This window comes from Musca autumnalis, unplaced genomic scaffold (genome assembly GCF_047663935.1).
Source record: "Musca autumnalis isolate F117 unplaced genomic scaffold, ASM4766393v1 scaffold_1, whole genome shotgun sequence".
Classification (NCBI taxonomy): Eukaryota; Metazoa; Arthropoda; class Insecta; order Diptera; family Muscidae; genus Musca; species Musca autumnalis.
Genome location: NW_027411644.1, coordinates 182647836 through 182922527, shown reverse-complemented (window position 1 = coordinate 182922527; position 274692 = coordinate 182647836). Strand labels below are relative to the sequence as shown.

General features: G+C 36.4%; 6 protein-coding genes and 1 long non-coding RNA gene across 29 annotated transcripts; 4 read left to right on the top strand and 3 right to left on the bottom strand.

The window, feature by feature from the left end:
- Nucleotides 1-8062: 8062 nt before the first annotated feature.
- Nucleotides 8063-8681, bottom strand: LOC141388799 (uncharacterized). The gene is made up of 2 exons (XR_012408932.1): nucleotides 8631-8681; nucleotides 8063-8478 (listed from the first exon to the last, which is right to left on the bottom strand). It is a non-coding gene; the product is annotated as an uncharacterized lncRNA (long non-coding RNA).
- A 276-nt stretch (nucleotides 8682-8957) lies between these two features.
- Nucleotides 8958-27326, bottom strand: LOC141388798 (uncharacterized). Its single transcript, XM_073959152.1, has 2 exons — nucleotides 27089-27326; nucleotides 8958-11965 (listed from the first exon to the last, which is right to left on the bottom strand). Exon 2 carries the CDS (start codon nucleotides 11917-11919, stop codon nucleotides 10027-10029), a length of 1893 nt encoding a protein of 630 aa, XP_073815253.1. The 5' UTR covers nucleotides 11920-11965; nucleotides 27089-27326; the 3' UTR covers nucleotides 8958-10026.
- A 7655-nt stretch (nucleotides 27327-34981) lies between these two features.
- LOC141388797 (thioredoxin domain-containing protein 9) lies at nucleotides 34982-40276 on the top strand. Its single transcript, XM_073959151.1, has 3 exons — nucleotides 34982-35096; nucleotides 35608-35870; nucleotides 38895-40276. Exons 2-3 carry the CDS (start codon nucleotides 35694-35696, stop codon nucleotides 39366-39368), a joined length of 651 nt encoding a protein of 216 aa, XP_073815252.1. The 5' UTR covers nucleotides 34982-35096; nucleotides 35608-35693; the 3' UTR covers nucleotides 39369-40276.
- Nucleotides 40277-48556: 8280 nt separating this feature from the next.
- Nucleotides 48557-167983, top strand: Orp8 (Oxysterol-binding protein-related protein 8). Of its 21 annotated transcripts, none has more exons than XM_073959157.1 (12): nucleotides 48557-48785; nucleotides 48845-50251; nucleotides 104678-104782; nucleotides 130139-130197; nucleotides 136171-136317; nucleotides 151354-151585; nucleotides 151652-151882; nucleotides 162270-162442; nucleotides 162515-162696; nucleotides 162762-163626; nucleotides 163689-164002; nucleotides 166841-167983. In XM_073959157.1, the coding sequence occupies exons 2-12, from the start codon at nucleotides 49864-49866 to the stop codon at nucleotides 167076-167078; spliced, it is 2934 nt and encodes a 977-aa protein (XP_073815258.1). In that variant the 5' UTR covers nucleotides 48557-48785; nucleotides 48845-49863; the 3' UTR covers nucleotides 167079-167983. The 21 variants fall into 21 exon arrangements, with proteins under 21 accessions (XP_073815258.1, XP_073815257.1, XP_073815262.1 ...); XM_073959156.1 differs by having other exon boundaries at nucleotides 162237-162442; XM_073959161.1 differs by lacking the exon at nucleotides 104678-104782.
- A 29722-nt stretch (nucleotides 167984-197705) lies between these two features.
- On the top strand, nucleotides 197706-201999 carry LOC141390982 (uncharacterized). Its single transcript, XM_073963899.1, has 5 exons — nucleotides 197706-197995; nucleotides 198182-198469; nucleotides 198538-198852; nucleotides 200044-200137; nucleotides 200206-201999. Exons 1-5 carry the CDS (start codon nucleotides 197787-197789, stop codon nucleotides 201781-201783), a joined length of 2484 nt encoding a protein of 827 aa, XP_073820000.1. The 5' UTR covers nucleotides 197706-197786; the 3' UTR covers nucleotides 201784-201999.
- A 3497-nt stretch (nucleotides 202000-205496) lies between these two features.
- Nucleotides 205497-225383, bottom strand: LOC141388796 (uncharacterized). 2 transcript variants are annotated; one of them, XM_073959150.1, is made up of 5 exons: nucleotides 224953-225383; nucleotides 224161-224869; nucleotides 208815-209000; nucleotides 208419-208757; nucleotides 205497-208238 (listed from the first exon to the last, which is right to left on the bottom strand). In XM_073959150.1, the coding sequence occupies exons 2-5, from the start codon at nucleotides 224771-224773 to the stop codon at nucleotides 207685-207687; spliced, it is 1692 nt and encodes a 563-aa protein (XP_073815251.1). In that variant the 5' UTR covers nucleotides 224774-224869; nucleotides 224953-225383; the 3' UTR covers nucleotides 205497-207684. The 2 variants fall into 2 exon arrangements, with proteins under 2 accessions (XP_073815251.1, XP_073815250.1); XM_073959149.1 differs by having other exon boundaries at nucleotides 208419-209000.
- A 3020-nt stretch (nucleotides 225384-228403) lies between these two features.
- Nucleotides 228404-238327, top strand: Sirt2 (Sirtuin 2). 2 transcript variants are annotated; one of them, XM_073959148.1, is made up of 4 exons: nucleotides 228404-228773; nucleotides 231553-231644; nucleotides 237003-237099; nucleotides 237161-238327. In XM_073959148.1, exons 1-4 carry the CDS (start codon nucleotides 228692-228694, stop codon nucleotides 238066-238068), a joined length of 1179 nt encoding a protein of 392 aa, XP_073815249.1. In that variant the 5' UTR covers nucleotides 228404-228691; the 3' UTR covers nucleotides 238069-238327. The 2 variants fall into 2 exon arrangements, with proteins under 2 accessions (XP_073815249.1, XP_073815248.1); XM_073959147.1 differs by having other exon boundaries at nucleotides 228409-228773; nucleotides 231550-231644.
- The last annotated feature ends 36365 nt before the right edge of the window (nucleotides 238328-274692 follow it).

Genomic DNA, 274692 nt, shown 5'->3' with positions numbered 1-274692 from the left:
CATTTTCGATCCAAATCACAGCTTTTGATTTAGTGTTTTGGATTGAATTTAAAGGCCTTTTTCGGATTGCATTTTTAGTCAGTCTAAAGATGCAATAAAAATGCAAGCCATTGCGAAATATCCCAGAATAAATAAAATGAATTTATTATTTGTGTAAAACAATAATATAAAGAACTTTATTATATAAACACAAATTAAAAAGTTTACGTTAAATTCAATCACATTTGAGTTTACTTTCTCCGTTCTCCAATTGAACAAAGCTCATCTGATTTTGCTTCATCATCCTAAAGGTTTTTTATGTTGACTTCCCATCACTAGTTCAGCTTTCGACATGGACTCCACTCCATTAAAAAATTCCGTCTCGTGAATTACGGAAAAAATGTTCGCAACTTAAGTTTTTATTTCTTTATTTTAAAACAAATTCTTAGAAATGTATACACTCTCTCATATAAGGTCTGTACGACAACTTCGCAAGTAAAAAGTACTTGCAAGTACTCAGCAAATGCTCAGTAACTGCTCTCCACAAATTTTACTCCCTCGAAGCTAAAAATTTGCAGAATGTTATCGAACAACAATTTGCAAAAATTTGCAAGAAATCAGCTGATTTGACAAACAAGAAATTTGGCGGGTAAAATTTAATTTAACAGTCGAAGATTGTTTACGAAAATTTTTTGATTATCCATTGCTACAAAAATAATTCTCTTTCCATATCATAAATTAACGGCTGGCCGTCCACATAGTGTTCCTCATACTCCATGGACGCTCCGTTTTTTGCTGGGATTTGATACCTTAGAAATAAAACAATCATCACAAACTAAAAATAAGATATTTTACAAAATAATTCGTTTTCCATAATTTATTAAGTTATCTCTTCTCTTTTTTATCTTGTAATTATTTTAATAACCAAATGTTTCTTTATGTTTTTGCCAAGAATTGCAAAGTCCGCCACAATAGGTGTGTACGATAACCCAATAATTTGTACAAATTCGTACAAATTTTTGCTGAATGCTGTTCGATAACAAAATTATCCAGCAAAAGAGAGCGACTTTGGAGAGATTTTTGGAGAGTTTTGTGACTGAGAACTTGCAAATTTTTGCTGGGAAAATTTGTCCCGCAAAAATTTGCAAGCCTGATCAGCTGACTTTTAATCACCTGTTCAATGTAAACAACTCGAAATGTTAACATTTTTGACCAAGAAAATTTCACAATTGCACATTTTTTTAGATTCTAAAGCGTTGAGGATATGATTAAAGCATTAAATAAGTAAACGGCAAATTTAAATTTTATGTTTTTGTTCCGTTTGGTTTAAAATATCGAAAGAAATAAAAACAAATTTCATACATTTTCGGAAACAGCTGACTTTCTTGCAAGTTTTTTGCAAAATGCTGTTCGATAACTTTCTGCAATTTTCCTTGCTTGAGAGAGTAAAATTCACTGAGAGAGGTTGTTGGAACTGACTGAGTAATTCTTACTGGGAAAGTTATCGTACACACCTAATACATTCGAATTTAAATCAGTTGATCAAACTTGCAAATTCCTACAAGGAAAATTTTGCTTGCAAAAACTTGTAAGTTCTCAGTAACAAAAGTCTCCAAAATTCTCTCACAATTCTCTCCAAATTCGCTCTCTTTTACTTTACAAGTTTGTTATCGAACAGCATTTTGTAAAAGTTTTTACAAATTTTTACAAACTTTTGGTTTATCGTACGACCTATTATTTGAATAAATGATTTCGCCAGTGGTGGGTAGGGATTTTTGTTTTTTGTAGGAATCTCTAAAGCAACTGGTTATAAATTGTATCCAACGGAGTGCATTTTTCATAACTCCGTGTGGACTGCATCGAAGGATGTTGTGAAATCATAACTCCACATGCACAACTTCTCTAAAGCAACTGCTTATAAACTGTATCCAACGGAGTGCATTTTTCATAACTCTATGTGGACTGCATCGAAGGATGTTGTGAAATAATAACTCCACATGTACAACTTTCTAAAAATTTTTCTGGATTGTGTTTATGTAACAAAGATCTTAATGTTATTGTTTTAAACAAATAATAAACACATCTTATTTATTCTGGGATATTTTGCAATTACTTGCATTTTTATAGCATCTTTAGACTGTATTGAAATGCAATCAAAAAACACTGCTTCAAATGCAGTGATTTGGATCGAAAATGGAACTTGCAGAGAAGTTGTACATGGCTGAAATACTCAGAAATATCGCCAACATTAATAAGGTGTGTTTTTTGTTGAAAATTTGATGTTACCTGGCCGGGGAATCGAACCCACGACCTTTAGCGTACAAGGCGGGCGTGCATACTCGTACCATTGCACATGGTGCCGGCATTACACAGGTAGTGGCATCGTAAAATAGAATATGTTATGTCAAAACTTTCTTTATGTTGTTGGGGAAATTACAACAAAAATAATTTTTTTATAAAGGGATTTGACTTTTCATAGTGATACCACTACCTGGTAGTTCTGCCATGCACCACGGTAACCAATTGACAACTTTTTGTTCAAAAGTAAACGAGAGGGCGTCAGTTGCAAATATTAAATTAAAACAAAAAAAAAGAACGATATAGTACCCTGGTATATGGCTGTAAACGGGGAACTAGTACAGTCCCATCTACGGCGGGTGAGTCAATTGGTTACTTCCGAGGACATCCCCATGTAAAAGTTTACAGTTGATTGCACTGTGAGTTGTCTAAAGTTAAAGTGTAAGTGTAACCTTGAGTTTCCGACACCAAACTAGTTTATCTTAGTAGCGGGTCCAGGTAGTTAGAATAGAGGGGACACTCATTAGCTCTAGAGGCGAATGGATGGATTCGAACCTATTTCCTCGAGTTGTGGATATGATAAAATGTTTGTATCAATGCAAAGCTGACAAATTTCTTCCATACAAATGTTCTAAAATCAATTTTAAAAATCATTTAATTCGATTGTTTTTAAAATTGTTTGGCATATTATTCAAACAGCACACACACAAATTGTGTATATTGTTTTGACGTTTTAGCATGGCACAATTACCAAGGTAGTGGTATCACACCAGCTGTTCGAATATGAAATGTCAAATCCCTTTATAAAAAAATTATTTTTGTTGTAATTTCCCCAACAACATAAAGAAAATTTTGACATAACATATTCAAAATTTTACGATGCCACTATCTGGGTAATTGTGCCATGCGTTTTAGGAACAGTTGAAAGAAAAAAATTGAATTGCCAGAACCCAGCAACAAATTTTGGAAGTTGTGCAATTGGAGTTATGATTTCACAACATCTTTCGATGTAGTCCAACAGATTTATGAAAAATGCACTCCCTTCGATACATTTTTGGTCTGTTCCTTTACTTTTGAAAATGGTAAAATTGGCAAAAGTAGCAAAAGTTGTAATCTACTTCCATATGAATTGTATGGTGTCTGAAGTAAAGGAACGCTTTTCGAGTAAAAAGTTGTAAAACTTGAAGATTTTTGCATGTAAAGGAACAGGGCTTTTATAAGCAGTTGCTGTAGAGATCCCTACAGAAAAAAACAGTTGGTTGATCCCTCCACATTTCTTCAAAAGACAAACTAGAATGTATACATTTCGGAGAATTTGTTATAAAATAAAGAAAAAAAACTTAAGTTGCGAACATTTTTGCGGTAATTTACGAGACGGAAGTTTTTAATGGAGCTGAGTTGGAGTCCATGTCGAAAGCTTAACTAGTGATGGGAAGGCAACATAAAAAACCTTTTGGATGATGAAGCAAAATCAGATGCGCTTGGATTAAATTGAGAACGGAGGAAGTAAGCTCAAATGTGATTGAATTTAAGGAAACTTTTTTTTAAATTTGTGTTTTTATAATAAATTTGTGTTTATATAATAAATATACAGCCCAATCATGAATATTCTTGCGGAATACAACTCTCGCGGAATAGTTTTTTTTTTTTTGGGGAACGTTCCTCCTATCATGAATAATGTGAGAAAAATGATCATTGAATTTGCCCTAATTGTTGTGAAAACAAAGAGAAAATTTTAAGTGTTTGTGTTTTTAGACAAAATCAACAAATTTAATCAAATAAATTACACTTTTATACATCAAAGACATTCAGAAGATATTACTAATTATGAAAAACATAAGATGTGATTGGAAATTTCTAAGAATACAGTGCAATTGACTCCATTGTGCTATGGAACTGCCACTATCATGAATGTGTTAGAAACGAGTGTTTTTAATTAAATAATGGCAAAAATTGAAAAAAATACGATTTCTGAAATAAAAATATTTGAAAATATGCTTTTATCCAGTGTTTTTTCAATAATTGTTGTGCAACAATTTTGTATGTCCAAAATTCTCTCATCCCATCGTTGATCGGTACAAAAAGTGGAGATTGACTGAGTTTGCAAAGTGATGTTATTTTGTAAAATTTGTTCAATTTTTAGTAAATTTCCAACCACAAGTAAAAGATTTTAGTATAAAATCCCAACAAAAGTGTTTATTTTGCATGTTTTGTGGGAAATACTAAGATTTTTGTAAACTTCCTTCAGTTTTGAAAGGGACATTTTTTTTTGGAGGAAAACACATGTTTGAGAGCGTTCATGATACCTACTTTTTCTCCATCGGAATTTTTTTCCGTGCGGATTTTTTTTTTTTGTGATAGCAAAGAAGGGAAAAGAGCGAAATTCCGCACGGAATTTTCTTTCATGATTGGGCTGATAATAAAGTTCTTTGAGTTCCTGTTTTACACAAATAATAAATGCATTTTCAGGGCAGTCATGAATAAAAATTCCGTGCGGAATTTGTTCCCTTTCCCGAATTTCACAATTTTTTATTTCCATATTTATGTCTAAAAAGGGAATATTTTTGCCAAATCAGAGAGAATATTCCATAACTAAGGGATTCGAGCAGTTTCCAACGTTTTAAAATATTAATTTTGAAAGAATTTCAACTTTTTTAAATTATTTTCCGTGCGGAAAATTCCGAGGGAAATATTCATGATTGCCCTGAAACAGGACATTATTTATTTTGGGATATTTCGCAATGGCTTGCATTTTTATTGCATCTTTAGACCGATTAAAACTGCAATCCGAAGAACGAATATAAATTCAATCCAAATCACTGCATCTTAAGCCGTGATTTGGATTGAAAATGGAGTGCATCCCAGCTGTGTGCTGTGGAAGCAAAATGGAGTGCATCCTAGCTGCGCGCTCTCTTGTAAAATTCATAGGAAATGATGTACTCCAACGGCAATTGTACTGTACACTTGTACTGATTAAACTGCATCCACGGATGCAAACCTTGGCATAAGATGAATGTAGTGGCTGGACTCAGAAATTTTGTCCACAGGTAGGTCTTGGAATGCTGATTACGCCAATATGTATATCATGCATGGGAAATCCGTATTTCCCGAGATATAGGCTTCGAAAGTTCCGAAAAACATATCCCAGCAAAAAGTTTGCATCCGCGGATGCAGTTAAATCACTAGAACAATTGCCGCTGGAGTACATATTTTCCTATGAATTTTACAAGAGAGCGCGCAGCTAGGATGTACTCCATTTTGCTTCCACGGCACACAGCTAGGATGCACTCCATTTTCGATCCAAATCACAGCCTTTGATGTAGTGTTTTGGATTGAATTTCAATGCAAATAAAATACATTGCTTATTCGTGTAAAGAAGAATATTAACTTTGTTACACTAATACAAATTATAAAAACTCTCCATTAAATTTGATCATAACTGAGTTTACTTCCTCAGCTCTGCTTTTGGTGACACCGCAACTGATATTGCTTCATCATCCAAATGGTTTTTCATTTTTCCTCCAACTCCAGTCCAGATTTCCAAAAAAAACTCTAACTCCACTTCAAAAATAATTTGCGTCTCGTGAATTACAGCAATGTTCGTATCTTTAGTTTGTATTTCTTTATTTTTTTACACAAATTCTTATAATTTTAGACACTATTTCTTGTGTTCAGAAAAAAAGACTGCGACTGTAGGGATCAAAAAATTGGCTTGCTTGGCTAGGGATCTATAAGCGACGGCTTCTAAAATGTATTGAGCAGAGCGCATTTTTCATAACTCGTGTGGATTGCATCGAAAGATGTATTGAAATCATAACTCTGCATTGCACTACTTCCAAACTTTTTTGCTGGGATGATTTCTGACGAAAAAAGTAATTTTGAAAAAAATATGATAGCGTTAGCCCTGTTTAGCATTTGTCCATAGGAGAAAGTCTTAAATCCCGGCCAAAGGCCGCCTATTTTCGACAAAAATTAATTTTTGAAAACTTTTTGTGATAAAAGTTTAAAATCCAGCCACTACATTCAACTTGCTCCCAAACTTTTTGCTGGGAAAGCTTTAGCTAACCTTTCTTATTAAACCATGATTGTTACCTCTTTCCATAGTTCCTACATGTGTGGTAATAACAGACAACCCTAAAAATCACCTTTATTCTCAAAGTACAAACACACAAATTCACTTCGATCGAAATTTCGTTTGTTATTGCGATAAAAGCAGCTGGTTTGGTGGGTGAATGCGGGTATACGATATATTAGTTCTATGGTAGATAACAAAGGTTTAGTCTTTTAAAAATCGAAAGATATACAGCCCAATTATGAACGGCATCTCACCGTGAGTTTTCTCTTTCTCGCCTCCTCCCCTATTATAAACATCATATCGCCGTGAGTGCTGTTATGTTCTCACTCTTCCCTTATTATAAACAACAAGAGGGTAAGCAAAACTCACGTTCGTGAAAAAATTAGCTATTACAAATGTAAAAAAGTGAGAAAAAGAGGCAAATTTGTGCTGAAATTTCTCACTACCGAAATCAAAGTGAGTTGAACAAAAAAATTTAAGTGTGGTCATTTATTTAAAAAAATACGACTATTTTTTGTATCTGTAATGATAATTAATTGTATTTTAGGTTGAAAGCAACAAAAAATAATTAGAAATTTTTTATGTTTTGAGGTTATTGTTGACCTTTGGACGCTTTTTTCTTTGGTTTTAATTTTGGCTTGAGGTCAACTTAAGAATTAAAATTTTTTTGTTTTTATTCTTATAAAAAGAAAGAAATATCATTGTTATTATAAATTTCTACCATATTGTTTATAGTTGCATAAAACAAATGTTCTTGTTTTTGAAAGCCAATCCCTGAGGATGACCATCAAAGATGGTTGAAATATTGGAAATGGAATAGATTCTACCTTATTGTGATAAGAGTTTCTTTATATTTTTAATCGCAATATGTTTTCGACAAAAACAAATATTAGGACATTTACCGCTAACATTTTTTCAGAGTTCTTTACGAATTCGGTCTGAATCTCTGAATTCTTTCAGAATTTGGTACAAACCTTTAAAAGACGAAGAGTGCTATGCATGGTGCTATCAACATTTGCCCTATAAGAATTTAGACGACTGCAATATCCCGAGTATAGTTGAGCAAAAACTACTCTGGTTTGTGGTGGACTTTATTCACACTATATTTGATTACATTAGAAACTGCGACTATGTAAAAGCTATACAAACCTACTTGAAATGCTTGTTGAGCAAGGGGTTCTCTCCTGTATCGTTGGGCTTTCCTCTCTAGAAAGTGAAGATCATTCTTGATGGACCTAGTGTGTCGGGCCAACCTACTAGATGGTGATTGGGATGGCTCTCACGGTAACGCCCAAGCGAGTACTGTAACTAAAGCGTTCCCCGTTTTCAGGTATGGACAGATCAAAAAGGTGCATACTGTATAAAGCGGTTCACAAATATACAAGGACCCAATCTGGAGCAACCCATGTCTGCGATTGTTGTTCATAGAGAGAGTAATGTACATGATTTGGAACTTTTGGGGTCGCAGTCTTGGAAAAAATGGGTGCTGGTGCTAAAAAGATGACATGTCCAATCACTTGCCCTCAAGCTTGAATAGAATCAAATATTTTGATGGAATATAAGTCCAGACCGTTGCCCCAAAAAGATCCAAACCATTTTGAGATCTTAATCACGTCATCGTCGATAACCCAGTGGAATGGTATCTACACCAAGCAATTTCCTGGAATAGTATATTAAGTACCGGTTGTTATATGCCATGAACAAAAAAAATTGGAATTACAATTGAAATTTATTGAAATTGTATTTAAAATTCATTAAATTGGTTTAAGTGTTGAAGAAAGCATTAGGAATTATACTTAGCATTCATAGAATTGGTTCTTATACTGGAGAAAATATCGGATGTTTCACGAATTGTATTTACAATTCTTGGAATTGGCTAAATGCTGAACCTCATTTGAACCAATCATTGATCTCCTGTGATGTCCTAACATCGCTGGTACAGCTTCCACTCCATTTCCTTGGTATTCCTCAGAACTTGCCATTTCTGTTATCACCCAAAATGCAACATTAAACATTTACTTATTGTAGCCATTTAATGACGTTTTTAAACGACATTTGTTCACTTTTTTACGATTTTCCAATAAATTTCACGAATTCTTCAGTGTAAATAAACAATTTTCACATATCTGTCAAAACAAAAGAACAGCTGTTACAGATGTTGCCATGTTGTTTCAATGTTGTATTTTCTTTTACCAATATTCATGTTCTTTTACAGTGGATTTTTAATAACCGACATTTTTCTTGCTAGAAATGTTTATTAATTTGAAAATTTATTTACTTTTTATGCAAAAAATAAGAATTTAATAATCCCAAAGTTATTTGTGCAAAAAATGACGGTATGGTAACACAAATTATTATTTCAAGGGTTCACAAGTCGCGCCATTATTTTCCATTTTCCGACTTGTCAACCCTTGTTCACTTTTTGTGCTCCTCCCTGCCCAATCGTAATAGCTCGAGCAGGTGAAAGTGAACTGCAACTCACTTGTGAGTAGCTCCCTACGTGAAGATTCATAATCGCTATGATAGAAAATAGTTTCAGAGTCTTGAAGCAGTGACATTGCTTATAAAATTGTATAGTTATTTGGTAACAAATGACACGGTATACTTTCGTAAAAAATCACTTTATTTAAAAATGTTTGCATTTTATATTTTTGTATTTATATAAACTGATTATCTTTAATAATAAAAATAATGTATATAGTTGCTTATTTCTTTCGCAGCATGTAATATGTGTTTTCTATTTTAGCAAAGTAAAATCATATGTGTGTGGTTTTTATGTTGATATTTTGTTTCAAATGACAAAATCTTTGAAAGAGACATTTGTTATGTAAAAATAAAATACATACATACATACATATTATTAAAATAATGATATGGAATAGGATGGGAGGCCCTAGAGGTTAGTGTATGGTTGAGCATAAGATACTCTCACAAAAAAATATATCATCAAGTTAAAATAATCTTAATAAAGACTTATATTAACACATGTGTTAAGGATTTTCGTTTTGTTTTTTTTATAAAGAGACTAAATTGCATTTAATATATAAACATAAAATTTGTATTTTTGTTGATTTTAGATATGGACACATCAATAAATACTAACCACATGTATGGATGTATGTGTAAATGTATGCACTTTAAGCTTACTGTGGACTTTGGAACTTAAAGGATAAAGAATTGAAATTCAAAATTATAAATAAATGTTTGAATTTGAATTCTTTAGTTTGAAAGTGATTTTAATGAAGAATAAAAACTATTTGTATTTGTTAGATCTTCACATCTCTAAAACTCCAAAATTTCCAAAGAAAATTAAAATTTATATGCTACATTTCTAACGAAGTAAATTTTGAAACACCATCGTAGACCCAACAAAAAGAAATAGTTTTTTAAGATTGATTTTTTATATTTTTTAATGTATTAATGGTTTTTTAATTAAATTTCTTTTAAACTTTATAAGAAAATAAAAACCATTTTACATTTCTATTTTGAAAATAGTTACAAAAAATTCCATAAAGTACATTTTTCATTAATGTACTAAGATTTTTTCCACGAAAATTTTGGTGCAGCACACTACACATACAAAGGAAAGGGGACTGAGGATTTGAATTCTTAAGGTTTGGGTTGGATACTTATATATAAAACACTTAAACAAAAAACTAAACTAAATGTACATTTTACATAACAATACATCTCTTATTTTTAGCCACATTATCGGTAACTGTGATTTTAATATCTCCTCCATCATCTTCAAATATTTTCTGAGTTTCACATTTCAAGGGCAATTCCTTTGCGCCATTATCATCAATTTCCAATTCACCTTCTACGGGGGCTGTGGTTTTGTTATCGGCTGCAATTGCTTCTACTCCCAGTGATACGTTACCACCACTTTCGGGCTCCTTGGCGGTGGTAGCAGAGTTTTCTTTTGTTTCTTCAGTTTTTTCTTCAATATCTTCATGTACTGATACTCCAGAGACATTTTGTACCTCTACATCATCTTCATTTTCTTCGAGCTTTTGTTGCAATTTCACCGGTGTGCTACTCTGTAGAGTGGCTTTTGAAAAACGATTGCGTAGCAATGACAGTGGTGAGGATACAACGCTAAAGAAATCAAGGCGTGCACGTTTTGGTGGCGATATGTCCATATCGGTTTGCAGTTCCCCAATGGCTGATTGTGAGTGATGATGTGGTGGAGTACGTTCACGTTTACGACCACGGCCCATAAAGAATGAGAATGACGAATTGTTGGGAATTTCAGAGCCAACGGTGACGTTCAAACTGGTATTGGTGGCATCCAGTTCAGTGTTGATACGTCTGTATGATTCACGGAATTGTGGATTGCTCTGAAATTTCGATGGTGTATATTCGGTAATGGGACGTATGGCACGTCTACCGGATATCTGGGAAAAGGCTCGTGGGCGTTCAGGAGAAGATGATGGTTGCATAGCCAATTGCACATCTGTCTTAGCTGTAGCAGTACGTTTGGGCAAAACAATTTTTCCTGGGGTAGATGTGGCAGAAGGTGCCAGGCCTTCATTGGGGGCTTGCATCTTCAATGGAGAATGATCTACCGTCAGTGGTTCCATATCAACATCATCAATGGCTGTGGTAACCTCACGTATAGTTGGTGTAGTTTTAATAGGTGTTTTCTCATTAGCCTTTTTGGGTGTACTTTCCGCAGATGAAGATGATTTAGTTGGGGTCTTTTCCACACTTTTATTTGGAGTTTTATTGGGTGTGGCCGCTTTTATGTTTTCTTTAACTGATTTTGGTGTAGGTGGAGCAGACATTTGTGAATCCTCTTTTGGTTGCTCTTGTTGTTGTTTGACATCCTCTACCTCTGCCACATCCATACTCTCCACCTTATCTTTTTGTTCATCCTTGGATTTCTCTTCAACTGGAGCAGTTTGTTCCTGTTCCTCCACTTTATTGCTGCTTTGTTTGTCGGTTTCCAAATTTTCCATTTTCTTGGTTTCATTTTCTTCATTCTTGTCTTCTTTAACTTCATCCTTAACATCTTCCTTTGGTTTTGGTTCTTCCTTCTCTTGTTTTTCAGGAACCTTAGTTTCCTTTTCTATGTTCTCCACTTTTTCAGCCTTTTCTGGCACCTCATTCTTCTTATTATCCTTTTCATCATTGGTCTTTGCAATATCTTTAGATGACTGGCCGGCCGACTTATTATCCTTGGATTGTTGATTATTTTTGTTGTTGTTCGAGGCAACACCATTTTGTTGTTTCTCCTGTGATTTTTTATTATCAACAGCACTTTGCTGCTGTTGTTGTTTTTGGGATTTATTATCGGAATTCTGGCTAGTCTGTGGCTTGGGTATTTTCGATTCAGTCTGTTGCTTGTTGTGGCCACCTTTTCCTGCATTTTCAGAATGTTGTTGTTTTTGGTTATTATTTTGTTGTTCAGTCTTTTGTTGCTGATTTTTATTGTCTTGTTTGTTATTGTTTGTATGACCATTAGTCGAATTGCCACCTCTATTGCTATTTTGGCCTTTGTTTACACCGCCACTTAAGGACAATGGAGTACGGCGACCAGGTTGATTGGAAGCTTTGGTTGACATTTTGGAAATGTTTAGGCGAAACAGATGTCACTTATTTATGGATAATCTAAAATAGACGAAAGAAATGAGAGATGTTAGAAAAATTATAAGCAAATATTTTTCTATGGTCATTAGATATTGATTTTCAAATTTCCAGATATATACTTAGTGAAATCTTCGTTCGGTTTCATGTGCGTCTTGTATAAATAACGATAATCTTACCTAAATGAATCGTTACTGTTTAACAGTATTTATGTATTTTAAATGATTTGTAATCGTTTGTGTTTAGAACACTTTGTGAGACTTACTAAGAGTTTAACTCTATGTTTACAGAAGGGAAAACAAACCGTTACTGTTTGATGATCCTCTGGCGCTCCCGGTTTAAATAGTAAAAAATCCTAAGCAGGTAAAAGGTGCTACTAAACAAATTCTAACAGCCTGTAAATATGTTGTAAAGTCCTTTAATGATGATTCATTTTATACCTGGGAAAAACAGTAATAGTTTGGGGTTTTCTGGGAATTACAAATGCTACAGCATTCTTTGGAAACATAATAATCCTAAATTATGATAAGACAGACATTTTAAATTAGCAAAACGTCCATTGTTGTTGTGCATCACATAAGGACATTCTTTATGTCCGTTATGACCTATGGTCACATACAAAGGCGTTAGATGTGGTGTTATAAGTTATCCAGCGTAATTATTGCAGTTCCTTATGCTCGGAAAACGAAAAATTTTACAGCACTTATATAAAACTTTTACATGGTTGAAAGGCTCGGAAAGCTCCGAAAATTACTCAAGGAGTTTGATTATATTTTTGTTTGGTTTTGGAATGTACAATCTTCTGTGTACACGGGGCACCCACAGGAACTCACAGTTTCACATTACGGTAACATGACTTCATATTCCTGAACATGACGACTATGTGGTGCCAGCACAATCCACCATTTTTTGCAGTCGAATGTTTCAGACTTAGCAGCTGTGACTGACGGCATGGAATGCCTGACGAGATGACAGCCATAAGGACCAGAGATGGATGGTCCGTCAAAAACATTTGACTTATATTACATACAGTTCCGACGAATTTGGGGGTTTGTCAAGCGGAAAAGGATTATCTAATGTCACCTTTCCATATGCCTCTGCGTCGACGGTGTGAATTAAGGTTGAGGAAAAGTATCTTTGACGGACAATTAGAGTAACATTTCTTCCTTATGTAAAATATTGCAGAGAAATCATGGATAGTTTGGGTATGACCGACGAACAACCAATTTTGACAGCTCTTTTTTCTGGCAGAAGTTTTTGCAGTGTTGAAAACTTTAGAACTACTGGTGGAAATGATCTAAATTGCAGACAGATAGTCACAGTATATGTTGATAGCCAGGCTGCGTTAAAGGCTTTAGGGTCCATAACTATTAAATCTAAGGGGTGATTCTGAACGTGAATTCCCCATGAGTTTTCTCACTCCCCCTTTAAGTTGAAACGGCGGAAAGACAAAACGCAATTTTTGTTAAAAAAAAAACCCCGAAACTGTTAAGTTTTAAGTATATTTTAAAAAAATATGGCAAAGCCGTTAAGATTTGTTAGGCACCAGGAAACTGCAATGTCGAGGGAATTGGCAAGGAAAGGTTCCAAGTCATGTGACCTTTAATTGAAGGACTCGACAAACTCAATAAGCTTTACGCAAGGAACAGCGTAAAGATTTGGCAGGACAAAACCTGGATGTAAGGTTTCCAAGCCAATGTGTTCGGCAATCTACGGTCATAGAACTGCATACTTTCTCTCAGAGATCGTTGTAGTTGTAGGGGTCATTACTGGTCATTGCAGCCTTAGATCTATGATGACAACCAAGTGGGAGGACAACAACATTGAGTACTGCAGTACTCCCACTTCTCTTCAAATCAGAGATCGTAGTTGTTGTAGGGGTCATTACTGGTAATTGCAGCCTTAGATCTATGATGACAACCAAGTGGGAGGACAACAACATTGAGTACTGTGTGAATGTGTAGAAGAGACAGAAACAATCGAGCTACTTCTCTGCCGGTGTCCTAGACTGACAAGCAAAAGAACCATGATGTTTTGTGTATCTCTCTCCTACTTCTCTTCAACTCCTCATGTAGATGGTCCACTGATGACATGAGACACTCTGTTGCAGTTCACCTGGCTGCGTTCGGACGCGTTTGAATACTGTGCTGCCGGCTAGTGTAGCTGCGGCATTCGCGGACGACGTGAACTTCTCTGTCGGTGTCCTAGACTGACAAGCAAAAGAGCCATGTTGTTTGGAGTCCATGAGATTGTATCTCTCTCCCACTTCTCTTCAAATCAGAGATCGTAGTTGTTGTAGGGGTCATTACTGGTCATTGCAGCCTTAGATCTATGATGACAACCAAGTGGGAGGGCAACAACATTGAGTACTGCAGGCTATGTGAATGTGTAGAAGAGACAGAAACAATCGAGCTACTTCTCTGCCGGTGTCCTAGACTGACAAGCAAAAGAGCCATGTTGTTTGGTGTCCATGAGATTGTATCTCTCTCCTACTTCTCTTCAACTCCTCATGTAGATGATCCACTGATGACATGAGACACCCTGCTGCAGTTCACCGGGCTACGTTCGGACGCGTTTGAATACTGTGCTGCCGGCTAGTGTAGCTGTGGCATTCGCGGACGACGTGAACATGCTGTCAAATGTTACCTCTAGAATTTTGGGGTAGTAAGTAGTAGGAATTCTGTTACCATCGGTCAGGACGTTCAACATTGTACATGTGGTAAACGGAGTGCCCGTGGACTTAATGGACTTTCACAAATTACATCGAGCAAAATACCTTACGCGAAGATCCTACAATCACCCGCATTCGTAGTAACGATTTCAATGCTGTCTGGAAGGGGTGACATAAAGGAAAGGTAGAGGTTAAATTGTTCCGGAAATATTTCAGTTGCTGGGAAGGAGCAAAGCCTCAAGAGCCTTTGTTACGGGCGACAAGCGAAATCGGCCTGAACGATTCACCTTTACTAGCGGTACCACTCCGCCCATTTCCAGGACACGATGAGGTTGGCTAGCGACAGGTTGCTGTTTGGTGTCCATTCTCCCCATTCTGTCAGGGCCTAAAGCGGAGCATCCTTTGTGATAACCGAACATTAAAAGGGTTGTCAGTTCTCTGAAGCAGTGATTGGCGAACTCTCTGAAATTTGACCAATTAGCTTTCCCACTATTGATAAAAGTGCGATGTTCAGAGGTAATGAATTCGGGCGATCTGCAGATGAAGATATAGGGATATGGTCTGACACAAGAGAAACGAGGGTTACCATTTGACGTAATTTGTGAGACTCTCTCCCGTCTCCCCTAATATTGGTAGGGGCGCCCTCATTGACCATACAAAAAGTAAACATATCAATGTGCACTGCCAGCGCTACACCCCTCAGGTTATTACCTAAGACCGAATGTCACAACACATGATGAGCATTAAAGTTCCCTAAGATCAGTCGGTTATGACCTTCCAAAAGCGGGCTATTAGATTGGGCCTATATCTAAGAGTACAAATCTACATGGTAGTTCCACACCTGACTGCTACCTCCATACGAGGGCGGTTCGGAAACTTCTTAGCCTATCGATGAAAGAGAATAGTTAGTTTTTCAAAAATATTTTTATTTTTCAATATAATCTCCTGAAACTTCAATACACTTAGTCCAACGCTTTTCTAGCAATTCTATTCCTTGATTAAAATAGTTTTCCTCAAGGTCTTCAAAATAGTGGTTTACAACTGTAATTGCATCTTCATTTGAGGTAAAACGCTTGCCAGCAAGGAATTTTTTTAGATTTGGGAACAAGTAAAAGTCACTGGGAGCTAAATCAGGAGAATAAGGTGGGTGGTCAAGCAACTCGTACTTTAACTCGTTGATTTTAGCCATTGTTAAAACACTCTTGTGCGCTGGTGCGTTGTCTTGATGAAAAATTATTTTTTTGTGTTGTAAGCCAGGACGTTTTTCTCGAATTTGTACATTTAATTGATCCAAAATGTTGCAATAGTACTCTGAATTTATTGTTTTACCCTTTTGTAGATAGTCAATCAGTAAAACCCAAAAACCGTTGCCATAACCTTACCAGCCGATTGAATTGTTTTTGCCTTCTTTGGGGCACTTCCTCAAGCTTCAGTCCATTGTTTGGATTGTTCTTTTGTCTCTGGAGTATAGTGGTGGATCCATGTCTCATCAACAGTTATGAAACGACGCTTAAAATCCATTTTATTTCGCTTAAAACGATACAAACAAGCTTGAGAAATGTTCATTCTTATGCGTTTTTGATCGACTGTTAACAAATGCGGCACCCATCTTGCAGAAAGCTTTTTCATCTGTAGTTCTTCATGCAAAATTAAATGGACTCGATCATTTGAGATGCCCATGATATTAGCAATTTCACGCTCTTTTATTCGTCGATCATTTAGTACCATATCATGCACTTTGGCTACAATTTCTGTTGTTGTTGCTGTTTTTGGACGTCCACTACGTGGTTCATCTTCAATGCTTGTACGACCACGTTTAAATTCAGCAACCCAATTTTTTACTGTTGCATATGAAGGAGCACTTTCACCTAACACATTCACCATATCATTATGAATTTCTTGTCCCGATAAACCTTTTTTATGTAAATATTTAATGAAAGGACGCATTTCTAATTTTTCCTTTGTAAAAAAATTGCTGATGCGTCTTTTTTGAACACCTTTTTCTATATGAAGGAGTTGCCAGATCGAAACAAAATTTAACATGTGTTCATAACAGAGATGGAAGTTTCCAAAACACTTAACTTTTTTCTGTTTATACCGCTAGGCTAAGAAGTTTCCGAACTGCCCTCGTACATTCTATGAACGGTTCATTAGATCCAGGTTCAAGTGAGATAAGACTGTATTGAACAGAGTGGAGCAACAGGAAAGCTAGCCCCCATCTCCAATTCTGGGGCGATTCTTCCCCAGTACGTTGTAACAATCACAATGCGGTAAGCAGCATTTGTACTTGAACTTGGTTTCAGGCACCGCAGCGACCATGATATTCTGCCGACTAATAAAGTCCACTATTTCCACGATCTTACTCCATTGCAACTTAGCTGCAAAAATTATGCATTTCAGCAGCAGCAACGGCAAGTCGTCGGTGTCATGTTTAAGAGTTCCATACACCATTTGCCTGATTCGAGAAAAACTCAAGTTAATGTTTAAGGTCATATAGGATCAGTAGGATCAGTAGTTTATTTTAGTCAGATATCTGTGATAGTCTATAAGTTATGACCAATTTTTATAATTGCAAAAAGTTTCTGAATTGTTCCATGGAATCTTTTTTCATGTTTTTGGCAGTTTGTGTCACATGGAACACGTTTTGTCACATTTCAACCAAAACACTTTTTTTGTTCCAAACGCCATAATTTTGGTGCGGAACAATGCGTTTTTGTCTCTTTTTTTGTTCCATACGCCAAACGACAAAGTTTAAAGTTGTTTTGTTCCATACGTCAGGCTTTATGGATATGGAACAAAACGACGAATTTTTCCGTGTCGCAATATCTCAGAAACTATGGGGGTTATCGTGAACGGCAATTCCCCGTGAATTTTTCACTTTCTCCCTTAAGTTGCAACGGCGGAAAAACAAAACTCACGGCCAATTTCCATTCATGATAACCCCCTATATGAGATAGGGAAAATCTGACCAAAAAATCTGAAAGAGTAGGCTTCAAAACCTTGTAAGTTACCTTTATCTCAAAATGTCAAAATGACGTATGGAACACTTAAGCATGACACCGACGAAGTGTTAAATGGTATGTGTGCGGTTGCTGTTGGGGACTGCGGGGAAGTCTCGTTTTCTTATGACGACGTCTCACTGGAGGTGTGTTCTAGCAGCATGCAGAACAGAACTACTACCTTGTCGTAGTACACATGGGCGAGTCCAGAGCAACCTCTGAGATGCACCCTCTCCCGACATCTACTGCATATAACCGAAGTTATCCAAATTGATCCTGGGAATGTCATATTAAAAATACCTGACCAAAATTGCTCGGCAACAATAAAAAAATTAACATACAGTCTTGCAGTCGTGGGGCCAACAGAATCCGGAGCAGACATTCCGTGATATGCTGCTCCCAACGCTACAAACACAAACATATGTACACTGAGGTGGCACTTGCTGGCCGGAACGTTGATGTAGTGTGGTTCCGGGTCAATCCGGTGCCGACGAACCCGCCACTGTGGGATTGTGGGGACGAGATGATGATACCTGGCGAGCTATAACAAAGCCTTTATGGCGACTTCCTTGGTCACTGTGCTGACAGGAGTCTATCTGCTGAGCCAGTACCGCGCCCTTCTAGTACCAAATATAGCAATGAGCAATTAATTCTCCTTATACAAAGCGGTTATTGATTTCCAGAAGAAAACTTAGTTTACAGCCGTTTTCAGAAATCTTCTTGGTGTAAAATGTATGTAAAATATTCATCAGCAAAAAATAAGCCTCTTTTACACTAATAACACCTGATGTTACTTTATGGATCAAAGAAATGGCAACTTCTGCAAATAGATTAGAAACTACAAGATTTGCTTGAAAGAAAAAATCTTTCAAATATCTACAGGCCCATCTTTATAGACGGTGAATATCCCCAACGTATCAACCACAATATTATGACATTGGCACATCCTAATACACTTACCTTGGCTTGGTCATACGAGTATGTTGAAGATCAATTTTACCAGACAAGAGCTTTACTGTCAAAATCAAATCATTAGTATTATTTATTTTAGTTTCACTATATTGAGTTATAACTTTTTGTTAAAAAACAGAAGATTTCCAGTAATTTAGGCAGTTATGTACTTATTTCATAGAAAATTCATGCCATAAAGTTTTATAATGACTTTAAATTAGCCTAAGTATTAATTCTGCACTTCTTAGAATTATATAAACCATAAATTGCCGCTTAAACGTTAATCACTTCAGGTAAAAATATTTCGCTCCTCTAATAATCTAAAGTCGAAGCGACATGGAATGTACAGGTAAATTTGAATGCTGTCATATGTGTTACATATAATGCAATGAATTTCAAAATAAATTAACATTCGCTTCGGCATCCTGCAAGAAGAAGGACTGATACAAGCTTTAGATATTTCTAAAAGAGGTAATGTATTTTTGTGTTTTTAACAAAAGAATCCATCGATTTTCGTAGTCACAGGATATCTAAAATTTATTTATTTTTGTAAAAGGTATATATTTTTTTATTTTTCTTTCAGATAAATCAATGAAGTATGACCAGATCATTGGTACACACACAATAAGCGAACGAAAATGCCTACATTTACCATTATACACGCCCTACAAATGGCTTAAAAGACCTTAATGTGTCAACAAACTAGAACTTTAATTGACTAACACTTTTGCTTTTATATTCAATTTCTATTTTTAACAAATTTATCTTAAAGTTCAAATTGAACATACAGAAGTAGTATTCGCAAAGAACGAAAATATAACACAGCTATAGAAAAGAAATGCGGTTAAACTTGCACACTGCAATGCTTGTTGGGCTGATTGCATTTGTCTGCCAATGTTGGCTATGATGATTTTGTTGTAGGTTTCGATTTCTATTTATGTTTCTGTGCTGTTGCTACACACGAGAACAGCTAGCGACCATCAACAGATTGGCCAATGTAATATTTGCAAATTAATTCAAATCTACAATATGAGGGAAATAGATTTTAGTGTAGTATAATGTTTGTTACTACACATTTTCATGTAAGGTAGGTCAACAATCGTTCTATATAAGAAAAATTAAGCAATAATTTTTTAGTGGAACTAACTACATCAAATTATATGGAGAGGAGGGTTGGGACTTCTATTTTGCTTTTCAAAATAGTCACGCTTAATCCCATAGTCGTTATTTTAATATTTTATTAAAACAACATTAATTTATCAGTAGGAAAAATTGGCGATGTTTATCAAGGGGAAAGGCAGGGATGACTATAGTTTCGGATCTCGCAACAGATCCTCATCAGTTCCCTTGTTTCTTGTTTTTCAACAAGAAAATTTTTATACCCAAGTTTTAATTGCTCGCTCAAATAGATACGTGTCCAAAGAAACACTCTGATCGAGAATTTCTTTGGCACTACCTAAACTCGAGTAACTTCACTTGCAAACAAAACCACTGCTATGCGTTCGTTGAGTCTCAACGAAAAACACATAACTAATTTTTTGGTATTGCTTATTACAGCAATAATTGCAATGATAATAATATTAAAACAACGACTATGGGATTAAGCCTGACTATTTTGAAAAGCACAATCCTCTTCATTCACCACCACTATAATCTACAACTATCCCATATTAACACCATTGGACCAAGGGTTCCCGAGTGGAGTAGTCTTTGCTACGGTCATTAAATTATACCTAATTTTTCCCCTGAGAACCTTAAATGCAAAATCAGCTCAGAAATTATTTGCAATTTGTATGATACAGCTATAAAAATTAGATTATACTTTAGTTTATACAGATATTTTGCAAAGCTGAACTGAAAAAGTTGAGGTTTTAATAGGGTTTCAAAAAACGTAAAATACAGCAGTGAAATACACAAAATTTGATGCCTGAAGTTATCAAAAATTGAAATAGAAATGTACTATGTACTACCAAGAAACATATTTTAATTACATTTCTGACTGATTTAATATAATATAACTTTTTAGCAGATGCCTCTTTGTTTTTTTATCATCATTTTATTAAATGACTTTGAGTTTTCAACGTTTTTAAGCAGTTGATACCCACCATAATCTTCATCCCTACCTTTCGAGTAATATAAGGTAAATGGTTTTACGTTAGAAGACTGATGGCCAGATAACTTTGGAGCCATGTGAGGTGTGCTTTCCCAAATTAAAACTCACGAAAGTTGCCAATGTAGTAGCAATTTGATGGACTAACAGATTTATTAAACGGTAAATCGATCATTTCAGAGCTACCCCGAGCTAGTTTATCTGAAAATTCGTTTATATCTTGGATGCGTCTGTGTACATTGTCAGACTGTCCAGATGAGAATTACCTTAGCCCAAAAGTCCCTGCTTGTAATTAATATTGAGGATGAGTCAGACATGAAAGAAGTGCGCTTGTACAATAGGATTATGACTTTTTTACAACCTCATATCCCTGTATCATATAGCGCTATGAGTTTCTACATAAGACCACATAAAATCTTAATTATAAGTTGATTTGGTGAAATATGCTCACGTACAAAATGATTTAAAAATTTGAATTTATCAGATTTATGGGCAATTTTTACACAGATATACACTCCACGACAGTAGAATAAGACACTAATGCTAATGTTAGCTTATTTATCCCAAAGCGAATGAATCTAAGTTTTTAATCTTGTACAGATTTTATGTCTGTGATAATCAGAAATAAATGTTTTTCTAGCATTTCGCGAAATGATTTTCTGATAATATTTTTCGATAGTACTATGAAAAATAGGTATTTACTTTTGGTCATCAGGTCATGTTATTATCACGAATTGTTGAGATATTAACACTGAATTTTCTTTCAGTCGACCATACTATGGTGGAGGGTATAAAATTATCATACACAAAATGATGAAAAAAAGATCACTATTAGGATTCTCCTCCATGCAAAAGTACTTCCCAAAAATATAGTTGTAACAGATTTTGTAAACATTTAATAAACATTCAGTGAAATGGTGTAGGGTATAACATAATTTACTACTCATTGTAAAAAACGCAAAACAAATATTTACAATGTCTTTTAATAGTTTAAGCTTTTTGAAACGGCACGCGGCAAAACATATGTGATAGATGCTATCGAAACTGATGAAAGAAAACTTGTTTCTACAAATGCATGCATATGGTCAGTGATAAGATTTTATGTACAATTTGCAACAAATGTTTGCACCCCTTTGGTAAAGCTTTCGCCAAGCTATACTAACATATTTCAAATGGTGCAAACACTTTCTCTTTAGATATACACAATGTAACAGGAATGGTGTTTATATAATTAATGCAGGCATATGCCGCAATATGGATACAAATTACCAATAGTGACAACAGCAAACGGAAACAATAAAAAAACAGGCATGCATCCATTGTACTTACAAAGAAAACAAAAACGAAATTGGGGGAGCCAATGAAGCGTTGCAGAAAGCAAAAACAAATATACTACGAATTTTAATACAACTACTTTTATGTTTTAGTTTAAACTTACTACAAACAATAAATGGAAGTCATCATGTAAATTGCGGTACCAATATTTGTTTGTTTGTTACAGATAATCGTTCATTGTTTACATTACATCTCTAATAAAAAGATAAAGCACTTTGATTGGGCTAAGCGTTTTTTATTCGAAGAAGTTCCTCAACTGTTCCCTATTTTAGGAGTCATTCCAACAGGCTTTTTATGTATACATACTATATACAATTCTTCTTATGACTGTTGATGGATAAAAATCAAAAAATTTCCACTATTAATTAATGTTAGCATAAGAATTAAAAAAAAAAAAAAACAAAGTTCCATTGTTTACTTTAATTCATATTCACAATCAACACCAATGTAGCATAAGAAGAACATTCGTGGTGTGCCTGCCCGCCCGCTTGCCGTTCATTGTAAACGTTGCATTTGTCGTTTTGTTTTCATCAATACAATGGAAAGAAAAAAACTAAGCCATACCAATCCCTTTATGCAACTATGTTCATTGCATATTATTTGTCGTATTTGCTTCTTTTTTATCTTGGAATTCATATGTGTATTTCTTCTTTCTGCTATTTTAAGTCTCTTAGCGTATACACACAATCGTACAAAAATTGCAAATACAACAAAAGAAAAAAAAAAATAATAAAAATAAAAATAAATAAGAGATCCCAACAGTAGAAGCCATAATATGATGGATGCGTTCTATGAAACAAAGTGTTATATAGTGGGGATGTGTAATAATATCTTTTTCTAATTTTTGTTAACCACAGTTGTGAAGTATTCAGTAAAACGAAAGTTTTGGCGATTCTTCCCTTTAAAACCAACCAATATGGAGCACGGCACTAGAATGACAAGATTTTTGTGAAAATATCTTCTATGAAGATTCAAAATTACGAATTTAATCGATACTGCTATAAACAATAAGTTTTCATGAGCAGAGAACTGCTAACACATATGAATATTCAAAAAAGATATAAGCCAAATTTTGAATCGCAAAAAACGCCGGGCCCAAAATGTATACCCTCCACCTTTCCGAATAAAACTTTTGTATCCACATTTCGGTCCGAAAATGTCACAAAGAACCTACGAGTAGTTTATCATACATAAAGGATAATTAATAGTCATAACAAAGCAGAAAAGAAAACAAAGGAAAGGAAAGGAAAGAAAAATATAATAAAGGGAAATTTTTTTAATTTATTTCGTTTAATAAAAATACTCATAAATGACTCCCTAAAGATTCATAAACGATTATAAACATGACCCAAAAAAGACTCGAAAAAGTGTCCCAAATTATTCAACAAATCACCAATAAATGATTGAAATGCGAATCGAAAAAGACTTTATATACCATCAGAAAATGGGCAAAAATGACTCGAAACTAATGCAGAGGTAGACTCATTTGTGATTTGCTTAGACGAGTCGTCTGAGGTTATGTTTTCCTACCGACAAAGGAGTCATTTATGATCAGAAAATGAGCTCATATTCTAGCTTTTTAATCGTGCAGTCGGATCAAAAAAGACTCGAATTTGATTATAATTTTCAAAAAATGCTGGCTGGGTTGAAATTGAATTGAAACATAGACTAATAAAAGTATAGACAGAGAAATTATTATTGAAATTGAATTGAAACATAGACTAATAAAAGTATAGACAGAGAAATCTTCTCACCTAACTTCTCTCACTGAGTGTAAATTGAGTCAGTCAGCTATGAACTCAATTTTTAAAATGGCAATAACTATAAATTTTTAAACTATTTTATCTGGTAAAAGACAATACATGGGTATTATTTGGCCGGATCTACATCCTCATATAAAAATATTCAACAAAATATTGCAATTTACCCCAAAACATTGTGCAATTGAGGGAGATGTCTGCGTAGTTTCCGTTTGGGCGACACCTACAAAAACAAGAACACTAAAATTTCTCTGTCTATACTTTTATTAGTCTATGGGCCATTATTACATGTGTTCTTTTACTATCTGATGGATTTGAAAATGCAAAATAAACTAATTTGGAGGTATTAAAAATATAATTTTCACATTGAAAGTTAATGACTTGAAGCTCCTCCTTGAAATTCACTCATCACTTTTAACTTTAAGTTAAGCGGAACGCTGTAAATCTGTTCGGTAAATCCAAACTATAACAGAAGAAGACTTATAATAATGGGGGTATGATTGATATTGAACTGAAATTGAATTGATATTGAATTGAAATTGAATTGGAATTGAATTGAAATTGAACTGAAATTGAATTGAAATTAAATTGAATTTTAATTGAAATCGAATTGGAATTGAAACTGAATACGAATTGTATTGAAATTGAATTGAAGTTGGAACTGAAACTGAATTGAACTAAGTCGAAATTGAATTAAATTTAAATTCAATCGAAAATTGGGTGGTACCGTTACATGGGGCTAAATTAAAACGTTAACCTCCTAACGAAGACTAAATATGAAATTTAAGACATTTCGATTTCATAAAGAGTATAAAACCTTGAAAATACCGAAAATCGAGAGGTTCCGTTCTACAGGGACTGTATCAAAACGTGGACATACAGCAATACATTTCTGGAGGAAAGTTTAATGCTCCGAACGAAAACTAAATACAAAATTTAAAGCAATTCGGCGGGATAATGAGGGCAAAGCCTTCAAAATACCAAAAATCGGGCAGTACAGTTCTATGGGGGCTATATCATTACGTAGACATATATGGAGGAAAGTTTAATTGTCCTAACGAAGACTAAATACGAAATTTAAGCCTACTCGGTGTGATAATTAGGTCAAAACATTGAAAATACTGAAAATGGGAGGTGGTACTGGTTTTTAGCGGATATATCATAACGTGGACATATAGCAACAAGATTCTGGAGGAAGTTGACTACAGTCATTGTTAAACTTTGCTGGGTACTAGAACTAATAGGTATAATGGGACACGAATTAGCAGATGAACTAGCTCGGGTTAGCTCTAAGCCGATCGATTTACCAATTGATGTATTTGCTATCCTTCGTTTTCCTAAAATACATACACATTTTTGTAGTTCTCTTCTTGTTCTCCTTTGCTGTAGAGTTAGATTTCCAACTTTAAGATTTGATAAAAATGGCATCGACAACTGTAGATTATGTATAGACGCCGAGAAGATAGAAACGGTCGAGTATCTAATTCGCAGGCGTCCCTTGTTGCACACAAGTAGGTATCGACTATTGGATAGATAAGAAATAAGACACTCATACCTTCTTATCGGTCATATATCTAATTATACTATTAAATTTCCCGAAACCGCTCATGGCTTGGGAAAAATTCCCAACATCTCTATATGGATATATCGTGGATATTTCGTTTTTTTTTTCAGTCTCAATAGCAACAAGCAATAACAATGAAATATTCTCGTTGTCTTCTTGAAACCTCTCAATGATGAACACAAATGACCAAAGGTCCCCTCCTTCTACAGTCAGGTTCTTTCAATTTTCCATCAAAGTATGGACTTTCCCATCTAAATGTTTATATCGGAAAAAAACGTATAAAAAAATCTATCACTCAGAAAAGTTTAATATTTATCCTTAAATTTAGCCTTACTGAAAATTCAATGGCCTAAATCAATCCAGGGAAGAGCAACCAATCTCATTCGAATATTCAAATCCGTATAAAACTACAAAAATAGTAGTCTATTTCAAAAATCCTTTGGTGAACTCTGCGCTGCACATTTATCACATCAACCAATTCACTTGCTTATGTTTTCAATGTAAACAAAACTATTTGAACAAGTCCTTGGCTAAGAATGTGTAAAGATAACAAAAACAAACGGAGCGATTTAAGGAACACAAACAATTCATATATTTTGGGGAACGTTTGTTATCACCTCAAGTGATGCATTTATTTAGATATTTTATTTGTTTTGTAGTTGCGTGTGCACATGTTCCAATGTTATTTGACCTACCCCAAGTGGAAAATTATTCAAAGTGTTGTAATGAAAAAGTTGATAACATAGGTGGTAGACCAACTGAGATTTTATCTTATTGTTTTGGGGTTGAAGACTTTAAAAAAATGTAACCAAAAAGGTTGTTTGTACCTTTCGGTTTTTTATTTTTAAACTGAAATGACTGACTGTACCTTTCTCCTAGAATATCCTAGATTATTGCCGCCCTCTTCACATTAGATGTGGATAATGGTTGACGTTTGTTATACGACTCTTAGGGATTGAATCAAAATGTTTTTGAATCAAAATGTTATACGAAAAAAATTCTGATTAATGAAGAATTTATTACAAACAACGAAAATCAATAATGATCGCCTAATTTAATCCCAAAAGTAAACAAATAGAAATATCAACTGTACCCTCTGTAATTACCGAGATGTCATCCTGCCCTAAAATGACAATAACTATGTAAGCATTTTATTTGCATTTCAAAAACTCAGTACATATATAAAATATGACTACATTCTCTGTTGACTCCATAACTAGATCAAATGCCTTAATGTGTAATACAATGAGATATAAAAGTTGGACTGCAATTAAATAACCATCCTCTTAATGCATTTTCAAGTAATAATTCATCTAGCCATCACTGTACCACTTAACTAGAAATTAAAAAAGGCAAGGAAGAGTTTTTGCATTATGTGCCCCCTGTATAAACCATGTAAATGTGTGTGTATTGCTTTTTCAAAAATGGCGGTCGTTGGCTCTTTTTCATGAGCAAGGCTAGTGATAACCAATAATTAAAGGAAGTTTAGAATCATAAATTATTGTTTACTAAGCATATTTACACATCAGATACATTAAAAACTTAAATAACTTCACTTTATATTGCAAAAAATGTGTCTATAACACTGTCAACATTCTAAACGCGCCTTGCAACACAAATACAAAAGACGCCAAACATACACCGCCGACACCAAACCAGAACGAAGATACACAATTTTAATTTTGCGCGATGCTGTGTATCTTTTTCGTTTTCTTATCTTTAATTTCATAGTTTAATAATAACAAAATAACACAAACCTTTTACTTCTTCGTTTTTGTTTTCAAATCAAATAAATTTTCTATTATTTTGAATTCACTTGGATGATTTGTAACGATTTCAATTTATCAATTTAATTTAATTTGTGAGAGAGAATGCACAACACAACACCGACAAACAGAGCAAGCACAACAAATAAAAAAGTAACGAAATTCTTCTTCCTTTTTTGTTATGCTATTCACCGTTGAATTGACATCCCAATGAAATGGAAGCCGAAAAATACTGGGTCGAGTTTACACCGTGAGACATGGTTGCATTTCACGAACAGAAATGTAAGCAGTTGCTTCCAAACTGTGACAAAATAGGTCTGTACGATAACCCAAAAGTTTGTGCAAATTTGCACAAACTTTTACAAAATGCTGTTCGATAACAAACTTGCAAAGTACAAGAGAGAGAATTTGGAGACAATTGTGAGAGAATATTAAAGAGTTTTGGAGACTTTTGTTTACAAGTTTTTGCAAGGAAAAATTTTCTTGTAAGAATTTGCAAGTTTGATCAGCTGATTTAAATTCGAATGTTTTGTGGCGGACTTCTTGGCAAAAACATAAACAAACGTTTGGCTATTAAAATAAATAGATATAAAAAAGGGGAAAAAAATTATTAAATAATTTATGGAAAACGATAATGTAAGTAAAATAACTTATTTTGTAGTTTGTGGTGACTATTTTTTATTTTAAAGGTATCAAATCCCAGCAAAAAGCGGTGCATCCATGGAGTAGGAGAAACACAATGTAGACGACCAGGTATTCCCAACGATATCTATAAATATTTATGCCAAACATCGCACTGCGTTCCAGTATGTTTTATATTTGTGCATTGGAAAGAGAATTATAAGGGCATCGTCACATAAGAGGCAGAAATGATTTCAGCCTTATGTACCGAGGCCAGGACCACAACGAACAGCATCAGTATACATTTCCCAAGGATCCCAAATGTTGAGCTTTTGTGACGGAGGTACCCTAATGTACCGATATGGTCCCTTTTAGAAGTTAAACGAAATTTGGACAAAATATTAGGAGATCAAAAGTGTGGACCAAATTGGTTGCCCCGTTCAAGAGATACCATTTTAGTGACATTTTTTAAATATTGGTGGACCGGTATTGCCCATCTTCGAACTAAAAACTAAATTTGGACAAAATATGACAAAGGCCAAATTTTAGACCAAATCGGTTGATCAGTTCGAGAGTTGTCGTGCTCTCCAGACACTACGTATGGTGCCATAGAGGTTTTTACAACTTTCGGGCTGTTTTCTCAAGAAGAATGGACTTGCTCCTGAAAAAAATTTTACCATCGTAATTGAGGCAGCGAATACAAGTTGCTTAAAAAAATATCAAAGTGATTCGAGAGCAGGTCTTAAAGTAAACTTATCCGAAATTTTGTGTGGGAGGTACCCGAAGGAGTGGACAAATATGGTTCATATTCGAACCTAAAGTTGGGGAAGGTACCTGAAGGAAATGGAAAATAAACAAGTAAGAAAGTATCAGTCAGCTGAGCCGACAGAGATATACCCTCAGCCACGTACCCGAAGAAAAAAAGTTAACACAATACTTCTGTAGGTTTTTTAGCTGTTGGGAAAATTATTCAGAATGGAAAGAGCCGCAAAAAACTACATGTTGCAACAAAATTCAGAATGATCCAAGACGAGTGCATTTTTTCCAAACTTTGGGTAGGTTGTACCCGTAGGAGTGATCCGATGTAGTACATATTCGGACCTAATACAAATCTGTAGGAAATAATTTTTTTCATTATTAGTCTATGGAAATTTTCCTTACAGACTATATAATTAAAAATGTTGTACTTAATTTTCTGAATTTAAATATATTAAAATTTTATTTTTCAATTTACAAAGTTTGAGCTAAATCGATTTCTCTCTTAAAGGGTTATTTTACACATTAGCCAGTTTAGGTGGTGCCGGTAGGATTTCTGGACCTTTTTGGGGCATTATCTCAGGAAGTATGGACTTGCCCACAAAAAAAAAATACAACGTCGTAACAGGGGCCGCAAGTGCAACCTGCTGCATCACAAATTAATAATGCTTGGTTTACATTTACGAAATCCACCCGATTTCAACTGTCAATTCCATTGCTTAAACGTCAAATGAAATACAATGGATTTCGGATTGACGTATACGCAATGGAATTGACAGTTGAAATCAAGTGGATTTCGTAGTGTAAACCAAGCATAAGATCAGAGAGGAGTTGTTAAACTATACTTTTTTCAAATTTTGTGTGGGAGGTATCCAAATGAGTGGACCGATATAGTCCATATTAGAACCCGATCTATGCCTTAAAGTACTATTACCAATAGCAAAGTTTGACTCAATTCGGTTACTCCCTCCTAGAGTTATCATGCCCACAATCTTGGCGAAACATTTTGAACCTTTGTGGGGGAGGTACCGGAAGGAGTGGACTGATATGGTCTATCTTCGAACTTAAACTAAGTGTGGACAAAATATTGGAAGAAATTTGAACCAAATATGTTGATCCGTTCGAGAGTTATCGTGCGCTCCAACTACGACACATGGTATTATATGGGTTGTTTGCAGTTTTTGTGCTGATTTCTGAGGAAGTATGGACTTGCTCCTGAAAAAACAAGTGGCTGCAACAAAAATCAAAGCGATTCGAGAGCAGGCCTTTAACTGCACTTAAGCAAAATTTTGTGTGGGAGGTACCCGAAAGAGTGGACCAATAGTGTCCATATATTGGAACCTCATCTATGTCTGGTAGAAATGTCACGATGTGCAAAGTATGGACTAATTCGGTTACTCCCTTCAAGAGTTATCGTGCGGAAAAAATTTCCGAACATTTTTGAACTTTTGTGGGGGATGTACCTGAAGGAGTGGACCGATATGGCCCATCTTCCACCTTAAATCAAATCTGGACAAAATATTTCGATACCCAAAATTTGAACCGAATCGATTGATCCGTTCGAGAGTTATCGTGCGCACCAGCCAGCAGACAGACGGACGGACATTGCTAGATCGACTCAAAATTATCTGAAACCGATATCGTACAAACATACTTGGGGTCTAAAACCATTATTTCGATGAGGCACATTAGCCTAAAGGCTGAGGGTATAAAAAATGGAAAATAAAAAAAATGGTAGACACCTTCAGTTGTTAAATTTAATCATTTCCGCCAACTTCTTGTTTGTCAAATCAGCTGATTTCTTGCAAGCTTTTGCAAATTATCGAGCAGGATAACAATCTGCAAATTTTTTGCTTCGAGAGAGTAAAATTGGTGGAGAGAGGTTACTGAGAACTTGCTGAGTGCTTGCAAGTACTTTTCACTTGCGAAGTTATCGTACACACCTAATAAAAATGCTCATTTATAGATTGTTTACATTGGAGCTTTTTGTCCCGTTAATACTACAGCTTTGTTCCTTTACTTTTTTAATGGTAAAAGAGAAAAGTGTTAAAATTGCTCAGAATTGCACTCTCATGAACATTTTTACCAGAAAAGTAAAGGAACGGAAAAATGGTACATCTGGTAGCAATGTCAAAAAGGAACATAAAAAATCAATTTTCGTTATTTGTTTCACAGTTCTTTTTTTAGTTTTTTGTCAGCTTTCGACTTTTTCTTCTGTTTTTCGTCCATTTTTTCTTCATTGTGAAATAATCGTCAAACAAAAGTCGAAAAATCAGTTCTATCATTAGGTCTGTACGATAACTTCTCAAGTGAAAAGTACTTGCAAGTACTCAGCAAGTTCTCAGTAACGTCTCTCCACCAATTTTACTCTCTCGAAGCTAAAAATTTGCAGATTGTTATCGAACAGCAATTTGCAAAAACTTGCAAGAAGTCAGGTGATTTGAAGAAGAAGAAGTTGGCGGAAAAGATTAAATAAATATGATTGTCTAAGTCTGGAGTATTCCCCCATTGGCTTAACTTCATCACTTTCCTCTTTGCAGAGAAAAATGTTTACAAAACGCACTGACAGCTTGCAAAATTTACTGATTAATAAATAAAAAAGTAGTCACCACAAACTACAAAATAAGATATTTTATTTACATTATCGTTTTCCATGATTTATTTAATAATTGTTCCCTTTTTTATTTCTATTTATTTTAATAACCAAACTTTGTTTATGTTTTTGCAAAGAAGTCCGCCACAAAACATTCGAATTTAAATCAGCTGATCAAACTTGCAAGTTCATACAAGAAAAATTTTCCTTGCAAAAACTTGTAAACAAATCTCTCCAAAATTCTCTCACTATTGTCTCCAAATTCGCTCTCTTTTACTTTAGAAGTTTGTTATCGAACAGCATTTTGTAAAAGTTTGCGCAAATTTGTACAAACTTTTGGATTATCGTGCAGACCTATTTTTTACCTGCCGAAATTTGTCTGGAGTGTAGAGAAATGGCTTTCTCTTCTACCACAGGCTACCAGCAAAATTTCTGTAGGTAAAAAATGGCAGCACTGATTTTTCGACTTTTGTTTGACGATCTTTTACCACCCTTAAGCTGTAAACAGATACAACGTTTGGGTAAAGTTTTGTGTCGTTTTGGCCGTTTTTACACTGTTGGTGCTGTATTGGGGAACTCGCGTGTGACTACTTATAGCTATATTACATTACGTGTATTTCATGTGTATGTTTTGCATTTTTTACATCTACATGTTGTACACATAGTGTGATCCATATAAAAACTTTCATCTATCAAAATGATGTGTGAACACATGTGTAACTTTTTCGTTTTAGAGCCCTTCCTATTTTTGTATGTACAATAAATAGAAAACAGCTGATTTGTTTGTTTTGATGAAAGCAGAAATTTGCAAAATTTGCTGAAAGAAGTAATTTCTTAAAAAACTTAAATAAATCGATTTGATATAGGATTTGTTTATATTTATAGGTTATGTCACACAAAAAACATATACTGGTGTAATAGCAAATATTATAAATCATATGTAAAATGCCATTTTTCGCACACACAATGAATTACACGAGGACGAAAAAATTCAAAACATACACATGAAATACACGTAATGTAATATAGCTATTAGTAACTCTTATGTTACACGCTAAAACTTTCATACGAAACTTTCCCATTATTTTGGCGTTGATAGATCGAGTTCGATACAAAAGTAATTTTATGAAATTACTGTAATGGGGAACTCGACCTAAGAACGCCAAAATAATGGGAAAGTTTCATATGAAAGTTTTAGCGTGTAACATAAGAGTAAGAACGTCAAAATAATGGGAAAGTTTCGTATGAAAGTTTCAGTGTGTGGCTTTAGAGTTGCAAATCCGCCTGTGTTCCCCTTTAGAAGGCTCTGGCATTCCTTTATTGGCCTGTTCCCGTACTTTATAAAGTGGTAAAACTTGTAAAAGTCGTAAACGATTTTCATATAAATTTTGTGTACGGGAACGCAAAATGTGTAAAAGTGGTAAAAATTGTAAAAATTTTTTAGTTCTGGAACAGAGCTATAATTTGACATTTGGGGAAGCAAGCGACGATTGATTCTGTTCTGGCCTTAAAGGCTTCAAAAGCGAAAACTATTGAAAATGAGTTCCACATAAGCATTTTTCCGAAATGTACGTGGACGGAAAAATGGCAGAAACGTAAAAAGAAAACTCCAACAAATGTCAAAGTCGGCGTATCAGCCAATCAGAAGTCATTTGTTAGTATTATATACAATTAACTCGATATATAAATAATTTTACGATCAGCAGCGCATATGCATCTACCTTGATTATTGTGATATGTTTGAAATCAACAAAAAATAAGTGTGAACACTGGGGTGTATTTCAGGATTTCGTGAAATAAAGAAACATACCAAATGCAAACTTGGTGTTAATATAAGTCCATATCTACTACATCAGGTGAGAGAAGGTTACCGTATGCCTCACCTATCTCTCCTTCAAACTGACAATTGCCTAATGTAAGTCCTGTTCCTTTACGTGCCTGAGTTTACCAGTTTTTACCACTTTTTACCCGTAAAGTGTTCCCTTACTTTTGAAAGCATACAATTTGTATGAGAGTAGTTCACCACTTTTACCATTTTTTGCCACTGTTACCATTTTTAAAAGTAAAGGAACAGACCAGTAGGTATAAGCTCTGTTCCTTTACGTGCAAGAATCTTCAAGTTTTACAACTTTTTACTCGAAAAGCGTTCCTTTACTCCAGACACCATACAATTCATATGGAAGCAAATTACAACTTTTGCTACTTTTGCCGGTTTTACCACTTTCAAAAGTAAAGGAATGTTTGGTTTACATTCGGCGTCTTTTCGTGATTTCGAAGGCGTTTCGTGATTTCGCGCGGAATCACGCAAAAATTATCATGATTTCGCATACAAAAATGAAATCATCTCATTTCGTGATTTCAGCGAAATCAACATCGAAATCACAGTACACATGATATACAACCCTGTTTGTGACTGAAAAAGTACCAAAAGTTGCAACACTTTTCACGTATCACTATAAACAAGGTAGATGGTCAATTGCTGCAAAAAAAATTTTAGTATCAAAATTTGTAAACAATGTGAAAAAATATTAAATTACGTTGTTACAATGCTATTTTTCATTGTGTCCACGTACTTTTTTAATGGTAATGTTGGAAAAAAGAGCGAATTGTCAAAAATTGCTTCCCCATAAAAATTCCTAAAAAAAAATACTGGAACGGAAAAATGGCGGAAATTGCAAAAACTCCAGTAAAAATGTCAAAATCAACGTATCAGCTATCGTATTTAGATGATAATGAACATGTTGCTAGTTTCTACTATGCCAAAATTGTATGGTAGAAAACAGGAGAACAGGGTGTTATTCGGCGCTTTTTTTGGTTTAAAGAGTAGTGCAAGTCTTGCTAGATTTCTTAGTACGGTAACGCATTTTTAGCACTAAACGGGAAAACTGCTGCAAGTAGTAATATTTTGCAAGTTCTGAACACAACTTTTATCTATCAAAATTTATTATTATGATGTCTCAACGATAAAATCATTTTTTATATTTTCATTTGTTAGTGCTATAAACAATTAATACGATATATAGATAATTTTACGATAATTTTCGAAATAAAGTTGTAAAGTTCTATATTGTCGTATATTTTTGATGACTAATTCAATTTACAACAACTTGTTTTGAAAATTCATGTTCGATCAGCTGCGCCTATGCATCTACCTCGATTAGTGTGATATGTTTGAAATCAACAAAAAAATAAGTGTAAACACCGGGGCATGGTACAATAATTCATAGGTAGGCCAGGTATGAGAATCGCCAAAAAATACAACCCTGTCGCTATGGCTTAAAACGTCAAAATTGTGTTGATGAATGATAACGGATGAGTATACAAAGAAGAAGAAGAACGAAATGTTGAAATGAAAACAAAACAGAGTTGAATTTTTTGATCAATAATAAATATCAACTCTGCATGTCAACACGGTTTTGACAGATTAAGCCATAACAAAAAAAATTGTAATCAGCTGTTAGCTGTGGCCTACCTAAGAATTATTGTACCATGCACCGGGGTGTATTTCAGGATTTCGTGAAATCCAGTGGATTTTAGAGCGCAAGTGTAAACTTGGCAGAACAGTCCAATAGATTAACCCCCAGTTTTTGTAACTAATTTTTGTTCGTTCGTCTATATTCGTAATAATTTAGGCATCCATAGCTCTGCCGCCAGATGACATACAGACCTAATTTTTCGTAGATGCGTTCCATATTTACTAAAGAATTCCTCATATAAAAATTAGCGCTCTACATTTGCGCTTTGGCGAGTAAATCGATCTACAAAATTTGACAATTCGTGTGAGAAGAAAAAAGTTTTTTACAAAAACAGGGGGTAAAAACGAAGTTAATAACTTCAACGACGTTACGTTGTCACTATTTATGTCAGTAACTTTACTCGTCTCAAGTCACTCTTATAGTACCCTAAAAAGGGTAGTAACCCATCACTGACAGAGTTGTTCAATAGCAAAGAGGAGGGGATTGAAGATATTCATTCTATTTTTCTCTGGTATATTTTGTAACTTTTACAGAGCAATATATCAAAATCAAGGTAAAATTTGTGTTATTTTAATTATTTAAAAGTGAAGTTTTAGCTTAGAATTAAATTTTTCTCATTTTTCATATTCTTCTTGGCGATTTCTAACAAAAACATTGGCACCTGCAAACCTCACCTTTATTACAATACAAAAACAACAACGATGTTGGCTGACGAATCTATTTTAACAACAACAACTCAACAACTATAATAATATGCATGTAAATGTTTACCGGGTCTGTTGGTTGGTGGTCGTAACTTCCACCTCCCATCCATATGGTGTTGCTGTTACTGCGCTGCCTTGTTATTTTATTGTCGGTGGTGTGCTGCGTTATTTTATTAACGACTGACTCCATCGTCATCATTGTTGCTCCGTATGCAATGTTTGGGCGTATTGTCTGATTGCTTGTCTCATGGCTTAAATACATGAATAATATTTGTCCGTCGCCGGTGTCATTTAAACCCACGCATTCATTTAATATCTTACGAACTTCTAATTTTTTTAATTTCTTGTCACACGCAACAGTATACGACGTACAAGGTTTTGATAACAGATTGATATTTGATTTAACTGCACCAGTAAAAAGTTCCGCCCTCATCACTCAACCAACCATGGCCAATGTCTTGGAAAATCAATTAGCTGCTGTTGCTTCAGTTATAGAAAAGCAATTGGATGATCAATTAGATCGTTTGGAAAACTTAGACACAGACGATTTGAAAGCTATTCGTGAGCAACGTATAAAAGAAATGAGGGAATTGAATCAAAAGAAACAGGAATGGCTGAAAAATGTAAGTATTCGATAGTTATTTTATATACTAAGGGTTTAGGATATTATAGGTGAATCATGTAAGTTTTTTTTTAGAGCAGATGAAATCGTCTTAATATTTATTGAGAATACTTAATTTCATCCCCATGATATTTAATATTTTTACATCCCTTAATTTTATTGACAATATTTGTTCATATCCTCCACCACACATGATGGGATGGCTTAATAGTTTTGTTATTTCAAAACATGTTGAAATTGGTATCGAAATAACATCTGTTCGTTTTTGGTAATGGTAAAGCCTTTAAAAAGAGTTTTATGTATGTTGTAGAAGTCAATTTGGATAAAGCTGCAAAATACTCAATATTTTATAAATTTGGTAAAAAAGTTGAATATAGGACTCGAGCACGCACTTCTAGTGCCCGGTTACATTAGAAACATGATATTGTTGCTAATTTATAAGACGTATCTGGTAGATGGAAGGATTAAAATGGGATGAAGAGGATTACTTCGAGTTACTCTTGTTAATGCCAACAACTTGCAAACGTATGCACTGCTTCACTAAGACGATTCGAATACAAATTCGTTCGAATTACTACCAAACGTATGTTTTTGTAAAATATTTTATTCATTAATGTTTTCAATCAAATGAAAATGTTCTACTACATCAGGAGTTTGGTAGTAATTCGAACGAATTTAAATTCGAATCGTCTTAGAGAAACAGACCATTTATGTATGGTTAAAGGACGAATATGTTTGTAGATACATCACTCTGAGTACTTCTGCACAGGCAAAATTTAAAAAAAAAAATCAAGTTTTGACTCTTTGTACAGGACATGGTTCCTACATTTGATCTTGTTGTTTGCGTGGATGTTTTCAACATGCTATCGAATGTTACACCCAATATATTGAGGTATTTATTGCTCGGAATCAGGAGACCATCGACCAATATGTTGAGGGGGCAGCCCCATTTCAATAGTCCAGGCAGTGAGCAGCGTGGCCGTGGATTTAGCAGCGGATATTTTCATGTTCCTCAGATAGAAAGCCTGCACTGTGTCACCTATGTAGATATTTAACCCATCACATATGATGTCATCGATCGATAAGACCCGACGTCAAGATCGCACAATCATTCGAATTTCACAAAGATAGAGGTTTAACAGTTTCTGAGATATCATCACTCTACCAGTCTTCGACTTCTTATTTCCGAATTCCTCAAACACTCGTACAGTTGGCGTTGAACAACGTCTCAAACACGAGGAGGTGTGGACTGATATATGTGGATATGACGTGTTATGCTGTTGTGATACTGTGCATTCCGCAATCCATGCTGATGTTAGGCGACTAAAAAGTAAGTAGTGCCTCTAGAATCTGCGCTACTCGCGACCGGAGAAAGATCGGCCTGTACGACTCGCCTCTGTCAATCATTACTGGCTTCAGTAGCTTCAGCACTTGTTAAAACTCCGGATTTGTCCAGTTGCTTGGGGATTACCACTGAGATTTCGCGTTTCGGATCACTGCAACACCACTCATAGTAAATTTTGGTGGTACCTCCTCGGCTGAGAGGGCCTTATATGTAGTAGCACACTCCTCTTCGCCCTATCTTTCTCGGGGTTCTCTATAAATTGCCGGTTAAAGTAGCACGCGCACCTCTTCGGATGTTATTCTTGCGCCACTTAAAGTAACATCTTTCCCGGATTCGAGAGTGATTTAAACGTTACCCACAGTTTACTCAATGCTGTACCAATGTCGCATTGCTTAAGTTGGTCTAGACACTTTCTCCGCTAATAATCCTCTACTAGCCTGTTGACTTCAAGAGTAAGTTCCCTAGCTCTTGGGTTTTAAGGGTTCATATACCAAGATCATCACGTTAATTTACTAGCCCAGTCGCCTCTGCTGGAAAATTTAGTCTGATATCAGGTAGTTCACCAGCAGCTGCAGCTGTGATGATATCATTCAGCTCTCTCTGCGTTGATTGGAAAATACTCTGTATCTTTGCCAATAATATTTTCCATGGCTTAAAAAAGCACGGCATTGAGAGGTTATGGAGTCGGCTTCTTCGTTCACCAGTCAAGATTTGGAGCTATCAATTTGCTCGGTTACCGCTTTACCCTTATAGTCATTGCCTAGAAGAGTGCCCTAACACGATATGGTCATTGTCCTCCAAAACCGAACTAATATCGGTACGTACACATTAAGTAACTCTACCTCGACAGTCCCGCACATTACTGCTGCCCCAATACATTCCATATATGGGTCATTAGATTCAAACTCAAGCAAGATAGGTCGATACAGGATAGACTGGTGTATAAGGAATTCAAGTTCTCCTCCTCCACTTCTTGTCCGATCCTTCCGCAAAATGTTGTAACCATGCAGAATGTTGGTTCCTGGATAGCGGGGGTCATGTTTCTTATATCTTCCTACGACGATGAATCCGGCGACAAAGTGGGGACGTGCTGAGCGATATTCTTGCGAAGCAAGCAGCCATTCATTCCCTACATCCATTAATCTCACCGAAGTTGACATAATGCGGATCAGGTCCCGGCCATGGAAAAAAGGGCTCGGATCAGGCATTCTGGGATATTGCCACTCCCATGGTGAAATAAATATACGAACGTGAGGTGACGGCCCCTGTCGAAAATTCCTCCATGGGTTTTGAGGCCTAAGCAATACAGCAGACATTTTCGATTGCGGAGAGATAAAAGATTTCACAACCTCTAAACAAACCGCAGAAATTAAAGCACCGTGGGAATGGTCTAAAATCTGTGAAACCTTTGAAACCTGGTTCATTCGAAAGCGCTCTTACAAGCATCAGTCTACCTTCGAAGATTCCAGAATTCCTAACATTGTTTCGGATTTTGTACTCTAACTTAAAGAAGAAGTTGTCCATAGTCATCATGGGAGATGTCTAGCTGACCACAATGTTGTACCAGCAACATTAAAGAAAAACAAAATTATGTATCTATCTTTTCTTGATTTCCCAACTACTGCATCTGTTTTATCAAATTAAAATATTTGAAATTAATGTTATTTTTTCGTTTTTCAGGGTCATGGCGTTTTTACAGAACTTGCCGACGAAAAAGAATTCTTTGAAGTCTCGAAAAAATCACCCAACATTGTGTGCCATTTCTATCGCGATTCAACGGAACGCTGTCGCATCGTTGATATGCATCTAAAGATCTTAGCTGGCAAACATGTCGAAGCCAAATTTTGCAAAGTTAATGCCGAAAAATCTCCATTCTTAACACAACGTCTGCGTATTAAAGTTATTCCTACCATTGCCCTGATAAAAGATAGCAAAACAAAGGATTTCATTGTGGGCTTTACCGATTTGGGTAACTGTGATGACTTCTCGACAGACATGTTGGAATGGAGAATAGCCCAGTCGGGTGCAATTGATTATAAAGGCGATTTAATGACACCACCCGATGTCAAGAAGAAGGCATATATCAATCGTCCAAAGAAAACCATACGTGGTGGTTATGATTCAGATGATTCCGATATTGATTTCGATGATTAACATGTTGGCGGCGGCATCGGTACAAGTGCAAATTGAGTTTAATGTTGTGTTTTTTAAACAAAAAAGAAAAAAAACGGAAGAACAAATATTTGAAATATTTATTATAGAATGATCGATCGTCTGCCTTATTTGCAGTTTCACAAGTGTCTTTAATTTGAGCTTGAGTTTTACAATTATTGTTGTTGCAGGTCTAGAGAAGTCATTTTTAGAAAATGATATACAACAACCTACTACAACGTGTTTACTATATACAGCTTAATATCAAAATGTATTAAACAAAATCTTATGTTTACAAAATCAAAACACTTTGTAAACTAGTATTCTTAGTACACAAACTTACTTATCACTTAAATCCAAAAAAAAGAAACAAAAAATCTCTTAACTCAACATTCTACTTACTTTTGTCAGTTTAAATTTTTGTTTAAAAGTATTTTAATTTTGTTGTCCCCCTAATTTAAAACATTTTCGTTTTTTATACACAGCTTTTTTTTTTAACTTGTAAAACATTCATTTTTTTTAACTTGTAAAACATTTTTGTGTTCTTTATTCTTGGCTTTGCTGGAAGAAGTAAAAGATCTATTCTCTTAAGAGATTAGCACAAAAATTCATACAAAAGAAACCAACTGATCTTTTTCTAGTAGTTTTTAATATAAACATTATAATAATAAAAAGACAATTTATAATTGTAGATTTTTTTAGTATTTTAAAAATGCAATACATAACTCATAAGCAAACAACAACAAACAATAACCAACAAACACTCATTCACAAAGAGCGAATAATATTTTTGAATAGTTATATAATAAACAAAATTCCTATTTTTATAGTGGTAAATACAATGTTTTGACCTTCATCACAAATTAATTTAAAAACTTAAATCTACAAGAAAACAAACTACAAAAACAAAAGAGCAACAGCGACAACAAAACAAAATCACAGCATACTACGTGTGTCTCGTTTTTTTTTCACATTATAATAATAATTACATAATTTATTTTTTATAATTTTAAATGGTAATCGTAATATTTTTTTAAAATAAAATAAAAAATGCATGGACAATTTTTTATGTTTAAAACGGAAAAAAATTTTGGCTATTTGTTACACAGTATCGGCAATGGGATGGGATGTATAATTTGGTTACTAATATTTAAATTCTCAGTCTTTGGACTAACGAGGGTATATACACTAAACGTCTCATGGAAATAATGGTTGAAGACTCCAATTGTAAATGCGTTGCACACAATTTGGTTTTGATTTAGCCCTGTCCGTCCGTCTGCCTGTCACGATTACTATAGAAGCGATCAACTGATTCGCGCAAGTGAAGTTTTAAGGGCATGTCCATATTGTTTTGAATTTTTTGCAGCAGTTTGGTCTCGGCGTTCCTTTTACAACGATATTTTATCCTGAGATAAAGGTTCAAAAGCTTTAAAAAAATCTGCTGGAGCGAACAAAAAAAAAAATTGTTGAACACAATTGCTTATGAATTTAGTATCCGATTTGGCCGAAAAATGTCTTCCAAACATACATCCAGTTCCAAAAAGGACTATATCGGACCTCCCTTACAAAAGTTCATAATTTTCGATTAAGTGCAGTTTAAGGGATGTTCGAGAATTGTTTCGAAAATATTTTTAACGACACTCCGCAGCGTCCTCTTTTCAAGTGTGCAAAAGTATATTCTGTTCGTTAGTTCTGATCATGGTAGTCATCAAAAGCAACTCTCAGCATGGGCGTAGCCAGGATTAGCTAGGGAGGGGCAGCTGCCACTCTCCCCTAGATCCTACAAAGAAGTTCATTTGTATGTAAAAAACAAGTGAGAAAAGGCTATAGTCGCCTATCCGGCTTTTATACGAAATGACTTAAGGCGAACTGAACCAAAAAAATTAATATTTAATTTTATATTTGACTACTATCGACATCACCAACATCAACATGCTTCTATCACTGTGAGAAAAATTCGTGATGAACCGATCAAAATTCCGACCTGTAGTGGGATTCTGTAACTCATTTTTGCTGTTACCGACAAAAATCGGTAAAATTAAATCGCAAAATTATGACTAAAAACATAAAGAAAAGTTTGCATCACTGTTTGTGTCGGTAGATGCTAGCGACTACTTTTTTGCTCTGTTCCAGAACCTGCAAGAAGCTACTAGTTTTTACTACGATAACATTTTTTCCATTATGTCATCGAAGAAAATAGTAAAAAATAGTAGATTCTTGCAGTTCTGGAACAGACCATTTATTCATCGTTAACTTACCGAAAAATTTCGTTAATTATCGAAATTATAAGCATTTTAATTTTACCGACAATTATCGATAACAGCAAAAATTAGTTACAGAATCCCACTACTGAAGTGTGATTTGCATAATTTTAAAGATGGGATTTTGCATGGTTTAATAAGAAAGGTTAGCCAAAGCTTTATGTCAATTTAATTTTTTTCATTCGAGTATGCCTGAAACTTCAAAACAATACAACCAAACTGTGTATGTGTGTGTGGTGTTTGAATAATATGCCAAACAATTTTAAAAACAATCGAATTCAATGATTTTTAAAATTGTTTTTAGACCATTTGTATGGAAGAAATTGGTGAGATTTGCATTGAAACAATCAGTTTATCATATTCACAACTCGATTATGTGGAGAAAACTTAACTCTTCTTTCATTTTTCGCGTTTTTTATAAAATGCTCAAAAAATGGATTGTAAACAAACCCACTTGTTGCTTTTATTTTGAAGTTTTAGGAATTCAAGAAAAACAAGGGTTCTATAGATTTTTTCATTTAAATCTACCTCTTTACTTATACCATGGGATTTTGTACTTTCTAATACCCCGTTTATATATAACCGGATTTAACAAACCGACTGGGTTTTAAATGTCAATTCCATTGCTTATATTTCAAACAAATCCTTATAAAGAAGGTTAACCCTGCAAAAAGCTCTAATATAAACAGCATATTAGTCAGGCTTTGCTTTTAGATGGTCCCATGGTATAAGTAAAGAGGTAGATTTAAATGAAAAAATCTATAGAACCCTTGTTTTTCTTGAATTCCTAAAACTTCAAAATAAAAGCAACAAGTGGGTTTGTTTACAATCCATTTTTTGAGCATTTTATAAAAAACGCGAAAAATGAAAGAAGAGTTAAGTTTTCTCCACATAATCGAGTTGTGAATATGATAAACTGATTGTTTCAATGCAAATCTCACCAATTTCTTCCATACAAATGGTCTAAAAACAATTTTAAAAATCATTGAATTCGATTGTTTTTAAAATTGTTTGGCATATTATTCAAACACCACACACACATACACAGTTTGGTTGTATTGTTTTGAAGTTTCAGGCATACTCGAATGAAAAAAATTAAATTGACATAAAGCTTTGGCTAACCTTTCTTATTAAACCATGGATGGTCCCCAACCAAAGGTGTGATATTCGTCATTATTATAAAAATCGCAAAAATGAAAAGTTGGGTTCTATTAGCGACTATTGCGATATCTTCGAAAGCTGTGATATTCGTCATTTTAATTAAAATCGCAAAAATGAAAAGTTGGGTTTTTTTTGCGACTATTGTGTGTGAACCTACTTAAAACCATTAGAAAGGTGATATTTTCTACTTTCATTGTCAGGTTTTGCTTTTGGTATTCCCCTTATAGAAGCTGAGATATTCGCTTTGGAAAAAACGTTGTCTTTTTATCCAAATAAGTTTTTTGCCCATTCCGACCCCTAAATATTATCCGAAGATCACCAAATAGGCTTCTTCCCCTCCGGGACCCCCATCAACACCCAAAATTTTGTGACGATCCGATCAAAATTGCGACCAGTAGCGTGATTACAAGGTTTAGATGGACAGACGGACGGACACACATAGCCAGATCGACTCAGCTCGTCGAGACATTCATTTTGGTATATATAAGTATGGGTCTACGACCATTATTTCGATGCGTTACAAACTTTTTGGCCAAAACCAACTTATAATACCCTCCCCACATAGTGGTGTAGCATGGTAGAACAAATATAAGGTAAAGTTAATACTACAACAAATACAACTCGAACAACAACCACAAAGGAATTTGTTTTTGTTTGTAACGTTACTGCCAGTTGTATTTGTAAACAAAACAAGGAAATAGGTGTGTACGATAACTTCGCAAGTGAAAAGTACTTGCAAGCACTCAGTAAGTTCTCAGTAACCTCTCTCCAACAATTTTACTCTCTCGAAGCAAAAAATTTGCAGATTGTTATCGAACAGCGATTTGCAAAAAACTTGCAAGAAGTCAGCTGATTTGATAAACAAGAAGATGTTAGCGGAAAAGATTAAATTTAACAATTGAAGGTGTCTACCATTTCTTTTTTATTTTCCATTTTTTTATACCCTCAGCCTTTAGGCTAAAGAGGGTATTTACACTTTGATACGTCCAAAAATGTGCCTCATCGAAATAATGGTTTTAGACCCCAAGTATGTTTATACGATATCCGTTTCAGACAATTTTGAGTCGATCTAGCAATGTCCGTCCGTCTGTTTGTCTGGTTGGCTGCAACGCACGGTAACTCTCGAACGGATCAATCGATTCGGTTCAAATGTTGGATATCGAAGTATTTTGTCCAGATTTCATTTAAGTTCGAAGATAGACCATATCGGTCCACTCCTTCCGGTACCTCACCCATAAAGGTTCAAAATGTTTCGCCAAGATTGTGGGCATGATAATTCTAGGAGGGAGTAACCGAATTGAGTCAAACTTTGCTATTGGTAATATTACTTTCAGACATAGATCGGGTTCTAATATGGACTATATCGGTCCACTCATTTGGGTACCTCCCACACAAAATTTGGAAAAAGTATAGTTTAACAACTCCTCTCTGATCATATTAATTGCAGCAGCAGGTTGCAATTGCGGCCCCTGTTACGACGTTGTAATTTTTTTTTGTGGGCAAGTCCATACTTCCTGAGATAATGACCCAAAAAGGTTCAGAAAATCTTACCGGCACCACCTAAACTGGCTAATGTGTAAAATAACCCTTTAAGAGAGAAATCGATTTAGCTCAAACATTGTATATTGAAAAATAAAATTGTAATATATTTAAATTCAGAAAATTAAGTACAACATTTTTTATTACATAATCTGTAAGGAAAATATCCATAGACTAATAAAGAACAAAAATATTTCCTACAAATTTGTATTAGGTCCGAATATATACTACATCTGATCACTCCTACGGGATCATTCTGAATTTTGTTGCAACATGTAGTTTTTTGCGGCCCTTTCCATCCTGGAAAATTTTCCCAACAGCTAAAAAACCCACAGAAGTATTGTGTTAACTTTTTTTCTTCGGGTGTACGTGGCTGAGGGTATATCTCTATCGGCTCAGCTGACTGATACTTTCTTACTTGTTTATTTTCCATTTCCTTCAGGTACCTTCCCCACAAAAGTTCAGAAATGTTCGAAAAAAATTGTGCGCACGATAACTCTTGATTTGGTCCTAATATAGATCAGGTTCGAATATGAACCATATTTGTCCACTCCTTCGGGTACCTCCCACACAAAATTTCGGATAAGTTCACTTTAAGACCTGCTCTCGAATCACTTTGATATATTTTGAAGCAACTTGCATTCGCTGCCTCAATTACGATGGTAAATTTTTTTTCAGGGCCAAGTCCATACTCTATGGCACCATACGTAGTGGCTGGAGTGCACGACAACTCTCGAACTGAACCGAACAACATCGTCATATTTTGTCCAAATTTACTTTTTAGTTCGAAGATGGGCAATAGCGGTCCACCAATATTTAAAAAATGTCACTAAAATGGTAGCACAATATCTCTTGAACTGGGCAACCAATTTGGTCCACACTTTTGATCTCCTAATATTTTGTCCAAATTTCAATTAACTTCTACGGTACCTCCGCCACAAAAGCTCAACATTTGGAATCCTTGGGAAATGGGTACCGATGCTGTTCGTTGTGGTCCTGGCTTCGGTACATAAGGCTGAAATCATTTCTGCCTCTTATGTGACGAGGCCCTTATAATTCTCTTTCCAATGCACAAATATAAAACATACTGGAACGCAGTGCATTCATTGTGTTTCTCCTACTTCATGGATGCACCGCTTTTTGCTGGGATTTGATACCTTTAGAATAAAAAAGAAAATGGTCACGACAAACTACAAAATAAGTTATTTTACTTACATTATCGTTTTCCATAATATATTTAATATTTTTTTTTTCTTTTTTATATCTATTTATTTTAAGAGCCAAACGTTTGTTTATGTTTTTGCCAAGAAGTCCGCCACAAAAGATTCGAATTTAAATCAGCTGATCAAGCTTGCAAATTCTTACAAGAAAAATTTTCCTTGCAAAAACTTGTAAACAAAAGTCTCCAAAACTCTCCAATATTCTCTCACAATTGTCTCCAAATTCTCTCTCTTTTACTTTGCAAGTTTGTTATCGAACAGCATTTTGTAAAAGTTTGTGCAAATTTGCACAAACTTTTGGGTTATCGTACAGACCTAATGTCTATAAATTATTGGAATTTAAAAAACTAATAATTTTTCACATTTGTTTGAATATTTTGGAAAACATGAATGAAAATTCGTTACATTTTCAATTTTTATGTTTCCACATCATTCCACTAAATGCATAAATTCTCGCAGAAAGTAGAATTCTTGCAGAAAAGTTTGGGGTCGCTGGAAATTCATAGAAAAAGGAGAAGCTGTTTCAATGTTTTGTTTTAGAAATCAAAGAAGCACATGTTTATTAGGGCTTTATTTTTTAAATTTTAAAATTTAAAATTTTTCTGGATATCCTGTAGTGGGATTCTGTAACTCATTTTTGCTGTTACCGACAAAAATCGGTAAAATTAAATCGCAAAATTTTGACTAAAAACATAAGGAAAAGTTGTCATCACTGTTTGTGTCGATAGAGGCTAGCGACTACTTTTTATTCATCGTTAACTTACCGAAAATTTTCGTTAATTACCGAAATTATAAGCATTTTAATTTTACCGACAATTATCGATAACAGCAAATATGAGTTACAGAATTCCACTACTGGTCGAGTTTCAAGCGGCAAAGACGTCTTTTAGATTGCGAAGTCAGGGAAGTGGCGAAGTTCATAGCTTGAACATAAGGGCTATTCGAGAATCATCTCAAAAATTGTAATGACGGTGCTCCGCAGAGAGTTCATTTCAAGTGTGCAAAGGTGACCCCACAAATTGAAAGAAGAATAATTAAATGGTCTGTTCCAGTACTGCAAGAATCTACTATTTTTTAATATTTTTTTCGATAACATAAAGGAAAAAATGGTATCATAGTAAAAAATAGTAGCTTCTTGCAGGTTCTGGAACAAAGCAAAAGGAAAAAATTTTATCGTAGTAAAAAATAGTAGCTTCTTGCAGGTTCTGGAACAGTAGTGGGATTCTGTAACTCATTTTTGCTGTTATCGATAATTGTCGGTAAAATTAAAATGCTTATAATTTCGATAATCAACGAAATTTTTCGGTAAGTTAATGATGTGCTTAAAGGAGTGTTTACACTATCAATACCGATCTAGCAATTTTTTTTTTTTGAGAAGTACCGGAAGTTTTGGACCGGTATTGCCCCATGAAACTAAGTTTGGATATAATACGACGTCACATAAGAGGATTTCTGGCTTAATTCATTAAGATGCATGTTCTTCCAGCATTAAGCGTAGAGATGCGGCAACTCTACGCGGCTGAATGTGTGCTGAAACTAGAGCTGGCAAAAAATCGATGGTACTATCGATAATATCGATTGTTATTTAAAAATTCAATATCGATAGATAGTTTTGCCTATCGATATTATCGGAATAAAAACCCCTAACCTGAAATCCATTGAAATAAATAGAAATTTCGCTGCTTTTCGGTTACGTGTGTGTAAGAAAGTAATGGTCTGTTCCAGTACTGCAAGAATTTACTAATTTGTACTATTTTTTCCGATAACATAAAGGAAAAAATGTTATCGTAGTAAAAAGTAGTAGCTTCTTGCAGGTTCTGGAACAGAGCATAAGTCAGTAGTTACACGTAAAAATTTTTCGGTAAAATAAAATGTATTTTTTTAAATTTTTTATAAAATAAAAGCATTTGTTTTTTCTCCTTTAAATTTCTGTGAACTACTTTTGCATAATTTCAAGAAAATCATTGACATTTCCGCCATTTTCATCTCCATATTAATGGCGATGACAACTTAACGATAATATCGATAGCAATCGATATTTTAAAACATTGTATCGAAAATATCTAATGTTGGGAATATCGATGGTTTGCCAGCTATAGCTGAAACACGATTTTCGTATGCTTTGACTTTTGGCTTAAAGCCGGAAGAACAAGCAACTTAATGAATTAATAGCACGGTTACACTAGAGCTATTTGCTTTTAACGCACTTCGAGGGGATTTATTTGACGTTTGCGCTATGGAATTGACATTTGAAACACATACCCACTGGGTTAATCCGGTTAAGTGTAACTGGGGTTTAAGCCAGAAATCCTCTTATGTGACGAGGCCCATGGCACAATTACACAGGTAGTGGCATCGTAAATTTTTGAATATGTTATGCCAAAACTTTATGTTGTTGTGGAACAACAAACATTTTTTTATAAAGGGATTTGACTTTTGATATTCGATCAGCTGGTATGATACCAATTGTGCGAGGCCTATACAATGTATTGTATCAGTTAGGGATAGGTAATGGAAAGCAATAATCGATTTTTCGACTATTCGATTATGGTCTAAATCTAAAAATGCGATTTTTCGGTCTTGCGATTATTTCAGTTGTCTTAAAACTCGACTTTCGACTTTTTCATAACCGCAGAAAATCGATTATAATCGACTATTCGTCGATTTTCGAGTTTTCTTTTGAAACTGTAAAATCGCCACAAGTGTAAAACCGCCAAGTCAACAATCTATGGTCAAACTCGAAAATCGATCACAAGATAATCGATTATGCGATTTTCCTTTCAGACAAAAGTCGACAACGATTTTTAGATTTTTGACTGCAAAAAATCGATTAATCGATTAACCGAAAGTCGACTTACTTATCCCTAGTATCAGTAAAGTTGGGCATGTTGGACATAAAACAAACATGCGTTACGTGTATGCACTAATTTGAGAGCTTAGTAAGTATAATCAGCTGTTTTCTATTTACCAATATAGTAAATAATTTGGGGCGGATTGGAGCATTTTGAATAATTGTATAATTGTTTATATATCAAACATTTGCTCTGTTCCATAACCTGCAAGAAGCTACTATTTTTTACTACGATAACATTTTTTCCTTTATGTTATCGGAAAAAATAGTAAAAATTAGTAGATTCTTGCAGTACTGGAACAGACCAATTTATTATTGCTTTATATTTGTTCTAAAAAAGGGCAGTATTACTGATAATATGCTATAAGAGATTTTCCACCACTTCCATGTAACATTACAAACATTTCAAATTAAAAACAAACATATTCTTATTTTGCTCTTTACTAGTTGTCAATAGCTCAGTCTGGGAAAATGCCGGTGCTCTTCTACACAAAAAGGAGAATTCAGAGAATTCACAACATATTTGCAAGGTGCATGTGTTTTTAGCGTCGTTGTTTATGTTTGCCAACCAGAATGCCACCACCAGCCCACCCCTTACGTTTGTTTTATCAGGTACATGGAATCAAACCATAGCGAGAGAGTTAACTACAGCAGACCCCGTTGATGAGCTCATAGCATAGCAATAACACAAATGAACTTGTTTTGCTGTGTTTTGTTTTCTTTCAACTACGCTATCAAGCTATCAACGTAGTATGTATTTCTCCATGCTCTATGCGCACGCAAGCCAAAACAAGTTTGGAGCAAATTCTGTGTGCCTTTTTGCTTTGAATTTCTGAATATTGTAGTTTCAATCAGTCGTTCGTTGGATACGTGTTATTGCGCTAGCAGTCTTTTCATTTATTTGCTTACCACCCATATGCGGTGGTCTCAACAAAACTAACATTCGGGAACAAACTAAAGAAACCCCAAATAAAAGTTGAATTCTCTAGAGTGGTGGTTGTAAGACCCAAAAACGAAAACACAACACAATTTTTTGATGACGAAGTCTAAAAACGCCACCAGTGCTTAGTGCTCTCCATGATATACAGTGGCGACGACAACGAGTGATTTTGAATGTTTCTTCTAGTATTTCGTGCATTGTATTGTACTTCTTATTGCCTCCTTTTTGTATTATTAAATTGAAAAGAATTTTAATTGGAACAAATTAGAATTGTAAGCCAATGAGAATACAAAACGAGTGTGGTTTACTATCGATTTATTGTGGTGCAAAAGTTTAAAGTTCACAAAGTAGAAAATTACAAAAGAAATCTATTCCAACAACGAAAAATTATTGTGTGTGCTTATTTGTCAAAAAAGTAAAATAAAATCAATAAAGAAAACGACAATCTCTTATGTTAATCTTTTTGGGAATTGAAAAAAGTGATACATAAAGCCTCCCCTTTCAATATTAATCTACAATAACGATTATGGCTCAGAGCTCCTCAAAAACGGGTTCACACAGTAACCTAATGGCCAGCGGTAGTAGTACTCCAATACGTATTGGTAGTTACCATGGTCATGTATCATCAAGCGGTGGTAATGATTCGCCCACCCCCATGTCAGCGGGTATGATGATGCAGCAGCAGCAGCAGCAACAACAACAATCACAACAACAGCAGTCTAGTAGTGTTCCAGTAAGTGCTGGACATCTGGGTCAAAGTTCGGCTTCTTTAAATATGGGCCCATCCACCACAACTCAACATCATTCGCAGCAGCAGCAGCAACAGCAACAACAGCAGCAACAATCCTCTTCCACAAATGTTATGAGCTCCAGTGTTACCCCACCAAATAGCGCTGGTTTACGTCAATCGGGAGGTAAGTTGAGTCGGAAAGTCCAATATACGACATACTACATACAGAGTGCTGATGATGTATGTACGTATGTTCACGAATAAATATACTATGTGTGTATGTGTGCTTGTGTAATGAACGTCTAAATTTCATACTAGATTTTCCTCCATTTATTCTTTCTTATGTTTGTTTTTCTTCATTTTCTTAATCATCATTTTAAGTTAACCATCGTTTTGTTGTTTTTTTTGCAATGCTTAGGAATGGTATTGCTAAAACAGACGGGGTTTCCTTATTCCATTATTTTATAAATATCACAATGGTTTCTATTTTTATTTTTTTTTTTGTTCCACGCCAACGCAAAAGCTAATTGTTTTTTCATGTTCTGCGGTGGTGATTTAGTTTGTAATTTTGCTTAACGGGCTTTGCTGTCGAATTTTTGCCCCCTGCTCTCTATTTGAACTCAATATCCGTTTCCGCTTAAATATTAAAAGAGGCATCTCTGGCATTGATTTTTTTTATTACATTACATTCATTTTTATATTTATAAAGGGGTTTCAGTAGTGGAAAAGTTCCGAAGTGTATTTGTATGGTATATAAACCATATTTCTTCTACATAGGTAACACTCTTCATAAGGATAGAAATGTACAATTTCCTGCATTTCCTGCGATTTCAATTAATTGATATACATATGTATGTACATATGTAGTAACCGATTAGCCATAATTTAAAAAAATGTATATCAAGTTCCAAGAAGGTCTACATTGGAAGACATCTTCGGATACCTCCCTCACAAAAGTTCAACATTTTTGATTAGATACCGAGGATCCTTTGACATTTTTTTCTAAAATTTCTTCTTGCGAATTTGTTTACAGCTATATAATGTTCTTCTAAAAAATCCACGATGACTAATCTGATGGGAAAGACAACTTTCGAATGAAGTGATTGGCATTGGTCCAACCTTTTGGCACAATTATAACCTGTTCAATATATACAATATCGGGTAGCTCCCTTAGAAAATTTCAAAATCGCAGTTCACGTTTTGAAATTTCTGCAGCAGTATTTCTGTTAAAACCCTATGGCCACCAACTATAGCTCTTAATATGCGTTCTCGATTTGGTATAGTCTTTGCACATCCTCATCGATCTTCCAAACTTATGTCAAATACGAAGATGGATTATTTCGGTCCACTCCTTCGGGTACCACATATTTTTTTTATTATTTATTTTAGGGCATTCATACTGTACCTTTGTATGGCCTGTGGCACTTCCTCAGTGTGAATACTATTAAAACCTGCCTGATAGGCTCGTTGATATAGTGTTTTTCGCCTATACCTCTATACTCTCTCTCTCTCCAGATCATGATCTCTCCTGACGTGTCTGGGTGGGGGAAACCTGTCTACCACATCGTCGCAGGGATGTTCATTGCAGTAACACCCAAGCAGGTACTACATTGACAAGATCTTGTTGTGCTGGTGTACCGGTAAAATCTTCTTCTCCCCATGTTGCAATCCTCAGTGCGGCATTCTGGTAGGTTTGAATATTCTTCCACTGAGTAGCGCTAACTTTAGCATACCACACTGACACCACATGGCTTACCCTGCACCGGTCTGTTGCTTTATAAGGGGTCAATAAGATTTCTTTTCCTGCACACCAAAAGCTGCCGACCAGCGAGTTGAGAACTTTGTTTCTGCTGCGGATCTTGTCGGAAATAGCTGCGTGTGTTGTCGAAAGTTGCACCCAATAACTTGGAGAAACCGATCACCAAAAAATTGCATATATAAGGTTTATGCATAAAATCGAAACAAATTCAGAAGAAAAAAATTTTTGTGTCGGGTTTTTCTTTGCGTGTGAAGCTCAACACCGGGTTTATCCTGTAGCTTAAGCATTACCATTGAGATTTCATGTGGGCCCAATGTTTTAGATTATTTCGCGTTTCGAATGACGTCTGCAACTTCGTTCATCGTAAATACGGTGTAGCGCACTCCTCTTCGCCCTATTACCCTCAGGTTCTCCAATTCTTAGGTCTTCAGGGTTCGTACAACGATGCTCATTAAGCCCATTTGCTAGTCCCGTCGCCCCTGCTGGGAAAATTGGTCTAATTTTAGGGTATAGTACCGGCAGTTACACGAGGATTTGAGGGAATCATACATACATATGTTCCAACAACATCCCCGGAATGACAAGGGAGACTTCTCTTACATCAATGAGCGCACGCCGATACATATTGGCTCAATGATATGGGACATGCTTTTTAGAGTTGGGCAATTGAACGACTTAATTCACTGTCCTTGTAATATAAACTAACGTGTTATATAACGTATATGCAGTTTGGTCATACAAACGATCGGTGTCCATTGAACTAGATAGTGAACAAGTAAAAAAGCATCGGTCGCCTTTGCCGACAAAGATATACTCTCAGTTTATGTGAATTGAAACTTTAATACACGGATAGATCGAATATATTTAAGGTCTTTCCAGAATTTTGTGACCTTTTTTGGACATTTGAACTGGCCGACAAAAATGTGGATTAGGATTGAAGTTCAAAAGTGTTGCGGAGGAGGTACCGACCTATGTCGGTCGGTCCATTATGGAAGCGGATCATATTTTGGGAGTCATATCTTTTAGATAGATATCGCGCCCACTTGTCATTTCAGTGGGTCATCGTATAACTTTTGGACCAATATGCGAACTCGATTTCTTATAGTCTCGGGAATTCCCGGGTTCCGGGAACGAGGAATTTTTATTCCCGATTTCCCGGAAATGGAAAAAAGTCTGGAATTCCCAAACTATAGAATGGACCAACATAGTGCATTACGGAAGTGGATCTTATTTTGAGAGTCATATCTTTTCGATAGATATGGTGTCCACTAGTCATTTCAGTACACCTCTTGAACCAGTATGCCAGGAAGCATGGACTTGTCTATGGAAAACATAAAATCGCTGTAAACAGGACCACAACGAACAGCATCGGTATACATTTCCAAAGGATCTTCGAACAGACCCTAAACTGCACTTAGACACAAATGTTAAACTTTTGTGGGGGAGGTTTCCTAAGGAGAGGACCGATATGGACAATTTTAGAAGCTAAACTAAATTTGAACAAAATATTGGGAGATCCAAAGTTTGGACCAAATTGGTTGGCCCATTCAAGGGATATCGTGCATACCATTTTAGTGACATATTTTAAATATTGGGGGGAAGTACCGGAAGTAGTGGATCGGTATTGCCTATCTTCGAACTGAAACTATGGACAAAATATGACGAAGGCCAAATTCTGGACCAAATCGGTTGAACAGTTCAAGAGTTATCGTGCTCCCCGGCCACTACATATGCCATAGGTGGTTTTTACACCTTTCGGGTTGTTTTCTCAAGAAGTATGGACTTGCCCCTGAAAAAACTTTTACCATCGTAATTGAGGCAGTGAATGCAAGTTGCTTCAACAAAAATCAAAGTGATTCAATAGCAGCTATGAAAGTGAACTTATCCGATATTTTGTGAGGGAGGTATCCAAAGGAGTGGAAAAATATAGTCCATATTCGAACCTGATCTATATCTGGTACATAAATTATGATGTGTAAAGTATGGACCAAATCGGTCACTCCTTTAATGAGTTATGGTGTGCACAATATTTTCGAAAATTTTTGAACTTTTGTGGGGAAGGTACCTGAAGGAGTGGACCGATATGGCTTATATTCTTATCTTCGAACATAAACTAACTTTGGACAAAATATTAAGAACGACATATTTTGGACCGAATCGGCAGATCCGTTCGAGAGTTATTTTGGTCTCCTACCACGACACACCGTGTCATAGGGGTTTATGCAACTTTCAGGCTATTTTCTCTGGAAGTATGGGCTTGCCCCTGATGAAACTTGTACCGTCGTATGGGGGCAGTGAATACAAGTTGTTACAAAAAATATCAAAGCTATTCGAGAGCAGGTCCTAAACTGAAGTTTTCAGAAATTTTGTGTGAAATGTACCCGAAGGAGAGGACCGATTGAGTCCATATTGGAACCTCATCCAAGTCTGGTAGAAATTTCACGATGTGCAAAGTATGGACCAAATCGGTTACTCCCTTCAAGAGTTATCGTGCTCACAAATTTTTCGAACATTTTTGAATTTTTGTGGGGGAGGTACCGGAAGGAGTACCCATTAGGCCGGGGCGATTTGAAAACCTTCATGGGCCCTTCGCGTTTCTTATCCCTGGGATTGAACTAAGCAAAAAAGTCCACTGGACCATATATCTACCGTGATAGTGGTAGTGGTTATTGTATAATATATAAATAATTATATATAAATATATAAATAATTATTGAACAAAACAAAAAAAACATATTTTTGAAAATTATGAGAAATTCAGTTATATTTTTTGTGGGGGTTTTCAGACTTAAACCACTATAAATTAGCCATTTGTTAACCGATTTAAACAAATAATAACTTGTTCTAAAGATATTATTTATCCCTTTAAAAGGAAGAAGGATCACTAGAAATCCGTTGTGAGAAAAAAAGAATTGAAAATGTAAGAAACCCAGATTTTCACTACTTTTACCGTTATAAAAAATAAAACGAAGTGACCCAAACGAACTAAAGGCGTCGTCGTTGTCCATGGATCCCAACACGATATAATTTTGCATCAGAACACTTGAATATTTTTCGGGTTAAATTTTATAGCACAATGTCATTTATCGACATTTTCCGAAAAGTTTGCACATTCTTAAGGCCAAAACTACCTGAAGGAGTCCAATGCTTTTGCGATGTATTAGAGAGTTTTCAATTACTGTCTTGGCTACAATGTTTGTCTTTGTGTTGGATCGAAAATCTCAATGGTTTGGCTGTTATATGCGAAAATATCCAAAAAACGTCAATAAAAAACTTAGTCAAAATCGGGAGGCTCGATTTTCACGGTAGATATATGGTCCAGTGGACTTTTTTGCTCAGTTCAATCCCAGGAATCAGAAACGCGAAGGGCTCATTAAGGTTTTTTTCCTTCCACACAAATCGCCCCACCCTAGTACCCATATTGGGTACTTAAACTAAGTTGGGACAAAATATTACGAAAGCCAAATTTTGGACCGAATCGGTTGATCCGTTCGAGAGTTATCGTGCGCTTCAGCCAGCCAGACAGATGGACGGACATGGCTAAATCAACTCCAAATTGACTGAAAAGGATTTCGTTCAAACAAACTTGGGGTCTAAAACCATTATTTCGAAAGGAATTATTTATTTATATAATTGCGAGAATGTCATAATTCCTCTAGCTATGGTACTAACCAGATTCTGCACTCTGGTCTTATGCAATTCCAATGGAAACGACTCGCCCCAGTCAGTATCAATTTGCCGTTACATTTGCATCTAACCGTAATATAGTTGTATTTAACAAATTAATTTCCAATGTGAATGTCCGTGTACAGCTAAACCAATGGATTATTATTTTGTATGGCATCATTTTATTGAATTTCATAAAGCCATTGTTTATATTGCCACCAAAAGGATAAATACAATAATAATACTCACCATGAAGAATAAACAAGCTTATGATGATGACAGCATGACATTTTCAGCTGACTGCATGGATGATAAATGAGCAACAGAATAAAAAAATTATCTATGCTAAAGAATAACAACTAATGTGTATTATTGAAATATTATTAAAATAAAAAAAAAAACGAAAACGTTATGAACAAATATTGTGGCAGAATTTACTCATCAACTTAGAGGTTTGTCTGTTCAGATTTAAGAAGGATGTTAGAAATGTTTTTCTCTTCTTTTTGATAATCATCCTTACGGTTGTTGGAAGTTGACGTGTCGTAACAACTAATTGGTATTATGAATGTATTTGTACAAAAAGGCAAAAATATATAACAGAAGTGAATAGAATTGTTAGTAGATCATTTATAACATTTTAGTCCAAAAGAAAAACCAACCCTTCAATGTTTACAATCAAAATAATCCTTTATCCTAGTCGTTTGTGCAGTCGTTGGAGTAGTCGAAACATTTACGACAACGACAATATTTTTCTTAGACAAAATTAAAAAAATATATATCGTCACCTGAAATGCCCAAAGACATAACCATCAACGTGACTCTTTGAGGGTTACGTCTTTGGGCATTTCGGGTGACTATATGTATTTTTTTAATTGTAAAATAAATTGTTTGAAGTCATATTTTGTACAAGAATTAAGAAAACTGCTTTGCATGAATTGTTAAATGAGGACTCTAAAATATTTTCTATAGAAAGTTTGTCATCTGATAAAACACAAGTTAAATCTTAAGAAAATAAATATATGTAGTAAAATTTTGTATTTATTTTAGTTATTTTCCACTGTATTTTAACAATTATTGCCTAAAAATTATTTTGAAATTGATTTGATTTTATTTTTATATGCAGTCGTAACCAAAATCGGTCACGTCTCTTTTCTCGTATTTCAATGCCATTCGCAATGCCGATTTGTCGTATCAAAAAAATAAATGTTATATTTTAACCCAAAAAATTCATCCTAAAAATGATGGATCTGTTTCATTCGATATTTTATGGATCTAAGATGATGTAAAATACCAAAATACGAAAATTTATATAAAAATGATAACTACGTCTACGACAACGTCTTGCATGCCTACGACTACGGCAAGCTTACATGCAAAAATCGAAATAGTTTTTTTTCTATCTGATACCGTGGTACCATTTACACAACTATTTATTTCCCCGTAAATTAATTTATATTAATTTCTTATGCAGTCTTCCTTTCATTTGGGGTTAAAGAAAAATATACATACATATGTAGGTATTTGCATCCAACGACAATTACATTATGCTGGCTAGTGACCATCCATAAATTTATGACAAAATCATACACATCATTGACATTCTTTTCTAAAATGCTTACCTCCTCTATCAAAAATCGGATGCCCATTATATCATTAGTGATTGTTTGCATGCTTCCTTCTTCTTCCTTGCCTGCATTAATGTTGATGGTAAATTATTTTATGGATATAATAATGAATTGATTTCCCGCATCAGCCATTTATGCGCTTCAAGTGATGATCTAAGTAATAGGAGGGCCTATTGTTTATGATAGCCTTATTTAACGTTAATGATTTAATTAGAATTCTTTAGAGATTAATTACAATGCCATATATCATTTTCATTGTTGTTGCTGTTTTTTTATATTTTTTCTGCAAATATTTACAAAATTGTGTGGCAGTAGAGAGATATGACATGTACGAATACTTATAGAAAAGTACATACATACATACATATATGTATGTGTGTATTTTCTTTGATGATGAGGATAATATTGGAGGTTACTTTAGAATCCCAGTTGTTCGGGTAACTAGGGAATAACTAGCAATTTTGCTGGCTACTGGTAAACACCCCTAGTTACCGCCCAATCTACTCGCAATGTTATAGACTGGTGAATTTAACATGGGGATGTCATAGGAAGGGGTCTATTGCCCCCTCACTGCATTACCAGTAACCAGGCAATTCGATAGTCTTGGGAAACTCAATTGTCCCTTCATTGCATTACCAGTAACCAGTTAAATCGATAGTTAGAAATGATAGCCAAAATCACTAGTATGTTTTGATCAGCTAAATGGGTAAATGCTTAACGTGTAACGAATATTATATCAGTTTAAAAAATATAATTATAACAGTTAATCTGTATATGCGCTAACCACGCTTTATTTAATTACATGACGTGTATATACATACATACATATATCACAAAGGACAATTTAATGTTAATCTTTTGATTCTTGTTATTGAAACTTGTGTGTGAATCCATGAACTAGAACTGTATATTTGGTCCTGGGAATGTTCATCTCAAGTGTCCTTCAGATAATTCAGAAGTACCTGAAATAAAATGTACAAAATGTAATGAGATAATAGAAAAATCTATTGTCCCAAAAATATCGATACTTACCAAATATTCTTCTGTTCTTCACGTTTGTTGTATCTTCATTTAACAAACAATTTTTCCACATAAACGCATAAAAATACGTCTTTTATAAATTCAGAAAAAAATTAAATTAAATTGACATTTTTTCTATTTTGTTTTCAAAAAGAGAAATAATAATTTTGAAAAGAGATTACAAGAGAGAAACATTGTTGATTACATTATCCATCGGTGTCTATAAAGTAGTCAATATATTACACTCCGCATTACCAGTAACTAGTGAATTGGCATGGTAGGCAGGGAAGCCCATTTCCAGTGACAAAAGCAGGCTATAAGCTATTTTGTGTGCCATTTTTGGGTGTAAAGTAACTAGGATCATTGAGTAACTAGTTACATAACTATGTCAAAGTAGACAATTGCTATTTATTGAACAACTGGGATGTTATTAGAAACATTATCATAAAAAAATAATAAAAGCTCTGTTCCCTTACACCAAAAACCAAAATTGAGTAGTTATGTGTTTTTGATAGGATGATAGGAGCTTGGCAAATTTAAGAAAAGCGCTATGTTCGGCCAGGCCGAAAAAATATTCTGAACTAAAATGGAGCAATTAGTTTCGTCTTTCGACCATAGGTAAAAAATATATTGCTCTGTTCCAGAACTGCAAGAATTTACTGATTTACTAAGTCCCAATTTACATTGGGCGAGTTTACTTGCGGCAATTGTCATTTTGTAGGAGAGAGAGGTGAGGCATATGGTAACCCTTTGCCTCTCAGCACCCTCTCTCACCTACAAACTGACAATTGCCGCAAGTAAACTCGCCTAATGTAAATTGGGACTAATTTTTATATTTTTTTTCCATAACATAAAGAAACATTTTTTAACGTAGTAAAAAAATTCTAGATTCTTGCAGGTTTTGGAACAGAGCAAATGTCTCCAATCGGACGGTATCTTTATATGGGAGCCATATCAAAGTGCGGACTTACGTTGACAGTTTTGGTGGAGAAGTTTTGTGACCACTAGGGACCTCAAACGTCAAATTACAGTTAGTTCGGTCAACTCCTCAAACAAATAAAATTGGGATATACCGTTATATGGGGGCTATATCACGACAGGTTTTGTGACAACTGGGAACCACAAATTTCCAAAAACGGGATGTATCGTTTTATGGGGGCTATACCCAAAACATTGACATATGTTGGCGCTTTTGGGTGGAGAAGTTTTGAGACCACTACCATCATATGGAAGCTAGACCAAACACAGTTATTGCTGTAGAAGTAGTGCGAACACTGGGAACCTCAAATGTCAAATGAGAGAGAGTTCAGTCAAAAATATAGTTAAAATGCTCAAAATGCTTGAAATCGGGCAGAACCGTTATATGGGGGCTACACCAAAACAAAGCTATGTTGACAATTTTTGGTAATTCAATTAAAAAATGTAACTAAAACCCTCAAAGTTCAGAAAATCGGTATGGGGTCTATACCAAAACATAACCTGTATTTGCATTTTTTTGATAGAGAATTGTTGTGACCTACAGTAACCTCAAATATCAAATTAAATCTAGTTCGTTTAAAAATTGTAGCTAAAATCCTCAAAATACCGTTATATGTGGACTATTCCAAATCATGGACCTTTATTGATAATTTTTGATTGAGAAATGTTGCTACCAATAGGAATCTCAAATGTCAAATTACAACTATTTCAGTAAGAAATTGCAGTGCTTCTACCCGTGAGAAGAAATCCGGAATATACCCTGTGCCTTTGATTAGCTTGTGAGGTTATCATTCCCGCTCTCAGTCTGTTGGTATCAGACAGAGGAGGTAGAGGGTTTGGAGTCCTGTATCGGGTTGGGTTTCTTGGCTTTCGGGTGTGGTTCCACCTTTGACTTAACTCTCTTCGCCTTGTTCTCTGGTGAAGAAGGGTTGGTTTTGATTGAAACCACACGCCCAGGTGTAGTCACCATTGCTGAGTCAATCATCCCAACCTTTAGCAAACATTAAATTGTTTTGGGACTGAGATCCGGAATATACCCTGTGGCTTTGATTAGCTTGTGAGGTTATCATTCCCGCTCTCAGTCTGTTGATATCAGACAGAGGAGGTAGGGGGTTTGGAGTCCTGTATCGGGTTGGGTTTCTTGGCTTTCGGGTGTGGTTCCACCTTTGACTTAACTCTCTTCGCCTTGTTCTCTGGTGAAGAAGGGTTGGTTTTGATTGAAACCACACGCCCAGGTGTAGTCACCATTGCTGAGTCAATCTTCCCAGCCTTTAGCAAACATTAAATTGTTTTGGGACTGATTCATCTACTTTTAGGGTGGAGATGAGAATTTCCCTTGGGAAAGTGAGAGTATCTTCATTTTAAAGATAAATCCTGATCAACCTGAATTCTCTTTTCGAGATAGATGAGGATTCCCTGCCGACGAACTTCCTAAGATAGTGCAAGGTAAGCAGTCTTCTTAACAAACCGATATACGCATTAGTTGTGATGGTGGGAACATTCTCGGCTAATTCGTTAGTTTCTTCCTCAATTGTGTCCTGCCTCGACTTTTTTCGATAGATAGTGCTCCTGGATTGGTGACGGTCTTGGCTTTATAGGGCTAGCACTATCTACTGACGCTGTCTAATGCTATCGACGACTAAAGTCGCTGAGACGAGTGTGTTTTCAAGTTCGTCCTCAGACAGTCCTCGGCCTCAGGAGAACCACTACCCTGACTGAGACTCAGGGCCACCGTTTGCTACAGATGGGCTAAGAAATGTCTGCTTGGACGCACCACTGTAGCTTTGAATAGCATTCATACAGAGCAAGCAGTACTGTATAAATGCTATCCACGCCTGCCCGATAGCCCTGTTGAACTAGAAGTTCTCGCTTTGGACCTCTCTTTCCCGACCATGAAGATCTCTTCTGACGTCAAATACTCAACTCCGGGTTCATCCAGTTGCTCAAGCATTACTATTGAGATTACGTATGGGCCCAATGCTTTGGATGATTTCGTGTTTCGGATGACGTCTGCAACATCGTAAATTGTGATGGTAGCTCCACGACTGAGAAGGCTCCTATACGGTGTAACTCTTAACCCTATCAGTGTCGGGGTGCTCTATAAATTGCCGGTTGAAATAACACGCACACCTCTTCGGAGCTGTTACTGTAATGTCGTTGAAAGTAAAAGCCGTTATATTTTGTCTGATTTGCGGCATTCGACCAGCAGGTGTGTAGCACGCGGCTGCAGCTGTGATGTTGTCCCGGAAATTCTCTCAGCTACCAGAGGATCTGAGCGAATGGCAGCTGTCTGAAGCGGTGGTTGTAAATTCTATGAATTCTTGTCAATCAGATTTTCCATGGTTCAGAAAAGTACGGAGGCCAAAGATTATGAAGTCGGTTGGTCTGTTTGCGACGGCGATGGTCAGAAGATGGTCTGAGTGGTCAAGGGAAAATAACGGGTTGCCTGGATATGGCATTTACCAAATAAAAACTGGAAACCTTGCGATACATATAAATGTGTAAAGTAGAAAAGTGAATGTTAACAAATAAATGTGCTACCATTTTACGTAAAATATACTAACGAAAAATAGGGAAATAATGTAAAGAAAAACAAAATTTGTATATATGTTTGTACATATTTACACTTGCAATGTCAGTATTTGTAGACGGTTGTGGTCTATGGTCGCGTATTCGTTGGTTTTGGTTTAATTAGCATAATGCAGACATGACCATTCAAACACGAAAAAATTGAAGCTATTTGGCGTGTAAAAGCGTACTAGGGTGGTTCTTTTACAACATTACAAGTATTGTAGAAATAATTATATTATTAGGTGGACAGCTAATATTCTGTTGAATATAATCTAATTTCCAATCAATTGAAATGGATGTTCTCTATAATCCTACATTCTCTCTAATACTAATTCTAAGACTCTCTTCCTTAAATTCCACCCTTGTGTACAATATATGAAGAAGAAAATTGCTTATAGCAAATAACGAGATATACAGGAAATCATCCAAGCATTAACTTAACTGACTAACCGTCAAAAAAGTACGCAGAAGTGAACAAACATGTCCACCGCCATGGTTGTCGTCTAGGTCAGGGCCAAAATCATAAAGGAGGTAAAATAAAGAAGAAAAAAAAAAAAACTGAAATGAAAAAAATAATAATAAATAAAATGTGTTACTGTTTGTCGTTCATATTTTGTGGCAATATGCTGTGGGAAGTGAGGGCGAGGGGGTACAACATTCTTTTGCATTATGAAATGTCTTGGCATTTACAAGAATTTGTAATAAAAACCAAGGCTAACGAATGGTCTTCTTTCTATTGCAATAAGTGGGCTGTTAATTTTTTCTACGCTTTTACTTCAACTCTGCTATAAAGCATGGCCAATGGTTGTCCTTTCATGAATTTTCATATTTAACGTCTCAGCGTTTTGATTACAACAATAATAACATTATTTTATTATTCGAGTGGAACAAATGTTGCGCGTTTTTTTCGTGTGGGCATTTTTCCTTTAATGGTTTAACACACTTAAAGACACTGGTCGCCATCAGTGTCTTTAACGCCATTAAAAATGGTTGCAAAAATTGACGTAAAACTCGGGTATTCTCGCATATTTTGTGGGGTTTTTGCATTTTGTTATAGTATTGTCTGCTATCTGTCATTCCATGGCTATACAACTTCATTTGGTTCATCGTTTCCACGAAATTGGCCTAAAACGCAAGCAATTTAGAAAAATCGACTTATTTGTAATTTTCGACTTTTGATGAAAAATTTAAATATGCCATAAAAACGTAATCAAAAATGTTACATTCATATAACTTCAGGGATTTGTTGAGAAAGTAAGTGAGACCAAATTTCTCAGCAGAGGCGGCGGTACCCCAACCCCAGTGACCCAGAGTCCGCTGATACTGGAAGTTGACAGGTTGGTCGGTGAGCATAAGCGGAACAAGTGGCTAATTCTTCTGAAGAGTGTGCAACGGTTTTGGTCACTCTCAAACCTCGGAAAGAAGGAAGAAAGGACCTCAGTCACGTTTGGCTACATTACGGTGTCTGATCTGAAGAGGTGTACAAGTTATTTTTATGTGAAAAGAATACTACGTCACATAAGATCTCTTCCTGCCGAGGAGGAACCACCACAATTTACAATGGATGATGTTGCGAATGTCATTAGGAACGCTAAATCATCCAAAGCGTTTGGCCCTGATGGAATGGTAATGCTGAAACAACTGGATGAACCGGTAATTGAGTATCTCACCACAGTTGTCAACCTGACGCTAGCCAATCACATCTTTCACATAGCATAAAAATGGGCATGGTGGTACCATTACTGAAGTCAAGCAAGAATGCCCGTATCAATTACACTTTAGACTTTACACCTCCCCAGCGTCAGAAATAGGTATCCAGTTGCCCATCATCAGTATGGGTTCCGTAATCAACACAGCACTACAACAGCGCTGCTCGCCATCTCCACACATATTTGTCGAGCAATCAACAAGTACAAGCCGTGCTACAAGACAGTGTTGGTGCGCGCGATACTTTTAAAAAGTCTTTGATGCTGTCAAGCACTCCACGCTGTTTGTAACAATTGAGCAGACTATCCTCCGGCCAAGTTTGAAATGTTGTAATTTTGGGCGCCAGACATACGTGGAATTCAGGAACAAGACGTCGAAGTGTGAAGTGAAGCTCCAAGCCCCGTAAAATGAACTAGGGAATTTACCAAGGTGGGGTGATATCCCCAAAACTGTTTAAGATCTGCCTCTACTGTGTTCCTCCAGAAGTCAATGACATCGTAACGGATGCAGATGATCTTACGATTTTAGCGTCGGGTCCTATCGTCGATCATTCAAAGCGTTGGCCCCAAAGGGAATCTCAATTATAATACTTAAGCATCTGGATAAACCCGGAGTTGAGTATTTAGCAAGTGTCCTCAATCTATCGTTAGCCACCCATACAAACAAATATAAATTCTAATTTCTAATGAATGCGGATGGTAGTACGATTATTGGCGCCGGGTCCAATCGTCGATGACTTATGTGATGTGTTAAATGTCAACACGGGCAACAAGATCAAAAGTTGGAACAAGGTTCTGAAGTCGCTGGCCAGTAGCACTTGGGGTGCTGACAAAGAAACCTTGTTGACCTCATATAAAGCAATATGCCAGTCTAAACTATGCGTCGTCAGTGTGGTATGCAAATGTTAGCGTTAGGCAGTGGATGAATATTAAAACCTGCCAGAATGCCGCCATGAGAACAGCCTCCTCATGACACCAGTGGGCCATCTACATGAGGAGACGAAGATTTTACCTGTATATCAACACAACAAGATGTTGTCCGTGCAGTATATACTTTGGTGTTATCGCCATGAGCATCTCTGCCACGATCTAGTGGGAAGGCTTCCCCCTCCCAGGCAGAAGAGAGAGGTCCATAGGTATAAGCGAGAGCTTCTAGATTAACGAGCCTATCAAGCAGGCTTGAATAGCGTTGATGCAGTTGCACAGTCAGTACAAAGGTACAGTGTGAATGCCGTTACCACAATATATAACAGCAGTAGAACGCCAGATGCCAAGATAAACATGAGTGGCCCGAATTGATGGCACGATAACCAACACATGCCCTACATGTGGATTGCTACCGCGGACACTATGCATGTGTTTAATTGATATACGAGTTGATGGCCATTTCCCAGGATCAATAGCCATAAATTATTAATACAAAGTTCATTATTAAATTTAAACACAAAATATCCTTGTACTATGTTAACACATGGCCATTTTTCCCAGCGTCTTGAAATTCCCTGGTAAATTTGTTCCTTTCCATTTGACAAGAAAAAAAAAACGATAGATTTTTTGCAATAAATTTAACGGAAATTCAGTCTAACAACGACGTAGTCAATTACGGTATATTATTTTCTTACGGTATTTTAACAAATTTAAAAGTAATAATCCTAAAACAAGCTGACTTTAATGCTTCTTCGTATATTCTAAAGAGAAAAAAAAAACGTAAACAGCAACAACAAGTTGTACATTACTTAACAACCATGACAATGCAATCGAGTTACAACCAACAACTGGTGAATTACAAAAATTGTCGTTTATCTTTTTCATCATCAACGAACTGCGAACATGAAAATGGCCAATGTCCTGCGATTGTCAACCATCCATTTGGCCGTCTCAAAGATATCGAACGTGTACTGATGACATTTCGTGAGAAACGTAAATATTTTCAATATAATAATTATGAAATTGCCCAAGAAATGTTACAGGCATTGGCCGAATATGTCGATAAGGCCGAACAAATGGAAATGTATATTAAGAAATTTAAAGGTGAGTTCAGTTTATGGGCAAAATATAGTAAGGCTTGTACTCAATGTATGCGGGGCAGTTCGTAATAATGCAATTTTTAAAGGCAGATATAAATCCTTTTAGACTAAAAAAAAAATTTTGAATTTTTGAAACAACGAATTTCTTTCATAATTCTCAGGACATGGCGTAGCCAACGTTGTATTCGATACGTCTAACTGTGCTGTAGTCGTTGTATAGCCGATACAGGCCGTGTTTTATGCGACGCACTGTGGTTCAGAATCGTGTTTTCCTGGTCAACATTCTGTAACTTTTGGACGGATAGATATATGTTCATAACTCTTTTTTTGTTCGACAGATAACACTTTCAGCTTTCCGACACATTAAAAGCCACCAATTTCGGTCTAGCGGTAGCAGAGGAATTCAAGGTCAAATTTAAAAATTTGAGTTTTTTCATATTTTGCATCAAAATATGAGTTTTTTTATTTTTTCATATGTTCTAACTATTAAAAAAGGTCAAACTCCAATAAAAAAAGCATAAAAATACAGGGTGAAACCTATAGCTCTGCGTGTTGCGTGTGCGTTCAAAAATACAAAAACAAAATACATGTATTTCAAATTGAAAACAACAACATGTATCTTGTTTTTGTATTTCTGAACGCACACGCAACACGCAGAGCTATAGGTTTCGCCCACAGAAATTAAATGTTCTTTTTTTTTGGAAAAATTATTTCTAAAAAATTTAAATTTTTTTCCAAAATTGAAAAAAATACTTCTTGGGTTTTCATAAAACTCTTATAAAAACTCATCACGGTGCCCCTTAACTAAATTTAAATGAAAGGTGCTTACACTTGTGAAGTTTTCGCGGTTTCTGAAACTACAGAGTTCATAGATGAGAAAAATAAAAAAAAAAAAATCGCCGGAGGGATTTTCAAATAAATCGCGGTCAAAGTTTACATTTTTAGGGCTTTTTTTAGGTTTTTACGATTTTACTTGGAAACCGCAAGCCCTATCGAAATGGGATTAAAAAAATGTTGTAGCAGTAAAAATTCTCTACAGGATTGACCCCAATGGTATTTTCGTAGGTTTTACCATTTGAGATATAGAAGTTCAAATTGGAACAATGTACTACACGGTGTGCCTTAACCAAATTTGAATGGAAGGTGCTTACACCTGGGAAGTTTTTGCAGATTCTGAAACTACAATGCTAATAGATGAGAAATATCAAGAAACAAAAAAAAGTAAATGTTGTAGCCATGAAAATTTTCCACAAGATTGACCTTTATAATATTTTCGTAGGTTTTGCCGTTTTTGAGACATAGAAGTTCAAATTGAGACAATGCACTGAGTGTATCGCCTCAATCTTGTGGAGAATTTTCACAGCTACAACATTTTCTTTAGGCCCATTTATGTAGGACTCGTGGTTTCCAAGCAAAATCGTGAAAACCTAAAGAACGCCTAAAAATGTGAACTTAAATCGCGATTTATTTGAAAATCCCTCCGGCGATTTTTTGTTTCTTGATATTTCTCATCTATGAGCATTGTAGTTTCAGAATCTGCAAAAACTTCCCAGGTGTAAGCACCTTCCATTTAAAATTAGTTAAGGCGCACCGTGACTGACTGTATGGCCCCCTATAAAACAATGTCATGCAAGGTGCACCTTAACTAACTTTGAATGAAAACCGCTTATACCTGGGAAGTTTTCGCGGGTTCTGAAACAGCAATGTTCATAGGTTATGTTTTCGCGATTTTGTTTAAAAACGGCGAGACTTACCGAAACGGCACTGCAGAATATCTTATAGCTGTGAAAATGTTCTACAAGAATGTCTTTCGTAATTTTTTCCTAGGTTGGACCATTTTTGAGATATATATGTTTAAGTTGGGAAATTACAGTCATGACATTGTTTTATAAGGAGGCGATACAGTCCAATTTGAACTTCTATATCTCGAAAATGGTAATACCAACGAAGACATCATAAAGGTCAATCTTGTAGAGAATTTTCACTGCTACAAGGCTTTCTTTAATCCCATTCGATAGGGCTTGCAGTTTCCCAGCAAAATTGTGAAAACCTAAAAAAGCCCTAAAAATGTGAACTTTAACCGCGATTTATTTGAAAATCCCTCCGGCGATTTTTTTGTTTTTTTGATTTTTCTCATCTATGAACTCTGTAGTTTCAGAAACCGCAAAAACTCCCAGGTGTAAGCACCTTTCATTTAAATTTAGTTAAGGCGCACCGTGTCATATGTTAAGAAATGTCCATTTGTGTGAAAAGGCCATAATTTATATGGGAAACGGTATGGAAAAAACACACATTTTTACCCATGTAATTTCAAAAAATTTAAAAAAGTGTTAAACGGGCGGAACATGATGGGTACAAAAGTATATATGAGCTGAAAGAGGACACTCTCGGGCATCATTCTGTGAAAACGGAATTTGTTTCAAACTGTTCCCTAAATGTTCTAGTCCACTAACCTTGGAATTATAATAAAATTTGGTACCTGAGGAAAAATAAAATAGCTCACGGTAATTTATTAAAATGACTTTTAAAGACAACAATCCTTCCTGCTTAACAAAAAACAATGAAAACAATATTTGTTATAGTTTCCGAAAAATATCTATTTCTTTCTCCAGAAATTTGCAAAAATTGCGTATTTTCCAAAATTGTGAAAAAATTATCGAGGAGCACGCCACGCCCACACCTTCCATTATTTTGACCTATTTTTTTGGTTTCCTTAGTTTATATGTTATGTTAACTATTGAATCCCATATAGAAATTAACACTTGTTGACGACAAAAATTTGGGGTTCGGCCAGGAAATTCGATTTCTGAACCACTTTGCGCGGTTAACAGCCAGATCCACTTTAGCCGATATACCTTCGATCTTTTTAAAAGTATCAGTTGCTTTGTGTTCTGACCGACCCACGATGTCAATGTCGTCAACATAAGCAAGTAACGTGTGGCTATTGGTGTATATTGTGCAATTTCTTTTACGATTGCATTTGGTTTCACCTTCTCCAGCAGGATGTTGAAGAAATCAGACTACTGGTTGTCTCCTGGAATGAAACATCTTTTGGTACCAAACTGTTCGAAGGGCAACTTTCATATTTTAAATGAGGAAATTCAATTAATTCAATTAATGTTCTCTTACAAAGCTTTACTAATACCTTTGCGATAATACCAAATTTTGACATGGCTTGGAGGAGTTATAATCGACAAAAATGTGGTGAATGTCCATCAAAGGTGGATTTGCCAGGTCTAATGCGCAGGTTGCTCAGGTTCCAATCGTCGGGTACGCGTTCCTCCTCTCAGATGGTGCTAACTGGCTGACGCATACACCTTGTCAGCGTGTCGCCTGCGGTTTTGAACTGCTCGGTTGGTAAGCAACCGGCTCCTCCTGCCTTATTATTCTTCAGTCACGGTGTGCCTTAACAAATTTAAATGGAAGGTGCTTACACCTTGGAAGTTTTTGCTGATTCTGAAACTACAATGCTCATAGATGAGAAATATCAAGAAACGAAAAAAAAAAACGCCGGAGGGATTTTCAAATAAATCGCGATTTAAGTTCACATTTTTAGGGGTTCTTTAGGTTTTCACCATTTTGCTTGGAAACCGCGAGTCCTATGTAAATGGCCTAAAGATAGTGTTGTAGCTGTGAAAATTCTTAACAAGATTGACCTTTATGATATTTTCGTATGTTTTACCGTTTTTGAGATATAGAAGTTCAAATTGAGACAATGCACTGACTGTATCGCCTCCTTATAAAACAATGTCATTACTGCAATTTCCCAAATTTAACTTATATATCTTGAAAATGGCACAACCTAGAAAAAAATAAATCATCCAATCTTGTAGAGAATTTTCACAGCTTCAACATTTTCTTTAGTCCCATCTTCATATCACTTGCGGTTTTCAAGCAAAATCGTGAAGATTTAAGATAAAAACCTAAAAATTTGAATTGAACCTCTATATCTCAAAAACGGTAAAACCTACGAAAATATCATAAAGGCCAATCTTGTGGAGAATTGTCACAGCTACAACATTTTCTTTAGACTCATTTCGATACGACTTGCGGTTTCCAAGCAAAATCGTGAAAACCTAAAAAACCCTAAAATTGTGAATTTTGATCGCGATTTATTTAAAAATCCCTCCGGCGATTTTTATATATTTATTCCTTTAAACTCCTATGAGGAGCATAGGGCCACAACAAAGTTATTAAATCTATTTCTATCTAATGCTATTCTTTTGATTTCGTTCCATGTAACACCGCTTCTTTCAACATCTTTTTCAATTTGTCGCCTCCAGGTGTGTGCTGGGCGTCCTCTTCTTCGGCTTTCCTGAGGATTCCATTCAATGGCTTGTCTCGTTATATCACTGGGATCCTTCCGCAGTGTATGCCCTATCCACTTCCATTTCCGTTCCATGATATTCATATAGATTGGTGTTTGATTCGTCATCTCCCATAGCCTGTTATTTGATATTGTGTTGGGCCAGTAAATTCTTAACAAGCGTCTAAGGCAGCGATTGATGAAGCTTTGTAGTCGCTGTATGAGATGAGGGGCCGCGTTCCATGTTTCGCATCCATATAGAAGGACTGAGGTTACGTTTGAGTTAAAGATGCGTACTTTGGTTCTAATTGAGATAGATGAAGATGTCCAAATGTTCTTTAGTTGACCAAAAGCTTGCTGTGCCTTCTTTATACGGCTCTCGATATCGTCTGCGCTTCCACCGTTGTTTGTGATAGTGCTACCTAGGTATGTAAAGGATTGCACATCTTGCAGCGTTTTCCCATTTATATGAAATACGCGATTATTCGATGTATTTACTCGCATTGCTTTTGTTTTTTTCGATGTTAATAAATAATCCGGCGATTTTTACTGTTTTTTTTATTTTTCTTATCTATGAACATTGCTGTATCAGAATCCGCAAAAACATCCCATGTGTAAGCGGTTTCCATTAAAAGTTAGTTAAGGGGCAATGTGTATAATATTGTTTTATAAGGGGACGATACAGTCAGTGCATTGTCCCAATTTGAACTTCCATATCTCAAAAACGGTAAAACCTACAAAAATATCATAAAGGACAATCTAGTGGAGAATTTTCTCTGCTACAACATTTTTTTAGACCCATTTACATAGAACTCGTGGTTTCCAAGCTAAATCGTGTAAACCTAAAGAACCCCTAAAAATGTGAACTTAAATCGCGATTTATTTTAAAATCCCTCCGGCGATTTTTTTTGTTTCTTGATCTTTCTCATCTATGAGCATTGTAGTTTCAGAATCAGCAAAAACTTCCGAGGTGTAAGCACCTTCCATTTAAATTTGTTAAGGCACACCGTGCAGTCGGTTTATTGCTGTATTTACCTCATCTTGGCCGGGCGGTTTACATTTAATACCATCTTCTTGAATTGGATTTGTGATATCTTCGTCGTCTTCTCTAGTATCCAATACCAACTGTTTGGAAAAATGTTCTTTCCATATCCTGAGCACACTATCCTTATAAGTTACTTAATTACCTAGCTGGTCTTAACGAGAGGATGTGCCTGTATTAAAGCCTACAGTTTGATGTTTTACTCTTTTTTGGAATTTCAGACTTCATTTTGGCTCCTGCACTTCTCGATTTTTTCACATTGTTTCTGTAAAAACGCAAATATGTTCTTTCATATATTTTATTCAGTTATCTAGTTCTGTTTTCTCTGCATCCAGGTTCAAAATTCTCCAACCTGTAGTGCGATTCTCTAACACTAACACATTTTTTGAGTTACCGACAAAAAATCGGTAAAATTAAAACGCAACATTATGAATGAAAAGTTCAAATAAAAGTTGGCAACACTCTTGCTATAGGTAGAACTTTACGACTGCTTTTTATTCGTCGCTAGCTTACCGAAAAACATCGGTAACTACCGAAAGTATAAGCATTTTAATTTTACCGACAATTGTCGGTAACTGTAAAAATAAGTTGGAGAATCGCAGTACTGGACTGGATGCGTCCATAAGGAATCAGGAGAAAGACATGACTGGGCAGCCAAACAAATGCAGCAGCATGTCGTGCGGTCCCAATTCACAGCCAGGGTATGTGTTGGGTATCGTTCCATCAATTCTGGCCCAATATGAATTGAGACGCTTGCATCGTCCGGGCCTTAACAGGACAAAAACCCACTCGTTTTTGCCTTAGCAACTCTGATAAGTTATCAAAACGTTCTTCTGCGGCGATGGTATTCACACTGCATCTTTGTACTGCCTGTGCAACTGCTTTAGTGTGAATGCTTTGAATTTGTTTATCCAGATCATGAAGATCTCTTCTGATGTGCCTGGGTGGGGAAGCGTTAACACCCAAGCAGGTACGGATCCGATAACATCTTGTTGTGTTGATGTACCGGTAAAATCTGAGCCTCCTCATGAAGATGGTCCACTGGTGTCATGAGAAGGCACTATGTTGCAGTCCTCAGTGCGGCATTCTGGCAGGTTTGAATATTCTTCCACTGCGTAGGGCTCACATTTGCATACCACATAGGCGTCGCATAGCATACCACATATCGGCCTATTGCTTTATACGAGGTCAACAAGGTATCTTTGTTACCACTCCAAGTGCTGCCGGCCAGCGACTTGAGAACCTTGTTTTTGCTTCAGATCTTGTCACAAATAGCAAATAGATGTCTCTTGCACGGAGGACTTAAACATGCTGTCGAACGTTGCGCCCATTATCTTGGGATGGTCAGTTTTCGGAATCTGGGCACCATCCAACAATATGTTCAGGGGGAGCCTCATTTTAACAGTGTGGCAGTGGATTTTGCGGCGAATATTTTCATATGGATGAGCTATGTAGTTATTTAACCTATCACATATTGCATCACATATGTCATTACGATTTCTGTGCCTTCTGGAGGGTGTGGAGCTTCAGAAAGCTAAATGTTAAACAGTTCCAGAGATATCACCCCGCCTTGGGGAACTCCCAGTTTCACCGTAGGGGTCTTGGAATTCTTATTTCTGAATTCTACAAATGACGTCCACACATATAGTTGATTATTCAAAGTTTCCAACACGCCTAGAGGGAAGTCTTATCTATGTCCTCGAACTGCTTGGCATGATTGACAGTATCGAAGGCCTTCGATAGGTCAAGGGCAATCATAAACGTCCTGTTGTACTGCTTAATCTGATTCTGTCCTCATATGTGTGGATATGGCTTGTAATGTTGTGCATTTTCCGGAATCCATGCTGATGTTAGGCAACTTCTTCTCATCATGGGGAGGAGTAATGCCTCTAGAATCTTTGCTACTGGTCACAAGAGGGAGATTGGCAGTGTGCCGACTTCCCAGGTTTCTGGTACAATATGGGTGGCCAACGATAGATTGAGAACACTTGTTGAATACTCAACCGCGGATTCTTCCAGTTGCTTAGGCATTGCCATTGAGATTTCGTGTGCGACGTCTGCAACATCGCTCATCGTAAATTTTAGTGGTACATTATCCATGAGAGGGCTCGTATGCGACGCAGCACATCATGCTCTATAAACTGCCAGTTAAAATTACACTTGCACCCCTTCGGAACTGTCACAACATTGAAGTAACAGATGATAGACATCTTTCATTTCCGGATTCGAGTGTGGTATGATTCCGGGTATCCGACCAGGTCTAGCCATTATTTCCGCTTACGTTCGCCTACTAGCCTGTTGACTTCAAGAACTCTTGAGTCTTAAGGTTCGTTCGACGAAGTTCTGCACGCTCATTTGCTAGTCCTCTCGCCTCTTCTGGGAAATTTGGTCTGATTTCGGTAGCAGCAGTAATAATACCCCGGAAATTTTTCTCAGCTACTCGATGATGAGATTGATTCGGAAGCTCTCTGATGTGGTGATAGGCAAAATTCTCTGAATCCTTGCAAATCAGCCTTTCCATGGTGCAGAAAAGTAAGGCGGTCGGAGGTTATGAAGTCAGTCGGCTGGTGTGTTGACGGAAACGATGATCAAAAGATTATTTGAGCCAAGGAACACCTCGTTTATCAGACCAGGTGCACCAATGGCGATGGTGATGTCTAACGAGCTGTGACAACCTCCTCTTATCCTCGTAGTAGAGTGTTCGTTCACCGTGCAAAATGTGAAGATGTCAATTTGCTCGGCCAGTGCTGTCTTCCTCCCGTCATTGCCAAGGACTGAATGCCAAAGCTCATGATGAGCATTGAAGTCCCCTACTAATGTTTGGCATATAACGCAAGGCACAGCTATCCATCGGCGGTACGTACACATTAAGCAACTCTACCTCCACATGTTTTAGCGTTCTTATGGGGATAAACATGCGGTATAGTTAGCTTACAACCTTTAATGGGTGTTTAGGGCAATTTCTGAGATCCTATGAGGTCAGTATCCACTTGAGATGAAAGTGGGACCAAAATAAGCCGTGGGCTTTGCCGCCTAGTTAAAGCCGGTCATGGTCATCCCTTCATTTCTTCAATCTTTTACGTCAGCCATTTTTATTATTTTATTAAAGTAAAAATATATTTTTACAGCATGGGAAAACATTAACTGGGTTTACTGGGTCACTCGCCTGGTAATAACACCATGGGTCATATATAGATAACATAATTGCTTCAAAACAAAGGCATTCCGGCTAGATGGCAAGAAATTAATATCGCATCCAAAATTAAATTGCAGCAGAAGTAAGCACACCAGCCTCGTACTCAGTATGCCCGGGATCGATTGCCAGGCCAGGCAACATCACATTTTCAACTTTGGCAAAAATACTCCTCAGCATAATGTTGGCGACTTTTCCTGAGTATTCCAGTCATGTAAAACTTCTCTACGGGTGGTGTCGTAAGCCACGTGGTTCGGGGTCGGATATATCATTGAGCCAATATAAATCGGGGTGTACTCATTGATATGAGAGAAGTCTCCCTTGTCCCTTCGGAGATGTTTCTGCATATGTATGTAACAGAGTCCCCTTTTAGCGTTATTATAACAAATATGCGATACAACTTCTTCAATTTGTAACAAATAAAATAAAAATATCCATAAAAACTTTACAACTTGCAGCAATAACTTGCAGCCAAGCTTGCATTTTACCTTGTCTGCCTTAAGGAAACGAACATTTTTCCACATGTTTAACTTTTATTATTAAAAAAAGAAAAACTGATGCAAACGAACGAAACTCAAGGCAATTTCTTTACTATTTCTTCTTTTGTTCTCTTATGCCATTTAAATGTAGCATTAAAAATACAAAAAGTTGCACATATGTGCAAATGTATGTACAGTGCGGTTCAAAACATTTGCTACTCAGATGTCTCTATCACATTCAATCTATCTTTAGGGACGTTTTGAGTTTTTAAATATATTTGTTTTTGTTAATTGATTCTTTATTGACACTATTTTCAAGATTTAAAAACGATTATTCGGTTCTGAAAACTTATGTTACAAACATGTGTGAAATATCGAAGGAAGACATGTTTTAGCCTGCTCAAAACATATAAAACTCCATGGTACGAATATCTATTAGATAATTTTTAACGAGTTTTTTTGTATTGATTGGCATCAGATTGTTTTGACAGACAAGTATGCCCAAAACAAGACATGTCTAATTTGTTAGGTAAAACTTAAATTATGACCAGTAGTGCGATTCTCTAATACATTTTTTGAGTTACCGACAATTGTCGGTAAAATTAAAATGCTTATAATTTCGGTAATTACCGATGTTTTTCGGTAAGTTAGCGACGAATAAAAAGCAGTCGTAAAGTTCTACCGATAGCAACAGTGTTGTCAACTTTTATTTAAACTTTTCATTCATAATTTTTCGTTTTAATTTTACCGATTTTTGTCGGTAGCTCAAGAAATATGTTAGAGAATCGCACTACAGATATACATATATATCAAAACTTTGTTAAAATGGAACTTTTTGTACTTGGATTCAACGAAGTCCAAAAATAAACAGGAACAGCACAATATCTAAAGGAGAGCTGGATACCGCGTAAAAGGAACTAAAATCGCCATAAGATGGGAAGGAGGTTAAGGGCAACAACATCTTCTGCATGACATGATCAACTAATTATACGAATTATTAAGCAGATCTCTCAGAGGTCATCAACAGATGTTAAAAAAATACTTGACACCGATAAATCTATACAAACCCCTCCGAAACATACCAAGGATATCGGTATACCAAAATAGGCAAATTTTGGGAAAACAGTAATTTGGAATTTTTAAAAATGGAATTTTTCATAGAAAATTTGCAAAACATGTGTGGTATTGTTTTTGGAGTAGTAAAACCGAGTACTTCTCCTCTATTTAAATCAATATTTAAGTTATATTACTTGAAAATGTCCAAAAATGTCACCATGTCCAAAGATAATAGAATTTGCCCCCTTACAACAAAGTTGTCCCAAAAGGTAGAAGGTGTTTTATATTGCCCTGGAGGTATTTTATGGACAGAAATGGTACTGGATGCATGAGGTCGAGATATTTATCAGATCCAAGGACTAACCGGACAGATAACATGTCAAAATCGCACCATATATACACCAGATGTGTCGTATAACAGGGAGCTTTGGCGTAATACCGCTTCTAAACGTTTATATATCCACGTAAAACTAGTAATTTTTTGCAAATATGTTTAAGTTCTTATCGGACCTGATCAGCTTAAGTAATTTAAATTCATATGGGAAGTTACGGGACTCTAATTTGGACTCTAGGCTATTAAATATCGAATAAAACCTTGATATTTAACAATTATCCTTAGAGCACAGGATTTCAAAGGATATATTAATTTTTTTAGTTAAATGGATTCCTCCACGATGTCTCCAGATAGTAAATAACATGTTTAAATCAGGATATATTATCAAAACAAAAATAATTTCTACAGATTTTGAATCAAATTTTCTCAGTTGCAAATATTTTCAGCAGGACCAAAAGTAAGTTCGTGCAAAATATACAAAACAAAATATTTTTGTAAAATAAGTGCAATTTTTGCAAAATAAGTGCAATTTTTGCAAATTAATTTTTAAATCATTAAAAGGGACCCAATAAAAAAACAACCAATCTGCAAAAATATTTGCATTTCAAATCCACAAACTACCTCAGAACTATATAAAATATGAACTAGTTATTCGAGTTGCAAATGTTTTAAGCATCACTGTATGTATTGTTCATATAAAACACATTCATTCGTTCAAATGTGGTGGAACATAAAAACTGAAAACATTTTGCTGAACAAAAAGTATTTTTTCTGCAAAATGTTTTCAGTTGTTATGTTCCACCAGTAGAAGTTTTTGTTCACGCTTAAATAATCAGTTTTATGAGGATGAAAGTTTAAAAAAAATTATATATGGGGCCAATTAAAAAAATGTGATGATTCTGAGTTGGGAAGGTTGGTAATTGCTTTTAGCCATTCGCATGAACTAGCGTAAATCAAATGTATGAAAGAAGCTAGGTGCAGTTACATTATTTATTAGCACATAGACACATATGCATGTGTAGAAATGTAATGACTTACATGTAGAGGAAACATTTGAAATTTCCTTTCCTTTTGCCTATTGACAACCCCTAAAGAGCGAGTGTGTGGCCATCTTCTAATTACGCTTAGGCATGATAACGCTAAAAATAGAAAAAGTTCAAAGATTTGTTTTCACATTGTAAATGCCTACCAAAATTATTGTACGTTCCTTCCAAGCATTTGGTAGAGAGTTTTCTCAGTTTGTCCCTCTTCACTCTCTTCTTTTGAGGTAAACGATGTCAGTTTGTAAATCTGTTGTTGTATACTTTACATTTTCTTGGAGTTACATGGACAGTTTGACATTTTCTTGTAGTTACATGGACAGTTTAACATTTTCTTATTTGTTACTGTTTCCAATTTTTGTCTGAAAACATTCGCTCTATTTGCCCACTAACATGGCTAAAATACACTTCCAGAATCATTACCCCTACCTCGTATTGAAAAGACATTATCTCATTTGTATTTGTTGACATATGATATATTAACTAGCGTGGTCCTCATATTACCTCCTCATCGTAAGTAACGTCAACAAAACAACATTTACACACACACCCACATAGACGCCTTACAACAAGCATCATGACATGAGTATAAACATTAACGCCTTTACAAATCACCTGAGAACATACATATGTTCAAGCCCTGTAGGAAATGTCAATAGTGAATCTATACTGATTTATTACTGAAACTTACTTCTGTAGACAACTCATGTAATTTCCTATAGACGTTTTGTATGAACGTGTCATTCGAAAGTCACTAGTGACATTGGAACTGGTATGTCGACATACATTGGAACTGGTATGTGCTGAGGCACCATGTGTTGACATTGGAGGTAGTATATCAGTATAGATATGGGAGACAGTGAGTCAATAGAGACATTTGATGTAGTGAATCAAAAGCTCATGAAGGACCATATGGAGACATTGGTACCAGAGTTTCACTACTAGATTTTTGGTCTATTTGAAACTTTTTATTAGATTTAAAAGCTTTAAAAGTACATTTAATAGTACAATTCAGTGGATTTCCTTAATCCAAATATATTATGAGATAATGAACTAAATTGTAAATTTTATTAAAGAAAGTAAAAGTAAAGATTGCTTCATTTATTGGATTTTGTTTGATCTAGAAAAAAAGTTTTGAAATTATACTAATTTTTATACCCTCCACCATAGGATGGGGGTATATTAAGTTTGTCACTACGTTTGTAACTACTCGAAATAATCATTGTAGACCCCACAAAGTATATATATTCTTGATCAACGTGCAATTCTACATCGATATAGCCATGTCCGTCCGTCTGTCCGTCTGTGGAAATCACTCTAGCGTCCGAACGGATTGACGTAGGTTGATGAAATTTTGGAAAAATATGTTATATTTACGTAGGACTTTTGGTATTGGAAGCGGGCTATGTAGGTCCACGCTTTCGTATAGCCCCCATACAAAATGACGCGTGACGCGTCGTCGTTTTAAGGAATTTTTAAGATATTTGGCCCATTTTACCACCGAATTGGTTGTAATTTGGTACTTTGTGTCTCCAGAGGCCAAAAAATATTCCTACCAAAGTTGGGTTATATAAGTCCACGTTTTGATATAGCCCCCATATAAGGCCCCGTATAAAGTACGCGTCATTTTAATATATTTTGAATGTATTAGACCCATTTGACCACAGAATTGGTTGTATTTTAGTATTTTGTGTCTTCAGAGGCCAGAAAACATTCCTACCAAAGTTGGGTTATATAGGTCCACGTTTTGGTATAGTCCCCACATAAGACCCCTTATAAAGTACGCGTCATTTTAATATATTTTGAATTATTAGACCCATTTGACCAAAGAATCGGTTGTAACTTTGTCTTTTGTGTTTCCAGAGGCTAAGAAACATTTCTACCATAAAATGTTTATATAGGTCCACGTGTTGATATAGCCCCCATAATACAATATCTCCCGATTTTCGATATTTTGAACGTTTTAGCCTCATTATCACACCGATATGGCTGAAATTTGGTATTTAGTCTCCTTTAGGCGTATAAAACTTTCCCCCAGAAATTTGTAGGTATAGGTCCACGCCATCATTAAGCCCCCATAGAACGGTACCTTCCGAATTTCGGTATTTTGGAGGTTGTGGCCACATTAATCCACCGAAATGGCTGAAATTTGTGGTGGAGGGTATAAAAAGTTCGGCCCGACCGAACTTAACGCTTTTCTTACTTGTTTAGATTAGATTAGATAACACTGTGCAACAAAATGGAGGTGTAAGTCTGGGGCACGGAAAATTCCTCTTGGGGAAGACAGGCCTTGGTGAGTATATTATGAACCCCGAAGGACAGATCCGTGAGTCGAACTTCCGCGTTATGGCGTGATGAAATTTTTGTTAGAGACCCTGTGGGCCATCAGGAATTAGCGTTATATCTTGGTTCACTGTTGCTTAAGTGCTCTACAAAAACAACAAACAAAGATGTAATGCTCATTCATGATAGCTTACAGGGTCTCTTGCACGCCATAACGTGGAAGTTCGACTCACGGCGCATCTGTCCTTCGGAGTTTTTAATATACACACACCAAGGGCTTTCATCTCCAAAAGGAATTATCTCTGCCCCAACATTTGTGTTCACAGTGTAATTTAAGCAATAGTGGGAGGCAGTAGGAGTCTATCATTGTCGAAAAGTTGTTACACCTAAAATTGTGAAAGGACCCTAAGTATTCCATTTTATTAATTAAGACTATTTTATGGTGGAGGGTATAAAAGGTTCGGCCCGGCCGAACTTAACGACTTTTTACTTGTTTGAACTGAATTTGATTTCAAGCCATAGAAAATCAACCCTACACCTATGTCCGCTTTCTTTAAAAATTGTCAATGGTGACAAACTTCATGTTTTGCTTAGTTTATTTTTGGTTTTCAAATTTCATAAAATGATTACAAAAATAAATGGAACGTTATAAAGAAAGACAAAAACATATGTATGTATGTATTTTTTATGGAGATCTGCTAAAAATGTTCCTGTTCAGATGTTGGTATTGTAGCATCGCAAATATGTACATATTTCAGTTATCTGGTGCTGATTCCTCTGTATTCAGACTCAAATATTCTGCAACATGGACTGGTTGCGCCCATAAAGAATCAGGAGACAGTGCACAATGTTCCCAAATCCAAATTTTCTGGCCAAAACTATTTCAACGTCCATTTAGTATTGAAATTAATTATTATTTATAGTAAATGTGTAGAAACAGAAATTCGTACGTTTTATAGACCAAAAACTGCCAACATTTGTTGAACAGGGTGGTCCCGTTGTGTGGGGTCTAAACCAAAACATTGACCTATGTTAATAATATTTGGTACGAAGGATTCATATCTTCCAAGAGGTCAAAATACCAAATTTCAGCCGAATCGGTCATAAAGTGTCGCTAAAATCCAAAAAAATATCTAAAATCGCACGGTACTTTTATATGGGGGCTATGACAAAAAATGGACCTATTTTCAAAAAAATTATACATACTTGTTTTCTACACTCTGAAACCCTTAAATATGAATTTTAAGGAAAATCGGTTGATAGATGCGGGTATTACCGTTCTATTTCAATTGGATACTACATACAATCACAACAGGTATTTACAAAAAATTCCCCCATCTTGAAATAGAAAAATCCACTTTATTTTAACTGTGGCAAATTTGAGCAAGAATTTATTTCTCAATTTATTAGTTAAGTCTCCCAGCTATCTTCCGAAATCAATTTGGAGGTGGACAAACTTGGACATTTTTTTAAAAGTTTAAGAATATTTAAAAAGTATTTGTAAAAAATAATTTTTAATATATATAAAATCATTGATTTTATTACGCTAATTTTACAAATTTCATCGTTCTTTTTGTAAATGTTATGAAAGTACTCATTAACAGCTTCCCGATTCATAATAACTTTGGTCTCACTTCTGCATATTTATGCAGCGACGCAATACAACAAAAATTGTATATTTTACAGTACAAAGTCTGTTTTATTTTTACATAAAAAGTGTCAACTTCGGTACTGCGCCAATCAACGAATACTAAAGTTATTTACAAAAACTAATTATTTTCAGATGACTTGATGTGTTTTTTATTATTCTGTGCAAAAAAAGATTAAAAATTCGAAACTTCAAAAATAGGGTTTTGGCCAAAAATTTCCTGATTGAAACCTATGTGCAGTGGTGAGTGAGCTAAACAAATGCAGCGTGACATGTGGTCCTAATATCGTGGCATCAATTCGGGCCCGATACTAATTGAGTCGACTGCATCGTCCGCTAAAGCCACTAGTTTTATCTTGATAGTTGGCGTTCTACTGCAGCAATGGATGGGTGGTGGTGGCCTCCGAATACGGAATACACACTGTAGCATTGTGCAGCCTGCGCAACTGCATCAGTATGAATGCTATTTAAGTCTGTCTGATAGGTTCGTTTTTTTTCCAGATCATGAAGATCTCTCCTGATGTGCCTGGGCGAGGGAAGCCTGTCCACTATGTCGTGGCAATGATGCTCACGGTGATAACACCCAATAAGGTACTACATCGACAAAATTTTGTTGTGCTGATGCGAGGGTAAAATCTTCGTCTCCGTCTTCAATAGTGTCATGAGGGCACGTTTGAATATTCTTCTACTGCGTAGCGCTAACATTTGCATACCACGATGGCGCACCATAACTTACCACAAATCGGCATATTGTTTTGTAAGAGATTATAAGTTTTCTTTATTCTGCCTGCCAGCGATATAATTACCTTGTTTCTGCTTTTGATCTGTGGCATGCACGAACAACTTAAACATGCTATGGGTATTTAAACCCAATATCTTGGGGTGATAGTGGTCGGAATCATTGACCAATATGTTCTATGGAGACCAATTTCAGCCGTCTATGTGCTGAACAGAGTAGTGGCGGATATTTTCAGATCACATTTAACCTATCGTACAATCATCCACATACATTAGAGCCTCAATAGCGTCTGCGGGCTGTCACACGAAAGTTCTCTTTTTTAATGTAACGGCTTTTGTTTTAATTTTATTTTTATTATGATACAAATTCTCTATGTATGAAATTGAAATTTGTCATAATTGGAACATTAATAAAAATAGGTAAAAAAACTTTTTAAGTTAAACGGTTTTATGTTAAACATACATTGCAATGTTTAAGATAAATGTACTAAAAACTAAAAAATAATATTTACACTCGACGACGACGATAGTGAAGTCTATCATAGTTATAAGTAAACTTGACACTAGTTTTATAAGTTATAAATATTTTCCCTGAAGATGCAATTTAAAGGAATTGCGAAATATTGGAAATAATAAAAACAAAAACATGACCTCAAGCTCGAAAACCACTTGTTTTTTTTTTTTTTTTCTAGTTTTTAGTTTTTATTTCGCATTCTGTTTAATTCATTTAGTGCTTCATTATTGCAAGGTTTCTTGCCCGTTAGTTTATTGCAGTCCAACTCCTCTATACGTAGTCCCTGCAAAGATCTTACTCTACTAAGAGCCACGTAGGCTTGACCTTCTTCAAACAGTTTCGCACCTAAGTATACGACTGCGTGATCCACAGTGCTGCCCTGCATTTTATGTATTGTAGAAGCCCATGATAGTATTAAAGGCAACATTCTTCTTTCAGCCGTCCTGTAATTGTACTTAGCTGGAAACTGTATGGCTTTCGGGTGTTTAAGATGTACTGTATAGTGCACTGTATTCTTCTTGTCAAGCCCTTTTATTTGATACCCATATTGGTGGGATTGATAAAAAAAATTGTTATCAGCCATTTGGTAGCGGCGGCCATCTTAGATTTCAATTTTGCATAGTAAATTGTATTCTACTTGTTGAGACCTTTCATTTGATACCCATGTTGATGGGATTCATAAAACCTAAGTTATCCGCCATTTTGTAGAGGCCGCCATCTTGGATTTTAATTTTATATAGTACATTGTATTCTACTGGTTGAGCACTTTCATTTGATACCCATATTGATGGGATTGATAAAACCTACGTTATCCGCCATTTTGTAGCGGCCGCCATCTTGGATTTCAATTTTTTATAGTATATTGTATTCTGCTTGTTGAGCCCTTTCATTTGATACCCATATTGATGGGATTGATAAAACCTACGTTATCCGCCATTTTGTAGCGTCCGCCATCTTGGATTTCAATTTTTTATGGTATATTGTATTCTGCTTGTTGAGCCCTTTCATTTGATACCCATATTTATGGGATTAATAAAACATAAATTATCCGCCATTTTGTAGCGGCGGCCATCTTGAATTTATAATGATAATGAATAAACAGAATTGTATTGTCACCAAAATCCAAAGTGTATACAAAATTTCAGATTAATCGGTTGACAGGAAGAGGGTGAAATTTGAATTACTAAATTTGACCCAAGAATAAATAAAACAAACGGGGTGAGCTAAATAAAACCATTTAAAAACAAAACATATCAAAAAGGGGATTGACACAAGTCGGTCACCAAAGAAAAAAAATTGTAATCAGCTTTGAGCTGTGCTATACCTTTCTTATTATACCATACTTCAAGCTAAAAAAAATCGTATCATTTCAGTAAAGGTGGTCGACAAAGTCACCATAATAGTGGAGAAAGTGGTGACATGTCGACACTTGACCCCAGGCTTCCTACAGGGAGCCTACATGGATATGTGTATTGTACGCCTGTGTGTGCAAATGGGTGATTGTTTTCTGACAGAAAAAGGATTCACCATTTATGTACATATTCAAACATACATTCCATGTCATGCCTTTGTGGCCGATAACCCCCACCTTATCGCGAGAACATTGTATTTTTCATGTAGAATATTTTATCGATGCATGAATTTCCGTGTTAACTTTTTGCCACTACACTGACAATTTGTGTGAGGTATTTCCTCTTTTGTAAATATTGTATAAATTAAAGGGGAAAGATAAACGAGAAATAATATCATTTTGATATATGTATGGGTGTTTTTTTTTTGTAAAATATAGTTGCAATTTCCTTTTAACCTTTTAAATGCTAGATATGGTTCAAGGTTAAGGAATGTTGGGTATTATTTTTTGACAAAAAGGGGGAGAGGAGAATTGCTTTTTTTGTTGTGATTCAATGCCTTAGTAAATGGGGTCTGAGGAAATCAACAGTTAATTCAACAAAAGTTCATTATAGCAACCCAATAAATTCAAACATATTTGGCCACGACATTTATTACATTATTTATGACCGACAGTTTGTTATGTTTAAAAATAGCTTCTTAGCACACATACATTGAAAAGAAATCTACCCGACTCCATTTACACAGAAAAAAAAATTTCTACAAAACTTAAAAGACCCTAATCTTTTAACAATTATGTATGTATGTATGTTACTGTTTTGTGCCAATTTGGCCTTCAACTGATCATTCTCTTTCCGTAGTAGACTTATTTCACTTTCGGCCTTTCGCGAAACATCAACGCGAACGTTTTCATTTTCAGTTTCCGTATGTTTTAAGACCTCAACAACTTCCTGCTGAATCCCTAAACTACCTACAAACTGTACTTCATTCTTTATTATCACCTTTTTCGGTGATACTCTGGAAGTGTTCCCACTTTTCATCATACGGTAACAAATTGTTAAATTGTTTAGGAAATTCCCTCAAATATCAATATTGACGATGCACTATCGTATCTTTCTGTCATATATTTTACACTCGGAAACTCAGTCCTGATCTCAGTTTCCAAATCATTCAAAATATACTCTAAATTTCTAATTAAAGCCCCTTTTAATGTTTTTGAATGCCGCAGTATGTATCTTTTTTATACTGTTCAAATGAACTTAAGGTGTCCATCTCATCTATATATTTATATATAGAAGGAATTCGTGATTCCAACGATTCCCTCTTTAATTCTACACTCATATCAAGTTTAATTTGACGATATAGCAAATCAAACTTTTTTATGGCATACCGCACACCTGAGGCGAATATGCTATGCATTTCATATGGAAATTTTCCCATAGCTCCCTATCATTGTCTAAAAAAACACCATTTAATGAAATCTTGAAAATTCATACACCGTTTATTTACTTTATTTTTTTAAGTTAAAAACTTGTCCTAACACACTCTTTGCTGCGAATGTGCGCCTTTTAACTCGGCAGACGGATAACCTAACGAGGTTTCTTCTTAACCTACACGCCTATCACGTCAATAAAATAGCGGATAAGTCAAACGCAGTAACTTCTTACTATACGTTTATCCCGCTACTAATTCTACGTGTAAACTACGAAGTTGATGTTGATAAATGTAGCTTTTATCCACTGGTGTGAAACTGTAGATCAGACAAACTACCACTTCGCAACCAACCCCGTGTTCTATATCACATAGTCCTCACAAATTTCAAAATGTAAAGCCTTCTTAGTTTTCATCTTATTGTTGTTCATATTATAGACCAGAAATTGTCACTGGCGTAAGTAAGAATTCCAAAGATATAAATACATATCTTTTAGAATCCAATGAAAAGAGCTCCTGAATTGAATAACTATTGCTTGATAATCATGTTGCGTATAACTATTAACAACATGTATACGCTTGGGAATCATGTGGCGTATAACTACTGACAACATGTATATGAACCATGGTACAAAATTGATATACAATATTTATAATCACTAAAAATCTTTTCATCCGAGGTAAATTTCACAGCTGTGAAAGAAATTTGAGTAAGAAATATATATTTTTGCTTTAGAATTGTGTAATCATTTCAAATTCTCTTGGGCGAGAATTAGCGACGGAGTGCAGAATATCTACTGAAGTTATTATTGTGATTGTAACCAGTGGAGGGAGGAAGCCATATGCCTAGATTTAGAGGTTCTTTATTATTGAACTAGAATCGAAAAACATTAACTAAAATAAAAGAAGTCTTATGAAAAAATGTTTGGACTTGACTTTTTAACCCATCATGCTCTCGTCATCTTCTTTTTACAAAATTTTGTCGATTGTTCATTTTCTGTTGTTGATATTAGGTCATCAAATATTCATTGCTGTTCTGGTATTGTTTTCAACTTTCACATTAATCTTTGGTATTAAAAAGTTTTGCTCATTCCACTTGCTTCTTGCATATTCATATCCTTAGAAATAACAAAAGAAAGAATAGACAAAAATATGTTTGTTTTGTATAAAAATGTCCTTGAAGTAGTTCTATAACTTGAACGAATTTTATTCATCTTTATGCATGAATTGGGTTCAATACCTAGTGGGCATCATGGTTCTAGTATTTATGCAAATTTTATTTTCTGATATAAATAAAAGTTTATTGAAAATAAAAAAAAAAACATAAGTTTTCAACACCTCTTGGCATTTTTGTTTTTGTTATTTACCATAAACTTTGTATTATTTGAATTTCATTCTATTTGAATATCAAGCTATAGGAGGATTAAAATGATGATGAAACAAAATATATATGAATGAATAGAGCGGATGGGGATATGAGGATGATAAACAAAGTATGTCTGAATAAATATGTAGGGATTGAAGAGTTTGAAAAGAAAAGTTTATTTTCAAAATTTTATAGAAAGTTTATTCATAAAATTTGCAAACTATTGCAGAATAAAAAAGTTTTAGTTTTTTGAAATTTTGCCTGTTATGGCGAAGATCATTTTAATGATTTTTATTAATTTTCTCGTTTAGAGTTAAGCTTGATGAGTTTGAGGTTTGTTGTTGGTGGATTCGCTTAAGTACCAATGCGATAACTATGGGTGAGTGGTGAGAAGTTTACGCTCAAATTTAATTTAAATATAACGTGAGTTTTGCTTATTTTTTATATGTTGTAATACAAACAAATGTGTTGTTTTCAGAGATTTATTCAAAGTATACTCGTATGTGTATGTAAACGAAATCTATTGACACATATACCTAAACAAACATTTTCACAAACTTTAAAGTGACTTTACATTGATCCCACACCGATATGGGTGTCTTATTGCGTATAATTATTGATAAGAAGTATGAGTGAATTTTAGACTTTTTAGGACATCTCATAGATGAGCAGAAGCTGCAGTGCCTCCTCTCTTTCAGCATGTCACCCCACAGAAGTCCTGTAGATTTTCTTTAAGAAGATCAATAGAACTTCTATAAAATACTAGTTGAAAATTTATAGAAAACTAGTCTAGTCGCACTTCCAATTTAAATTTGTGAGCCACATGAGTCGGATAATATTTTACAAAATATACAAAGACAAAACCGAAAGTTGTGATTTCGACGATTTTTTATACCATACACCACACTGTGGTAAGGGGTATTATGTATTTGTGCATTTGTATGTAACATACAAAAGGAAACAAGATAGACCCATAGTTACTTCTAGGCATATACATAGAATCGCTTTCTGAGTCGATTTATGCATGTCCATCCGTGCGTCCGCCTGTCCGTTCGCAACGTACTGGTCGCATTTATTGTCCAATTCAGCTGAAAATTGGGGAATATCATTTTTTAGCCATAGGAAGAACGCTATTGTTTTAGATTTGGATATAGCTCCCATATATATTTTTTTCGCGTATTTGCTGGACCAAACACGCTATATACGTCCGATTTTGATGAAATTTGGAAAATTAAATGTGCAAAAGAAATGGAAAACAAGTAAAAAATTGTTAAGTTCGGCCGGGCCGAACTTTTTATAACCTCCACCATAAAATATTCTGAACTAAAAGGGAATAATTAGATTCCTTCCTTGTCTAAAATACGGAAAAAGTCAATTATGATCGAAATATAAAGATAATAAGATAATATAATATGGATAATTTTTTTTAAATTTTCATCAGTTTTTTCTTTATTCAAAGAAAATTTGACCACGCCCACTTTTTTCAATTTTCAATTTTAATATTTTCTACAAAAACTACTTAACCGATATACCTGAAATTGTCAGCAAATGTACAGAAATGGCCCCCGGTTAAAATAGATTACAAATTTTGTTGAATTTCGGAAGGGGCGGGGAGCTTCCCTCAAACCCTATTTTTTAAAAAAATCGGTTTGGAAATTAATTTGCGAGGCAATTGCGGTTGTGTCTCCGCCCTTGCCTACTTATTTGGGACCCAAAGAATTGACCACGCCTACTTTTTTAAATAAACATCTACAAAACTATTGAACCGATTTTCCTTAAATTTTCGGGTTATGTACAGGGATGGCCTCGGTTAAAATAGGATGCATATTTTGTTGAATTTCGAAAGGGGCGGAATATTTCCAATATGCCATATTTAAAAAAGCGCCATCAATGTGTGTGTTTGTATGTTCCGTATAGACTCAAAAAGGGCTAAACCGATTTTCCTGAAAATTTCAGAGAATATATTTTATTGGTTTTCGGAGGCGGTGGGCTACATCCCCTATGCCCTATTTTTTAAAAACGCTATTTCAGCAAAACTGACGATCATATCGATGAGAAAATTAATTTGCGAGGCAATGGTGGTTGTGTCTCTGACCTTAGGTACTCATTTGTGGCCTTAAGACCCGACCACTTTTTAAATGTGTTATATATCCAATACTATTTAACCGATTTTCTTGAAAATTTCAGATAATTTATAGGGGTTACCAGTGGTGAAAATAGGTTAAATATTTGGTTAAATGTTGGAGGGGGCGAGGAACCTCCGCTATTGCGTATTTTTTAAAATCGCTGTATTTCCAGAACTTACGAACGTATCGGTGAGAAAATTAATTTGCGAGGCAATGGTGGTTGTGTCTCCGACCCTATGTACTTATTTGGGGCCTAAAGTCGCACGCACACTTTTTAAATATGAATATGAATAAATATGCAAATTTCGGAGAATGTACAGGGATGGTCCTTGGTGAAAATACGCTATATATTTTGTTAAGTTTTGGAGGGGCGGGGTACCTCTACTATGTCCTCTTTGTAAAAATGCAATATAACAAAACTTAGGATACGTATAAGTTTGAAAATTAATTTGCGAGACAGTGGTTGTTGTGTCTTACCTTCGATGCTTATTCGGGGCCATAAGAGCTGATCACGCCCAACTTTTTAAATATGTTATATTTTGAAAGTTAATGAAGCTATTTTCATGAAATGTTCAAAAAAGTCCTGGAATGTGCTGTGCCTATTAAAAAAAGGTATATTTCTAAAACTTATGAACTTATGAACGCCCATGGCAATACAAGGGCTAATAACAACAAAATCTCTACATTGCAAACAAAGAAAACGCGTTGAGGGATATCAGATTTATTTTCCAACACCGAACTTGACTGGTTACATGCAGTTCTTCCTTCGAAACAGATTTTTTATCTTCCTCTATAATCTATAATCAACGTTCAAGAGTCAATATAATTTCAACCCCTTCGTAAATCGAAAGATTGATATAAATTGGAAACCAGATTGTCAGAAACTTTAACAGCAGCAAATTCATCTCAAATTAGGACTCATTATACCCTCAGCATTTATGCTAAGGAGGGTATATACACTTTCATACGGGCAAAATGTGCCTCATCGAAATAATGGTTTTAGACCCCAAGTATGTTTGGACGAAATCCGTTTCAGACAATTTGGAGTTGATTTAGCCATGTCCGTCCGTCTGTCTGTCGGTCTGGCTGGCTGGAGCGCACGATAACTCTCGAACGGATCAACCGATTCGGTCCAAAGTTTGGCTTTCGTAATATTTTGTCCAAACTTAGTTTAAGTTCGAAGATGGGTTATATCAGTCCACTCCTTCCGGTACCTCCCCCACAAAAGTTCGGAAAATTTGTGCGCACGATAACTCTTAAAGGAAGTAACCGATTGGGTCCATACTTTGCACATCATGAAATTTTTACCAGACTTAGATGAGGTTCCAATATGGACTCAACCGGTCCACTCCTTCGGGTAATTCCCACACAAAATTTCGAAAAAGTTCAGTTAATGACCAGCTCTCGAATCGCTTTGATTTTTGTTGTAGCAACTTTTATTCACTGCCGCCCATACGACGGTATAAGTTTCATCAGGCGCAAGTTCATACTTCCTGAGAAAATAGCCTGAAAGGTACAAAAAAACCCTATGACACCGTGTGTAGTGGTTGAAGCGCAAGATAACTCTCGAACGGATCTGCCGATTTGGTCCAAAATGTCTCCTTCGTAATATTTTGTGCAAACTTAGTTAAAGTTCGAAGATAAGCTATATCGGTCCACTCCTTCAGGTACCTTCCCCACAAAAGTTAATTAATGTTCGGAAAAATAGTGCGCACGATAACTCTTGATGGGAGTGACCGATTTGGTCCATACTATACACAATATGGACTATATTTGTCCACTACTTCGGTTACCTTCCAGAAAAAATTTTGGATAAATTCACTTTAAGCAACTTGCATTCACTGCATCAATTACGACAGTAAAAGTTTTTTTTTTTCAGGGCAAGTCCATACTTCTTGAGAAAACAGCCCGAAAGTTGTAGCAAACCCCTATGGCACCACATGTAGTGGCTGGAGAGATCGATCCGAATACTGCGTTCGTCCACACTTTGGATATTGTAATATTTCTTCGAATATTAGATGAAATTCGAAGGTGGTGCTTTTATGTCCACTCCTTCCGGTACCTCCCTCACAAAAGTTCGAAAATATTCGCAAAAATTGTAAGCGCGATTTCTCATAGACGTAGAACCGATTTGGTACAAACTTTGGATCTCTAAATATTGTCGAGACTTAGTTTATGTTCAAATGTGGGCCCTATCTGTCCAATCCTTGTGGTACCACCCTCACAAATGTTAAACATTTTTGTGTTTAAGGGTCTTCTTTGGACATTATTACGGAAGGTTTTCCTAGTGGCCCTGTTTACAGCGATGTTATGTTTTTCGTAGGCTAGTGTGATAAAAAAGCTCTATCTATCGATATCCCCGAAAATTGTTCAGCTTTAATCCTATCCATACTTTTGTCGGTTCATACGTCCAACATTTTGAAAACCCCTCTAAATACATATTTTTTTCTTTAGAAAAAAATTTCATTCCACACAGGCTGAGGGTATATCTCTGTCGGAAAAGCCGACTAATAATTTCTTACTTACAAATAACCTTTGGAGTAAATTTTAATATTGCAGCGCAGAGTATAAGCTGAGATTATTACGTAAGGAGGAAAACAACCCAGCAACGATATATCAGATGTTAGGTATAACGAAGCTTTGCTCTTTTTGAAAAAAAAAAACAAGTGTTAAGAGATCAGCAACAAAACACTCCATCAAGTGGAAATGCCAAGTCCTGAAAGATCCGACAACAACGCTTATGCCGGACGTTCATTTTGATGAAATGAAATGATTTGCGAGGTTATGTATTTACAAATGTACCACTTTTAAATCCCCAACGATTCTGGAGGATCAAATCATTGGACACACCAGGAGGCACATCAATTGATACAGTTGTGCGAAATGAAGATTGCACAAATTATCTCATTGAATTTTTAAATTCTATGCCCCTACCATGAAAAGTACAAGGCCGATATTACTGCCATACAGGAAATACGATGGATTGGGAAAGGCGTCACAACAACACCTAAAGGTGACGCACTGTATTATAGCTGCCATGACGTAAAGCATGAGTTTGGTTGCGGATTCGTAGTTAGTCGGAGACTAAAACATCTGGTATCCAGCTTCACCTCAGTGAATGAAAGACTTGCTGCAATTCGAATAAAAGCTAAATTCTTCAACATCAGCTTTATTTGCACTCATGCTCCCACTGAAGAAAAGGACGAACAGACCAAACATATATTTTACGAGCGCTTAGAAGAAACATATGACCTTTGCCCTGCCCATGACATTAAAATCATTCTAGGCGATTTTAATGCCAAAATTGGAAAGGAGAATACCTTTGGCCCAACAGTCGGGAAATTCAGTCTCCACAGTGAAACATCTGACAATGGTATGAGGCTGATAGACTTTGCAGCTGCAAAAAACATGGTAGTTAGCAGTACCAGATTTAATCATCTCGATATTCATAAGGGCACCTGGCTGTCTCCAGATCAAAGAACAAGTAATCAAAGTGATCATGTTGTAATAGATGGAAGACATTCATCCAGCGTGTTGGATGTACGATCGTTCCGAGGCGCAAACATTGATTCGGACCACTACCTTGTTGCAGCAAAGGTACGTACCCGTCTAAACGTTGCAAATAAAGCACGAACAGACACAAGGCAGAAGTTGGACATCGATAAGCTGCAAACACAACAGATAGCCACAGCATATTCCACTCAACTAGCCCAATTGCTTAACGCGAGCACTCCTTGTCCCGATAACATAACAACACAATGGCAACATATTGCCCACTCCATGCAAACAGCCGCAAAATCCATACTTGGATTCCAGAGACCTCCACAAAGGAATTCATGGTATGACCAGGAGTGTCGTGATGCTACCGAAGAGAAAAATGCGGCATATAGAGCTTTACAATCAGTAGCAACGCGTAGCGCACGAGAGAGATATCGCGAGAAAAGGAGAGAAGAGATACGTCTTTTCCACAAGAAAAAGAGAGAAATGGAAAAGCGGGAGTGTGAAAAAATTGAGATGTACAGGAGCCAGAATGAAGTCCGAAAATTCTACCAAAGAGTGAAACATCAAACAGATGGCTTTGGTACAGGCACATCCTCCTGTAGAGACCAGCAAGGTAATCTGGTAACAGATACAGATAGCGTGCTCAGGATATGGAAGGAACATTTCTCCAATCTGCTGGTATCCAATAGTAGCGAAGACGATGATACCACAGATCCAATCCCAGAAGATGGTATAGAATGTATACCGCCCGGCCAAGATGAGGTAAAAACAGCAATCAACCGGCTGAAGAATAATAAAGCAGCAGGAGCCGATGGCTTACCAGCCGAGCTGTTTAAAACCGGAGGCGACGCGCTGATAAGGTGTATGCATCAGCTAGTTAGCACCATCTGGCAGGAAGAACGCGTACCCGACGATTGGAACCTGAGCATCCTATGTCCCGTCCACAAGAAAGGAGATAAGACTGTATGCTCCAACTATAGGGGCATAAGTCTTCTCCCTATTGCCTATAAGATAGTGTCAGGGATATTGTGCGAACGACTAAAGCCAATGGTCAACGAAATAATTGGACCATACCAATGTGGCTTTAGACCTGACAAGTCCACCATTGACCAGATATTTACCCTGCGGCAAATCCTAGAGAAGACCCAAGAGATGCAGATCGACACATTTCACCTTTTTGTCGATTATAAAGCAGCATTCGACAGTCCCCTCCGATCAAAGGTATTCCACGCAATGTCTGAATTTTGTATCCCCGCAAAGCTCATCCGGCTTTGTAAGATGACTTTAACTGATACTAGGTCCTCAGTTAAAATTGGAAAGAACCTCTCCGAAGAATTTTGTACCAAAAGAGGTTTCAGACAATGAGACAGCCTTTCGTGTGACCTATTCAACATTTTGCTGGAAAAGGTAATACGAGATGCAAATGTCAAAAGAAATGGCACAATTTACACCAATAGCCACATGTTACTTGCCTATGCTGATGACATAGACATCATGGGACGATCAGTAAAGGAAGTAACTGATACCTTTAGGAAGGTCGAAGCAGAATCTGCGAAAGTGGGTCTGGCGGTAAACGGCGAAAAGACAAAATTGATGGTGTCGACGCGCAAAGCGTCCATAGAGCTCGGAACAACTGTGGAAGTTGGTACCTACAATTTTGAGGTAGTTAAAGACTTCGTCTACCTCGGCACTGCCATAAACACAACAAACAACATCAGTTGTGAAATAAGAAGAAGAATTGTATTGGCTAACAGATGCTACTATGGTCTAAGTAAGCAATTTAAAAACAAAGCCACATCTCGTCAAACAAAAATAACACTATACAAAACGCTGATACTACCCGTGCTAATGTATGGCTCCGAAGCATGGGTACTTGCGCAAGCAGATAAGGCAGTGCTTGGTGTGTTTGAGAGGAAAATTCTTCGAAAGATCTACGGGCCGATTTGTGTTGACGGTGAATATCGACGTCGTATGAACCACGAGCTATATAAGCTATACAAAGACATGAATATAGTTAAACGTATCGAGATGCAACGATTGCGTTGGCTAGGCCATATCATGAGAATGAGCGATGATGAACCCGCTAAAAAGGCGTATGAATACATGTCACATGGCGGTGCACGCAGAATCGGCAGGCCTAAGCTTCGATGGAGCATACAAGTGGATGAAGAAAAGAAAAGGCGCGGTATTCCAAAAAGTCAAGCGAAAAACAGAGAGGAATGGAGATCTTTTCTTAGTTCGGTCTATGGAACAAATGTTCTGAAATGGGCCAACTAAGTAAGTAAGTAAGCCCCTACCATGATTCCCAGCACATTAAATAGCAGGAAAGCAGTGTACCTCTCATCCTATTGCGAGATGTGAATCCCAAGACTTTGTAATGGAACTCGACTGACGTTCAATAAACTAGAAAGCAATGTGATAGAAACACTAAAATTTAAGATTAAGGAACTAATGTGTTTTTGTTCCTCTGCTTCCTATAATATCAAAAGATTTGCCGTTAAATTTCAAAAGACTTTAATTTCCTAGTCGCCTGGCATTTGCGAAGACGACTAATAGAGCTTAGTGTCACTATAAAACTATTTTAAGGGCCAGCAACGTGGACCGGGTCGGCTAGTATTCACTATTTTTTTCTGTGATGAAATGAAAATCGCATCTCCGAAATGTTGACAATCAAACAAAGAGTTACATCTAGGGACATATTATAATATATGAAAAGATTTGTCTATACAGTAAACAATCCTGTGTAATTCCGTGTGGTGTTCTTGTCATATTCTGTAAATTTTAATCTATGAATAATTTAATATTTTTCATTGATCCATGAAATGATATTCCGGTAATATTCCATCAAATCTCTAACCGTATTTTATCCTAATTGTAGATTTATTATTAAAAATTTTATGTTTTTTATCGATTCATGAACTTTACAAAACGGCGTTCTGTTTGATAACATGCGTACAAAAATGGAATGTTATTAGATAATAAACAAAATTGAATTTCGATAAAAAAATATTCCAGAAAATTCAGTAGTGCACTAAAATTACTCATGTTATCTTAGGAGGTATAATTTGTGCTTGTTGTTGTTTAATTCCAAACGAAATATGTTTGCAAAATATGACGACGGGGGTATTTATTATCTATGAATTTATACACCTGTAGTTCCCACATTTAATATCTGCAACCAAATATTTTATACAGATAACAAATTATGTCTACCAAATTGTGTACAACAGAGTATTATCTATGACAATATGTTATTAGGTGGAAGCGTATGTTTGTTACAAATATGAATTAGGTTAACCTTAAGTAAAAACAATTTCAAATGGGTGTTTACTCTTACATAAACGTTTAACAACATACCAAAACAATATGAAATTGCTTTAGTAAAAAGTGTTCCTTTAGTGTTCCAACCCTGTCCCACCTTCCCATTCATAATCAACAGTTTTTGTTGTTGTGCATGATGAATGACTCACTTAAAGTTTAGGCAGTGCGGAAATGTCAACATCTACTTTTTTCTTCATTCATAACCTCACCTTCATTTTTTTCTTAACAATTATTGTCCTTTATTACAATTATTAGTTTTGTCCAAGAAATGAATGGTGCCTACCTATCCTGCCTACCTTCATGGACTACGACGCATCTTAGAGCTTTTAATTAATTGTCATCACATTGTTGCTGTTGACACTTTGTCATCGTTGTTGTTTAAGCAGTTAATTATAATTGCCCTCAGAGAATGAGAATAAATAAGAAAAGAACTGTGGAACGGAAAATAAATATTATTTATTTTACCTAATGGTGTTGACTTTGAAATATGTATTTCATTATCATTGACAATATTCAAGTGGAGCAATAATACAGGATAGTTTAGTTTTTATTAAAAACGCATTTAATAAACCATCCTGGAAGGTGGATGGTAGGTAGGTGTCCGATGTGTAAATGTAGGCGCCTCTGTGGAAATGGTCTGACCCAAGAGAAACGACGGGTTGCCAGGTGACGTTATTTGTCTCACCAGATGACACGATGGTTATATCTGGCGAACTGTGAAACTCTCAGCTAATTCTGGTAGGGGCATCCTCAGTGACCGTGAGATATAGAGATATCAATTTGCTCAGCCAGTACTATACCCCTTTGGTCGTTTCCGATTACCGAATGACACAACTCCTATAGAAAAGTTCATCCGGTATGACTTTTCCTATAGAAAAGTTTTTCCGGGATGATTTTCCTATAGAAAAGTTCATCCGGGATGACTTTTCCTATAGAAAAGTTCATCCGAGATGACTTTTCCTATAGAAAAGTTCATCCGGGATGACTTTTCATATAGAAAAGTTCATCCGGAATGACCTCTCATATAGAAAAGTTCATCCGGGATGACCTTTCATATAGAAAAGTTCATCCTGGATGAATTTTCCTAAATAAAAGTTTTTCTGGATGACCTTACCTATAGGAAAGTTTATCCTGGATGACTTTTCTTAAAGAAAGGTTCATCCTGGATGGCTTTTCCTATAGAAAAGTTCAACCGGGATTTCTTTTCCTATAGAAAAGTTCATCCGGGATGACTTTTCCTATAGAAAAGTTCATCCGGGATGACTTTTCCTATAGAAAAGTTCATCCTGGATGACTTTTCCAATAGAAAAGTTCATCCGGGATGACTTTTCCTATAGAAAAGTTCATTCGGGATGACTTTTCCTATAGAAAAGTTCATCCGGGATGACTTTTCCCATAGAAAAGTTCATCCGGGATGACTTTTCCTATAAAAAGTTCATCCGGGATGACTTTTCCTATAGAAAAGTTCATCCGGGATGACTTTTCCTATAGAAAAGTTCATCCGGGATGACTTTTCCTATAGAAAAGTTCATCCGGGATGACTTTTCCTATAGAAAAGTTCATCCGGGATGACTTTTCCTATAGAAAAGTTCATCCGGGATGACTTTTCCTATAGAAAAGTTCATCCGGGATGACTTTTCCTATAGAAAAGTTCATCCGGGATGACTTTTCCTATAGAAAAGTTCATCCGGGATGACTTTTCCTATAGAAAAGTTCATCCGGGATGACTTTTCCTATAGAAAAGTTCATCCGGGATGACTTTTCCTATAGAAAAGTTCATCCGGGATGACTTTTCCTATAGAAAAGTTCATCCGGGATGACTTTTCCTATAGAAAAGTTCATCCGGGATGACTTTTCCTATAGAAAAGTTCATCCGGGATGACTTTTCCTATAGAAAAGTTCATCCGGGATGACTTTTCCTATAGAAAAGTTCATCCGGGATGACTTTTCCTATAGAAAAGTTCATCCGGGATGACTTTTCCTATAGAAAAGTTCATCCGGGATGACTTTTCCTATAGAAAAGTTCATCCGGGATGACTTTTCCTATAGAAAAGTTCATCCGGGATGACTTTTCCTATAGAAAAGTTCATCCGGGATGACTTTTCCTATAGAAAAGTTCATCCGGGATGACTTTTCCTATAGAAAAGTTCATCCGGGATGACTTTTCCTATAGAAAAGTTCATCCGGGATGACTTTTCCTATAGAAAAGTTCATCCGGGATGACTTTTCCTATAGAAAAGTTCATCCGGGATGACTTTTCCTATAGAAAAGTTCATCCGGGATGACTTTTCCTATAGAAAAGTTCATCCAGGATGACTTTTCCTATAGAAAAGTTCATCGGGATGACTTTTCCTATAGAAAAGTTCATCCGGGATGACTTTTCCTATAGAAAAGTTCATCCGGGATGACTTTTCCTATAGAAAAGTTCATCCGGGATGACTTTTCCTATAGAAAAGTTCATCCGAGATGACTTTTCCTATAGAAAAGTTCATCTGGGATGACTTTTCCTATAGAAATGTTCATCCTGGATGACTTTTCCTATAGAAATGTTCATCCTGGATGACTTTTCCTGTAGAAAAGTTCATCCGGGATGACTTTTCCTATAGAAAAGTTCATCCGGGATGACTTCCTATAGAAAAATTCATCGGGGAGGATTTTTTTTATAGAAAAATTCATCCGGGATGACTTTTCCTATAGAAAAGTTCATCCGGGATGACTTTTCCTATAGAAAAGTTCATCCGGGATGACTTTTCCTATAGAAAAGTTCATCCGGGATGACTTTTCCTATAGAAAAGTTCATCCGGGATGACTTTTCCTATAGAAAAGTTCATCCGGGATGACTTTTCCTATAGAAAAGTTCATCCGGGATGACTTTTCCTATAGAAAAGTTCATCCGGGATGACTTTTCCTATAGAAAAGTTCATCCGGGATGACTTTTCCTATAGAAAAGTTCATCCGGGATGACTTTTCCTATAGAAAAGTTCATCCGGGATGACTTTTCCTATAGAAAAGTTCATCCGGGATGACTTTTCCTATAGAAAAGTTCATCCGGGATGACTTTTCCTATAGAAAAGTTCATCCGGGATGACTTTTCCTATAGAAAAGTTCATCCGGGATGACTTTTCCTATAGAAAAGTTCATCCGGGATGACTTTTCCTATAGAAAAGTTCATCCGGGATGACTTTTCCTATAGAAAAGTTCATCCGGGATGACTTTTCCTATAGAAAAATTTATCCGGGATGACTTTTCCTATAGAAAAGTTCATCCGGAATGACTTTTCCTATACAAAAGTTCATCCGGAATGAAGTTCATCCTGGATGACTTTTCCTATAGAAAAGTTCATCCTGGATGACTTTTCCTATAGAATGACTGGCAACGTTACGCTGACCGAACCGAAGAGGTGCGCAAGTTATTTTAATTAATTTAATCGAAATTTAAATGAAACTTGTAATTAATTTAATTAAAATAACTTGCGTACCTCTACGGATCGGTCAGCGTAACGTTGCTTAGCGTGACTTAGGGCCTACCTTCCTTCTTTCCTGGTTTCGAAATGACTTAACCGTTGCCCACTATTCGCTTATTCCGGTTATAATGTTGCAACACTACAGAATATTTATCCACTTACTCATTGACTCTGGGGTCACTGTGACTATTCTCTCTAATTCCGGTAGGGGCATCCTCATTGATCGGGCAAAACATAGAGCTATCAATCTGCTCACACTCTCTGATCATTTCCGGGAACCGATTGCCATAACTCCTGGTGACTTAAATCACCCAAGACCAGTCGGTTATGACCTTCCAAAATCGGGCTGATGTTGGACCCACAATCTGGAGTACAGCTATTTATCGGTGGGATGTATACGTTAAGCAACTCTACCTCGGCAGCTCCTCACCTTACAGCTAACCCTCATACCTTCCATGTACGGCTCATGGATAAGTCTGTATTGAACAGACTGGTGCCTCCACATTTGGTGCGAACCTTCTACAGGTGCAATCATGAAATTCTTCAGTCTCATGAAATCCTCTATTTCCTTGATCTTACCTCGGAGTTCATTGCAATTAAATCGCTGATTAATTTTCAGGGATTGAAACAACAACGGCTGGTGTTAAGTGCTGCGTGTGCGGCTGCTGTGGTGGGACTGCGGGGGAGTTGCGTACTCAGATGAACGACGCTTGGGGCTGTGTCCACGCAGCATGTAGCAATATAGTCCCTATCGTAGTCCATCACATGTATGAGACCAGAATAACCCCTTAGATACACCCACTCTCGGCATCTAATGCATCTCGCCGAAGTTTGAGTGTGGTGGATGCGGATGTGACAAACTGAGCACTGAATCCAGAGCATTCAAGAATGTCAAATTTTTTTATTTAACTTTCTTATGATTCATAAAAGGTACCATGTTGCGTATACTTGTTGTATAATAAGCATACGCACAACTGTGCGAACCAACTGCTAATACAAAGTTTTATTTTTATACAATGCCGCAATAAAATTTTTGGAGGATATTTCGAAAATGTAATTAACTTTCTTACACTTTTAATGGAATAAATTTCGTGCGGGTCCTTTACATTGCTTCTCTATTTGCGATCTTCCATCATTGGAAATGTGTATAGCTGTGTGGTTCAGTGAAGTGAAAATTGCAAATTTTTAATTAAAAATCAATAGTTTATGAATATGGGTTGCATGCAAGAATCTTAATAATTCTGTCCTATTTCCTATTCAATGTCCCTCTCTCCCCCTCCTAATCTATGGCCGCATACACTTTCTTTGCCGGATAAACTTCGTGACAACACTTTAAATTGATGGCAATGGTGAAATGGCATCATCAACGAGTTTTGAGTTTGTGTTTGTTCGTCTGTTTATATGTATTTGTTCGCAATATTGCCATAGTGGCGGCACAAATATTGCTGAATATTCATCTGCAGGATAGAAGAAAACAAGCATTCACTGGTGACGCCATAAATCCCTCAGTAGTTACTTTAATGGATGAAATTCTATACGAGTTTGTCTCTCATATCCACTTCAGTTCTGTTCGCTGAGTGAGCGAATGAGTAAGTGGTTAGCTTAGTCTTGCAAGGATAAAATGTAGCAAACATATTGGATTGCATTACCCATAACTCGGTTTTATTCAATTTGTCAATGTTGAATGCTAACTAGCTTTAGGCAGTTCGTCATCTCTCTACAGAGTGAACGAGTTTTGACAACCTGACAGGTACTTTTGCATATGAAGGCTGTTGGAACAGCAGAAAAAATACCAATTTGAAAGGGAGGTTTTCACGAGTGAGAAAATACTGATGAATTTTATTGAAAGTATTATTATTTTCCCTGAAAATGTGTGGGTTGACAGATTTCCGACTAAAAAATCAAGTAAAACTTTATCAAACCATAAAATAGCTAGCAAAACGTCTAAGAAAGTATAAATGTCAACAAACTATGCCTGAAAAAATAAAATAAAATAAAATAACAGAAATTGCGTTTACGTAGGTGGAAAAGTAGTCTTGAAAGTTTCCACTGACAGACCAAACCCACATAGCTTACACAAAAGAAGGTCAGTCCTTGCTAAGCTAATTCGGCGCCACGGTGGGCCGCCAACATATGTAAGTGCAACGTAATGGTGCATTATTGAAATATATCCGAACGACTTCCTGAGAACTGCAAAAGAGGTCCGACGTTACTAGAGGGAACCCATATCTAGCAGGTTTGGGTAGCATTCAGACAGATGCTGTCGCAGATTCCATAAACTACTATCGTACGAATAGCGTCCTCGGAGTATATCTCCCATATATTGCAGATGAAGAACGTCAGCTGCCACAACAAATCAGATTCAATCACACGGCAGCGGTTCTTTCGTACCGGATTGACCCGAAACCAGCATCAAACCTATGCTTCTACGTAGGTTTCATGCTGATACAACAACAAATCAGATTAATTTTGGCTTAACTATGCTCGGGATGATGCAGCCGTCTAAATTCCTATAAGGCAGAGATAGATGACACTATGCAAAACATCTGCCAAGCATACGGTACAGGCCCGTACGACGCTCTGTACCTTTTCAACTACAGTGGCCTTCTATTATATTGAAGACCCCTACAATTTCCTTCTATTTTATAGAAGACCCCTACAGTGGCCATCTATTCTATAGTAGAGCCCTACATTGATCTTCTATTATATAGAAGACCCCTACAATGGCCTTCTATTCTATAGAAGAGCCCTACAGTGGCCTTCTATTCTATAGAAGACCCCTACAGTGGCCTTCTATTCCATAGGAGACCCTCTATAGTGGTCTTCCATTCCATTTTACAGAAGACCCATACAGTGGCCTTCTATTATATAGTATACCCCTACAGTGGCCTTCTATTCTATAGAAGACCCCTACAGTGGCCTTCTATTCTATAGAAGACCCCTACAGTGGCCTTCTATTCTATAGAAGACCCCTACAGTGGCCTTCTATTCTATAGAAGACCCCTACAGTGGCCTTCTATTCTATAGAAGACCCCTACAGTGGCCTTCTATTCTACAGAAGACCTCTAAAGTGGCCTTCTATTCTATAGAAGACCCCTACAGTGGTCTTATTCTATAGAAGACCCCTACACTGGCCTTCTATTCTATAGAAGACCCATACAGTGGCCTTCTATTCTATAGAAGACCCCTACAGTGGCCTTCTATTCTATAGAAGACCCCTACAGTGGCCACTGTAGCCTTTTATTCTATAGAAGACCCCTACAGTTCCCTTCTATTCTATAGGAGACCCCTACAGTGGCCTTTTATTCTATAGAAGACCCCTACAGTGGCCTTCTATTCCATAGGAGACCCTCTATAGTGGTCTTCCATTCCATTTTACAGAAGACCCATACAGTGGCCTTCTATACTATAGAAGACCCCTATTCTATAGAAGACCCCTACAGTGGCCTTCTATTCTATAGAAGACCCCTACAGTTCCCTTCTATTCTATAGAAGACCCCTACAGTGGCCTTCTATTCTATAGAAGACCCCTACAGTGGCCTTCTATTCTATAGAAGACCCCTACAGTGGCCTTCTATTCTATAGAAGACCCCTACAGTGGCCTTCTATTCTATAGAAGACCCCTACAGTGGCCTTCTATTCTATAGAAGACCCCTACAGTGGCCACTGTAGCCTTTTATTCTATAGAAGACCCCTACAGTGGCCTTCTATTCTATAGAAGACCCCTACAGTGGCCTTCTATACTATAGAAGACCCCTACAGTTCCCTTCTATTCTATAGAAGATCCCTACAGTTCCCTTCTATTCTATAGAAGATCCCTACAGTGGCCTTATATTCCATAGAAGAGCCCTACAGTGGCCTTCTATAGAAGAGCCCTACAGTGGCCTTCTATAGAAGACCACTACAGTGGCCTTCTATTCTACAGTGGCCTCCTATTCTATAGAAGACCCCTACAGTGGCCTTCTATTCTATAGAAGACCCATACAGTGGCCTTCTATTCTATAGAAGACCCCTACAGTGGCCTTCTATTCTATAGAAGACTCCTACAGTGAAGACCCCTACAGTGGTCTTCTATTTTATAGAAGACCCTTACAGTGGTCTTCCATTATACAGAATACCCTCTACAATGATCTTCCATTCTATAGGGGTCCTACAGTGGCCTTCTATTCTATAGAAATCCTCTACAAAGGTCAACTTATATTAAATAGAATTATCTTACAGTGGTCTTCCATTCTTTAGAATACACAACCTAAGGTCTTCGATTATATAGAAGACCCCCTACAGTGGTCTTCTATTCTATAGAAATCTCTTACAGTGGTCTTCCATTATATAGAAGACCAATACACTGACCCTCCGTTATATAGAAGATTTTGCATAATTTTGCATATGTCATATGTTTCGATTGCAATTTTATCAGAAACCAAAAATATGCCCAGTCCCAAAATTTGACATGAATCGGACCAAAAATAGGAATTGCATAAAATTCCTGTCTACTTATAAGCCTTCGCATTTTATTTAAATGGATCATCATTGATTCCAAGAATCTTCGTTGACTCCATTGAATTTATCCGTTATAAATCTATCCTATCAAAAAAGTTCAATCAATGCACCTCCATACTTATTTACCACAGCAAATTCATTGTGGCTGAGAAAACTGTATCATCCATCGCAAGGATTCAAAACGAACAAATGACTTCAATGCAGAAAAAGATGAAGACGAAGAGAGGAAATAATAGCAAAAGGCAAAAGTTAATCAGCATCAAGTATTTAAGTGATTACATCATTGAAGCATGAAATTCAATTGAAATATAGTCGGGTGTGAATGGAAGGCAGAAGAAATCAGTAGAAATGCAGAATTATAGGAACAAAGAGAAAGAGAGCAAAGAAACAAGAAAACTACTTATAAAACCACAAACTCATGCCTTGTTTCTGATTATGGTGAATGGCAAAAATAGCTAAAGGAGCCATACAATAAAACTAAAGTACTGACCTTGCCAAGCTTATGGGCTGGCTGGTTGGTTGGTTGGCTGTTATAATATGTACATATAAGTTGTAGAACATCAACAAAACAATGGCATGCTGCTGCTGTATAGAAGTACATATTTAAATAAGTCAACCGCAAAAATTTTATAAATACAGATGAATTAATTATATGCATATTTAGAGAGGACAGCCTAACGAGACGAATTAAAAAAAAAATTGCAAAATAATCGATGTTCTTTTGTGAAAACAATGAAGTAAAACAAAGAGTATCCTCTAAGCCAATTTTAATAACCTCAGACTCTAGCCTGATGTAATAAAAAATATGTTTCTGCGAAATAATGGTTTTAGACTCCAGAGGTTATGGAATGGCAAATAACTTTATTACGTTTTTTAAGAAATTGATCCGTGAAAAGCTCCCGTACCGCCTGTAGCCTTTGCTTATTTATTTTCATTACACAGCCATATGTTTAGCGAACAAAACACTTTCCACTTTTCTGTTAATTGGAAGACGTAATAAAAACATATAATTTTCTTAAAGTTCACTTTAATAATGGCCCTTAGACGATTTTCTTGAACTTAGTTTTTACATTGTTTTAAAAAAAATGCGGAGGCGGGCGTTTTCGTCCATGTAACATGCATTACCTAGATTTGTTCCCACATTCTTTATTTCCCCATTCCCATTCCCGTCTATGTTCGTCGTACTGCTTTAATCATGAAAATGTTTAACATTCCTGGTTAATTGTTCAAACTTTATATGCCGGAAGAAGATTTTTTTTAAATCACTTTTAATTGAAACTCAACACTCTTCTACAAACATTTACACTTATTTTAGGTTTTGGGGTATTCATTTATTAAAAAATCTTAACTTTGCATTTTTCTTTTGCATTTAATTTCTTTTTAATTGTTTTATTTACTTTTTTATTTTACGTCATCTCCATCACCATCATCATTGTCATCATCACTATCATATCAAATTCAAATTGTCTTTGTTGTTGTTTGTGTGTTTTTGCTGCTATTGAAATAGTAATTCTTCTAACGATAAAGACCGAGCAAACATCTGATCCTCCCGTTTATATTAATTTAGCATTTGAATTCAAATTCATGAGACGTCCATCTTTAAAAACTGCCCACTTGCCCAAATTGTCATCAACCGATAGTTTAAGCTACAGTCCGGGTCCATCATCACCAGGTGATAAATCTTTATATCATTTTCTATTTATTTTTACATATTTATTTGCTAAGATGGCTTTTTTGGAGCTTTTGGGTCATTAGCTCAGGAAGTAGGGACTTGTCCCCGAAAAAATGCGTCATCGTAACACGGCCCGCAAAAAGAACTTATTGCAAAAAAATTAAAAACGATCCAAGACAATTCGGTTACCCCCTTCGAGAGTTTTTGGTCGGAAATCGTCAAAAAAATCGCCAAATCGCTGATAAATATGTCAAGACACTTACAAAATAAGATATACAAACCACAGCAAAAAATAGAATCAAATCTGAATTAAATTCCGTTTAGGATTTACAACGTTTGGACCAAATCGGTTTCTCCCTTTGAGGGTTATCATATGTACTGCCCAGTTTATTTGGTACCGGCAGGCTTTTTTGAAGCTTTTGGGTCATTATCTCGGGAAGTAGGGACTTGGCCCCGAAAAAAATGCGTCATCGTTACACGGCCCACAAAAAGAACTTGTTGGAAAAAAATTAAAAACGATCCAAGACAATTCGGTTACTCCCTTCGGGAGTTTTTGGTCGGAAATCGTCAAATCGTAAATAAAATTTGAAAATCGTCAAAAATCGTCAACACGTTTAATTGGATTTTTTCGCTGATAAATATGTCGAGACACTTACAAAATAAGATATACAAACCACAGCAAAAAATCGAATCAAATCTGAATTAAATTCCGCTTAAGAAACGGCAAGATGCAGCAAAGTAATGATGGGTACACATTTCCAGTTTTAAATGCTTGCTTGACAGTTTCCCCATGTTTGCCAGTCCTCCACCTACATTTTGGTTGCTGGAGAATCGGAAATCGATAAAAACTGTCATTCAATACTGACAGACTAAAAGCTTAGGAGGTTAAGAAAGCTTTCTTTATAAAATTTTTCATTTGACATTTATTTCCTTTATAAAAGTTTTCATTTCAAATTTTCATAGAAGAATTGAGGCCCTGGACCCATTTTTACCTTGACTTTTCAAGGAATTTTTTCATCGGATTAAATTCGAGGAGGAGGCAATACCATTAAAATTCCTGTATTCGATGCTACCGCTGTCCACAAAAAAAATCCAGATAATTAAATGTAGCCAATCTGGCTGAAGATTGCTAAGTCCATGAATGGATTTTGCAAATTTTTTTCCATTAAGTCTTTCGTGAAATTTTGCTCGAAATATGTTGTTGTTCTTTTTTTCATCCAATTTTGGAGTACGTGAAAAATCGTTACTTCAGGCCATAAAATCGTCATTTTTCAATTTTGGGCCAAAAAATCGTCAAAATGACGATAAATCGTAAAATTTGGCAACACTGCCTACATGGCCAATCTTTGAACTTAAACTATTACGATACCCACAATTTGAATTAGATAGACGGAAGGACATGGCTAAATCAACTCCAAATTGTCTGAAACGGATTTCGTCCAAACATATGTACATACTTGTAGTCTAAAACCATTATTTCGACGAGACACAATTTTGGTCGTATGTATCTATAGCCTAAAGGTTGAGGGCATAAAAAGTTCGAATTGAAAATCGAACGTAGATGTCCTGTCGGAGGTATACTACATACGAAGAAAACATCGTAAATCAAGTCGAAACCAATTGAAATTTGTAAAAAATAGAATTATAAAATATTAGGCTGTTTCTGGTAAAGCGGAGATCTCTAATATAATTCCAAAAATTGCCAAGGAAAAATTACCACAAGTAGCTCTAATGACCCGTACATGGAATGGTTGGAGGTAGCCGTCAGGTGTGGAACTGCCGAGGTAGAGTTGCTGTGCGCATACATCCCACCGATAAATGGTTTTAGTCCAGTTTATAGACACAATATTAGCCCACTTTTAGAAAGTCGTAACCGCCAGATCTTGTGTCATTCGGTCCTCGGCAATGACCAGAGGGGTATGGTGCTAGGTGAGCAAATTGCTAGCTCTACGTCTTGCACGGTCAATGAGGACATCCCTACCAGAATTAGTGGAGAGTATCACAGTTTACTAGATATTGTGCCATCTGATCTGACATATGACCTAGCAACCCGTGGTTTCTCTTGGGTCAGTCCATTGCCCCACTGTTGTCTCTCTCAGAAAACCATCCGATTTCATCAACCCTAACCCCGCACTTTCATTAATCATAGTAAAGCTAATTAGCTTAGTTTCAGAGAGTTCACCAATCACTGCTTCTGGTCAATCTTTCTGATGTTCGTTATAAATCTGCTGGTCAAATACCCGAAGTGAGACCAAATTTCCCAGGGATTAGAAAATGAGCGTGATGACTGACACTGGACTCAGTTAACAAGTTGGTCGCTGAGCATAAGCTCAACAAGTGGCTAAATCAGTTGAAGAGTTGCAACATTAATGAGAGCATGCACATTCATATGGGATAAATGATATGGGACCTACTTTTTATCACCGAGTCCGAACGGTGTGTCTTATTACACCTCTTTTAGAGAAGTTGTACATGACTGGAATACTATTGAGGGGATTTGCCACCGCCGAAAATGTTGATGTTCTGGTCGTTGATTGAACCGTAGACCTTCTGAGTAAAAGGCGAACGTGCTTACCATTACATATTTCCTCCTCCAATGCTTTCTGACTAAGAAGTAATGGTTTGTTGGCGTTTTCCGACGCTAACAAGGCATGTCCAAAGGAACAGGTAGTATCTTGGCTGGAGGTGTAAACATAGATCATCGCTGTGTCCACAACTTCCTGTTCTTCCGCCCATGGCAAATTTTCCCAAATGTCATTCGTTCTTCGCCCTCTGCCTGTTTATGCTGTCATTTGTGTCATTCCGGGATAACTACTGTCCTTTTTTTAGGTCACACAGCAAGTTGAGCTACTGGAGGCTGTAGTGAGAGGAGAACCGCTGTCAGTGTCCATATTTGTAATAGCCATTTATAGTGAGGTTGATGTACAAGTACTTGTGGAAGTGAAGACTCTGGGTACCATGGCATCTACACCTGCATCAGAAGATGTTTTATTTTCCATTTTTTGTGTTTGGTAAAAAATCGTATATCCTTATATTGATTTTGTGGAGGGACTGAGGTAAACTGTGGTATAGCATCCATATCACGGCAGGGACTTGGCAACTAAGGCTGTTACTGCAAACCTTGAAAAACGCCGGTTGACACATGGTCGCTTAACATCCCGGCATTAAGGAGGAGATCAGTAGCTGAATAACTTTTACATACATACATATGTTCCCAGAACATCCCCGAAGGGACAAGGAATACTTTTTTTATATCAATGAGTGCCAATTCATATTGGCTCAATGATGTGGGTCCTACATTTTATCGCCGAGTCCGAACGGTGTGTCTTACGACACTACCATCGAAAATGTTGATGTTCTGATCGGGTATTGAACCGCAGACCTTCTGAGTGAAAGGCGAACGTGCTTACCATTTTATCACGGTGGCTCCCTGGATAATCCCATTGGGTTTTTGTGTTGCTTATGCCCATCACTTAGTCGAAGGTCACAGTAGAGCTGCTTCAACGTGGCGACTTCGAGTTTATAAGCGAGGGGTATGAGGTAGTGAAACCGGTGTATATGGTTTTCGGTGTTTGCGATGTTGCCTCTTCCTATTATTCGTTTCAAGAAACTCGCTAGTGTGACCAAGGACTTATCAGTCAAGGCGATAATATAACTATTGTATTTTACAAGTCTATCCTCCAGTGTGAAAATTCGCAGAACATGGTCCTTAAAAAGTTTCCATTGAACCCAAGTTTCATAAGAAGTCAGACATTCTCCGAAACTACCCCCAGGCCCGCTTAATTACCCGCAGTTGCTTATTTAACCTATTCGTCTTCGATTGCTTGTAAACATTAGTTCCAAAAGAAATAAACAAACCTAAAACGCATAGTCGCATGTCTTGAAAAAATAATTATAGACTTCCAAACAAATCTTAGCTAAGACTTTGAACCCCCACAAATACAAATCCAACGTATATAATTGCAGAAAATAAGAAAAACAACAACTTGGACACAACAACTAACCCCAATCTAACCTTTAGTCCACAAAGCAATGACCAATACAAATATTTATATTTATAGTTTATTATTGTTTGTATTCGTTTAGACAGTCGTTGTTGTTGCTGTTTAAGTGTCAAACTTATGAAAACAAAACAAAAATGCAAACAGAAAGTGAAACAATTGCCGAGATGAAATACTGCGGCCTGCTGGCCAGCTAAACCGATTATAATTCACTTTTATTTTTATAGTCTGGCTTGTTGTTTTATTGTTTTTTTTTTCTTCTTCAAATAGTTGTCGCGTTTTCTTTAGAGCAATTCTATGCAAATTATTCCCATAAGAAAACAATGACGCACATGTATTATTTTATTTGCTTTTACTCTTGCTGCTGATATTGTTGTTGTTGTTTTTGCCAGTGTTAGTTTATACGTTAATTTTATGATTTGCATGTTTGCAATGAAAAAAGTTTTGACAAATGGCACACATTACAGCGGGTCCATAAGTCAACAAAATCAAGGTGTTAGAATTAAATCGTGGAGAATTTAATTTAAATACTTTGTAAAGGTTTTACTCTTTGGTCAGTTTTAAAGAAAACGATTCGAAAAGTATGAATAGACTACATCGCAGAAAATTATCCTCAGTCTTCGATAGAAAAAATCTAATCCGTCAATCGATTACTAATCCAAAAAAGTAACTTTTAAGATGTAGATTTTGTAGGATTCTGGGCGAAAAACTTGGTGACTTTGACCTATGGGCAGGGGCAACACTGACTACACGAATACAATTGTTTTTTTCCTCAAAAGATTTAACATATAAAATCTTTAAATGGAGACAAGGTGTCGGGTTATTAAACCAAACTTAAAAAATACCTTACCATTAAAAAAACAACAACAGGAAGGACCACTCCTAATGTTGACAGCCAAGCCAACATTTGGCTGCTCCCAGCGAGTCTCCAACTTCGTCATCGGAATCACAATCGTTGTTGGAATACGACACCCCCGCAGTCTCCCCAACAACGACAAACGCATCATCTAACACAACATGTTGTTGTTCAGCTCCCCGAAAATGCATCATTCCTGCAATTCCGTTGCAACGGTATCCATAACAAAGTCAGCCTAATCGTAGACTTTATGAGTCGGAACAACAACAACAGGAAACAAAGCTCACCGCCACCTGCAACTTGATACGTTGCGGTGTTTGCAAAAAGATTGTACTAGAAGCGGAGGAGATGGACTTGACTTCCTTATATACCAGTGTGTCCAGTACAGACCTAACTCCTTTGTACTTGAATATGTTCATACCTCTGATGAATAGCTGCACCTTGCATTATATGCCCGACATTACTTCGCTTTTGGAAGGTGTCATAAGCTTTGGCATTCCGTCCTAGGCATTGACCGTAGGGGTACAGCGCTGACCAAGCAAATTTAAAACTTCACATTTTGCACGGCGAATGAGAACGTTCCTACGACGATAAGGGTATATTGCTCCAACTTGGCAGAGATAACCATTGTGGAGCCCAGTCTGATAAACGACCTATCCTAGCAACCCGCTATATGTCTCAAACCATCTTCCGATCATCGTGTCCGACTTTATAACCTCTGACCACCGTACTTTTTTGAACAATAAAAAGGTGATTGGCAAGTGTTCAGTGAATTTACCAATCACCATTTCAGAAAGCTGCTCATTTCCTCAGATCCTCGGGTGGCTGAGAGAATTTTCTGGAACATCAACAGAGGCGACGGGACTAGCAAATAAGCTGATGAACTTCGTCGTACCAACACTGAAGGCCAAAGAGCTAGCCCGAATATGGAAAAGAAGGATGATAGTTACTTTCAACGGCGTAACATTTGCAGCTCCGAAGAGGTGCGCGAGTTATTTTATGCCGCATTTTATAGATCACACCAAGATATTGGGTGTAACGTTCCACAGTATGTTTAAGTCGTCCACACAAGCCACAACTATTTGCGACAAGATCAGAAGTAGGAACAAGGTTCTCAAGACGCTGGCCGGCTGCACTAGGGGTGCTAACAAAGAAACCTTTTTAACCTCTTATAACGCAATAGGAGCCCTCCCAATCACCACAATTTACTATGAACGATCTTGCAGACGTCATCCGAAACGCGAACTCATCCAAAGTGTTAGGCCCACTCGGAATCTCAATGGTAATGTTTAAACAACTGGATTATCTCTCGGCAGGGTGGTCCCGCTGTTAAAGCCAGGCAAGGATGCCAGCAAAGGGAAATCATGCAGGAAGCAAAGATTCTAGAGGCACGATCCTTCTCCGTTATGATGTGAAGTTTCCCAGTTGCACAAATTCTGCATGGGTTCCGAAAAGTGCACAGCACCACAACAGCATTACAAGCCATATTCACACATATATATCACTCGAGGAGCAGGCCGTGGCACCGAACGGTTATGGTGGCTCTTGACCTATCCAAGGCTTTCAATACCGTCAGCCATGCCAAGCTGTTCCAGGATATAGAGAAGATTTCCCTCCAGCCGTGTTTGAAACGTTGGATAATCAACTATTTGTGTGGACGCCAGTCGTTTGTAGAATTCAGAAATAAGAAGTCTAAGACCCTACAGTGAAACAGGGAGTTACCCAAGGCGGAGAACTGTCTATGACATATGTGATAGCTGACTTAGTGCAGTTCTTTCATCTGAGGAATGTGAAAATATACGCCGCTACAATGGACGGCTGAAATTAGACACCCCCGCAACAAATTGATTGATGGTGCCCTGATTCCGACCACTAACTACCCCAAGATATTGGGTGCAATGTTCCACTGTATGTTTAAGTTGTCCGGTCAAGCAACAACGATTTGCGACAAGATCAGAAGTAGGAACAAAGTTTTAAAGACGCTGGCTGGCAGTATTAGGCCGGTCTGTGGTAAGCTATGTAGCGCCAGGGTGGTATGCATATTTTAGCTCTACCCAGAGGAAGAATATTCACACAACTGCCATTATGACGCCTTGACGACTGCAACATGGTGCCTCCTCATGACAGTAGTGGACCATTTTCATGAGGAGACGAAGATTTTACCGGTAAATTAACACAACAAGATGTTGTCGATTCAGGGTCGGCTTGAGTGTTATCGCCGTGAGCATCCCTGCCACTTCACCCACCCTGACAGATAGAAATCTTCATGATATGCAGCGAGAGCTCCAAATGCATAAGCGAGAACCTCTAGATCAACGAGACTATCAGGCGGTCTTGAATAGCAGTTGTGCGGGCGGTACAAAGGTAGAGTTGGAATGCAGTCCTCGGAGACCATCCCATGATACGGAAATGCCCAGCTAACCCCACTTACCTACCCCTTGATTCCTTATCGAAGCAGCCAGTCCATGTTGCAGATTTTTTAATCTGAATACAGAGCACAGAGGCCAATTTTCCAAAAACCTGGCCAAAACTCCAAAAATAAATGGATTTATACAGGTTCTTTCGCACTTTTTAACCCTTAGACGGTCATTAAAGGGGTCTTTTTGGCTCCTTCTCCTATAAAATGTGATCGTATCATATTAAAATATTCTACAAATTTGTTCGCCATAATTTTTTACTATAGGTCCTAGAATACACCAAAACTCTATATCTTACTAAACTCCAGAAATATGCAAAATTATAAACACATTTTAGGGTTAAGGTCGTTTTCCATGTGGGTTTTGGCAAAATTGTCATACAAAGCATCATTTTAGAAGAACAGCGTCAAAGACAAAAATGTTCTCCGTTAAATTACACTATAAGTCACCAAAGAAATTAAATCTCTATTTGCATTACATACGAAGAAAATACCGGTATCAATTTTGCCAAAAAAAAAAACAAGAAACTAAAATAGGGAAGTTTGCAACCACCATTTTTACAGTTTTGGAAATATTTGAGTTAAGATCACTTGGAATCCTTGCACTTTAGGTGTATATTGTCTTTGGCAACTTTACTCACAAGAATGTGAGGAATATTTTTCTTAGAACAATTAACCCTCGTGCGAGTCATAAAAGGGGTCCTTTTGGTCCCCTTTTCCACAAATCTTTAAAATCTCCTATAAAATGTGGTCCGATCAGACCAAAATATTCTAGAAATTTGTTCGTCATAAAAATTTACTATAGGTCTTAGAATATATCAAAACTCCAAATTATACCCAAACGCCAAAAAGTTACCCTATACTGTACTCTGACATTCTGAATGAAAGAAAATTTGTACATACCTGCAAGACAAAATATCACATAAAAACGAAAAGTGCAAATATGTATGTGCAGAATGTTTCGATGGAAATTGGTAAAAAACTCTTCCCTTTTTATGAAATGGTAAGGTACACAGCCCAACTCGATCTTACTCACAACTATTTTCATCATTTATTGTGAAAATTGGCCCATAAAAAATCAACAAGTACGAACACCAATTATATTATATAATAGTATAGGCCGGGGCGATTTGAAAACCTTAATGAGCCCTTCGCGTTTCTGATTCCTGGGATTGAACTGAGCAAAAAAGTCCACTGGACCATATATCTACCGTGAAAATCGAGCCTCCCGATTTTGACTTTAAGTTTTTTATTGAAGTTTTTTGGATATTTTGGCATATAACAGCCAAACCATTGAGAAATTCAGTTAAAGTTTTTTGATGGGGTTTTCAGACTTAAACCACTATAACTTAGCCATTTGTTAACCGATTTAAACAAATAATAACGTGTTCTAAAGATATTATTCACCCCTTTAAAAGGAAGCAGGATCACTAGAAATCCGTTGTGAAAAAAATAAGATATGTCCGTTTAAATTTGAAAATGTAAGAAACCCAGATTTTCACTACTTTTACCGTTATAAAAAAATAAAACGAAGTGACCCCAACAAACTAAAGGCATTGTCGTTGTCCATGGATCCCAACACGATATAATTTTGCATCAAAACGCTTGAATAATTTTCTGGTCAAATTTTGTAGCACAATGTCATTTATCGACATTTTCCGAAAAGTTTGCACATTCTTCAGGCCAAAACTGCCTGAAGGAGCGTTCCAATGCTTTTGCGATGTATTAGAGAGTTTTCAATTACTGTGTTGGCTACAATTTTTGTCTTTGTGTTGGATCAAAAATCTCAATGGTTTGGCTGTTATATGCCAAAATATCCAAAAAAACGTCAATAAAAAACTTAAAGTCAAAATCGGGAGGCTCGATTTTCACGGTAGATATATGGTCCAGTGGACTTTTTTGCTCAGTTCAATCCCAGGAATCAGAAACGCGAAGGGCTCACTAAGGGCTCACACAAATCGCACCACCCTATTATATAAACATTTTAAATTCGTTTCACATATCTTTCTTTACAGTTACACCTAAAAATATTTAAAAACCGTCGTTTATTTTGGATATTATAATATTTTAATAAATAACTTATATGTTGATAAAAAAATTATTCTAAATAGGGCCACTTTGACCTGCTTTCATACCCACTTACTAAACAATAAACGTATATATTTTTGCAAAACGACACGCAGTAGACTCCTATAAACAATATTTGACACAATTTAGAGTAAATTGGTACAACTGTTTTTTTCAATTTTTGGCCAGGTTTTTCGGAAAATTGGTCTCTGTGCAGGAGGTCAGATTAATGAATAAAATATACGAACAAACATATTTACTTTGCTACAACAACAACACAAAACCACCGGACATACGGAAGTGATTGATGGGCCGGTTGCGACACTGTCGTGTCCTTTCTGCATGCTGCTGTTCCTCAGACGAACACAGGTCGTGGTCGATGATGATGTCATAGACCCATCATTGTTCTTTCATGGATGGTTTCAAACTACCTGTCGGCTGTCTCACCTTCATCAATCTTTTGGGAAGCGAAGCAGCTGAGGAGTACAGCGAAAACGTCTCAGATAGTTTAGGTTACCTTTTTTGGTCTCAACATCTCATCTGTGTTATCACCTTTGATGTGGATGGGATATCTGACGGCCTTAACACCATCTCAGCGTTCCTAGAGCTTTCCAAATAATCACCTCCATAGGGGTCTCGACAGGTAATCATCTCCATACGGTGTCCATAGGCAGATCTAGTACGAAGATGGTCTATATCGGTTCACGTTTTAGTATAGCCCCATATAACGACACCTCCCGAATTTCTGGCATTTGGGGTATCTTGCTCATAAAATATCTCCACCTAAAATTGTGTCCAGGGAAGAAAACTAATTCTTAGTTCAGAATATTTTATTGTGGATTTTTACTTGTTTTCTTTTTGGATATGTATATCCACATAATTCGCATATACATTTTCCAAATTACTTTATTTAATTTGTATTACAAAAACGTAGCAGCCAATAATCTAATTATAGATGGGATTCTACCCGGTATTTACCCAAAACTTGGGTAAATACCTGGTAAATACCAAATAAATATCTTTTTTTGTGTTTTTATTTGGGTAAATAAAATTTTATTTTCAAATCAAAATTTTGTTTTTCTGTCAGACAGAAAATCAAAAAGAATACCAGAAAAGCGGTAAAACCACGCGGACTAAACTTCTTATACGTCAAATCGGTCGTTGGAGTTGCTTGTGCGAAACAGTTAGCGAAGAATGCAACAATTATAACTTTTTCGAGGATGACTTACATCTCGAGATTATCCCCTGTAATCGTGGATTAATCAACCTGATATGTCATAAAGTTTGGACTTCGATCCAGCATTTATGGTTTTCTGCAAGAAGAACTACAACAAACAGCTCTAAAAGTTGTTAACTACCAAAAATATAATGTCACAATATATGAGAGATGTACCAAAATATGGACCAAAATTGATCATATTTTAACTTGCCCCGTATCCAAAAACTGTAATTTTATTCATAGTCAGTTAAAATTTGCCGAAACACTGCGTTTTCGCTTCTAATTTCATGATTTTAGTTTCTGTAGTTTATACCTACAATTTGGGTAAAAACCTGGGTATTTACCCATTTGTACCCAATTTACCCATTTTAATTGGTATTTACCATTTGGGTATTTACCCATTTCCCATCTCTAAATCTAATACACTTGATTTGTTTCAGAATAAGAAAATTGTTGTCTTTTTAATGTTTACATTTACTACACCTACATTGACTTTCCGTACCATATGGTTGTACCATAATACGTATTTCCCGAAACATTTGGGTATTTCAATGACTTAAAAATAATCCAATGGTTAATTTAGGGATTCCTTGTTGACTACCTGCTGCAGAAAATCATTCCCTGAAGCCCATTATAGATTTTCGCATTTGTTTTTAATGATTTTCACGCCTTTTTATGGTTCACACAAACAATGTGTGTAAATTGGTTTCGTATTATTAGAATTTTTGCAACATTTTATTAGCATCTTCCCTCCCCCGAGAGTCAAGTTTTACAATTGTCTCGTTATTGCCTCGTTGTATAGGGGCTATAAATTACTTTGTGAGAGTGGTTTGTTAAGAACAATTGTTCATAAAATGGGAATGATGATGGTCAATAAATATCCAATGTTTGTGTTAGATATTTCCCCCCACATTAATGTAAAATTATATACAATTAAATTTGTAATGACAGCAATTAGTTATAAATGGAATATTCGATGTTTGTGTTTATGGGCCATAATAATTTTTTGAATATTTATGCAATTATCGTTTTAATTAGAAATTTGGTAAAAATCGATTGTACAAGACCATACTAAATAATACAATATTATATTCAAGTTCTTTCAAATTTTGTTTCTATGTAACGTAAAATTTATTCAAGCAACATAAAATATTAACGAAGTTTAATTGCCAAAAAGACAACAAATTTTTTTTGTACACTGGAATATTTAAATGGACTGTTTGTTTTGATTACAACCTTAAGCGAGTTGGCGTCTAGACTAGACGTCACATAACTTTCAAGGTATTTCCATTAGATGTCTTAATAAAACTATTCATAGTTAAATGTTAATGAATTTGAAAACATGTAAAATTCATAACTTACAGACGTAGTTGGGAGTAACAGTTTATTGTCTAGTTGCAAAATAATTTATCACTTCCAAAAAATATAAAATATTAACAAAAAGGTTACAAAAGAAAATAATGTGAAATAGTCGTAAAGAATAACCAGTTTCACGGTGTAAACTGGGAGTTTTGAGATTAGCTCGATAAGACCATATACTCGTAAATGTCAAAGACATTAATTTTTGCTTCCAAATTTTAAAGGTTGATATTAATTAACAGCGTTGAAAACTTCAACAATTAATGATAAAAACATGCTGTAAATAATCATGGTGTAAATAAACTTAAACCAACACAAATTCTTTTCATATTCAGAATAAAGTTAATACCTTTCACCACTTCCATACAACTATTTCCATTTCAATAAAAAACAAAAAACTTTTTCCAAAGCTCAATATCTTAACTATTGTTTAAAATAAACAAAAATGCACAAACTAGATAACGAGAGCATTATTTATCATTTTCATTGTTTATACTGCTGACATACTTACATATATAACTATTGTTTATTTGTATTAATTAATGATTAATCGCATTTTTGTTTTACCAAATGTAGTCGCAGAAAGCAAATTACAAACAGCTGACTATCATTCTTTTTATGGTTGTTTTTTATATACTTATTTGACCCCCTAAACTAAATATAAACTTTTGTTATACTGTTATCCACCCGTTATGTTTGTTGTCGTCCAGTGGACGATATTTTAAATTCTTATCTTTAATTTGATAAGAAATTGAAAAAAAAGAACTTGGAAATGAATCGGTCGTAATTTTTTTGTATAATATCGAATGTTTTTGAGGCCAGAAAAAATGTAAAAGAACGGCATTGTAATTATTTTTGTGTGTAAATATTTACCAAGCGAAGCAATTAGAACCCCAGTTTATGGTGTCGACCATCTGTATAGGTATTTTATAGAAATGAGTCACTATTTAGGTCATACAATTTGTAGTAATAGAATTACCACGGAATTACCAGAATTAACACGATTCGAAGTAAGGCTTGGCATGGTTGCCGATATTGATAACCTTAGATAGGCCAAGATTTACCATGACTAATCTGTCGCACGGCATGTTCTAGTTCAGTCCTCGACTGATATGTGTGGACATGGCGTGTAATGATGTTGTGGTACTGTGCATTTTCAGAAATAAATGCTGATTTTGGACAACTGGGAAGCTGTTTCTTATCATGTGGATGATTAGAGGATTATTGACTCTAGAATCTCCGCAGGAGGAGATAGACCAAGCTGCCAACTTTCCAGGCTTCAGGTACAGCATGGGTAGCTAACGATAGATTGAGGGCTTTCGTCAAATACTTATTTCCGGGTTCCCGACGCTTTGGATGATTTCGGATGACTTTATTTGAAAATTTTTGCCTTTTTTGGCGAAGATCATTTTTTAAGATTAATTTTTTAATTTTTTTTTAATCGAGCTTTATGATCTATTATGCAAGTGAAAAAGGAAAGCCGACGATTCGAACCCACACACCCACCACTATGTGACATGCATGTTTCGTCTTCGGTAAAGACTCTTCAGACATATCGGATCTGGAGCGGCTTCGATGTCCTCGAACTTTTCTTCTTTCAAATGCATTTTTGTTTTGTATTTTACAACAACAATGAGGATTTTCCCATTTAGTTGTGCTTTCATGACAAACGCTTAGCGCTGCCTTTGAAAGTTATGAGTTTGGCTCTGAACGCTAACGCGCCGTGACAACACTTTTTTCCTGCGTTTTTCAAGGGCGTGGATTCAAACCCCAGCCTGGCTCAGCTGATTTTATTTATTTGAAAATTTTTGCCTTTTTTGGCGAAGATCATTTTTTAAGATTAATTTTTTAATTTTTTTTAATCGAGCTTTATGATCTATTATGCAAGTGATAAAGGAAAGCCGACGATTCGAACCCACACACCCACCACTATGTGACATGCATGTTTCGTCTTCGGTAAAGACTCTTCAGACATATCGGATGTGGAGCGGCTTCGTTTGCAACATCGCTTATTATAATTTGTGGTGGTACCTCCCCATCTGCGAGGGCTCTTATTCGTGGTAGCACACTCCCCTTCGCCCTATCAACATCGGGCTGTTATAAATTGCCGGTTAAAAAACAAGCGGACATCTTCGGATATGTCACTATTGCACCGATGAAAGTAACAGCCGTTCTATCATTCCTTCATTTCCGTCGTCGACTTAATCCTGTAGCAATGTTGCTTTGCTTCAGGTGTTCTAACAAATTTTGACTTCAAGAGTAAAGTTCCTAACTCCTAGCTCTTAGCATTGCTAGTCCCATCACCTCTTTCAGAAAATTTGGTCTGATTTCGGTATGTAACGAGCGGCCTGTTAACGGAGCCAATGATCTGAGGCAAGGGAAATGACGGGCAGCCAGGACACGTCATTTATCAGACCGGTTGTCACAGTTCTGATTTCTAGCGAGCTGTGGCAGTCTCATCTTATCTTCGTAAAAGCGTCTTCGTTCACCGTGCAAAATGTGGAGCTATCAATTTGCTTGACTATCGGGCAAATAACGCAGGCCACAACTATTCATCGGTAGCATGTACACATTAAGCAACGCTACCTCGGCAGTCCCACGTTTACTGATCTTCTTCTTTACCGCGCTTCTTACCAAAATAACAGGCATTCCGGGATATATTGCCGCTCCCATGGAGACAAAAATACGTGAACATATAATTGTTGAGGTGACGGTCCATGGTCGATGATTCCTCCGAGTCAATCCGGTGCCGTAGGATTTATCGAAATAATATTCTTTTTGAAACAGAATATGATGTGATTGTAGGTTGTCTTGCCTATCGGACATATAACGCAGGCCACAACTATACATCGGTAGCATATACACATTAAGCAACTCTACCTCGGCAGTCCCACTTTACTCTACCGCGCTACTCACCAAAATAACAGGCATTCCGGGATATATTGCCGGTTCCATGGAGACAAAAATACGCGAACATATAATTGTTGAGGTCCATGGTCGAAGATTCCTCCGTGGGATTTATCGAAATAATGTTATTTTTGTAACAGAATATGATATGATTGTAAGTTTGTTTTCCTGATAAATCCGGCTACTCCGATTGTTTATAACCGCTAAGCTACTGGAGTTAGTTGACGCCTGTACCTCATGATGGTCGGATGTTTTATACGGTGTCATCAATGGTTTGGTTGCTTTGGCGTTTGGACGAAATCCATTGTAGTCAACGTGGAATCAATTAAATTGTATCTGCCTGTGTGTATGTATGGCAGATCCACTCGATGTCTCTTAAACCGGTCAACCGACTTGGTCCAAACTTTGTACCTCCATACATAGATAAATTTGGAAAATGGAAAATATCAATCCACTCTATTAGGTACCAACGATAATGGTGTGTACGATAACACGCGAAGGGTGTAACCGATTTGGTTCGAACTTCGTAATCTATCATCGTAATATTTCTTCCACCCATACATGAGGTTTGAATGTGAACCATATCGTTCCTCGTCTTCGGGCAAACACAAAAAAGTTAAAATTTTTAAAAGGACATTTCTTGGATGGTTTTAAAATTTATGGAGGCGGGTAGATTCTTTTGGGATGTTAGTTCATACTTCCTGAGATAATGGCACAAAAACTCTGCCGGCACCAAAAAATCGCTGACGGGCACGAAAACTTAGGATTTGCATATCGGATTTTCCCGAAATTCTGTACATTGTAAAAATTTCTTTCAAACGTACATCAAGATCCGTGAAGGTCTATATTGGATAACACCTTCGCGTATGTCTCCCACATTAGTTTAAAATTATAACTTATGTATGTGCAGTTTAAGAGCTGTCCAAGGATTGTTTGAAGGAATTCCTTGTGACCCTGATTACAAGAATATAATTTTACCGCGGACAATCCACAGTAACCGACTAAAATAACTGATCGACACGATAACTATCGGAAAGAATGACGCCCAAGATGAACCATGTCGTTCCATACCTTCAGGTACCTCCTCAACCACTGCGGTTTTTATTGTACATCATTGTCATAGGCTGAGGGTATATACATAGCTGTCGGCAAGGCGACTGATTGTATTTGTAATTCGTTGCATTCCATTTGTAATTCGAAACATTTTATTTGTAATTCGAAAAATCAAACATAAATCCAATGCAAACAAAAAGTTTGCAATTTTTTGTTTCAAATTTTAAATGGAATATTTCGAATTACAAATGGAAAAAAACGAATTTTAAGAGAAATAATTCGAATTAGAAATAGACAAATTATAATTACAAATGGAAAAATTCGAAGTACAAATCGAATTACAAATGGAAAAAATCGAATTTCAAAAGAAACAATTCGAATTAGAAATGGACAAATTATAATTACAAATGGACAAATTCGAATTACAATTGAAATATTTCGAATTACAATTGAAATACTTCGAATTACAATTAAAATGTCTTGAATTACATCTGAAAAAGGTATAGTTTGATTTTTGATTTTTTTCATTTTTAATTTTAACTTTTTGATTTGAAATTCGAATAATTACATTTGTAATTCCATTTAATATCCCAATTATGATAATTGATAATTAAATTGTTCATTTCGTAATTCAAAATTTTTTATTTCTACAACTCTTTCAGACGTTTAGAAATTCAAATTGAAATACTTCGAATTACAAATATTAAAATTGAAATTTCGATTAAAAAATTTAAATTTCAAATTGAAATTTAATTGGAATATTTCAATTTACAATTGAAAACTTTCAAACTACAAATTTGAAATTAATATATTTCGGATTGCAAATGAAATGATTCGAATTATATATAATTATATATATATATAATATTTAAAATTATAGTTGAAAAAAAAAAAAAACAAATTTCAAATAAAATTCTCAAATGTTATGTAAACAAGTAAAAAAGTATCAGTCGGCTTTGCCGACCGAGATATACCCTCAGCCTATGTGAATTGAAACTTTCATCTACGCTCAGATCGAATGTGGATCAAATTTGTTCAAGAGATATCGGGCATATCATTGAAGTTACATTTTTAAATATTCGGGGGAAGTAACGGAAGTTGTGGACAGATATTGCTTATCTTCGAACTGAAACTATGACAAAATATGACGAAAGCCAAATTTTTGACCAAATCGGTTGATCAGTTCGAGAGTTATCGTGCGTTCCAGCCACTACATATGGTGCCATAGGGGTTTTTAACACCTATCGGGCTGTATGGACTTGCCCCTGATGAAACTGGTACAGTCGTATGAGGGGCAACGAATAGCAGTTGTTACAACAAAAATCTAAGCGATTCGAGAGCAGGTCTTAGGAAGGCCACATTTTGGACCGAATCGGCATATCCGTTCGAGAGTTATCTTGCGTTCCAACCACTACACATGGCGTCATAGGGTGTTTTGTACCTTTCCGGCTATTTTCTCAGGAAGTATGGACTTGCCCCTGATGAAACTTATGCCGTCGTATGGGGGGCAGTGAGTACAAGTTGCTACAAAAAAATCAAAGCGATTCGAGAGCAGGTCCTAAACTAAACTTTTCCGAAATTTTGTGTGGGAGGTATCCGAAGGAGTGAACCGATTGAGTCCATATTGGAACATCATCTAAGTCTGGTAGAAATTTCACGATGTGCAAAGTATGGACCAAATCGGTTAATTCCTTCAAGAGTTATTGTGCGCACAAATTTTCTGAACATTTTCGAGCTTTTGTGTGGGAGGTACCGGAAGCAGTGGACCGATATAACCCATCTTCGAATTTAAACTAAGTTTGGACACAATATTACGAAAGCCAAATTTTGGACCAAATCGGTTCATCCGTTCGAGAGTTATCGTGCGCACCAGCCACCCAGACAGACGGACGGACATTGCTAAATCGACTCCAAATTGTCTGAAACGGATTTCGTCCAAACATACTTGGGATCTAAAACCATTATTTCGATGAGGCACATTTTGCCCGTATGAAAGTGTATATACCCTCGTTATGCTTGGTTTACATTTACGAAATCCACTCGATTTAAACTGTCAAATCCATAGGTTAAACGTCAAATGAAATCCAGATGAGATTTCATTTGACATTTGAGCTATGGAATTGACTGTTGAAATCGAGTGGATTTCGTAAATGTAAACTTAGCATTAGCATAAATGCTGAGGGTATAAAAAATATGAAAATGGTGTATATTTAACGCCTACCCCCTAACATTTTTATTAGCATAGAAGAGAAAAACTAGTGCCAAGTGTATATTAGACCGCAACGAACACAATACACCTATGCGTAAAGTATGTATATACACTAGTGCGGCCCGAAAAATGATAATATGCATTTGACACTAGTTTTTCTCTTCTACGCTAATAAAAATATTTAAAGTGTTTGTTTTGATTTTAATTAATAAATATTACACTTTGTCATCATCATTGACAGCAACATATTCGCTGTTGGGACTCGACTGGCATGATGTTGTTGTTGCTAGTGTTTACCTGCGAATAACAAAGCTCAGGTCCAATTAATACGTCATATACAAGCGTTTTTTTTGTTTCGCAGTCTATCTCTTCTCTATATACTAAGTTGTTGTTGTATATTTGGGTTGCGGTAAGGTGGTTGTGGGCCATAAGTGTGACTATTGCAAACGTCACGACACGGCAGAAAAAAACGACAACAAGCGATCGTGTAGAAGCGACTAAAATCAAAATCAGTGCAGTGATATTTTCTTTAGTCTGTCGGGTCGATCGGTCTCTCTAACGTCTGCCTAATTTGTGTGGCAATTGTACTGGCATAGAGTGATCGGCACTAGTAGAGCCATTGTAGTTTTCTCAGATGGGTATTTCTTTTCTTGTGTTGTCCCATTAATGTTGTTTTTGTTTGGTATTTTTTTCGCGACGTCGTTTGTCAAAACTCTTTGCATTGTGTGTGACTACAGCGTTTTTGTTCAAATTGGATATTTCAAATATCTCAATCAGTTTATTAGTGTTCACGTCGCAAATAACACATATCAAACGTATTCGCATTGTGATCTCGACGGCGTTTCTTGCACGCATATCGCGATCAAATGGTTTAGATATTTAACGCGTAAATTTCGATGACAACGATAATACCGACAAATCTTACAATTTATTAACGATCAAATAAAATATTCATAATGCGTTTTAATTGATTTGCAAATTGAAAATTAAAAAAAATCGACAAAAAAACAAAAATTATTTTTCTTTTGTGATAAAACATGCATGACATGCACTGCCATAATAATAACAACAAAAACATCTAATACTAAAATTCAACAACATGATAAATTGATATATGCCAAAAAAATGTTTGTGAAAAAATAATAATAAATTTGTTTGTGCAAAACGAAATAAAAATCGAAGGCACAACTACAGTGAGTGAAACTGCGATGATAAATTAGTAATGTTAGACTGGTGGTTCAAAATAGAAATTAGATTTGGTTGGCCACAAAAAATAATATTAATTAAAAACCTCCCCAACTCTGAGTCATTCGATTTTGCCCATATCTGTCATATTGGCTGGATTTCGCTTAAAATTGTCCATAAAGTGCAAAAATGAGATACACCCAAATAGTTGTCGAAACATTTCTGAATCGCGGTAACTAATATTCCGCGGAAGAAGATAATTTAAAAAATATGTAAATGGATTTGAAAAACAAATCAGCAATGACTACAGTAGGGAATGAAGGAGGATAAGGATAAACAAATAAAAAAGTGTCAGCATCAAACCTGTGCTGCTACAACAACAACTCCTTTCCATATTTACCGTGTCCATTAGGAGCTTTCGGACTAATATGTCGGAAAACATGAACTTGCCCACGGGAAACATTTTATAACTTTAAACAGGACCACAACTTTCTGCAAAAAAATACAAAAGATTCTCGAACAGCCCTTAAACTGCACTTAAGCAAAATTGGTGAAATTCTGTGACGATGTTACCCGGAAATATTTTCCGACATAGACTCTGTATATTCATCCTTCTGCTTAATCTTGCTCTGGGTCTATCTCCAGTTCTATGAATATAGCTGCTTTGATGAGATGTAACCACAGATCTACTAGAGTTAGTTGAGTAGGTTTGGCATGGCAGTTGAAAAGGTGCAGTGCGTCGTGCGGGCCTGTGTCGCATGCTGGGCAAATTTTTTGACCTATGGGAATTCGGACGCTCCTAAGCTACGATTGATGGCGGATTTTTTCCGAGGACCGCATTCACACGATAGTTGTTTATGGCATCTGCGACTGCATCCGTGTGAATGCTATTTAAACCTGCTTGATATTACTGTTGATCTAGGGGTTTTCTCTTGTAATGTTGGACCTATCCGGTCCTATCCACCATATGGTGATTAGGATGGCTCTCACGGTAACACCCGATCAAGTACTGCCACGAAAGCATGTTATTGTGTTGAGTTTGTATCCTCATGTAGATGGTCCACTGAAGAAGAAGGAATGAAGAAAACATGAGGAGGCACCCTGTTGTAGTTCTCAGGTTGGCATTCTGAGAGGTTTTTCATCGCGTTGCACTTATATTCGTGGAACATACTGGCGCTGCATAGCTTACCACAGACCTACCTATGGCGTTATACATGGTCAACAAGGTTTCTTTATTTTCACCCCAAGTATTGCAGGCTAGGTACTTAAGGACCTTGTTTCTACATCTCAGCGCGGACGACATGAATTTGCTGTCGAATGTGACCGCAAGAATTTTGGTGTAGTTTGTGGTCGAAATTCTGCAACAATCGACCATGACATTCAACTTTGTTCTTACCTCTGCCGTCCATGCGTTGAAAAGAGTGGCCCTAGATTTAGTCGGGTATATTCACATATTCCTGGCGTGGAAAAAGAAGGTATAATCAGTAAAATGGAGTTGAGCCTTTTGCAAATGACATCCACATACGCTACTATCCCAATGCGGTATGTACTGCTTACGGAACCTCAGTAACGGGATCACCCAGCCGATTTACAAGACTTAGGGAATGACGTAGATGGCTAGCGACAGGTTGAGAACTTTAGTGAGATACTCAACTCCCGGCACATCCAGCTGTTTCAGCATTACCATGGGGATTTCATCAGGGCCCAACGCTTGACATCCGCATACGCTACGATCCCAATGCGGTATGTACTGCTTACGGAACCTCAGTAACGGGACCACTCAGTCGATTTTCAAGACTTCGGGAATGACATAAGTGGCTAGCGACAGGTTGGGAACTTTAGTGAGATACCTTACTCCCGGCACACCCAGCTGTTTCAGCATTACCATGGTGATTCTATCAGGGCCCAACGCTTGACATCCGCATACGCTACGATCCCAACGCGGTATGTACTGCTTACGGAACCTCAGTAACGGGACCACCCAGCCGATTTTCAAGACTTAGGGAATGACGTAGATGGCTAGCGACAAGTTGAGAACTTTAGTGAGATACCCAACTCCTGGCACACCCAGCTGTTTCAGCATTACCATGGGGATTCTATCAGGGCCCAACGCTTTGGGATGATTTAACGATCCTGATAATATTCGTAACATCATCCATGGTAAGTTGTAATGGTGTCACTTCCGGAGTGCTCGACAAACTGTCGATTAAAATAACTTGCTCACATCTTCGGATCAGTCAGTCAGTAACGTCACCAAACTTGACTGAGGTCCTATCTTCCTTCTTTCCAGGGTTCGATAGTGATTTAACCGTTGCCACAATGTTGCAACTCTTCACATGACTTAACCACTTGTTTCGCTTATGCTCGCTGACCCACTTGTAACTGTACCATTTCTCTGTCTCTGGGTTCACTGTGGTTGGCACGACCAAGCTCATCACGCTCATTTGCTAGTCCGGTCACCTCTGCTGGGAAATTTGGTCTCACTTCGGGTATTCGACCAGCAGGTATATGACGAGCGGCTGCAGCAGTTATGATGTCTCGGATCGGCCTTTCTGCTACTTGACCATCAGAAAGGTTGGGCAGATTTCTGAAATGGTGCTTAGTGAACTCTATGAAACTGGGCCAACTAGCTTTATCGTGATTGAAGAAAGTGCGGCGTTCAGAAGTGTGGAAATCGGGTGGTCTGGTGATGAAGACAATTATGGGGAGATGATTTTACTCAAGACAAACGACAGGTTCGAAGGTGGCATCATTTTGGCAGACCAGGTGATACGATGGTTATATATGGCGATCTGTGACACTCTCCGCTAATTCTAATAGGGGCGTCCTTTTTGGCCGTGCAAAACGTAGAGCGATCAATCTGCACAATCACCAGAGGGGTGGTCGTTTCCGAAGACCGAATGCCACAACTCGTGATGAACATTAAAGTCCCCAAGACCAGACAGTTATGACCTATCAAAAGCGAGTTTATGTTGGGCCTATAACATGGAGTACAGCTATTTATCGGCGGGATGTACACGTTCAGCAACTCTACCTAGGCAGTTCTACACCTGACTGTTACCCCCATACATTCCATGTACGGGTTATTAGAGCCAGTCTCAACCGAGATAGGTCTGTATTGAACAGACCGGTGCAATAGGAAAGCTAATCCTCCACCTCCACTCCGGGTGCGATCCTTGCTCAGTACGTTGTAACCATCACAACGCTGTAAGCTGCAGTTGCTGTTGAGCTTGGTTTCCTGTACCGCCGACTCATGGAATCCACTATTTGCTCGATCTTCTCTCGGGGTCCATTGCAATTAATTTGCAAAAATGATGTTTTTTCAGGGATTGGAACAACAACGGCTGGTGTTAGGTTCTGCTGCAGTTGGGGGACTTACGATGACTCACAGGGGCTGTGCTCCCGCAGCATGCAGCAACATAGTCCCTCGTATGAACGAGTCCAGAACAACCCCTGAGATGCATCCACTCCCGGCATCTATTGCATCTCACCAAAGTTTGAGTGCGATGGATGCGGATGAGACAACCTGAGCACATTTAAATTGGACCTGGATATTCATCCTTCTAGGCATGGCCAAAAGAATCCGGGATATGCTGCTCCAAACACAGAAAAACGATACAAATACAAACATGTGTATACTAAGGTGGCAGCCGTTGACCGGAACACGGGTGTTTTGTGGTTCCGGGTCAATTACCGGTAAAATGCGGTAATATCCGGAAAAATATCGCCGCCGTGGCATTGTTTGATCTGGTCGTTCTTGTCTTCGACAGTATTTTTTTCCATGGGGAGGTCAAGTTCGAAAATGGCTTATATCGGCCCACTTTTTTGTATAGCCTCTATATAACGGTATTTCCAGATTTTAGGTATTTTGAGGAGTTTAGCTGCATTTTTTGTCTGAACTAGCTGCAATTTGACCTTTCTAAGTTTGACCTTTCTAAGTTTGACCTTTCTAAGTATGGGGCTATAGCCCCATATAATGGTTACGTCCAATTTCAGGTATTTTGACGTTTTTAGCTAAATTTTCAGTACGAATTAGCTATAATACCAACAATTGTGGTCCATGTTTTGGTATAGCCGCCATCTAATGGTACCTTCTGATTTTAGGTATTTTGAGAATTTTGGCTACTTTTTTGCCCGAACTACTTGTAATTTCACAATTGAAGTTCCCATTGGTCACAAAACATCTCCAACAAAAATCGTCAATGTGGGTCCATGTTTTTAGGTTTTTTGAGAATTTCAGTTAAATTTTTGACCAAACTATCTATAATTTGACATTAAAGGTACATAGTGGTCACAAAACTATTACACCAAAAATTGTCAAAGTCCATGTTTTCGTATATCGCAATATAACGTTACCTCCCGATTTTAGATATATTGAGGGTTGTCGCTACATTTTTTGATCAAAATATATATAATTTGACATTTGAGGTTTTTATTGGTCACCAAACTTCACCCCGAAAAACTGTCAACGTGGATACATGTGTTGGTATAGGCCCCATATAACGGAACCTCCCGATTTTCGGTACTTTGAGGGTTGTCGCTAAATATTTTGACCAAACTATCTATAATTTGATATTTGAGGTTCCCAGTCGTCACAAAACTTCTACACCACAAAATTGTCAAATTAGGTCCATGTGTGGGCATAGCCCCTATATAACGGTTCCTCAGATTTTTTGTATTTTGAAGATTTTAGCCACATAATCCAAACGAAATGCCTGAAATCTGGTTCCAATACAATTTATGGTGGAGGGTATAAAAAGTTCGGCTGTTTTCACTTGTTAGCATTCAAATCTCCTAGAATAATTTTTTTACTAAGCGTTCGTAAAATATATCTTTGGTATGCTCGTCCTTGTCTTCGGTTTAGGGCATGGACGCAAATAAGACTAATGTTGAAACATTTTGTTTTTATCCAAATTGTAGCTAGTCTTTCATCCACCGGGGTAAAAGTAGTGACCAGATGTTTTAACTTCCGACTAACTGCAAATCTGCAACCAAGTTTTATGCATTTGTGACCGATATTTGCAAGTTTTTTATTGTTGAAACCAACAACTTTTCGCTTGAAAACTTTTATATCATCTTCTTTGAACTGCTGGCATTTTGGATCACCCGATGTTATTTACGAGACTATCACTATAATTGCGTTATTCATATGTATTATGTTCGCGATTTTCTTTAGTTGTGTATTTTGCAAAGTATGATGAAATATTATAATATGCAACATAAACAACAACAAAAAACTGAAAAATTTTGTAAACGAAGCAATGCATTTGCAAATGCTGAAAAAATAATAAGGAAGAAAATAAGAAATGCAATCTATTTCAAAATATTGTGTAAACAAAAATTGTTTTAAAGAGAAATTCATCTAAAAATTGTCTACCACAGGCACCATCATAACAACAGACCGACAGTGGTAATGACAAATCGTCTAAAGACAAACAACGAACAAAAAACCATTTGCAAAACCCCCAAGAAATCCCCAACAAATAATCCCCACATTTAAAATGTCGACAACTATCAGCGAACCTTGAAAGAGGGAATTGTTTACTGTGTATATATTGTCAGTTTGTATTGTTGGTGTAAAACAACCAATATTATTTTGCAAAAAAAAACAAACACAAAAAACTATAATTTGCGTATTTTAAAGACTATACCAAACCAAAAGATATTTCAAAAGAAATTTACAAACATAAAATGAATGTTTTACCATCAGAGTGGTGATGAGGTGTATCTCAAATAACAAACAACCAAGCAACCAACCACCTTAACATTATTTCACACTCAACAACCTTTTTTTAGTTAATTGGCCGGCCTTTTGTAATTTTTTTAATTTAAATTTTGTTTTTTGTTCATCTAGTAGTGTAAAGAGAAAAAAATCAAGAAAAATAAAATTTTACAACAAAACACACACACATACGCACATGAAGTGTACATAACTACAAAAAGTAGACATCCATAGGATGTTTTTGAATAACTTCTGCCTGTGATATTATTCTTTTGAATACTTTGCTGTGATTTTAATTTGTGAAGCTAGTTCTACCTTCTAACTGTGTTACTGACAAAGCCCAACCATGAAATTCTTTCTAGGCCTTGCCAATTGGACATCCGACAGTCGTGACAAATATGATGGCAATCAAACCGATAAGGTAAGTTCAACATCTTATTTGATATTTTTATAAAATATTATTTAGAATATAAGATCAGAGAGTTATATTAAAACCAGTAAGGAAATGATCAAAGTTTGGCGGCCCTACACCACAATGAATATGTATAAAACATGGAATAATTACATACTTTACCTTCTGTAATGAAAATACTTAGCTCAACCGTCACATCATTCCTCGGAGCAGTAAATCAGTGGATTTATTGACTGCCTTTCATGTTTCCGTTACATATTCTCGCATATGAACTAATTAAATGTGAACTAAAGAACATGAATGTACAATAGAGCATTGGTGCTCGCGCCTTTACGCTACAGTAAATGCAAGATTCTCTTAAGTTTTATTAATCCAGCAACACATCGAAGTTTGTTCTAATCTTTGAATTAATACATCTTAGAAAATTATTAGAATGACAATTATGTTAAAAAAAAATTAAAATATGTAATGAAAACTCAAGAAAACCGAAAATATAGATTTCTCTTAAATACAGTTGTGAGCAGCCCTGCATTAGAGCGACCCAAAAAACAAATTTTTTCATTCGATTTACTACTCCCAAGTTTTTTCCATTTGACCCAAAAACCTTATATTTTGTGGCAATCGGTTAACGTTAACCCGTGCCACCTGAGCGATCTTTGCTTTCATAGTAATTTGTATGAGGCCAAATGTTCATTTTTACGAAAATTCTCTAAAGGCCGCACTTATGGTCCAATCGATTAAAAAACGTTACTATTTTATTTTTGTGGCTAAAAAAAGATTTATACACAAATTTATGACGATAGATTAACGTTCTTTATTTCCATAGTACCTTGTATGGGGGGCCAAAGGCGAATTTTCCGAAAATCGCTCTACAGGCCACAAAGGTCTCATTTTTATACCCTCAGCATTTATGCTACCGAGGGTATATACACTTTCATACGGGCAAAATGAGTCTCATCAAAATAATGGTTTTTGACCCCAAGAAAATATCTCTATCCCTCCAAAAGTTACAGAATTTTGACCAGGAAAAACAATTCTGAACCGCTGTGCGATGTTCGTTTGTCTGTTCAATCAAGATACAGCTCTTAATATTTAAGATGCAGCTTTAAAATTTCGTATAGAAGTTTCTATTACTCCTAGAATGTTTGGTAATGAAAATGGGCTATATCGATCCACGTTTTGACATAGCCCCCATTGAACGGTACATCCCGATTTTCAGTATTTTGAAGGTTTTGGCCCCAACACCCGAAATGACTTAAATTTGGTTTTTAGTCTTCTTCGGAGCTGCAAAACTTTCCCCCAAAAATTTGTCAGTATATAACCCACATAGAACGGTTCCTCACGATTTTCGGTATTTTGAAAGTTTTAGTCACATTTTACCACCGAAGTTGCTAAAATTTGGTATTTAGTCATCTTCGGGGCTACACAACTTTTGTCAGTATAGGTCCACATTTTAATATAGCCCACATATAACAGCCCGGGAATAGATAAAATTCGGCATATAGTCTTCGTTGGGATTATGCAACATTCCGGCAGAGAATTGTATGTCCACTTTTAGATATAGCGCCCATAGAATGTACCTCCCGATTTTCGGTATTTTGAAAGTTTTAGCCACATTATCCAACAGAAATGGCTAAAATTTAATATTTAGTATTCGTTAGTGGTATGAAACACTCTTGCAGGGAATTGTCGGTAGAGGTGTACGTTTTGATATAGCCCCCATAGGACGTACTTTCCAATTTTCGGTATTGTGATTGTTTAAGCCACATTATCCTACCGTGTTGACTTAAATTTGGTATTTAGTATTCGATATGGGTATAAAACATGCCTACATAGAATTGTGGGTATAAAGGCACGTTTTAATGTAGCCTCCATTTTGATGTTTTTAGACACTTTATTCATAGATATTTGGTATTTTAAATATTTTATCTAATTTTTTATACCCTCCACCATAATATGGAGGGTATATTAAGTTTGTCATTCCATTTGTAACTCATCGAAATAATAATTTGCGTCCCTATAAAGTATATATGTATGTATATTCTTGACCAGCATATAATTCTAAGTCGATTTAGCGATGCCCGTCCGTCTGTTGTAATCACCCTATCTTCCGAATCAGTTGAGATAGAGGGCTGAAATTTTGTATACATGTGTCTTTGATCTGAACTTAGATCAAGTTCGATGATGGGCTTTATCGGTCCACGTTTTGGTATGTCCCCATATAACGGCACCCCCGATTTCAGCCATTTTGGCATCTTTAGTTACATTTTCAGACCGAATTAACAATAATTTGACATTTAGGGTTCCCAGTGACCACGAAACTTCTCCACCAAAAATTATGTACATAGGTCCACGTTTTGTTATAGTCCCCCATGTAACAGTACCGCCCGATTTCAGGTATTTTGAGGGGTTTAGCTAAATTTTTGACCCAATCAGCTATAATTTGGCACTTAGGGTCTCCAATGGCAAAGAAACTTCTTCAGCAAAAATTATTGACATGGTCCACGTTTTGATATAGTCCCAATATAACGGTACCATCCGATTTCGGGTGTTTTTACGTTTTTAGCCACTTTTTCAGATCGAATTACATATAATTTGGCATATAGGGTTTCTACTGACCAAGTAACTTCTCCACCTTAAATTGTGGGCATAGGTACTTTCACAACAGAATAAAATATATTTATTCTATACTAGCAGACCCCGGTCCGCGTTGCTGGCCCGCCGTAATGAGTTTTGATGACAACTTTTTATCGACTTTATGCTTGACAATTCAAAAAATTCAAAAACAGATATTTTCTACCTCACTTCTTCGGTCCATTGTCAAACGAGGAGAATTTTAACTTTATCAACAGATTTGGTATGTAACCGTTCTTTTTTCTTACGGACTTTGTCGGATTTTTTCGCCAATTTTTGTTGTTTAGGATTTATTATCGTCCATGTTCCTGTCTTTATCCTAAAGCGATCTAATTATAAAAGTTAAAAAAATGGTTAAGTCGAATTCTCCCACTTATTGAGACTTATATATTTTAGTTTTTCATGGCTGATGGACCGTTGAACCTCACCATTTAAGGAAATATGTAAATATATAGTTTTTCTTGATCGGGGGCGCAACCACCGTTGTCTCGAAAATTAATTTGTCACCCAATGCATTCATAAGTTTAGCAAATATAGCGACTATAAAACAATAGGCCCCTGAAATTCGTCTACAAATTTATAGCATTTTGGACCACGGGACATTCCTGAACATTTTCTAAAAATTAGGTTCAGTAGTTTTGGAAAAATAATGTTTTGAAAAGAGTGGGCGTGGTCATCAGTTTTCAAGATATAACATATTAAAAAAGTGGGCGTGGTCCGGTATTTTGGCTACAAATATGTACCTAGGGTGCACACAACTTCATTGCCCACCAAAATTTATACTAAAACCGATATAATCACAAGTTTAGCTTTTAAATATAGCGTTTAAAAGAAAGACATGGGGAAGGTACCCCACCTCTTCCGAAATTCATAAAATATACATAACAACGGCAAACATTGAGATTTTGCTGCAAATTTTATGGAAATCGCTTCAGTAGTGTTGGATTTATGACATATTAAAAAACAGGCATGGTCGGGACTTTAGGCCCTAAAGAGGTACCTAGATTGTAGATTAATCCGTAAATTTTTAAACCGATACATGCATAATTTTTGCAAATATAACGTTTATTTTAAAAATATCGCATAGGGGAGGTACCCAGCCCCCTCTGGAATTCAATAAAATATTTAGCCTGTTTTCGGGAGCCATCCCTGTACATTCCCTGACAATTTCAGTAGTTTTTGCAGAAAAGATTTAAATTGAAAATTGGAAAAAGTGGGCATGATAAACTTTTCTTTCCATAAAAACCTAAGTTGGGTTATGACGGCATTTGTTATAAATAATGCAAAGGAAAGTACTCTGCCCCCTTCAAAATTCAAGAAAATATGCATTCTATTTTTACCGTGGGCCATCCCTGTACATTCCTTGACATTTTCAGGAAAATCGGTTCAGTAGTTTTGTAGATTTAACATATTTTAAAAAGTGGGTGTGGTCAAATCTTTGGGTCCTAAAAAAGTGTATAAGGTCGGAGACACAACCACAATTGTCTCGCAAATTAACTTAACGGGGGTTATCCCTGTACATTCCCTGAAATTTTCAGGAAAATCGGTTCAGTAGTTTTGTAGATGTAACATATATTTTAATAAAAAGTGGGTGTGGTCAAGACTTTGTGTCCTAAAAAAAGTGTGTAAGATCGGAGACAAAACCACAATTGTCTCGCAAATTCACTTCCAAATAGATACATTCGTAATTATTGTAAATATAACATTTTTAATAAATAGGGTATAGGAGAAATTCCGAAATTCAACTGAATTTGTAGCCTATATTAACTGGGGCCATCCCTGTACATTTCCCTGGCAATTACAGGAAAATCTGTACAGTAGTTTTTGTAGAAAAGATTTAAATTGAAAATTGATAAATGGGCGTAAAAGTGGGTTATGGGGAACATTTCACAAAAAGGATTATCCAAATCGGTGCAGCCGTTCTCAACTGATGCCATTACCAACGAACGACATTTGATTTGTATTTATATAGATTAGCTCAGATTATTTCATGTTGGAGGGTATGAAAAGTTCGGCCCAGCCGATAGCTATAATTCGACACTCCGAAAGTGTCAACAACTTTGTAACAAAATTATATTGTTGTAATCGATACGGCATATGGTAGTCCATATTTATTTTAGACAATTTTCCTTGCGGCAATTTTCAGTTTGTAGATGAGAGAGGATGTTGAGAGGCAAAGGGTTACCATTTGCCTCACCTCTCTCTCCATCAAACTGACAATTGCCGCAAGGAAAATTGCCTAATGTAAATATGGACTATGTCCCAATTTACATAAGGCGAGTTTACTTGCGGCAATTGTCAGTTTGATGGAGAGAGAGGTGAGGTATATGGTAACCCTTTGCCTCCCAACACCCCCTCTCACCCACAAACTGACAATTGCCGCAAGTAAACTCGCCTAATGTAAATTGGGACTATCGACGTACAAGGAAAAGAACATAGCTTACACAGAAAAAATGTAACCAACTGATAAAAAAAAAAAACAAAAATCCAACTAATTTTTTATTGATTTTTTTGCCGATAAAAATTCAGCAAAATTACATTCTCGCTCAAGTGCAGATCATGGTGCAATAAGATAGTGTTCCAAACGTCAAAATTTGTTTAAATTTTGTTTTTTGTTTACTATTGTTTAACTTTTATATCGACACCTCCAAATAATAGTATGCTAAGTCTAAAAAGTGAGTTTTGCAGGAGAAGCTCTCAAAGTTTGGAAATTTTTTTGAACGTCAGTACTATGCTAAGTCAATATTTGTTTATAACTTTTGTTCGGATTGACCAATCATTACCAAAATTAGACAGAATTTAAGTTAAAGGACGTTCGACACCTCCAAATAATAGTTTGCTAATTCTGAAAATCGAGTTTTGCAGGACAAGCTCTCAAAGTTTGGAAATTTTTTTGAACTTCAGTACTATGCTAAGTCAATATTTGTTTATAACTTCTGTTCGGATTGTCCGATCATTACCAAAATTTGACAGAATTAAAGTAAAAGGACGTTAAATATAAAAATGTAAAGAACTTGAAAACATGCTAAGTCGACTTAGCATACTATTGTTTGGAGGCGTCGATATGTGTTTTCATTCATAACAATCTATTTTGGCAGCTAATATAACGATCAGCTGTTTTGACGGAACACGTACTTATTGTACCATGGTTCAGTAAAAGAGTAATGGCCTTTGTTTGTCTTTTTTATTTTACCAGAAATTACTTTATTAAAAAAATTATTATTTTATGTTTCGCAGCCATTACTGCATATCTACTGATATTAATCATATTGAAATTTTAAATACACAAATCTTTATTAATAATTTATTCTTATTCTTCCTTCTTCTTCCATTATTTTCTTCACACAGACACCTGCCGACTCATCGAAACTTAATCGCAAAGAGTCATATAAAGCGCAACGTAAAAATTACCGGCGCGAAAAGAAACGTGTTGCATCGGAATTATTAAATTCACTTCAGGATCCTGCTGTGATTGTCTTAGCAGATTGGCTTAAGGTAAGTGTGATGAGCAGTAGGTGATTATTACCCCCACCATAATGATGTATAATTTCCGTTAAAGAGGAAATTTCAAACATTTTCAAGTTCAACACGTCTTGTACGTTTAACGAACGTCTTGTAGTATTAAAGGCAATGTAATAATAAAATCTTAGGGGGTGAGATGGATGTCTAAAGCTACACCTCACATACATACATATGTACATTTAGATTGCGTGCTGGTATAAACAGTCAAACTGATAGATATGCGGTTTATTACTATTATTATTATTATTAACAATGACATTGAGTATTTATTCTCTGTAATTTGTATTCATCATTTATATCATGAAGTGTGGAAGTTTTTTTCCTTACTATTGCTGAAATATGGGAATTATTCCCAAGTGAAGAATTTAGTTATGCCAAGGAATGTTTAGCATAAGCTTGGGAATATTTATGAATGAATTGCCTGTTGGTCGTTTAGAGAGCCGTAGGAAATATTTGATTAAATGGAAGCAAGGTGCAGCGAAAGGTTCTAAGGGCTAGCCATGAAATTATTCCGCAATAGGTTGGGAATATTTATGAAGGAATTACCTGTTGGTTGTATTGATGTTTTTTTATTTGTTAAGTGGGGAAAGATGAAGCGGAAGAGGAAGGGATTTTCTTACTGATGTAAATCAACCGATAGCCTACAGAAGCGATTTTGTTTTAAGGCAATTTCAAAAGGCCACGCCTTGGTTCAACACGCAATTTGCAAAGGCCAGCCTCCGGCTAGATTTTTAAGGTAATTTTCAAAGTCTAGCCTCCGGCCAAGAGTCATGGATTTTTAAGATAATTTTCAAAGGTCAGCCCTTGACCAATAGTCGTGGATTTTTAAAGCAATTTTCAAGAGCCAGTCCTTGACCAATAGTTGTAGATTTTTAGGGCAATTTTCAAAAGCTAGCCTCTGACTAATAGTCGTGGATTTTTAAGGCAATTTTTAAAGGCCAGCCTCCTGCCAATATTCTGGGAACTTAAAAGCAAATTTTCAAAGGCCAGTCTCCGACCAATAGTCGTGGATTTTTAAGTCTATTTTCAAAGACCAACCCCGGCCAATAGTCATGGGCTTTTATAGCAATTGTTAATGGCCATCCTTTTGCCAATATTCGTGGAATTTAAAGGCCAGCCTCCGACAAATATTCTTGGATTTTTAAGTCAAATTTCAAAGATCGTGGATATTTTAAGGGAATTTCCGAAAACCAGCCACCGCCTAATAGTCGTGAATTTGTATGTAAATTTTCAAAAGCTAGCCTCTGGCCAATAGTCATGGACTTTAAAGGCAATGCTTAAAGGCCATCCTCCCGCCAATATTCGTGGAATTTAAAGGCAATTTTTCAAAAGCCAGCCCCCGGCCAAAAGTCATGGACTTTTATGGCAATTTTCAAAGGCCAGCCTCCTCCTTCGTGGAATTTAAAGGCAAATTTTCGAAGGCCAGCCTCCGACCAATAGTCGTGGATTTTAAGTCAATTTTGAAAGGTCGTGTTTTTTAAGGCAATTTCCGAAAGCTCGCCATCGCCCAAAAGTCGTGGATTTTAAGGCAATTTTCAAAGGTCAGCCTCCTGACAATATTCGTGAATTTTTAAGGCAATTTTCAAAGGTCAGCCTCCTGCCAATATTCGTGGAATTTAAAGGAAAATTTTCGAAGGCCAGCCTTCGACCAATAGTCGTGGATTTTTAAGTCAATTTTGAAAGGTCGTGTTTTTTAAGGCAATTTCCGAAAGCTCGGTATCGCCCAAAAGTCGTGGATTTAAGGCAATTTTCCTGCCAATATTCGTGCATTTTTAAGGCAATTTTTAAAGGCCAGCCTTTGGCCAATAGTCGTGGATTTTAAGGCAATTTGCCAGCCCCCGGCCAATAGTCATGGACTTCTAAGGCAATTTTTAAAAGCCATCCTCCTGCCAATATTCGTGGAATTTAAAGGCCAGCCTCCCACCAATATTCGTGGATTTTAAGTCAATTTTTCAAAGATTGTGGATTTTTTAAGATAATTTCCGAAAGCTCGCTATCGCCCAAAAGTCGTGGATTTAAGGCAATTTTCCTGCCAATATTCGTGAATTTTTAAGGCAATTTTTTAAGGCCAGCCTTTGGCCAATAGTCGTGGATTTTAAGGCAATTTGCCAGCCACCGGCCAATAGTCATGGACTTCTAAGGCAATTTTTAAAAGCCATCCTCCTGCCAATATTCGTGGAATTTAAAGGCCAGCCTCCCACCAATATTCGTGGATTTTAAGTCAATTTTTCAAAGATTGTGGATTTTTTAAGATAATTTCCGAAAGCTCGCCTTCGCTCAAAAGTCGTGGATTTTAAGACAATTTACAAAGGCTAGCCCTTGACCAATAGTCGTGGATTTTTAAGGCAATTTTCCAGCCCCCGGCCAATAGTCATGGACTTCTAAGGCAATTTTTAAAGGCCATCCTCCTGCCAATATTCGTGGAATTTAAAGGCCAGCCTCCGATAAATATTTTTGGATTTTTAAATCAAATTTCAAAGATCGTGAATATTTTTAGGCAATTTCCGAAAACCAGCCTCCGCCTAATAGTCGTGAATTTTTATGTAAATTTTCAAAAGCTAGCTTCTGGCCAATAGTCATATATTTTAAGGCAATTTTCAAAGACCAGCCTCCTGCCAATATTCGTGGAATTTAAAGGCAAAGCCAGCCTCCGACCAATAGTCGTGGATTTTTAAGTCAATTTTGAAAGGTCGTGGTTTTTTAAGGCAATTTCCGAAAGCCCGACACCGCCCAAAAATCTTGGATTTTAAGGCAATTTTTAAAGGCCAGCCTTTGGCCAACATTCGTAATTTTTAAGGATATTTTTAGAGGCCATCCTCTTGTCAATATTCGTGGAATTTCAAGGCCGTGGATTTTTTGAGGCAATTTGCGAAAGCCGAAAGCCTTCGCCCAATAGTCGTGGATTTTTAAGGTAATTTTCAAAGGCAAGCCCATGGCCAATAGTTATAGATTTTTAAGGCAATTTCCGAAAGCGAGCTTCCTGCCAATATTCGTGGATTTTTAAAGCAATTTTCAAGTGGATTTTTGGATTTTTTAAGACAATTTTCGAAGGCCAGCATTTGGCCAATACTCGTGGATTTTTAACACGTTCGCGGACGCAAAAAAATTGAGAGAGGTGCAAAAATTGACACCCATTTTTTTCGAAATTAGTTTTTTTTTTTGCATTTATTAATTACTTATTAATATTATTATAATTTTTTATTTATTCTATTTTGGATATTGATGAAATTAGTCGTATTACGTAAATTAATCACAAATACATACTATCGTACACAAGTAATTCGCTAAAAACTGGCATCGCATATGAATGCTGTAGCATTCACGTAATCCTACGTCACCATGAAAATGAATTCACGTTCGCGAACAATAGATGTGGATTTTTAATGCAATTTTTAACCCACTTAGCGCCAGAAAAATTTTTTTTGGAAAATTTAAAATTTTTTTTGAGTTCCGTTTAAACGGACAGCTAACTTTTCAGTGTAATACAGATTAATTTTTGTTTTGTATTCACAATTTATCTTTTTAGAATAATACTTTCACAACTTTTCTAACTAATCTCTGCGTTATATAAGTATAACTTATCTACTTATGTGTTTTATACCATTGTAAGAAAATCAAAAAATCACTTCACGAAAATGGTTATTTTTGTGACCGAACCGAGAAAAACTACGCAGGTCAAATGTCAATTTATGAACGGGAAGGACAGCCATATTAGCAAACAATTAGAAAATTCAAAAACTCCCGCAATAAAACACGCATCTAACTGTTTTTAACCTGCATTTTTGTGCACAATGTTTGCTGACGTTTAAAAGACCAGTGTCTTTAAGTGGGTTAAAGGCCAGCCTCCCAACATTAGTAGTCGATTGTTAAATATATTCCGCCCATCCTGCCTGCTCTTGAATTGTCCACATTATCGATTACTGCACAAAATATTGCATATTTTTAAAAACATTTTTATTATTTTTCTTGCCTCAATGTCAATATTCATTCGCACATTAGTTTACAATTGCAAGAATCGCAATATATGCCGCCAGCCTGTGATCGTAATATTTATTGCATTTAGACCACAAACCAATTTGATTTATTTACAAAATATTTTCATTGTTGGATTGTCTCGATGGTCGAACAATTCATTAACGCTTGCGATCAAATTGATTGGCATTTCAATTCCACAAAATCAACAAAAAATGTGTACACAAATATCCACTATATGTATGTACCATATTTATGTATTTACAATTGTTTATTTGCACATTCTACAATGATAATAAAATTGATAACGAGGTGCGTTTTGGCAGTTCATTTGTAGCATTTTAAGTAGGCACGTAAATGCAGTGATTTGTCATAGATACCTCTTATCTGGCATTAGTTTGCGATACTACTTTATGTCAAGTGGCTTAGTAACAATTTGGGAATAGGTACTTTCTTTTAGTTAGTGTTAACTTGGGTGAAAATCGCTTAAATTCTAGGGATTTATAATAGCAACCATTAATCAACCATACTTAGATTTTTTTTATAAAAATTCTCAATCCCTGACCATGCTTTTAATGAAAATTTATTATAATTTTTCTCAGTGTCCTATTGTTGTTTTGTTGTTATTTTTTTTTTGCGACCAATCAATAAGCAATTGGGTGTTAAATGTTTGCTACTTTAGAAATTCTTCTTTGTACTCTAATTGTACCGGGTTAGATGCGATGTTTAGATAAGCGAAATAATGTTTTAATTTTGGAAAATGCTGATAATTGGCCAAGTGCAGTGCATTGATAAAATTGTTATTAGTTTATTTTTGAAAGTGTGAACTTTTGGTTTTATGGAAATAATAACTGCATGCCAAACATTGGTTCTTATAGATTGGACATGTACTTACTTAGCTGGCCCATTACAGAACCGTAGACCGAACTAAGAAAAGATCTCCAATTCTCTCTGTTTAGTGCTTCGCTTTTTGGAATACCACGTCTTGTCATCTCTTCATCCACTTGTTTGCGTCATCTATTCTTTGGCCTGCCAATTCTGCGTGCACCGCCATGTGGCTCGAATCTATACGCCTTTTTAACGGGTTCATCATCACTCATTCATATTATATGGCCTAGCCAACGCAATCGCTGCATCTCGATACGTTTAACTATATTGATGTCGTTGTATAGCAGATACAGCTCGTGGTTCATACGACGTCGATATTCACCGTCAACGCAGATCGGTCCGTAGATCTTTCGAAGAATTTTTTTCTCAAACACGTCAATCTGCTTGCGCAAGTACCCAGGCTTCGGAACCATACATCAGCACGGGTAGTATCAGTGTTTTGTAAAGCGTTATTTTTTTTTTGACGAGTTGTGGCTTTGTTTTTGAAGTGCTTACTTAAGCCAAAGTAGCATCTGTTGGCCAATACAATCCTTCTTCTTATTTCACAACTGATGTCGTTTGTTGTGTTTACGGCGGTGCCGAGGTATACGAAGTCTTTTACTACCTCAAAATTATAGGAACCAACTTCAACAGTTGGTCCGATCTCAATGGCCGCATTGCGCGTCGACACCATCAACTTGGTCTTCTCGCCGTTTACCGCCAGACCCACTTTAGCAGATTCTCCTTCGACCTTCATAAAGGTATAAGTTACTTATTTTACTGATCGTCCCATGATGTCTATATCATCAGCATAAGCAAGTAACATGTGGCTATTGGTGTAGATTGTGCCACTTCTTTTGACGTTTGCCTCTCGTATAACCTTGTCCAGCAGGATGTTGAAGAGATCACACGAAAGGCTGTCTCCTTGTCTGAAACCTCTTTTGGCACAAAACTCTTCGGAGAAGTTCTTTCCTATTTTAACTGAGGAACTCGTGTCAGTTAAAGTCATTTTACAAAGCAGCTTTGCGGGGATACCAAATTCAGACATGGCGTGGAATACCTTTGAACGCAGCGAGCTGTCGAAGACTGCTTTATAATCGACAAAAAGGTGGTAGGTGTCGACCTGCATCTCTTGGGTCTTCTCCAGGATTTGCCGCAGGATAAATACCTGGTCAATGGTGGACTTGCCAGGTCTAAAGCCGCATTGGTATGGTCCAATTATTTCGTTGACCATGGGCTTTAGTCGTCCGTACAATATTCCTAACACTATCTTGTAGGCGATAGGGAGAATACTTATGTCCCTATAGTTGGAGCATAAAGTCTCAACTCCTTTCTTATGGACGGGACACAGGATGCTCAGGTTCCAATCGTCGGGTACGCGTTCTTCCTAATCAGCGTGTCGCCTCCGGTTTTAAACAGCTCGGCTGGTAGGCCATCAGCTCCTGCTACCTTATTATTATACCCTACACCACTATGTGGTAAGGGGTATTATGTGTTAGTGCATTTGTATGTAACATACAAAAGGAAGCGAGATAGACCCATAGTTCCTTCTAGGGATATACATAGAATCACTTTCTGAGTCCGTCCGTCCGTTCGCAACGTACAGGTCGCATTTGTTCACCGATTTTCGATTTCGATAATTGGCCAAGTGCAGTGCATTGATAAAATTGTTATTAGTTTATTTTTGAAAGTGTGAACTTTTGGTTTTATGGAAATAATAACTGCATGCCAAACATTGGTTCTTATAGATTGGACATGTACTTACTTAGCTGGCCCATTACAGAACCGTAGACCGAACTAAGAAAAGATCTCCAATTCTCTCTGTTTAGTGCTTCGCTTTTTGGAATACCACGTCTTGTCATCTCTTCATCCACTTGTTTGCGTCATCTATTCTTTGGCCTGCCAATTCTGCGTGCACCGCCATGTGGCTCGAATCTATACGCCTTTTTAACGGGTTCATCATCACTCATTCATATTATATGGCCTAGCCAACGCAATCGCTGCATCTCGATACGTTTAACTATATTGATGTCGTTGTATAGCAGATACAGCTCGTGGTTCATACGACGTCGATATTCACCGTCAACGCAGATCGGTCCGTAGATCTTTCGAAGAATTTTTTTCTCAAACACGTCAATCTGCTTGCGCAAGTACCCAGGCTTCGGAACCATACATCAGCACGGGTAGTATCAGTGTTTTGTAAAGCGTTATTTTTTTTTTGACGAGTTGTGGCTTTGTTTTTGAAGTGCTTACTTAAGCCAAAGTAGCATCTGTTGGCCAATACAATCCTTCTTCTTATTTCACAACTGATGTCGTTTGTTGTGTTTACGGCGGTGCCGAGGTATACGAAGTCTTTTACTACCTCAAAATTATAGGAACCAACTTCAACAGTTGGTCCGATCTCAATGGCCGCATTGCGCGTCGACACCATCAACTTGGTCTTCTCGCCGTTTACCGCCAGACCCACTTTAGCAGATTCTCCTTCGACCTTCATAAAGGTATAAGTTACTTATTTTACTGATCGTCCCATGATGTCTATATCATCAGCATAAGCAAGTAACATGTGGCTATTGGTGTAGATTGTGCCACTTCTTTTGACGTTTGCCTCTCGTATAACCTTGTCCAGCAGGATGTTGAAGAGATCACACGAAAGGCTGTCTCCTTGTCTGAAACCTCTTTTGGCACAAAACTCTTCGGAGAAGTTCTTTCCTATTTTAACTGAGGAACTCGTGTCAGTTAAAGTCATTTTACAAAGCAGCTTTGCGGGGATACCAAATTCAGACATGGCGTGGAATACCTTTGAACGCAGCGAGCTGTCGAAGACTGCTTTATAATCGACAAAAAGGTGGTAGGTGTCGACCTGCATCTCTTGGGTCTTCTCCAGGATTTGCCGCAGGATAAATACCTGGTCAATGGTGGACTTGCCAGGTCTAAAGCCGCATTGGTATGGTCCAATTATTTCGTTGACCATGGGCTTTAGTCGTCCGTACAATATTCCTAACACTATCTTGTAGGCGATAGGGAGAATACTTATGTCCCTATAGTTGGAGCATAAAGTCTCAACTCCTTTCTTATGGACGGGACACAGGATGCTCAGGTTCCAATCGTCGGGTACGCGTTCTTCCTAATCAGCGTGTCGCCTCCGGTTTTAAACAGCTCGGCTGGTAGGCCATCAGCTCCTGCTACCTTATTATTATACCCTACACCACTATGTGGTAAGGGGTATTATGTGTTAGTGCATTTGTATGTAACATACAAAAGGAAGCGAGATAGACCCATAGTTCCTTCTAGGGATATACATAGAATCACTTTCTGAGTCGATTTATGCATGTCCGTCCGTCCGTTCGCAACGTACAGGTCGCATTTGTTCACCGATTTCGCTGAAAATTGGGGAGTACCATTTTTTTAGCCGTCGGAAGATCAAGTTCGAAGATGGGATATATCGGTCCACATTTTGGTATAGCCCCCATATAACGGTACCCCCCGATTTACGGTATTTTGACGTTTTCAGCTACATTTTCAGACCGATTTAGCTATAATTTGACATTTAGGGTTCTTAAGTGTCAATAAACATATATAACAAAACTTGTGGACATAGGTCCACGTTTTGGTATAGCCCCCATATAACGGTACCCCCCGATTTGCGGTATTTTGACGTTTTTAGCTACATTTTCAGACCGATGTAGCTATAATTTAACATTTAGGGTTCTTAAGTGTCAATAAACTTATATAACAAAAGTTGTGGACATAGGTCCCCGTTTTGGAATAGCCCCCATATAACGGTGCCCCCCGATTTACGGTGTTTTGACGTTTTTAGCTACATTTTCAGACCGATATAGCTATAATTTGACATTTAGGGTTCTTAAGTGTCAATAAACTTATATAACAAAAGTTGTGGACATAGGTCCACGTTTTGGTATAGCCCCCATATAACGGTACCCTCCGATTTGCGGTATTTTGACGTTTTTAGCTACATTTTCAGACCGATGTAGCTATAATTTGACATTTAGGGTTCTTAAATGTCAATAAACTTATATAACAAAAGTTGTGGACATAGGTCCACGTTTCGGTATAGCCCCCATATAACGGTACCCCCCGATTTACGGTATTTTGACAGTTTTAGCTACATTTTCAGAGCGATTTAGCTATAATTTGACATTTAAAGTTCTTAAATGACAATAAACTTATATGACAAAACTTGTGGACATAGGTCCAAGTTTTGGTATAGCCCCCATATAACGGTTCATTTAAGTTCATATTTTCGAACTAGCTGTTGATGACATTTGAAGTTCCCACGTTATGTACCGATTTTCGATATTTTGAAGATTCTAGCTAAATTTTTTAACCGAATTAGGAGTTATTTGACATTAAAGGCTCCCATCAAAAACTGTCAACATAGGCCCATGTTTTATTATAACCCCTATATAACAGTACCTCCCAATTTCTAGCCCACCAAAAATTGTCAACATACATAGTTAGATATAGGCACCATAAAAAGGGCCTCCCGAATGAAGCATAAATGTACATAAACATTATCTGACATTTTAACGTACCCACTTAAAGTTGGGGACAGGAATGAAAAGTAATTATTCCATTTTAGTTCAGAATATTTTATGGTGGAGGGTATGAAAAGTTCGGCCCGGCCGAACTTAATGCTTTTTTACTTGTTTTTCAGCCGGTTTATTGCTGTCTTTACCTCATCTTGGCTGGGTGGTATACATTCAATACCATCTTCTGGGATTGGATCTGTGGTATCTTCGTCGAATTCGCTACTATTGGATACCAACAGTTTGGAAAAATGCTCTTTCGATATTCTTAGCACACTATCTGTATCAGTTACCAGATTACCTTGCTGGTCTCTACAGGAGGATGTGCCTGTGCCAAAGCCATCTGTTTGATGTTTCACTCTTTGGTAGAATTTTCGGAATTCATTCTGGCTCCTGTACATCTCGATTTTTTAACACTCCCGCTTTTCCATTTCTCTCTTTTTCTTTCGAAAAGACGTTTCTCTTCTCTCCTTTTCTCCCGATATCTCTCTCGTAAGCTACGCGTTGCTACTGATTGTAAAGTAGCTTTATATGCCGCATTTTTCTCTTCGGTAGCAGCACGACACTCCTGGTCACACCATGAATTCCTTTGTGGAGGTCTCTGGTACCCAAGTATGGATTTTGCGGCTGTTTGCACGGAGTGGGCAATATTTTGCCATTGTGTTGTTATGTTATCGGGACAAGGAGTGCTCTCATTAAGCAATTGGGCTAATTGATTGGAATATGCTGTGGCTATCTGTTGTGTTTGCAGCCTATCGAAGTCCAACTTCCGCGTTGTACGGGTACGTACCTTTGCTGCAACAAGATAGTGGTCCGAATCAATGTTTGCGCCTCGGAACGATCGTACATCCAACACGCTCGGTGATTGTCTTCCATCTATCACAACATGATCAATTTGATTCCTAGTTCTTTGATCTGGAGACAGCCAGGTGCCCTTATGAATATCGAGATGATTAAATCTGGTACTGCTAACTACCATGTTTTTTGCAGCTGCAAAGTCTATCAGCTTCATACAATTCTCAGATGTTTCACTGTGGAGGCTGAAATTCCCGATTGTTGGGTCAAAGATATTCTCCTTTCCAATTTTGGCATTAAAATCGCCTAGAATAATTTTAATGTCATGGGCAGGGTAACGGTCATATGTTTCTTCTAAGCGCTCGTAAAATATATCTTTGGTCTGTTCGTCCTTTTCTTCAGTGGGAGCATGAGCGCAAATAAAGCTGATGTTGAAGAAATTAGCTTATATTCAAATTGCAGCAAGTCTTCATTCACTGCGGTGAAGCTGGATACCAGATGTTTTCGTCTCCGACTAACTACAAATCCGCAACCAAACTCATGCTGTACGTAATGGCAGCTATAATACCGTGCGTCATCTTTAGGTGTTGTTGTGACGCCTTTCCCAATCCATCGTATTTCCTGAATGACAGTAATATCGGTCTTGTACTTTTCAAGTACGTCTGCCAATGCGAAGACTGCACCTTCTCTATAAAGTGTGCGAACATTCCAGATGCAGATTTCGCAGATCATGGTCCTTAAAAAGTTTGCGGGGTTCGTCAACTTTAGAGGGGTTTGTTTTTCTTTTCTTTCGTTTTTTCATAGTAGGGTTACTAACCGGACGCCCAAACCCAAGTTTTTAACGTTCTTATGGGTGAACGCTCGGCACATGTTCGCTCACTACCTATAACGGGTGTTAAAGGCAGTTCCCAGGTGACACCACGGGAATTCATTCATAATTTTGCGTTTTAATTTGACCGATTTCAACTACAGTTCGTTGGTCCATTTGTTCCAAATTTTGGATCTCGGAATATTTGTCCAAACTTTAAGTGATTTCGGTCCACTCCTTCGGGCACCTCCTCCACAAGACTTCAAAATGTTTCGCTAAAATGGTGCGCACTATAAATCTCGAGGATCCAGATCGATTTCTTCGAGACATAAATTAGATTCGAATATGGATTATATCGGTTCAGTCCTTCAGGTACCTCCCTCACAAAATTTCAAATATCTGATTTTACCAAAACTTTGAATATGCTAAAATTACTTCCGGACGTACATAAATGAAGCACCAAGAGGGTCTGACTACACAATTTTTAGGGAAAAGATTTTGGTTATGTAGCCCCTATTCGATCTGTCTATAGATAAAAGTCTCAACTCACACAGGCGGCGGGTATATCTCTGTCGGAAAACCCGACTCGTAGTTTATTACTTGTTTTCGAGAAAACAAAAATTATGAATTTTCATAAGTTTGCCTCCGCTGTGCCGACAGAAGTGATAAATCTTTGGGCATAGTCCTTGGAAAGTTTTCAATGTCATCGAGTCCATATGTATCTACATACTTGTACAATTAATATAGAAATAAGACGGAACAACAACCATTGGGTATCAGTAGTGGAATTCTGTAAATCATTTTTTGAGTTACCGACAAAAATCGTTAAAATTAAAACGCAAAATTATAAATGAAAACTATCAATAAAAGTTGACAGCACTGCTGCTATCGGTAGGATTTAGCAACAGCTTTATTTTGGTTGTTAGCTTACCGAAAATTTCCGTTAATTACCGAAATTATAAGCATTTTAATTTTACCGATATTTGTCGGTAACTCGAAAAATGAGTTACACAATTCCACTACTGATGGAGTTTTTTTTTCGACTAAACCTATTTTGTCAGGACTGAGCTAAAATGTTGCCAAGCTTTTTTTGCTTTGCAAAGCTCAAATATGGTTTTCGTACTCTCAAACAGTACTGCGTGTAGGATTCCGAGTCTATGTGTGGTAGTATGTATCTCCCGACTCCTGATAAAAATTTATTCTTTTTTTCTTAATGTAATTTTCGAATTTTTAGTAGGCTTGCACGTACTCTGTGACTTATGATTTTAAATATTCGATACAAGTGAAAACTGCACTCGAGGACTCAATTTATTTTTCTTTTTGGAGTTATTTATTTCAATTAATTAATTAATGGTATACGTAGTATAACATAAAAAGGGTTTTGAGATAGTTTTTATCAGAATCATTGAAATCATTCAATTGAAAACTTAATAATGCAAAAATTATACAAAATTTTTTTAATGGCACTGAAGTTAGTATGCGATATATGGACATGTACTTTAAAGAAGAAGGAAAGATGTTATGTTCGGGTCGAACTGTTTATGTCCTTCACCACATTAAAACACTGTATATCTCTATTCGACATATTCGCGAATGCAATTCCTTTAGAGAACCAATAGACAAAAACCCCATACGAATCTTGTCTTGACCTCTCCAGCAAACTTGTAGATATGAAAAAGAACAATCCCACGGTACACAGTTGTAAAAAATACCGATCTAGCGTGCAGAAAATCAAAAAATGGACTTGAAGGAAACTATGAAACGCTAGTAAAGTATTGAAATACAGTGTTGACTGTACTCAATGGCATATGCATATGCATATATATGTAATAATATATGTAATAATATATGTAATATATATATGTAATATATGTAATATATATATGTAATAATTAGAAATAGTTAGTTACAAATCGGCCAAATTATCAATAAATTAAGTAAAATTCTCTATCTAAAGCAATTCTTTTCACAATTATGGATAAACATACAATAAAACATCGACTTTTATTTTCTGCACGCCAGATCTGCATTTTTTCCCACTGTGCGGCAGTGGGCTATTCGATACCGGATTGACCCGTAACCATACACCTCTGTGTACACATGTTTGTATTTGTATCGTTTTTCTGTGTTGGGAGAAGCATATCCCGAAATGTCTGCTCCGGATTATATTGGTCCCTGCCGCGTCATTGGAAAACCCAGGACCAATTTGGATGTTCTCAATTTGTAACATCCGCATACACCACACTAAAGTTTCGGTGAGATGCAATAAATGCCGTTGCATTCCATGGGTTGTTCTGGACTGGTCCATGCGAGGGACTACGACAAGGACTATACTGATGCATACTGAGCGAATACAGCGTGGTCATCAGAATACGCAACTCCCTCGCAGTGTTCCCTGCCACACACACAGCACTTAACACCAGCAGTTGTTGTTCCAATACCTGAAAATGCATCATTTTTCCAACTTAATTGCAATGGACACGAAGATAAAATCGAGGAAATAACGGATTTCATGAGTCGGAAGAATGTCAGCAGAAAACCAAGCTTAACAACAACTGCAGCTCATTACGCGTTGCAGCATTCGGTCCTCGGCAATGGCCAGAGGGGTATGGTGCTGGGTCAGCAAATTGCTAGCTCTACGTTTTGCACGGTCAATGAGGACACCCCTAACAGAATTAGCGGAGAGTATCACAGTTCACCAGATATCGTGTCATCTGATCTGACAAATGACCTAGCAATCCGTGGTTTCCTCTGGGTCAGCTTATTGGTCTAGTTTCAGAGAGTTTACTAATCACCGATTCAGAGATTTGCCAAAACCTTCTGATGTTCGGGTAGCAAAAATTATGTTCCGAGACATCATCAGTGCTGCAGCCGCTCCTCATATACAAGTCGAATGCCCGAAGTGAGAGCAGAGGTTCTTAACCTATCGCTAGCCACACACATCGTGCGCGAAGCCTGAGAAATGGACAGGATGGTCCCGATACTGAAGCCAGACAAGGATGCAACGCGACGGAAAATTATTCGTACCGGTCAGAACGCCGCCCTGAGAACTGTAACAGGGTGTCCTCAGTACACAATCTACATGAGGAGAAAAAGATCCTTAAGGCACAACAACATAATGGCATGCTTTCGTTGTAGTACTTGCTCGGGTGTTACCGGGAGAGCCATCCTAATCACCATATGGTGGATAGGACCTCCCCACCCAGGCATGTCAGGAGGCAATAAAAAGCCCAACCCCCAAATTTTTAGGCAAGCATGCTACCCAAAAAAGTCATTCATTTGGAAACAAGTTAGAAACTATCAGTCAGCTGTGCCTACAGAGATATACCCTCAGCCTCGGACCTAAAGAAAAGAAGTAAACACAATACGTCTATACGGTTTTTTAGTTTTTGGGCCAATTTCTAAAGAAGTATGGTCTTACGTTGCCAGAAGAGTAAATCATACAATCAAAATAAGTGAAACGACACAATTTTTTGTCAAATTTACAAACAAAGTTTTAATTGTAAAAAGTATGCATTTCAATGCAGATATGAAAATTTCTGTTACTAAATTTGTTGGTGGCAACTCAACTGGAGTTGGGTTGCTATCCATAATCGACCTCTTAAACTTCACTCTTTCCAAACTTTGTGTGGGAGGTACCCGTAAGAGTGGTCCAATGTAGTCAATGTTCAGACATAATCCGAATCTGTAAGAAATAATACGATGTACAATGTTTTTGTACCAAATCGGTTTCTCCCTTCGAGGGTTATCTTACGTACTACACAGTTTAATTCATGCCCGCGGATTTTTTGGAACTTTTGTGCCATTATCTAAGGAAATATGGACTTGCCCAAAAAATGCGCCGTCGTAAAAGGGACCGCAAGAATAACTTTGATTGTTAGACTCTTTTTTTCCAGATTTTGTGTGGGAGGTACACGAAGGTGTAGTCAATTTACAAACCTAATCTATGCCTTCCAGGCATTCTCATTTCTTTCTCCTCATATTTTAAACCATATTGTCTTTTTTCTCATTCAATTGTAGGTTCGTGGTACGCTTAAATCATGGACAAAGCTATGGTGTGTCCTGAAGCCAGGACTGTTGTTACTTTATAAAAGTCCAAAGGTGAAAAGTAGCCATTGGGTCGGCACAATATTGCTGACATCATGTCAAGTAATTGAGAGGCCAAGCAAAAAGGATGGATTCTGTTTTAAACTCTTTCATCCATTGGAACAATCCATTTGGGCACCAAGGGGTCCCGACAAGGAAACTATTGGTATGTTCAATAATTAACAACAATAATTAAACAAAATTTAAAATTCAATATTTTATTGAATTACAGGAGCCGTGGTCCAACCTTTGCCAACAGCTTATCTAATATTTAGAGCTCCCAGTCAAGCAGCCGGTAAATGTTGGATGGATGCCTTAGAATTGTCATTAAGATGTTCAGGTTTGTTGCTGCGTTCCAATTCCTCACCCGGTCCCAATCAACAACCAGGTGCCATAGAGGCTTCAATTTCACACGAGACTCAATGGTCTGAAGCTGATTATGAAAAACATTTCAACGATCAAGGTAAGTTGTTCCCTACCCGCTTTACTTACGTTTGTACTCTGCTGATGTTATTAGTTTGCAAATTATTCTTTTTACTAAATTTTGAATTTTTTAAATTCCACAACAACAACAAAAAACTCCCAAAAATACTAACACTTAACCAAAAAAAACAACATCCCAAGACAAAGATAAGTTTCCCAAAATACTGCGTAAGTCACAACAATATCTCACTGTACCAACAATAATGGATGAAGGTGGTAGTACTACTGATACCAGCATTTATCATCCATCACGTTCACAAACACCACTATTACAACAACTCTATTTAACCGTGACCCATTGGGAACGTGTAGTGGCCTCAAATGCCCATCAATTGAAAAAGGCCAAACATTTGCCAAAACTACGCCGATCCAAAAATAATATCGATGTCAGTGATGTCTCTAGCGTAGAAAATTCACCCAAAAAAAGTCCATACAGCTCTTTGAAATTCTTAAAGAAACGCAGAGGGACATTGCTGAAATCGGCATCACTGCGATCGATTAGAAGGAAATCAACATCAACAACCTCTTCCGACGAAGAGGATCTAAAAACAATAATGTCAATGCGTCAGCTAAGTTCAAATGGATCATCGAGACCAGTTAGTGCACCACCGGGTATATTTTGAAAAAGAAATTCCAATTCAAATAAAAAGAAGTATTATGCTTGTTCGGCTGATTCATTATTAGTAATGGCTAATGACATTTTCAAATCTCAATTCATAATTGGAAGAATTAAGAAGGATAGACTTTGCTCGACTCTCTAACATTTACGTATTGTAATCAAACACATTCCTCTGAATGTTTTTAGAAGGAGGCTGGGCTATTGTTAACTTGCAGAAATGCAGGATAACTTAGAACTCTTAAATTAGTCACATATTGCTAAATAAAGACTTATCTTGTTTTTTTTTAATCCCCATTTGTTAGGGTGCTCATTGAGCACTGTTCGCACACCTTCGTACGCTACAAACACTTTTCCTTGAGCCTAATTACACCTCTTGACTCTTTCTATAACCGAAGATTATATAATCTTCATTATACAATAATAATTAGTAATATGTATATTTATAAACATCCTCATTTACGTTTTATGCTAGTTCATGGCTCCAGACTAAAGCTTTATCGGTAACATAGTCAATAATTCTTGTTTTAGTCTCTAAAGGTGAGAACACAATCAGCTCTTAGCTTAATTTTCCATCTTAGCTTATTTCTTCATTAGGCCGCTTATTTCTTGGTATCACACATCGAATGGTAAAATTCATGGGCGCTATAAACATAATTATTGCAATATCTACATAAATAAAAATCAAATGTCGTTCGTAGGTAATGGCATCAGTTGACCGATTTCGATAATTCTTTCTGTAGAATGTGCGCCATAACCCGACTTGGGTTTTTATGCAAAGAAAATTTAACCACGCCTACTTTTACACCCATTACACATTTTCAATTTTTATCATTTCTACAAAAACTACTGAACCGATTTTCATGAAATTGCCAGGGAAAGTACAGGGATGTCCCCCGGTTAAAATAGGCTACAAATTTAGTTGAATTCCGGAAGGGCCGGGGTACTTCCCTTATACCCTATTTCTTTTAAAATGCTATATAAGCCAAACTTATGATTTGGAGCCAAAATAAATATGTAATATCTAGAAAACTGATTACCACTCCCACACATTTCAATACATATTTTTCCAAAACTACTGAACCTAATTTCATGAAATTTTTAAAAAAATGTTCAGGAATGTCCCTTGGTCCAAAATGCTATATATTTGTAAACTAATTTCGGGGGCCTATTGTTTTCTAATCGCTATATTTGCTAAACTTATGAGTGCATCGCTTGCAAATTGCGATGGTTGCGCCCCGATCAAAAATAACGATATATTAACAAATTTCCTTAAATGGTGAGGTTCAACGGTCCATAAGCGGGAGAATTAGATTTTAATTTTTTTAAACTTTTATAATTAGACTGCTTTATTGTAAAGACATGGGACGTTGACGATAATAAATCCTAAGCAGCATCAAAGTCCATAAGAGATAAGGGTTAGAAAGGTTACAGACAAAATCTGTTGATAAATTTAAAATCCTCCTCGGTTTGACAATGGACCGAAGTAGTGAAGTGGAAAATATATATTTTAGAATTGTCAAGCATAAAGTCCATAATACTAGTTATGGACTTTATATAAAACTAATTACGGCGGGCCAGCAACGCGGACCGGGGTCTGCTAGTATCAAATACAATTCAATTTTTATACCCTCAGCCTTTAGGCTAAAGAGGGTATTTACACTTTGATACGACCAAAAATGTGCCTCATTGAAATAATGGTTTTAGAGCCCAAGTATGTTTGTACGATATCCGTTTCAGACAATTTTGAGTAAATCTAGCAATGTCCGTCCGTCTGTCTGTCTGGCTGGCTGGCTGGCTGGTGCGCACGATAACTCTCGAACGGATCAATCGATTCGGCTCAAATTTTGGGTATCGAATTATTTTGTCCAGATTCGATTTAAGGTCGAAGATGGGCCATATAGGTCCACTCCTTCAGGTACCTCCCCCACAAATGTTCAAAAAACGTCGCAAAACTTATGCGCACGATAACTCTTGTAGGGAATAACCGATTTGGTCTATACTTTGCACATCGTGTAATTTCCACCAAACTTAGATGAGGTTTCAATATGGACTCAATCGGTCCACTTCTTCGGGTACCACCCACACAAAATTTCGGAAAAGTTCAATTTAGGACCTGGTCTCGAATCGCTTTGATTTTTGTTTACGCAAGTTGTATTCGCTGTCCTCTATACGACACTGTAAGTTTCATTAGGGGCAAGTCCATACTTCCTGAGGAAATAGCCTGAAAGTTACAAAAAACCCTATGATACGTGTGTAGTGGTTGGAGCGCAAGATAACTCTCGAACGGATCTGCCGATTCGGTCCAAAATTTGGCTTTCGTAATATTTTGTTCAAACTTAGTTCAAGTTCAAAGATGGATTATATCGCTCCACTCCTTCCGGTACCTCCCCCACAAAAGTTCGAAAATGTTCGGAAAATTTGTGCGTACGATAACTCTTGAAGGAAGTAACCGATTTGGTCATTACTTTGCACATTATAAAATTCTACCACACTTAGATGAGGTTCCAATATGGACTCAATCGGTAAACTCCTTCGAGTACCTCCCACACAAAATTTCGGAAAAGTTCAGTTTAGGACCTGCTCACGAATCGCCTTGGTTTTTGTTGTAACATCTTGTATTCACTGTCCCCTATACGAAGGTACAAGTTTCCTCAGGCGCAAGTCCATACTTCCTGAAAAATAGCCTGAAAGTTGAAAAACAAACTCTGTGACACCATGTTTATGGGTGGAAGCGCAAGATAATTCTCGAACAGAAATGCCGATTCCGGCCAAAATTTGGCCTTCGTAATATTGTTTCCAAACTTAGTTTCTGTTCGTAGATAAGCCATATCGGTCCACTCCTTCAGGTACCTACCCCACAAAAGTTCAAAAATATTCGGAAAAATTGTGCGCACGATAACTCTTGATGGAAGTTACCGATTTGGTCCATACTTTACACATTCTCATAATATCTACCAGATATAGATCAGGTTCGAATATGGACTATATTTGTCCACTCCATCCCGTACCTCCCACACAAAAGTTCACTTTAAGACCTGCTATTGAATCACTTTGATTTTTGTTGAAGCAACTTACATTCGCTGCCTCAATTACGATGGTAAAAGTTATTTCAGGGGCAAGTCCATACTTCTTGAGAAAACAGCCCGAAGGGTGTAAAAACCCCCTTTGGCACACCCATGGTCTATGTCGGTCCATTCCTTTAAGTACCTTTTCCGCAAAAATTTTGAACTTTAATCCTAATCAACATTTTTGTCGGTTCATACGACAAAATTTTGAAACCCTCTAAATACATAAGTTTTTTGTGAAAAAAGTGTTTCAATTTGCCCAGGCTGAGGGTATATCTCTGTCGGCAAAGCCGACTGATACTTTTTTACTTGTTTAATATGAATTGTTCGTAAATAATTAGTTCCGAAGCACGTGTTTAAAGTTGTGTCTTTTTACTTTTTCAGTAATAATAGGTTTGTCTGGTTACTCTAAAATTTTCAACAATTTGTACCAATTGTTGCTGGAAGTCGTCTGTTTACACAAAAAACCAGCAAAAGAGAGCGATTCGAGAGAGACATTTTGACAGTTCTTTCACTGAGAGTTTGCAAATTCTTTCTGGACAAATTTCTTCTTGCAACACCTTGCAACTCTTCTTCTTCCTGAAAACAATCAAGCATCTGTTTTTAATTTTTCGTTGGTTTATGTTATGAAGAAAACATTTGCAAAGTGGAAAAATCCTTTTTTGGTTCAATTTCTTTTCTATTTTAATACAACATGTTTGCTTCCTTTGGTTCCTTTATTGGCGAACAAATTGTTCTGTTTTGGCAAGTCAGCTGATTGCTTGCTGGTTTTTGCTGGGAAGGTGTCTGTTTACTTTTTACAATTTTCTAGCAAAAGAGAATAAAAACACCTTACTCTCTGAGAAAGTTCTTGCTGGTCAATTCTTGCTGTGAAAGTAACCAGACAGACCTAATTATTCAGTAACTTCTTTTCAGAGAGTAAGAGAGATTTTAACTCTTTGGTACGAAAATAGAGAAAAAAGTAAAAAGACAGCATTTAGTAAACTTTAGCAAGGTAACAGTTGATTACCAAAACAAAAACATTGGCGCCAATGTATGTATGAAAGAAAAACGAACTCCAAAGCAATGCAATAGTTCTTCAATTTTAAGCAAAAATAAATATAAAATAATTAATATATTAATAAAATAATCAATAAATATAGCTGAATCGTAATATTTATAGTATTTTTTCACAAAAAATCAGATAAACATTGAGCTGCTGACCATTAGCATATGATTCAAAAACAGCTGATCGACTTGCTAAATGTTGCAAAAATTAAGCCAGGCGAATAATTCAAAAGTTCAAAAATGTGCAACTTTGTGGCCTGAAGCCTCGCTTCGTAGTGGTCTGTCCTATTGAAAACAGTACAATTTCTCATTTGCGCTTTGAAGCGAGCCGGAAAAAATAAGCAACAAAAATCCATTGTGTTCTCGCCTTAAAGGCCTCGACACATAAATGACTTAAGACCAAGTTCGACCTAAAGGCCTCGACACATAAGAAGCATGGCATTCTTCTCATCCTGACGTCATATCTGATAAAAGACTAAAGACCAAGTTCGACCTAATAAAAAGATTTCAGAATCACATTTGAATTAAGGCCTCGACAAATTGGATTTTCCTTGCCTCGGAAGATATCTTTGGGAAACTATATTTCAGATAATCCATTCTTAGGTGCCGAGAAATACCAGGCATGCTAATTTTATATCGTTCAAATCCTGGAGAATAATATACAGAGGCAGATCTATATTTATAATCTTGTTGTCGACTTTCTTTTGACAACCAATACGATACGATCAAAGGTCAAACCATAGATGTTTCCCAGGGCAACTCTTAAGACGCTTGGAGGGTATCGGAACAATGAAATATTGAACGAATCAAGGTTGTCAGTGAACCTAAAACGGTGGCCTAGAATTGGGACTATGAACTTTAATGTAAGGCGTTGAAATTAATCTCACGGGTTAATGTTATCTCGTTAATATTAACGAATTCTAAAATAATATGAAATCGCATATCTTTCTTTCTTTCCTCTCGAATTAAACTCCCATAAGTGCTTTTGGTGAGCTCAAATCTCTTTAACGGGGCCCAAACTGAGTTTTGACCTTAGTCACGTGTGGTGACGTTACGCTGACTGATCCGAAGAATTGCGCAAGTCATAGCAATCGACAGTTTGTCGAGCACTCCGGGATTGACAGGGCGAAGAGAAGAGTACAACGTCACATTCCTGCCGAGGATGAACCACCACAACTTACAATGGATGATGTTCCGAATGTAACCAGGAACGCAAAATCATCCAAAGCGATGGGGCCCTAATGGAATCCCTCTGGTAATACTGAAACAGCAAGATGTGCCGGGAGTGTTCCATTTGAATTGCCGGGTTGTCATCTATTTTAGGGGTTAATGTTGATGCACTTGTAACGAGTAACCGTAACTTTATTTCTCCTATTCTTTCTACCCACAAGGGTTCCGAAGACCCCAAGGATGTCCGGGGCCGGGTCCGGCTTTAGTTGCCCTAGGTCGGCTCCGACTACACATCGCAGAGACCCCCTTCCCATCCGCCACCCGGGAAGTCGAGCCTAGTAGGAGAATGGCAAATTCCCCTAAGCGGCAACACATGGAGTGAAGAGAAAGAAACCTTGTTGACTACTTATAACGCGAAAGGTCGTTCTGTGTGCGCCAGTATGGTCCGCGAATATAAGTGCAACGCGATGGAAAAAATATTCAAACCTTTCAGCATGCCGCACAGTGCGAAATATGGGAAATTTAGTGGAACTTTACTCAAAAATTAAAGTACATATAACTAATGAGGTTCTTCTTTAATTCTATTGCTAAGAATTCCATGACTAGTTAGCTTTGCGATTTACCCCGATTTATTTTCTTAAAAAATCGCTTCTAGCTTTGCTTAAGTAATAAAGTGATACAAACAAATTGTACGTTAGTTGACTATAGTTTTTGTTGCTGTTATAATTCTCGACAATTTTTTGATTATTTGGCGTTTATAGATTTGTAATATCTAATTTAGTTTGTTGTAGTTGCTATTCGTGCTTTTTTGAAAGTCTACAAAATTATTTTTTTATAAGTGTTGGAGGTTTTTTTAATGTATTGTGGTGAATTGCGGAATAAATCGCACATTTTCTGAGATGTAGGATATTTTTCTATAGACAAACCAAAAATTAGCTGCAGGTTCGCGCAGGTTTGCGAGATATGTGACTTTTTCAGAAAGTCATTGGAATATTCATATAACTATAAATTTGATAGAAGAACCGGCATTAGACGTCAATGTTGGTTTCGTTAGTACCAAAATGGGTTCACCAATACTAAGAAATGTTTCTTTTAATAGTTTTATGGCTATTCTTGCGAATTTCATTCACATTTTATAGAAAAAATGGTCAAATTTGAGCAGTTTTCTCAGGACATCGTTAAGTACCTAAAACAAAGCATAGTTGCACCAGATGCTTTTAGGTGATATACTCATTTGCAGAACCGTGTAATAAGATAAACATATCCTCAATCGAAACGTTCAATTTGTAAAATTTGTGTTATTTCAATGACACTATACTAAAAATAAAAAATCTCAAAAAAATTTTTTTTTCATTTACTAACGTATGTGGATGGGGGGAAGGGCCAAAGCAAGGATCTATGCTCTGAATTGTTTTTTAGAATATTTTCTATTCAATGAAGACAAATTTTAAAGTAAACCAAACTCGAATAGCAATAATTACCTAACACCATTTAAATATCCCAAATGGAATGGGGTGTCCCTCATATTGGGGCTATAGCAAAACGAGAAAATACGTTGCTAATATTTCGCAAAACGGTTTTCTACCTACGGAGAATATAAAATACAAAAATGCAAACAAATAGATTGGTAAATGTGCTTGGAATCTTTAAAATATGTTATATTGGTCGGTACCGCTCAATGGAGGCTATACCTATACGCGAACAAATATTCACAATATTTTGTACATATGTTCTCTATCCACTGAAACCCCAATATACCAATTTGCAGCAAAATCGGTTGAAAAATGAACCTAATACGTACAAACGGTCACCACCGATATGTGGGGGCTATAGGAAACCGCAGGTCTATGTGGCCTATATTTATCCACATACGACCATCAATTTTAAAAAATATTTTTGGAAAGTTTTAGTAACCTACGTTCTTCACATTAAAAGTTATGAGTAAAGTTCCACTAAAGTGCCCATATTTCGCACTGTGTGCCGCCCTGAGAAATGCAACAGGGAGCCTCCTCATGCCTTCAGTGGACCATCTACATGAAGAGACAACGTTTCATCCAGTACAGCAACACAACGAAATGCTTTCGTTGCAGTGCTTGCTCGGGTGTTACGTGAGAGCCATATTAATCACCAGCCATATCAGGAGGGATCTTTATGATCTAGAAAGAAAGATCCAATGTTACAAGAGAGAACACCTCGCACATATGTGAATGTGGTCTTCGGAGAACATCCCTAATTTATCGCAGCTGAGGAGCGTCAGCTGCTACAACAAATCAGAGAAGTTTTGGCTCAACATCGCTCATGGTGTACCAGTTCTTATAGGACAAGGATTGATGACACCGAAGAAAACATCTGTCTAGCATGTTGCACAGGCCCGCACGATACACTGCAGCTTTTCAACTGCCCTTTTAAACCTATTCAACTGACTCCAATAGCTGGTTACAATCCAACGAAACAACTACATTACTACAACTGGAGATAGACCCAGTGCCAGATTAGCAAAAATTTACATACAAACATATCATATGCTGTTACAACAACAACACTTAGTTTGGTTTTTGTTGAGACCAATAAATAACATTAATGGAGATTTTTTTATGCATAATAACGAACACTTACGACTATTATGTATTATCGTATTGATATAAAAGTGTATTCAGCCTCAGGCTTTAACATGACCCCAGCAATATTCATCTAAAACTTTCTGGAGCTTGTTTGAGCTTTTCCATCTTTCAATTTAAGCGCAACCAATTTCATTTCTTTAGATTTATTCTTGAGGCCACTGCCTGATTCTCAAAGCTCTCAAGGTTTTTGCCGTCCCGCTATCTGCTCCACTTCCCCAGATAAAGCGTGCTTACCTTTGTGGATTCCTGACTGACTGTATTCCGTCAAAATACACAAAAGGTTTTTTGTGATTTATAACAAATACGGACTAAAATAAGAATTTGCTACTACTTGGAGTGACAATAAAAGAATTGCAAAAATTACCAAATCTATGGTTTCTTGGAGAATTACTAAAGTTGTGTTCCTTAATAAGTTGTCTATACACATTGGACATTCATTTTAATGAGCTTCGTTTACCCAAAATGAAGGCTCGGCATGTTCCACGCAAAGGGTACTGGTTCCCAATTTTTGATATCAGGATATCAGGATTTTGGGGCGAGGTATTTATGAGTTTAGTGTTTTTATATAACATCAGCAATTTACACAATTAAGATTAATATGTCATAATCTGACCTTTGGAATGGTGTTAGTTGAACTTGTTTGAGCTTTCTGGAACCCTTTTACTGATTTTCAGAATAATGGCTACTAAATATTTCCTAATGATGTCAATGGGGATGTCTTCCCAATCATTATTATCTCGGTGAACCCGATTTCGCATACTTTTTTGCTTGGTAAAGAATATACTACCCAAAAATTCGGTATTCCAGCTTTTCAATAAAGGGTTTAATTTCCATATTTGATGGGTTCTATTGGATTGGATTGGACAGACAACTTCTAAGCACCGTCAAATCAAGAAAAACCGCATACCTGGGACATCTGATGAGGAATCACAAATACAAGTTTATACAAGCCATTATAAAATGTAACATAGAAGGACACAGAACAAGAGGCAGAAGAGAGACATACTGGCTAAGAAACATTCAAGAATGGACAGGATACAGGGATGAAACAAACTTATTACATGCTGCTAAGAATCGAGAGCTGTCAATAATTTCATAATATAAAACATTAAATTGTAACACATATAATATTGTATGATCGCTTATATCCGAATAACGGATCTGCAAATAAAGAAGAAGAAGATTGGATTTGACGCACTTTTAAATATTTATTACGATAGCAGAGGGTAATATCTATCCGTTTAGTAAAAATGAAGTCATTCCAATACTATTGAGAGAGGAAATAGAGCTCTGTTGTCGGTCGTTTCAAAATGCTGCACTGAGAGTCTATTTTCCCTATATTTTGCTGAGGTATTTAGATGTTTTCAAAGCCAAAATTGGACTGTTTTGCATTGGTCCATTATCCGACAATACATATTGAGTCAAATATTCATTCTTTGCATACTTGTCTGTAGCCGATTCCACACTGAATTTTTATTCATGATTAATGACTTGGTACCATCTTTCTTGAAGAATACACTCCAACAGCTACGTAAGACTTTCGAAGAATATCTTTTTTTAGGCGTCCAGGTAATAGTGGAAATGTTTGACATATATGTATATGACGTTACGTTATATAGCGATACAAGCCGTTTCGACATCATAAACTAACCAAATACTCTTATAATATAGATCATATACATAAATACATATATACAAAACACCTTCACTTATTCGAATTCATGTGTTGTATTCATTTCGTTCGCCTTGTAGTGAAAATTGCCATTGTGTCAATTTGTAAGCTAGTCATATTTACAATTAATGTTATAAAAGTCGATTCTCGACTTTTTACTTATTTACCCTTAGATTTGGATGCTGACAGTCAAACAGAGGCACCCGCTGGAGTTATGTCTGGCATAGACACCGATTCAGATTCCGATGGCAATGAAAATGCAGTAGATAATCAATTGCAGGTTATTGATAATGAAGAACCTGTGGAGACACCCTATATTCCAGCACCGGAAGAGGAGATCAATGCGGTAATTATTTCTAATCCAACTTCCTGTTATGAAATATAATAACATTATCCTTCTTTTTTATGCTCCCTTTAGACAAGCGGTGAACAAGTTGAAGAGCTGGCTGAAGAGAATAAAAGTTTAATTTGGTGTTTGGTAAAGCAAGTCCGTCCAGGTATGGATTTAAGTAAGGTGGTGTTGCCCACATTTATATTGGAGCCACGTTCATTTTTGGATAAATTAGCCGATTCATATTATCATGCTGATATTCTGTCAAGGTAAGACAATTGAAGCATGTTTATTTGAATATGATTTAATTTTTTCTCTTTCTCTCCTCTTTCAGGGCTGTTGTTGAAGATGATCCATTCACACGCATGAAACTTGTTGTCCAATGGTATCTTTCTGGATTCTACAAAAAACCAAAAGGTCTTAAAAAACCCTACAATCCCATTTTGGGTGAAACCTATCGCTGCTATTGGGAACATGAAAATGGCAGTCGCACTTATTATATTGCTGAACAGGTCTCACATCATCCACCAATATCGGCATTTTATGTTACAAATCGCCAAGAAGGTTTCTGCATTAGTTGTTCCATCTTGGCCAAATCGAAATTTTATGGCAATAGCACTTCAGCAGTGCTAGAGGGTGTGGCTACGCTGACTCTCTTGCCGCGAGGCGAAAGTTATACACTAACCACACCTTATGCCCATTGCAAAGGTATTCTCATGGGTACGTTATCTATGGAATTGGGTGGCAAGATAAATATCGAATGTGAGAATACGGGCTACAAGACGGAACTCGAATTCAAGCTGAAACCTTTTTTGGGCGGTGCAGATAGTACGAATGTCGTGGCGGGTAAAATACGTTTGGGTAAAGAGACACTAGCCACAATTTCGGGTCACTGGGATGCTGAGATGCGTATTAAAGACACCAAGTCGGGTGAAGATGCAATACTATTTGCCGCTAGCAAAGAAACAATGATGAAACGTTTGAAACGTTATGTTGTGCCAATTGAATCACAGTTTCCCAATGAATCTGAACGTTTGTGGAATTTGGTGTCAGCTGCCATTAGTCGAGATGATCAAGTTGGTGCTACCGAAGAGAAAACCGTTTTGGAAGAATCCCAGCGTAATGCTGCCAAAGAGCGTAAGGCTACGCTAACCGAATGGGAACCGAAGCATTTCCAACAGGATATTATGACAGGAAAGGTGGGTCATAGACAAGCTAAAAAAAATAGAAAAGGAGTTAAAAAATTTGTTTTTATTTTCAGTGGATCTACAAATATGCCGATCTACGTCCTTGGGATCCACGCAACGATGTCAAACAATATGAATGGGATTATAAGGTATTAACCAAGACCCGTCATCAGGCACCCATGGTACGAACAGCAAGCATTGTTAGTGTCGATCCAATGCACATGATACGAAATTGTGCTTCTGAACAAAGACAATCATCGTTGGCCATCATGAAGGCTAAACGTAAAAATAAGAAATTATCTAAGCTATCATCAAATGATCCAAACAATTCGGATTCAAGTCAGTCCCAAGAAGATCTTAATGATGTTTCATCACACACTGTCAGAAAGTAAGTAGACAAAACACACAAAAATCCCATTTTCCGACACCGATTGTTAATTTCTATATGTATGCGATTCGATAGTAGTCATATTGAAACAAAGGAAACCAAAAAACTCCCAAAAACGACAATTTTCTTCAATTTTAGAAAGTACGTAATTTTTGAAAAATTTCTAGAGCAATAAATGGCTACTTCTCGAAAACTATAACAAACATTATGTTCATTGTTTTTTAGGTAGGCAGGATTTCTAACTTTATAAATATATTACCGTAGCGTTTACACACAGTGAGCTTATTTTTTTCCTCACTTACTAAATTATAGTGAAATTCCAACTTTAGTAGACTAGATTTTTTTTCGGAACAACCTGGAACAATGTTTCGTATCCGCAAAAGATACCTGCGAGTTTTCTCTTGTCCCGCTCCGTCATTTAACACTTTTTAAATTAATTGAAATTACATGGGAAAAATGTGTGTTTTTCCAAACCGTTTGCCATATAATTTATAGCATCTTTACACAAATAAACTTTGTTAAATATGTATATAGTATGTGAGTTTTATGAAAAATCAAGGAGTGTTTTTTAATTTAAAAAAAATCACATTTTTAAAAAAAAAATAAATTATTTAATTTTTTTTTTGTAAATATTTTCTTTTTTTGTAGTTTATTTATTGAGGGTTAAGCGTTTTTAATAGATAGGAATATATTAAGAACAATCACATTTTAATGAAAAATATTAATAAAACTCAAAAATTTAATATAATTACACTGTACAACACAAAAAATAATTACAAGATTATGAAAGAGGACCGAAAAAAAGAAGACACGTGTACCGGCGTTTTGAAAGTTTACGTCGAGAAGTAACCTAAATAGGCGTGACAAGTTCCGCCCATTTCTACAGGTTTTGAAATATTCGACATCAGATTCCTTGGAATCCTTGCATTTTAGGTATAAAGTGTCTTTGGGAATATTACTGACAACAATGCGGGGTATATTTTTATGAAAAAAGGGGGTCTTTTTGGTTCATTTTTTCAAAAAAGTTTGAAAACTCCTTTAAAATGAGATCGTATCAAATCAACAAAACACCCAAATATTTGTTGAATAAATTTGTTTTGTTCTTTTTTCGGGTTGATGCATGAAAGTAACATGAAATTTAGTTTTAGACGAAAGTTGTTAAAAGAAGAAATATTCTACACAAAATTTCACTATAAGTCCCAATTTACATTAGGCGAGTTTACTTGCGGCAATTGTCAGTTTGTAGGTGAGAGAGGGGGCTGAGAGGCAAAGGGTTACCATATGCCTCACCTCTCTCTCCATCAAACTGACAATTGCAGCAAGTAAACTCGCCTAATGTAAATTGGGACTAAGTCCCAGAACAAACTATATATCTAAGTAAAATACTTTGTTAAGAAAATTACTTTAGATATTATAGGTAGAAATTATTTGCTAACCTTTAAGAATCTTAATTGAAATTTATTCCATTCTTAGTCAAAATCTCCTAAAGTACTTCACTTTTTGGGGATTGTGCCAAAAGAAGAAATGTTCCAAATCAAATTTCATTATGAGTCTCTAAAAAAAAGAAATTAGTAGCTATAATATTTAACATCTCCAGGAGCTTTCGCTTTTCATATATGATTTAGGACCATATTCTACCGTTGTTATTCACATTTTCGTTATCTGCGGTCACAAAATATATTTTATTGATGTTTTTTCTAAATAAATTCTTTCAGAAGATTATGCGTGCTCGATCCAAACTGTTTTTGAAATATCTATGGTGAATATACATATATATGGAAAATATTGATAACCCAGATCGGACTTTGCAAAATTACGTATTTTAGTACAATAAACTAAAATAACGTCATCAGGATAAGTCATAGATTCCTGATATTGTATGTGAAAATGCGGGGATAGTCTAAATTTGATGTTACTTTCATACATCAACCCGAAAAAAGAACAAAACAAATTTATTCAAAAAATATTTGGGTGTTTTGTTGGCAAATTTGATGTATATATTTTCTTGATATATATTGTAAATACATATTTCATTTATTTGGCGACATATACTGAAATTTTATATAGAATATTTTTGTCTTTGACGTCTTCTGTCTAGAATGAAGTTTTGTGGCACAAAACGTAATAAACTCAGATAAAGTACAGCATTAACCCTAAAACGTGATTTTACTTTTGGCAGATTCCTGGCGTTTAAGTACGATTTAGAATTTTGGTGTATTCGGGGACCTATAGTAAAATTTTATGACAAATAATTTTGTGGAATATTTTGATTTGATACGATCTAATTTTAAAGGAGTTTTTAAACTTTTTGAAAAAATGGACCAAAAAGACCCCTTTAGTGACTCGCATGAGGGTTAATTTTTTTCATAAAAATATACCCCGCATTGTTGTCCCTAATATTGCCAAAGACACTTTATACCTAAAATGCAAGGATTCCAAGGAATCTGATGTCGAATATATCAAAACCTGTAGAAATGAGCGGAACTTGCCACGCCTATTCAGGTTACTTCCCTACGTAAACTTTTAAAACGCCGATACACGTGTCTTCTTTTTTTCGGTCCTCTTTCATAATCTTGTAATTCTAAAAAAAAGTTCAATTTTGTTGTATAGTGTTATTATGAAACGTTCAAAAGTTACAGAATTTTGACCAAGGATAAACGATTCCGAACCACTGTGCGACGACCGTCTCATCCTTTGCAGTTCGTTCATATTGATCATTATGTAGGATATATTTCAAATTCTTTTCACTCTCATTAGGGATAAATTTTCATACTTTTATGCTTCATTAAATTTCGTAATATATTAATAACTTTTATATTTGTTCGTTTTTATTTTTAGATTAATGTTAGCTGTTGATCAGTTAAACAGTGCTTTAGACGATCACAAACGTCAACTAGTTCAGATCAATACCAAATTGGAGCGTTTACAATATGCACCACCACATCATAATGAACATTCATCATCTGTATGGGGTGTGATAACGCGATCCATACCACAGCCGTTGGTCATACGAGCTTTAGCTTATGCATTTGCAGCTTTATTAGTAAGCCTTTGCCTAAAGTGGCTTTTATACTAGTTAACATTATTACGGAAATTTAACTAAGATAATAAATTATTCGGTAAACAAAAACATACATAAATACAAACATGTATTTAATATAAAACTATTTAAATTAATTAAAACTAATTCTATAAAAATAATGTTTATAAAAAACTAAATTAAAAAAAGAAACACAAGCATATTATAAACAAAACAACAAAAACAATGAAAATATATTTTTTCATTAAATCCTAAGCTTGAAGAAGTTTTCACAACATAAGTTATGTCTAAAATATGATTTTTAATAATTTTAGTCTTAAAAAACGTGTGTGGTTTCAAAATAAAATATTGTTTAGATTTTGACAAAAGAACACTGATTATAATATGTATTTATATAATTTCAACAATATGTTATATACATATTTATTATAGATATATACTTGTTTCAAATTATGTATTATAAATATTTTTTGTAAATTTTATTTAGTTTTTCAATATATCTCTTTATGTAAGCATTAAGTTTTTAAACTACGATTTGTAATTTGTTGTCCTTTATAGGTATATACTTTCATAAATTCCTCTTTATGTACATTTCCTTATTTAACATACATATTATGTATATTATAATGTATCAACTTCCTGTTATAGTGCTCTCTCTTTCCCCCTCGCTATCATTCGTTTTAGCTAATAAATTAAAACAGTACCATTTAAAAATACATATAAAGTTTATAAGCACTTGGCACCTTAAACAAATGTTTAAAAATCAATTTTTTTAAATAATAATCACTTTGAATTTAATATATCTTTTGAATTGTACATTCTAAGATTAACACAGACAAACAAAGAAAAAACAACAAAAACTTATGTATAAAGTCACTGTTATAATAATTTTATTCGGTTACAAAATTCCAAATTCTTTAATAAATTCCAATTCCAATGAACTTATTCCGTGTTTTCATTGTGTTAAATGTATATTAGGGGGCCCGAGAAGAAGGGAGACACTATGATACTTATACGTTTAAGGCATAATGTCTCAATTATAAGAAAGTTGTGAAAAATGATCGGACGGAAATGTTCACAAGTAAATTCCATTTTTTTGTGATGATTGTATAAAATAAACAATTCTGTAAATTTTGGAATTGGCTATAGGGTGTTCAAAACCGGAACCGGTTACCCGGTTTTTCGTTAAAAACCGAACCCGGTTTTCATCAAACGAAAAAATCGGTTATCGAAAATGTTGGTTAACCGGTTTTTTAAAAATAGTAATATTTTCAATATTTCATTACAATATTACTCTTGAAAGTAAAATAAATTCAACTAACATAAAATACGGCAAATTTCTAGGTGCCAAATGTGTTTAAAAGTGAAAAGTATTTTGTGTAAAATGGTCTTAAAGCAGCGTCAGGCACCATACTTTTCTATTGCATACTTTACGGGATGTCATTGTGTGAGTGCATGCTTTTTCAATGGGTTGAATTGTGTGTGTGGAGAGAGCAACGTTAAATGAGCGCACGTGGGCGCTCTCTCGCCTGACGCTGTCTTAAACAGTGTTGCCGTTTTGGGCATTTCGGCCCAATTTGGGCCGAATAAAAAAAATAATTTTTAATTTTGGGCCGATGGGCAGCCCAAATCCCTTTTGGGCCGTTTTTATGCTAATAATTTTAAACAATCTATACTTATAAAAGAGTTCAGTAATGATGACTCACTGACTGACTGACTGACTGATTCATAATCAACGCCCAGGCTAAACGGCTGATGCTGGAATCTTGAAATTTTGAGGGAGTGTCACTCTTGGAAATTCGAACTAGAACGGTACTAAAAGGTACCAAATATGGTACCCTCAGTATTAGGCAAACGCGAAGAGGTAGAATTCTGAAATTTGGAATGAGGTTCACTGATGTAGAGTTAGAAAGGTGTACCAAAGGGTTTTTGGAAATTCGAACTATAAGTGTACTAAATTTAGTACCAATTGGTATTACGTGAACGGATAGAGCTAAAATCTTGAAATTTGGAATGAAAATCAAGGTTTAGAAGATGAGTTGATATAAGGAGGTGGTTTTGAAAATGTGTACTCACGTGTACGAATAGTACTAAATTTGGTACAATTTGAATTTGGGTGAACCGATAAAGTTGAAATTCTGAAATTTGGAATTACTATTACTGTTGGAGTGTAGGTTTGAGATATGGAGGCAGTTTTCGAAATTCGTACATATGAGTACGAAAGGTACTAAATAGTACCAAATAAGGTACAATTTTGATTTGGGGAACGGATGGAGCTGGAATCCTAAAATTTAGAATTAGGATTACTGTCGGAGTGCAGCATAGAGGCATTTTTAAAATTCGTACGAAAAGTACTAAATGGTACCAAATTTGGTACAATATGAATTTAAATGATCGGATATAGCTGGAATAGTGGAATTTGGAATTAAGATTACTATTGGAGTGTGGGACTGGGATACTTTTGGAAATTCGTACTTATGGCAACGAAAAGTACTATATTCGTACTTGTGGGTACAAAAGGTACTGAGTTGTACTAAATTTGGTACAATAGGGATTTGGGCGAACGGATCGAGCTGGAAACCTGAAATTTGGAATAAAGATTACTGTTGGAGTGTAGGATTGGGGAAGTTTCGGAAATTCGTACTTATGTGTATGAAAAGTACTAAATGGTACTAAATTTGGTACAATGGGGATTTGGGTGAAGAAAAGAGCTGGAATCTTTAATTTTGGAATTAAGATTACTGTCGGAGTGTAAGATTGAGATAAGTTTGGAAATTCGTACTTATGGGTGGTAAAAGTACTAAATAGTACTAAATTTGGTACATTTTGGATTTGGACGAACAGGATGAGTTGGAATCCTGAAATTTGGAATAAAGATTACTATTGGAGTGTAGGATTGAGGTAGTTTTGGAAATTCGTACTTATGAGTACGAAAAGTACTAAACGGTACTAAATTTGGTACAGTTGAGATTTGGGTTAACATAAAGAGCTGGAATCCTGAAATTTGATATTACAATTACTGTTGGAGAATAGGAATGAATGAATGGTAGTTTTGGAAATTCGTGCTTATGGGAACAAACAGTACAAAATGGTACTAAATTTGGTATTGATTAAAACTATTTGTGTTTTATATCCTTTCCGCATACGAAGTAGCGGGCACTTTGCTAGTATTTTATAAAATATCAAATGTTAGTCTTTGGGCTATTATTACATGCTTAGTTTTACTATTGGATGGATTTGAAAACGTAAAATAAAGCAATTTGGTGGCATTAAAAATATAATTTTCACATTAAAACTTAATGCCAAGAAGGTCCTCCTAGTAATTTAATTGCCACTTTTAACTTTTAGTTACCCGGGTTTTAAAATATATATTTCGTGATACTTAAGTATTTGGTAAAGATTCATGCATTGTGTTCATACATAAAAAAAGTTCATAATACGATAAATTGGTGGCAACGGAATCATGCCATCATGCTAGTGGTGTTTTCTATTTTTGGCATATATTTTACCTATAATTAACAACCTTAAGAATGAATTCCAAGCAGATAGTTCAGGTTTATCCTATTTATATCCGAGTGTCAACCCAAATTGTCTTTTTTATAAAAAAAAAAATAAATAAAAAAAAGCATCAATATATTGACATTGACTACAAAAATAAAACGTACCTGCTCGAAACTTCATAAATATTTGTATGCACAAAAGCAGACAATTACATTTATGCACTCTTACTTAACAGAAAATGAAAAGTTTGAAATAAAATTTGTTGTTTTGAAGTTTTATATTAAATTACTAGATAAAAATAATAAGAGAATAGACTATAAAAGTGACCCAAATACCCCCTTTATTACAACTCATCTTTTGTTATAGTTTGGATTGCGTACAGATTTATAGCGTTTCGGCTAACTTAAAGTTGAAAGTAATGATTAAAATGAAGGAGGACCTTCTTTGTATTAACGTTTAGTGTGAAAATTACACTTTTAATGCATGCAAATTGTTTTTTTTTGCGTTTTCAAATCCATCCAATAGTAAAAGAAAGGGTGTAATAATGGCCCTTAAACTACTAAATACAATAACTCCATATAAGGTAACCTCAAAGGAAGTTTTGCCTATTATGAACCAGGTATTACATTTTCCAAGACTTGTAGAATGTGGCCCCGATTTAATAGTAACAGATTTTAATTTGCTAAGACTCGGTGAAACTATACTTTCTTTCATCTCAAAGAACACATCTTATAATACCTTTGGAATTTTTGTTGTTGAAAAATAGCGCATATTCTTCAGGTAAATGGCTATCTGCGAAACCATCTTTTTGTAAAAGCGTTTTGCGGTGCCAACGATAGGTCGAAAACGGATGGACCGATCATAGTATATTTTCGTAAGCATTTTAGGAACCTAATAAAACAGAACTTAATAAAATATTCTTAAAAAAAATTGAGCTGTCAAAGTCAAAATTTCGGCTTTACCGAAAAAAATTGACAGTTTTTGTCCAAAAATTTGGCAAAAATTTTTTTAATCTGTCTCGCTTAAAGGCAAGCTTTTTATGTATTTAATAAGCTTACATTAATAATATAATAAGATCATATGAAGATCGGTCAATTCGTTTTAGAGCTATCGTTTGCACCTACTTCAAAAACGCCGTTTCGAGAAACACGCACTTAAAGTTTATATGCTACATTCAAATCACAATAAATTTTTGCTTTCCAATCTTTATATCTCAGACAATTTTTTGCGACATACTACTCGTACCTTTACGTAAAAATAGACAATATTTTTTTTCGATTTTTCTAAATGTAATAAAAGGTATCTATATATATTTTTGTTTTAATTTTTAATGTTGGGCCGTTTTAGGTCGTTTTGGGCCGTTTTTAGGAAAATTTTGGGCCGTTTTTAGGAAAATTTTGGGCCGAAAAAACTTTTTCGAGCGGCAACACTGGTCTTAAAGCATTTTCGGCAGGTTATTTTTGTTGCATACTTCAAGGAGTGGAGTGTTGTGAGTGGAGAGAAGCTCTCTCTGAGGGCACGACGATTCGTTTTTGACGCACAGTGTCCTAAAAATTAAATAATATTCGGAAAGTACTGTGTTAATTACAATTTAAAACGAATATTTAGTCCAATACTTTCATTATTCAAAGAACGATTTTTTGATGACGTCTATGATCGGCATAATTAGGCAAAACCAGCACATATAGTCGAAAGAAAAAATTCTGTAAAACAGATTCTTCTTTAGACCAAAAATATGAAGTTTCAAGGAAAAGTCATCTATTTATCAAGAAGGTGCTTTTAACATATTAATTTTCGTCTCCAAAATCTACGTTATAGAGAAGTTTGACTGTAATTAACACGACTTTTATGCAAAGGAAGTCGTGAAAGATCCGATCTTTTCATCAGCATTTGAACCCATGCAAAGGAAGCGGTGGAAGATCCGGTCTTTTCATCAACATTTGAACCCATGTTTTGAATTTCGGCGTAAGTTTGAAGCCTTTACTATTAATAGTGACTGATGGCTTAATATATGGTATTTTGCTGAGAAGTGCATTGTGCTGAATACATGCTTTTTTCGATCATGTTGAATTACCAGCAATATTTTTCTCTCAGTTTCAGTTTTAATTCTTTTATAAGGCTGGGGAGCCTTTTTTGCAATTTTTGTTTTCATAATTTTAACTTACATTGTATAAAATATATGGCGAAAACCAAAAATGTTTTACAATCGATGAATCCGAGTTTCACCCATTCAGAATTCGCGAACTGTTAACATATTCTATATAGTATGATATACATTCTTTAATATGAAGTGTTTTAGGAGGGATCCCATAATATCGATCATTAAAATTAATTTACGTGGAAGCTGTGTTGGCATCAATGTAGAAAAAATAGGTAAAAATGGGTTGAAGCCAACAAGTTTTTTTGTGCTCCCTTCCGATATATTTTATAGACATATGCCCAATGAAAGACTTAAAGAATACTTCATGCGCAATATGACACTAGTGTATCATTTTTCGATATATCGACTGCATCCACCTAAAATTGATGCTGACATTTTGAAGCCGGAATTTCGGGGTTTTTGAATTGTTTAATAAATTGGACGCGCAACAAGGTAATATTCAAAACTAATAATAGCATTATAAAACTCGTGATTCTACGTCGTTTAATGCATATCTCATGAGTGTGCTCCTTACAGCATCCTAGTAATTGGAGTCTAAAGGCCAATATTTGATGCGTGAATTTTAAAAAAAAAAACTTATTTTTTGCGTTTCAAATTTACAACTGCCATTAAATTTCCTTTGTACCCCGTTGTATCCGCGATCGAATCCATCCACTAAAACCGCGGATATAGATACCCTGAAAATAGGAAAATCAGCAAAAATTTATTTTGACAAATCCGCGTACTAAACCGCGATTTTCTTTAATTTTTTTACGTAAATGGAATCCTTTATACGCGATTATAATATTTCCGAAAACGCGTGTCATAAATTACAAAGATTTGATAGTAATATGGGGTTTTTACCAAAAATAGAATGTGGAGGCACTTCCGCGGTTCTTGAAGAATCAGTTTGAAATATGTATGTGTATAAAGACGTATTTTTGATGGGTGCTACTGAAACCGGATGCGCATCAGAATCGTATGCAAATTGCGCGATTTTTACCCACTTTAATGTTTTTTGCATTGTGTGATGCAACTGGCGGCACACTTTGACCGCTGAGTGAAACATCGAAATATGCATACATAGATATTAAAAGAGATTGATTCGCTGTATCCAAAAACGGATGCGCATCAACTGACTTTAACTAATTCGCGAATAATAGGCTTTTAATTTCCACATTTTTTGAATGATTGTAATTTCAATATTACTCTTAATTTCCTATCCTTATAAGTTATCACAGTAAGCAAATAAGCATTCACGATTGTAAACCATATTTCTTGATGAAGTTTTAGGCCATGTTTATATTATAGCCTTTTGCAGGGTTAACCTTCTTTATGAGGATTTGTTTGACGTATATGTAATGGAATTGACATTTAAAACCCAGTGGGTTTGTTAAATCCGGTTATATATAAACGTAGTATAAGCAGTACACATTAATTATTGTATGGGATTTTAGCGAAATAGTTGGAGAACTCCCAAATATTTTTTTCTAATTTTTCGAATCAAACCAAAAAATATATTTGCAACAATATTTTCCAACAATAAGTTTTTCTCTTTTGTTGTTACTATAATATGCAAATTATGTACCCAATCTCTATAAATTTGGTATCATATTTTTCTACGCTTGTCTAGATTCCGCATATATTTTTTAAATTATTTTTTGAGTATTTGTACGGGCTCTGGGACAGGATAATTTGGATTTACTTCAATTTTTTTATTATTTGTTGATTTTCCGCGAAAATAATAATAAATTTAATAACTATTTAAACATCTACGAATAGATATGGAATGCTGTTAACGATTTATGCATACATTTTCTCATTACAACAAATAAGATATTTTTAAATATTTTTTCTTTTTATGAGAATAAAAACCGCTATAACTTTTGCGCGCATCGTCCAATTTTGTGAACGCGAACAGATTTGAAACCAGAATTTTTTCTTAACCTCCATGCCAAAAATTGTAAATGTGCTCGCAAAAAATTTTTTAATTTTTTTCAAATGGAATTGCAAAGGATTTTTGGTTTTCGCCATATCTATTTTGTCTTATCTCTTATCTGTAAGTCATTTTGTAATATGAAATAATGTTGTAGTTTTTGCTGTGTTGCGATGCCAATTGGCCAATAGACTTCTATCGCAACGTATAAATAAATAAATCGCATAAATAAATAAATTTAATTAATTTTATCAAGTTAGTAAAAATGGACATATGTATGCCTATGAAGTAAAAATTCGTATTTTTCTTGTCTCTATGCTCGAAAATCCTATTTATATATAATTTTGATGCACTATTTTTTATTTTTGGGTATTATTCAGAATGAATAGTGCATATTTTATAACTTTACAGCTTATTGCAGTGTAATAACGATAATAGCAATAGGTAAATGAAGGTATATATCCTAAGGATTTTCTTCTAATTCATATGGAGAATCCTATATTTGAAACATTCCACTCCACAAAAAAGCATAAAGTCTATGTAATGGGTTTCATTTGTCCACTTATGTGTATAATTGTCTAACATAAATGTGTAACCCTATTTCCAAGGAATTTTTTTAGGTTGTGGTAAATTCACTGATTTCAATCCCATCTCCTACTTTTGCGACCTGTTTATGTGCAATTTTGAAGACATGGTAGGGTGAAATGCGACAAATTTCATAAAAGGGTATTCATTTTGTTAAATAATGTAGAAAATATCCAATTTTAAGAAAAATTTGCCAGATTCATGTGTTCCGAATGTGATATGTATATAAAAAATCCTTGTAGCTCCTTTTCTGGTGATCCCTTTGACTTTATGTTTCTTTCGTTCGAAAGGTAAGAAAATTTCATGAAGCTACCTGAAAACTCAGGTCCATAGTATTATTGTAACTCAGTTTAAAATGCAAAATAAAATGAAAAAGGCCAGGCCAGACTCAGGTGTCCAACGGAGGGTTAAACCATGTGTACACCTGTAGTGGGATTCTGTAACTCATTTTTGCTGTTACCGACAAAAATCGGTAAAATTAAATCGCAAAATTATGACTAAAAACATAAAGAAAAGTTGGCATCACTGTTTGTGTCGGTAGAGGCTAGCGACTACTTTTTATTCATCGTTAACTTACCGAAAATTTTCGTTAATTATCGAAATTATAAGTATTTTAATTTTACCGACAATTATCGATAGCAGCAAAAATCGGTAAAATTAAATATCAAAATTATGACTAAAAACATAAAGAAACGTTGGCATCACTGTTTGTGTCGGTAGAGGCTAACATGGTACAATTATACAGGTAGCATTATCATGCCAGCTGATGGTAACATAATGTGTCAATTGCATTGAATTTATGTCAAATTTTGACATCTTATGTTGCCAACAATTGCCGATGCGGCTACCTGTGTGTTTGTACCATGGAGGCTAACGACTACTTTTTATTCAACGTTAACTTACCGAAAAATTTCGTTAATTATCGAAATTATAAGCATTTTAATTTTACCGACAATTATCGATAACAGCAAAAATGAGTTGCAGAATCCCACTACTGAAGAAAGAAGCAGGGAATAGGTCGCCCAATAACAGGAGCGACTTAATAAAACACATTAAAAAATAATGGCAAAAATACCATTGGAATATGACATTTGAAACTTGTTCAATCAATTCCGAGAGGTTTAGTACCTGTTATTGATGTCCGAGGTGGCCAAACGATATATTAGAACCAACTTTTCCAGAAATACCGTGTTAGACCGAAAAGTTGTGGATTTTGAAATTCTTTAGTTGGCGGTACGAACAATGAGTTGTTCTCCTTTTTGTTAATTTTAACCCTTTGAACCCCGATTTTTTTCCGTAGAGATAAAAATATGTTTCATATTTATTATGATTAGTAGTCGCAAAAATATGTACTTTATTCTTATCAATTCCTTGCGGTTAGGAAGGTACCAAATGTTGCCTGTGGGCAGCATCGGGCCATTGTGGTTATAAAAATGAATAAAGTTTGTTTCTTAAGTCTTTTTATTATCGTTATATTTTTCATTATTCATGATGTGGAAAATCATAATCTGATGAGTTTGTTTGATTCTAGAAGAAAATTTATGGTAATGGAATGGAAAATTGGTCTATATTTATCATATATAGTGTAGTATATGATGGTGTTCATATAACCTGAAATGCTCATATTGACATTTTTCAGGGTAGAAGCGTTTGTATTTCAACAGATATTCGCTTGATATCATACAAATTCCTAACATGTAATATGTATATTCACCAAAAACTGCACCAATCTCCTCTTGATTCAAGTCCAATATTCGAATAACCCCGAAGGCCCCAATTACTCTTTGTATTTCATTGAATACCACTAACCAGCATTTTCGACTTCCACTAATGTAACCACTTTATTACCACAATGGCCCAACGTTGCCCACAGGCAACTTCCAAATTTCAAACAAGTGAGAAAAGGCGGTACGGGGCCGACTATGTGATACCCTACACCACTACCTCTGTGCATAATCTTTTTACTCGAAAACATTTCTTTTAGGGAGATACGAAAGTTTTCACCTATCTGACTTTTATACCAAATGACTTAAGGCGAACTGAACCAAAATAATTAATATTTAATTTTATATTTCACTACTATCGACATCACTAACATCAATAGGCTTCTGTCTCTGTGAACAAATTTCGTGATGATCCGATCAAAATTGCGACCTATAGTGTGATTGCAGAAAAAGTGGAAAAAAGGGATGCATTACCGACTATTGTGATATCTCTATTATTTGACCACCTACGCCAACCTACTTTGCATAATTTTAAAGATGCGATTTTCTACTTTCTTAGTCAGGCTTTGCTTTTAGATGGTCCCCAACCAAAGGTGTGATATTCGTCATTATTATTAAAATCGCAAAAATAAAAAGTTGGGTTCTATTAGCGACTATTGCGACATTTTCGATGTTTGACCACCTACGACAACCTACGTTACAGAAGTGGTAATACCAGAATCTTTTTAAACACTCTTCTTGACTCGTCAGTACTTTTAACAAATTTCTCCAATTCGGAGATACTTGCTACCTTTCGTCGCAATGCTTGGCAGTAATGAAACCAGCACCCCTTCAGTTGCACCCCTGGATATACCTTAAAAATGGCATTTCGCAGAGCCTTCTCAAAATCCGTCGTAAAAGAGGCTGGCTGAAGACGAAAGATGTTTGCCTCTATAAAACTTAGAACGTGTTCGTAAGCTTTTCGGGTTTTCCTCGACATTAGCACATAAGCGAAAGGAAACACCTGGAAGATGTATTCATTAGTAACTACATTTGCAGAAGTCCTTTAAGCCTTATTGTAAATTACAGATTATGTAATTTACAATAAGGCTTAAATTGTATATACCAAATAAAATTTAACTTAACGACTTACGTGGCATTCGTATCCAATGTATATTACAAGTAGTTGTTTGTAGCCAATTGATGGAACCACAGAAAAAGTCGCATCAACAAGATAGTGTCGATTGTCATGATCCATTTTGCCAATTAATTTTGCCATTGGTGTGGAGCAAAACAAAGTGTAGGCAAAGTCTTTCTCCAAAACTGTTGTCTGATAAAATGCTTCCTCCGACACGCTCTCACACATTCCGTACTGCCTCATGTATTCAGTATTTGCAAATAAATTAATAAATTCCTGAGGGCTTTGTGGAGATTTCGGCATTGATTTACTTTTTATGCGCCTCAAGTGTCTCTGCATTTTGTTGAAAACCATCTGTTCCGCAACGTCCTTAGCATTTCTGCACTCGGCGTTAGAAACGGTACGAATTTTGTTAGTTTCCACACTAGGTTTGGAAACACCTTCTTAAATAGAATTTTTTAGTTGAAATTCCTTCATAATTTTTTCTTGCTCGCCATGATACGCGTTCACATTACCTTTTTTCGGCGAAATACAAACTTCTCTGTTAATAAGTTGTAGAAATGCCTTGCAATTGTTTTGGTAACAAATAAAGCGTCCTATGCACTCCCCCTTCTTATTTTCATATGTAGTTCTAAATTTGTATAATTGTTTATTAACTGGGGTATATAATAACTCACAATTGCGGCGCGCGCCTACAGCAAATTCAAATTCAATGCCTTCACCCTTTCTTCTCACTAGTTCAGAAACAACTGAATGATGTTTGCTACTTTACGCATCAATCAAATCATTCTTAAAATCCAATTAACCGTTATTTTGCAACCGGCTCTGCATTACAACACTCCTACTTCCCAAAATATTACTAGTAATTCATTAAATTATGAAAAAACAAAAAATATTTTTTGGGCGTTATGTCCGCCCTGACCCCAGACTTAACGCCCAAAAAAATTTTGGTGTTATGTCCCATTTTATTTGGGCTTTAAGTCCGTTTTTTGGTCGGACTTAACGCCCAATTTTATTTTGGGCGTTAAGTCCGGGGTCAGGGCGGACATAACTCCCAAATTAAATTTTGGGCGTTATGTCCTTGGGCGTTAAGTCAGGTCGCCGGACACACATAGCCAGATCGACTCAGTTTGTCGAGACATTCATTTTGATATATATATACTAGCAAAATGCCCGCTACTTCGTATGCGGAAAGGATATAAAAAACAAATAAACAATATATAATATGGAAATGACAAACACTGAAAATTTGGTCGCACTAATACCAATTTTAATTAATATTTATTTTTATCTTAGTACTGTACGTACCCCTTAAGTTCGATTTTCAAAAAGATCAGCCGTATCTCACCCTTACACATTAACAGCGAGATCAACGTTGCACACCAATACACACCCTAACTCCAAAAAATAAAAATTCCAGCACTGTCCCTACACCCAAAAACAAATTGAGTACCATTAAGTAATTTTCGTATACTTATGGTACGTATTTCGACGACATATCTCAGCCATACACGGACATTAATACAAAATAATTACAGTAAATTCCATAATAATTACAGATCTCAAGATTCCAGCTGTATCCGTTCGTCCAATTCCAAATTGTACCAAACTTAGTATCAAGTCGAACTCTTCGTGCCCATAAGTAAGATTTTCCAAAACTACCTCAATCTTTCACTTTAGTAGTAATCTTACTTCCAAATTTCAGGATTCAAACTCTATCCGTTAAACCAAATTAAAATTGTACTAAATTTAGAACAATTTATAATTTTCGTACCAATTTTCAAAACTTCCTCAACGCAACAGGGCTACAATAATCATACTTTCAAATTGCAGGATTCCACCGCTATCCGTTCACCTACATACAAATTGTACTAAATTTAGTACCATTTAGTGCTTTTCGTTAGCATAAGTTTGCTTTTTCAAAACAATCTGAATCCTACTCTTCGACTGTAATCGTAATTCCAAATTTCAGGATTCCAGCTCTATTAATTCACCCGAATCCAAATTGTATCAAATTTAGTACCATTTCTTTCCCAAACAAAAATTTCAGGATTCCAGCTCTACCCGTTCACCCAAATCCATATTGTACCATATTTAGTACCATTTAGTACTTCCCTTACCCATACGTACGACTTTTCAAAATTTCCTCAATACTACACTCCTACAGTAATCTTAATTCCTAATTCCAACACTATCCGTTTACTAAAATTCAAATTGTACCAAATTTAGTGCTTTCTGTACCCATAAGTACGAATTTCCAAAACTACCTCAATTCTACTGTCCGGCAGTAATCTTAGTTCCAAATTTCAGAATTCCAGATCTATCCGTTCATCCAAATCCAAATTTAGTACCATTTTCAAATTTCAGGACTCAAACACTATCCGTCACCCATATTCAAATTCTTCCTCTATAGCCTACCGCGAACGGGTTACAAATTCTAACTCTTTCCGTTTACAAAAATTCATACTTTAAATTAAAATAAATAAAATTAAAATACTTAAAATTCAGGATTCCAGTTCTATCCGTTCACCCAAATCCAAATTGTAATAAATTAAGTACCATTTAGTACTTTTCGTACACATAAATACGAATTTCCAAAATTTCCCCAATCCTATGCTCCAACAGTAATCTCAATTTCAAATTTCAGAATTCCAGCTCTGTCCGTTCACTCGAATCCCTATTGTACCAAATTTAGTACTTTTCGAACACATAAGTACGAATTTCCAAAACCACCCTCATATCTCAGTCCTACACTTCACAGTAATCTTAATTCCAAATTTCAGGTTTCCAGCTACATACATACGTTCACCCAAATCCAAATTGTACTAAATTTAGTACCATTTAGTACTTTTCGTACCCATAAGTACGAATTTTCAAAACTACCTCAATTCTACACCCCATCAGTAATCTCAATTCCAAATTTCGAGATTCCAACTATATCCGTTCACCCAAATCCCCATTGTCCCAAATTTAGTACCATTTAGTACTTTTCATTCACATAAGTAAGAATTTCCAAAACTTCCCCAGTCCTACACTCCAACAGTAATATCAATTCAAAATTTCAGGAATCCAGCTCTATCCGTTCACCCAAATCCAAATTGTACTAAATTTAGTACCATTTAGTACTTTTCGTACACTCAAGTTTCCAAAAACCCTTTGGTGCATCTTTCTTACTCTTCATCAGTGATCCTCAGTCCAAATTTGAGGAATCAAGCTCTATCCGTTCACCCAAATCGAAACTGTACCAAATTTAGTGCTATTTAGTATTTTTCGTACCCTATGTACGAATTTCCAAAACTTCCACAATACTAAACTCCACCAGTAATCTCAGTTCCAAATTTAGAGATTCCAGCGCTATCCGTTCACCCAAATCCCCATTATACAAAATGTAGTTCCATTTAGTACTTTTCGTACACATAAGTACTAATTTCCAAAACCACCCTCATATCTCAATCCTACACTTCAACAGTAATATTAATTCCAAATTTCAGGTTTCCAGCTCTATCCGTTCATTCAAATCCAAATTGTACTAAATTTAGTACCATTTAGTACTTTCCGTACCCATAAGTACGAATTTTCAAACCTACCTCAATCCTACACCCCACCAGTAATCTCAATTCCAAATTTCGAGATTCCAGCTATTATTCGTTCACCCAAATCCCCATTGTATCAAATTTAGTACCATTTAGTACTTTTCATACACATAAGTACGAATTTCCAAAAGTTCTTCAATCCTACACTCCAACAGTAATCTCAATTCCAAATATCAGGATTCCAGCTCTATCCGTTCACCCAAATTCCTATTGTACCAAATTTAGTACTATTTAGTACTTTTCGTACACATAAGTACTAATTTCCAAAACTACCCTCATATCTCAATCCTACACTACAACAGTAACCTTAATTCCGAATTTCAGGTTTCCAGCTCTTTACGTTCACCCAAATCTAAATTGTACTAAATTTAGTACCATTTAGTACTTTTCGTACACATGATTGGTAATTTTGCAAACCATTTCCTTTTAGAAGCACCACTTCCCAACCTTGATTTCCATACCAAATTCCTATATTCCTGGGGCCTATTATTGATTTCATTAATTATTTAGCGATTTCTTCAAATTACAGATTTTGAAATTGAATAGTTATGACTGTACATCTCCATATACGATAAAATTCTTATAATATGGTAATATGCACAATTTTATTGCACTTTCATTGATTTTCAAACATTTAGTTATTACCAAAAAGTGAGGTCCATACAGTTTTTAGTTGTTGTTATTTCTGGCCGATTTCTGAGTTTATTCCCCTAATGTTGTCTTCAACAGCAACTCATATGTTCAACAAACCCAACATCATTTATTGAAAGAATTTTTGTTTTAATTTTAAATTGAAAATCAAAATTTTTACAAATGCATCGTTTGTAATCATCTTTCCTAACTGTATTTTAACGAATGAAAATCTTTTGTGCGACACCTGTTATGTGAAAACTAAATCAGGATCGGTTTGTATTTTTCGCGTAATTGATGTTTATATCATTATCACCAACTGCGACATCTGTTGCAATGGAAGATAACAAATGTCTTGTCTTTCTATTATTTAGTGGTTTACGATAAAATAAGTGCGCCTAGAAGTAAACTACAAAATTTGAAATTATGTGTGATCGTTTACGGTATCATGAAGTTATAGCATTGTTAATTTGACACATGTCTTGCAGAGGGCCAACTAAGTGAATAAGTACGTAATAGTAATGAAAAATAAGGATTTTTGTTGTTGTTATTTTTTGTGGTTCCAGGACGAATTTTCTAAAACCCGGCCTTATCTCGCACATTTGCATCAACAGTGACCCACTGGTAAAATTTCAAGCTCCTAGCTTTAGCCGTTTTGGCTGGGCGTTGATGATGAGTCAGTCAGTCAGTCAATCACTTATCACCAAGCTCATTTATATATATAGATATATATATATATATATATATATATATATATATATATATATATAGATATATATATATATATATATATATATATATATATATATATATATATATATAGATATATATATATATATATATATATATATATATATATATATATATATACATATATATATATATATATATATATATATATATATATATATATGTATGGGTCTACGACCATTATTTCGATGCGTTACAAACTTTTTGGCCAAAACCAACTTATAATATCCTCCCCACATATGTACATAGTGGTGAAGGGTATAAAAAAGTTGACTTTTCTCCACATAAGCTCTTTGCTTATTCCGACTCGTGAATATTATCCGACCATCACCAAACTTAATAGGCTTCTTCCTCTGTGGGACCCGCATCAACTCCGAAAAAATTCGTGACGATCCGATCAAAATTGCAACCTGTAGCGTGAGTACAAAAAAAATCGGAAAATGGGATGCATTACCGACTATTGCGATATCTCTGTTGTTTGATCACCTACGACAACCTACTTTACATCGTTGCAAAGGTGATATTTTCTACTTTCCTTGACTTTTGATACACCTCTTAAGGAAACAGAGATATTGGCTTTGGAATAAAACGTTGACCTTTTCTCCAAATAAGTTTTTGCCAATTCCGACCACTGAATAATATCCGACCATAATCAAAATCAATAGGCTTCTTCCTCTGTGGGACCCCCATCAACCCCCTAAATTTCGTAACGATCCGATCAAAACTGCGACCTGTAGCGCGATTTCGAAAAAAATTGAAAAATGGGATGTATTACCGACTGTTGCTATATCTCCATTACTTGGCCACCTACGCCAACCTACTTTGCATCATTGTAAAGGTGGGATAATCTACTTTCATAGTCAGGCTTTGCTTTTTGAAGCTTACCATCCGAAGCTGTGATATTCGTCATTATAATTAAAATCGCAAAAACGAAAAGTTGGGTTGTATTAGCGACTATTTGCTTTTGCTTTTGATATACCCCTTATAGATGCGGAAATATTAGCTTTGAAATAAAATGTTGACTTTTCTCCAAATAAGTTTTTTGCCCATTCCGATCCCTGAATATTATCCGACCATCACCAAAGTCAATAGGCTTCTTCCCCTGCTGGACCCTCATCAATACGCAAAATTTGGTGACGGTCCGATCAAAATTGCGACCTGTAGCGTGATTACAAGGTTTAGATGGACGGACGCAAATAGCCAGATCGACTCAGCTCATCGAGGCATACATTTTGGTATATATAAGTATGGGTCTACGACCATTATTTCGATGCGTCACAAACTTTTTGGCCAAAACCAACTTATAATACCCTCCCCACACAATGGTGTAGGGTATAAAAATTTTAACTACTAATTGGAACAGTAAATTGTATGGTTGTTTTTTTATTTTGTCAGATCAACATCTCAGTAAGATTTTTCAAAAAAATGTTGGCTGCAATTATTCAATTCGTTTGACTTTTAACGGCATTTTATAAATCCCTAAAATATTTAATGTCCAGATTTGTACTCGACAACTTATACTTAAACAAGCATAACTTCGCCAATCTAGCTATTTATTTAAAAGTAATTTCCACTTTTTATTCTTCTGAAATCAATCTACCGACACCCACTTAAGTGTGTTCTACACGGTATGTTTTTTACATATTTGTGCACAACAACTGTCACTTTTTACAAATCTGAATTTTGTACACATCGTGTGAACCATACAGAAATTTCAATGCATCAAAGTGTTATGTGCCTACTTATGTATATTTTTCGAATAGAACGCGCTCTATTCTCGTCTGTACAACCAAAGGTAAACAGCTGTTTTGTTTGTACGCGATATAAATAAAGAAAACAACAGAAAACGAATGAAGAATAAAATTTTGCCATGCAGAAGGAATTACATATGGGCGAAAAAAAGTGACAGTTGCTATGCATGAATATGTAAAAAACATACCGTGTAGAAACCTCATTAGTATTTATAAATATCTCAAACGGTGTGGGAAATACGCATACACAAACATGGAAATTTGCCCACAGGCAACATTGGGCCACAAAGGTTAAGGATATTTTAGTGAAATTTAGCTAATTTTTTATTCTAAATATTTTATTAATAAACATGTGTAAGAATTAAGCTGTTAACAAATATATTAATAATGTTATTCATTTATACACACAAACAAACAGACGCACACTCGCACCTAGCGAACAACAACAACACACATATACGGGATACAAACACAGAATACAGACATGACGTAATGGACAAAGTAAAGTACAACAAAAACAAATACTGGGCGATAATTGAACGATTATGGCAAAACAAATGGAAACAAAGGCACATTAGTAACATGTAAAGAACTAGAATGATGAAGAGAGTTCTACATGGTAGTTGTTGTTGCTTAAATAAAATAACTGCGTAATAAAACGTTACGTTACAATTCAAATTTTTAAATTAACGGAAATTAAACTAATTTAACATAAATCTATCAGTTACATTCGTAACATTGCCTCCCGCTTAAGCCTGTTCGTCCCGAATAGGCACAGTTCCCTCTCTGTGGTATGGGCATTGGTAACACTGCCTCCCGCTTAAGCCTGTTCCTCATGACATGGCACAGTTCTCGTTCCATAGCGGGCCAACCGTTCTAGATGTACCACCTTCATCTTTGATCTAGGGCTGTCGCTCTTCTGTATGCGATACACGACGTCATTTATTTTCGTGACTACCTTGTAGGGGCCTTCCCAGTGCGTTTGTAATTTGGGGCATAGTCCTTTTTTCCGTTGTGGGTTGAACAATAGTACCAGTTGCCCTTCTTGGAACCCATCAGTATTTGCCGCTCGATCGTACCTCGCCTTCATGCGGTTGCTGACCATTTTTATCCGATGGCGTACTGCATCGTGGACTTCACTGAAAGAGTTTTGACTGTTTTCATCGTTATCAATTTCGGGGTTTGGTGTGGCACCGAAGATCAGGTCATTGCCGAACAAAATTCTGGCTGGGGTTCGAGATGTGGAGTCATGAATGGCCGACCTATAGGCTAGTAGGAATTTTGGTATATGCTCATCCCAGTCTCTTTGGCCGCTATCTACCACCTTTCGTAGATGCTCTTCCAGGGTGCGATTGAATCTTTCCACCATGCCATCTGATTGTGGATGCAGGGGCGTTGTCCTCGTTTTCTTGATTCCGTAGGTGTCACACATTTCTTTGAAGATCGCTGACTCAAAATTTCTTCCTTGATCGGAATGAACCTCGGATGGGACACGATAGCGACAAATCCAATTCTTGCTGAACACATCCACTATTGTCTTGGCTTCCTGGTTGGGAATGGCATAAACCTCTGGCCATTTGCTGAAGTAATCCATGACCACTAAGACATACCGGTTCCCGGAGTCGCTTATTGGAAACGGTCCAGCCACATCCATTGCGATTCTTTCAAATGGAGCTCCTGAATTATACTGTTGCATGTGGCCTCGACTCTTCCGGGTTGGACCTTTAGCTCTCATACACCTCTCACAATTGGCAATCCAGTCTGCAATGGATTTCTGACAGCCGACCCAGTAGAACCTCTGCTTTATCTTTTCAGCAGTCTTTGTCACACCAAGGTGTCCTCCACTTGGCCCATCGTGAAACTCTGACAAGACATCTTTTATTTTGGAGTCTGGTACGACAATCAAGTTACGGTGAGTTTTTCCATCGTCGCTCTCCCACTTACGATGTAGGCACCCATCTATTAGAAGTAGACTGTTCCACTGGGCCCAATAAGATTTCAAAAGGGGGCTTTCGGGCGCTATTTCTTTGCGACTAGGTCGTTCGCCCACTTCCATGGCAGAAATTATTTTGCCTAGGGTGCGATCTTTTCTTTGTTCCGCTGACCAATCCTCGCCGGACTCAACCTGCAGTAGCCGGACATCGACGATACTTGCTTTGACTTCAGCCTTCGAGCAATGTCTGCATTCAATTTTGCATGGCCGACGAGACAGGGCATCAGCATTACCGTGTTTTCCACCTTTTCTGTGCTCGATACTTAGGTCATAACTCTGAAGCCTTTCGATCCAACGGGCCAATTGACCTTCCGGGTTCTTAAACTGAAGCAGCCATCGGAGAGCTGAATGATCGGTTCTTAACAAGAAATGCTGTCCATACAGGTATTTGTGATAGTGTTTGACGCTCTCCACAACTGCCAGCAGCTCTCTCCTCGTCACACAGTAATTCCTCTCTGGCTTCGACAATGTTCGGCTGTAGTACCCGATGACTTTTTCTTGGCCGTCTATTTCCTGGGAAAGGACACCACCGATCCCGTATGCACTGGCGTCCGTGTCCAACACAAACTTACCGCCCGGTACAGGGTACGCCAAAAGAGGGGCTGTGCAGAGCATGTCTTTGAGTTTTTGGAATGCCTCTTCCTGGTCGTTGCTCCACAGGAATTTCTGCCCTTTTTGAGTCAATCGGTGTAAGCTTGCGGCAATGCTGGCAAAATTGGGGACAAACCGACGGTAATAGGTGCAGAGACCCAGAAAACTTCGCAGCTCGTGGAGGTTTCGAGGCTGCGGCCAGTCTCTGACGGCTTTAATCTTCTCGCTATCCGTCGATATGCCCTCCTTCGTCACATGGTGCCCCAGGAACTTTACCTCTCGCTGGAAAAGGCTACACTTCTTCGGGTTCAGCTTCAGACCCGAAGACGATAGCTGCTGGAGTACATTCCTTAAATTCGTGAGGTGTTCGTCGAAGGTCCGTCCCATGACTATGATGTCATCCAAGTATATAAGGCACGACTTCCACTGCAACCCTTTCAGCACCCGCTCCATCAGCCTTTCAAAGGTGGCCGGGGCGTTGCAGAGCCCGAATGGCATGACATTAAACTGCCAGAGACCGCCGTTAACGCCAAACGCTGTCTTTTCCTTATCTTTTTCGGCAATCTCTACCTGCCAGTAACCACTCTGCAGATCGAGGGTAGAGAACCATGACGTCCCGGCTAAGGTGTCTAGTGTGTCATCGATTCTTGGGAGCGGGTAGCTATCTTTCTTAGTGACATCATTTAGTTTTCTGTAATCCACACAAAATCTGGTGCTTCCATCTTTCTTCTTGACCAGAACTACTGGGGAACACCAGGGACTCGACGACGGTTCGATCACACCACTCTCCTCCATTTCGCTTATCAACTTCTGGACTTCGTCCCTTTTTGCCAGTGGAACGCTTCTTGGGGCCTGTTTTATTGGTCTTGCGTCTGCTGTGTTTATTTCATGTTTCACCACCGATGTTCTTCCTTGATGCCCTTTTGTAGACGCAAAGGTAGAGGCATGTTTCCATAATAACTGCTTGGCCTTGTTCTTCTCGGAAGGTGATAAGTTCTGTGTCCACTCTTTGATGTAACTATCGAGGTGCTTCTTTTCCGTGGCTGCTGATTTTTCGGTGTTATTTTCCAAATTGATTACAGCTTCGGCTGGTGTACATTGTCCAACGTCGGAAAATTGGCAAATTTGTTCTTGCTTATCTGACAGGTTCAAAACTCTAACTGGAATCAGTCCATCGTCGTTGCTTTTCACCAGGGCATTCGCTATTAAGATGTTACTATTTTTGTTCTCTGCTGGTTCCACCACCCACAATTTCCCGACTCCACAATCTCCATCCATTGGTACCCATATCAATGTTTCGGCACAAGGCGGTATAATCTCTGGATGTTCCGTAGTCAGACGTCTAATAGGTGTGTTTTCATCGTAGCCCATATTAAATGGAATTTCCACATTGGACCATGTCATCACACGTTCTTTCATATCCAGATTAAGACCAAAGGCAATCATAAAATCTGCGCCTATGATAACTTCGTCTACGATATCAGCCACTATAAACTCGTAGTCGACCGATTTATTGGCAATAGTAAGTCTCACGGTTATCTTTCCATGTACTGCCGCAGGCTCCCCCGTTGCTGTGCGCAGTCTGACTCCATTTAGTGGCGTTATCTTTCCTTCTGCCAGATCTGATCTGATGATTGACTTTGATGCGCCTGTATCCAAGGTCAGAATTCGCTTGTCGCCATTGATGTAACCAGTTGTTGTAAGGTTGTGGTTTTTCTGCTGTACAATCGCTATGGAGATTGTGGGGCCGTCGTCGATGGGAGCCAGTTCACGCCCCGCTGGACTGGCTCGATTTAGTTTAACGGTGACTCATTTGCAGAACGTTGAACCACTCTTTTACTTTCCCTTGACGGGGGTGGTGACGATGACCTCGATCGCTTGCGCTTCGCTCTACAATCACGCGCAAAATGACCCATTTTGCCGCAATTGTGACACCTACCCCTGGCCTTAGTTGGTGCTGCCGTATAACGTTCTTCCCTTAATGCCTGCTTCAATGCTGCCACCATCTCGTTAGTAAGAGATTTGGGTTCATCGAACTCGGTATCCAGTTTGCGGACCTTGTGAGTCTGGGGATTGGTGATTATTCTTGCCGTCTCTTGCGTAAGGGCGTACGACACGGTTTCAGCAAACGACGATTTTGGTGACGCATACGTTGCACGTTTGATCTCGGGGTCACGTATACCATTCACAAATGTTTCGATTTTCATACGGTCCAACAATGGATGGTTTTCTCCTGGATACGTCATTAGCACCAAACGTTCTACCTCCGTAGCGAAGTCCTGTAAGGTCTCATTTGGCTTCTGTATTCTTCCCCTTAATTCCATTAAGTAGATGTTTTGCTTATGTTCGCCACCGTACTTACGTTCAAGAGCAGCCATAATATCTCCATAACTGTTTCTAGAAGCGGCGGGAATAGTCTGTATTACCTCAGCAGCACCGCCCTGCAATGCCATTAGTAGTGATACAGCCTTGTCGTTGTCGTTCCAAGAATCTCTAGCAGCCACGGTCTCGAACTGTAATTTGAACACATTGAAAGAGGTTGAGCCGTCGAACACAGGAGGCTTGATTTTTAACGTGTTATGAATAACTCTCACTGGGCCACCTTTGATTTCCAGTTCCGACATTTTCTTTTCTATGCCCAGAATCTTCTCATCTTGAGCCAGAAATTTCTCGTCAACAGACAAAATCTTTTTATCCAACTCTTTAATTTGTACCTCCACGTTTTCTACTCTCTTTTCAATCACCATCGTGATGTTCTCGAGTTTCTCGTTAATTGTTCTAGAATTTACCTCTAATTTCTCTTCCATGCCCTTAGCGATTTTTCTAGAGTTCTCTTCTAACTTTTCCTCTAATTTTTTGGAATATTCTTCACTCTTTCTGGAATTTTCTTCCATTTTAGCATCTAATTTCTCCATCATTTTACTGGAATTTTCTTCATTCTTCCTAGACATCTCTTCTAACATCTTACAGTTGTCAGATTTCATTTCCGCCATAAGTCTTCTTGAATTTTCTTCATTTTTCTGGTTCATTTCCAGCATCATCATAGCCAGCATTGACTTCAAATCGTCACCCCTGGCAGCTACCGACGAAACTTCCTCAACGCTGGATTCGTCCTTTGCCGATAACTCGACTTCTTCCTTACCGTCGAACTCATATTCATCGATGTTCATTCCACGGCGCTCGAACTCTTCCAACAAGCGTTTTTGTAGTTCGGCCTTGTTGCCAGTAGAACACAACTCCAACTTACTTAGCTCCTTCTTCAAGTCTTCCACTCGTAGATCCTTAAACTTCATTGTAGGATGATCGTAATCTCACTTCTGACACCAATTGTTACGGAATTAGATTTAACTAATCTCCGTGTAGACGTTGTTTTATTCCCCGATACGATTTGTACCAAATAAAACAGGGTTCGATTTAGATTACGTTTCTACAATGCTTTATTTACTTTATTACACTTATTCGGAGCTGACTGTTATAGCTAAGTACACAGCTTTACTTTACTTCTTTACTAGTCGATGTTTACACTTCGGTATAAAATTCACAACTGCTCCCTGTTTGCCCGGCAACTCAAATTTATATGCCCACATTTGTCGTTTAGAAGTATCTAGAGCATGCATCTGGCAACATCGAGAAGCCAACTAACAACAAACACACAGACGCACACTCGCACCTAGCGAACAACAACAACACACATATACGGGATACAAACACAGAATACAGACATGACGTAATGGACAAAGTAAAGTACAACAAAAAGAAATACTGGGCGATAATTGAACGATTATGGCAAAACAAATGGAAACAAAGGCACATTAGTAACATGTAAAGAACTAGAATGATGAAGAGAGTTCTACATGGTAGTTGTTGTTGCTTAAATAAAATAACTGCGTAATAAAACGTTACGTTACAATTCAAATTTTTAAATTAACGGAAATTAAACTAATTTAACATAAATCTATCAGTTACATTCGTAACAGTATGTATATGTATAATAGCCTAGACAGACGGCAGTCTTAATTTGCATTAACAGCCTTAATTCAAATTAATTTGAACATTATCCCCTTTCTTAATGCACAAAATCAAAGGAAATTTAAACTGAATTAAGCAATTTCTTCAATATGGCAATGCTGTTGAAAATCAATTGTCTTTTGTCAAATTTCCATGTTTAAGAAAATAAAAAGGGAAAGCAAATCAGCAATTTTCGCGTTTCTTCAAGATAAGTAGTGGTCTTTCGCGAGTAGAATAGCAGCTAATCGTTTTTCACGCCTTTTAACAAATCTCTTTCTCAAATTTTTATTTTCACAAAAAATGTCATTACCCACCATACCAATTCTATCGAAAATTATATCTTCCTCAAATGTTTTTTAAAGTTTTGCAATATTTTTATAATATTAAAAAGACTCAAAAATATCGCGAATAAATTAAATTTATTTTTGCTTCATCGTGGTGAAAAGATCAAAGGTAGAAAGTGTATTTGTTTCGCATATTTTGGCGAACTTTTGTAAAGCTTTATGAAATGGTCTGCTGGGTACAAAGAAACAACACAAACAGCTGTTTCATAAATGCAGATACTCTCGTCTGTCAGGGTGAAAAATTAATTCAAATTAGGACATTTTTAATGCAAATTAACTCTGTCGTCTGTCTAGGGTATAAGCCAGCATTTTTTGAAAATTTTAATCAAATTCGACTCTTTTTTGATCCGGCTGCACGATTAAAAAGCTGGAATATGAGCTCATTTTCTGATCATAAATGACTCCTTTGTCGGGAGGAAAACGTAACCTCAGGCGACTCTTCTAAACAAATCACAAATGAGTCTTCCTCTGCATTAGTTTCGAGTCATTTTTGCCATTTTCATGAGTCTTTAGGGATTCATTTATGAGTATTTTTATTAGACGAAATAAATTAAAAAATTTTCTTTTTATTCTTTTTTGTTCCTTTCCTTTGTTTTATTGTCTTTTCTGCTTTGTTATGTCTTTTAATTATCCTTTATGTTGCGCGGTGGTTAGTATACTGCTTCTTCATTTCACTTGGCAAAACCTGAACATGTGTTGTGTTTGTCTATACACTTAATATTATACGTTACATTTATATCAAAGTTTTATAAAAAGTGTATATGAGAATTATTTACAACCAAACAAAAATAAAACAAAACAATCACTTTTTAGTCACCTATCTGTTCAAAATATGATGAGAAGATACATAATTTTAATCACTTTCCAAACACCTGCACACACACAATGTGTCTGGTTTACATTCGGCATCGTTTCGTGATTTCGAAGGCGTTTCGTGATTTCGCGCGGAATCATGCAAAATTTATCATGATTTCCCATACAAAAATGAAATCATCTAATTTCGTGATTTCAGCGAAATCAACATCGAAATCACAGTACACATGATATACAACCCTGTGTTTGCCTAAAAAAGTACCAAAAGTTGCAACACTTTTCACGTATCACAATAAACAAGGTAGATGGTCAATTGCTGCAACAAAAAATTTTAGTATCAAAATTTGTGAACAATGTTAATAAAATATTAAATTACTTTTCTTAAATGCTATTTTTCATTGTGTTCCCGTACTTTTTTAATGGTAATGTTAGAAAAAAGAGCGAATTGTCAAAAATTTATTAAAAATTCCGGGAACGGAAAAATTACGGAAATTGCAAAACCTCCTGCATAAATGTCAAAATCAACGTATCAGCAATCATATCATGATCATGCTTGCTGCTAGTTTCTACTAGGCCAAAATTGTATGGCAGAAATCAGGAGAAGAACACAACTGTTATCGATCAAAAATTTATTATGACGCTTCAACGATAAAATCATTTTTTATTTTTCCATTTGTTGGAACCATACACAATTAATACGATATAAAGATAATTTTACGATAATTTTCGAAATAAAGTTGTAAAGTTACATATTGTCGTATATTTTTGATGACTAATACAATTTACAATAACTTGTTTTGAAAATTCATGTTAGATCAGCTGCGCATATGCATCTACCTTGATCATTGTGATATGTTTGAAATCAACAAAAAAATAAGTGTAAACACCGGGGTGTATTTCAGGATTTCGAGAAATCTAGTGGATTTTGGAGCGCAAGTGTAATTTTGGCACATGACCCTTTTTTGATTAAGCATTTTACAGTCTTCATGAAGATCAAAATGTGACTATAAATAAAGAAAAAATAGTCACATTTTAAACGCCTCAATGATTCATTTGTGATTGCTACACATTTGTTGTTGTATTTTAAATTGAACTCTTTTTAATCATTACAGGGTGTCACTTTCGAGTCCCTTTCTGATCATACAAGCGACTTAATCAATTTTTGATCACCAAAGGGACTCTAAAAAGAGTCCGCAATGTGATTTTTGAAGAAACAATCTTCCAAATGCTAGCTGGGCAACATCGTCGCCTGCCTTTCTTACCTTGCACCATTGCTGACACAATAAAAATAAAAGGATAAAGAAGGCTGTGCCAATTTCGAACTAGGTTGCCCTTTTCTTCTTTATTCTTTTATTTTTATTATGTCAGAAATGAAGTAAGGCAAGAAAGCGAGGCAACGAGGTTGCTTATGTACCCAGGCCTTTATGTTGAGCATCAGGCAGCCAGATAGGTTAGAATCGACTTTAACAGGTCAAATAACTTCTTCGCAACATATAAATAAAAATAAATAAATCGCCTGAAACGGATTTGTTTTAGACGTACATATGTGAGGTCTAAATTTATTATTATAATAATGCGCATATCTATATACGCTTTATAGCCATAAAGGCCTGCGTACATAAGCTGCTCTGCCTGATTGCCTTGCTTTCCTGCTTCATTTTTGACATAATAAAAATAAAAGAATAAAGAAGGCCGAGTAAATTTCGAACTGGGTTGCCCTTTTCTTTTTTATTCTTTTATCAGAAGTAAGCAAGGTTAGCAGGCAAGGCAGCTTATATACGCAGGCCTTTAAGGCCTGGGTACATAAGCTACCTCGCCTTGTTGCCTTGCTTTCCTGCTTCATTTCTGACATAGGTTAGGTTAGGTTTGGGGATGCGTAGTCAATGTATATTGACTACGCCACTCGGAGACCTTTCGGTCCATTGTGGTCACCCATAAATCAGAAAAAAGAGGTTCAGAATTACCTGAAAAGACAAAAGAAAAGAAAAGAGAGGGAAAGTAATAATAAATGCATTATTATAGATGAAGATGTAATAAAGAAAGGAGGATGGTTTATTTGGTGATGGTAGAAAACTGTCAGAGAAGTAGTTACGCTTATGGGTCGCGCCATCCCAGCCAATTCAAATGTTTGATGATGTTGTTTATGATTGTTGGTTCCATGTTTGAGTAGAAGGTTAAGCTTGGAGGAAAGCATACTCCTGTTAATCTATATCGCTTTCGAGTTAACATCGGGCAACGACATAAAATATGCTCAATAGTCTCCGTTTTTTCCTCATCTTCACAGAGCCTGCAATAGTCCACGCCATCAACCTGCCATTTCCCGATAAAAGCTCGGATGTTGCAATGACCGGTAATGACTCCCGCCAATACCCTGATTTCTGATTTGCTCAAATTTAAGAGTGAAGTTGTTCTGTTTGTTGATAGAGTCGGCCAAATGGCCCTTGACACGTTGCACCTTGGTTCATTCTGCCATAGTTCCTTGGCTCGTTCTTCAAAGAACGTCTCCACTCTCCGAAAAAGGTGACATATGGGTGGTTTGATTGAATCAGTGATTGCTTGTTGATTGGGATCCATGTCTTGCCAGTTCGTCTGTGTAGAAAACCAGACCGTCCAGAGGAGGGTTACTACGGATCCAGTCATCTCTACTAGGGATAACGACCTCAAAATCTTTAAATCTTTGGATTGGTGATAAGTAGTCGCTGAATTTCCCCTGCAGATTTAAGCTAAGGTTTGGTCCTAGCTCCCGAAGAATGCATGCATGTCCATAGGTGCTGTCACGCCAACGATTCAATTCATGTGGCCTTAGGGCACTACGTGCTGCTTGACCTTTGATGCTGAGTCTCATGGGCAAGAGGTTCAACATCGCATTTAGAGCTGCATGTGGTGTACTTCTAAAAGCTCCAGTTATCAGGATCGAGGCTGCCCTTTGCACCTTGTCTATGTTGCCGGAGTTCGATTTATGTCGAAGCGCATGCCACCAGACAAGACATCCGTAGGATAAGATGGGTCTCACAAATAAATGAATAAAGTGCAATCATATTTCTCTTCGTCCGTTCCTCGACGTTCCTCTTCCATCTCAATTGAGATTCATTGGCCATTTGCGCCCAACGGGACAGCTTTGATAAGGCTCTTTGCATAAGCTCCGATATTGTGGACAAGAATTTGCCAGTTATTAGTATAACCACATCATCCGCGTATGCGACAACCTTGATGCCCTGATTGTCGAATTCCGCCAAAATATTGTTTACCACAAGTAGCCTCAGCAGCGGTGAGAGTACACCTCCCTGGGGGGTACCTCTAGTTACTGTCTTCCTTATTGTCAACTTCCCAATACTGGAATTAATGATCCTGCTCTCCAGCATCCTACTTATCCAGCATATCAGAGTTTCCGGGGTGTTGACCGTTCTAAGCGAGAGATGAATGGACTCAAGTTTTACATTGTTAAAGGCTCCTTCTATATCCAGGAAAGCCGCCAAGGCAAAGTTTGAATTCTCCGTATTTCTCTCAATAAAACCCACGACCTTTCATGTAAGCATACTGCGAGTTGCTCAGCGAGCAAGTGTCTGCAAGCTCCTAATCTCCAGATCGATCAGTCGTTCGAGTGTCTTGATGAGAAAGGAGGATAAGCTTATAGGTCTGTAGTCTTTTGGTGCAGAGTGACTGGCTAGTTTCTGTTAGGTTGGACACTTTACTGTTAAGCTCAGCAACTGTTACTATCCTTCCGGTGAGTGTCAGTTGATGGTTCGTCAGATCAGTGAACCTGCCCCAGTCCGTCCTTCTCGGGTTCCTATAAGAATTTTGGCGGACTCCGTCGAAAGAGATTTCAAAGTATATCCTCATATAATCCGAAAAGGAGCATTTGTTGGATACCCTCCAGTTCTTGACGACAGAATCATCTACATTTGACAGAGTTAGATCAATGACCTCCTCCCTGTCTCTAATTTTAAAAGTAGGGTCATTTCCTCTATTACATATTCTTAGATTGTAAGATAATATAAAATTGAAAATTGACTCACCTCTAGTGTTTGTATCTTGAAGGCCTGCGTACATAAGCTGCCTTGCCTGCTTACCTTGCTTACTTCTGATAAAAGAATAAAAAAGAAAAGGGCAACCCAGTTCGACATTTCCTCGGCCTTCTTTATTCTTTTATTTTTATTATGTCAAAAATGAAGCAGGAAAGCAAGGTAAGCAGGCAAGGCAGCTTATGTACGCAGGCCTTTACTGCCCCAGTGGAAATGGTGGGCGTTGGCGTCACATCCAAGGATTACGTTACAAACGCCCAGGTTCTCCTTCAGCAGCCTGTGTACCCCCTGATTTGGTGGATCAGGGTCCTCATATGGCATGAAGATTGAGGACAGGAGAGTGGCCTTCTCTCTACCGTTCTCCAGTCGCACCGTGCACATGTCTCCATTACTATAATTAGATAGAAAGATTAGATTAAGGTTCTTCCTACCTACCACGTAGGTCCTCACCCTAATCAGCAAAATGCGTAGCACCTGCCACCTTACCTACTCCTACTGAGTTTCGCGAGGTGGACTCAGTCGAAACCGAACCCATCCTGAACCAAAATTCAGTTTTCCCTCACGAACCTTGAGGTACCCCTCTCCTGAGGAGTCTACCGCCATCTTAAGGGTCTGGGAGGAAGATTTTGACCACCAAAAGTTCGCATCTGGGTGCGTTAGGATAAGTTCTTTCGAACTTCCTAACATAATTGAACTTACTGTTGATGAAGGTAATCTCCCTCTTTGAATGCGAGTTCGCGTCCCTTCCCACGAACTTGCGCAGATACGAAATCGCACGTTTATAGTGCCTCGTATCTCGTATCATTACATATAGGCGTCGATTATGAATGTCAACCCAACTCTAGTTGCGTTGCCGACAGCAAATTTAATAATAGAAAATTCCATTTCTGCATTGAAATTCATTCTTTTTTTACAATTAAACTAATAGCCGAATGCTCAAAAGCACTGATTTTAAATGAATTTTAAGAAAATTCTGGCGTTTCACTCATTTTAATTGTGTGATTTTCACTTCTTTATACCCAAACTGTATTTGGGTTACATGTTGCGAATGAAAACATATGTACGTACACGCATTTATTTAAGTATAACACTAATGTTCTGCGCACATCAGCTGATTTCCGTATTTCTCTTCTTTATTGGCAATTTTCCTTTGATATAGAATTCTAACCGTTGGAACGTTTTTAAATAAGTTAGTTTCACAGAAAAATCAACAAATATAAACAAAAATAGTAAAAAGCTAAATTAAATGCTTCAAACAGGAGGAAGTATTCAAAATCCGCTGGATTTTGGTGAAAATTCTGGCGTAAATGTTTCCAGAGGCGCTGGCGGCAGACCTAGCCACACTCATTGGCATGGCTTTATACGAATTTCAGATAGAGGGAAAAGTGTAGCTCAGTGCATGAAATGTAGAAATCTTATAAAGAATACAGCCTCCGCAAGGATGGCAGCCCATCGGTGAGTGAGCAATGTAGTATTATCAAAATGGAACTTATAAATTGAGCAGCCGTTACCAAAATTTCCTTCAAAATTATAATGATTTTTCGCGGCTCTAAGACTCCTATGGACAAATACTACCTGTGTGGCTCAGCTTTATATAAGGCATCAAAACTTTTAATATGTATCATGTATGATTATTTACAGCCAAAAGTGTCCACTAGATACGGATCATCCCACTATAAGCACAAATGATGCTCAAGTAACACAACAACAAGTGGACATTCTTCAGATTTCACCGCCAGCGATTCCACAAAACACATACATTAAGTCTGAATCATTAGAATCTCCTAGAGGTGTTGGTGGTGGTAGACCAAATCACAAATATTGGCATGGTTTTACAAAAATATCTGAAAATGGTAGAACTGCAGCGCAGTGTATTAAATGTAAAAATTTACTAAGAAATACATCTTCTGCACGAATGGGTGCTCATAGGTAAGCATATGATAAAAGTGATCTATTCCACAATTAATAATGCTTTATCGTTTCTTAAATCCATGAAGGTTGAAATGTAAAATCGATATGGATCCAACAACGAATACAGATAATGACGAGCACAGGCAAACACTGGATGACGACCACCACATATCCCAAGAACATGAGGACAATACTGATTACCAACCTGAATTGAAAATAAAGAGATTAGTTGAATCTCCCCGGGAATTTGATGAAGATGATACTGCTGGAAGTGGTAGAACAAAACACAAACATTGGCACGGTTTTAGACGTCTGTACGAAAAGGGAAAAACTATAGCCCAATGTATTCAGTGTCGGCAGTTTGTAAGAAATACAGCTATTGTTAGAATGAAAGCCCATCGGTGAGTAAATATTCCGTGATTTTTGGGTTTCATGACAGGGATTACAACATCCTGGAAATGTTGGGCGGAGGACATTGCGGTCGACCAAAGCTTATCCACGTAGTGAACTACGAATCTGAGATAACCTCCATCGGTAGTTTATAGTGTGGGTGCCAACTGTCTCCAACGTAGTCTCGTTGGTAGCTGCTCGCCTCAACGCAGTAGAGACTTAGTTGTCAAGTCCTTGCCATGGTACTGGAGGGCTATGTTATGGTGGACTCTCACCCGCATCTACCATCTACTTTATAAATACGGAAAAGCAACTTATAACAGACACACCAACAATCGAGAGCTGACTGGGCTCAATCACCCACATGTGATTTATCTTCTGACCTCAACACTTTTTTTAAATGGAGACTCTCTCACCATACTGTTAGGTCAACCTCTAAGTTGAAGGATTGGCTGCAGAGGGCTAGACTTTTACCTTTGACAAAAAATGATTGTTGTGTTTACATACGGGAACCAAGACAAAAAACTGGACACGGTGCTCTTGAAACTAAAATGGAAAGTGCTTACACCTGGGAAGTTTTTGCGGATTCTGAAACTAAAATATTCATAGATGAGAAAAATCAAAAAAATCGCCGGAGCACTTTTTAAATAAATCGCGATTCAAGTTGCCATTTTTAGGGGTTTTTAGGTTATTACGATTTTGCTTGGAAACCAGAGTCCTATCGACATGAGACTAAAAAATGTTGTAGCAGTAACAATTCTCTACAACATTGACCTTTATATTTTCGTAGGTGCTACCATTTTTGAGATATAAAAGTTCAAGTTGGGGCAATGCACTGACTGTATCGCCTCCTTATAAAACAATGTCATGCAGTGTGCGCCTTAACTAACTTTAAGTGGAAACCACTTACACCTGTGAAGGTTTTGATGATATTGAAACAGCAATGTTCATAGACGAGAAAAATTCAAAAAGAAGAAAAAACCGCTGGAGATATTTTTAAGTAAATCGAGGTCAAATTCACATTTTTAGCTTTTTTAGGTTTTCAGGATTTTGCATAGAATCGCCAAGTCTTATCGAAGTGAGACCAAAGAAAATGTTGTAGAGAATTTTCACTGCTACCTCATTTTCTTTGGTACCATAAATTTAATTATATCATCACCCTCTAACATTTTAAAATAAAAGATAATTTGATATTTCTACAGACGAAGATGTCCCATTGATGGCTATGAAGCAATGAACGAAGACGATGAACAGCAACAAGAAAAGGTGGAAATAGAAGATGATTCTCAACGGAATGTAAGAAATATACATTGCACTTCATGTTTTCTTCTTAAAATAAAGAAAATGTTTTTCTCTTCACGTAGCTATTAGCATCCTCACCGTTTAGTGTAAGATCCTCAACACCGCCAGAACCTGCCATTTTCTTTGATATAGATTCCTTTGCATCAAGATCACATAAAAATGAGATGTTCTCGAAAACAGATAAATCGAAACTGGATACTCTACTGGCAAAATTCATGATAACCTGCAATGTGCCCTTTGCTGCAGTAGGCAATAAGTTTCTTAATGATTTTTGTGGACAATTACAGCCGTCATATACACCGCCAAGCAAAAATTACCTAATGGGTCCCTTGTTGGAAAAGTTGCACAAAGAACAAATGGATAACAATGCCACTTTTTTGCACACAATATCATGTGCTGTTCTATTAATTGATGAATGGAACAATACTTCAATAGATTCAACCAATATCACTGCGTTATTACACAATTGGGGGCATCGAATATTTCTTGAATCACAAGACATTCCAAATGACAAAACTCTTTCAAATACTATTGAAGAAATCGTGAAACGATCCAAACATCTTACCCAGGAAAATTACAAAGTTGATATCTTTGCAGTTGTAACCAATACTGAGTGCAATAATGAAACAGTACAATTGCAAAGTGATTTAATTCACATTATGTGTAATGCCCAAACTGGAAATTTACTTGTTAAAGATATTATTAACAAATATGGTGGGGGCGTTGAAGGGTCATGCCTTCCATGGCAAAATGTCGATCATGAAGATGGAGGAGTACTTGACAAGGTCTATACCATTTTTAATGAATTTAAAAAACCAATATTGGAAAAGAAATTATGTTCGCTTGGTGGAACTACGCCAAAATTACCGTGTGGCACGCAATGGTGCAGTGAACGCGACACTCTTTCATGGTTTAATGAAAATCTCATCAGAATGAAACAAATTTCCTTGGAAAAAGATAACCAAGGCAAACCGCTTGTAAAGTCTGAAGTCATTGATTTGCTTAAAAATGAAAAATTCATTAAATCTATCACCAGCTTGCATGACCTTTTGAATCCAGTTGCAGTTCTCATGAAAAATTGTAAAAAATCAATATATTCCATAGCTGATGCAACTGAAGAATGGTTAGATCTACTTGCGGATGCTTCCGAAGAGTTACATGAAATAGCAAGTCGTCGATGTGAAAAAAGTAATGTATTTAATAAATATGCTTTAAGTGCAAATCTATTACATCCTCTGTACAGAGGGGCTCAATTGTCAGCAGAACAAATGACGCTTGTTGAAAAGTTTTTACATGAAAAATTGGATAAAAATGGACAGCTATCTTTTGCGGATTATAAAAAAGCAAAAGGAATATTTTCGGTACTTTTTGAAAAAACTACTCAACCCGATTTATTTTGGAATATGGCACAAAAACAACACAGTTCATTAGCATCTTTCGCCCTCAAAATATTAATGATACCAGCATCAACGGCACAATTAAAGGATATTGTTTCCGATTGGTCTCATGTCAGCTCTGGTTTACGTAATTCGGAACGTTCGAAAAAGTTATTAGAAGTATATCTGTCACTAAAACTAAACGAACAAAGTGAAATCTATAGACATTTCGATGGCAATGATTCAAGTGATGAATACCAATAAATGCAATTTTTGCATGTTTGTAAATTTTGAAATTTTTTAGTTTACTCTACATTTTTGCAGACCTTTATAAAATAATTTTTAGCGTTAAGTTAACGTTTTTATTTTGATTTATTCAAAACTTGTTTATTATTTTAAGAAGTATTAGATAATTGAATTATTAATATAAGATGAAAGCGATTTTTAAAATACAGAAAAAATCACCCTAATATAATACAACATATTGAGATTTTACAAAAATGCTTTCCAACGGAAGGAACGCAGGTAGAGTAAGTAATTTTGAATAATCTTGAAGAAAATAAATGTTGATAGAGGAACTACACATTTTTCAGATGTAATTCGAAACATTTTAGTTGTAATTCGTAACTTTTCATTTGTAATTCGAGAATTCTATTTGTAATTCGTAACATTCCATTAGTAATTCGAATTGTTCCATTTGTAATTCGAATTATTCTATTTGTAATTTGAATTATTCTATTTGTAATTCGAATTATTCTATTTGAAATTCGAATAATTCCATTTGTAATTCGAATTATTCCATTTGGAATTCGAATTATTCCATTTGTAATTCGAATAATTCCATTTGTAATTCGAATTATTTCATTTGTAATTCGAATTATTCCATTTGTAATTCGAATTATTTTATTTGAAATTACAAAGGAAATCATTCGAATTAAAAATGGAATAATTCGAATTACAAATGGAATAATTCGAATTTCAAATGGAATAATTCGAATTACAAATGGAATAATTCGAATTACATATGGAATAATTCAAATTTCAAATGGAATAATTCGAATTACAAATGGAATATTTCGAATTACAAATGGAATAATTCGAATTACAAATGGAATAATTCGAATTACAAATGGAATTCTCGAATTACAAATAGAATTCTCGAATTACAATTAAAATAATTCGAATTACATCTGAAAAAGGTGTATAGGATGAAGAAATTTCCGGGATATTGTTGGTTTGCTGATCGACTGTTTATATTGAAACAGAAAGAGGGTAGTTGTGTGGTTTTGCCAAGCCTTGATTGGTTATTGCCAAATTTTTCAATTAAAAAAGTATCAATCGGCTTTGCCCACAGATACATACCTTCAGCCTGTGGCTATTTTTCCAAAACATTACTGTTGTAATGAGTACTGCGAGAAATATCCGAAAAAAATTAAAATTTATCCGCGAACACGACTAAACCTGTTCTTAAGCCTTGCCTTTGCCAACAATTTTGAAATTTTGTGTGGGAGGTATCCGAAGATGTGGACCTATATATTCCATATTCGAACATGATATACGTGTAAGAGAAATATTACGATGCGCAAAAGACGGATCAATGATATACAGTAGTCGGCGCCACTGTTCTCATCCCTAACTTGTCGACGAAGAGAAGGGAAATGGATCTACGTTGAGAGATCGCAGGCCAGATTACTTTGAATATTCAGATTTCAAAAATCATCTACCGTACGCTTTCCTAAGGTATATCTCACGAATTTTACCGATGTAGTAGCACAACGGTGGCCTAACAGAATTTTAATTGGATTGTTCGGGTGATCAGCATTGACGTAGCCCTCTGCACAATTGACACAATTGCAGAAGAAGTGGAAAAAGGGATGTATTACCAATTATTGCGATATCTCTATTATTTGGCCACCTACGCCAACCTACTTTGCATAATTTTAAAGATGGGATTTTCTACTTTCCTAGTCAGGCTTTGCTTTTAAATGTCCCTAACCAAAGGTATGATATTCGTCATTATTATTAAATTCGCAGTTTGACCACCTACGAAAACCTACGTTACATCGTTGTAAAGGTGATATTTTCTACTTTCATTGTCAGCTTTTTATATACCCCTTATAGACGCTGAGATATTTGCTTTGGAATAAAATGTTGACTTTTTCTACAAATAATTTTTTTGCTCATTCCGACCCCTAAATATTATCCGACCATCACCAAAATCAATAGGCTTCTTCCTCTGTGAGACCTCCATTAACCCTCGAATTTTCGTGACGATCCGATCCAAATTGCGCCCCGTAGCGTGATTTCCAAAAAAATGGAAAAATGGGATTATTACCGACTATTGCGATATCTCCGTTAGTTGGTCACCTACGCCGACCTAGTTTGCTCCTTTGTAAAGATGGAATCTTTGTAAAGATGATGATTTTTATGATTCTCGATAAGCCAATGTCTACTATTGGTTGTGACCATTGAGCTCGATAAAAGCTTCAAAATATCTTAAGTTGGGAGGTAACGTTATATGTGCTATTCCTGTCGCCAGATTTAAGCTATCAATTTAGCTTAAGACCTTCTCGTGTCCAAAATGTGAAACTGGCCACTTCCTGACTCTCGGAGATTTGAAATTCATCCGTCGTAGGTTGAAACTGGACCACAATATCTAGAGGTTGGAGATCCAGGAGCACGTACAAACCAGCCTGAGGTGTGCTATTGATTGTTCAGGCCCCTACCATATTTGGGCACACACCCATTTCAGATATTTTGTAGTTTTAATGTTGTGCTTAATGTAAAAATTGTGATAAACAAAATTCTCCACCACAAATTATGGAGATGGGTCCACGTTTTTTAATAGACCCCATATAAAAACTCACGGTGAGATGATGTTCATAATTGGACTGTATAGAAAGGTTGACTTCCGAAACGTCAGTTGCTTTGTAGTCGTGCAAGAAATTAGGGGTTCTTAGATCGAGTTCTCCACAACTGCAATTTCATGAAATTATGGAACTCGATCTAAAAACCCCTAGTTTCATGCACGAATACAAAGCAAGTGACATTTCGGAAGTCAGCCTTTCCATACAGTCCAATTATAAACATCACCTCACTGTGAGTTTTTATATGGGTCTATTAAAAAACGTGGACCCATCTCCATAATTTGTGGTGGAGAATTTTGTTTATCACAATTTTTACATTAAGCACAACATTAAAACTTCAAAATATCTGAAATGGGTGGGTGCCGAAATGTGGTAGGGGGCTATGCAATCACATGGACCCGCTTTAACAATTTTTAGGGGAGAAGTTTTGTGACCACTGGGAATCCCAACTTTCAGATAGTTCGTCAAACATGTAGCTAATATCGGGAGGTACCGTTATAAGGGGGCTATATTACAACGTGGACATATATTGACAATTTTTGTTGGAGAAGTATTATGCTCACTGGAACTTCCAAAGTCAAATTACAGTTAGTTTGGACAAAAATGCAGGTGCCTACCCAGCAAACCAATAGTACCGACATTTTAACGAAATCGGAACAAAATTCGGACGCTTCGTCCGATGTCGGATCCGAAATCATTACGAATGTTGTATGAAGTGGTTGACATAATTTCGGTGCGAAATCGGATCGATTTCGGAACGAAATCGTAAGAAAATCCTTGGGAAATTCGGAAGGGAAATTTAATTCCGACATTCGCTCCGATATCGGAACGAAATCGGTACAAAATCTGAACTATGTCCCCTCCGAAAAATCGTTTAGAATTTTACTCTGATCAAGAATTTATATACTTTTTGGGGAAACAGAAAAACAAACATAATGTACCCTCCCTCCATAGAGAGGGTATAAAAAAGAGGAGTTCGTCTTATAGGACAAATGCTCTGTAGATAGCCACATAAGTAGTAGTGACATACATACGTATGTAGTGCACTTTTGAAGCTCATGTAGATGACGAAGTCAATAAGAATTAAAATAAAAACAACCTCTCCAAGTCGTATACAGTTTTAAACGTTTATTTTGTATTTCTTATATACTTTTTCTTTATTATTTTTTACGTTCTTTTGTTTTTTTTTTAAGTACACAGTATCAATTATTATTGTTGTTCTCTGTTTATGTCTGTCTGTTTGTTGTTGTTGTTCAAATATTCAACGTATAAAAAAATTACAAATTACAAAAAAAGTTGCACATGAAAAAATACTTGCAAATATATATTTTTGCTCGCCATATTTTCAAAATATTTTTTCTTTTATTTTTATTTAGGTTGTTTTCTTTTTATTGTTCAATTATTTTTTTTTATAATTAAACAATTAATCAATCAGATGATATCGCAGATAATGAAAAAATCATCATTACTTCCTCTTTCGATTTCATCAAATTACGGCCGAACTTTCTATACTATGTATACAATAATAATAATAATATTTAGTATGTATGTACTAACAAATGTTTAGTTTTTTTGTTGTTTTGTTTAAAATTAGGCGATTATATTATATAATAAAAATAATAGTAAAACAAAATAGATAAAGCAATGCTTTTTCTAATAAGAAAACAAAATACGAGAGAGAAGTTAAGATGAAATAATAGATGTAGTATGGAGGTGGTGTGAAAGTGGAGAAAAGATGGTGAGATAGGAAACTTTTGTCTTGCGAAATAAAAAGGAATTATTTTTAAAATATCTTAAAATATGTTTATGGGAAGAGAGGGAATTGCAACGGAAGCGACATGGATGGATGGAGGTGCTGGATGATGGATGGAGAGGGAAAATACAAACAGAAAAAATGTAATGTTTAACACCCTGTATTTTTCTTTTGTTTTTGTTTAATAGTTTGTTTCCTTTTTTAAATAGTATTAATAATAGTATGTTTTGTTTTGCTTGTTTGTGTGGTGACAAGGTCACCAGCAGCAAACAACAGTATTTTTGAAAGTACCCTTAAAAGTTATAGAGAATATATGGTGACGGCTGCACAGCAGTTCTTTTAATTCTTATTTTTTGTGAAATAAAGGACCTTTTGTTTGTTTATACTCTTTAGGTTTTCCATTGGCAAAAGATATAAGAGTGTTTGTGTCTGTGTGTGTGTAAAGGTGATTTTTTGTTTGTTTTTAGTTTAACGAACACCAAGAACTTCTAAGCTTAAAGTTAGTTGTATAGATTTGTTTTTGTTGTTGTTGCAATGAATTTCTAAGAAATTCTCTACTCAAGGAAAAACAGTAACTTCTATGTTGTCTAGCAAAGATGTTTTAGCTTTTCTCTTATTATAGATTTTTATAAGCGTGTACTGGTTTTGATAGATAGAGGAGAGGGGGAGTATCAATGCAACGGATGGGGGGAAACAGATGTGGTGGGTAGTGGAATTGGGTGGTGTGCCTGTCTATGCATAGGGTGTCCAAAAACTAAGCTCGATAATTTAGGGGTTTTAGGAGCAAATTTTGGGAGATTTATTATTTCAAGTAATTGTACATCTTTGATGCGTCACGAATAATTTAAAGCATTTCCAACATCAATGTTAGACTGACTTCCAAAGTGTAATATTTCGTTAGGATTCCAGGAGTCTATTTGTAATACGAATTCTTCGAAAGTTCTATTTGTTATCTTTAAAATACATATTTATGTATGTACTAAATGATTGCACTCCAAACTTATTTGTTTAAAATTACAACTGGGAGACTTATAGTACGTTTAGATCTACGAAACTCACTGGATTTCATATGTCAATTCCGTTGGATATTCATCAAATAAATCCTCGCCATATATTCAAAGATTTTGACGTAGCTATGGATTGGACATTTGAAATCGACTGGATTTTGAAAATCCTAACGTGCTATTACTTAAACATTTTCATTTGCTTGTTTTCGAACACCCTACAGTTAAATGTGTGTTTTAGTTTCAATGTCTATTGTGAATGTCGAAATAATGAAAGAGCCAGATTATGAGAATGTTGGGATGATGGATTCAATAATGTGTAATGTTGTAAAGGAATCTGGGTGGTATGTGGTGTTGGTACTAATGATTGCTGGGACGTTAATGAGGAGGCCTGGTGATATGAGCTTGATAATATGGATAATGTAGGTGGTGGTGGGGCATGGGAGTGGGGGTGATGAAACGATGTTAATGTTATAGGATTATGATCATCATCATTTATGGAAATGGCAGCAGCATCAACGGCGCCATCCGTTGCTCTATTTCAACCGGTATGTATGCGCACATGATTAGTTAGTGTACTTTTTTGTCTAAATTGCTTAGGACAATAGGAACAAGCATATGGCTTTTCGCCAGTATGAATTTTCATGTGATTATTTAATGTGGAGACTTGTCGGAAGTTACTTTCGCATATTTTGCATTTGTATGGCTTCTCACCGGTATGGGTCTTCAAGTGATTGGCCAGCGTACTCTGCTGTGAAAAGGCCCGACGACAGACACTACACATGAATGGACGATCTGGGCAACTGTTACGTATACAATGAGCAACGATTCCGGTTGGAGTGGGACCGCCGCCGCCACCGTGATTATTATTATTGTTATGATTATTGGACGAGGCAAACTGTTCCTTATTACTTAAAGTGCTGACGGTGGTGTTACTATCAAGAAAATGTAACAAAGGATGATGTTCTACTTGGGGCTGTATCTGTAAATGTCCTGTAGCTGTTGGTGTAACCATGATGGTAGCAGCTGCTAAAGGGATGTTACTATTACCATGTGTTGGATGGTTTAGTGCTGCTCCGCCGCCGCCTCCTCCTCCTGTCGTTCGTTGAAGGTTAGCGTGTAAAAATTTAAAATAAAATATATATTTCGGGTTAAGCGTAATAAAAACTTAGAGAAAACAGTTTTACTTTTATTTTAATTTTAGAATATAATTTTGTCTTTTTTTACTATTTTTTTTTAAACTTCAGTTGTATGGCGTCATAACAAGCGCCTCACCTGTGCCTGTTTGTCCTCCCAGAGCTGTGTTATGCGATGTTATGGTGGCCACCTGATTAGCATGTGTCTTCATGTGATTATTAAGCGTACTCTGCTGCCGGAACGTCATACAGCAATATTGACAGGCGTAGGGTTTATCTCCCGAATGGATCTTCTTGTGATTTGCCAATGTTGCCAGTTGACTGAATGCCTTGTCGCAACCATCGCACTTATATGGTTTAGGATCAATATGGGTGCGTTCATGATTCTGCAGGGTACTTAGTTGTGGGAACCTTCGTTTACAAATATGACACTGAAACGGCTTGACCAGCTCATCGGCCTGTGGTGAATTATAACTGCCTGTATAAAGACTCTTGGTTATATTTTGTCTTTGTTGTGGGGTATATATTATTGTACTTTGCCCTTGTTGTTGCTGCTGTTGCTGTTGTTGCTGTTGTTGTTGATGAATCAATTGAGCCGCCGCTGCATGGGCAGCAGCTTTCGACTGTCCTTTACGTGAAGTACCCTGCGTTGTCTGTGGCGGTTGAAAGTTTAATAATGTAGCCGTACCATTTTGTTGCTGTTCTGCTAAAGATGCAAAGACTACAAGAAAAAAGGGCAAGGGTCAAAACAATAAATGTTTGTAAATGTTTAAATTATTAGATTATAATCTTTACGACAGAAATTTACTTGTAGGTGAACAATAAAAATAATTATTTGTGTGCTAAATGTTTCGTATGAAGTGTATATTGAATATTTTTTTCCTTTTGTAAGTCCCAATTTACATTAGGCGAGTTTACTTGCGGCAATTGTCAGTTTGTAGGTGAGAGAGGGTGCTGAGAGGCAAAGGGTTACCATATGCCTCACCTCTCTCTCCTACAAAATGACAATTGCCGCAAGAAAACTCGCCCAATGTAAATTGGGACTTACATTAAAATAATCATTTTCGACCCTACAAAATATATACATTTTTGATTAGGGTAAAATGCTGATTCGATAATTGTATGTCCTCTAGACTGGTTTTAACCCAAATCGATGTCGGATTTTTTTAGTTTTGTTAGATTTTAAAATTGCCAAAGTTTGAGTACAATCTGAATATGTTTCCATAGTATGGAGCCAAAGGTGAATTTTCACGAAATCGCTCTACAGACCAAATTTGTTGTCCAATCGATGAAAAAATTTTATCAGTTCATTTCTGGATCTAAACAAGCAATCATACAAAAATTGTTGAAAATCGGATCAGATTTTAATATTAGCCCATGGAAACTTTGAGGCCCCAGTGGCACGTGTTAACATATTCCGATTGTACTCAAACTTTGGAAATCTTAAAATCGACCAAACTAAACACTTTAGGAGCTGTCGCATAAAAAATACGTCATCGATTTTTTTAAAACCACCCTAATGTCACATTCCCATCTGTGGTAATCGCTCTAGCATCAGGACAAATTGAGAACGCTCAAAATGTTGCACAGAGGCGTCTTTTGTTTGCAGACAGGAGTTCCCAGTGGTCAAGAAGTTTATCCGCTAAAAATGGTGAACATATGTGTACTTTTTGGAATAGCCCCATACACCCGATTTAAAATATTTTTAAGTTTTTTATCGACGTTTTCGGCCAAAATTGGATGTAATTTGGCATTTAGGATTGGAAGTTTTCTCTACCAAAAATTATGGAATTCAGTCCACGTTTTGGAATAGCCCCCATATAACGGTAAAACCCGATTTAAGATATTTTGAAGATATCAGCCCTATTCTGAACATTCCCATGGGAGCTGTTTCCCACGGGAGCAAAATTTCGCATTCCCACGCTTAACAGATTCTCAACGACATGGGAACAGCACGAAATGCGAGAAGAAATTTCGAAATTAGAAATTATTTACACAAAATTATTATAGCATACTTTTGGGGGCTGCAATTTTGTTTTATAATACAAAATGCATACTTGCATTGAATTCACGGTTTTTGAAATAGGTTAATAAACGCACAACTCTCCTAATTCAACAACCGTGTATTAATTTATGGATTTTTTAAGTGAATGGAGTCAAAATTATTAGGCAAACATACTTTTTGTGTATAAAACAAGTAAGAAAAGTCTATAGTCGGACGGAGCCGACCATGGGATATCCTATACCACTATCCTATTCTATCCACGGAACTTCTTTTCAATGATTGTGAAAATTTAATTATCAAATATCAGAGATCTAATGTATAATACTTATGACCAAAACCAAAAAGTTATCTAGCATGATAAAGACATTTTTGTAGCAGGAAAGGAAAATTTAGTTCACACAAACTAAAATGTAATGAAACCCATTTCATCCCCTGAACATTTCACGATCATCACCAAAAACTAATCATTTCTATTCTGGCCCGAACCCAATCTCCTTAAAAAAGTTGTTACAATCGGACCATAATTGCGGCCTTAAGCTTGTTTACAATTTTTAATGAACGGACACATATCGCTAAATCGATTTATCTCGTCGAGATATGAATTTTGGCATAACAAATAAGGGGTCTAGGACGAATATTTCGTGGTGTTACATAAACTTTTGGAGAGACAATATGTAGCATGGTATAAAAATGTGGTTCTCTACACAGAACCCATTATATATTAGGCAGTAGGCCCGTTATCTAGCAAACACTTTATTCCCATTTACATCAGAGGAAATGTCAGTAGTTTTTTCATATGTAGGCTACATTGCGAAATATATATGTCCTCAAGGAATTAAAATATCGACCAAAAATAAATTTTTTATATTTTTCATACAAAAGTAATGGTCCATTTCACCCGCTAAAGAATATCAGATCATCATTCAAAATTGTAGGCATCTTTTTCTACCTATACTCTTACCCGGTGCAAAATTTCGTAACTATCGATGTATAATTGCGACTTCTCGCGAGTTTATTAATACACTACAAACAAATAACGGAATATATTACGCTGTAACTCTGTTATCTGATCATGCACCCCAACATAATTGGAATCAATTGAAAGGTCAAGCGTTCCTCTTTCAAGTATATCTCACTTGTCCGGAATGTCACTTCCAGGAATTAAGATATAAGCTGTATATTAAAAATTTTCACAATTTTCACACAAAAGTTTTGGTCCATTTAACCCTCTAAATATTATCCGATCGCCATCTCAAATTGCAAGCTTCCCCTTTGTGATATACTCTTACCTTATTTAAAATTACGCGTTGATCGGACTATTATTGAGACCTACAGAGCCACTACAAAATTGGATAAATATTATGTTTTTGGTCCATTTCACCCGCTAAATATTTCACGATCATCACCAATAAGAATAGGGATCTATTCTGATCTGAACCCGACGTCCATACAAAATTTCGTGACGATCGCTCCATAATTCCGGCCTGGAGCGTGTTTACAATTTATAATGGACAGACGGACGGACGGACACACATCTCAAAATCGCATTATCTCGTCGAGATATGAAGAATGGTATACCACATTGGGGGTCTCCGACGAATATTTCGCGGTGTTACATGCATTTTTCCCAAAACAAACTTATAATACCCTTTTCCACATTGTGGTATAGGGTATAATAATAGGAACTTTTTAAGTTTGTTTCGAATTTAAAAATTGTATGTTGATATCCATTTGGAATAATTTGAGTTAGGGGTTTAACGAGTATATCGCTAGTTTTACTTATTCCTAATGATCGCTATCGTATTTTGCATATTTAAAAAAATCTAAAAGATAACGCCACAATGCTTACAATAATTTTGGATATTTTTCTTGATTTTTACATATTTTTGTGCATTATTACATATTCACATTTATTATATTGACATATTTTTTACGCCTAATCGGTATTATGAAAAACAAAAACATTAGTTTTTAAAATTTATTTTGGCAATAAAAATTAATAGAATTGTTAAGAGATCATTTGTATACCTTTAAATCAATGGTCTGTTTCAGAACTGTAAGAATCTACTAATTTTTACTATTAACAAGTAAAAAAGTATCAGTCGGCTTTGCCGACGGAGATATACCCTCAGCCTGTGTGAATTAAAATACTTTTGTATTTTATGTATTTAGGGAGGTTTCAGAATTTCGGGCGTATGAACTTCCCGACAAAAATATGGACTAGGATAAAAGCTCAAAGCTTCGAGAGTTGCCATGCGCTCCAGCTACTACATATCGCTCATTTACTCAAATAGTGGCACATCTCAAAAAATCGAGTTTCGAGAAAAACGCGTTTTAAGTTGGCGTTTGAAATTTGACTTCCCTACTCGAAAAGATTAATATACAAAAACTACAATAACTATTTGGACCATATTTTGCAAACAGGTAGCCAGATATCAGTGCTAAATATCTGTGCAAGACCAAGCACGATTTGAAGCGTTTCAGTGCTTCATAGACTCCAAAAACGTTTGTGTTGAATTATGCGAAACTCGTAGTAAATGAGCTGTAAATCGCCGAGTTTTAGAGATATCAGCATGAAAATTTGACACAAGATAAAGTAGAAGTCGTAGTTTTTTTGATCTGGCAACGTTGTTATGTACAGATAATTATTTTTCTCGTGCTCCGGTGAAATTAATTAAATCGCGGAAAATAGTAGTCATTTTTAAAGAAAATTGTATAATTTTGCTGCGTACATTATTCTTTATCGGTTGAAATATTGGGTTTTTGATTATTATACCTGTTTCAACAATACCAATTGTTTTATTTTTCATTGCTTGGCTTCAGCATTATAGCACACGCATACATACTTCGTTTTTTATGTTTAGCCATGGCGCCTTCACCATGTGTTCAAAAGAAAACAAACGACAATGGAACGTCCAAGGGTGTTGCAAAACAGTTGATTTGTCCTGTTTGCGATTCACATATTACCAAAGGTGTTTATAAAATGGGATGCTCTGTTTGCGGAAAATATTTTCATCTGAAATGTATTGGCTATTCTATTACTGCTGTAAAGAATAATAAATCCCTAAAATACACATGCGCCGCGTGCAAGAAGGCACGAGCACATTCATCAAATGGGAATGGTGCTTCTAGTAGCAATTCAAGCTTATCTGTTCAGCGGGACAATTTGGCATCTGATAAAGCAATGCCTGCTGTTGATGATGTATTAAACAGCAGTGCAATGCAGTCTTGGCTAAGTGACAATATGGAGCGTATTCAGAAATGGCTTGATGAAATGGCTGTTTCGATGAAGAGAAGTATTGACGAGCAAATGAAGCGGTATGCTGATGATTTCCAGAATATGGTTGATGGTGTCCTTGCGTCGTTACGGAAGGAATTTCTAGATAATCTTCAGAAAGCAAAGGAGGATATAAGGGCCTGCGATGAAAAAGTAGCCGTCGTTGCTGATTCTTGTCGTTCTATTAAAGATGATCTTGGCCATTGCATTCAAAAAATAGAATCACTTAACAACAAAGTAGAATATATGGAAAAACAAAATTATATTCTGCAAAGGCGACTAAACCGTTCGAATATTGTTATAAGGGGTATTCCCCGGGGTATGGCAGATATCTCCCAGGCAGTCCTATCCATTTTCGACCTTTGCAATGTGAACTTGAGTGTAGCTGACATTCAACATTGTTGTTATTTTGAAAATGGGAAGTCTGTGCTAGTTAAACTCAATTCTGTGCTGACCAGGGATATTATAATGGCAAATTATCATCGCCGACACCCAATTTTACTCAGAGATGTTATAGGAGGAAACATGCAATCTCGTGTGTACTTGTTCGATCATCTTACTCCTAATGCTGTAGAGCTGGTAAATGCTTGTCGCAAGCTTATTGACAAAGATGTTGCAACATGGTACAAAATAATTAATGGTGATAACCCGTGTGCTAGAGTCACGTTTGTTAATGGTGGAATTAAGACTATTAATTTACGTGATTGTACACAAATTCTCCTTGAGTTGGATGAATCAGGCGAGCATTAAGTGAACGCAAATGTTATGAAATCAGCTGCTGCGTAATCAAGGTGCCCGTTTATGGAGTAGTGGCTCTCAAAATATTTATGAAGATGTTTAGCAATTCCGTTTTAATTGATTTTGCTGGGGATCCCCTTTGTATTGCGTTAAGAATCAATATTTTAATTTTTTTTAAGCATTCAATATTGTTTTGCGTATTTTTGGTTCCCCAATTTAATTTATATTTTTCTATTTTTGTTATCATGGATGCTAATATTGGTCCAATTATAAGTAGTTCATCTTTTTTTAGAAATGTTCTTCGGCCTTATGAAAATCAGTTGTCATTTGGACACTTAAATTGTCAAAGTATCCGACCTTCAGCTAATAACTTAAAGATCAATGACTTGTGTAGCCTAATTGGTGAGAGTGGTCTTGATTTATTTGCTGTCTCAGAGTCTTGGTTGAAGAGTTGTGTCTCCTCCAAGACAATTTCCATACCTGCGTACACCCTTATACGAAATGATCGACCGAATTCTAGAGGAGGTGGGGTAGGGATTTACGTTTTAAAGCGTCTAAAATTTAAAGTTGTTTATCGATCACCAAACTATGGTGTAAGCGAGTCTCTGTTTATTGAAGTAGATAATGGATTTGTTAAAACTCTTTTTGGCGTTGTTTATTTGCCACATGGCAACGTTGATGTTTTTGAGGAATCTCATTGCGACCTTTTTGCAAGGTATTCTAATATTATAGTTGTAGGTGATTTCAACTATAATTTATTTGATTCTACGAAATCAAGGAGAATGAGGGAAACATCATTGAGATTAGGACTTACCATATCTCATAATTCTCTTCCTACCCATTTCGATATATCTCACACATCGACTTCTTTAATTGACTTTATGCTTTTTAGTCGCCCCACGTTGTTGAGGCATTACTCTCAGCTACAATGCCCTTCCATTTCCCATCATGCCCTTATTTTTGCATCGATGGATTTTTTTGTTTTTCCTCAAGAGCAACACTTTGAATATCGCGATTTTAACCAAATAGATTGGGACAGCTTATTCCGGTATTTATCCAGCGTCTCAATTGATAATGCTTTTTTGTCGGCTGATGTTAATTCTCAAATACATGCGCTAAATAGTGTCATAAACGATTTATATTCGTTTGTTCCCACGGTTTGTCGTCGTATCAATTGTCGTTTAGACTCTTGGTTAAAATCCAGGGAAATTGTATTTTCACGCTCTTTGCGCGACATTGCGTATGGTGAATATCTGAGACATCCAACTAGAGACAGTTGGAAAGTTTTTTGTACCTATAGGAATAGGGCGAAGTCTGTATTAAGGAAGGAAAGGCGGAAATTCTATACTAGTATGTTTAACGGTTTAGATTGCTCTCAAATATGGAAAAAGTTGCGGAGTAGTGGTTGTTTGGACGATGACTCTGACTCGGAGGAGTCTCCGGTCAACGTTGAAGATCTAAATGATTTCTTCATACAACCATCTTCTACAGTGGATTCGGGTCCTTTGGATCTTACTGGGTATAATGGTCAAGGTTATTCTTTTTCATTCAGTTGTGTGTTTGAGGAGGACGTTATTCGTGCTTTGGGTGCTGTCAAGTCTAATGCGGTGGGTTCGGACGGTATCCCTGTCAAATTTTTGCAGCTTATTTTCCCTTATTTGTCTGCTTACTTTCTGAATTTTTTTAATACGATTTTCACGACGTCAACATATCCTTCTTGTTGGAAAAGCGCCAGGGTTGTTCCCATTCCCAAAAATAAGGGACCTTTCGCTATGGACAATTTGCGTCCAATCAGCATACTACCAGCACTTTCTAAGGTGGCAGAGCACTTAATGAAGTACCAAATTTCGGACTACATTGAAGGAAACAAGATTTTAAATAATTTTCAGTATGGCTTCAGGCGTGGACATAGTACCACTGCCCATTTACTTCATCTTACTGACACAATTAGGGAGGCTGTTGATGCTGGTAGTTTTGGTGTTTTGGTAGCTCTTGATCTATCGAAAGCTTTCGATAGGGTAGATTACCAACTTTTGATTAAGAAATTGAAAGAGAATTTTCATTTTAGTAGTTCTGCGTGTAAATTAATTTACTCCTATATTTCCGAACGTTCGCAGTTTGTTCACTATAATGGTGTTTATTCCAGTGAGAGGCTGATTAGCAGTGGTGTTCCCCAAGGATCTGTCTTGGGACCACTTCTTTTTATAATGTATATTAATGACATACCTAATTGTATAACTACTGATAACTGTTTTCCCTTTTTTTATGCGGATGACATGCACTTGTTTTTTAGAAACAACGTTATTACTGACTTAGAATCTGATATTAATTACACATTAGAGTCTATAAGCCGTTGGCTGGCCTCGAATAATTTCACAGTTAATGTAGGAAAATCGAAATCTATGCTATTTAAGCCTATGAGAAGTGCATCTCCAGATATTTACGTATGCATGAACGGATCTAATATAGAACTTGTGGATGAAATGACGTGTTTAGGCTGTATTCTTGATGATAGACTTAACTTTTCCAACCATATTCAATTTCTTTATTCTGGTGTAGTATCCACCTTGCGCAAGTTGTACTGTAGCAATTTGTATTTGCCGCAATTTATTCGGAAACGTCTTGAGATAGTTTCTGGCACTTGCCAGGACAATCTAAGAAAGATTGAGAGGTTGTATAACATGATTTTGCGTTTTGTTTTTAAGTTAAAGCGTTATGATCATGTCTCCAGCTACTCACTGCATTTTTTGGGAGTTCCCTTTAACACATATGTTGAACAACGTTTATTGAAAATGTTTTATTCTATAGTCCACACTAATTGCCCTGAGTTGTTGCGCATCAAGTTCATTTTTTCGCGTTCAAATCGCCAAAAACAACTTATATTTCCTCACTTTTCTTCCATGATTTTCGAGCGGTCGTTCATTGTAAGGGTAGCACGGATATGGAACCAACTTCCCGTGCTATTACGTACTTTCGCAATTCCTGTCCATATATTTGCAAGAAAATATGCTGAATTTGCCCTTAATCGAATTTAATTTGCTGTTTGATTAACAGTGTTACCAGAGTAGTTCTTATAATATAAGATAAAATTCATATAAGATAAAATTCATTGAATTTTTTATTACGTTGTAATAATCATTCTGATATTACTTATACATTTGGGGAACCACTATTTATGCCTTTTGCATTGTTTTTAGGTTTATAATTAATTTTGTATTACGAATTTAATATTGTTATAGTAGTTGCTATTTAAATGGTTAAGTATATTGTAATGTAAATTATGTTGGCTATGTTTAGCTTATGCATTACTATGTATGAAATAAATGAAATGAAATGAAATGAAAAAATAGAAATCGCTAACTCAGAAAACGCGTTTTTTGAGTTATGCCACTCTTTGAGTAAATGAGCGATATGGTGCCATAGGGATTTTTTTACACTTTTCGGGCTGTTTTCTCACGAAGTATGTACTTGTCCCTGATGAAGATTTTACCCCCGTAATGGAGACAGCTAATGAAAATTGCTTCAACAAAAATCAAAGTGATTCGAAAGCAGGTATTAAAGTGAACCTTTCCGAAATTTTGTGTGGGAGGCACCCGAAGGAGTGGACAAATACAATCCATATTCAGACATGATCTATATCTGGTAGATATATTACGATGTGTAATGTATGGACCAAATCGGGCACCCCGATGTATGGACCAAATCAGGAGTAATCGGGCGCACAAATTTTCTGAACATTTTCCAACTTTTGTGGGGGAGGTACCGAAAGGAGTGGATCTACATAACCCATCTTCGAACTTAAACTAAGTTTGGACAAAATATTGCGAAGCCAAATTTTGGACCGAATCGGTTGATCCGTTCGAGAGTTATCGTGCGCTCCAGCCAGCCAGACAGACGGACGGACATTGCTCAATCGACTCCAAATTGTCTAAAACACATTTTGTAAACATAAACATACTTGGGGTCTAAAACCATTATTTCGATGAGGCACATCCCGTATGAAAGTGTATATACCCTCGTTAGCATAAATGCTAAGGGTATAAAAAGAAGTAGCTTCTTGCAGGTTCTGGATCAGGCACAGAAAAGCCAACCACACATTTTTTACAATCAAAACCATAATTTGGCATATATGTACGTTTGTGTTATCATTGTCGTAGCCGTTGAGGAGACTAACAGATTTTCAAAAGAAAGTTAGTCATTTGATAAGAACTCGAATGTTATTTAACGAAAATGAAGAAAAGTTGTAAAAATTGTTTATATTATAGTTATTTTCCAATATATTGTAATAATTATTGCCTAAAATTCTTTTAAAATTGGTTTGCTTTTATTTGCTTTGCGGCGTTAATAGAATCAACAAATGCTCTTTTTTTAAACCGAGAAATCCGTCCTCGGAATGATGAAGTTGATTCCTAAGATATTTTATGGATCGAAGACGCTAAAAATTACAACAATTTTCGTAGCATATAATTTTCCATCATATAAGAATATGCAAAATCCGAAGTCTAGTAATGACATATTTTACAGTACATTTTGTATGCTTTTATTAAACAACCACATTCCGATTATAAATATTTGCAATAATTTTGTGATGCAGATGTCTTAAAATATGAAATTTCATAAAAATATGAAATTTCTTGAAACTTTTTTTTTCAAACTCCCACACTGTTTGCTGAGGAGATTTTTCCCACAAAAAGACACAAAATTCTCCCACAATTCAAGATAGAGAATGCATACTTATTTCCCATGGGAACAAATTCCCAATTCGAACTTCATTCAGAATGTGGGGGAATGGGAAATGGGAAATGGGAAAAAACTCCCACAACATTTTATTCAGAATACGAAAATGCGGGAATGGGAAAAAATTCCCAACTCCCATGCGTTCAGAATAGGGCTGCATTTGTCTTTGTTTTCGGATCTGAATATCGTCACCTGAAATGCCCAAAGACGTAACCTTCAACGTAGCCCTTTGAGCGTTACGTCTTTGGGCATTTCAGGTGACAATATATAACTTAGATAAAAAACTTCACCAAAAATTGCGGACATATCGCTCATTTACTCAATAAGTGACACATCTCAAAAAATCTAGTTTCGAGAAAAACGCGTTTTAAGTTGGCGATTGAAATTTGACTTCTCAACATAAAAACATTATTACACAAAAACTAAAATAAGTACTTGGGACCATTTTTTGTAAACAGCTAGCCATATATAAGTGCTAAATTTCTGTGCCAGATCATGCATGATTTGAAGTGCTTTAGTGCTTCATAAACTCAAAAACATTTTTATTGAATTATGCCAAACTCGTAGTAAATGAGCTAACAATCGTTGAGTTTTAGAGATATCAGCATGAAAATTTAACACAAGATAAAGCAGAAGGCGTAGAAAAAATATAAATTGCTAACTCAGAAAACGCATTTTTTGAGTTATGCCACACTTTGAGTAAATGAGCGATATGTAGATCCAAATTTAGTAGAGCCCCATATAACGGTTATTTGGTTGGTTTAGTATGTAAAATATACCGTTTTGAAAAACCACATCACTCGTTCAGAGATTGCTATTTCATTGTAACGTGTTGGTAGTTAAATCCAGCCTGATGAATTTAGGAATCGCAGAAGGTCTCCCAGACCTACTTCGGTTATCTCATTGATATCATTAAGGAACGCTTATCGAAGAGCTTTGAATCGGCGTTACATTTGTGCAGGGCAGGAACAGAGGAGGTGCTCAACAGTTTCCTCCTTTTCTTCATTCCCGCAGCTACGGCAATACCCATATAACGGTACCACCCAATTTCAGGTATTTTGAAATCGTAATTCACGTTTTCGACCCTGAAAAGGCATAGAAAAGCGACCCTAATGATATCTCAAATCTGGTATTCAAAATTGGAGAGACAGAGTAAGATAAAATATATTCTAAATTCAGTTTATTTACAATATTTGTCGGAATTTAACACATATTCCGGTTCTATGGAGAAAAGGCAACAATGATGGACATTCCTAAAGATAGGAAGACTCGTCAACGACTTTCAAATGTACAAACACATGTACACTGAGGTGGCAGCCACTGGCCGGAGCGCTGATGTTGTGTGGTTCCAGGTCAATCCGGTACGAAAGAACCCGCTGCCGTGGGATTGATTGACCGCGCCGTGCAAAACATCTGCCCAGTATGCGGCATGGGCCCGCACGGGGCAAAACACCTTTTCAACTACCCCGCCAAACCTACTCATCTAACTCCATGGATCTGTGGTTACATCCCATCGAAGCAGCCACTTTCCTGGAACTGGAGATAGACCCAGAGCCAGATTGAACAGAAAAACGAACATAAGCTTGCGAAATATATTTTGAACACTGGAAACGGGGGCGCGCTACAAAATACTTAATTAGTCCTACCTAGTACGATCTTGGCGTCGGGTCTTATCATCGATGACATATGTGATAGGTTAAATTACTACATAGCTGACTTAGTGCAGTTTTTCATCTGAGGAATGTGAAAATATCCGCTACAAAATCCACTGCCAAACTGTTTGCCACTTGGACGGTTGAAATGAGGCTCGCCCTGAACATATTGGTCGATGGTGGCCACTGATTCTGATCACTGACTACATCAAGATAATGGGGTTAAATTTGACAGCATATTTAAATGTCGCTGGTCGGCAACACTTGAGGTGCTGACGAAGAAGCCCTGTCGACCTTTTTTTAGCTATAGGCCGGTCTGTGGTAAGCTACGCGGCATCAGTGTGGAATGCAAATGTTAGCGCTACGCGGTGGAAGAATATTCAAATCTGCTAAATGCCGCCCAGTGGACTTCAACAGGGTGCCTTCTCGTGACATGAGTGGATCATCTTCACTAAGAGACGAAGATTTTACCGGTACTTCAACACAACAACATGTTGTCGATAAAGTACCTGCATGGTATCCCTTGCACGATCTAGTGGATATTCTTCTGAAGCCAAGTATGTCGTCATCGTTCTTGACCAACGATTAACGTAGGAGAGGAATCACGCACAGTGTTGCCGCAATGAACAAAAACCGAAAAATGTGATAACTTTTATATATGTTCACGTTTCTTTCTTACAGTAAATATGACAAATACTTCCCAGGTAATCTAAAGCGATAATCATATGAAAATTAGACGACCTTTAAAATAATTATTTCCGAAAATGTTGTTGATAATATTAAAAGTTTTGGATGTGTGGGCTATAAATATAAAATTTTAGTACAATAAGTTGACATCAACTGGACATGGGCAAAGTACCGTAACAAAAAATTAAAAATTTAAATTTGATAAAAAATATATAAATTCTTAGTATTACCTTGGACATCTCTTCCGAAGCGAGATGTGTAAAATATCAACTTTGGTCCATATCGGTTCAGGTTTGAATATAGCTTCCATATATCATTTCGCCCGAATAATTACGTCACTTTTTCCCAATTTAATCAATATTTCGCATACATTGCTTGTTTAGTGCGTCGAATACATAAAATCGGGCGAGGAACAAATTTCCTTTACCGACAGTTTGCAAATTTTTTTTCAAAAATCGTATGTTCCTTTTAATAGCCGTCCTTCGGCCGGGGATTTGAGACTTTCTCCTATGGACAGGAGTCAATAACGGGAACAACATTTTCTTTTAAATTAAAAATTTTCTCTAAGTAACCGGCCTTTAAACAAGGGAATTTTCGGAACTTCGGAGGCCCATATCTCGGGATATTATACAGCGTTGGAATCAGCATAAAAAGCACTATATGTGGTAAATATTTCATATTTTTCCGGATACTGTCGGTAAAGGAAAGATATGCCTCGGGCGAAAATATATATGAGAGCTATATCCAAATCTAAAAAAATCGATGAAACTGAAAAAGGGCCTAAGAAAACATCCCATGTTAAATTTGAAAGCTATTTTTCAAAAATTGGCCGATATATGTCCAAATATGTACAGATTTTTGCGAAATCAAATCAAAATCGGTAAAACCGAACAGGGGCCAGCGGAAACATCCCATGTTAAATTTAAATGCTATTCGTCAAAAACTGAGCGATTTATAGCTAAATCGGGGAAAGATATATATGGGGGCATTATATAAATCTGAACCGATTTTTGTGAAAATCGGTGTAGCTATTCAGGGGCCTAAGAAAACAGCACATATTAAGTTTGAAGGTTATTTAATCAAAATTGAACGAGTTGTAGCAAAATAGGGAAAGATATATGTATGTATGTATATGGGAACTATATACAAATCGGAACCGGTATGGACTGATGTAGGTATTTATCATTCCTGTGCCCTCATAAAGCGGCAATACTGTGCGACGCGGAATGTTAAGAGAGTTCGGACAGCACAGTAAAAATTGTAAACATTTCAATTTTTACAAACTAGGTAAATACTAGTCAATCGTCCCTAAACTACTCAAGTTCTATCTTTTTAAATCGTCGACAGTTTTGAAATGTAAAAATGAAGTGAGCATCCTAAAATCAAATATTAGCCTAGAATGAGTATCCAAACATTGCTAGAAATGGAATTGCGAATAAAGCATACGAATTTTTATTGAAACAATCAAGCAGCACCTTCTCTGTCGGTTTCCTAGACTGGCAAGCACAAGACATGCTGTTTGGTGGGCTGACCTACAGATAGAGGGCTGCGTCAAGCCACCGTTTTGCTGTTTATTCGACAAACTCAATAAATTATAAATTATCGGAGAATTGCAGTAGGGGTCATGACTGTCATTGCTGTATATGATCTATGACATGTAAGTAGGAGAACAACAACATTGGGTACTGCACGCTATGGAAGTAAGCATCGGTACTTGCAAAGCAGACGAGGCAGTTTTAGAACAATTTTTAAGGTGGTCATGACTCTTTGATTGTACTGCACCTCATCACAATTATAAATTTTAACATTTTTCTAAAGCTTGGCTTTTTTAAGAGAATTTTATTTTCAACGACCATTTTGAAAATGTAAATACAACCGATTTTTGTATTCCCTTTTGAATATAGCCTTTATGCCAGATGTATACATTTCCTGGATAAAGATTACATATCACTACCTGTGATGAAAATCAAAATCTCACCCAGCAAGTGCAACTAAATGAAAATATTACGGCTATTGCGTTTGTTAGTACGAGCCAATATCTATTAGGAATAGCTCTGCAAATATTTTCATCATTTGCTTATATACCTTGAAATCCTCTTTCTATTCGGTATATTTATTTTCGTCTCTAATCTATATTTCCGGGAATTCCGATGGAAAATAATTGACCTAGAGTTTTCAAACGAAGTCTCCAATAGCATATGCAGAAACGGTATCATTATTTCCGTCTCTAATCAATATTTCCGGGAATTCCGATGGAAAATAATTGACCTAGAGTTTTCAAACGAAGTCTCCAACAGCATATGCAGAAACGTGTCCTAACCTAGACCGCATCTTGACTCATATTGTAAGGCAAGGAATAATAATTTTAAGACTAATTCACATACATAGAATAGCTTTTTTTATTATCACACTTTCTCTTATGTATTAAAAATTATTAAAAAAGAAATATAAAAAATAAATGAATTTATGTTTCAATTTAAGAGTATTTTTTAAGTATGTAATTGTAATGAAAATTTCTTGTAAAGCATATACTATTAAAACTTATCAATTTAACTTAACATGAACTTTGAATAAAAGTGGAATGTAACAATAATGCTTAAAAGAAAGAAATAAAAATACAATAAAATCGTTGAATTAAAAAAAAAAAATTAGCGAAATATATACAAATATATTAATAATTGGAAATATATGTACTATATGCGTTCCATACAATCCATGTAAGCAAGGCGAATAAGACACACACAGACAGAAAACAATCAAACAACAGGCATTGATCTCTACTTACCCTTATGTGTTTTGATGTGATTGATTAAAGTCGACTGTTGACGAAAATCCTTAGAGCAAATATTGCATTTAAATGGTTTTTCACCGGTATGAATTTTTACATGATTTGTCAATGTCGATATTTGACGAAAGGCTTTCTCACAATGTTTACACTTGTATGGTCGTTCATCGGTGTGTATCTTCATGTGATTCCTAAGCGTAGTCAATTGCCGGAATTTATTCTTGCAAATGTGGCACTGTTTCTTTTTGCGCGGATCATCAACCTGTGGCTCAGGCATCTCCTCTGGCATTTCAACCTTTGTTACGGTCATTGGTGTTATTGGCGCCGGATGATTGATATTCGATGTATTGGCGGCCGTAGTTGAAATGTCCAATAAGTGAACTAGTGGATGTTGCGGATGCAACATGGCCTGATGAGTAGGATGCTGTATGGCTTGAACCGCTGTTAGCTGGTGTAGTGTAAAGGGCGCCTGCTGCAGTCCGGCTGCAGAAATTGTCTGATGTTGATTCGTCGAGGTGGTGACCCCATGGGAAGTAGCAATTTGTGCCGGTGCATAATGTTGATAATTGATCATGGCGGCCGTGCTTACTGCTGTTGCATGATTGAGATGCATCTTGCATGAGGTATTTTAGACTTATCAATCCGACAAGTTTATTCGAGTAATTAACTAAGAGCAACCTCGGCGATATTTCGCATCAACAACATATAACTACAAAAAAAATGCGGGATTATTATTAATTCCAATAGAGAAATTTAATATGAATTTCTTTTATAAATTCACATTGCGCTTACCCCTTTTCACTTTTTTCACTCTCTCTAACAGAACCAGAGTCTGTGTTTTCGTTCGTTATTATTGCCACTGTGGCAACGTGTGTTGCTTGTTTTTCTTCTTTCCAATAGAGTTTGTCTGTAAAATTTCACGTTTTTTCGTGGGCTTACATTTCACACAGCATAACTTTCGGCCAACTTTTTACTTTGCACACACACCTAACACAAACTAGGAAGTAAATTTCGGCTTTTACATAAACGGGCCAAATAAATTTGATAATTTTCTCTAAATAATTTTCATTTTTCAAGGATTTTTTAGTTGGTAAAAAAACTTTTTCAGGAAAAGAAAACAAACAGCTGGGTTGGTCAATTTTGAAGTTATTCAAAACAACATGCCTCAGTGTTGCGTTGATGGGAAAAAGCGTGGTTTCACAGAGTTGTATTCGGCAGTAACTGGTGTGAAGAGTTGAATTTTTTCGTATGGTTAAGTGTTATTAGGTTTGTCTGATTACTTAAAAATTCATGCAATATTTGGTCTGTTCCAGTACTGCAAGAATCTACTAACAACTTCAAATAAATTTTGCTGGGATATCGATGACTCAAAATGTATAAAACAAAACCAAAAAACACCAATCCCTAATCAACCCTCGATATCGACCTCAGCTATGACAATGGACAATGATGCACCCAGTGCAGTAATGACCCCATCATTGAGCGGGGACGACAGGTTGACGACCTTGACAATGGACGAAGTCAGCAAAATTTATTTGGAGTCTATGTGAAATAGTGATTGCATAGTTTCTTTGAAGCAGTTCATGAGGAGTCGTGAAAAAAGCACTCCATTTAAAAAAGTCCATTAAAAAAAATCCAGTTTTTCAATCCCAACAAACAACGACTTTATTTTTATTTCTTTAAAAGATAAAAAGAGAGTCTACATTTTTAACATTTTACAAGGTAATTCGAAGGCTTCTGCATGTAATTTGCCCCTTGGAATGTTGTAAAAACTATAAAATTTATGAGAAAACTAAGGAATTCGTATATTTAGCGAAGCTCAGGAGCATAAACTACTAGACTGAAAAACTCAAAGAAATCTGCAAGGGTTCGCCTTAACGAGCTATACGCGAAGTCTGACATTAACTAACGGCAGTTATGCACACTTTTTCCCTATTAATTTTTTAATTTTTATCGAATTTACCGTTATTCGTATTATGGAATATATTTTTGTTGTATGTACCCAGCAAAAAATTTTGGAAGTTGTGCAATTGAAGTTATGATTTCACAACATCTTTCGATGTAGTCCAACAGAGTTATGAAAAATGCACTCCGTTCGATACATTTTATAAGCAGTTGCTGTAGAGATCCCTACAGAAAAAAACAGTTGGTTGATCCCTACATATTTCTTCAAAAGATAAACAAGAGTGTATACATTTCGAAAAATTTGTTATAAAATAAAGAAATAACAACTTAAGTTGCGAACATTTTTGCTGTAATTCACGAGACTGAAATTGAACTAGTGATGGGAAGGCAATATAAAACAAATTTAGGACGATGAAAGAAAATCAGATGCGCTTGGATTAAAACGAGAACGGAGGAAGTAAGCTCAAATGTGATTGAAACATTTTTTTAATTTGTGTTTATATAATAAAGTTCTTTGTGTTCTTGTTTTACACAAATAATAAATGAATTTTATTTATTCTGGGGTATTTCGCAATGTCTTGCATTTTTACTGCATCTTTATGCTTTGTTTACATTTACGAAATCCACTGGATTTCAACTATCAAATCCATAGGTTAAACGTCAAATGAAATCCAGATGAGATTTTGATGTAGAGCTGTATGTGGGGATCAACAAACCGGATTTTTTGGTAGGGATCACTAAGCAACTGCTTCTAAAATGTAATATACGGAGTGCATTTTTCACGATTCTGCATAGATTGCTTCAAAAAAAAACCATGTCCCGGTCCACACTAGCGTGAATTTCATTAACAAATTTCATGAAATTTGGCGCCCAGCAAAAATTTTAGAAGTTGTGCAATTGGAGTTATGATTTCACAACATCTTTCGATGTAGTCCAACAGAGTTATGAAAAATGCACTCCGTTCAATACATTTTATAAGCAGTTGCTGTAGAGATTCCTACAGAAAAAAAACAGTTGGTTGATCCCTACACATTTCTTTAAAAGATAAACAAGGGTGTATACATTTCGAAGAATTTGTTATAAAATAAAGAAATAACAACTAAAGTTGCGAACATTTTTGCGGTAATTCACGAGACGGAAATTTTTAATGGAGTGGAGTTGGAGTCAATGTCGAAAGCTGAACTAGTGATGGGAAGGCAACATAAAAAATTTAGTATGATGAAAGAAAATCAGATGGGCTTGGATTAAATCGGGAACGGAGGAAGTAAGCTCCACTGTGATTGAATTCAATGGAAACGTTTTTTAATTTTTGTTTATATAATAAAGTTCTTTGTGTTCTTGTTTTACACAAATAATAAATGCATTTTATTTATTCTGGGATATTTCGCAATAGCTTGCATTTTTACTGCATCTTTAGATTGATTAAAAACACAGTTCGAAGTGTGCCTTTAAATTCAATCCAAACGACTACACCGAAAGCTGTGATTTGGATCGAAAACGGAGTGCATCCTAGCTGTGTGCTGTGGAAGCAAAATAGAGTGCATCCTAGCTGCGCGCTCTCTTGTAAAATTCATAAGTGAATTCATAGGAAAAGATGTACTCCAACAGCAAATGTACTGTACACTTGTAGTGATTCAACTGCATCCGCGGATGCAAACTTTTTCCTGGGGCGTTCTTAAATCGAATTTCCCACTACAGCAATTTTATGATTTTACTCTACTATGGAAATCGATCTAGAGACGCATAATTTCATGCCGTTTTTTCAATGAAATCACTCTAGTGTGGACCGGGACTATGCAATCACTACTTCACATAGAACAACTTCAAAAATTTTTTCCTGGGTATTTGTTCTACTAGGATGTTTGCGTTAATCTTAATGGATTACCCAAATACAAATGTCATATTTTTACGCCGTAAAGAGACATTGGAAATTGGTGAGCAACGCAGTTACTATAAAATAATTCAGCTGCGTAGTCGTCTCGTCTCTCGTAGGGATACGCAGTGAAATGCTATAATCGGTTTTTCGATCATTCGGTTTTTGTGAAAAACTTAAAACTCGATTTTCGGTTAGTCGATTATTTGAGAGTGTTCAAAAAGTCGACTTTCGATTAATCGTTAACCGCCGAAAACCGATTATAATCGAATATAATCGACCACTTTCGTTGATGGGATCCGTGACATATGTATGTATTAAAAAGTACCATTGATTACGCGGTTTTAGCACGCCCAATAGTCAACTACGACTAATAGTCGACCACGATTAATAGTCGACTACGAATAATAATAGACTACGACTAATGGTTGACTACGAATAATAGTTGACTCCGTCTTCCGAAAGTCGATTAAGAATAATCGATTATCCGGTTTTCGCACATTCAATAGTCGACTACGACTTTTGGAAATATTACGGCTAATAACCGATTAATCGATTAACCGAAATCGATTTTACGTATCCCTAGTCTCTCGCTCGTCAGCTAGTAATATTTTTATTTGTTTTCGCCAATAAGAGTAAAGTTTTAAGTTTTCCTAAACGGCATCATATCTAAAATCTTTATTGTTAAACAACAAACGTATCCTAATCGGATTTTATGTTAAAAGAGGTTTAATAAGTGGAATAACAGCCGATATGAGTGAAAACCAAAACCCAACAACTTCCCAAAATAAAAACAAAGCTAAAGAAGAGCATGAAGCAGCAGTGGAAGGAACAGGTGAGAGAATTAATGTTGTTGTTGTAACAGTGTGTTAATAGGTGTGTCTTTTTACGTGATAATTTGTAATAATTATTACCAAATGTTACTAAATGCTGTCTTTTTACACAAAAGTTCAGTAAAAGAGAGCGAAGTGAGAGAACAATTTTGACAGTTGTTTGCTGAGAAATTGCTAAAAGTTGCTGAAAGAATTTTTCCCAGCAACATTTAGCAAGTTCGATCAGCTGTTTTTTAGTCATCTGTTAATGGTCAGCTGCTCAATGTTTGTGGAAAAATATTATAAATATTACGATTCAGCTATATTTATTATTTTTTTAATATCATAATATTTTTTTTTTTATTTATTTTGATTAAAATTGAAGAACTTTTTCATTGCTTTGGAGTTAGTTTTTCTTTCATACATTGGCGCCAATGTTTTTGTTTTGGTTATCAACTGTTATCTTGCTAAAGATTACTAAATGCTGTCTTTTTACTTTTTTCTCTATTTTCGTATCAAAGAGTACAATCTCTCTTACTCTCTGAAAAGAAGTTACTGAATAATTATTACTGAAAAAGTAAAAAGACACAACTAATATTATGTTTGTATGTTCGTTCTCCTGTTCAATCTGGCTCTGGATCTATCTAGTTCCAGGAAGGTGGCTACTTCGATGGGATGTAACCACTGATCCACTGGAGTCAGTCGGGTAGGCTTGGCGGGGAGTTGAATAGGTGCTTAGTATCGTGCGGGCCCATGCCGCATACTCGGCAGATGTCTTGCACGGTGCGATCGATTCCCGCCCAATAGGAATTTAGGCGACTGCAATATCCCGAGCGTAATTGAGCCAAAACTACTCTGGTTTGTCGTGGCAGCTGTCGCTCTTCAGCTGCGATAGGTGGGGGATGTACTCCGATGACTGCATTCAAACAATAATTGCTTATGGTCTTAGCAACTGTGTCTGTGTGAATGCTGTTGAAACCTGCCTGATATGCCTGTCGATCTAGAGGTTCTCTCCTATATTGTTAGACCGCCGTCTCTAGAGCATGAATATACTTCTTGATATGCCTGGGTGTATCGGTGGCCAGCAGATGGTGATTGGGATGGCTCTCACGGTAACACCCGAGCAAGTACTGCAACGATAGCATCTCATTATGTTGTCGTACTGGAAGAATCTTTGCCTCCTGATGTAGATGGCCCCTGTAGATTTGAGGAGGCACCCTGTTGCTGTTCTCAGGGCGGCGTTCTGACAAATTTGAATATTATCCCACTGCGTGTCACATAAATTCGGGGACCAAACTGTCGCCGCATAGCTTACCACAGACCGACCTATCACTTTGTACGCGGTCAACAAGGTTTCTTTATCTGCAACCCCATGTGCTGCCGGCTAGGGACTTGAGAACCTTGTTCCTACTTTTCAGTTTGTAGCGGATTGCTGTGGCGTGCGCGCACGACGTGAAAGTAGTGTCGAATGTGACCCCTAAGATTTTGGGGCAGTTTGTAGTCGGAATTCTGCTACCGTCGACCACGACATTCAACTCTCTTCTATACTGCGCCGTCCATGTGGTGAACAGAGTGGCCGTCGATTTAGTGGCGGATGTCTGCATATTCCTCGCGTGGAAAAAGGAAGTAAGATCGGTTAAATAGGAGTTCAGTCTCTCACAGATGTCATCAGGGTAGGTACCTGACGCCAGGTTCGTACAATCATCCGCATACTTTACGATCTCAATGCCGTTTGGAGTGGGCGGAATACAGGAAAGATAGAGGTTAAACAGTTCCGGAGATATCACCCCACCATGGGGAACTCCCTGTTTCACTTTACGGGGCTTGGATTTCTTGTTCCTGAATTCCACATACGACTGGCGACCACACATATAGTTGATTATCCAACGTTTCAGACTTGGCCGGAGGGTTGTCTGCTCAATGTCCTCAAACAGCGTGGAGTGCTTGACAGCGTCAAAGGCTTTTGATAAGTCAAGCGCCACCATCACTGCTCTATCACACGGCCGCTCCTGGTTGAGTCCTCGAAAAATATATGTGGAGATGGCGTGCAGCGCTGTTGTGCTGTGCTGCTTACGGAATCCATGCTGATGATCGGCAACTTGATAGCTATTTCTAATGCTGGGGAGGACTAAGGCCTCAAGGGTCTTCGCTACAGGTGACAAAAGCGAAATCGGCCTGTACGATTCACCTTTGCTGGCATCCTTGCCTGGCTTCGTAGCGGGACCACCCTGCCCATTTTCCAGACTTCGGGAATAATAAGGGTGGCTAGCGACAGGTTGAGAACTTTAGTGAGATAGTCCACTCCCGGCTCATCCAGCTGTTTCAACATTACCATGGAAATTCCGTCAGGGCCCAACGCTTTGGATGATTTAGCATTTCTGATGGCATTCGCAACATCATCCATTGTAAACTGTGGTGGTTCATCCTCGGCAGGAAGATATCTAATGCGACGTAACACTCTTCTCTTCGCCCTGTCACTCTCGGGGTGCTCGACAAACTCTCGATTGAAGTAACTTGCACACCTCTTCGGGTCAGTCAACTTAACGACGCCAAACGTGACTGATTGATTTTCTGCACAATGATTCAGATTGAATGATAACTATGAGGACTAACAGTAGTTGATATTGCAGCGGATCTCATTAAGTTCATACGTATATCTTGTAACGAATAGTGCGATTTGCTAACAACAACATAAAATGGTATTAAAATAGTCCCCCGATAATACCAGGTTTTCTACACCTTATTTCAGAATTCCATTAACCTATTAACTCAAATTCTTTATTATCTCTTATTTTTCAGAAGAGGATACCACTATGGATGCCATTCGAAAATTCTTTTCTCAGAAATTGAATTTGGTCACAGCATTCGATGAGGAAGATGGAACTAATAAGAAAGTAAGTATTCGCTACAAATTGATTTGATTTTCTTGAACTTAGAAATGTGGAGATGTGTATTGTCACTCGAAGCCACCAACGTTGTCCACGCCCTGAATTATCATGTAACACACGACAAGTTACTAACTGCCAAGCAAAACTTACAAAACTAGCCCCACTCTCCGACTTATAACACTGTACAACAAAATTAAACTCTTTTTAAAATTACAAGAAACCCCGCATAGATTATGAAAGAGGACCAAAAAAAGAAGACACGTGTATCGGCGTTTTGAAAGTTTACGTCGGGAAGTAACCTAAATAGGCGTGGCAAGTTTCGCCCATTTCTACAGGTTTGGAAATATTCGACATCCGATTCCTTGGAATCCTTGCATTTTAGGTATAAAGTGTCTTTGGCAATATTACTGACAACAATGTGGGGTATATTTCTATGAAATTAATTAACCCTCATGCGAGTCACTAAAGGGATCTTTTTGACCCCTTTTTTCAAAAACGTTTAAAAGCTCATTTGAAATGTGATCGTATCAGATCAAAATATTCTACAAAATTATTTGTCATAAAATTTTACTATAGGTCCCCGAATACACCAAAACTCTAAATCGTACCTAAACGCCAGGAATCTGTCAAAAGTAAAATCACGTTTTAGGGTTAATGTTGTACTTTATCTGAGTTTATTAAGTTTTGTCACACAAAACTTCATTCCAGATAGAAGACGTCAAAGACGGAAATAATCTCCATCAAATTTCAATATAAGTCGCAGAATAAAGAAAATATATACATCAAATTTGCCAACAAAACACCCAAATATTTTTTGAATAAATTTGTTTTGTTCTTTTTTCGAGTTGATGCATGAAAGTAACATGAAATTCAATTTTAGACGAAAGGTGTTAAAAGAAGAAATATTCTACACAAAATTTCATTGTAAGTCCTGGAACAAACTATGTATCTAAGTAAAACACTTTGTTAAGAAAATTACGTTACAAAATTAGATATTATAGGTAGAAATTATTTGTTAAACTTTTAGACTCTTAATTAAAATTTATTCAATACTGAGTCAAAATCTCCTAAAATAATTCACATTTTGGGGGTTGTGTCAAAAGAAAAAATGTTCCAAATCAAATTTCATTATGAGTCTCTGAACAAAAGAAATTTATAGCTATAATATTTAACATCTCCAGAAGCTTTCGCTTTTCATATATGATTTAGGACCATATTCTACCGTTTTTATTCACATTTTCGTTATCTGCGGTCACAAAATATATTTTATTGATGTTTTTTGATAATAAATTCTTTCAGAAGATTATGTGTGCTCGATCCAAACTATTTTTGAAATATCTATGGTGAATATATATAGGGAAAATATTGATAACTCAGGTCGGACTTTGAAAAATTACGTATTTTAGTACTATAAACTAAAATAACGTCATCAGGATAAGTCATAGGTTCCTGATATTGTATGTGAAGATGCGGGGATAGTCTACGGCTATTGTCCAGTGAATATATATCTGACATACGAGTTCTAAATAAAATCCATGGTTTTGGCATGGTCCTAAATACTATAATGATGACAGCTACTCCTGCTCTGATAAAATTTACTCCTGCTCTGACAAATTTACTGAATTCAGTCAATTTTGTCAGAGCAGGAGTAGCTGTCATCATTATAGTATTTAGGACAATGCCAAAATCATGGATGTTAGGACCCGAATGTTAGATATATTCACTGGAGAGTAGCCGTAGACTATCCCCGCATTTTCACATACAATATCAGGAACCTATGACTTATCCTGATGACGTTATTTTAGTTTATAGTACTAAAATACGTAATTTTTCAAAGTCCGATCTGAGTTATCAATATTTGCCCTATATATATTCGCCATAGATATTTCAAAAATAGTTTGGATCGAGCACACATAATCTTCTGAAAGAATTTATTATCAAAAAACATCAATAAAATATATTTTGTGACCGCAGTGAATAAAAACGGTAGAATATGGTACTAAATCATATATGAAAAGCGAAAGCTTCTGGAGATGTTAAATATTATAGCTATAAATTTCTTTTGTTCAGAGACTCATAATGAAATTTGATTTGGAACATTTTTTCTTTTGACACAACCCCCAAAAAGTGAATTATTTTAGGAGATTTTGACTCAGTATTGAATAAATTTTAATTAAGAGTCGTGATAAAACGTGATTTTACTTTTGACAGATTCCTGGCGTTTAGGTACGATTTAGAGTTTTGGTGTATTCGGGGACCTATAGTAAAATTTTATGACAAATAATTTTGTAGAATATTTTGATCTGATACGATCACATTTCAAATGAGTTTTTAAACGTTTTTGAAAAAAGGGGTCAAAAAGACCCCTTTAGTGACTCTCATGAGGGTTAATTAATTTCATAGAAATATACCCCGCATTGTTGTCAGTAATATTGCCAAAGACACTTTATACCTAAAATGCAAGGATTCCAAGGAATCGGATGTCGAATATTTCAAAACCTGTAGAAATGGGCGAAACTTGCCACGCCTATTTAGGTTACTTCCCGACGTAAACTTTCAAAACGCCGATACACGTGTCTTCTTTTTTTCGGTCCTCTTTCATAATCTGGCCGAATTATCTTGTAATTATTTTTTGTGTTGTACAGTGTAATTGGGTCGGATCATATCGTTGATGACATACAGTGGATCCAAGCGAGGGTCGTACAGCTAATGACATTTATTTAATTGAGGCAAAATGGGATATTAAGAAAGTATTTAAGTAGCTTTTTAGTCTATTCGGTGGACAATTTAAAAACACGAAATAAGAAAATAATCAACCCGTTTACATTGTTAAAAAATTAAAATAGCTAAAATACTAAGGGCCTGTTTATGTATGTCGATAAGAAAATGAATACGCAAGAAAAACTACCAAATTTGAGTGTGTTTTTCAAATTTGTTTTTTGTTTTGAAGAAAAGCAAAGGAAATAATATTTCCAAAACTAAGGTTTGGGTGTGTTTCATGCGCACACATTTTCGTTTCGAAATACATAAACTGGGGGTAAGAATTTTAGCGCAAAGCGACAAATGTAGTATAAAATATGTCGCCGCGTGTTTTGAAAAATCTCTCCTACAATCAAGTATAAGTCGTCTGGAGACATTTTCCAGTTATATCACCACTATAGACGATTTATTGTTCCAGCTTGGACTAGAGTCTAGCGCAGAGCTGTGCAAAATCGAGAGAGAGGGAAATTTAAGGGATAATTAATATTTAATTTTTCTTGGTGTTTTATTACTTATTTCAACATTTTTTTTAACATTAATGTTGTCGAAAATCGTTCATAATGCAAATTATTAAAAAATATAAATAAAAAATTTGCAAAAACATTTACTTGTTTATGGTTCACAAAAAGTAAGAGTACGTTTTCAAAATTTGGTTGTATACTAGCACACATGCGAGCTCAGCTATGGTCTAGCGAACCAATTTTATTGAAAAAATTAATACCAGTGACCGCAAATATTAAGTTTTTATGCTTGAAGTCGGAGTTTGGGCAGAAAGGATAATACTAGGTAGTAAGAACTCCTTTATACTGCAAAATCTCATAATCTGATTCGAAATGACTTCAAAAACACATAAAACAAATATTCAAATCAGAACGATGAGCTCCACACGCTCACAGATACACTGATGCGTTATGTTCTATTATTCGTATATTGGACAAAAACGATTTGTGGGACTTTTCGCAGTATATCAGGTTCCGCACAGAACTTGTTGCATCTATGAAAATTACACTCTTTTAAGAAAATTGTATGCAGTCATTGGTATTGTTTTGATACTCTAAAGATTGCTCTTGGATAAATTTATGTATTGTATTGTATTTATGTATAGCCTTTTTACACATTTTTTATAACCAATTGACAAAGTATTTATGTTGTATAAATGTGACTGCACATTGGAAAAATAAGATTCCAATTTTTTTCTCAATCGATTAGAGTGTCCCGACACTGAAATCCACTAATTTTGCGCTGTGTGTATTAAAATATCCACAAGAAAATATTGTTCATTAAATTTTTGAATTATTTTAAATATTTCATATGTGTTTTTTTATTAATAGACATCAAAGTATTGGATAGCGTTGCAGTTTTAATTTTCGACATCCGCTGAATCGAAAGTTTGTTTTTGTAAAGTTGAATAAATTATTTTCTCATGTGGTTTCATACAAATAATTTATAATTTTTTTTATTTATTTATTATTATATTAACTTGTAGTAAATACAATGTTAATAAGACATAGCATTGGCTACAATGGCCATCAGCTAATACTTATAATACAATAGATTTACAGATTATAATTAATTAATCTTATACATATAATTAAATGAGAATTTGTTATAAAATTGTACATAGCATTTATATTTGTGGTAGTTGGTGACTTCAGGACTTCTAATCCATTGTTGTTGAGATATAGTTGGCGCAAATTGGAGAAATCATTACAAGACTGTAGAAAATGATCAATAGTACCGATATTTCCACACTTGGGACATTTGTAGTCCATGTCATTGTTCAGAAGATGTTGATGTGTGACGATGGTGTGACCCATACGTAGGCGGGAGAACATACGTATTTTCTTTTTATCTACGTCGGTGGGATGTTTGGGTTTAATACAAGAAAAATTTACGTAGTTGTAATGGAAGTGACAGAAATTCATGTTGTTTTGCATGGCATGAGAAACCAGTTCATTTTTAATGTGCGTTTTCAAATCAAATTTTTTTAACCAGCATATCACATTCTAACGGTGCTGTACATGCAAATTTTGCGGCGTTGTCGGCATATACGTTTCCTGTAATTCCCAATTAATATGATTCAAGTTTTCAGAATTTACCCTATCAATTGTAAAGATGCACTGATATTACACTAAATCGATCATAGCATTTAATAAAAAACAAAAACATGTACTAGGATTAATTATATTAATAAATACTTTGTCTTTATAATTGCTGTAGGGCTTTCATTTGGTGCAAAAATTCTTAGTATTTCAGCTAATTTAATGTTTTAACAATGTAAACGGGATGATTATTTTCTTATTTCGTGTTTCTAAATTGTCGACTGAACGCACTAAAAAGCTACGTAAATATTTTCTTCATACCATTTTTTTGTCGGAGATATAAGTCAATTAAATAATTTGCATTAGCTGTACGACTTTCGCCTGGATCGACTGTATATATGCCATTGGAATAATACCTTCTGACTTAGTTTAGTCTTTCCATATGATGAAAATAAAAATATCTGCCCCTTATTCTACTGCTACTTGGTTCACCTAGCCTCTGTAAACATACCACCCTTTTTTAAAATATAAAATCAACACAATTATCTCTTTTTTGTTTTAGGCATTTGAAAATTTAACATTTGAGGGCTTATGTGATCACTGGAAATCAAAAGGATTTAAGAATATAATCACAATGGTGGGAGCTGGTATCTCAACCTGTAAGTATTTTAAAGCATTTCAAGGTTATTAGTTTTTACCTAATAATTTATCTACTTTTAGCTGCTGGTATTCCTGATTTTCGTTCACCTGGATCTGGTCTGTATGATAATTTACAGAAGTACAATTTACCACATCCATCGGCTATATTTGATATTGACTACTTTGACGAAAATCCCCAACCATTCTTTGCTTTGGCCAAAGAATTGTATCCGGGTTCATTTAATCCTACGCCATCACATTATTTTGTACGTTTGCTACACGAGAAAGGTCTCCTGTTGAGACATTATACCCAAAATATTGATACATTGGAAAGAATTGCCGGTATACCAGACGAAAAACTGGTAGAGGCTCATGGTACCTTCTTTACCAATCATTGTTTGGGTTGTCGTAAACTCTATTCCATGGAATGGATGAAGGAACAAATCTTCAGCGATAGTGTACCCACATGTGAAGATTGTAATTCAGTGGTGAAGCCAGATATTGTTTTCTTTGGTGAAAATCTACCCGAGAAGTTTTATACATTACCTGCAAAGGATTTTAATAAATGTGATTTACTTATAATAATGGGTACCTCCTTGGAGGTACAACCATTTGCATCACTCATCGATAGGGCAGGTCCCAAGTGTGTACGTTTGCTTATCAATCGCACCAAAGTGGGTAATGATTTTGGTGGCATTGGTTCGTGGTTTATGATGGGTCCTGGTCTAATGTTTGATAATCCTAAAAATACGCGCGATATTGCCTACATTGGAGACTGTGATGATGGTTGTTTGGCATTGGCTGAAGCATTGGGTTGGAAAGATGAGTTAGACGACTTAGTAAAAAGAGAACATGAACGATTGGAGAAGGAAAATGCTGACCATAGAGAAAAGATGGAGCATGCGAAAAATGCAGCCGATACAAAGGATGTTGATGAAAAAGAAGAAAAGCCAGTTGAGCCTAAGACAAAAGAAAAAGATTCAGTATAAAATATTTTTTAGTGCAATATTCAAAATTTTATTTCTATAGACCTAAGATACCCCTCTATTACCGTTATAGCCTTTCCTCTTTTTAGCTAAAATAGATTAATGTTTACGTAAAAAGGGAATTACATACATATATTTTTATTAAAATATATCTTTTTATGTGTAAAATCAATGAATTTATATTTAATGTAGACAAATTACCATTTACATATTATTGTAATGACGATTGCAATTAAAAATAAATGACTTCAGCAATAACGAATCTGGTGTGCATATTAATCACTATGAACAAATCTAAGAAGCCATTAAAATATAATTCATTAAGCGTTATTAGGATCAAGGATAACTTAAATGATTAGATGGCTTAGGTCAAGGAGAGTCAAGAAAGCCCTGCTACTGAAGAAGGGCAAGGTTGCCAACCGAGTTTAACGATGCAGGACGATTCACTTTTGTCGCCATTATGGAATATTCTTGAGGCACTACTCTTCCTCCTGATGAGAAGCAGTTTCTCAGTTGTACAACATCAGGAAAATTCATAGTACCATAACATCATTACGCGCCATAGCCGAGACACTGAACCAGAAAAGTCCGTGCGGCCTATCGAAGGGCTTCAATGCCAAGCTGGGCCTACTTACGACATTCGATTCGATCGAGTATTTGTTCGAGAATGAAAAAATCAAGCTATGAAAACCTATTCGCGCCACCAACTACATTTACTAAGGTATATGCATTAGCAATTTGTTACAACAAAGTAAAAAAGTTTTACAAAAATAATTTCGTACAGTTTTCTAGCACAACTTCATTCCGAAATTATTACCCAAAGTATTATTAAACGATTTCTACAAATATTTACATTGTTTCGTTAATAATTTTGTTTTCTAGTTTTTGCTTTAAAATAAGGCTGCTCATACAACTACAAACATATTTTGTTATTGTGTTGGTTTTGAAACACAAACATTTTGATAGTTTCCCAACATACCGTTCAGTCTGATTCTATGAAATGTACGAAAAATAATTCGTATAAATACATTCTTCAATTACACGGATAAGCTAATAATTAGCATAAAAATTCATTATTTTTAAGAATCAAGCAGCTGCCCCCCCCCTCCCCCCCCCACAAGAGCCGCCAAAAAAGTTTGAAATATTATAAAAAAAACATCTTTCGAATAAGCTATATATTTTTAAAAGCGGTTAACAAATGTTTGGGTTATAGTCATAAAAGGGTAAAAACGCATTAAAAATAGGAAAATGCTTTTCCTCCTGCTCTAAGCTGCTTAGAAGATACCAAACATAATTTATTATTTGTAAGTAAACTTTGAATTCTGTTTAAAAATACATGAGATATGCAATTTTTAATTTAAAACTTCTCTACAAGTGGTGCCTTAGACACGCCGCACAGTGGTTCAGAATCGTTTTTTCCTGGTCAAAATTCTGTAACTTTTGAACGGATAGAGATATTTTCACAATTGCAGAGGAATTCAATGTCAAAGTTAAACTTTTGAATTGTTTGTACTATTTTTCATCAAAATATCAGTGCTTTTGTGTTTTTATATCTTCTTATATATTAAAGATGGTCAAACGCCAATAAATAAACTATAAAAATGCCAAAAAGTTTAAAAACATTCTTCGAAAAAAAAATTAAAAATTTTTTTTTCACAAATTTTGCACATAAAAAAGATACAAAAAATTTAAATTTTTTCAAAAATTAAAATAAAATGCTCCTTAGGTGTTCATAAAACTTATATAACTCATATGAAAACTCATATACTCCAAACAATTTTAATTTGTGTAAAAAAGCTGTAATTCATATGGCAATTGGTATGGAAAAACACACATTTTTACCCATGTAATTTTAATAAATTTAAAAAAGTGTTAAACGGACGGAACGGGACGGGAACAAAAGTATATATGGGCTGAAAGAGGAGACTCTCGGGCATATTTCTGTGGAAACATAACATTGTTCCATGTTGTTCCACAAAAGTTCTAGTCCACTAAATTTGGAATTTCAAAAAATTTAGTACCTGAGGAAAAATAAAATAGCTCATGTTGTGTAAACGCCACGGTAATTTAAAGGCCACAATCCTACCTACCTAACAAAAAACAGCGAGCGCAATATATGTTATAGTTTCCGAGAAATAGCTATTTCTTTCTTCAGAAGTTTTCAAAAATTACGTATTTCTCAAACATGGGAAAAATTTTCGTTTTTAGGGGCACCCCACGCCCGCACCTTCCAATATTTTGACCTAATTTTTTGATTTCCTTAGTTTCAATATGTTTACTATCGAATCCCATGTAGAAATTAAATATATGTTACAAAACAAAATTTTGATTTTTGGCCAGGAAAATCGTTTCTTGAACCATTGTGCGCCGTTCAAACTCGGCGATAAACAGTAGGTCCCATATCATTGAGCTATTTTGAATCGGGGTGCACTCACTGATATGAGAGAAGTCTCCCCCTTGTCCCTTCTGGGATGTTTGTGGAACAATTATTATTATTATGCAATTTTTATACCCTCCACCATAGAATAGAGGTCCAAATCGCACTGTGGTTCGGCCTGTGGACAAAAATCGAAAATTTATGGCAACAAATTTGACTCCGATTGAAATAAATATTACCTAAACACATCAAATTGTTAATATCCAGTACAATTTTTGTCAATTTACAGCGGTAATATGTCAAGTAAAGTCGAAAAGCATTCGCAGCTTATGAAATTATTAAAAAAAAATAAAGAGTTAAATGTACAATTTCCAGATTCAAACTTATAGTTGATAGCTTTGACAATGTTTTTACGTAAAAAGATATTCATATAGAGTTTTCTAACTTCCTTAAAAATAAATTCTTCGTAAATAAATTTTCTGGTACTTTTAAAATCAGTACTATAAATTTTTGTTGAGTTTTACTAATGTTGGGAGTATTTGGGAGACTCCGTGTTTTTTAAAAAAATACACCTTTATATGGGGGCTATACCTTCCTTTTCTATCATCTTGCCTCGTTGTAAAACTTGGGCCAAATTATGTGATTCGATATCGAGTTGTTTCGACCTGAGTACTCAAAGTTGGGATGACAACATTCGTTATCGAGTAAAATTATCGAGTAATTGAGCATAAATTTGCGAGTAATTTCTCGAGGCCAAATTACCTATCGTAAACAAATAAAATGAAAGATTTCCTTATTGTCTTTTTGTTTAAAATGTAAAAATTGTTGTTTGTTGTCGTTTTATAGAAGAAAAACGATGCTAGTAAATAATTGGCAGCATTTTCTAGACAATATAACAAGAGAAATTGGGAAAAGTCCTTTGCAGTAGTTTTGAGAAATTGTGATAAATTTATAATTAAAATGCATGCAATCATTAACCAAAAATTACTTTTGCAGTCGTTAAAAAAAAGTTGAAAAATAAGCATTTCTGGAAAAAAGAAAAAAAATATTTAATATTAATAGCCTTTATTGTATAAGGGAAGTACATTTTAAACATTTCATCCCCCGTTGTTTACCAAAGGAAATATTCTCTCAGAGAGGCTAATGCAAAACATCCACCAAACTCTCTCTCATTTATTTTGAGAGAGGATTATTAAGGTAGATGTATCAGCAATCCGTTACAACAATGTCAAAAAGATTTTGCAAGAATTAATAATTTTCTTATTTTCATAGCACAACTTCATTCCGAAATTATTATTGAATGTATTGTTCAACAAATTCCACAAATATTTACATTTTTCATTCATAATTCTGTTTGTTTTTTGTTCTTGCTTTCAAAAAACACCTTTTTTTACATCTACCTTCATAATACACATAGGTTTTCATAGTTCGATTACCGGTTACTCTCGAAACATTCGATCAACGATTTCGATCGAATCTCGTCATGCCGCTTTTTTATCGTGTCGAAATCTTTTTCACGAGCAAATACTCGATCGAATCGAATCACGTAATTAGGCCCCTTATTTTAAAATTTCGAGGCGGTAGCTCGATTAGAACTATTTTTGGCACTCCTTTCAATACAAGTGAGACCGTCTCTTAATTGTTTTGTGATGTCAAAATGTAAAGTATGTTTGGACGATCTATGTCGCGTAGAAATATTACGATGTGCAAAGTATGGACCAGAGTGAACGAAAAAATGATTAAAGAGTAGTATAGAGTCTTCTTTGGGCCTATAAAACTTTCCCCCGGAAATGTGTCAGTGCTGGTTTACGTTTTGGATTACCCCTCATAGAACGGTACCGCCCGCACTGGTTCATGTTTTATGTAGCCAAACTAGAACGGTACCTCCAGATTTTAGGGGTTTTCAGGATATTGTAGGATAGTACGGCTATCCTACAGAAATGGCTGACATTTAATATTTAGCCTTCTATGGGGCTATAATAATTTGCCCCTAATTTGCCCATACATTTCCACGTTTTGATATATGTAGCCACTGACATTTATGACAATTTCGAACAGTCAACTTTGCACATTTGTATGTAAAGTCCTGCTTGTGCATCTAAATCATCTTCTTTATGTTTTGTGAAACGGTTTTATGTATTGGCAAATAATTCACCAAGATTACGTTTTAAATTTCATGTTTTTTTAATTTTTTAAAATTAATTTAAAAAAGTATCCAAAAATATAGGCTTCCAAAATGCACCCCTACCATCGAGGAGGAGGGGAAGTTTTCAAGGGAAGAATTTTTTTTATTTGCTGACAGAGAAGACTTACCTCCAGTGTCTACGAAGAATTAGATCTGTATGTCATCTAGGGGCTGAGCTATGGATGCCCAAATTATTACAAATATAGACGAACGAACAAAAAATAGTTACAAAAACAGGGGGTTAATATACATACTAAAAGTCGTTTAAAATGTTACCTTTTTCCATAAAATTTTTTTACTGTTCGAAAAATCGAACACCAATTACGACGAAATGGGTTAAACAGATAAACAGAGACATCACGTATTCTTAGGGTGTTTCGATTCAAATCGTCTTTTGTATAACGACATTACGTTATAAACAATGACGTTTTAAGCGATTTCGTGTGTACGTTATATTACATATTAACGTATTCTTGGTATGCTATAAGTATCTGTTAAGAAATTACTATGCTCGAACCACAAGAGGATGTGCATCCACTGCCATATGAATGAAAACTCTCGAAAGGAGCAATCGATTTGGTCCAAAATTTGCAAATCGTATTACAATATTTCATCAAGTCGAATATAGTCCACATAAATCCAGCCCTTCGGGTACCTCCCTTTCAAAATGTTTATATTTAATTACATTTTCTCTCTAAATTGGTCAAAACACTTCTCCGCCAATAGTTAGGACATAGGTCCACGTTTTGGTATACCCCTAAACCGTCAAAATTTCAAGTAATTAGTTTACGCAATTCATCAAAAATAGTGGTCAACAGAGCTTTCATAACGGAAAGAAAACTAAATATTCCGCATAAATTCAGAATATTTTATGGTGGAAGCTTTTTACTTGTTTTTCATTAGGTATATACCTAAATAAAGGTTTCAAAATTTTGTATGTAAAAACTATACACATCAAAAATAAAAAATAAGAAATCAGTCGTATTGTGTGCAATAATCACAAAAACATGCGATTGTATACAAGAAAATGACTAAATATTGACTTTGTCCGCGAACGTGTTAATGTATATCTCATGAGTGTGCTCCTTACAGTATCCTAGCAATTGGAGTTTAAAGGCCAACATTTGATGAGTGAATTTTCTTAAAAAACCTATTTTTTGCGTTTAAAATGTACAAGTGTCATTCAATTTCCTTTGAACCCCGAGCGAATTTAGTTATTTTTTTACGCGACGGATCTAATGAACGCGATCGAATCCATACACTAAATCCGGGGATATAGATACCTTGGAAATAGGAAAATCAGCAAAAATATATTTTGACGAACCCGCGTACTAATCCGCGATTTTCTTTAAAAATTTTTACATAAATGGAATCCTTCATACGCGATTATAATATTTGCAAAAACGCGTGTCATAAATTACAGAGATACGAGAGTAATATGGGTCTTTTACGCAAAATAGAATGTGGAGGCACATCCGCGGTTCTATTTGAATTAGGTGTATAGTGACGTATTTTTGATGGGCGCTAATGAAACCGGATGCGTAGGCACATTGCGCGACTTTTACCCACTTTACAGTTTTTGGCATTGTGATATGCAACTGGCGGCAAAAAATGGCCGCTGAGTGAAACATCGAAATATGCATAGATATTTAAAGAGATTTATTCCCTGTATCCAAAATCGACTTTAACTAGTTCGCGAATAACTGGCTTTTTAATTTTCACATTTTTTGAATGATTGTAATTTCAATATTACTCTTAATCTATATATCTATATATATAAAAGAGTAGTGAGGTGAGTGACTGACTGACTGACTGACTGATTGACTGACTGATTCATCAACGCCCAGACGAAACCGCTGAAGCTAGAAAGTTGAAATTTTGGGTGTAGGTTGCTGTTGGTGTGTAGGGGTGAGATAAGGCTGGGTTTTTGGAAATTCGACCTAGAAGTGTACGAAAAGTACTAAAAGGTACTAAATATGGTACCCTTTGTATTAGGCAAACGGTAAGAGCTAGAATTCTGAAATTTGGAATGAGGGTCACTGATGGAGAGTTAGAAAGATGTACCAAAGGGTTTTTGGAAATTCGAACTACAAGGGTACGAAAAGTACTAAATGGTACTAATTTTAGTACAATTTGGATTTGTGTGAAAGGATAGAGCTGGAATCCTGAAATCTGAAATTTGTAATGAGGGTCACTGATGGAGAGTAACAAAGAAAGGTTTTTAGAAATTAAAACTAAAAGTGCACGAAAAGTACTAAATGGTAGTAAATTTAGTACAATTTGGATTTGGGTGAACGGATTGAGCTGGAATACAGACATTTGGAATGAGGGTCACTGATGAAGAGTAACAATGAAAGGTTTTTGGAAATTCGAACTATAAGGGTACGAAAAGTACTAAATGGTACTAAATTTAGTACAATTTGGATTTGGGTGAACGGATGGAACTGGAATCCTGAAATTTGGAATGAAGGTCACTGATGAAGAGTAAAAATGGAAGGTTTTTGGAAATTCGAATTAAAATTATACGATAAATACTAAGAGGTAGAATAGGGCCGGAATCCTGAAATTTGGAATGGGGGTCACTGATGAAGAGTAAGAAAGATGTACCAAAGGTCGAAAAGTCCTAAATGGTAGTGAGTTTAGTATGATTTGGATTTGAAGAGCAGGAATCCTGAAATTTGGAATTAAGATTACTTGGAATATAGAATTGAGATATGGAGGTAGCTTTGGAAAATCGTACTAATGTGCACGAAGTAGTACTAAATGGTACGAAATTCGCCATAATTTGTATTTGCGTAAACAGATTACTGTTGGAGTGCAGGATTGAGGTAGTTTTGGAAATTCGTACTTATAGAAAAGTGCTAAATTGAACTACATTGGCTATAATTTGGGTTTAGGTGAACGGATAGAGCTGAGATATGAAAGTACATTTTGGAAAATCGTGTACGAAAAGTGCTAAATGGTACAAAATTTGGTACCTTTTGGTATGTGCTATATGGTATAGAATTTTGTACAATTTGTGATTTTGTAAAGGGTAGAACTGGAATTTTGAAATTCGGTATTAGATTAGCAATTGGTGTTTAGAGTGGAGGTAGGGAGGAGGTTTTGAAAATTCGTACTTATTTATACAAAAACTACTAAATAGTCCTCAAATGGGTTTCAGGGGAACTGGTAAAACTGGAAAACTGAATTGGGGTTAGGATATATGTTGAAAATAAGGAAGTAATTTTTGAAACGTTTACCTATGTGTAGGAAAAGTTCGGTAACATGTTGATACCAAAACCATTTTAAATAGTTAAGGTACTAAATTTGGTGTTGGGTGTAGGAACAAAGCTGGGATTATATAATTTAAAAATACGCTATTTGTACAAAAAATAAGAAATGGAAAAATATTTGTTATGAAGATCGCTCTAAAGTTTGAGACAAAGTTCTGAGTTTGAAAAATTTTACTGAATATTGTCCCATTGATTTGATGTTAATGCCAAGGAGTTTCTAAATAATGTACTGTAATTAAGTAGTCAAACGTGAAGTATCTTTTCAAAAAATGTTTTTTGTTCTGACCGCTTTGGTATGTAAATTTGAAAACGTGGTCCAATGCGACAATTTTGTTAACTAGAAGGTATTTACCCCTGATATTAAAAAATCCTAAATTGAAATGCCTTCAAAAAATTTTCCGTTATATACGGTTGACATACCGGGGCACATTAAGTACAATTTTTTGTAAAGAAATGTTCTAACCTTTCATGCCACAAATTCCGAATTTCGGTTGGAAAATGTGCAGAAGATCTTCAAAATACTCTAAATCTTCAAATATCTCTTCTAATAAACGTGGATTGAAGTGGAGATTTTTTAAATTAACCTTATATATCCTCTGAGTATTCAAGGTACAAATTTAAAGAAAGTTGGACAATATACATTTGTTCTTCTTTAAAAATACACTAAGTCGAGAGGTACCGTTATATGGGGATATACGAAAACGTGGCCGAAAATTTAACGGACCTATTCGGGTTTTTGGGCGAAACCGCTAAAGCTAGAACCTTGAATTGTGAATGTGCGTGATTGTTGTTGTGAAGGGGTGAGATAAAGTTTAGTGTTTGGAAATTCGTACTGGAAGAGAATGCTGTGTTAGTGAAGGGGTAAAACCAGGAGTCAAATCTGAAATTTGCAATATGATACGTAGTTTTGAAAATTCGAAATAAAAAATATGGTAACTGTGTAGGGATGCGATACCGCAAATTTTTTTAAATTCTGACTACAATCGAAAAAATATAGGTAATAAAAATAGGTCTTTGTACAACAGAATCTCCAGTATTCACCATTCCCGTATTAAATATTGTTTATATATATATATTTCGTTTCCTTTCCGCATACGAAGTAGCGGGCATTTGCTAGTATATATATAAAAGAGCAGTGAGGTGAGGTATTCACTGACTGACTGATTGACTGACTGACTGATTCATCAGCGCCCAGACGAAACCGCTGAAGCTAGAAAGTTGAAATTTTGGGTGTAGGTTGCTGTTGGTGTGTAGGGGTGAGATAAGGCTGGGTTTTTGGAAATTCGACCTGGAAGTGTACGAAAAGTACTAAAAGGTACTAAATATGGTACCCTTTGTATTAGGCAAACGGTAAGACCTAGAATTCTGAAATTTGGAATGAGGGTCACTGATGGAGAGTTAGAAAGATGTACCAAAGGGTTATTGGAAATTCGAACTATAAGTGTACTAAAAGTACTAAAACTTACAAAATTTAGTACCAATTGTATATTTTGAACGGATATAGCTAGAACCATGGAATTTGGTATTGAAATCAAGGTTGGGAAGTGGTGTTGATGTAATTAAATGGTTTTGGAAAATCGTACTAATGTGTACGAAAAGTACTAAATGGGTACTAAATTAAGTACAACTTGGATTTGGGTGAACGGATAGAGCTGGAATCCTGAAATTTGAAATGAGGGCCACTGATGAAGAGTAACAATGAAAGGTTTTTAGAAATTCGAACTATTAGGGTACGAAAAGTACGAAATGGCACTAAATTTAGTACAAATTGGATTTGGGTGAACAGATAGAGCTGGAATCCCGAAATTTGTAATGAGGGTCACTGATGAAGAGTAGCTATGAAAGGTTTTTGGAAATTCGAACTATAAGTGTACGAAAAGTACTAAATGGTACTAAATTTAGTACAATTTTGATTTGGCTGAACGGATAGAGCTGGAATCCTGAAATTTTGAATGAGGGCCGAACTATAAGGGTACGAAAAGTACGAAATGGTACTAAATTTAGTACAATTTTAATTTGGGTGAACGGATTGGGTTGGAATCCTGAAATTTGGAAAGAGGGTCAATAATGGAAAGTAAGGAAAGGAAAAGTTTTTGGAAATTGGAACTATATGTGCACGAAAAATAATAAATGATACTAAATTTAGTACAATTTGGATTTGGGTGAACAGATAGAGCTGGAATCCCGAAATTTGGAATGAGGATTACTGATGAAAAGTAACAATGAAAGGTTTTTGGAAATTCGAACGAATAAGGGTACGAAAAGTACGAAATGGTACTAAATTTAGTACAGTTTGAAATTAGGTGAACGGATTGAGTTGGAATCCTGAAATTTGGAACGAGGGTCACAAATGGAATTAACAAAGAAAAGTCTTTGGAAATTCTAACTATAAGTACACGAAACGTACTAAATTTAGTACACTTTGGATTTGGATGAACGGATAGAGCTGGAATCCTGAAATTTGGAATTAAGATTACTGTTGGAATCTAGAATTGAGGAGGAGGTAGCTTTGGAAAATCGTTCTAATGTGCACGAAGCAGTGCTAAATGGTACTAAATTCGATACAAGTTGTATTTGCGTGAACAGATGGAACGAGGGTCACTGATGGTTAGAAGGATGTACCAAAGGGTTTTTGGAAATTCAATCTATGAGTGTACGAAAAGTACTAAATGTTACTAAATTTGGTACCAATTGCATTTTTTTAATGGATAAAGCTAGAATCTTGAAATTTGGTATGGGAGTCAAGTTTGGGAAGTGGTGTTGATATAAGGAAATGATTTGGAAATTCGTACTTATGTGTATGAAGCACTAAATGGTACTAAATTTAGTACAACTTGGCTTTGGGTGAACGGATAGAGCTAGAAATCTGAATTTGGAATTATGATTACTGTTGAAGTGTATGATGGAAATATGGGGATACTTTTGGCAATTCGTACTTATGTGTACGAAAAGTACTAAATTTGGTACAATTTGGATTTGACCGAACGGATAGAGCTGGAATCCAGAAATTTGGAATTAAGATTACTGTATGAGTGTAGGATTTAAATATGGTGGGTACTTTTAGAAGTTCATACTTATGTGTACGAAAAGTACTAAATGGTACTAAATTTGGTACAATTTGGATATGACTGAACGGATAGAGCTAGAATCCAAAAATTTGAAATTAAGGTTACTGTTGGAGTGTAGGATTTAAATATGAAGGTAATTTTGGCAATTCGTACTTATGTGTACGAAAAATACTAAATGGTACTAAATTTGGTACAATTTGGATTTGACCGAACGGATAGAGCTGGAATACAGAAATTTGGAATTAAGATTACGGTTGGAGTGTAGGATTTAAATATGGGTGTACTTTTGGAAATCCGTACTTATGTGTACGAAAAGTACTAAATGGTAGTAAATTTGGATTTGGGTGAACGGATACAGCTGGAAACTTGAAGTTTGGAATTAAGATTACCGTTGAAGTGTAGGATTGCGATATGGTGGAAGTTTTAGAAATTCGTCCTTATGCTTACGAAAAGTACTAAATGGTACTAAATTTGGTACATTTTGGATTTTACGGAACGGATAGAGCTGGAATCAAGAAATTTGGAATTAAGATTACTGTTGGAGTGTAGGATTGAAATATGGGGAGTAGTTTTAGAAATTCGAACTTATGTTTACGAAAAGTACTAAATGGTACTAAATTTGGATTTTGGTGAACGGATACAGCTGGAAACTTGAAATTTGGAATTAAGATTATTGTTGAAGTGAAGGCTTAAAATATAGGTGTATTTTTGAAAATTCGTACTTATGTTTACTAAAAGTACTACATTTGGTACAATTTGGATTTGAAACGAACGGATAGAGCTGGAATGCTGAAATTCGGAATTGAGAGTGTTGGAGTGTAGGATTTAAATATGGGGGTACTTCTAGAAATTCGTACTTATGTTTAACTATAATTGTGCGAACAGTACTAAAATATACTAAATTTGGTACCACTTCGTATTATGCTAACGGGTAGAGTCAAAACTTTGAAATTTGGAATGAGAATCAATATTGAGAAGAAGGGTTCATAAAAGGAGGTAGCTTTGGAAACGTGTACTCATGTGTACGAAAAGTACTAAATTTGGTACAATTTGGATGAACGGATAAAGCTGGAATCCTGAAATTTTGAAATAAGACTACTTTTGGGATGTAGGTTTGAGATATGGAGGTAGTTTTGGAAATGTGAACTTATGGATACGAAAAGTACTAAATTTAGTACAATTAGGATTTGGGTGAACGGATACACCTGGAATCCTGAGATTTGGAATTAAGGTTACGGTTGAAGTGTAGAATGGAAGTAGTTTTGAAAATCGTACTTATGGGTACAAAAAGTACTAAATGTAGTACAATTAGAGTTTGGTCTAACGGATAGAGATGTAATCCTGAAAGTTTGAACGATGTTTACTCTTGGAGTGTAGAATGGATGTAGTATGGAAAATTCGTACTTATGGATACGAAAAGTACTAAATGGTACTAAATTTGGTACAATTTGGATTTGGGTGAACGGATAGAGATTAAATCCTGAATTTTGGAATAAAGATTCCTGATAGAATATAGGATTGAGGTAGTTTTGGAAATTTGTTATAATGAATACGAAAAGAACTAAATGGTGCTATATTTAGTACAGTTTGGATTTGGGCGAACGGATAGACCTTGAATCCTGAAATTTAAAATAAGGTTACGGTTGAAGTGTAGAATGGAAGTAGTTATGAGTACAAAAGTACTTATTTTGGCACAATTTGGATTTGGGTGAACGGATAGAGCTGGAATCCAGAAATGTGGAATTAAGATTGCTGTTGGAGTATAGGATTGAGGTAGTTTTGGAAATTCGTACTTATGGATACGAAAAGTACAAAATGGTACTAAATTTTGTACAATTAGGATTTGGGTGAACGGATACACCTGGAATCCTGAAATTGGCAATTAAGGTTACGGTTGAAGTGTAGAATGGAAGTAGTTTTGAAAATCGTACTTATGGGTACAAAAACTACTAAATGTAGTAAAATTAGACTTTGGTCTAACGGATAGAGATGTAATCCTGAAATTTTGAACGATGTTTACTCTTGGAGAGTAGAATGGATGTAGTATGGAAAATTCGTACTTATGGATACGAAAAGTACTAAATGGTACTAAATTTGGTACAATTTGGATTTGGGTGAACGGATAGAGATTAAATCCTGAAACTTGGAATAAGGATTGCTGATGTATAGGATTGAGGTAGTGTTGCGAATTTGTACTTAAGGGTACGAAAAGTACTAAATTTGGTACAATTTGGATTTGAGTGAACGAATAAAGCAGACATGCTGAAAATTGGAATAAAGATTGCTGTTGGAGTATAGGATTGAGGTAGTTTTGGAAATTCGTACTCATAAGTACGAAATGTACTAAATTTGGTACAATTCGGATTTGATTGAACGGATAGAGCTAGAAAGCTGCAATTTAAATTGAAGTTTCTTTTGTAGTGCAGGATTGAGTTAGTTTTAGAAATTTGTACTTATGTGTACAAAAATACTAAATGGTACTAAATTTGGTACAATTTTGAATGGTTGAACGGATATCTGTTCATGTGTAGAGTTGAGGTAATTTTGAAATTTCGGACTTATGGAAAATTAATGCTTATGCTGTAATAAATTTGACATCGGGTGGTACTCAATTTTGTAGAAATACGTTCCATAAATACAAGAAAAGTACTAAAACAAGAAAAGTGCTAAATTTGGTATTTGGGGGCTGAGTTCGAATTCAAAAACTAGAGCCACTGTTGGTATGAGGGGGTAATTTAGTAGGTGAACAGCTAGAGCTGGCAATGAGAATCACGGTTGTTGTGTAGCGTTTATATACGGAGTAATTTTTGAAGTTTATACCCATGTGTACGAAAAGTATCATTTTTGGTACCATTTTGATATTCTGAATTTTGGTACGAAGGTCTCTGTGCACTGAGCTGTGGAGGTGGTATTGGAAATACCTCCTATAAGGCTACCATAAGTATTAAATTTGGTCTTGGATGTAGGATTAAAGCCGAAATCATATAATTTGGAATACTAATATTAGTGTACGCATAGCACTCAAGGGTAATATACAATAAATGTTTTAGAATTACTAAATTTGACTACACATTGGAACACCGATATGAATGAAGTGGTAAATCCAGCGTTAAGAAATTTGTTTTACGAGTCACTGTTGGATTTAGATCAAAATGGTTATAAAAATTCGCACATTAAATATGTATATGGCATGTTTCTAAATGTAATGAAATAGGCATTGGGCGAACAAGTAGGGATAAAACTGTAAAATTTTAGATAAGGTCGTGGGTTAGAAAAAGTGTATTGAATATTGTATTTTTATTGTGTTTTTATTCTGAACGCATTAGAAAGTTCATTTGGAAACGTAGACCTATGCGACAATTTTTTTGCACCCTGAGGACAGAAAGCCATAAATTAAAATACTTCGCTGCTGATTTGCAGGGGTGAGATGGACCGATTTTAGGTAGTAGTACAACAAAACAATCAGTGTTCACCATTTCGGTATTAAGTATTGTTTGTTGTTGTTTTTATTTCCTTTCCGCAAACGAAGTGGCGGGCACTTTGCTAGTTTCCTATATTAGTTAAGCAGTTAAGCTTTCGAGATGGTAAAGTTGGAAGTTTTAGCAGTATACATTAATTCTTGTATGTGATTTTAGCGAAATAGTTGGAGAACTCACAAATATGTATGTTTTTCTAATTTTTCTAATCGAACCAAAAATACATATGTACATTGAATAATATTTTATCAATACTTAATATGCAATTTATAAAGCTAATGTTTATAATTTGTTTTTTTTTTTTATATTTTTCACGCGTTGTCTAGATTCTGTATGTATTTTTAATTTATTTTTTAGAGGCTTATACGGACCCTGTGGTAGTATAATTTAGATTTGTTCCCAGATTTTTTTTAATTTTTTTGATTTTCCGCGAAAATAAAAACAAATTTTAGAAATTAAGGTGCATCTACGTATGGATATCAAATGCTGTTACCGTTATGTGCATACATTTTCCCAATACAACAAATAATATTTAAAATATTTTTTCTTTATAAGAGAATAAAAACTGCTATAACTTTTCAGCGCATCAGCCAATTTTGTGAACGTGTACAGATTCGAAACCAGAATTTCCTTAACCTTTATACCAAAAATCGTAGATGTGCTCGCAAAAAAATTTTTAATTTTTTTCAAATGGAATTGTAAAGGAATTTTTGTTTTTACCATATCTGACATAGTACAGTTCTTCTATCTGAGAATGTGAAAATATCCGTCGCTAAATCTATAGCCACCATCTGGATGACTGAAAAGAGGTTCCTCCTAAACATATTTATTGAGTGTAACGTTCGATAGCTTGATTAACACGTAAAACGACGTGACAGATAATAGGCCTGTTCGATAACTTTGCAAGTAAAAAGTACTTGCAAATACTTGCAACTACTGCTCGTTTACTGACCAAGTTTGTAATCGAACAGCATTTAGTAAAAGTTTGTACAAATTTGCACAGATTTTTTGGTTATCGAACGTTTACTGACCAAGTTTGTAATCGAACAGCATTTAGTAAAAGTTTGTACAAATTTGCACATATTTTTTGGTTATCGAATGAGCCTAATGTCAGATAATGTTTCTAAAATATCTTCGATCGGTTGTACCAAAACATAGACCTATGTTGTGGGGAAGTTTTGTGGTCACTGGGAACCTCAAATGTCAAAACTCCGCTATATCGGTAAAAAATTAGCTAAAATGCTCAAAATATCTAAAATCCTGTAACGATATACATACATATAATGGTACCTCCGGATTTTAGGTATTTTTAGAATCACGGGATTTGGTATCACCGATATAATGGTAATTTGACATTGGGGTTCCCGTGATACCAAAACATGGACCTATGTAGTGGGGAAGTTTTGTGGTCACTGGGAACCTCAAATGTAAAAACTCCGCTATGTCGGTAAAAAAATTAGCTAAAATGCTCAAAATACCTAAAATCCTGTAATGATATATACTGGTACCTCCGGATTTTAGGTATTTTTAGAATCACTGGATTTGGTATCAACGATATAACGGTAATTTGACATTTGGGGTTCCCGTGATACCAAATCGTGAATCTATGTTTACAAGTTTTAGTGGAGAATTTTTGTGACCGCTAGGAATCTCAAGTGGCAAATTACAGCTAGTTCGGTTAAAAATTGTTCCTAAAACCCTAAAAATACCGAAAATTAGGGGCTATTCCAAACATGAACCTATGTAGAAAATTTTTGGTGGAGAAGTTTTGTGATCACTGGCAAGCTCAAGTGGCAAATTATGCCTTGTTCGGTTAAAAATTGTTGCTAAAACTCTAAAAATACCGAAAATCGGGAGGTGCCGTTATATTGGGCCATACCAAGACATGGATATGGACCACCTCAAATGGAAAATTACAGCTAGCTAGTTCGGTTAGAAATTGTAGCAAAAATCATCAAAATATCGATAATTCAAATGGTTTATATTTAGGGTTCATTAGGTGGATTTATTGATCGCAGATCGATAACACCACAATACATTTATATGGGGGCTATACGAAAACATGGACCATTATTGACAATTTTTGGTGGAGAAGTTTTGTGACCACTGGGAAACTCAAATGACAAATTACAGCTAGTTCGGTTAAAAAACTTAGCAAAACTTCTCAAAACACCGAAAGTTTGGAGGTACCGTTATATGGGGGCTATATCAAAAAAACTGTATCTATGTTGACAATCGTTGTTGGAGAAGTTTTATGACCTCTAGGAACCTCAAATGGCAAATTTCAGCTAGTTCGGTTAAAAATTATTTGGGGGATATACAAGAACGTGAACCTATGTTAACAATTTTTACTGGAGAAGTGTTGTGACCGCTAGGAACCTCCTCTAATGACAAATGACAGCTACTAAGGATAAAATTGTAGATAAAATCTCCAAAATACCAAAAATCGGGAGGTACCGTTATATGTGGCTCTATACCAAAACATGGACCTATACTGACAATTTTTGGTGCAGAAGTTTTGTGACCACTGGAACCCCAAATGACAAATTACAGGTAGTTTGGTAAAAAATCCTCAAAATACCAAAAATGGGGGTATCGTTGACTGACAGAACTTAAAAAATGGGAGATACCTTAAGGAAAAGACCGATATGGGTAATTTTCGAAGTTAAACTAAATTTGAAGATAATTTCAATATAGTCGTGCGTACCATTTTTGTGATTTTTTTTTGGGCGTTTGAGCGGGATGTATCGGAATGGGTGGACCGATATAGCCCTTCTTCGAACTTAAACTAAGTTTGGACAAAATATTACGAAAGCCAAATTTTGGACCAAATCTGTTAATCCGTTCGACCTCAGCCTATGTGAATTGAAACGTTCATCTACGGACAGATCGAATGTATTTAGGTCTCTTCAGAATTTCGCAGCCCTTTTTGGACATTTGAACTTGCCGACGAAAATGTGGATTAGGATTAAAGTTTAAAAGTGTTGTGGAGGAGGGACTTAAAGGAATGGACGGACATAGTCCATTATGGAAGTGTATCTTATTTTGGGAGTCATATCTTTTCGATAGATATCGCGCCCACTAGTCATTTCAGTCGGTCATCGTATAACTTTTGGAGCAGTATGCCAGGAAGCATGGAACTTGTCCACGAAAAACATAATATCGCTGTAAACAGGACCACAACGAACAGCATCGGTATATATATTTCCAAATGATCTTCGAACAGACCCTAAACTGCACTTAAACGCAAATATTGAACTTTTGTTCAAGGACCGATATGGGCCATTTTAGAATTTAAACTAAAATATTAGGAGATCCAAATTGGTTGCCCCGTTCAAGAAATATCGTGCATACCATTTTAGTGACGTTTTTTAAATATTGGCGGGGGGAGTACCGGAAGTTCTGGACCGGTATTGCCCATCTTCGAACTGAAACTATGTTTGGACAAAATACTCGTATGACAAAGGAAAAATTCTCCAGCCACTAAATATGGTGCCATATGGGTTTTTACACCTTTCGGGATATTTTATCAAGAAGTTTGGACTAGCCCCTGACAAAACTTTTACCGTCGTTATTGAGGCAGCGAACGCAAGTTGCTTCAACAAAAATCAGAGTGATTCGAGAGCAGGTCTTAAAGTAAACTTAGCCGAAATCTTGTGTGGGTGGTACCCGAAGGAGTGGACAAATATAGTCCATATTCGAACCTGATATATATTTGGTAGATATATTAGGATGTGTAAAGTAGGGAGTGACCACCTTCAAGAGTTATCGTGTGTACCATTTTTTCTGAAAATGTTTGAACTTTTGTGGGAGAGGTACCTGAAGAAGTGGAGCGATATGGCTTATCATCGAACCTAAACTAATATGGATTTGCCCCTGATGAAACATGTACCGTAGTATGGGGGACAGTGAATACAAGTGGTTTCAGCAAAAATCAAAGCGATTCGAGAACAGGTCCTATACTGAACTTTGCCGATATTTTGTGTGGGAGGTATCCGAAGGAGTGGACCGACTGAGTCCATATTGGAGCCTCAGCTAAGCCTGGTAGAAATTTCACGATATACAAAGTATGGGCCAAATCGGTTACTCCCTTCAAGAGTAATCGTACGCACAAATTTTCCGAACACTTTCGAACTTTTGAGGGTGAGGTACCGGAAGGAGTGGACCGATATAATCCATCTTCGAACTTAAACTAAGTTTGGACAAAATATTACGACAGCCAAATTTTGGACCGAATCAATTTATCCGTTCGAGAGTTATCGTTCGCTTCAGCCAGTCAGCCATACAGAAAGACAGGCGGGCGGACATTGCTAAATAGACTCCAAATTGTCTGAAACGGATTTGGTTCAAACATGCTTGGAGTCTAAAACCATTATTTCGATGAGGAATATTTTGCCGGTATGACAGTGTATATACAATCGTTAGCATAAATACTGAGGGTATAATTATTCAATTATAGTTCGGAATATTTCGTGGTGGAGGGTATAAAACGTTTGTACCGGCCGAATTTAACCATTTTTAATTGTTCATTATTAACGCATACTTTCCACTTTATTATGAAAAAACAGCCGATAAATTATCTCAAAAAAATGCATTTTATTTGAATACCAAAATAACACCTCTTATTGAAAACCCCTATATATAGTAATGTCTCCTTTACAGATCTATCTGAATTAAAGTTTCTGTAATATTTTTGGAAATAGATACATTTCTTTATAGTTTGTTTTTAAATGTCCGCTTTTATTTTCCAATCAAACCATTGACTTTCATGGATATTTGTTTCTTTTCTGGAGTTTATAAGGGGAAATATGTTACATTTATTTCGCCAATGTACTCATTGTTGGGAAAGAAAAACCATTGTCATCCTGTCTGTTTTAAATTACAGGAAACAATCCGTTACAGAAATATCCGTATACACCACATACACATGCGGAAGAAATCAATTAGTTCAACTATTTGACAATAGACCACAAAATCTAGTAGTAACAAACAGTTGAGCGACTGTAACCGCAAAATTGTTCCCTACACAAAAAGTAAACGGTTAAACGATATGTTGAAGGAGGATTCAAATCAAAACCGGATATCAAGGTTAGATGGTAAAATAATACACTACATATTTTAAAGACTGTTATACCCTCAGCATTTATGCTAACGAGGGTATATACACTTTCATACGGGCAAAATGTGCCTCATCGAAATAATGGTTTTAAACCCAAGTATGTTTGGACGAAATCCGTTTCAGACAATTTGGAGTCGATTTAGCAATGTCCGTCCGTCCGTCTGTCTGTCTGGATGGAGCGCACGATAACTCTCGAACGGATCAACCGATTCGGTCCAAAGTTTGGCTTTCGCAATATTTTGTCCAAACTTAGTTTAAATTCGAAGATGGGTTATATCGGTCCACTTCTTCCGGTACCTCCCCCACAAAAGTTCGAAAATGTTCGGAAAATTTGTGCGCATGATAACTTTTGAAGGGAGTAACCGATTTGATCCATACTTCGCACATTGTGAACTTTCTACCAGCCTTAGAGGTAGTTTACACTATCTATCAATGTCATATGACACGAAATAAAAACATTTCATATCTACCCACGCAGGCAATGTGGAGACGTAATTTTATTACATTTTTGCATGTGTGGACGCGCAAAGTAAATGGCGTAAGGAAAATCCCGAATGTTGCACATATTAGCGACTATATAATGATGGAAAATTTCATGTCATATGACATTTACATATAGTGTAAACTACCCCTTAAATGAGGTTCTAGGGACTCAATCTGTCCACTCCTTCGGGTACCTCCCACACAAATTTTCGGAAAAGTTCAGTTTAGGACCTGCTCTCAAATCGCTTCGGGGTTTGTTGTAACAACTTGTATTCACTGCCCCCATACGAGTTTAATCAGGGACAAGTCCATACTTTCTGCGAAAATAGCCTGAAAGGGGGAAAACCCCTATGACACCGTGTGTAGTGGTTGGTATGCAAGATAACTCTCGAACGGATCAACCGATTTGGTCCAAAATTTGGCCTTCGTAATATTTTGTCCAAACATAGATTAGGTTCGAAGATAAGCCATATCGATCCACCCATGCAGGTACCTCCCCCACAAAAGTTCAAAATGCTCAAAAAAATTGTTCGCACGATAACTCTTGAAGGGGTTTGGTCCATACTTTACACATCCTAACAAATCTACCACATATAAATCAGGTTCGAATATGGACTATATTTGTCCACACCTTCGTGTACCTATCACACAAAATTTCGGATAAGTTCAATTTAAGACCTGCTCCCGAATCACTTTGATTTTTGTTGAAGCAACTTGCATTCACTGCCTCAATTACGACGGTAAAAGTTTTTTTAGGGGCAAGCCCATACTTCTTGAGAAAACAGCCTGAAAGGTATAAAAACCCTATGGCGTTATATTTTATCATAGTTTCAGTTCGAAGATAGGCAATTCCGGCCCACAACTTCCCCCGAATATTAAAAAAAAATCACATACATGATATGCACGATATCTCTTGAACAAATTTGGGCCAAACTTTGGATCTCCTAATGTCTTGTCCAAATTTAGCTTAACTTTTAAAATGGAGGTACGTACCTTAGGGTCAGGTTGCCAACTCTTCTGAAGTAAAAATCGCTATATAACACATACGTACCATAGGTCTGTAGCGTTTTTTGCCTCAAAACAGTTGAAATCCCTGCTAAAACAGTGGTTTTTGTACGTCAAAAATCACCACAAGTAGCGGGAAAACCACCACATTGGCATCCCTGCTTAGGGTACCTCCCCCACAAAAGTTCAACATTTGTGTCTAAGTACAGTTTAAGATCTGTTCGAAGATCCTTTGAAAATGTATACCGGTGCTGTTCGTTGTGGTCCTGTTTACAGCGATATTATGTTTTCCGTGAACAAGTCCATGCTTCCTGTCATACTGGTCCAAAAGTTATACGATGACCCACTGAAATGACTAGGGGTCGAAAAGATATGCCTCCCAAAATAAGATCCACTTCCATAATGGAGGTCGGTTCCTTAAGTACCTCCTCTGCAACACTTTTGAACTTTAATCCTAATCCACATTTTTGTCGGCAAGTTTAAATGCCCACAAAATACTGAAAATACCCTAAATACATTCGATCTGACCGTAGATGAACGTTTCATTCCACATAGGCTGAGGGTATATATCTGTCGGCTAAGCCGACTGATACTTTTTTACTTGTTTTTTTTTCTGATTTAACAGAAAAAATTAAACCACTATAGAACAATAATGATTCGATCCAGCTCATGCATGAACTTAATTATCTCAATATCGTCGGAAAAACGAGGAATTTCAGAGGTTAAACAGTTATCCCCTTGGACATTGGAAAACTCTCTAATTCATTCTAAGTGGTATGGTGATTGATATGGTTCTCACCACCATATGGTGATTGTTATGGCTCTCATGGTAACACCCGAGCAAGTACTGCAACGAAAGCACGTCATTGTGTTGCTGAACAGGAAGAATCTTTATGTCCTCATATAGATGGTCCAATGAAGGGATGAGGAGGCACCCAGTTGCAGTTCTGTCAGGTTTAAATATTTTTCCATCACGTTAGGAAACTGGCGACTTGAGAACCTTGTTCCTACACCCCAGCTTGTTGCAGATAGCTGTGGCATACGCGGACGACATAAAGATATCAACCCACCAATTTCACTCTACGGGCCTTGGACTTCTTCTAATTCCACGTACGACTGGCGTCCGCACATATCCAACGTTTCAAACTTGTCTGGAGGGTAGTTACCTCGATGTCCTCAAACAGCATGGAGTGCTTAACAGTATCAAAGGCTTGTGATAAGTCAGGCGTCACCATCAATGTTCTTTCACATGGCTTGCCCTGGTTGAGTCCTTGACTAATATGTGTAGAGATGGCGTGCAGCATAGGTTTAATACTGGGTTGGCAGCCGCTGTCCGAAACACTATGGTTCCGGGTCAATCCGGTACAAAAGAACTCCGTTGCCGTGGCATTGCAGCGTTGTTGTTGTAGCCCCTAAAGAGTTTCCACGTATGTATGTGAGTGGGAGAAATATAGTATAGAAAAGAAATAAGTTTGAAAATTAGAGAAATTGACATTTTACGATTCCACATTCAATCCAAGGAAGATTGCGGCCTGGATTGGATGTGTCCATAGTGCCTCAGGTGTCAGATCCGTGGGGTTTTGAGGGCACGCGAAAAGATGCCTTGTCGTGTGGGGGGAGCTGTCGCACTTGGGCCATAGATCTGAGATCTCGGGATTGATTTGCCATAGGTAGCTGTTGAGGTACCTCGAGAGCCCCGACCTGAGTTGCGATAGGGTGCACCTTGTGTCTCCAGGCAGGCTTCTCTCTTCGTCATTAACGGGTGGGGGTCTACTTCCGAGTACCACACAGAACGAATATGAGTTTATGGACTCCTGAACAATGTTAGTGTGGATTTGTTTGGAGGCTTCTTAAATTGTTTTTTCGCTTATTGTGCCCAATTTGGGCAGAGTGTTTGTGTTCTTGAGAAAATCATACCTTATTGGGGTTTGTCTCTCAGAGGGGGGGTTCATGTATGTGGTGTGGTTGGTGTGATTGGCGGAGGTGCATTTTAATTGATGCTGTTTCGTTAGAAGGGTGGAATGCCTTCTGACATTCAACATCTTGCATTCATGCTGCAGATGTTCTTCAGGGGTTTTAGAATGGCACCCTGTTGCAATTCTTAGTGCCGAGTTTTGCTCAGTTTGCAAGTTATTCCATTGAGTAACGCTCATGGATGTGGTCCAAACTGGGGCAGCGTATCGTGAAGTGGGCGCCCTATGGCTTTATAGGTTGCCACTATGGTTTCTTTGTCTTTGCCCCACGTGCGGCCTGAAAGAGCCTTGAGGATCTTGTTTCGTCCTTGGGCTTTATTTGTTGCAAGCTCAGCGTGCTTGCTGAATTGGTATGTGTTGTCAAAAGTGACACCTAGTATCTTAGGGTTTTTGACAGTTGGAATGTTTTCCTCATTTATGTGTATATTGAGGTTTGTATTCACTCCCTTAGTCCATGTCGTGAAGAGTGTGGCTGAAGATTTGGGAGTTGACAACTCTAGGTTCCTGTTTTTAAAAAAGTTTGACAGTCTTGGGAGGTATTGGTTGAGGCTATCCTCTATCGTTTTCACGACTCTGTCTGAAGATATGATGCTGCAGTCAACAGCATATGAAATAAGGTCTACGTTGGGGGGCGGGGTTGGGGCTTTGCTAATGTAAAAGTTGAATAGGAGTGGGGATAGGACTCTGCCTTGGGGCACCCCTTGTTTATTTCTTCTATATTTTCAGTTTGTACCTCTGAATTCAACATAAGACTGTCTACCTGCCATATAGTTTGCCAGCCATCTTTTTAATGTGTTAGGGAGTGAGGTCTCAAAAACGTCGTTTAAAAGAGTTGCGTGGCAGACCGTGTCAAAGGCGTTTGACAGGTCTAGGGCCACTAGAATTGAACGTTTATGAGGACGTTTGCTGTTCAGTCCCTCTGCGATTTTCGCCGTGATTTCGAAGAATGCTGTGGTTGTACTTCTCCTTGGACGGAACCCATGCTGGTGTTCGGCCAGTTTAAGGTGTTCTGCGAAAGTAGGGAGTAATATTGCCTCTAGAATTTTTACTGTGGGGGATAATAGTGTCTTTGCTACGATTCACCTTTGCTGTCACCCTTGCCTGTCCATTTCTAAAAATTTGATACTGATTCCCGGTTCATCCAGCTGTTTCAGTGCAACAGTGATAATGTCTCGAAACGTCCTTTCTACTACCGAACATCAGAAGGGTTGTGCAGATCCCTAAATCGGTGATTAGTGACCTCTCTGAAACTAGGGCAAATAGCTTTCCCATGATTGCCGGGTTGCCAGTTGACGTCATTTGTCAGACCAGGTGACACGATGGATATGTTTTGCGAACTATTACACTCTCCGCTAATTCTGGTAGGACCGAATGCCATAAATCATGATGAGTATTAAAGTCTTCCAAGACCAGACGTTTATGACCTTCCAAAAACCGGGCTAAAATTGAGCCTATAACTCTACCTCGACAGTTCCACAACTGACTGCTACCCTCATACATTTCATGTACGGGTCATAAGAGCTACGCACAAGGGAGATAGGTCTGTATTAAACAGACTGGTGCAATAGGAAAATATGTTGTAACCATCATAACGCTGTATGCTGCAGTTCTTCATCTTAGGAAAGCTATTACTCCACCTCCATTTCTGGTGCGATCCTTCTTCAGTATGTTGTAACCATCACAACGCTGTAAGCTGCAGTTGTTCTTCTGGTAGCAGAACGGATGTTCTGAGACTTCATCACTGCTGCAACCGCTCGCCATATACCTGCTTGTCGAATAGCTGAAGTGAGACAAATTTCCCAGAAGAGGCGACGGGATTAGCAAATGAGAGTAAAAGGCCTCGTCATGCCAACCCCAGTGACCCCAGAGTCAGGGAGCTGACACTGGAAGTTAACCGGTTGGTCGGTGAGCATAAGGGGAAAAAGTGGTTAAATCATCTGAAGAGTTGCAACATTGGAGCCGAAATAAGTGAATTGTGGCCAACGGTTAAGTCACTTTCGAACCCTTGAAAGAAGGAAGACCGGACCTCAGTCACGTTTGGCGAAGTTACGCTGACTGATCCGAAGAGGTGCGCAAGTTATTTCAGTCGACAGTTTTTCGAGCACCCCTGGAGTGACAGGACGAAGAGAAGATCTCTTCCTGCCCGGGATGAACCACCCCAATTTGGAATAGATGATGTTGCGAATGCCATCAGGAACGCTAAGTCATCAAAAGCGTTGGGCCCCGATGGAATCTCCATGGTAACGCTGAAACAGCTGGATGTGCCGGGAGTCGAGTACCTCACTAAAATTCTCAACCTGTCGATAGCCATACACATCGTTCCCCAAGTCTGCAAATTGGATAGGGTGGTCTCGCTACTGATGCCGGGCAAGGATGCCAGCAAAGGTGAATCGTGCAGACCGATTTCACGTTTGTGGCCCGTAGCAAAGACCCTTGAGGCTATAGTCCTCCCCAGCGTTAGAAATAGTTATCCAATTGCCGATCATAAGCATGGGTTTTGCAAGCAGCACCGCACGACAACAGCACTGCACGCCATCTCCGTACATATTAGTCGAGGACTCAACCAGATCAAGCCGTGTGATAGAACAGTGATGGTGGCACTTGACTTACCAAAATCCTTTGACACTGTCAAGCACTCCACGCTGTTTGAGGACGACCCTCCCGGGAAGTTTGAAACTTTTTGGATAATCAATTATATGTGTGGACGCCAGTTGTACGTAGAATTCAGGAATAAGAAGACCAAGCCCCGTAGAGAGGAACAGGGAGTTCCCCAAGGTGGGGTGATATCTCCGGAACTGTTTAACCTCTACTTCTCCTGTATTCCGTCCCCTCCAGACGGTATTGAGATCGTAACGTATGCGGATGATTGTACGATCTTGGCGTCAGGTACCTTTCCTGATGTCAATTGTAAAGGCTGAACTCCTATTTGACCGATCTTACCACCTTTTTTACACAAGGAATATGGAAATATCGGCCACTCTGTTCACCACATAGACTACACAGGTGAGAACAGAGTTGAATGTCATGATCGATGGTAGCAGAATTAGTCGTCGTCCACGCATGCCACTGCGGCAAGCTGAAATGCAAGAACAAGGTCCTCAACACGGCAAATAAAGAAACCTTGTTGACCAAATATAACGCGATGATCTGACCAGCAATGTAAGTACAACGCGATGGAAAAATATTCAAACCTGCCAGAATGCAGCCTTGAGAACTTAAACATGGTGCCTCCTCATGACTTCAGTGGACCATCTACTTGAGGAGGGAAAGATTCTTCCAGTACAGCAACACAATGGCATGCTAACGTTGCAGTACTTGCTCGTGTGTTACCGTGAGAGCACCGCCCATTAAGACAGGTTAAGAGGGATCTTCATGATCTAGAAGGAGAGGTCCAGCGTTACAAGAGAGAACCCCTAGATCAACAAGCATATCAAGCAATTTTGAATAGCATTAATCGGACGCAGTCGCAAATGCTACAAGCAATTAACGGTTGAATGCGGTCCTCGGAGTACATCCCCCATTTTTCGCAGCAGAGGAGCTTCAATTGTCACGACAAACAAGAATAGTTTTGGCTCAACCACGCTCGGGATTATGCAGCCGTTCAAATTCCTATACGGCAAGGATTGATGACACTGCACCTTTCCAACTGCCCTGCCAAACCTACTCAACTAATTTTAGTAGACCTGTGGTTATATCCTATCGAAACAGCCACATTCCTAGAACTGGAGATAAACCCAGAGTTAGAATACACTGAAAATGAACGTAGAAACATAAAATAAAAACACTGTTAAAACAATAACAAGCCTAATACTCGTTGAGGCATCCAGGTATCAACGAGGTTCTGTTCGAGTACATTTGGTATCCTACTGCAATTCTTGAATATTGTCAATAGCATCCGGTTGTAAGGGGATCTCTTACTGATATGTATGTCACTCGTCTCAAAGGTATACTGTGGAATAGTCAGTCCACTCCTTAGCTCGCGAGAAGATCCCTCCTCCTTTAATGTTTTTAATTGTGAGTGTCGGAATTTAGTTTCCAAATCTACTCCGGAGTTGTAGTCGCAGTAGTGGAACAAATTGGGCTGGAGTCGGGGACTAATCAAAACATGGTTCGACTCCAAACCCTAACCAATACTAAATCTTTGATTCGGTTTTATAGATTTCGCCAACTAACAACAGCACCACTGCAAATAAAAACCTCGAAAAGTATTTCTGCGAAAAACATCGAGTTTTTAACCACAACAGCACAAGATTTCCAAACTATTAACTTGTAACTTATCTCCCATCTACCATTCCATTACTATTCCCGAAAAAAAAAAAACAAAAAAGTAAAATTTTTCATTTTGAAAAAAAAAAAAAAAAACACACCTGAAGTATCATCACCATCAACAGCACAGCATCAGGTTCAACAGTCATTGGCTATGTCATCAACTGGAGACTATAGTTGACAATTTTCACAGAACTATTACTTTCAGCTACCACAAAATACACTCAGACACACACACACATACACTGGCACCCCTTACTTGGGTATTCTGGCGCAGATACACAGGTGGACGTATGGATGCGAGAGACATCAATAACTTCTACAATTACAACCGCAACCTGACCACTCGATATTGTTCCACATGCGGTAAGTGCGCCCAAGTTCTACGTAAATTGAATGCATGCACTCAAATGCAATCGAATGACCAGCAGGTCCTTTCTCGTCCGTTTCAAAGAGTATCTGTGTGTGTGAATGTGTAACTTTGTAAAGACTGCCACAGGATGAAGATTAAAATGGGATTAATTTCTTTTTATCTGCAGCTCAATTAACATCTCACAGGGTAAATATTTCCTGTTTCCGATTGAATTTACTTCTTATTTCTTCGTTAAAGATACAACATACATACATATGTACATAACACATATTTGATAAAGATTTAGGGAAGCAGCAGGATATAAATAATTAATTGGTATCAAATGCATACACTTATTTAAATACTGCTACAAACTTAAATAACACATAGTGGGACTATGTAAATTTGACGAAAAGAACTCTGTTCGTGGCAAACAGCGATTTGTTACTAATTTTTTAAAAATAAAAGCATTTTTAAAAAATTAGTAACAAATCGCTGTTTGCCACGAACAGAGTTCTTTTCGTCAAATTTACATAGTCCCACTATGTGTTATTTAAGTTTGTAGCAGTATTTAAATAAATAATAAGTTTTTCCACCATAAGATGGAAGTTATAATTATGGCATCAGTTGAGAATGGCTGGACCTATTTTGATAATTCTTTTTTGAAATGTTCATCATAACTCAACTTAGGTTTTTATGCCAAGAAAATTTGACCACGCCCACTTTTTCAATTTGTATCTTTTCTACAAAAACTACTGAACTGATTTTCCTGAAATTGTCAGGGAATGTTCAGGGATGGCCCCCGGTGAAAATAGACTACGTATTTTGTTGAATTTCAGAAGGGGCGGGGTACTCCCCCTATACCCTATTTCTTTAAAAATGCTATCTATCTATATTAATAAAAGAGTAAAGTGATTGACTGACTGACTGACTGATTGATTCATCAACGCCCAGACGAAACGGCTGAAGCTAGAATCTTGATATTATGGGTGTGGATCACTCTTGGTCCGAAAGGGTTTTTCGAAATTCGAACTAGAAGGGTACGAAAAGTACAAAAATGTTACTAAATATGGTACCATTTTTATTAGGAAAACGGGGAGAGCTAGAATTCAGAAATTTGAATAATAATCACTAATGGAGTGCAGAGCGTTTTTAGAAATTCGAACTATTAGTGTACGAAAAGAACTAAAATGTACTAAATTTGGTACCACGGATAATGCTACATGTTTGGAATTTGGAATGGGAATCAAGGTTAAGAAGTAGGGTTAATATATGGAAGTGTTTTTGAAAATATGTACTCATGTGTATGGAAAGTACTAAATGGTACTAAATTTGGTACAATTTGCTTTTGGGTGAACCGATGGACCTGGAATCCTGAAATTTGGAATTAAGATTACTGTTGGAGTGTAGGATTGAGATATGGAGGTCGTTTTGGAAATTCGAACGTATGTCTACGAAAGGTACTAAATTTGGTTTTGAGTGAACCGAAAGAAGTATAATCCTGAAATTTGTATTTAAGACTACTGTTGGAGGGTAGGATTGAGATGTGGAAGTAGTTTTGGAAATTCGAACGTATTTACACGAAAAGTACTAAATTTGGTAAAATTTTTTTTGGGTGAACCGATAGAGCTGGATTTTTGGAAATTCGAACTAGAAGGATACGAAAAGTACTAAAAGGTAATAAATAGGGTACCATTTGTATTAGGCAAACGGAAAGAGCTAGAATTCTGAAATTTGAAATGAGGGCCACTGATGAAAAGTTAGAAAGATGTGATGTGTGTGGGTGAACTGATAGAGCAGAAAACCTGAAATTTGGAATTAGGATTACTGTTGAAGTAAAGGATTGAGATAGGTTTTAAAATTCGTACTTATGTGAACTAAAAGAACTAAGTGGTACTAAATTTAGTACAACTTGATTTTGGGTGAACGGAAAGCCCTGAAATTTTGAAATTTGGAATTAACATTACTTTTGGAGTTATGGAGGCAATTTTGGAAATTCGTACTTATTTGTAAGAATAGTACTAAATGGTACTAAATTTAGAACAACTTGGATTTGGGTGAACGGATAGAGCTGGAATCCTGATATTTGGGATTAAGATTACTGTTGGAGTGTATGTTTGAGGTAGTTTGGGAAACTCGCACTTTAAAGTAGTTTGGGAAAATCGCACGAAAGGTACTAATTAGTACTAAATTTAGTATGTATAATTTAAATTTTGGAGAACAGATGGAGCTGGAATCCTTAAATTTGGAATTAAGATAAAAGTTGGAGTGAAGGATTGAGATATGCAGCTAGTTTTGGTACTTATGTGTACTAAGTGGTACTAAATTTGGTACAATTTGAATTTGGGAGAACGGATAGAGATGAAATTCTGAAATCTGGAATTAATATTAATGCTGGAGTATAGGATTGAGGTGGTTTAGGAAATTCGTACTTATGTGTATGAAAAGTACTAAATTTGGTGCAATGTGGGTTTAGCTGGAATTCTGTGGGAATAGAGCTGGAATTCTGAAATTTGGAACTAAGATTACTGTTGGACTGTAAGATTGAGGATGTTTTGGAAAATCGCACATGTGGGTACGAAAAGTACTAAATGGTACTAAATTTGGTACAATTAGGTATTGGGCGGATTGAGGAAGTTTTTACAATTCGGACTTATGGGTACGATAAGTACTAAGTCGTACTAAGTTTTGTACAATTTAGTATTGGACGAACGGATACAGCTGGAATCCTGAGATTTGGAATTAAGATTACTGATATTATTTTGTATTCATGTCTGTGTAGGGTTAAGATATGTGGTTGTCGAAATACGTACCATAAGTATACGAAAATTACTAAATGGTACTTAATTTGTTGTTGACAGAGCTGGAATCTGTATATTTTGGAGTTATGGTGGTTATTGGTGTGTGGACGTGTTTTAAGAAGTATGTACGTGCCATAAATTAACGAAAAGTGTTAAAGCGGTCTAAATGTTGTATGAGGTGTAGGAACAGAGCTGGAATTTTAAATTTTTTCTAAGAGTCACTGTTGGTCCCTGTGGGATTAAGATATGGAGATGGCTTTGGAAATGCATACTATGAAAAGTACAAAATAGTGCAGAATTTGGTATAATTTGTTACTGTGTAAAGGAGTTAGCAGGAATTTAGGAGGGGTTTTTGGAAATTCTTGCTTATATACTTATATGCAAAGTACTATAATTGGTTTTGGGGGAACTGATAGAGCTGGAAATGAGGATCGCGTTTTGTATACACCAAGTAGTAAGAAAAGAATTAAATTTGGTACCATTTTTTATTGCATGAACGATAATATAAGCTTTTTATAATGCGTACAAATTCTGAAATTTGGTATGAAATGGTATTGGAGATACTACTGATTTTTTTGAAAATCGAACTAAAGTGGTACTAGTGGTCCATAAATAAAAATAAATATTGATTTAAATTGGTAAAAGTACAACTAAATTGTCAGTGTTCGCCATTTCCATATTAAATATTGTTTATTTGTTTTTATATCCTTTCCGCATACGAAGTACCGGGCACTCTGCTAGTATTCTTTATAAATCTATATATATAAAGTAGAAAAATGTTTGTACGTTTGTTTGTTTGTTTATTTGTTTGTTTGAAGTTTATGGATTCAAAAACCGCTAAACCGATCTTCCTCAAATTTTCAGAGTATATCACTACATGGCCTGAATGTAACATAGGCTATAAAATGTTTTGAAATTCCGCGTTGATCCGGAGATATAGCATCAGAATCGGAGGTACCTTAAAAAATTTAGATGTTGTATGCTAATATCTATAGAATGGTATCTTTTACCATCTCCAAATTTCAGATGTGTGAATGAATTTGGTCTAGAAATACATTTGCCAAGTTATATTGAAATCGGCTCAGAATTGGATATAGCTTCCATATATATTTTAGGCCGATTTTAGGTATTTGGTGCACGAAACACGCTATATATCTCCGATTTCAATGAAATTTGGAATGTGTGACGGAATTCGGTATAGAAATTAGTGTGCCAAATTATATCCAAATCGGTTCAGATTTGGATATAGCTCCCATATATATTTTCGTCCGATTTCATGTATTTGATGCACCAAACACGCTATGTATACCCGATTTTAATAAAATTTGGAAGAAAATTGGCCTACAAACAAATGTGTCAAACTATATTATACCTTAGTTGGGGTAGCGAAGCGCACTGGGCGCAGCTAGTAAAAATTAAATGTCGTTCTTTGGTAATTGCGTCAGTTGAGAACGACTGGTCAGATTTTGATAATTCTTTTTTTTTTTTTGAAATGCTCGTCATGCAAAGGAAATTTGACCACACCCACTCCTCCCTGTGAGGTATGTATATAGGCTAATTCTTATAACCACTGCCTTATTGCATGCACCCCAAGTGTTGTCTAGGGACTTGAGGACCTTGTTCCTGTTGTCAAATGTGACCCCCTAGAATCTTGGGGTAGTTAGTGGTTGGAATCCTGCTACCATCGACCATGACATTCAACTTTGTGCTCACCTCTGCAGTCCATGTGGTGAAGTGGCCGTAGACATAGTGGCAGATATTTATATATTTATCGCATGGGAAAAGTTGGTAAGATCAGTCAAATAAAAGTTTAGCCTTTCACAAATTACATCAGGGAAGGTATCTATCCGCATACGTTACGATCCCAAAGCCATCTGGAGGGGGCGGAATTCAGGAGAGGTAGAGGTTAAACAGTTCCGGAGATATCACCCCACCTTGGGGAACACTCTGTTTCACTCTACGGGGCTTGGACTTCTTGTAATGGAATATCACGTACGATTTGCGATCGCAAATACAATTGATTAACAAATGTTCTAAACTTGGTCAGCTTAGCTGTCCTCAAACAGCGTGCGGCGCTTTACAGTATCAAAGGATTTTGATATGTGGAACGTCACCAAGATTATCTTATCGTTCTGTACGATTCACCGTTGCTTGCATCCTTGCTTGTCTTCAGTAGCGGGACTACCCTGTACAGTGTTCAGACTTTGGAAACGATGTGGGTGGCTAGCAACAGGTTGAGAACTTTCAACTCTCGGCTCATCCAACTGTTGCAGCATTACAATGGAGATTCCATTAGGGCCCAATGCTTTGGATGAATTACGGTTCGCAACACCATTCATTGTAAACTGTGGTGGTTCAATCTCGGAAAGAAGAGATCTAATGCAACACAACACTCTACTCTTCGCCCTGTCACTCCCGGTGTGCTCAAACTGTAGATTGAAACAACTTGCCAGCCTCTTCGGATCTCAGTCAGCGTAACGTAGCCAACCGTGACTGAGGTCCTATCTTACTTCTTTCCAGGGTTCGAGAGTGACTTGCGACTGTTGCGCATAACTCACTTATTGTAGCTCCAATGTTACAACACTTCAGATGATTTAACCACTTGTTCCGCTTATTCTCACCGACCAACCTGTTAACTTCCAGTGTCAGCTCCCTGATTCTGGGTTCTATGGGATTGGCTCGACGAAGTTCATTACACTCATTTGCTAATCCCGTCGCCTCTGTTGGAAAATTTGGTCTCACTTAGGGCATTCGACCAGCAGTTAAATGATGACCGGCTGTAGCAACAATTATGTCTCGAAGCGATGATGAGCAGAAGCGGTGATTGAAATCTCTGAAACTATGCTAATTAGCTTTCCCAGGGTTAATGAAAGTGCGGCGTTCAGTGGTGATGAAATCGGGCGGTTTGCTGATGGAGACAATTAGAGGGAGATGGTTTGACCCCAGAGAAAGTATGGTTTGCCAGGTGCCGACATTTGTCAGACTAGTTGAATCGATGGTTATATCTGGCGAACTGTGACCAGCGTTGCCGACAGTTTTTGGTCGGAAATTGTCAAAAAAATCGTCAAATCATCAACAAAATTTGGAAAATCGTCAAAAAATCGTCATCAAGATCCAAAACTAGGTTTGGTTACCGTTTAATGCGATTTTTTAGCCGATAGGTTTGTCAATGAGACTGACAACATAAAATATACAACCCACAGCAATAAATATAGCCCAATCGTACATGTTTGTAAGCGTTTTAAGAACCTATTAATCTTGCCTTAAGGCGAAACAGAGTTTTAAACAAACTTTTTTATAAAAAAATTTAACTGTCAAAGTCAAAATTTCGATTTTAACGAAAAAATTGACAGTTTTTTTTTGTCAAAAAATCTGGCAAAAATTTTTTTTAAAAACTGTCTCACTTAAGGGCAAGCATTTTATTTATTTAATAAGCTCACCAAAACATGTGAAGATCGGTCAATTCGGTTTCGAGCTATCGTTGGCACCGACTTCAAAAATGTAATTTCGAGAAAAACGCGTTTAACGTATCTATGCTACAAACAAATCTCAAGAAATTGTTCCCTTCTTGAATTTTTTTGTGGCATACTCTACACTATCTGTACTTCAAAATAAGCCAATATTTTTGTTGTTGTTTGAAAGTGACAAGTAGAGGTAACCCCTTAGTTACCGCTATAAAACAGCTTTCAGAAGATGATAGTTTTCCCCGTGGATTTCTAATTTGCAGTAATGCAGCAAGGTAAAGCTAGGTACACATTGCCAGTTTTGAATGACAGATTAGCTCAAACATCGCTTGCTTGACTGTGTGACCGTCCATGTTTGTCGGTACACTTACATTTAGTTGATGGGCAGTCGAAAATCGACAAAAACTCTCATTAAGGCGGCCATCAGACCATCTGCTTTTTCACATGTATGTTGTCACTTTGGGTATACTAATATACAGAACAGCTGATGTCATACATGTGAAAAAGCATATGGTCTGATGGCGGCCTTAAGAGGACATGGGTCGGAAGTATTATATCTCGAAAAGGAAGGAAGATTTTCAAGGAAGATTTTCATTCATTAACAATCCTACATGAACATTTTCAGCTGATGTAAATCCAAGATGAGGCAAAAAACATGAAAATACCTCTATTCCAGATATGTGCCTAAATGAAGCCAATCCGTCTCGAAATTGTTTAAAAACATTAAAATGGCTCATGAAACCGAGTTTGGAATATCGCTTTCCTTAAAGACATTCGTGAAATTCTGGTCAAAATATAGTTATCATGTTTTATTTCATGCAATTAGTGAAGAATTAGTGAAGAGTGTCACAGTCAGTGTTGCCGAATTTGACGATTTATCGTCATTTTTCAATTTTAGGCCAAAAAATCTTCAAAATGACGATAAATCGTCAAATTCGGCAACACTGACTGTGACACTCTTCACTAATTCTGGTAGGGGCCTCCTCATTGACGTGCAAAACGTAGAGCTCTCAATCAACTCTGCCAGCACTATACCCATCTGACCATAGCTGAGATGCACCTGCTCGCGGCTTTGCATCTTACTGAAATTTGAGTGTGGTGATTAAGTGGATGCGGATGGTCGACGATGTCAAAAAGTTGCTGGACAATATGCAGCTAGAGGGGTCACTCACAACGTCGCCCCCAAAAAATGATACTTGAGGTCGTGCACTTTAATCTGAAGCATCATACAAACACCTTACCCTCATGAAAACAAAGTAAATGATCTGAATAACGGAGGATACAAACCCATATATGTACATGAAGGATAACGGCAAGCATATATCGTGTCTAATTGTTAACTACTCCATAAACGCTTCCCAGCTTAGCACGGCGAACTTCACCGTGACAAGAGTGGAATTGGAAAATTGTAAGTTGTTCCTTATTGCATCTTGCTGTGAGGTCTGGTGTACCATCAAGGCCATTCATCCTCACACCACCATCATCATTGGCTGCGATGCCAACGCAAGACATACCCTGTGGGTATGTCATTGCTAACGACAGTGGTGGGTTGGTCTTAGACTTTATAAATAATAAAACCAGTAAAGAAAGGATCAAAGTCGGGCGGGGCCGACTATATGATACCCTACACCACTGTGAATATGTAAAATATAAATCAGAGCTATATCCAGATCTAAACCGATTTTGATATAATTTGGCACATTTATATCCAGACCGAATTCAGTCACACATTCCAAATATCATTGAAATCGGACTTATATATCGTGTTTGGAGCAGAAAATACACGAAATCGGCCGAAAATACATATGGGTGCTATATCCAAATCTGAACCGATTTCGATATAATTTGGCACATTTATTTCTAGACTGAATTCAGTCACACATTCCAAATTTCATCGAAATCGGAAATATATAGCGTGTTTGGTACAGAAAATACGTGAAATCGGCCGAAATATATGGGAGCTATATCCAAATCTGAACCGATTTCTATATAATTTGGCACATTTATTTCTATACTGAATTCGGTCACACATTCCAAATTTCATCGAAATCGGAAATATATAGCGTGTTTGGTACAGAAAATACGTGAAATCGGCCGAAAATATATATGGGAGCTATATCCAAATCGGAACCGATTTCGATAAAATTCGGCACACTTATTTCTAGACCGAATTCAGTCAAACATTCCAAATTTCTTTAAAATCGGACGTATATAGCGTGTTTGGTGCAGCAAATACGTGAAATCGGGCGAACATGTATATGGGAGCTATATCCAAATCTGAACCGATTTCGATATAATTTGGCTCATTTATTTCTAGACTGAATTCAGTCACACATTCCAAATTTCGAAATCGGACATATATAGCGTGTGTGGTACAGGAAATATGTGAAATCGGCCGAAAATATATATGGGAGCTATATCCAAATCCGGACCGATTTCAATATAATTTTGCACACTTATTTGTAGACAAAATTCACACATTCAAATTTTCATCAAAATTGGACGTATATAGCGTGTTTGGTGCAGCAAATACGTGAAATCTGGCGAAAATATATATAGGAGCTATATCCAAATCTGAACCGATTTTCACCAAAAGCAATAGCGTTCTTCCTATGGCTAAAAAAGTTGTAGTCCCCAATTTTCAGTTGAATCGGACAAAAAATGCGACCTGTATGATGCGAACAAAAATACATGGACAGACGGACAGACAGACGGACGGACACGCATAAATCGACTCAGAAAGTGATTATATGTATATCCCCAAAAGGAACTGTGGGTCTATT

Excerpts from the sequence above, each read along its gene's own strand:
- LOC141388796 (XM_073959149.1), bottom strand. The coding sequence starts at position 224,773 with ATGCATCTCAATCATGCAACAGCAGTAAGCACGGCCGCCATGATCAAT. Across the intron at positions 209,001-224,160 it reads TCACATCAAAACACATAAGG|TCTTTGCATCTTTAGCAGAA; the intron begins GTAAGTAGAGAT and ends TTTTTCTTGTAG. Across the intron at positions 208,239-208,418 it reads GGGAGGACAAACAGGCACAG|GAGGAGGAGGCGGCGGCGGA; the intron begins GTGAGGCGCTTG and ends AACGAACGACAG.
- LOC141388797 (XM_073959151.1), top strand. The coding sequence starts at position 35,694 with ATGGCCAATGTCTTGGAAAATCAATTAGCTGCTGTTGCTTCAGTTATA. Across the intron at positions 35,871-38,894 it reads AACAGGAATGGCTGAAAAAT|GGTCATGGCGTTTTTACAGA; the intron begins GTAAGTATTCGA and ends TTCGTTTTTCAG.
- Orp8 (XM_073959156.1), top strand. The coding sequence starts at position 49,864 with ATGGCTCAGAGCTCCTCAAAAACGGGTTCACACAGTAACCTAATGGCC. Across the intron at positions 151,883-162,236 it reads AAAACATTTCAACGATCAAG|TCGATTCTCGACTTTTTACT; the intron begins GTAAGTTGTTCC and ends ATGTTATAAAAG. Across the intron at positions 163,627-163,688 it reads AGGATATTATGACAGGAAAG|TGGATCTACAAATATGCCGA; the intron begins GTGGGTCATAGA and ends TTTTATTTTCAG.
- LOC141390982 (XM_073963899.1), top strand. The coding sequence starts at position 197,787 with ATGCTTCAAACAGGAGGAAGTATTCAAAATCCGCTGGATTTTGGTGAA. Across the intron at positions 198,470-198,537 it reads GCACGAATGGGTGCTCATAG|GTTGAAATGTAAAATCGATA; the intron begins GTAAGCATATGA and ends AAATCCATGAAG. Across the intron at positions 200,138-200,205 it reads AAGATGATTCTCAACGGAAT|CTATTAGCATCCTCACCGTT; the intron begins GTAAGAAATATA and ends CTCTTCACGTAG.
- LOC141388798 (XM_073959152.1), bottom strand. The coding sequence starts at position 11,919 with ATGTCAACCAAAGCTTCCAATCAACCTGGTCGCCGTACTCCATTGTCC.
- Sirt2 (XM_073959147.1), top strand. The coding sequence starts at position 228,692 with ATGAGTGAAAACCAAAACCCAACAACTTCCCAAAATAAAAACAAAGCT. Across the intron at positions 228,774-231,549 it reads AGCAGCAGTGGAAGGAACAG|AAGAGGATACCACTATGGAT; the intron begins GTGAGAGAATTA and ends CTTATTTTTCAG. Across the intron at positions 231,645-237,002 it reads AAGATGGAACTAATAAGAAA|GCATTTGAAAATTTAACATT; the intron begins GTAAGTATTCGC and ends TTTTTGTTTTAG.